Source organism: Pempheris klunzingeri, chromosome 9 (assembly GCF_042242105.1).
Source record: "Pempheris klunzingeri isolate RE-2024b chromosome 9, fPemKlu1.hap1, whole genome shotgun sequence".
Classification (NCBI taxonomy): domain Eukaryota; kingdom Metazoa; phylum Chordata; class Actinopteri; order Acropomatiformes; family Pempheridae; genus Pempheris; species Pempheris klunzingeri.
In genome coordinates this window covers 995,247-1,276,046 of record NC_092020.1, presented here as the reverse complement: position 1 = coordinate 1,276,046, position 280,800 = coordinate 995,247, and the positions used below count along the sequence as shown (strand labels likewise).

The window sequence follows — 280,800 nt, the reverse complement described above, 5'->3', positions numbered from 1 at the left end:
GGGAAACTAAAAATAGGATGCTACACCTCTGAGCCAGCTGTCTCTTCGCTGCCTTTGGGACCGCCTTTGCGTCTCCCCTCTCTCCTCTTCCAGTCCTCTTGTTCTCCTCCCTCTCTCAGAATGGCCACTGTTGCCCTGCTCTCTCTCTCTCTGGTTTCTTACTTTTCTTAGTCTCTGAATCAGGCCTTGTGTGTTTGGCCAGTCCTGTGCTGGCATGAAAGACCTGAAACGGGACACCTCCTCCCTTCATTACGGTCCATTATCCAACCTGATGGGAAACTAGCACACTGTGGCACAGTGCTGGAAATGTGAAGTCCCATGAGTCTTGGATCCAATTATTTGAGAAGTACACAGCAGTTTATATCCATCCCGAATAAAGTAGATCTGGTGGTAAAAAGGATAATAATTTCAGAAAATGTGCGTTTGAAAAGGATCCTTAGAAAAATGCCCAACTTTTTGTATTCCAAGGTTGGCAGGACATCAAGCATGCCGTTGGTGTTGTTGGAGCTTCATCTTTGTTCTCCTTTCCTGCTCAGTAATAATAAAAAAAAAGATTCTATCCATCTCAACAGACAAGCTTCTTATCTGACGGTCATTTTGGCATTTTCCATACATTTCTGCACAACCATGTAAAAGAAAAACACTGGCAATACTCCAAGAACAACTATCACTCAATCCAGCTAGTTTTGCCTTTGCAGCTAAAACCTGAGCATTTCCCACTCTTGTCCAAAACCTGTTCACCACTGAACTGGCAACATGTCCCCACCCACCATGTCACATATATTTTTTGCATTATCTGCACATTGCAAATACAACATGGTTAAAAGTGTGGGAAAGTGGATCCAGCATTGGAGGCGGGGCTTTGTCCATTCCTATGAAATTTGCTCAGTGGCTCATGAAGTCAAAAAAGTTTGACTTCCTGAGAGTAGAAGTACCCGGAACTTCCACATTGTTGGGCCCATGGAGCATGCGCACTAGTGAGCCAGCTAGCTGATTGGGAATAAAATTCTGATGGTGAAAGAAATAATTTCTTTGAGCTTGTGACTCATCCACTGATTTCTCTTTCACAATGTAAGTCTACGGAAAAAAGTATTTTTAGGCCCAATGGTGTGACGTGACAGACGTTATTGTTGCAATCATATGGTGTGGCCACTATGTGAAAATGACTTCAAAGCCTGGTGCACTTCCTGGGGGCTTGGGTTTAACCTGCAGTGCAGAACCTCTGCAGTGCCCCATCTGGCATTCAGAGTACTTATACAAGCACTTTTGACGAGTGTTTATGAAGTGCGCCAATTTTATGATTAGTTACAGGAGCGTTCGGCCAAATTATTTTATCCCACCATTGCATGTTTGCACTTCTCGAGTTTATTGTGAGATTCTTTTTTATCTGGAGCATCAGAAACTTTTCTTGGACGTTAAAATCATTACCCCACCCCCCCTCGGCTCTGTTAAACCTGACTGACATAAACTCATCGCTACCAGTGCGCCAGCGTGAGGATGTCACCATAGACACCATTTTAAAACTCTGGTACACTACTCATGATAGGCTCACTCAGCATTGTGTTAGGACTTGCTACATGCTCGTACACCACCCCGATTTTCACACCCTTCTTTTCACCTTGCTACATGAGGAGCACGCTGCTTCGTGTGTTGGTACTGACTGGTAATATTTGATGTAAATCCTGAGATGCAGAATTGTCAAATGTGGACATAATTTTAGCTGATTCCTTAATTACGAAGAATATAGTTTAGAGAGTCCACCCTTCATCAAATGTCTATTCATATGGAGCTGAAAATAGTTCCCCGTTTCCCTGTTTCTACCTGTTTGAGTTGCCTTGTGATTCATTTGTGTTTTACGTCACGAGGAACAAATTGGCTCGGGAGTGAGTCCAAACACAGGGACGCATTGTAGGCTTTGTCTTTCTGTGCTATTTGTTGACAAAAAGAAAAACACAGAATAAACCCGGCCTTATCTTTTAAGTAGAGCAACACACCAAAAGGCTTTTGTTCTCCTGCAGAGCATCGATTCAAAGGTGGAGCAGCATTACAGACAAAGATTTGTCTCTTTTCCATGAAGGACAAAAATCAAGCAGGCCTGTACGCATGTATACTGCATGGCGTATGAATAAGAAAAGAAGCGGCCTCTATTTATCATCCCCCAAGACTCTGCGAACAGGAAAATTCTCTTTCACAAAGTAAACGCAGTAACATGATTATTATGGCCTGCCGTATGTGTGCGGATGATGAAAGTAATTCACATCTGAAATGACTGGCCGAGTTTCTTTCACTCATCTCCTGTGGAACAAACCCCCTCAATCACACCCTTTGATGTGCTTCTGTGTGTGTCTAATTCCCATTCAGTAGGCAGATACATGTGTCACACTGTTTGCTTGGTATCAGTTTTGGAGAAAGACTCGGAGCATTCAAAATAGGTTATGCAACCTCTTTCTTTCTCTGTCTGCCTCATTGTTATTCATGCACATCCATTACAAAAACACATCTGTGATACAGCGCTCTAATTAAATTATTGTCCAGGATATTACCTGTTGGGCCAACCCACAATGTGTGTTTGGACAAATGAAGGTTAAAGATACAAGAAAATGTGAGCATATATGTGGAAAAACATATTAAACTGCTAGTAAAGCTCCTCTGTCAGCCAGGCTTCACCTGTGACATTCTTCGATAAGTGTTGGACGCGGTCATGGCAGTGATGAAAAGTGTGTCAGAAGTGATTAAGGTGACACTAAATGCCATCTCGAGGCCAGATCACGACTCCTGTTAAACCGTGGATATAATCTGTATGCCGCACAAAACCGAGAAATGTCACCGGTCCCTTGGAGGAGTTTATGCATTTGCTCACGGCTCTCCCTCACACACACACACACACACTTACACTTACACACACACACACACACACACACACACACACACACACACTTACACAGCAGTAACTGAATGCTATCTTGTCAGACTCACTTTCTGTCATGGTTTGAATGTTTTCTCACTGTGTTTTAGCAGCACCAAACGTGGCTTTCCAGATGCTGCATGTGTGTTATTTACCTAAAGAAAAACAGATTGGGATCCAATAGGGAGTGAGATGTTCCTCATCCTGTATGTAAGTCTCGTCTCTATTTCCTCGAAGAGCTCGGATGCTGCTTGGCCACGTCCGTAGTCTCCTTTATCTAAAGTTAATCACACAGAAGACCTGTTCCTGACACATGGCTGGCACCCAAACTGTGGATTTATCAGACACACACACACACACACACATACATTGGCGGGGCAGCTCAGTATCACCCAGCACCTGCACCCTACCTTTAATGCACTTGTCTTTCCTCCTCTTTCACCTTGACTTCACTTACTAGGGCTCGACCTCTTGTGACTTTAAAGATGCAGCTGTCCAGATGTTGATATCTCACCCAGCAAAATGGGACTCGTGGCATTAAAACAAATGATAGAAGGAGCTGAAGCACAGATTTAATCAGTGTTACTCTTGAGGCTTTGGTTCAGCTGTAAGGAGCTTGGAGGTTAAAACCACGCGAGTAAAGCTCTCTGATTGTGGACTGTGATAGACTGTGGGCTATCTCTATGAGGGTGACTAATTAACAGTGCCCTAATTTGGAAATCAGTCATTCTTTGGTGCAGAAGCAGGCTGTGATTTAATACCACAATCAAAATCAAACCTAATCACCCAGGCTTTCAGGGTTTGCAGGATTATTTTTGAGTTTGTTGCCATGGCAATCAAGTCCATCCCATCGTGGCATTCCCAGAGTGTAGTGAAGGATTAGATGGTGATGTCAGACATCTGTGTCAAATCCGTCTCTAGCTCATTTCAGCCATTTGTCATGTTCTTAGATGACAGATGACAGCCTGACACTTGCAGAGGAAGTAAATGTACTGCCGCTCCATGATGAGTTTCAAACTCTTACTTATACCCCACTTCCTTTTTCTCCATCTCTTGGCTTCCTCGCTCTCTATCCCTCCCCCCTGAGGTAATATGGCCTTTGAAGTAAATATCATTTGTTTTGTGGCTTTCCTGTGATGGCTGAATAATGGTTTGAAGTATGTTGCTAAATGAGAGTCTGAGGCCGAGGATGGGAGTAATCTCGCCTTTCTTTCTGAGCGGTGACACGGGCCAATAGAGATTAATGAGAGTGCAGGGGTCTTAACACTTTCACTGCTACCAGAGAAACAACATCTGCTCGACTCTTTGTTGTTTACACTTGTACACTCACAAACAGCCATTTACTGACCCTACGTTGTTGCACTAGATTAGCATCAAATCTACGCAAGACTTGTTTAAAAAGAGTGCAGAGTACAGATGATACTGTAGCCATGGTTTTAGAAACCCGCCTCACTCCTCAGAAAAAGGCCTTAGAGTCGGCATCCACTATTTTGGACATTCATAGTCTCCAGAGAATCCCACTGACTTTTGTCATCCTGCCACCGGTTTTCAGTCGTACTGTGAAACATCTGGACCTCCACTGGACGGATTTTCCCACATTTTTGTACAGTTTCCAGATGCGAACATGTCCTACTGATTATGAGCAGGTTCACAGTGACAGTTTTTCAGTGAAATGTCTCAACAGCTATTGGATGGATGGATAATAAAATTACAGACATTCATGTTTCCCCCACACTGAACTGTATAAACTTTGATGATCCCTTAATGTTTTTAGTGCCACCATCAGAGCAAAAGTTCAGTTTTTTCCAGTATTTGGGTTTTAGCAAATCAATATTCCCATCAACCTGCTTAACACTGAGACATTAGTGTTGTCGTTGTGAGCATGTTTGTATGCTGGTGTTAGCATTTAGCTGCACTACTGTGCCCAAGCACAGTCCCCCAGAGCTGCTAACATGGCTATAGACTCCTGTTTTGTCTCAGATCATTGCTGAATCACATTTTATTCCCCTTAAGATGAGTCCAAGTAGTGTTTCCTTTCCTTAGATTAAAATACAACAAGTTTTAGGTACTAAAATGCCCAAATTGGCATGACATCTGAAAAGCAATCATCTGCAAGAGTCTTTGTTAAAAAATCTTCTATATTTCTTTCCACAGGCTGTGTGTAAGCCCCATATCTTGATTTGGCCATGTTTATTGATCTGGTTATTGATCAGGCTATAAACGGACTCAGGAAGGTTGGTGCTTTATTTTAATTCACCAGTGCAAACACTGGGATATTCATGTGCAGAATTTGCTCCCTGATTTTCATATTTCCAGGCCCGACATGCTTTTAAGTAATCTGTGCAGATATGTTTAGTGCACTGTTGATAATCACAGAGAGCAGTGGCAGCAGGTCAGCCGATGTGGATGCAACATGCCCACCATCTGTGTGCAACATTTAATCTCTGGGGGGATTAATCTAGGACTCCATGTGCAATATGAGGGGTTTCTTATGTGCAAAATACACTTAGTTTTGTAAAAAATACTCAACGATACCCCTCAAAAATACATCCTGCAGTCTTTTACTGGAAGGTGACAATAAGGTAATTTCTTCTCCAGAGAAAAGATTGCTGTTTAATGAGCGTAGCTGGGAAATAAATATATTTGGCATTCATTTGTAGCTTCTGCTGTGTAGTGCTGTACCCCACCATCCTTTAACAACAACAGATTACCACTGAAAATAGATTGGATTACATTCAAAGAATTGTGACAGGCTGAGAGAGACTGTTGGTTTGCGTGCCACGTTGTAGTCACCTCCCAGCCGCGATGGCTGAGTCGAGCATAAAACTGATTTGAATTACAGAAAATTCTGCAGATTTTGGTGAGAAAGGTCGATCCTCCAACAATTATTTCTGCCCTATCGGTGACTTTTAAGCTCACATCGCACAAGTCGTGTGAGGGATTTGTTTTATTAAACCTGAACCCCCTCTATCGCATTGGAGTCAAATTGAATGCTCAAATTTAATACTGAGATTATTTCCTTATACAGTAATATCTCTGTAATGTATTCAGAGCAGGGTTTGTCCCTAGGCCCTCGTTAAAAGGCATGAAAGAAATTAACAGCGAACAGACTCTTTATCTCACTTATACAGTATGCTAAAAAGGGTTACACATTAGGAAATGCGCTCTGAAGCTATTTGAGGATGTTTTATAAAGCAACAACACCTCAAGGTATAGTTCGGGGATGCAATTCTAATTGCACAGCACTGGGAAAATGTTGGGAGGAATTAAGACAATGCTCCCCCGCTGATTAATTAATAGGCCGACACATTAGCTGAGCACAGCACATTTTGGCTGAACAAAATTTGGCACAACAGACAAGTGAAATCATCTGCCTTCACTCTTGTATGATAACACACTGACAAACTCCATCATAAAGTTCAAAGGAAAAAAGCTTCTTGCCATAATTTCCGCCTCCTAACAGACTGGTTGGATATGAGAAGGTGAGTAAGCCCTTGTCCATTCTCCCATAACATCATAACTGTTTACCTGTCTCGCTCTATTCATTGTCTGATATCACAGCTCACAGACAATCAGTGATTATTTCCAAGATTTATGATACGATGTTCCACAGTATTTTATCCTCTGCAATATACGCTGTACTCTTCTTTTGATTTATAATAGCCGTTGCCCTGCTCAGCAGCACACACCAGTGTGAGCTCCTTTACGCTGTGGTGTAGCAGCGCTGATCAGTAGCCCTTGGAGGTGATTTATGAGCAATGGGATTTCCGGTCAGAACAGCTTAATTGAGCCTGTATATTCTCCAGAGCAGTCCTTGAGAAAGGGATAAGGTAATGAGGGGGAAAATGACGAGTGGAAGACACTTTGGCTGTAAATCAGCCTCCTTACAGCTGCCAAGAGGAAACGTTTAAAAAAAAAAAGAAGAAAAAACATTATGAACACGTGCACAAATGCTGTGGAGCTTCAAGTTCACTCTCCTGACCTCTTAACAAGGCAGTGGAGTAGCTTCTCTGTTGCACCCTCGTTTTTCTCCCCTGGGACTCCGTGTCCCAGTGGGAGCCCAGGTGAGCGTGATGGAGCAGGTACCCAGTTCGCTCTCTTCCTTCTCCACTCTCCTCCACTCGCTGTTCAGGACCATTTGATATCTTGCCCAATTAGGAGCTTTGCACCTGAATTCAAAACCTTTTTTTTGCGGAGTGCAGGAGGCCAGATGGATCCCATCGGGAGTTGGAAGAATATCCAAGAGCGTGTAGAGCTGCACAGATACTACAGATAACTAACTGTAATGCTGACAGTGGTCGTCTAAGGAGGTGAACGGTTGTGTGCTCGTTGTTGTATTTCAGTGCTGGCGCCAGAGCAGTGAGCTGATGGAAGAGATATGGCGCCAAAGGAGTGCAAAAGTAGACTCACTGTGGACTCAATGCCTGCTGAAGTCAGCACTATTGACTGACACCTGTCATTGCAGCACATATATTTGTGTGTGTGTGTGTGTGTGTGTGTGTGTGTGTGTGTGTGTATCTGCAGTGATTAGAGCAGGGTTTTTGACCACCCTGGGCTAATTTGAGGTAAGGCCCCTATAGTTTTTGGTCTGCAAATTGCTTACCCTCACTGATACAAATGGACTGTATAAAGTACTAGAACTACCTCTCCAATAAGTTTAATCAACATCTCTCTAAAGCAGTTTTGACAAAAACTAAACAAAAACTCCTCCTTGAAGGTAGGATTTATTGCAGGACTGTTGTATTGCATTATGTGCTCTGTATGTCACCATTGTTTTACTCTCTCAATTTTTTTTTTTCCTTTTGAAATCCTCTTTTGCAATCTACTAAATTGCAAACAAGCAAAGGATTATTTTCAACTAAAATGATATACCGCATGTTGTCTGTGGAAAAATCTCACTTACATATTTTTTTCACTTACCTGTAGTGTTATCCAGCCTTGTAGGTTTTTGCGATCTCCATCTTTCGCCACCTCCGTACATTAGAGGGGAATGAAGTTTAGTTTGTGGTGCTCACAGAACTAAAATTCAATAGCTCACATTTCTTTTCAAACGTCAGTCCACTGTTATCCAATTCAGTTTTTCATAAAGCTAAAATAAAAAGCCAGATCATCGTCAGACAGAATTAATTCCTGCTCTTTTGCTCTCCACATGAACTGTTTACCTGGATGTAACCAAAGCCTGCTCACTATTGGTTAATGACACTCAAACGGACAGCAAATGGTAACCAGAGTGCGTCTGATACCAACCTAATACCTTGACTACAGTTTCTGCATACGAATGCAGAAACTGTTTTTATAGAGACTCTATCTTCAGTGGAAAGCAGTTTCAAAGAAACTTGTTCACAGAGTCTGTCAATTCTCCAGAGTAACTAGGACACTACTGTTTTTAGAAAGCAATGTTGCTGTTGCATTTTTAAATATTTAAATATGCATTCTAACATGTATGTTTCAGTGCCTTAAGCAGCACAAACAAGTCTATTCACTTTTGTTGTATTCATGTGGCAGCAGAAATCTCAAAGATAGAAATCTCAAAACCAGGACTAATAAAACTCATGCATGACTTGATAACATCAGCTAAGTGAAAAGTTCTTTTGTGGTTTGGTGAATCTTCCCTTTATATTTGATGTGGTTTTTTCCCTGTACAGACTTCCAGAGGTTGAAGAAAAGGACAGCATTGTACTGGAAGCCAATTAAATCTAATCAAGTGTTTCAAAGCCAAAATTTCACAAGGAAATATGTCTGATAACCAATCATAGAATCACAGGTAGACATTACAGTTGATTTGTATTTTACTTGCTGGTAATGGTTAGTCAAAAGGTATAAAAACAGTGAAGTGTAGCGATGAAAGCAGAAAGCAGCCCTCAGACCTAATGTGCATATTTGTGCCCCCCGTAAGCTTGTGCTGTAGCACATGTGTGTCTTTTTTCTCTGTATTCAAGCGGGGGAAGTCCCACCAAGCAGGATATCACTCCCAATGTTCTGCAGGGGGTGATGGTGATGACATTCATCGCGATTTTGTCATTTCTTCCCCTGGATTCATCTGTAATCTGCTCCATTGTTATTTCCACACATTGGACTTGGCACAATCAGGCCAGAAAGAGACCCCAAATGTCCTCCAAGGCTGTAAATTGGCTCCCTTTTCTCTAACTATGTCCCTGCAGGCTCCCAATGAAAGAGCACGCAGCATGTGAGTTTGGTATAATCACATCTCAGAGCACAATGTAAGGAGAAAACGACCCTGTTGACAGTCATACAAGTCTCTGCATGTTTTTAACAAATACATAAATGAAGCAATGCTTTTGGCAAAATGGGACCCCTGAGTTGTAACGTTAAAATGTAAAATAATTCACAAAGGTATCATGTGGGCAGACCAGTTTAAGTTATTGTAAGGTTTTCAATAAGGCAAAAGCATTTGCACAATCATTATCTCTTAAAATTCGAGCATAGTCCTGGGAATACCCTTTTTTTTGCCATCATGATGAACAAATACCAAAACAACAAAGATGTGAGCCTCTTGAGAAAGATCTTAAGTCTCCCAGTTAGTCAGCCACATTTCCATTCACTCCCCCAGTGTTTATAAAACTCTGAGATGCCAGTCATCTAAATTTAGATGAGTGAGCAGAAAAACATGTTGGCCTTGGATATTTATGGAGACGTGCTGCAGGCAACAAGACCTATCCCAGTAAGAGTTTGGATATTTTTCAGAGGAAAGATATAAATTGCATATTTCATCTTTCTATTCCAGATGTCAAGCTTAGCAGAAATGATCCTGCGCTGCCTTGATAAATCCAGACATCTTCCACATTGCAACAATAGCACCAGTTATCACCTCGGATTTATAACGTTAGGGGAAGTGAATTACAGTCTCTTCCGAACCTCGTATAAAACAGAGTCTAATCCGTATGTTCAGTGTCTGAAAAATGAAATCCTGTTTGCTTGGTTTTACATCATGCCTCTATTATTCCATATGTGAATAAGAGTCTTTTCTGGTCGTCTAATATCTGATAAGCAGGGTAATTCTCCCACTTTTGAATCCACAGGCTTTGCAGTAATTTTCTAATACAAGGGCTGTAATTACGCTGTCAGACTTGTCTCATGCTAAAGAAAGCTGTTGTGGGAAATGCAAGCCTTGCAGGCAACCCTACCGGTTAATGAGGGCGTCTAGCGGTGGCGGTGATGTTTTTTGTTTGAAGATTTAATGTTACTTTGCATCCAAGAAGAGGATGTTGGTTATCGACCGTCTATAAAGACTATAACGCCAAGGCCAGGATCTGAGGGTATTGATCTGTAAGGAAAGCAGAGTGGCAACGGCTGCGTTCAGGTGGTTCTGTGGGATAGGCCAACAAGGTCACGTGGGCCAGGTCGGGCCAGGCCAGGCCAGGCTACGCCATGACATTGTAGATATTTGATATGCAAAAATAGATTCATTGATTTTTCATTGGGGTGTTAGAATTCAGATTGTGCTAAGTGCGAGGCGAAATGCCGTCCGAAGCGGATCCAGTTTTCAAAGACGAGGGAAGGGGCATTGGATTTCAAACTGAGAGATTTCATGCTGTGTTCCTACTGAATGGAGGCTGAGAGGAAGAGATATGGGTCCGGCTGCCGAGCGGAGGAGAGGAAGAACGGCCACTATATCCCTGACAAATTCATTAGGTTACAGTTCCCTTCCAGGTTTTTGCTATTTTATTCTCCGCTGGGGTATTAAGAATCTAATGCCCTTTTTTATGAGTTTCTGGAAGTGCATTCACATCCTAACCCATATCTCTTCTTAGTTAAATAGCAGCGAAATAGAGACTTTTAAAAGCCCTGCGATTATTATAAACTTTCTTTTTATAACATATGGGTGCAGACTGATGTGTTTTTTGACCAGGATTATAGGTTTCATTTTGCATTCACGCCATAGCTGACAAAGGTGTAAAGGCCACAGGGGTGTATATGTTATATAATCTGGTTATTGTCACATGCATTGCTGTGTATAGAGAAAAAAATGTATCACCAAGCCCTAACAAAGCTTTCTCCTTTGAATTTGTGTCAGAGGACACTCGCTGTCCCAAGAGAGAATCTTTTCTACATCTATCATCACGTGCTGTTTTTGGGGTTGCAGCAACACGGTCGCCAAGCCTTGCTCCTTACGGATCCAATGTGGAGACAGTGTGCAGAAATCTGTCGGCTAAAAATAGTGCTCTATAAATGGCACTTATGATGCACAGCTATGGTTCTCTTCCTGTTTCCCCTGAGATCATCTCAAGAGGATGAGGTGCACAATCAAATGTCAACAAGGTGGGATCTATGTCGCTTCTTAAATGACGCTGGTTTTGTGTGGGCTTGGTTGGCTGGTCGGCTGCTGAAGGTGGATGCAGCACAAGGCCGGATGCATTTGTTTTCAGCCCAGCACAGAGACCAAAAAAATCTCAAATCATCGCATTATCGCATCATCATGCAAAATTGTGTCGCCTCTAACCACAGAAACGTGGCAATATGCTGCTGACGCTTCTCACACATTATATTTTCCGACCTGGATCTTGCTCTCATAACTGTGACCATTTTGACTGACAGGTCAGGCTGACTGTACTCTCACTACCTCACTTATAGCTACTCCAACAAAACACCACATCTTGGCAAGCAGCACAAACCTCCTAAAGCTTCCCAAATAAGTTGAACTGTTACATAAATCAATTCAAAACGTATATCTCCAAATGGTGAAATGGTTTCCATCACGGTAATGTGAATCAGAACCACAAATGTGTTGTTACACAGCTGGGATCACTCTCTGTGATGTGGACAGATATTCCAAGGCTGTCATTCAAAAGTCCCATTCTTTGCAGCAAAGATTTCCTCCCCAGTCTTGCTGCTCTTCTGTCTTCGTGCTTCACCTTTCCTCTTCGATTTGGTTTAACTCCACATGTCAAAGTATCCTTTGGCAAGATATTGAACCCCAAATTGCTTCCGAAGCTGTGTTTCGATGTGCGAGTGTGTGTGAATGGTTAGATCCACCCTGTCATCAGTGTGTGAATGTTGTGTGAATGGGTGAACATGAATGTAATGTTACAGGGCTTTGAGTGGTTGAAAAGACTATTTACCATCTGCGTTTTCTGATTCAAATAAATACGGTCAGCCTTGCTAAAGTGTCCTGCCACACTTCTCTTTAAGTCAGTAAGTCATTTACTACTATTTCCCACATGCTAGATAGACAGTTGTTTGGTTAGCCAGCAGGATTCCTTAATATTTACATGCAGTTAGCTACAATGGGCCTGACAAACAATGGGTCTGCTCTATTCAAGTGTCCCAGAGAAGATGACAGTGTGACTGTGGGTTAGCATGATCAATACCAGGACCCCCGGAATTCAGCCAAGAGTGACTGTACTATTTACACCTGTGTTTTTCCTATAGTCAAAATGTCGTCAGTGAAGAGGGTCTACAGCTAATCCAGGGAGCTTCTTACTCATTTGGACAATCAGGTCAAATTTCCCAGACTCATGTTTCCCATCCCAAACTGCAAGTGCAAAGTTTGCATAACCCATCAGTCAGAACGGCCGCAACTGACTGTTGATTTGCTCCTTTAGTTGGCTAAAAATGCAATCTGTGACATTTAAAGTCTCCAGCTGACATGTTTTTCAACCTAACCTGTAAAATGTCACATTCAACAATAATGAGAAGCCCCATCAGCGCCTCGGAAGACTCGCTGGGTTTGGTTAAACAATAAGTTGGTTAGCTGGCAGGGGTGGGTAGTAACGTGTTAATGTACCACACTGACTAAAAAGTAGTTGTTTTAAAGGAACTTGTACTTTTCACGTTGCTCTTTTAAGCTGTAGCTCTACTATTTATTTGGGTCTATTTTTTAATACAGTAATTTACTTTTTACCTTTGTTACGACTAGTCTGACTGGTGCTGGATTCCATCGGACAAGGCTGCTTCTTGTTCTGGCTTTAACCCAGTTTTTAGAGCGGCCGTGATGCACTACATGCTCTATTTCATTAAATAAAAAAACAAATCTTCATTAATTGCTGTTTTTTGTTATTTTGGACTGGCCTGCATGGTCTAAAAATATCAAAAAAGAAAGTAACTTTAAGTAATTTATTAACCAGGCACAGTTTTACATTTACTTGATTAGATTTCTCAAATGGTGATTTTCACTTTGACCTGAGTAATTTGTATGGGACTAATTGTACTTTTACTTGAGCATAGAATTTTAATGTCCTTCCCACCACTGCCAGACATGCAAATGCTTCCAGCATGCATTTGAGTACATAAACACGTTACTGACCTAAAGAACAAGACACCACCCTCCAACTTCATTACAGTTCGTTAGAGTTCGGTCTTACTACAGAAAACCACTTCAACATATGGGAAAATGGCTGTTGATTTGACTATCACTGTTCTGGCGAGAGGTTTAGTGAGCAGCCATTTACAATAATAAACACGAAGGTTGGAAAAAATTTCTGAATCTAAATTGTCACAAGAAGGTCCACTGTGAATAAATACAATTCTAACCCATTTATTAGCTTTTTTGCACACTTACAATCAAGGATTAGTCAAATATCCATTGACATTATATACTCTACCTACACAACATCATCTATCCAACACATAATGACAACATTGGACACATTTTTTTAACAATGGCAAACAGATCTAGGCAGTGCTTTCCCCATGTAAGTTAGTCTCAGTCATGACACCATTTTTACCCACCACACAAAACAGTGAATTGAACGTTTCTTTGATATTGCATAATTATGCTAAGAGTGAAATGGCATGCAGTGCCGTTTAAAAGCCTACTATAGGTATATGTGTTATCAGTGGAGTATAGTGATATTCCATTGCTAACTCACAGCACCATCTGGGTACATCCATTTTTAAAAAACAACTATTGTGGGCAATTGCACATACAGTATGTGATAGGTTGATGGACTGAAACGATGTTGCCCCTGAGGTTGCTTTGTTGCTTCAACTAGTGATATAGTAGCCATTAGTACGACTGGCCCCCGGGTCTCTGAAGTGAGAACAGGGTTTGTGACGAGAGCCCCAACAGGAGTAACCTGATTTACACATGTGCATATCATACACAACACTGTGCATACTTTACAAACCGAGGACTCGGACTGTCTTGTACTTTGTGTGCTCAGCTAATCATGCTGGCAGGAAAGTGGCCAATACTTTCTAATACAGTATGTGTCTTAGAGGGTGCAGTCTATTTTATTTAGTCTTTACTGATGTTGACATGATACTACCATCTCTCTCTGTCTTCTCTCTGCTTCCTCGCACTCATATTTAGAGACGGTACTTTCTCAGGAGCTCTGATTGCCACATGTACTTCCTCTCCGGAAAGTGATCAGGAATCCTAATGCGCCTGAAGTCCCGGATGCATTTCTCCAGCTCCTGCTCTGGAGTCATCTTCTCCTTGTTTGCTTTCCTCTTTGCGGCCTCTCGTTCTCGGACCCCGAAGGTTCTCACACGGAGCATTTCAGTCTTGCGGCGCATCTCTGCCTGCTGCAGCATGTGAACTGATCCTTTAGGCATGGGACGGTCCAGGGTCTGGATGTTGGACTGTCGGCTCACCGGGCCACAGATCACGGTTCCTTGAGGGGAGCTGGCCTCCGACTGGGTCTCAGAACAGGAAGTGGAGAGCTCATTGAAGGAGGTGCCACTCTCTCCCTCTCGCTCGCTTTTGTGGCTCTTGCAGCAGCAGTCACAGTGAGAGGACAGCCACCTGGAGGGCCCACCTGGAAGACACAAGCACATTAGTCAGTTGTTTTAACTAGATGCAGTAAAGTTTTTGTTACAGTAAGACCCCCATGCCTCCTTCATGCTAAAACACACTGTACACTAATGCCCCAGCTCTCTGTATGGTGACGGATTCAAGCTGCAATCAAAAGAAACCATTACACTGATCAAGCAAATGCTGACAAATGCCTACACAGCAGTTTCAATGTCATACAAATATCTTTAAACGAATATCAGATGAGTGTGTGTGGGTATTTGGGGGGGGGGGGGGGTATGGATGTAAGAACATGCAAGTTATTGGCTTTGACATTTAATTGCTGAATCTCAAAGAGCTGGTGGGCTGCGCATATTGCTTCCTCTGATAAGGAGAAGCCCAGAGCTCAGTGCGCTTCAGTACGACTCCCTAAAAGACCTTTCCCATTTCCCAAGGCAAAGCTTGTCTCGGAGCCAAAGCAATCTACTTTGCCGTTGCAGTTTCTTATTAGAACCGTAACCTGGCTGCCTTGTATTAAGAAGGTGGCGTATTATTTTGGAGTTTTCAGAACACTAACTCGGCAAGGTGCTTTTTACCTTTAGGGAGGCAACAAAGTAGAGAAAGCAGGTAAACACAAAGTCTAATTTATCTTGGGTGGTAACAGAACCAGGTCAGCGAATGGTGGAGTGAATAAATGTACCTTCAGAGACCCTGCAAGTGTCCTGACCTCCTGTCATGAAGTTTGGATGAGAAGCGAACCAGGTAGCAGGAGCAGCTCTTCGCTCTTCCTACCTGCATCTTGAATCATCTCACATCCTCCTACACTGCTAATTATTATTGGCTTCTGAAGTCTTAAGTAAAGACAGTAAACACTGTAGCTGTCTTTCATTTCCAAAAATATCCTTGAACCATTGTCACATTTAGATGTGCTAACAGGTAGAAATGTGCTGGAAACTGCTGTGCTTGCTGTAATATGAACAGTGTAAGAGAAATTAACTAATGTACACAGACTCTAAAAACCTCTTAATGGCTTTTTCCAATGTGATGATAGACTCAACAGCAATGATATCTCTGAGGGAGCAATAATTTGTCCATTACCTCCTTCCAGTGTGTGCACCAATTTATACTGAGCAGAGTTCAAGGGGGATTTTAACCTCTCTGTGCACACTGTTATAATGACCTTATCTCTGGTGCGATGATTGCATTGAGCTGATAGTGAGAGAGTCACTAACAGCTTTTTAATGGCTAATCCATGAGTAAAGAGGCCAATCAGTGCACCAATTTCCCCCCGCAGAAAATGAATCTAGCTGAATCCAGCAGATGAGCAGCACCAGGCAAATGGATGCAGGCGCTTTAGCGAGGAGGATCAAGAGGAGGCAGGCTGAGCATTGTTTCTAAATGGATGGATGCTGTAGTCCAGAGGGGCAACCCGTTTAGGAAACTAGCCAACACCCAATAATAGCATCATAAAATTTTCAGCCCATGCAGGAGAATGAATTGTATTAAAGCCACAGAGAAGCACCTGGGCTTGCACCAACAATTTGTCTAAACGGTGCATAGACATGGAGATTACTTTTTCTACATAGCCCTTAATGCAAAAACAAATAATCTGTGTGTGTGTGTGTGTGTGTGAATGCATCCTCTAACCGTGTGTTCTGGATAAAGTGGTGTAGTGTCAAGCTTTGATGTCCCCTTTCCGAGCCAAGACAGGAAACAAGAGCCTTGTCAGGAAACACAGTCAGTCTCTGGGACATTTAAACAACTGGGGGTGTATAATACCCCCCTTTGGTATCTTTTCAGGGAAGCCATTGATTGCAATGTGTTTTTCTCAGATCTATACAGCCCGTCTTAGAGATCATATTCCAACCACGTTAAAAGACCCGGGCTGGTCCTCAGACCAGACTCCGGCTGGGCACGTCTCATAAATAACGCAGGGGGAGGGAGTCGTGTGCTGCACAGAGGGATGCAGGCATGTCACATGGGCTACCCTCAAACTCCTCTCCATCTCTAATGAAAGTAGGGATGTTTGTCCTCATGTCTTAGAGAGGTTTATTGAAATTCAACGACCTGGATATTTGATCAAAGTGACACGTTTTTTACCCATTAAAAGGTTCTAAATGGCAGAAAAGTAGGACATGGTGGGGACTGAGGCAGAGGGCTCTGACAAACTCAAATTCAAATGTCAGTGGGTTTCTTGCCAGACATAAGTGTGTTTCTATCTGTGGCTCTAAACTGACTCATCAAGGGTGTCTGATGATTTTTTTCTTTAACAGCAGAGCAGCTCTGTGCTTCAGTCATGTAATCTTAGAGACGCTCTGCACGATTTATGCTGAAAGTTGAGAGGCAAAAAATAAATAAAGACGAACAAGAAAGACTCATCGCTCAGCAATTTCACGTTGTTATTGCACATAACCAGGAGGCCATAACACAATTTATTTCAGATTTGGACTTGCGTGACCTAAAGCTGTCTGCTTTTCACATTTGAATCTCAGCAGTGATGTGAACTGTGCCCTCAATATAAATAAATAAAAATAGGTCTTCAACACAAAGCGGCATTTTACATCCAAGCTGTCAGAGGCAGAGAAAAAAAAAAAAAACATTTAACTTTTGAATTTCTGAAGTAAACATACTTGCTTTCTTTACCCAGACACAACAAAATCCTGTGAGGCTGAACGGTGTGAATCATCTTCAGATGCTGCAGTTGCTGCTCTCTTCTAGAATAATACTCTCTGGCCAAGACCAAGACAAAACAGGGAGAAAAACTGAGTTTGATTGGTATGATGAGGAAAGCATCAGAGGTAATATTGTTTGACGGGTTAAATATGCAGATTCATGCAGCCAGTCAGGAAGTTAAGCTCATATGAGTGGAGACACTCTGATCTTAGACACTCTCTTACATTCTTCAGTTACACAAATATTTTTTTCCTCTGCCACTGCCTCGGGAAGAGTGTAGTTTACATGCTTGTTAGCTCACAAATTAGGCCAGCGTGTCCTTGCAGCAGAAAAAAGGCTTGTCTTGCAAAGGCAGTGACCGTCCTTACGGGGCGAGGGAAATCCATTTCACCAAGATAGTCCTATTCGCTGCAAAAGTATCACTTCAGCAGTTTGTGTCTATGGCTGATGACACTGATGGCTACAGCTATCCTCTCGCCTTCTATAATAATGTCTGCGATATCTGCATACAATTTAATTTGTCAATATTAATTAGCACCAGCCAGCACATCTGCTGAAACAACCATCATCAGCAGTAGGAACAGTCAGGGTAACCCATGGAGCCCCAGCAAGCTTGACGTGACCTAATTCAAGGACAGTGTTACTCTCTCATAGACCCATTACTGCCCTGGCCCAAATGATCTGCCTTCCATGAGGAGAGTGACAGCTTCACTGGCTGATTGTTAATGACAAGCGGGTGCCGTCCTCTCCCAGAGTCAGAGGGTGGCTGCCCCGCTGAGTGTCTCCCTGACAGGGAGATGAACACGCAACGCAGACCGATAGACATGTCTATAGCAGCCTGTCCCTGTAGGCCTGTCCCCTGACCCAGAGCCACACCCCTCCGCTGCACAAGCACTGATGAAGCCAGTGGAGGCGAATGTGTCCTGAGTATTCGCCGCGCTCCCGTCATCACCTAAATGATGCCTCAAGAGGCTGAATGAAAGACGGGGGGGGCAATTAGAGTTCCTCAGCCTGTCAAGTGGGCGATATTCAATGAAAGTGCATGTGGCACAAAGCTCAAGCATCAGCCCCTCTTTTAATGTCTCTTCTTCATCATGCACATACGCCAAAAAATGCTTTCAGTTCCTCTTTACACAGGCTACTAAAACTAAAAAAGTCAGTGCCTTATGCAGTAATAGCAACACACAGGAACTCCTGTCTTCAGGAAGTCTCAGCCCTGCCCACAATGTGAGTTCCACCATCCAAGTAGCCATTAAGTGTCTCTGGAGAGATCATTAAGGTGTTAGATGTCAGACAGTAAGAGCTGTTATACCTGTTCTCCAACAGCTACAGAGCATAGAAATGAAAAAGCCACAAACACAAAAAAAGTGACTTTAATGAACTCGGCTCTAAGTTATTGTAAAGGAACATATCAGAGGTTTTATGCTCTTTATGTTTAGGTTGATGTTTTATCTTTAATGCAGGCGTTGCTTCATTTCTTTTCAATGTGGGAACTGAAAATTGCTTGAGATGAGTGATCCATCAGAGTCTATATTTAGTCTTTTTATCTGTTAAAATTGCATTACCGCTCACCTTGGTAATGAAGTTAGTAGCAGGGACTATTTTGGAAACTATCCTTGCTGATGCGTTCAAGGACACTCCCAACATCTGTGATTTGTGAGTCAGCAGTCATACGGTGTGTTGTGGGAAAATCCAACCCAGAAGGCAATCAATAATCGAGAATGGTCAGCGTGAGAGGGAATAATACAATCCTACCAATCCCTGCTTGTGAGTTATTGTGCAACAAAAAGGCAACTTTAACAAAAATAGATGTGTAATTAAATGAGAATTACGACAGATTGCCTATTTTATGCCTGGTCTGTGTATGTGCAAATTCATTTTAATACTATAAATAGGTGAAATGGAAAATGGCAGCAGCATATGGATCAATATAACAGCTTGTAGTAAGACAGTAATGTGAAGAATATTAGTAATAATATGTAGTCAGTGACCTAAAATGTGAAAAATCACCAGCACGGTCCTTCAGAGGTCAGTGCTTCTCCAAAGAATGATTGATTTCAATAAAACACATTTTCCCTTTGCACCTGCAGCTTTTCAACAAACTCAGATTTACTCCCGAGGTGGGCCAGATTGTCTACTTGAACTGATGATGTGAGCAGAGCCGCGCTTTACTTTTGACCATCTTTCTGCCCAGGTGCTCTTTAAGACGTGAATGAGCTGTTCATGTGAGCACCATCCATCTCTTGTATGCATTGCCAATCCATCCAGACTCCAACCGGTCTCTCTGGGAGCTCGGGGATGGCCCAATCTCTTCCTCCATTACACCCAAGCGATTGATTACTCCCCCCCCCATCTCTCCCTGCCGCCCTGTGGCCATTGTTCAGGTGCCATTATGGTCACACATTCCTCTCATTCACAGCCCAAATGAAGACAGCACAGTTATATTAACAGAGCACAGCTGGCAAATATAATCATTTTACATCTTCACTGTATGTGTTTCCCATTTTGACAAGGCACTTCTGCACAGCCCTTTCAAATGTGGAAAGATGAAACTGTGTCTGATGTTACTGGTCCTACAGTTCAGTGATAATTTGCTCTGCCACTGTGATGTCGAAGCAGGTTATAATGTTATTTTATCCTTTTCCTATTTTAGAATATGACTTATATTTTAAATTGCCTTTAAAATAGGTCAGCATCTATCTTTCTAAATTGCATCTCCATTGTGGAAGACTGGAGACTAGGAAATATTTTGGGATCACAGATTGCTTTTTAATTAGCCAACACTCTCCTCTTTCCCCAGAGATAATTAGCAATAAGGAGGCTGGTCCCAAACGCCAACTGGGAGGTTAAAATTGTTAATCACTACAGCAATAATGTTGTCACGGCCAATTGAAACAACTAAATGTCCTTATCATGTTAAACAACCCACATTTCTGCTCGATGAATAACCGGCTGTGGATGCCTATTTATGCCACTAAAAAAAACAAAAAAAGGAAAGTAAGTCATGATTCTTTTTTTTTTTTTTTTATCTCACTTACTCTCTCATAATTTTGACTTTTTATCTCGGAAGTTTGACTTAGTAACTCATAATTTTGACTTGTGTGAAAAGACTTCTACATCTCCCAGTGAATAAAACACGATACAAGATGCTGCAACCAGCTGATGTCTGCATGTTGAATCAAACCAGCTTCTGTTCGCATCCCTAATTCACTTTAATGTGTTCTCGTTATCAGTTTTGATGTATTTCTCTCTGCCTCAGTTGTTTGTTCAAAGGGTGAACAAGTCGTACCCGGTCAAATGCAAATTATTTATCATGGCCATCAGGTGCAAAAACTCCTGCTCATGATGAATGCTCAGACACTCGGGCCTCCTGAGGAGAGTGCCCTTTTCCTGAAAGAATCATTTGTTTTAGTCTGAGGAGAATCTAACAGCTTCTATCCGCCTGAGCAGGAGTGGGTGACAATAACTGAGAGTGGAGAGTGTCTTAAACTTTATGAGGGAGCGAGTCCCCAGACTGTTAATACAGATGATACCATGCTGTAAAATGATGAATATCTTCTGTGGGCATTTTGGAAACTGGAGACCACACTAATACTGAGAGTCAGTGGAGCCTGTAGAAAACAACTGATGCATTTAACAAGAAGAGCAACATGGAAGAGCCTAAGGAAGAGACAGGCTGGAAGTAAGTCTCTCAATTTGTTTACTGCGCTGGATTGTTCTTTTTACACTCTGAACAAACCCAGCCTCCCCGCTTCACTCCATATGAGCCTGTGGTTGGGTGGGGGTGGGGGTGGGGTGGGGAGAGAGAGCAGTGAAATGTTCTGCTGAAAACAACAAACAACAATAAAGAACATCTGTTTCGTGCCCACCCCAAAGGTGCACTTGTCTACATGCATTCTTAGTTCAGGACTACCTGCCCTAGGCCAGCCACTGCCCCACATTCAGAATCAGGTTACAGTATTAGTTTTGAAAGTGGATGTGGGCCGCTGTGCTACTGTGAAGCAAGGGCTCTCACGCCTGTCTGCCTTTGATGTGTCTATCCATCATCTCGACTAGGCCTCTGTCTCCTAACGCTCGTTATATATATGTGTGCATTTCCTCTCACCCTCACCTTGTCTTCTCTCCTCTAATGAAAACCCAGTCTCTCCCTCCTCTTACCACCAAAAAAAAAAAATGTTTTTCCTCTCCGCTCCCTCAGACCCAATGAACTTTCTTGTCTGATACTTACTTTAATCTATTTTTGCTACTCGCTCCCTCTCTCTTCTTTCTGCCTCAGTTCCTTCTCCCCATGGCCAGGTCTCATGCAACTTTTACTCCCTCGTCCCTCCTGCTCAGTCGCCCTCTCCTCCATCTGCTTGACTCCCTCTTCTTTAGTTCCTTTTAGCTGGTTTCCTTAAATCCCCTCTCTCTCTCTCTCTCTCTCTCTCTCTCTCTCTGTTCCTTCCCTCTGTGCTCTTCTTACTCTGCATCTTCTTCCCTTCCATGCTGTTATTGCGGTTTCTCCCCTGTCTCCTCCCTCCTCTTGCTGGCCCGTGTCTTTGTCCTAAAGCGGTGTCTGTTAATGGAGAAAGGGGTGAACACCTACACCATATGCTGTGCTCCAGAAAGCTGAATGACTCAAGACAATCCTACCTGGCTGGATGTTCGTGCAGGTCAAGGCAGACCTCTCTGTAATAATTAGCCTGTATTAACAACATGATTGGTAAATCATTAGCAAACCATATGTCATGTCTTCCGCAGCCCACCCTCCTGCACCCCCAACCTTGACCCACCAACTGGGTTTTCTTCTGCTCTTCTAAAGGGAGCCATTGAGAATAATGAACAAAGTGCTTTTTAATCAGCCATATGGTCTCACTCCTCCCTCTGCAAAGAGAGGAATGAACCGTATTTGCAGCTAATTAAGGCATTTGCTGACGAACAAACTTCAAGTGGAAAGCAAAGCTGATTCAAGAGGATGCAGCAGCGTCCATGTGAAATGCTGCTGCCCACTGGTGCTATATTATTCATTACCCTTCAGAATCTCAGCAGTAATCCGTGGTTACGCATGACGCATGTGTACTTGAAGTGTAGCAGCGTTGTGACTCAACTCCCCTGAGGCCTGTGGGCAAGTTTGCCTCTTATCTCGGACCCAAAACAGAAGTTTGAGAGCCAGCCACTGCAAGGGATGCAGAGATTCAAGAAGGATGTGCTGTTACCCGATCATGCCTCCTGGTGGTGTGAGCTAATACACACGAGTGTCTGCAGATCCCCCTTACATCTAGACCTTTAGAAACAAATTAGTTGGGTTTCTTATGGAAAGCGATGTGGATGATGTGTTTATACCATTTAATGAGAAGAAATGATGATGCAGTATAATACCAGTGTGCCAATAACCTGGATGTGGTTGAACAGGAGAAGGGAGGGGCACTTGTTTTTTTAAAGTTTACATTGTTTGTTGCTTGTGTTTAACTTGCATGATGGTTGCATTTTAATCACTTCTGGAGGCCAAAGCCACCAGTTTACTTCTGAAAGCGTAGAGTAAGAATAAATGTCCACTCACGGTAGAAGATGTACTGTGCGTAATTGGACCAGACCCTGTCATCCGCGTAATGACTGATGGAGGACGCAGTCACTGACGAATTGCAGGCCACAATGTGAAAGCCGCTCTCTGACAGCATGTCAAAAGCTCTCTCCAGGTGCCTGAACTTGAGATAAAACCTGCAGGTGTAACGATCCGGCGGTCTGTCCGCGTCCCTGTTCTCATTCAGGGCGTCTCCAAACACCTCTTTCGCCAAGCCGATCCTGCTGCTGATGAAGATCCTCGGTAACTTTTTGGCCTTGGCATCACTTTGAGTTTCTCTGCCTCCCCCGGCGCAAGCGCCCTTGAAAGCGACCGTGATGTAGCCATACCTCCTGTCCAAGGAGTAGGGGTAAAACCTCGGGTCGCTGCCCTGCGACTCATCGTCGAAATCACTGTAGCACAAGTCGTCTGGAAATAGTTTGGAATCCTCGGACGACAAAAGTTTGGCCAATTCTGGCAGCTGGAAGTATTCCGCCTCTCTTTTCAGCCTTCCTCTCTCGGGGAAGTGGTCAGGGAGGACAACTTGCTTGTCCCTAAGGTAATCCAATACATACCGAAACAGAAAGCCATCTCTGTCAATAAAATAACGTCCTCTCAGGTCCCGGGACAAGTCATTTGAAGACCCCTTCTTGTTAGAGAAAAGCTTCCCAAGTAAAGAATTTGGAAAGCTTGTCAAGGTGGCATAACGAGTGTAGTACACCTGTCCACCCACGTTCAGCTCAATAACATCCGATGGAGGGTTCTGCACTGAGCCCTGCTCTTTGGCAGGTTGCGTTTTGCAGTTTTCGCTGAGTGCCATTTTTTTTTTCCAGATCTTTCACGAAATCTGAGTCTCGTCTCGGAGCGCAAACGTCCCAGAAGTTCAGGGTGTGGGGTGTAGCTGCATGGTGCTGATGCGCTCAGACCCAAAGCACAGTCTTGATTCAAGCTGCAGTCCTCGCATCCACTGTCTCATGACAAACAATCCCAAGGTGTGCCTACAGTAGATCCCTCAACCCCATGCGTAAATGTGCATCCTTTTTTGAACAGAATCGATCATCATAACTAGTGAGCGCATCATGTTACACGCATCCACTGAGATGGGTCATTACTGTGACTGCAAAGAAACACAATCCTCACTTCACTCCCATCAAAAAAGTAAAAAAAGAAAAAAAAAAAAGAAATCGCAAGTTTTCTGAGGAACGGTTCGCCGTCTTGCGTTTGCCTTCTAGTTTAAACACAAGTCCAGGATAAATAGAAGGATGTACGTGGATCCCATCCTCCTGCTACTGAGCGCCACTCCTGTTAACTGGGAGGCTGAAACGTGCTCCGAGGTTGCTCACAGAGAGGAGGATGGAAGCGGGACTCCTGTGCGCACCCATCTCTCCAAACTGCTGAGTGCGGAAACGTTTGGTCCGGCAGAAGGTTTGAGATAATGTTGCTCCAAGCAGTGCATGAGGGAGAAAAAAGCCGTCCCGTGAAGTAATGTCTTACATCATCTTAAAGGAAAATGACATTTGCAGGCGATCGACATGAAGAGGACCGATGTGATGTGGGTGCATCTGTGCGGTTTTTTCGCGAAATTCTGATCTAGCCGCGGGCGACGTGCAGCTGGCGGAGGGGATTCGGGTCTAATGCAGTTTTAACATCCAGCGTTGCGGATTTTAATCCCTTTCGAGTCTTCACAGAGGCTTTCGCATTTACATTTAACGCTTTTAGCTGACGCGCTTATCCCGAGAGACGGCTGAGGGGGTTAGGTCCCATGCAGGGTCTTGCTCAGAGACTCATCGGCAGTGACAGCTCCACGGGAGTAGAGCTGGTGATCTTATAGGGTATTTTTATTATTATTATTATTATCATACACTGCTGCTCTTTAACTCATGCTGGCCGTATTGGTTCAAGTCAAAGTCAGATCACAATGACACTTGCACTGTTGTGCATGTGACTGAACCCTCAGGCTTCACTTCTTTCACCCACAACACTGTGACTGAAAATGAAAATTGATCCCTTCCTCATCGATTTGACCGAGTGGATTCTTAATTCAGCACCACTGGCAGATCTCAGCAAGTCACAGCGTCAAACAATTTTAGAGGAGTTTTTGTAAGAAACATGGATTGCAATTTTAACAACCAATTTTGTGGAGGAAAAAAAAAACCAGCACTCATTACTGAGTCATTTTTCCCCTGGATTATAGTAGCAGGAGGACAGGGGTTTGGAACTTGTGTATTATTGCTCAGGGCCTGCTCAGTGAATTTGTCATAGAGCCATCAGTAGACTCCACGGTGAAGCCAAGCACTGTAGGGCGGAAAATCCAGTTTGGAGGAAGTGAGATGCAAGGCTGACTTTAAGGCTTGACAATGCATGTTATCATCCATATATCCAGTTTTATATAGGCCACAGGAGCTAGTGTTGTGTTGTTATATAGTCAACAAAGGATATATGTGGACTTTTACATGAAAATGTTCATTCAAAGGTGTGTGATCATCTGAATCTGGAGGACTGAAGGTGTGATACTTATTGGACCTGTTTGTTATATATATGAAGGCCCCTGATGTCCACTGCCCACATCACATGGAGCCACCAGCAGCACTAACGCTGGTCTGGCATTCAGACTGTTTTGTAGCTCGTGTTTGCGTTTCAGCTTGTTTGTTTTTTGTGTGTTTTGAAGCCATGTTGTAATATATCGGAGGCTTTTATTGCTACAGTGCTGAGAGACGGCGATGATGGGAGAGCACCCTTGACTCGTGGTTTTGAGGAGGCAGTGGTCATGCTTTGCCCTGTTAATTCAGACTATATTGTGCCGGAGAGGGGTTGCTAAGCAGCCACAGGGGACTGAGTGGGATTCAAACAGTGGGGATTTAGTACTATAGTGAGCATACCACTGATCTCTCTCTCTCTCTCCCTCTGTGATTTGAGGTTTTGGCACTTAAATTTTACACAATATTTGGTGGAGTGTATGACCTTATCAGTGGAGCAAACGCCACTGTACAAAGGTCAAATAAATGGTGATAATCTGGATAATTCTATACGGGCTTGTTTGCTTTATCTGTTTAATAAATTCATATAGATGTGAGAATATCTCTGGTGTTGGACTTCCCTGCTGTTTGCTTGAGGATGATTCTCTTCCCATATGTGCTATAAACCCTGTTTCTTATTCATCTCACTCATCCTCCCATTAGAGCCAATTTCCCTGCCTCCTGTCTTCCCTTTATTTCCTGTTCGTGCGCTACTCCCAGGTTAGATTCTATCTTTTGGAAGGGGTTGAATTTCATGGAACTTCAGCATGAATAATGTAAGACAATATGGGTCCCAGCTGAGCGTGAAGTAAGAAAATCTGTATGTGCTGTAACAATAAATTGACAATTGTGGGTTTCTGTAAGCTCTCCTGAAATTATCTGCAGTGTGACCTGAGCAACGACACTAAAAAAGTAACACTCTTTGAATCAGGTCAGGCTGTGTTGCATGTAGAAAATATATCTGTCAATGGCTTAATAATTAACAAGCATGTATATGATGTATGATGAAAGGTTCATTGATAAACTTACACACCTAGTCTCCAAACATTGTTCCCATTGTGTGTAATACTCCAAACAAGCCAGTGAATTTACTGTCTTAGAAAATTTTATAATACACCTTTGTAGAGTCTTGGAAGCAACAAATTATGGAGGTCCAAACTGTCTCCAGAGCTATTACTCCAATGCATTTAGTAATAGCCTTCCTTACCCTGTTTGCTCCTCTCCCAGGCACTTTAAATCCACTCATAGTTCCAGATGAAAGAGGCAAAGGATGAACAGGCAGTCTTGAGACTAAACCATACATGAAGTAACAGTGCTGCAATTTTGGATGAGTTAAAATACTCTAATCTGCCTTCTACTTGAATAAAGATAATTGCTTCATGCCATTATTGAGAATGTACATACATGCTACAGTAGGTTGTTTTCTTCCGAACAGTGAGATGAAAAGGTTACCCATTACATCTTACTGAATAAAAATGATCCACTAGTGGTTTATTGTTTACTGTCCAACTGGGAAATTCTTGTCTCTGAATATTGGTTAATCATATTATTATTTGATTTTATCTAGTACGTATAAAATCAGAAGATCTGAACATATTAGACGTAACTTAGTCAATGCATCATTTGGCCTAAGAATGCCCTAAATGAAAAGTAGCAGTAGCACACTCATTTCTGTAAGTCAGGAGTAACGTTAAACATTGCACTGCAGTCTAGATTGCAATGTCTTAGACCCAATGAAAAATTACAAGATATTTGAACAACAATTTTGTTAAATTATCATTTATTTAGAAAGTCTAATGACCTTACAGTGATGGGGTGACCTTTTCATCTCAGGGTATCATTATTTGGGGACTTATAGTCCGATAAAAACTCTTTTCACATGACAGATTTATAGCTGTAGGCTACGTTTTCATTTTTTCATAGGGAGAAATAAAAGAAAGTTCTGTGGATGACTACATGTCCATTTATGATTTCTCTCACTGATGTCTGTCTGCCTGTCTGTGTCTTTGTCTGTCTGTCAAAGCCTCTATTAACAGCTGCGAGACAGAGGAGGCCACAGTCTGGGCAGCTGTGTGAACCATCATGTGAGACGAGACAAATGCTGACGTTTTGATGAGCACCATTTGTTCATTGCTAGTGCACGCTTCGCCTGAAATGTCCTTGCACTTCATACTCTGGTCCTGTCGCTAAAATTGCACTGAAATTACTTTTTGCAAAGAAAAAAGAGAACATGTATGGTGCAGAAATTATTGCCATGTTGTTGGTTGACAAACAGACCTGAGTTTTTATCTTAAATCCCCAAAGTCGTCCAGAGAGTTTGAGGCTGAGTTCATAATAGGCTGCAGTGCCTGGGCCCGGCCGGCGGGTGGCGCTGCCTGTTGTAAACAGCTCTCGCACGGTGCTGCCTCGCTCTGTTCTCCATTTTGTATGTTTTTCCTGGAGGTTAGCGCCTACTTTCCTAATGGCTAGCTGCGAGTCCCCCTAGCTCAGCCAGCCCAACGCAGTTTGCGTGATAATTTAGAGCTGGGTCGACCTGGGGAAGACGGAAAGGACTCTGAAAACACCCCCCAGCCTGGCCTGTCTTTATCGAGCCATGCAGCGAGGATACGACGCGTGAGGAGAGACGCTAACAAACATTGAGTCAGTGTTGCGTGTTGTGGACTGCCACTTTCAACCAAAACAATGTTGACAGACGACCTGTGGACACTCACCAACAACCAGTCATTTCAAGGGTAAATATCAGATTTCACCGGACAGATATGTTAGCTTAAGACAACTGCAGCAACGTAGCACATTTAACGCTAAATATGGAGGTTAAAGCGCAATATTGGCTCGAAGGCTAGCATTACTGTCAACGACATTCAACCGTAGTGGAGGTGCGTAGCCACTTTAACTGTTAGCAGCTAGCTAGCTAGCTGCTAACAGTTAAAGTGGCTCCGCACCTACACTACACTAGCTAGCTAGCTAGCTAGCTGCTAACAGTTAAAGTGGCTACGCACCTACACTACACTAGCTAGCTAGCTAGCTGCTAACAGTTAAAGTGGCTACGCACCTACACTTTCTCAGCTAGCTAGCTAGCTAGCATGCCAACAATGAGCAGTGAGCTAAGGTTAGCATATCATAGACTTTATGGCTAACTTTATGGCCATCAGTGTGTGGTTTGTGGTTGAACCCGTGTTATGTGTGGTCTACTTTAAATTCAATGTAAATACAGTGGACACAGCTGTCTACGGCAATATTTTGCACATGGGAACGGCTAACGCAGTTAGCTTCATTAGCTATCAAGGGCGCGCAGGGGGGTATGCTTGGCAACTTTCCTCTGTCTTTTATTGCCCTGACGAGCCTCGCCTGCTCCCCGCACGTGAATAAGGCGAAAACATTTTAAACTGCATTACAGTGTAGTTGCACTGACGTCTGCTAATCTGTAATATCGTCTATAACAATAAATCAGATTGTGGATTCTGTGCACTCTGCTACCTGTTAACGCTCTCTGTCTGTTTCCTCTCAAAATGAAAAGATGGATAAAGGTGGAGTGAAGAAGATAACCTATAGAAGAGATGACCATTTAAGCAAATTGGTCTACACTGAAAGCCCTGAGGAGGGAGGTCTGTTGAAAGTGGCTCCTCACAGTGCCATGTCCATTACCTCAGCCACCTCTGTAGTTCTTCCATCCAGCCCGTTGATGCAGCCAGGACAGGTGCCTAACGGCCTCAGCAACAGCCCCCTCCCAGAGGAGCTCACCCCCATCACTGCCACCGTAGGCACCTCGTTGGAAGACCTAGAGTCCAGGGGCCTGACCAAAGACCAGAAGCCTCATCAGCAGCAGTTATTCCAGTCGCAGACTTCCGCTACAGTTGGACGGCAAACTTTGAGAGAAAATTTGCCCCAGTTGGAGGCCAGTATAGCAGACATTAGCCAGCCCTCCATGGATTCACTTATTGGGGGATCAGATCCCAACTTCTTCCACATGAAAACAGAGGATTTCTCCATGGATAAAGGTGACCAGGACCCCATTGACCTCGACCATGCTTTTGAGCACATTGGTAAAGATGTGGACGTCAACCAGAAATTGTTCTCTCTGGACCTGCTCCAAGACTTTGAGCTTATTGGGTCCCCGTCAGATTTTTATGTAGGGGATGATGCCTTCCTGTCCTCTCTGGCAGATGATTCTCTGCTTGGGGATGTTAGCTCAGAGAGGGACATAAAACCCGCCGTGGCTGAGAGCATTAATGGCAGTGGGGCAGTCCCTGTTGCCCTCAATGGCAGCAGTGTGACCTCTCCAGATCAGTCCTCCTCTAGCTTATCCACAACTGCCTCCTTAACCCCTACAACCACTTTATCTGCATCGGTGAAGAAAGAAAAAGATACTGGCTTCATTCAGCTCTGCACCCCAGGTGTGATCAAACAGGAGAAGACGTCTGCAGGCCAGAGTTATTGCCAAATGAGCAGCACGTCCTCCACAGACCTGCCCAGCTCCAACACCATCTCCATCTGTGGGGTCAGCACGTCAGGAGGACAGGGCTACCGCTTTGGAGTCAATGCCAGCAGCAGTGAGGCTCAACAGCAGAAAGATCAGAAGCCAGTGTCCGACCTGTATCTCCCAGTGACGGTCGTTGGTGGGTCGTGGAACAGAGTCCAGGGTGCAGGGGACAACTCAGCAATGCACAGGTCCAGTGAGACTTTCTCAAGCTCTCCCTCTTACCTCACCAGCTTTGCCAGGTAAGAAATGGGCAACACTCAGGTGTGATCTTACCTGAACTCTCTCTTTGGTCATCTAGTGTTCTTTGCTGAAGCACCACAGGTGTTAGTCCTCATCTTTACAACAGAGCCGTGGCCTCTAGACTGTTTGAATTCATTTCATCAGTTAGTTGATCAGAAGAATATTAAGTAATGCCAATTTGGGTAACAGCATTTTAATCTTAGTTGTTTCAGGTCAAAATAAATATTTGCTTCTCAAATGTAATTATCTGCCCATATCAGTGCAAACTAAATGCTTATGTTTTCCCCCATAATACATCTGCACAGTGCACATTTAGCCTGTAGAAGGCAGCTATACATTACTGATAGTAAAGCCAATCCAATTTATTTGACATATGATACACAGCTGATTTGCACTAAATGAACAAAATATATTCTGCATTACAGAGTAATTTTGTTCATTATCTATGGATAGAGGAGTGCCAGTGTGCTACTGTACTGACCGGACAGCCTCTTTGTATCCTCAGCACGAACACAGTACTGACATCTAAATTCAGTTTTTGAGTCACTTTCCTTTGGAGGCATTGTTCACCTGAGAAATGTCAAGCCGAAGAGGTTTCAGGCTTGTGACGCTCGCAGACAGGGTGGAAATGGTTAATTAAATCAGCTGGCTGCTGATTGTTTGTTTACATGGCTTCATGGTTCACCTGTTTATGACCTTGACTGTTGGCAAATGGTTTCAGTGTTATAATTGCGGCCTCTTTGACAGCTTGTTACCTGAGTGCAGTAAGCAACGAAGCAGCAGCAGAGAGAGGCCGTCATATTAGACCAACCTATTTTGAAAAATTCCTGGGTCCACACGTAATTTAAAGACATTACTTAGGCTTTAGTAATTTGCAATTTGTACCATTATTTTTTACATCCCACTGACAAGGCTATTAACCAGTGCAGTGCAGTGAAGGTAATTGTTGGTTTTTCAGCCCTACTTGTGTTGTTTGTAGTTAAACTTAGGCAGGCTCTGTTATCTGGTTTCATAAATGAAACGTTGGCGATTGTAGATAACAGCCCTCACTAAGGTGGTTATTAGCTGTTGGTTTTAGAGTCGGATTTAGAGTTTGTACCAAACAGCCAGTCACATGCAGCATCATCAGATAAAGCCCAGGATTTTTATTATATGATAAAGATATTGATCCCTGAGGGGAAAAGTTGAACATTGCAGTTTCATATAAAGAATCAACAAAGTAATCAGTAGAATAGGAGGAAAAGTGATAGAAATAGTTTATCTACACAGTTGTTTTGAATTATTGTTAGGGCTCAGCATTCTCTACATGTTTAGTATCCTGGACTGGGTATGGAACAGAGTGCAGGAAATTATAAAAATGTAAAACAGGGCACATAGATTTAGCAACTAGTCAGTGTGAAGATTGACTTATTTAAATTAGAAGGCAAATTGGTGCACTTTGTTAGGGCAAGTTTTATTATAAGTTTTATTTCTGGATAGGGCCATTTCAGTCATAGTTTGTATAAAAGCAATACATCAAGTAGCCTTGTGCACCTGAGCCTGAGCTTCATCGAGGTTATATTATACACAAATCAGCGCAGTTAATCTGCCAGAATATGCAGAAACGTAAATATTTTACTGGTAGAAGCATCTTAAGCTATCTGCTACTTTTTAAAGTCCTGTCCTATAACCATAGTGAAACACTATGGCCCTTTTCAGACCAGGTATTAACATGCGTCTTTTGTGATCGGATCACAAGTGGACAGCTCTAAGGACAGGTGTGAATGCACCCAGGACACATCAAGGATGCACTGAGATCCGGTCACTCAGACCACATTCGGAGGTGGTCTGGGCCACACGTGACACATTCTTTTAGCAGTGAGTTGGCCACATGAAGGACCGCCTTTTCAACTGACATCCTCTGCCTAAGTGTAAGTTACACTGATATTGAGGTGAAATTTATCTCACTATCAGGACTGAAAGATGTTGTAGAATAATCTCTAGAATCTGCATCAGAGATGTTTCTGGTAGAGCGGCATGTCCGCCCGTTGAGCCCCGTTTATCAGCAAGAGTGACGAGTGAATTTCAGTACCTTAATGTCTCTTTTCCGTGGATCTGACACCCTACACCTCTGTTTTCCATATGCCTGCTCATCAAAGCTTTGCTATGCACTCTGTCAGAGTAGTTAAGATTATTATAGATCTGATATGGATTGTGGTAATAAAAACAAGACAATAATATTAAATGGAACATGATGTGGTGATTCTGTGACTGCAGGAAGAGACTTTTTAAAGGGAGCCGTTTGAATAGAGGAGACACTGCTATTGAATAGATGTAATGTTTAAACATTTTGAATAAAATGCTCACACTGTTTTATAAATGTTTTTATAAATGATGTACGTGTTTATTTGCATACAGAGCAGGGAAGTGAGATCTGATCACTGGAAGTGGTCACTGGAGACAGATTTTAATGCCAGGTGCACACAGGCATACACATACTTGTGAGCAGATCACCCAAGATGCATGTTAATGCATTAGAGCCTTAGTGGAGAAAAAAATCCTACTGTACTTCTGATATTTGCATTGTCTTGAATCACAGCATCCGACACCATCACTTTCATAGAAAGATTAAAAGTGTGTCTGATATAATTGAAAGAAAAGCCAATGTGTGGTATTTTAAACATGAGTGTGGTATTTTTGTCCATCGTGGTGATTGTGTTGGAATTCTGACTCCATTTGTGCCTCACAGTTGATGGAGGAGGAGGAGGAGGTGGACATTTTAGATGTTTTGATAAGCCCAAACAAAACCGGCTCCTTACAGGTTGGATTTGCGGTGCTGGTTGCCATAGCAACGGAGCTCAATTTTTTTTTTATATCAAGCCACCGTCCTGAGGCTAAAATGACTGGGTGAAGGTAGTTAGTTAACCCACTAGTCCCGCTTTGTGAAACAGGCTCGTGACTGCAGCAATAAGCACCAAGATCTGGAGAAGGGATGTGCTGTTAGAAAGCCAGGGGAATTCCACTTTTATCCAGCTCAGACACTGAGTCTTTTTTTTACTCCAATTCCAATGTGTTCACCTCCTAAAACAGATAGCATTTTATTTTTATAAATTTTTTTAATCTTAGTATTTACTTTTCAGTGTAACAGCTGGTTGGCTCTGCTCAGCCTTTCATGGAAGTATCCACTCAATGGGGATTCATGGGGTCATTATGGGCAGATGTCTTTGATCCTCTCGCTGCATTATGCCAAAAATAAACCTATTATGTACACTGTCTTCACTCTGCTCCCAAGGAGCAGCAGAGACACTTCATTCAACAGCACGAATGAATGAATTGTGGCCTTTACCGAACGGCCATGTCTGCACAGTAAGGGCAACGTTCTGCACAAGAGAAAAGAGGAAAAAGGCTGCTTGTTCCACTGGCTGACTCACGTGATATTTGCTGAATCTTAATTTCTCCTGTGATTTCTTTCCAGGGAGTTCACATTCAAATGAGTGTAGAGTACACTCGGCCCCACAAAGTGTCTTTTGTACAGTTATGGCTTCGCTGCCCTGTGGAGTTTTATGGGTTCAACTGTGAACGTGTCTTTGGGAGCCAGTCGTGAAACAGCTCAATAGAAATTCTTCACCAACAGTGGAGTGACAGAGTCACACATGTGAGAGGGGGTTTTGTTTGTGTCTCTTTTACATTCACGCCTGTGTGATTCACCACATCTGACAGGCAGTGATCGGCTCAAAGATTAGCACGCAGAAGTGAGTCACGTCAATGAGGGCACAGATGTGGTTGTGTTTTTATTGTTTGTGCAAAATCATTGGTAGCATCTTCTAAATGGTCTGACAGCCGTGCTAATGCCCGTTTACTAGGAACAGATGGGGAGAGACACAAGACACACCCATCTTCATTTCACACATGGCTTAAATAGATTTCTCATTGTGTTCCTTACAGGTGTGTGTATAAGTATGGGATTATGTTAAAGGCCAGATGAGGTTGTATGGTTGTTTGGGTTTTGGCTTATCGGAGTGTAAGTTTAGCATTTCTGCTTCTCTCTCTGGTGAGTGGGAGTTTGTTTTTACCTGCTGTCTGTTCCCCTCAACCTGCGTGACATGCAGCGGCTTGAGATGAGCCGAGCGCTGGGCTGCAGCGGCTCTGTGGTTGTCAGGCGGCGTGCATCAGGTCGCCATCACTTCAAGCCTCTCACGCAATTGTGCCGCTGCTGCTTCCTGCTGAGGCCAGGAAGACCTCGCATGGCACTGAGCACCTGACCTGCTGTAGCACCACAGTTTGCTGCTTCGCACTGTGCGGGTTTGTTCCACTAGTCCAACTAGCTGGGACTTGTAACATGACCAGCTGTCTCCCACATCACCAGTCCTTTAATTTTCCATCTGTCTCTCCTTGTCTGTTAATTTTATGCATCACAGTTTTACGATGTGACTCAATTTTTTTTTAATGTTCTGGCTCACAAACAACTGGCTGTAATACAATGAAGACCTTGAGATATGCTCTACTTCCTATTTTGGGAAATGCGAACCCTCATCCCATGCCAACTGGTTTTGATGTGGTGTGACCTGGTTAACACTGCATTGCACTGAAAGGGAAATACCTGCATTGAATGGTGAAAAAAAATGCAGAAACATAATTCCTTTGGTAGATAATCACGGCTCATTTAGTGGGCCTGTGTTATGTAACCTTTGTTTTTAGCATGGTATTTCCTCCTCCGCCTGTAATTGGCCCATCCCCCAGAAGGGAGTTCAATTTGTGGGATAGATGTAATGACTTAGCCATACATCCTGCTGCTGACTTTAGCCTGTGCCCCATTGTGTTCCTTGGGGCTTTTTGACAAAATAAGAAATGCTGCTGGCCATGTGATCTATAAAAACCTTTTATAATGCACACTGTAGGTTACTGGAATTTCTTGGAGGCTTTTGACTCGACTGTGTGTAATGGAGGGACGTTGTTTGTGAGAGTAATAAAACCACCCCTCTGAATAGAGCTGTTCTCACATCTCCCTTTCAGACAATGCAGTTTTGTATAGCTTCAGTATCTAGTGCTCTCCTTATGTTTGAGAGTAGTGTATGGTTCAGGTTTTCACACAGATAAGAGGTCATTCACTGAAGTCATCTCAGTGAAGATGGATTCATAACCGTAGTTCAGTTTTCCTACTTATCAATCAGATGTAGACATTTAATCCCTGGGCTGACAGTGCCTAATATTTACTAGAGCTGAAACGATAAATTGACCAGTCAATCCACAGGTAATTAGTTTTTTTTTTAATAATCATTAAAGTCATTTTAATAAATGCTATACTTGACCTAGTTTGAGCTTGATAACTGAGATGTGCTGCATGTGTTTGTCTTATGTCGCAGTAATCTGAATGTGATGTGACAAAACAAGCGATTTAAAGACGTTACCCAGAGCCTTTAGAAATTGTGATATATTTTTTTTTGCATTATTCACTATTTTCTGACATGAACTAAGCAATTAATTAAGAAAACAATGAATAGATGAATTAATAATGAAAATGTCCATTAGATGCAGCCCATGCATTAACTGTCTAACTGATCATAATGGATAGGCCGAGCTGAGCAGTGACTGGGCTTGTGGGCTCAGAGCGTGCTGTGCAGTCAGACCTGGGCTGAATGAAGCATTGGTTGGACGAGTTGAAGGACGCATCGGACAGAGTCCTCTCGACGGTGGCGAAACTCCAGAGTCTCACATGTTGGAATATTGAGTCAACTGTGGAAAATGGCTATGACTCACAGCTGAATAAACCATGGGAAGAAAACCAATAGAAATATTTTGAAAGCAGTTTTCTGACTTCTTCTCTGTCACAGTGTACTCTTTTATAATCTCTGCATGGTTGTTTATTCAAATCCTGCTTAAGATGACAAACATACTTATGATGCTAAACTACATAACTTTTTATAGTGCATTTGTAATGCATCATGCTGATGAGATGTACGTATGACTCCGTCTCTCTGGGCTGTGTTTGTCTGCCTGCAGGACTTTGTAACAACTTGTTGAATGTGTGAGTTTCTTCAGGATGAGCTCAGTAGTAGAGTTGGGTGTTTAACCGGTAATTATTCCGCCTCAGCTTCGAGTAGAGAGCCCTATCGAACCACTGGAGTGACCAGGCCTTGACTGCAGTGCCTGTCAGACTATGGATTCAGCTGGTACTGGTGAATAAAAATTGTCTGTCAGCTGTCAGATGTATCAGCTGTGATATAATCTCTGGTTTGATACACAAGTAGTTAATAGGCTCAAGTCCATTTATAGCTGTATGTATTTATGTAACGCTTATATTTAGTGTATGAATAGCTTCAACTCTCAGTCTTAGCACTGTGTTTTGAGAGTAATCATTGGTCAGAGTCACACCCCTCACCTCTTTGCCCCCCTCCCTCGTTCTCTGTCTCTCTGCCTCTCTCTCCCTCTACGTCCTGCTTTTGCTTCCTGCAACCAAGGGCAAAGACCTTAACTGTCAGCAGAAGCTTTCAGCTGCTGTAAATCATCTTTTATGATTTTTGCCTCTGTGTGTATGTGATATGTGTGTCTGTTAGCTGTGTATATTATGCATGAGTGTGTGTGTGTGGGTGTGTCCTGAGTGCTGTGGCTGGCAGGAAGGCAGGCATGCGGACCACAGAGCGCTGCTGTGAAGCTCTCACTCTCCTGACCTACTTTCCCTCCCGCCTCCCCACAGCTGGCGCCAAGTGAACGCACTAGATCAAATGCCAGCCATTCCAGCCGCTTTCACATTATTACCGCATTCCCCTGTAACCACACTTTTGCTTTTTCTGTATTTAGTTTTTATTATGTTTTGGCACTGAAAAGGTTTATAGAAATTTCTCACATAGAGGTTAAGAGGATATAGCTAAGTCTGTGCGTTGTTTATGCCCTCCTTCTTACTTTTGTGTACAGTTGTCGAGTCAGCAAAGTCAAACTTTGGGAACGGGTTCCTCCCACAACCAGCGGTATCCAGCAAAAGGTATTACGGTTACGCACACAGTAGCAGCAGCAAGCCTCCAAATTATTTTATAGGCCAGGAAGCCACCACCCGCCTACACACAAGTCACTAACGGCTCTTAGTATGGAAACTCAAATCCTCTGGGGTTATTTTTCTTGTGCTCTGCCAGGGGATAGGTTTAGTCTTCTCCGCTGGTGTTTGAAGTTAAGCAATGGTTGCTGCAGAAAATGTAGCTGTTATTGAAGTGGGTTTGTCAGAGGAGGCAGAGGAGACAATGGCTTCTTGTAGGCAGTGACACTGAGGGATCATCCACCGCATGACATGTAAGAGTATCTCGCTAGTGGCCTGTATCACGAACCAAAACTGGCCATAAAAACACTTGATGTCAACGTTAAACTGCTCCAAAGGGTACTTTACTATGTCCATTGCTTTACATTTCTCTGTAGCAGCATGGTGTGAGGTCGGTGAAGACGCTGCACTAATGTCAAGTAAATATAAAGACGTTCGGTCTGTTTTTAGTGGAGGGCACATGAGGCAGATATTTAGAGGAGACCGCTCAGTCTTTAGCCAAACAGCCCTATCTCTCCACTCCCTCAAATAAGCCATGTTGTTGTTCTGTGTGCAAGAATGATTCAGAGCGTGCAGACCAGTTCCCCTTTCTATTTTGGTGGCTTTTACCTCGGGGAAGGAGCACTTCCTTCTGCTGTCCTCTACACGCTCACAGTTTTGATGAAGATGAGATGTTTGTGCAGCCTTGACCCACATCAGCAGCACTGATGGTCGTTACACTTAGTCAACATTTTCAGTTTTCACCACATGTGAGCCGGAGACAACCAACTGAGCGAAATAATTGTTCATATTTTTCTCCAAGATGACTCACTTACTGTGACTGGGCCAGAAATAGGTCAAGCAGGATGATGTAGACTAATAAGTTGACTAAATGCACAGGCACTAAATGAGTTATCGCACCTAGAAAAAAATATACAGTAAGGTATTGCAGTGACAAAGCTTTAGCAGCAGCTCTTCTGAATTGACAAAGGGGCCGTGGTATATAGAGCAGTGGCCTGCCAAGCTACTCGTGACACTCACAGCTAAAAGGGGATTATGAATTGTTAAGCAGGGCACTGGGCCACCAGCATTATCGTAAGTGCTTGAAGTGGCTTGCCTCATTAAAACCTGGGCTGATTGATCACACTCTTACATACGTAAGCAGTTAACTTTCTCAGCGCTGCTCTTGTTGAAGCCGAGGCCCATCTCGGGGCGTCTCTGCCTTTGTGCTGCGAGGCTGCGCTCTGACCGATAGTAAACTCTGAGGGAATGCGAGAACTTCCTGTCGATGGTAAGCACTCGCTTCAACAGATGGTTTCAGAAAGAGGAAGTACGGTCTCCCCACATTGCTGTGCAGCTTTGATTGCTTTATGCCTGACAGTCCACAAAAACAGACTTGTAACTTGTCTTGTGGCTCAGTTGAATGTCATCAGCTGATTTTAAATGGAGTTTTGAGTAGATACTGAAAAGCTGTCGTGTCACTTCAGGGTTACTGTGTTGGTGGAAACACATAGCAGCTGCAGTAATTGGATTTGACCTAGTAGCCTAAAGCCTTCTAGTAAAGCTGTCCTGCTGACACCATCCCAGTGGGCCTGTGAAGGACAAACTGGTTACCCCACCACACCCTCTGACATCACCATCATCACCATCATCATCATCACTCTGGGCTCATTAGCCTCCTCCGCCCACCCTGTTCTTCACCACACCCTCCTTTTGGGACGGGAAGGGCTTTGTTTGTGTGTGCCTATAGACTCTGTGTGTGTGTGTGTGTGTGTATGGTCTTACCAGTGTGTGAAGGAAACCCCACATAAATCTGTGTGTGGGACAGATGGCACACTGTTACATCATCGCAACAGTACAGCCTTTATATGAATCGTAGTTACCATATGACCCAGGCTGCTGCTGTCTGTTTACTGGAGGACGGCTGGCTGCCATCCAAACAGCTTTTATTCAAACATGCTGGTTGAAGACAGAACGAAGAACTGAACGATAATTCAGATGATAATATAACACTGTTGTTCAGTCAAAATCATTTGTAGAAAGTCGATGCAAACTACGAGAAGTTACAGCACAATCATCTGCCAACACATTTTGAATTATTGCTGATCCTCTGATGGATACATTGAAGTATTCTTTAAGCCGTGCTCTCATAACTGGTCTTGAAGCAGCGTTAAATGCCTTTTTTGGCAACCTTAGGGCTGTGGATCAAGTTGTAAACACAACATTGACATATTATCACCTTATAAAGTTGTTATAGAAACTGGAGTCACGTTTCTGGCACACTGAGCAGTAGTTAGTCCTGCTCCCTCACAGCAAGAAGGTTCTGGGCTTGAACCTGAAGGCTGGCTGGGACCGTCCTGTGTTGCATTTGCATGTTCTGGGTTCGTTCCGGTCCTCCCGTTTCCTCCCACAGTCCAAAGACACGCACTGCCTGTAGTTGTGAATGTGAACGTAGTTAGTAGTCTGAGCTGTTCAGGGGTGCACCCCCCTCACATCTATTGTATGCTTCAGTTCCCCACAACCCCACCAGCTAGTTGTAAACTTTTAGCTGCTGTGGTTATGATAAGGCAACAACTAAAACAGGCTAATCATTGGTTCACCTGTATTGTATTGGAATTGTAGGATTTGGGTTTGTGATTGTTCCTAGTTCCACTTTTACAAATGAATGAATGTTTCTGTCTGTACAAGTGATGTACTTGCGTAGGTTGGCTTTTTATTTGATTTAGAATGGTGAATCCAGTTTCCAAGACTAAAAAAAGGGGTTCTTTGATTTTCACTGTAGATATGAATATTTATAATAATGCTCCTTCTGCTCAGGTTGTTCAGTTCAAATTGATAAATTGTGCACACAATATGGAGTGTGATATGTTTAGTGCTCTTGTGTGATACATGTTTGGCTGCATCAACCTTTAAACCTTTTGTTCTTCAAAACAAGTGGTAAGATGTTTTTGCAGACTGTTTTCTGTTTATGGTAAAATGCTGTTTTCTGGAGTTTCATGGATTTAGTCGCTCTGTTCTCGATTAAATCTGCCCCAGGTATTACCTCTCACAGCTGGACCTGGAGGGAGCTGTTCAGTGAGCACCCCACTCTGTTGGTGCTCAACCTCAACCAAAGGATTTGAGGGCAACCACTCACTGTTTTTTCACTTGGCAAAACGTTGCAGAATGCAATCAAAGACACTCAGGAAGTAAAAGCTCACAAACTATCAGCACAGAGTCGGGAGTCCTAAGAGGTAAATGGATGGACTATTGACCGCAGTGTGTCGTCAGTGGTGCTCAGAAAGCTCTCGCCCCTGTCATGGCTAGATGGTCTCCTCTGAGGTCTTTCCCTGATGGATTTTCTTTTATCCGGCTGCTGAATGCCTCTGGACTTGATGCTTTGATGTTTCACTCAGGTTTTCCCATCCTGATTACGCCCACTGACTGCTGGGGCCTGACCTGCTTTCATGCTAATACCTTCTTGTTATATAAGAGTAAACTTGGCTCCACGGCTTAAATCTGCATAAGTGTGTTAGTGTGCAGTGACTGTCAGATAGTGAGCAGCCCTTATCAAATAAAACTGTTTGTTTTCACAGCGGTGGCAGACTTGTGCACACATGACAGACAGGCACAGTTGTTGCCCATCTCAGGCTCAACATCCTCTCATTGTGGGGGCGTTGTTGTGACTCTGGCCGCTGGGTTAGACAAGGGGGTGTGGACCTCTGGCCTGTGGATGCTGCAAAGCCTGACGTCCTCTAGTGGTGGTTTGAAAAACTGCATGTCTTCCAGACTAAGTCTGGAAATGTTTGTGGCTGAATCAAAGGAAGAAGGGCTGTTTTATGACAACCACTGGATTTAGGATTTGACCACAGATCTTAAGATGATTTAGGCTTTAAAGGCTCAAATGGGCACAATGGTCTCTCTTTTCGTCATGATGTTGGGAACGAAGGCAAAGTGGGGAAAAAACAAGTACAAAGAACACATTGACGTTGATGGGAGTATGTGTATGTGTAGGGTATCTGTGTAGTTTATTTATGTAAAGGTTTAGTACAGAACTGTAAATATGAACTATAGCTGAACTCTAAAAACTGAGGGGATGCTTTCAGGAGTAGGCAGTAGAACTGGCATACTGTAGACATATACACTATTTGTCCCATGTAGATTTGGCTAAAGTCTGTGCAGCTATTTCCTGACACTTAGAAATAAAAATGCACTGTAAATTTTATATGTAATCTCGACTTCTGTCTGTGGAAAGTGCATTAAAGTGATTTTAAGTCCAAATGCTCTTTTGAGAGAGGCTACATTTTTCTGTGAATCTCACGTTTTTCTGCTTGATCTCCACCTTCTTCCTCCAGTTCTACCTCCAGACAGGAAGGGGGCACCATTACATCCTTGGTACAGGGGAAGAGCGGGACTCATAAAATCTGCCTGGTGTGCTCTGACGAGGCTTCAGGCTGCCACTATGGCGTTCTCACCTGTGGCAGCTGCAAGGTCTTCTTCAAGAGAGCAGTGGAAGGTACAAAGCCATGATACATCATTATCTCATTCATCGCCAGGGATAAACTCATTCATCACTAAACTGTGTCACATATATTTGCTCAAATCCAGTAGTAATGATTTTAAGTTGGAGGCACAATCTTTACAAAGTAAAGGACTGTGATAAAGCTAATTATTTTCTCCCCCTAGAGTGTTTGTCACAGCAATGGAGGTAAATAACAGATTAATCTTCCTCTTCTGTGTGCCGCAGGGCAGCATAATTACCTGTGTGCTGGGAGGAACGACTGCATAATAGACAAAATCAGGAGGAAGAACTGCCCAGCGTGCCGCTTCCGCAAATGTCTGATGGCAGGCATGAACCTGGAAGGTACATATTAATCACACAGATAATGACCCACTGTTTACCTTGGAGTCGCTTTAATTGCTCCTGTCTCCTCTTCACTTCACTCAACTCTTCCTCCGTGGTGACTGCTTTTTTTGTCCTCTGCAGCGCGCAAAACCAAGAAGTTGAACCGCTTAAAGGGCGCCCAACCGAGCAACCCGCCTGAGCTGACTCCTTCTCCACCAGTTGAGGCTCGTTCACCTTTACTCAAGTGCATGCCTCAACTCGTTCCCACGATGCTGTCCCTGCTGAAGGCCATCGAGCCAGACACCATCTGCGCTGGCTACGACAGCACCCTGCCCGACACCTCCACCCGCCTCATGACCACCCTCAACAGGCTGGGTGGCCGGCAAGTCATCTCCGCTGTGAAGTGGGCCAAGGCTCTGCCAGGTTAGTGAGTTTACAAAGAGATGTTAACTCATTTGTCAATTGGTGCCAATAATTAGAAATTAAAAAAAAAAAACTCAAACCTGAGTTTTATTTATGTGTGCTGTCCTCATTGTCTGGCATTCCAGGCATTGCGTGACACCACACAGAACACAAAATGCAGCCAGTGAGTGCGGTTGCATTTTATCTTAGCAGCAAGCATTGCAACACATTGCAAGCATGAATATTTGACAAGCGTTAGCTGAAAGCGGGAGATGTAGTAATGCACTGGTGCAGCGCCAAACAGGTGTCCTCTCTGCTTTGATTTGTATGAACAAACGCACTTGGCACTTCATCTGGATCGGCTCCATCTGGGGCTGAGATGACACGTAGGCACATTTGGTAAGCAGAGTGAAATCTGTTTAAGGTGCCCACTTGGACAAAGAGGTTTAAAAGTTGGGTAAAATATAGATGTTTTTTTTATAAAGCATCACCTGCTTAAGATGACGTTTTTGTTGCTAAAATTAAATCATTTCTGCATTTTTATTTGGTTATTTCATTGTCACTTTGACCACCACACCTCCCACACACTGTGACCATTCTGGTAGTCTGTTGAAATATTTCCATGTCCTTCCCCTCAGGTTTCAGGAACCTGCACCTGGACGACCAGATGACTCTGCTGCAGTGCTCCTGGCTCTTCCTCATGTCTTTCAGTCTGGGTTGGAGGTCCTACCAGCAGTGCAACGGCAACATGCTCTGCTTCGCTCCAGACCTCGTCATCAACGAGTATGTATCAGTCCACAAGTCAAACCCTTGTTGTTTAATTTAATACCGACACTAGCACTAAGCTAATGTGTTTAAAAGCCTCCAGATGAAATCAAGCATCAGTATTGTCAGTGTGAAAGGTAAAATATACAATACCATGTCTTTATTTTCTCCACACATGAATCGAGTACTGACGTGATATTTTCCAGCCTCTGGTATAATTTTCCCGTCAGTCAGCTTAAGCATAAATCTGTTTGTTTATGTGTATCAGTGCAGATCTCTGCTCTTTGCTGTGCCGTGTGTCGTATCTCCCAAGAATCAAACAGCGTCTGTCAGCTGTCATCAGTAATCAGTGTTTCGTCCTTCTTATAGACTCAGTTTGTAAACAGAGCTCTGAGTGCAGTGAGCAGTCGGCACAGCTACCTCGCCAAGGGCTGTAATAGGCCTTTTGCTTTCTTCCTTTTTTCATAATCACATGCTGAGTGATTATATTAATCAAGTTGATATGATCATAATTAATATCCGATGGTGTTATTGTCTCTGTGTGTCAGATCGTTATGTTTGCATTTGATTACAGCAGCCTCTCAGGTGCTTTGATGATGTGTGTTTTGTAATGTACATTTTTAATGAATCTTCTTTTTTACCTTGACTCAAATTAAGAAGTGGAAGCACATACATTTCAAGAGTTTTTGCACAAGTTTGTCCCCACTTTCACCCACAGTATAACTTCATCACTGAGATGACACTCAGCCTTCTTCTCCAACAAACTAATAGACTAAATCTCATCTCTGGAAGAATGATTTAAAATAGGATCCACAAATTCTTCAGCAAGACCTTGAGCACTTAATCTCCAGAGATATAACAGGGTGCTGCTTCATCTCCCTGATTGAGGCTGCACAAGCAGCCCTATAAATCAACCATGACCTCAGGAGAAACAGGAACGTGCTGTTTAACCGTTTCTGTCTCATTCCACCAGGGAGCGGATGAAGCTGCCCTACATGGCCGACCAGTGTGAGCAGATGCTGAAGATTTCCAGCGAGTTTGTCCGGCTGCAGGTCTCCCACGATGAGTATTTGTGCATGAAGGTGCTGCTGCTGCTGAGCACAGGTCAGACTTTTCCCCTCAGAGCATTCCCCTCACACCTTCTTCCGCCATCATAGTGCTGCGTTAATGCTTTCATCTGAAACGCTATTACTCCAATCCAATACTGTCCACGCGTGCTAGATTAGATAATGTTGATGTTTGCACAAGACTTCACACCACAGCACTTCCCAACTCATTCACTGACATGCCATTACTGTAAATAGAAAGTGAATCTTTATAGGCCCACCTGCTTTGATACAGACAAATACTGAGTTAGCTGCATAAGTACACAACACCACTTCATGTTGTCTCCTAGACCTGATCTAGTGCAGAAGAATTAAAGGAAGCAAACAAAGACTCCACGAATATACTCAGCCTGGTTGAGTTTAAGACCATAATTGCAGGTAGCTTCAAGCTTAAATGTTTTGTGCTCCCTAAATATTATCAGGAGAAAATGACCTGATGTGTGTTAGTCAGTAGTTTAGTCCTTTGCAGCATGGACGTGATCATTTAAAATGTAAAGAACGTCCCTCCTCCTCTGCTCTTTAAAGCTGGAAGTTTTATGTGTGAATAACCGGCACTAACAACAGCTCACAGGTGCAGCACATCATCCTCATCTGTGTCCCACATGTTGACCTCCTAGTTTTCCCCTCTCCCACAGTGCCAAAGGACGGCCTGAAGAGCCAGGCGGTGTTCGACGATATTCGGATGTCGTACATTAAGGAGCTGGGGAAAGCCATCGTGAAGCGCGAGGAGAACTCCAGCCAGAACTGGCAGCGTTTCTATCAGCTCACCAAGCTGCTCGACTCCATGCATGAGGTACCGAGATCCAACACACACACACACAAAATGCATCCTCCAATGTCAGCATTACGTGCATTAGATTTCAGACATACTTTTGGCATAAAATATTTTTTATCTCCGTATGATGGGGTCCAAAAGACTACATTGAAAACCTCTCACACTTTCATGTAAACCTGAAATCAGAAAGTTTAAGGATTCAGAAATATTTCAAAACACAAAACATGTAAAATGAAGAATAAAATATTAAGATTCTGTTGTATATTTAGCAATCAAATGTAAGCAAATTTGTGGTGTTGACCAACTTAACTTCTTTGCACGATTGTTTCTCTTCCATTGAAGGGGTGGCACTGATGTGAAGTTGGTCAGTGCCAAAAATGTGCTTAAATTTAATTGTCCTAAGTGCTGCACAATCTTATGTATTTCTTCTTTATTTTATTTGTCATGAGGTCTTGTGTTTTTAATTGTTCTCAGACTGAAGGATCCCACTGTACATAGTGCATGAAGGGTGTTCATGAATAATAATGGTATTAACAAAAGTCTCTTACTGTTCTTAATGATGGCTCTAGTGGAAAATTGTGCACCATCTCACCAGCAACACATGAGGTGAACACATCATGAACAGAACGTGTGTGTTTTTGTGTTAATCATCCACCGACACGTTCTCCTCCGCGTGTCTGCAGATGGTCGGTGGACTGCTCAACTTCTGCTTCTACACCTTTGTGAATAAATCCCTGAGTGTGGAGTTCCCGGAGATGCTGGCAGAGATAATCAGCAACCAGTTACCAAAATTCAAGGCCGGGAGCGTCAAACCTCTCCTCTTCCACCAGAGATGACTGTGCCCCGTAACAGACACAATGCCTTAAAATCCCACCACATCACCTCACCACCTCACACCACCCCCACCCCCCTGAAGAGCGACCATGAAAGGACCGAGGCGAGGAGTGAATGATGTTTCTGGGAGCGAGTATGCAACTTATGTGTGTGCGTGCGTGCGTCCGTGCGTGTGTGTAGAGGGATACGGGTCTGAAGGGAGAGAGCGGAGACGTTTGTGTAGAAACCAGGCAGCGAGCACAGAGGTTCTGTCGAGCGGTCTGTAAGACGTAGAGTATAAGAAGTAGGAAAAGTTTGTAAGATAAGAGATAATCACAAAGAGAAAATAGGCTAACATCCATGTCGTCTCAGGTTTCTTACCTTCAAATACAAAACGATATCTAAAACAGATAAAACAATATCTATGTACAGGTTCTGATAGTATTTTCTACATTTTCAAATTGTAACAGTTTCTACAGTTTTCCAGGTCGTTGTTACACAGGAAGGTAACCAAGCTTAATTAATAACATGCTCTTAAGTAGGCTCTTTGACTGTATGTTCCTCTTTTAGTTTTTATAGGAGGTTGTAACGAAATGTTAATGAGTTACATGGGGGGAAAAACTTTTTGTTTTCCAAACATGTAAAATGCATATTTCATTGCTTTGATTGATACTTTGGACATAAGAAACAATTCCGCTGGATTGTTAATCGAGGTGCACCACTCAAAGGATGATTTCTCCCACAAACCGACCTCTTCCAGGTTTACACATGTCTATTATAAAAGGGAAAAAAATATGTGCCTTTTTTGCTTCAGATATCATGTTAGCCATCTCATCCTACCTTTTCCAGGGCGTGCTTCTCTTTAACCCATCATGATCTACCGTCATCATACGCTGATTGTACCTTTTTATGTTACATGCAGTTGCAGCTTTTCCTTTTTGATTTTGTTCCAGTGGCTGTGTTTATCTTTAGAAGTGGCAGCTCAGTCCATCGTCGGCGTGTAGAAATGATCCTTATCATTAAGAGAGAATATTCAAAGCCTGCTTTCCGTCACGCAACCTCCAGCACACTCAACTCGACTCGAGTGCGACTCGAGCACTTAGCTCCCTGCTAAAGGCTTTAAAAGACTGTGAAGAGACTGTTATGCTGTACCAGTCTTCAGTGTATGACTTTAGATGGAAGTTTTTCTAGTAGGAAATAGCCCATTTGGATGCTTGTTTTGGCTCCCACTCCTGCCCCAATAGTCTAATGATTGAATGTGACAGATACCTGCGTCTACCAATCAGAGAAGAGAGGGCATATTTTATTGTGTTTGCAAGATTATGTCTTTTTTTTTTTAATTCATCAGGAAGACTAATTTCTGTGGTTCTAACATGATTCGGACCGGTTGGAAAACAACTGTCCCTCATTTTTTAAAAGGCTTTTTACTGTTTTTGAAAACTGATAAACACACAGTCATGATTCTGCCACTTACAATCAATAAGCATCTGATTTGGCTCGTTAACTATTGAAAGCCTTTGTATTGATGTTTTGTGATATTTGTTAAAGGAATAACAATTTTGGAAGTGCGCTTATTTGCTCTCTTGCTGAGAGATAGCTGAAGGCTGATACCAGTCTGTGTGGAGGACATGTAGCTGCAGCCAGCAGCCAGTCAGCGTTAGCTTAGCATAAAGACTAGAAACAGCTAGCCTAGCTCTGTCACAGGGAACTGTGAGGTAGCACAGTTTCCTCCCAGTCTTTATGCCAAGCTAAGCTACGCTAGCTTGCTCCTGGCCATAGCTTCATATTTAGAGCCAGAGTGGTGTCCGTTTTCTCATCTAACTCTTGTCAAACACATTTCCCAAAATGTTCAACTATTGCTTTTGAAATGAACAATTAGTATGTTAGACAGCTTGTGTATGCAGCACTCTGGATCAGGCGCTGGAGGGTTCATCACCCTATGAACCTCCCACAGTTGCTGATAACCTGCTGTTGAACCCTCCTGCTCCTTTAATGCCCTGTAGGCACCTTGTCTTAATGTCTGTGTATCTTTAGTACATTTGCACGTTTATTTGTCTTGTCTGTTTAGTAGTCAAGCCCCAATGTTTGAAAGCACTTAGCATCAGTCACCTCATGGAGTCTTGTCACAGTGAACGTGTAGCTTCAGTAACTGGGGAGGCAGGCAAAATGGATCCTTTTATTCTCTGGGAACTATTTCAGTGCCAAACTCCTGTTTTGTCTGTTTATTTGCTGAAAGCTGGTCAGTGTTTGTATTGAAGAGGAATCTAGTCCCAGTATTGAAGCTTATAAATTTGTCTAGAAATAGATTTTTAAAAAGTCCTTCAGTCCAGTGGATTGAGGTCACCATTGATGAGTGACAATAACTGAGCTGTATGTGTAACACAAGGCACTCACAGTGTAATCACACAGAATAACGTAGGTCTGTCAGTATCCCTTTCTTTGTGTGTTGTGTAAGTGAGAATTTGAAATGTGCTCTAACATTTTCATTGGTGTGTTTCATAACTCCAACATGTTTGTGTTTGAAGCACAAAATAATCCAGGTTTTTAACGTGAATGTGAATCTTAAAGAGGAATTAAATTGACCAATTCAAATAATTGGATAAATAATATGAGTGACTGCTAAGCGCTCGCAGAACAAAAGTGAAATTGTTCTACTTTTCCTATCCCGACAACAAATACAAAAGCACTCGTGATAAATGTTGAGCCGTTCCCACGCTCAGGTTGTTGTCCGATGCACACAGTACGTGGTTGTCCGTGTCTAGCTGTTTCTGTCCCGACTTGACGAACCAAAAACGTGCAGTTCGGATTCCCTAAATGTGTCTGCTTCTGGGATTTCTGCCGTATTTTTGTCAGGGAAAAAGTTCATTAGGTAGAAAGTGTGAGGAATAAGCTGCCGCCATCGTTTATCCACAGCCAGGCTCAGAAAACGCTTGTTGTTTTTCTTTGAGGTTTAGTTAAAATAGTTGTAATCAGTCTTCTCTAACTGCATAGGGGTCACTCATGGGTTACTTTCACATTCAGTGTATCCAAAACTCTGCTGCTGCTGCCGCCGCTGCTGCTGTTCATCTTACACAGTTAAAATATATATATAATATATATGAAATCGCACACTTGCCTCTTCTTGCTCAAAAATGTATTCTTGCTTACTTATTTGTACATTTTTGAGGAGGACAACTGAATATGCAATAGAAATGACAGATAAACTATCACCAACACATAACAAGATGTGGTTGCTTCCTTTTTTCAGTCTTTTTTTTTTTTTTTCCAGTATAAGCTATTTGCATACAGGAGATTCACATTTAACTTTATCTCTGCAGGCCAGACTTTCAGGAAAAGACACAATTCCTCAGTCATCAGTCTACACACAAAAAAAGCCTATTTGATGTTCGACTACAAGGTGACCAAAGCAAGTACAAAACAAATTCAACATATGTTAGTGTAAACTAAGTAGCTCCTAGAAGACAAATGTACAGTTCTTTGTTTTGTTTCTTTGTTTTTTTTTTTTTTTAACAAATTTTTTTACTCTAACATGATGGCTTTGGTCAAATTGTGTAATACTGTGAATAGGATAGGAGTCAGTCTTTTTCACACACAAAACTGTTTGTGAAAGTAATCAACCAGCTTGAATCTAAAAAAGATTTGCACTACCCAAATATTGTTTGAAAATCTATTTTGTATAAAACATATGCAGACATCAACTTTTGAGAATTATCAAGGGCAGATCATGTTTCACTGGTATATGCTTTCTCTAAAAAAGGAAAAAAAAACATTTGTTTTGCTTAAATTTTGAATATGTACATATAATCCATTGTAAAGAAAATGTGGTGTATTTGTCTCCAAATAATACTTTTTCTATACCTACCCTCTGTATTATTTCTCCTCTGTAGTGTGGCTCCAGTTGATCTTTTCCTCCATTGATTAAAGGTCGAATTGTATGTCTTTGTGTGGTACTTCTCAAGACAAGGAACTGTATGCTGATGATAGTAACCCTCTGATTCTGAACAATGGAAACGGTAAAGCTCATTGTGAGACACTTTTCATGATCACACCAAGCACTTGTTCATCAAATAAATGCGCTTTTCCATTCTGACACTTGGTTCATTGACGTGTTCGGTTTTTAAAAAAAAAAAATGGTACGAATGAGGATCAGCAGACTGTGGAGCTTCAAACCTGTGGAGCCTCAAACCTGTGGAGCCTCATTTATGAAACTAAATGCAGCCAGTTGGGACCCGAGTGGTTCTTCGTCAGGGTTCAGGTTGACTAGAGTCTCCTGTAAAGTTACAATCAAACTGCTTGTTTAGAGACGAAGCAGTGGTGGAAGAAGTACTTCTACTTTAGTAAAGGTGTTTAATACCAAATAGTCTGTTACAAGTTAAAGTCCTGCATTCAGATTTTCACCTCCGTAAAAATATATATTATCATTTACAGAAGTATTAACAGTAAAAGTAGTAATTATCACAATGGTCCATTTCAGAACAGTATTATAGTCTTATGATTATTTATTGTACAGCTTTGCTGAATACTCTAAACAGTTATTACAGTATAACAGACCATTGCTATGGATGCAATAAAATCAATGTTAAATCAATTAAATCGTCTAAAAATCAATATTTTACACCAAATTATTGATTTCTTTGGTACTGTGCCGTGTAATAAGTGGGATAATGTGCAGAGAGGTCATCATTATTGCAAAAGGCATTAACGTGTTCATCTCTTCAATGCTGCAGTTGGTAATAGAGGGCGAAGTTTTACATAAATGTCTTTAATAATACATAATCATTTATAGATAGATGCTATTTACACTCGGGGGTCAATTAGCCTCTGTGTCTATTTACACTTTGATGAACGTTGGAAAGGGTTTTGTGTTTAACATACTGAACCTTTTATATTTTGTATTTGGCTTATTATTTTAAACTACACCATGGTCTCTTCCTGAAGTTAACCCAGTAGTTTTGGTGCCTCAACCTAAACAAACTGCCACTGAAAACAGGTCACCTGAGTCTAAAAATGGGACTATATTAATATTTGGCCTTAACATTAGACTCAAATTGTGGTCTCCTTAGTTTAAGTCCTTTGTGAGGCCCGTTCTACCACCACATCCTCATCATCATCATCACTGTTTAAACTACAGGTATCAATAGACGACTAGCAGCCATCCATTGTTATGATTACTATATTCTATAGTATAAAAGGGAAACACTCAAGTACAAGTACCTCAAAATTGCACTTAAGTTAACGATTAGTTTTATTTATTGCTGTTAAATAGTTTTGGTTTTGTAAGATTGTCAGATTCTGACTATGAATGATGAGCTCCCATGTGAACCCACCATTTTCAGCTAAATTCATAATCTACATAGTTTTGGTTCTTTTATGTGAGAATGTTCTGTTCAGCATATCTACAAGGTCTAAACTTTACCTGTGTTTTTTATTTGTGTTGCTTAATAACTGGTGAATACTGGAACTGTTAATAAAAACATAAACAGAAGTTTTCAGAGGCTTTAAGACGACAATAGAAATAATGTCTCTGTTTGGAGTTTGGACTCTTTTCTTTAGTGAGTATAAAATAATTCCCAGTCAAAACATTTCATCACTTCATCACTTCTGAATTCCTTAACATGATCTTGACCTAAACCTTTTCTCCACTGTGTGGTTACAACATTAAACTACTGAACTTGTGATGGAGGGAACAAAGACATATGACCACACTCACAAACAGCTCATGGACTGGGGGGTTGATCACTCTCCATCCCTTCATCCCTTCATCCCAGCTGGAGGTTGAGGCCAGGAGTCGGGGGCGCGCTTCCAAGTGCCTGCGTGATCTCGTTCACGCGCATGTGAACACCTGACCGCTGCGGGACAAACGCAGCTGATTGTTCCTCCTCTGCTCTGCTGAAGAAAAAAAAAAAAAAAAAGCAGAGCCAGCCCTGATGGCGGATGAGGAGCTGCGTGTGTCCGAGCTGCAGGCTGCGGGCTCCACGCGGGGGACTCGGCTGTACTGCATGAATGGCGGACATCACCTCCAGCTCCTCCCCGACGGGACCGTGCAGGGCCTCAGGGACGACCGGGACGTTCACAGTAAGGCCGCAGCATGATGCCTTCACTGCCCTCAGGCTGTCTTGTGCGATTGCTGACATTTTAAAGGGGCATTCCGCCAATCTTCTGCTTAGAAAACACACAACACCCCAGTAGTTCTGTTCTGACTCTAAAGTCCGTTTTAAATGTGTTTATTGAACTTGACTGCAGGAGGAATAAAATGCAAAAGCACACTTGTGATAGGCTGGAGCTAATTATGTGGAAGACTGTTTGTGACAGAAGCATCGTCTCTGTCTGAAAATATCTGTTTTCTAGAAGGTCAGACTTTCTGATATGAACCATCTTTACATGAGTCAACATCAGGATACTAGCTGCCTTCATCAGTCCTCATCCTCCCTTCTTCCAGGTTCTTATGTAGTTTATTGTAGTTGACATCCATCCCTTTTATTTCTTTAAAAAAAAACACAGGCTCCATGTTTTAGTGCATCTGACTGACACAAAAGACTTAAAGACAACAAATGTATTTAGCTCCAAGAACAAAGATGCTCTAAAATTAGCTTGGGTGCACATTTCATTTTGTTTAAAGAGTCTCTAGACTAGTTATCATTCATGGAGTCGTTCAGCTGAAGAGTGAGGACTTTATACTGTTTAAACTGTTTAAATGTCTTCTTTCCGTTCATCTGTCAGCTGATTTGAACTCAAAGGAAATAGCAGGAATATTTGGAGCCGGCACAGAAATCCCACATTTGCTGTTTTATTCTTCACCAGAAAAAAGTTGCCCATGTTTGTAGAGGCGTATTTAATGCTGACCTTCTTCTCCTTCCAGCCGTTTTAAAGCTCAGAGCTGTGGACAGAGGTGTGGTGGTCATCCAGGGAACAGAGGCCAGGCGATATCTGGCCATGAGCGACGAGGGGCAGTTGTACAGTTCAGTGAGTGTCTGCAGCAGATAGCACATCAGTACTTTATACTTAAATCTCCTGTGATAAATTATTAATCACTCAACATTACACAATCTTGATTTAAACCTTGGGGTTAGTTTATAAATGCAGTCATCAAACAGCTTAAGCGGTGTCAGCCGTCCGTGCTTGTTCTGTGTTTCAGCCCACAGTGACTGATGAGAGTTACTTCCTGGAGAAGCTGGAGGAGAACCACTACAACACGTATCTATCTCAGAAACACCAGGAGAGCAGCTGGTACGTAGCTCTGAAGAAGAACGGAAAACCTAAACTGGGGCCGAGGACTCACATCGGACAGAAGGCCGTCTTCTTTCTGCCCCGGCAGCTGCAGGAGTGAAGACGCACAGCAAGACCTCGGCCTGGATGGGTGTGAAGCTGCTGCAGGGGGAGTTATTTGTGTTAAAATACACCTGTTTCATCATTTTAAATGTAGCTCTGATGCATAATTATTAGGGCAAAGACCATCTGCTGTCTGAGTCCTAACAGAAATGCATCAGGGCTAAAAATCTGTGCCTGTCATCTTCTTTTTTTGTCATCTTATTGCTCTGAAGATTATGAGGACAAACGCAGAAAACAGCATCAGCAGATGAAACTGAGGTTCAGATTTAACTCATTCATCATGTGAATTTGTTGTTCTCTGACCAAAGGACACTTTAGATGCCTTTGCGCGATGAGAAAAACACTGATTCATATTCTACATCACATATATAGTTATAAAAAATAAACTCCGTATTAGTATTTTTTAGTTATTAACAGTGACATTGACGTTTAATGCCTTAACGTTTGTTTTCAAGTGTCAGTGGAGTTTGGTGGAAAGTCAGGATAGAGGCACAACATTATAATGTTGATGTGGAAAGAGACATAAACGCAGGAATTGCTTTAAAGGGTTTTTGTGACCTTGTTGAGTCTTTGACTGCTCTGCATGTGCCAAGGTTACTTCATATTTTCAACAGTGACACTTTGCTGCCACTTGGTGTCACCAGTGTGTAAAACTACACAGAGCACCATCAAACATTAATGATGGCTTCCACTCTGTTGCAGTCTTGGGCCATGTTTTCTTTTTCATGCCCTCTAAATAAAATAATGGCCATCATCAGTGGTCTGACACTGCATCATCATCATCATCATCATCATCATCATCATGGCTCAGTGGCACGATTGTAAATAATCCAGACAACTCAGAGATGACGCATTAAAAGTGACATTTATTTAACACTAAACGTTTTCTGTACAGTTTCATATCAACAAAACCCCAAGGCTGCAGCTCTACATCACATAGAAATAAGCATAATGGTTCTGTACCAAAGCCATGGAGGACATATGAAGGTAACAGCTCAGTTTGCAGGACCACACTCAAACCCACCAGCTCCTTCCACTGGTTAGATGTTGAAAAACTGCATCATCCCGACCAGCTGTTTCCTCCTGAATAGAAAACAGAAACACGATCCTGCAAAACTGCATCATTCATTCCTTGTTTTATGTCCGGGACTTACATCAACGATGGGAACGTCCTCTGGGTTTTATTGGTTTCTAAAAGTGCACCTGCATACAACATTCTTTGATATAGTTTGATACCCACAAGATAACCAACATCTTACACCTCATCAATCATTTTCAACAAAAACAGACAAAAAAAAAAAAAAACTGATTCCCTTCCCCGTCTGTAAATTAAATCTTAAGGCAAAAATCCACCTGAAAATGGAATTAAGAGTTTGTTTTTATGCTTTCAGATAATTTGATCCGAATGTCTGAATGAGCTCATTAACAGCTGAAACCCAGACAGTAAAGACTCACTTCTATAACCGCAGAGCTTTTCCTCTGGCGCTGAGAGGGATGCCAACTCCACTGACTCACTGAAGAGTCACAGGAAAGTCAGGCTGTTGCATCTAAATCAGTTTAAGGGCACGAACCAGAAAATGTGCCCATGTGCAGCACAAAAAAAACCCCTTCTTGCTGCTGTCGCTGTGAGCCGAGATGCTCCGGCGTCGTCACTTGATGTTTGTGGCTGTCTGGTTTCAGGGCTGTGGCTTGTTTGTGTCTAAGAACTCAAACTGGATCATTTTAAGAGCATATTTGTAACCTCAATTCTATTCCCAGGGTGGAGACCTTCACCTGATTTAATGTACAACAAAAACATCTGACAGGCAAAGTCAGAACTTCTCACGCATGGATGTTATTTTGCTGCACTCCACTGACAAGCATGTGTGTTTTACTATGTCAATGCCCTTAATGAACAGTTTCTAAAAACTTAAAAAGCAGCACACAACACTGCCCCCTCCTGGCTGAAAAAAAAGGGCAACACTACTTAAAGCCAACAGGTGAGTGGAATATGTGGTAGTTGAATTATCAGCATTTACAGCCTATGAAAGCTTACTTTATAAGTGTATGTGGTATCTAAAAACAGCCAATAATAGTCACAAGAAAACCATTTAGTGAGATTAGTGCAGATTACAAAGTGTGTTACATGCTATGGCAAGTCTACAGTGTTGCAATAATTAATACCTGTTGGCTTCAAGCGTCACCAACATGAGACTCCCTATTTATTTGACCTTAAGGGCAGATGCATGCTTGTATGCTACCATCAAATGATGTAAGGCATTACTTATACATTACAGACAGATGTAAATAGCACTTAACATTCGCCACTAATGAGTACACTGAGGGACTATTACTGTTAACCATTTTCCATTAATAAAGTTTCAAAACAAATCAAAAACACGTGATATAATTCCTGAATATTTTAAATCGAGAGTCGTCTTCATCTGTAACTCGCCTGGCCGATTTGTCGTCGAGTGTCTTCACTTGGACTTTGAAACTTGTTTTATTGAGAGTTGCCGCTTGTGTTGGTCGTGTCCAGCTCTTCCACGTACGGCTTCCTGAATTTAGGTTTGGGGAAGATAAACAGATCAAACCTAGAATGGGGCTCAGCTTCAGAAGTACTGGTTTAATAAAGGACATGTGGTCAGTGGTCACTGTTTACATGCACATTAGTAGCTCAGGCCGACAAGATAAAGGAAGCGCTTGAACTTCAGCCATTTTTAATTCACCTACTTATGGACCTGAGTGTGTGAAGATCCTGCTCATTGGAATTTGTGTTCATTTGAACGTTTGTTCGCTTACACTTGTTTATTTCAGTGAACTTTGTAAAGCGCTGTGAGACACTCTGTTGTGATATTGGGCTATACAAAGAAAGTGAATTGAATTAAATTGAAATTTCTTCTTTATCCTTACATCATAGATAATTGGAGTTTCACACTGGCTACGAGGTAACCCACGAATTATCAATACTGGCTACAATAAAGGCACAAGACAGACAAACTGTCACCATCAGTTTGTTCTCTCAACTTCATAATGGATCAAGTTTCTTATCAGTGACAGTAAAGACGTTTTACCACCAAGGCAGCTTTTTATAGAGGCTGCATGCAGACATACAGCTTGTTATGTGATGGGAAGGGCAGGGATACGTGCTCAGGAAAAGTAATCCATCAATAACGTTGCACTTTTGACACTATTTTATTAGATAGCAGGTACAATGTTAAATCTCTGTCAGCTGATAACCTAACAGCAGCCGGTAGGGACAGGGCTGTGGTACAACTTTAATCTCTTCACACTGACACTGCAGTGCCTTCTTTACTTTGGAATCGCTCAATAAAAGCCATTTGAAATGTGTGTTTATTGGTCCGTGTTATTTGGTTTACACAGCGTTTTGTTTGCTTACTACAGAGAGACGTCACTTCACGTCAGCCTAAGTGACATGTGGCTGCTTTATGTGCCGTACGTTTAGATACTGAAGTCCAGTGTAATGGGTAACCAATAAGGAATCGTTTAGCGTTTATTTACTAAGGACAGCTTTGTGGATGGTAAGTAATGCCAGATATTTCTTTTTTCTTCTTTTTAACCAAGTAAGAAGTTTGTTCCCATCATCACCTTAAGCTCGTCAGTCATGGTCACTGGACCTGTGTGCATGTAAACATCTCCAGTGATGTGGTGCCATAATGAGTGTGATCACATTGATGCACTGTACCTCTAATAGATGAAGAGTACCCTTGTTCGGGGAAGAGTGGCATAGGTGGGATCAGCCAGTTTACGCACTCTGGAGTAGTTAACGAAGCCTCTGATGAACAGCATGAAGCCTGGAGAGCAAAGAAAAGATATATAATGCAGGACGATGCAAAACAAGATTATTACCTAAATGTAGTCCTGACAGGAAATGTTATTTGCTTATAAACTAATGCCTCTAACTTACCCAGGGCCAGGAACACCCACCACAACCAGTACTGCCCATCAAAGTAACCAGGAAAGTAGGTAGAAAACTGTAAGAAACAGGAGACAGTGCATGTTAGAGGATCAACTTTGATTCCAACCGTTACATCAACCCATAAAACATACAGAGTTACCAGTGTCACAGTGTTAGTCTTCCTGTACAGTGATACAGATATGAAGCACTGCACCTTCACACCACTGAGCGGAGCTTACCCTGACAATAAGAACCCATTTGATGAGGGACAGGCCGAAGCCAGAGATGGCCCCGTACCGACCGGCAGCTGACGTGGTCAAACAGAACGACAAGAAGAAGCCAATCCAGTTGAAGAGGAATGCCACTGGTGACACAAAAACACACATTTTTAATCAAGGGTCAAGTCGTTTCTGTAGTCATCTAACTGGCTGGCACACAACATCATCGTCGTCCTCCTCCTCCTCCTCCTCCTCCATCTTTAGCTGAAAAACAAACTTGTGCAGTGACTGTGTGTACTGGCATTAGCACCCAGTGCAGCCTTTGAGAATGTTCCAAATTCAGTTCACTAATTAAAATACCAGAGCCCTTATTCAAGAGCAGCTACAAAACAAGTGTTAAATGAAGAGAGAGTGGATTTTATTCCATGTTCACTGACCAAATCTATACTAATATATATATATAAATAACTCTCTGGTTACAAGTCAGCTCCATGTGAGTGAAACTGGAAGTCAGTTTTCCACTTGTAGAGGACAATCAGCTCTTACTGAAGAAAGTGAGCATGAAGATGCCGTCATTTCCTATTCGCAGCTGGTCTGCATCTTCAAAGTCATCCCTGGCCACAAAGTCGTCCTCCTGCACAAACAGAGAGAAATATTTAGATATATTACAGTAACTTGTGTTTCATTTGATGTTTGGTAACTTGATGTATTAGTACATGACAGGGCACTAAGGAATATTTCTGTACATTTCTAAAAAAAGAAAATAAGACCCATCTACCGTGACTCTTCCAGTGACCAGGGGGATGGCAGCCTCTTCTTTGCTTCTCTCGGCTTCGTCATAGGAGGGCAAAGTGGTGGCAACACTGTAGGATGGAGGGTTTGGAAATCTTCCTCCATCTTCCTTGTACTCGAAGAAAGCTGTGGAGGTAATGTGCAAATACTCTCTTTATCCAGGTCTCGTCTTAAAATAAACCCTAGTAAATATAATAAATCAACTCCTGAGTATAGCCAACATTGTACAAGAATCTGCTGATTTATCATATACTTATGTTGTTCAAATATTTAAGCTAAAATCACCAACTCTCTACACTTGGAAAGTAAAGCAGATATTGTGGAAAATGTCACTGGATTTGTTGTTTCACCGTATTGGTAAAAAAACGATGGCAGAAAAATATCTATCATCGGTTTTATCTTCTTTGAGGTCACCGTTATCTGTTGTCTCCACTAACAAGACACAGATTTTAATGAAATTACATTTGTGCATGATATGTCGTTGGTAACAGCAGAACTGATGACAGAACTGCGCTGACTGCTGACGGAGGAAAACCTACTTTCACTTCCTTCAGAGAGGAAAGCAGAAGCAGAGAAATTATAAAACCAGACCAGGCGAAGAGATGAGTAATGGCAAGAAGAAAGACATTAGTAGTGTGTGTTGTCCATTACTTTTATGTTGTTTCCAATACAGGCCAAGACAGCCATCTGGGTCGTTTGGCGACTCTCCAGAAAGCTCCTTTGTGTGGTCCAATCAGAGACAGCACTGAACCCGATCAATGGACTCACCCAGGAAGAGCTCAAGGCTACACCCACTTATGCAACGTGGTGACCTTTGCCCCCATAAGAAGTGAGATTAGAAACATCAGACCCTCTAAAAGGCCTTTCACAGGAGCCCGTCCTCTCTACATTATTCATTATTACATCATTACATTATTCAACAGTGTAGGAAATATTAGAGTAGAAGATTGACACAACTATATACATTTATTCAAGTATTGTGCTTCAGCACACTTGAGTTATAAGGCGTTGGTACTTTAATCTGTGAGATTTCAGTGGGAAATACTGACTTCTTCACTCTTAGTTTTGTTTACCTGATGGCAGTAGTTACCTTTTGCTTTGCAGATTAAGGTTTTAGATGCAAAAGGAAAGATGAGTTCATAAAATCTGGGGCAAGTTTAAAGTAGTCAACACTATATGCAGTTAGTAAAACAGCTTCAACATTAAAATGCTCCATACGGGTCGAGGCAGCCATCATATGTCACTCTAAAATGCAAGGCACAGCTTTCTGAGAAGCTTCACACATTACAAGAATAATGTGACACTGTGGAAAAAACTGATCTACACACTGATTACTTTTCCTTCTCATCCACATTTTACTGCAAGTACTTCTATGATTTTACTCTCTTTACTCTTTCAGATGCAATACTTTCACTTTTCATTGACCATCCGAGTGTAGTGTCACTGATATTTATAGATTTCAGTATTTCTTCCACTTCTGAATTGTGTTTGTTATCTGACTGTATGTGCTGGGGCTGTGAAGGTCCCTAACCTGCATTAGCTGCAGCAATGCTGCTGTAGGGTGGTGGTGCATCCTGGGCAGGACCCTCCTGGGACTGCTGGGCCGGCTCCTCCTCATTCACCAGCTGAGGAAACGTCAAGAAATAATATAACACAATTGGGGTAAAACTTAAATTAGAATTTGCACTCTGCAGTGTACGTTGTTGTTCATTGTTGCTTTGTGTATATATACAGTTTATTTTCACCTTTCTTTGTTTAGGTTTGTCGTACTTGTTTTTAGTTGTATGTTATTTCTGTCGTATTCCTGGAAATCATTCTTGAAACTGTGTATACTTGACTAATTTACATCTTTCAGAAAAACTCTACTTGTTGCCTATGATAAATGGAAACTATCAATTAATACGTGGAATTCAGAAAGAGGAAATAATACTGTAAAGTTAATCTTCTCCAACAATGTGTCAATAATTACAGTATTTGCATGACCAGTGCTGCCATACCGCTTTTATGTGGCAGGTATCTCTGTAAGGGTTCTGGTTGTGTTACAGGATATTACAGCTGTCACAAGCCATTTATCAGGACTGCCAAGAACCAGACCATCTGTTGTTTAAACTGTAAACACTTTCTCATTTGAATTTCCTGTTGACTTTACAACAATACACACACACACACACACACACACACACACACACACACACACACACACACACACACACACACACACACACACACACACACACATTTCCTTGTGAAGCTACTAGATGATTTCATCCATGTTGTCCAGCTCTTCCTCAAAGTACCTCTTGGTTTGCACACAGGTCTACTGTAATCTAGCTCTACTGTAATGGACTACTGAACTGCAGGTACTTTAAAGAAAAACAGAAGCCAACATTTGTGCAGATTCCTGAAAAAGTAATAACAAGGTCACTGATGTCGCACTAGTGTGCTGTACAGTGCAACAAGTGGCTTTAATAGACATGTCTGCACTGTCAACACTGCAGTCCAAGTTTAACTATAAACAGTGCTTATTTCACACATCTGCATTTGTCAAATAAAGTACAGGCTGCACCTTCACAGGAGTATTTTAATACTGTGCCGTCCTGAGGTGTTTGTGTGAATGATGGTCTGGTCACTGAGCTAGGATCAACGTACCAAGGACCAGTGTAGCTCTGGTTCACGGTTTCACAAAGTAACACACCACAATGTTCCTGTTCAGGCCAACAAACCCGAGCTGACGCTACTAACTAACGTGAGTTGACTGCTGCATGCAAATAGGTCACATAGGCTTCAACTTACATGTGGACGACATCACTATCATCCATTAAATGATTAATTACATGTGAGAAATATGGTTTGCTATCAGAGCTGAAGACACTTTTCACCACCTCAGGCCCGCCCGTAAACAAATGACGGCTGAGCTCGTTGTTTTCCTCTCAGTGACAGGCTAACAGGCTAGCAGGCTAACAGGCTAACAGGCTAATGTTGACTAGTGTTAGCCTACTGGGCAGCAGCTAACGCTAGCTGTTAGCTACATTTTAGAGTGCCAGCAAGCTGTTACATACCTCCTGGTATCTGACGTTGCTGTTCTGTTCTGCCATTGTGGAAGAGGAGCGAAATACTTAAAACGTCCTCTTCTCACTACAGTTGTGAAGATGTGTTGTGTAAAATGAATCTCGCCAACGTAGTAGCTAGCAAGCTAACGCTGCCTAGTGGTCGGCCATCTCCTTCCTTCTCCTCCTCTTGACGCCCGGACCGGAGCAGGCTTTGGTGAAGCGTTCACGTACTGTCGGAATACTTGGTATCGAGTTGTCTGCACAGCACCGAGTAAGAGTAGAAAAAGAAAAAGAAAAAAAAAAAGACAGAAAGATAGATACTTCTTGAAAAATGCACATAAGGTGTTAAAGTACTCATTGTGCAGAATGCCCCCTTTCATTGTTAAGTAAGTGGATTAAGTGAAAGTGTAGAAAAATACTTTATAAGCAATAAGCAATTTATTCATTAAAAATACATCATATTGTATGATGATCAAAGGATTTGTTTATAAAATCTTTAACCTCCACATATAGCTATCAGATAAATGTAGAGGAGTAAAAACTACAAAATGTATGTCTGAAATGTAGTCGGTAGAAGAATAGTTACTGTATGTGCTTACAAAAGTATAAAGTATCACAATTTCATACTACACTAATAAAATAAAAGTACCCTAAGTAGTTCTGAAACGTAGCACTTGTTTGAGTAGATGTACTTATAGTTATATTCCACCTCTCTCAACGAGGACCTAGCGCTCCACCATTTCTCTTAAACATGCTATGAAAGCAATTTGCTGAAAGGGCCATTTTGTCATTACTGGCAAGACATTGTGGAAAAAGGAGCTTACAGGGAGCACTCAAAGGCAACATTAGTTGTTCCGTGTTGTCATGTGACAGGAAGAGCAGACTGAACACCTCAGCAATATCCCCAACCACACACACACACAGATACAGAGATGTACAAATCAAATGTATTTTATTAAAAACACGAGAAGCAAAGCTGTATGAAAACCTGAATAGCCAGTGCAACACCAGCACCTGATTATTACAACAAGGATTAGTTGAGGTTAACACCGAGCACTGCTTGATGTCCACCAATGTATCTCCACCAGAAGATAGAGGAGTGTTAATTTTTGACAAGTGCCTCTTGAGTCGACCAAGTTGGAAAAAGATCTCTTCAGTTCTTCATTGGCTCACATGGAGGCGTCTCCACCAGCTTGTTGTGCACATGCATCATTCCTACAGGACGAGCAAGAATTAGCAGGCTGTCTATGATTCATGTCTGTTTTGCAAATATCTTTACTTGATGTAGCCAAGGTGGAAATTTACTTACAAGTGAAATACAGCAATTTAAGCACTGCAGCTTTGTGATTTATCTCACCTTTAAAGTATTTAACGGTTTTGACCCGCAGCTCCAGGGTGGCGTCCTCGTCACATACGAAAACAGTCTGTGGGTGCTGCTGGAACGCAGAGACTGTCCACATGTGATTCACACCTTCCTCTATAGCTTTGTATAAAGCAAATGCCTTGTGCGCTCCAGTGATGAGAATCATGACCTGAGGAGAAATTGAAAATGTGACATGTAGCCTGTGTGACTGTCCAACAGCAGCCACTCAAAGTTGGTGTTTTAGGTGGCTCAGGAAGATGATAAGATCACTGAGGAATGCACTGTTGTGCAACTCAAAGCAAAGTCCTAGCAGAAAATGATCATTCCCAACACGTGATATATTTGAGATTTTGCAGAAGCAAAAAGAAACAAGACACAGAAAGCTAAAAAAAAAGGACAGGTGGTAGAGCTTCAGCTAGGTTTCCAACCTCTTTTGCGTCCATGACAGTGCCCACTCCCACAGTCAGAGCCATGGTGGGCACCTTGGAGAGATCCCCATCAAAGAATCGGGCGTTTGCCATGATAGTGTCCTTTGCAAGGGTCTTTACTCTAGTCCTGGACACCAGGCTAGAACCAGGCTCATTGAAGGCAATGTGGCCATCTGGTCCAATACCTGACAGGAGATGAGGAGAAGTTTGAATTTTACTGATGCTGCAACAATGACAGCAATAATTTTAAATGTGTAGTTGGTTAGAATATATGTAGTATGAGCACTGTGCCCTCCTGACCTCCGACAAAGAGCTGGATCCCTCCGGCAGCTGTTATCTTTTCCTCAAAGGCTTCACACTCTTTTTGCAGGTCAGCAGCATTTCCATCTAGGATGTGGGTGTTCTCTGACTTTATGTCTATGTGCTTGAAGAAGTTATTCCACATGAAGGAGTGGTAGCTCTCAGGATGATCTCTGGGAAGTCCTGTAGGATTTTATGACAGTTTCTGCTGCAAGGTCACAGATATCAAGAAAATCCTGAATGCTTAGCCATTTTATGGGGGGGGGGGGGATAAACGGCGTGGACTTACCTACATATTCATCCATGTTGAACGTTTTTACATACTGGAATGAGATTTCTCCGCTCTTGTAGTACTCGATCAGTTTCTTGTAACAACCCAGAGGAGTGCTTCCTGAAGACAAGCAAATGCTTATGTAAAAGCAGAAGTGGAGACATAATACTTTCATTGTTGGGAGACTGTTTCACAGAGGAAATTACAGCATTGTTGTCAAGTTAACACACAAAACCTGTTAGATCACAAGCCACTGTTCAATGTAAAACTCCCAGTCTGCATGGAGAGGTAACACACGGTGAGGCATTCCTACTTTTTCACCTTTTTCTCATGCATTTCTCAGGCATTGTCAGCTCCTGCTTACCCGTTGGGAGCCCCAGGGTGAAATATCTGTCCGGACCAGGTTTGAACTGTAAAATCTTGTTTCTGATATACTTTGCAGCCCACTCGCTTGCCTGGTCGTAGTCATTGAGGATGATCAGCTTCATTGTCCTGGAGGGGGGAGAGAAGAACAAGCTCAGAGGGTCTGGTCGCTTGTCTGAAGGAGCTCTGCCTCGAAGTAACTCAGAACAAAACACACCTTAATCAGACTTTAGACTCATCAAGGTAATTATATCATCCGGCGACAGTAAAAATTAGATCACTGATGAAGCGTTAAGGTTCCTAAACAAGCTGCCAAACAGGTTGACGCAGTCGAGTGAGCAAAACTTTCACTGCAGTTCTAGCGCCCTAATAAAACACAAAGAAAGTAGTTATTGCGTACATCCATACCTTGCACTGTGTTTTCTCTTTTGGTCGCAGCACACTGGATCTGGACGGGTCATGTGATTTCTGCTGTTTGAAGCAAACAGCGCTCACCGCGGAAGAGACGTTTACTGAACCTGTGCTGCTAATGCTAACAGAGTAGCTAATCTGACTCGGAGTGGAGGGAAGTTAAAGTCTTGGTGTGCTCTGTAGGCGTCTTTAAATGACTGTAAACCGCTCTGCCTCGTGGTTTACAGCATTTTAAATCAAACTATGGTGTCTTCTTAGCGCGCGTTAATGCTACATTTTCGAGAGAGCTAGCATGAAAGATTAGCTGCTAGCAGAGCGTTAGCAGTGGTTGCTAAGCGACGTTAAAGAGTACATCAACAATCACGTTACCCGTTAAGTTACCTACATATTCAGTAAATCACATCTTTGGCTAGTTAATCCTTACCTATCTGCCCCCCTCCACTAATGTAAACTCAACATTTAAGAGCACTTAAGGACATTTTATAAATGTACAATCTAATATTACCTGTTTGAGGCTTTTATTTTACATCTTGGCCTAAAAGCATCACAATTTTAAGATCCTCAGTCTAAAAAATATCAGAATCAGTCATAAAAATCCAGTATGCTTAATGTGTGTTTGATAGCTGAATATAAACTAATTTTTAAGTCACCAAAAAACCCAGATTCCCAGAAATATGACCAAGGCCATGTCCTGTCTTTGACCAAAAGACTAAAGAAAGAGTGATTTTCATTAACTTTATTAAAACCATATTGTGACACAGACCAGAACACGTACAGAGCACACAACAGAAATAAATACCATCATGTGTACAGCGCTCATCGTCAAACAGGCTTATTGCGGCTGGCTTTTGATTTATGTCATCCAGAAAGAGAGAGGGCATGCTATGTCATCAGAGAGATATCACCAGGACCTGGGCTCAGTGTGCTAATCCCCGTCTGCTTTTTACCTTGCGGTGCGCTTCCTCAAACACTCAACCTGCTCTGATATACACCCAGGCTGCATCTCAATCTGAAACAACCAGCTCCCGTTCAGCTTCGCTTAGGGAGGCTTCAGGTTTCTTTAATCGAGGTCCATGTCAGGCTTGTTGTCTGTGGTTTCTGATGTGGGGTTGCCCGTCTTCTCGGTCGTTCCCTTTTCTGCGGTTTCTTCCTGGGGTTTGTCCTGTCCGTTGACGGGCCCGTTCTGCTCTGCAGGCGTGTCCTCCTTGGGAAGCTCCACCTTGGGCTTGGGCTTGGTCACAATGGAGTTACAACCAGAGAACAGCTCCTGGAAAATTACACGGAGCACAACATGTAATGATGGTTTTTATTAAAAGAGGTAGTTTGTGGGAGAACTACCGATGGGCCCCTGGCACAATGAACAATAGCTATATAGACACCAAAGTTACTCATGTGTGCTCGATGTCTCATAGGAAATTACTTTCAAACAGCAACTTCATGTTTGTTACCCCAAAAGTAAACTTTTACCCAGAAATCCTGCAATGTGGATTATTAACTTTAATTTCTTTCTTTCAGGCCGTTTCATTTATGACTTACACACAATACCAATTTAACAATGGCTACAATTTGTATGTACTGGACAACCAGCTGTCTAACGCAACTTACATTTACTTTTATATGTTCAGAATTGTAGTTATTTTTCTCGGTGCTTTGGTACTATGATGTTCTAGACACTCACCTTTGTTTTTGCTTGGATGTCTTTTACTTTGACAGAGGGATCAACCGTCAAGCTCTGTTTGCTTTGCTGGTTCATGGCGCTGTTCATCCACATCATCACCTCACTGGTCAGTTTATCCACTTTGCTGACATCTGCCTCATCTAAATGGTCGTACAGCTCGTCCTGGAAGTAAAAGGGAAATAATGGTAGTTTCACTAATTACAGCAGGTGTAAGGGATGCCAATCAACACACGTATGTGAAATAAAGGCCGTTATGTGGAGAGAAATAATGCAAAAATTCTCTTTTTTAAAAAAGCCTTTAGTTTTACCTTCATCTTGTATGCTTCAACAAATTTCATGTACTGCTGGATTTGTTTTCCCATCTCCTCAAATGCTTTAGGCCTCTCTTCAGCCTCTGTGTACCTCTCCTGGATGGGCTGGCCAAGTTTCTGCAGCAAACAAGTCAAGTTAGACATTAAAATTTCAACCAATCAGTGGAGGAAAAAAAAGTGATTACTAAAGCAACAATTACCTTCAACTCTGCCAGTTTGTCAATGTACACCTGTTTGGGTTGGTCCTCTCCATCTTCATACAGCCAGTTTTCAGTGTCCTCCAGTTTTAATGACAAAGCATCTCGGTCCTAAAAATATAAATATTATTTCACGATACGCACAGAAGAGCCGTATCTAATGTATAGTCACTATAAAGGGCCTAATTGTAAGTACAATGACTCAGAAGTTAATGTTTACTCACAGATTCACTGACGAACTTCTCCAGTATCCCATGTAGCTTGTCCCTCATGTCGTACACATACTCCTCCACATTATTCTTAGCGTCATTCCTCTCCTTCTCCAGCTTGTCCTGCATGATCATCTTACCCTGAGGAGAATCCAAACAGCAACTGTAACCGCGAAACACTTCAAAATAGATCCAGTGATTAAAGATGACAGTCAGATGGGTGGATTTAGCAGTGTGTGTGTGTGTGTGTGTGTGTGTGTGTGTGTGTGTGTGTGTGTGTGTGTGTGTGTGTGTGTGTGTGTGTGTGTGTGTGTGTGTGTGTGTGTGTGATGGCTGTAATGTGTAGTTACCTCATTTTCTACAAAAAGGTTGAGCATGTCATCTGCTAGCTGCCACTGGGGGCTGTTTTCAATCGGAAGCTCCAACACTTTTGTTTTAACTTTGGGCTTTTTGGCTTGTGGGGGCTGGTCGGACTTCTTCTCACTTTTTCCCTCCTCTGTGGTTGTCTGAAAGAGGTGAGAGAGTAAAATTAATCAGACATGCAATGACTTAGTTTATTAGAACATCTGTACAATCTACTGAATCCCCATTCATTAGTTCTGCGTTCGACCATTTAAACGTAAGTTTATGTTTCCACCATCAGAGAGTTTCTAACCCCAATTACATACCTAAAGACAAAAGAATCAAACTTTAGAAGCTTCTATTCCTCTCTTTTATATTGGATTGTATGTCATTGAATAGACAAACTAGTAAATCTGTATTTGTTTCAAATAAAAATTGAGCATCTCACCTCCATCTCCTCATTCTCACGTGGTGTCTTCTCTTCGGTTTCTTTCTGACCCTCTCCCTGACCCTGCTGCTCGTCCTGATCGGTCTGCATCTTGCTCTGTGGAGGAGTAACAAAAATCAGATGGGTTTTTTTATTGTCTCAAAACAGAAGCACTAACGGTTGAATAGTTACCAATCTGGTGCTCAGTGTAAAAGCACTCTTTGTGATGAAAAAGCAGACAGTTGTTAGGCTAACGCACCTCTCCTTCTTTATCATTGGCCTGTTCTGTCTCCATAGGCTCCTCTGTCTCATCGCACTTCTGCACCTCGACCAGGGAGGCGCTGGACACACTGAAGATACCATGGATGTTCACCCGCACCTTGACTTTCACCTTGGAGCTCTCCCCAGAGGCCTGTGGGACAACCTTCTGGATCAAGTACTGACCTGTGAGGGGAAAACAGAGTTAATAACAAAAACTAAAGCGGGCAAACATCTTTAAGGCCTCTCCTGATGCTATTGGTCTTGGCAGGTGAATTCAATAATTTGCTTTTGCTCAAGAATTTCATCATATTTAAAATCAACCCCGGTGTTTTTCTCAAGCGTTTTTTGAAACCACAACAAATAGAGAGTGAATGCTGGACTTCCATTTATCACATCAATGAAAACATGACAGGATGCAAATCTTGCTGCGTCTCTGCTGGATGTGCAGACATGTTAGCACCTTTTCACTTAATGTGATTTTGTTTTGCGGTCTTTCAATCCCCTTGCTGGTCAGAAATCACTTAGGAAGCTGTCGTTGCTTACCAATAGTGGGATCAGGGTAGGGCAGCTCATTAGGGCAGTTGTAGTAGGCCTCCACAGAAAAAGGCTCTCTCCGGTAGAAGGTCAGCACTTTGGAGAATGGTGCTGCGTGGTTCTTAGGGAATACCTCACAATCACTGCAACAAATTCACATTTCATATTAATTATTACATTCAATAAGCAAGAACTGAGGCATTTGAAACAAAAAGAAGTAATAAAGATGACTTTTTTTTTTTTTTTACCTCAAACCTTCCTCTGCAGCAGAATGCCACTTCAAAGAGATGGGATAGGGGGCGACATCTGTGATGGAGAATTCACGCACTTTGAAGGCAGGTGACAGTATGGCACACTGTGGAGACGCAACACGCATTTCATAAGAGATGCAGCCATCATAAAAACTTTAAATCGAGTGTTGAGTGTGGTGAGCAACAGCGGCAGTGGAGACCAAAGTGTGACATACCTGCAGAGCACATCCTCTGGCCACAGCTTCATCAGCATTCAGTGTGGTGCTCAGTTCCTTCCCAAAGAATTTGCTGATTTTCTCTTTGATGACTGGGATCCTGGAAGCTCCACCCACAATCTCTACTGCATAGATGTCTTCCTTTTTCAGTTCTTATGGGACAATCACACAAAACTAATGAACCTGCGTTCTTTAATAAGAAAGAGACAAATTAAGTGGAGTAAAAGGCATACTCACTGGTACTTTCCAGCAGACTCTGCAGTGGAGCCTCAACACGAGCCAAAATATCACTACACATCTCTTCAAACTGACCCCTGGTGCAAGAGAAAAAGACAAGTTTAAAAGCTTTAAAAGGGCATTTAAAAAAAAGACAAGGCAGATATGAAGCATGGATACTACAAGTAACAAATGCTTTCCTGTTGATCTACCTGTTCAGTTTTCCAGAGACATCAATGTCATTCATGAAGCACTCAATGTTGAGCGGCAGGTCAGAGGAGTTGGCACTCATCAGTTTTTTCAGTTTTTCACACTCCTGGTAGAGCCTGACCAGAGCCCTGGGCTTTGACTTGACATCAAGCTTGTACTTCTTGCCAAATTCCTCACAGAAGTACTTCACCAATACCTCATCGAAGTCCTTTCCTCCCAGCTCCGGGTCACAAGCTGTGGAAAGGATCTGAGAGACACGAGGAAGAAGCCGAGAGAGAGTTGAGGGAATGAAAAAAGACTCTCGTACATTGAAAAAGAAGGTACCGTATGTTGATTTGGCTACACACCTTGAGTTTGCCCTTATTAAAGGCACACACTGATGTCTGGAATCCAGAATGGCCCAGGTCCACAAACACCACATTCCTGGCCTTCTCCTCTGGAGCAGGGAGATCCTGTTTATAGATGCCATACGCCAATGCGACTGCAAGGAAAAACATTAAATTATTAATGATGTAAACAACTATTGGAATTCATGTCAAAGTGAGAATTTTATGAGTGGTAGCGACTGTCAGTTTAACAATCACAAACATGCACAAGCCTCACTCAAAAAAAAAAAAAAACATAATCAGACCTGCAGTTGTCTCATTCATGAGCCTCAGGCAGTTGAGACCAGCAATCTGAGCAGCATCTACCACTGATCTCCTCTCAGCATCGGTGTAGTAGCAGGGAACCTGTTTATAATACAAGATACATTTTGTTTTATCTTAAAGGCACTGCACAATCACACAGGTGTCTTCAGGTGACCTGCTAGATTAGACTTCTAGTCAGGCTACACTTCAGTAAAGCCATGCTTTGGGAATTCCGTTATTAGTGATACTAACATCAGGTGTAACCAGGCAACATCTGTGAAAACACCTGTGTGGGTGGACAACATATTTTTCAATATATAACGTGCAAGGACAGCATCAAAAAACTGAATGGTAATTCACTTACGGACACAACACAGTCAGCCACAGGCTTCTTAAGAGCACTCTCTGCTGTCTCCTTCAGCTTGGTCAGCAGCATGGCAGTCACCTGTTCAATGCTGAACACCTTCTCTTCATCCATGTACGTCACCTAAAGTAACAACCAGGAGAAGATCACTACATCGCTCTAAAAGATTTCTACTGTGTCGGCTCAAAATGTGTGTTCTGTACTTGAACGTGAAAAAAAATAAATATATATATATATATATATATATATATATATGACCAGTAAAAAAAGAAAACTCATGTATTTGGTTTATTTAAGTGTACCTACTGTCTGACTAAACAGTCCCCTCATACTTCCACTGTATCATCAAGGCTACATTTCAAACTTTGTCTCGGTTCAGCTTGTGATGACACAGACGGATGTTACACAACTTGCAGATGCATACGTGCTGCGTCGTTGGTACAGTTAGGGGCTGTTCAGCTACAACATTTTAATGCTTGGTTGCATTAGTGCTTTATTTGAAAAATAAAAAAATAAAAAATTATTTGGGCCTTCAAACGCAAAAAGATATTCAGGTCTGAATGCCAAGTAGACAATAAACTATTTAATAAGCTAATCTCTAACTGTACCTGTTAATGGGACTGTATTATGCTGTGTAATATGACTTGTAAGTCCATTGTTTTATTAACCTTGCTTTATTAACATTTTACTGTTATTGTGGAAGTGTGTCAGAATAATGTTTACTTGCAGTGCACTGTCTTCATGGATTACCAGGTGTAATCTGTCTCTGGTTATTATCTCCACCTTTATGAGTCACTATGAAGTTGAACCAAGTTAGTTTTAAACCATAAATATGCCCGCGTGAGTAAAGGTCTTCTCCTCGTTCTGTCAGGGGGTGCCTTAAGGAAAGCTTCTCTCCTCTGACCAGAGGATTTATTTGGCAGGTTGTTAATTACCTGGGCTGGCTGGCAGAGTGATAACGACGTATGGGAATCATTAAAGCTCTCTCTGAGTGAATATTGGATTTTTATGAAGTGTGTCCAGTGTGTCTGAGCTGTACCTCGTACAATCTACGGATTATGTAACTGTATATCAATCTAACTACTGTAGTTTCTTGTTCTTCTCTTACCTTGATGCCAGTTGTTCCTGTTGGCATTTGTGCAATATCGTAGACCAAACTGTTTTTGAGGCGCTGCACAAAGGGATCTGAAAACGCCCTGCCATGAAACCTTTTGAAACCTTGGACTGTGTTCTTGCAGTTTGTGACCACCTGTGAAAAAGGACAACTCTCTATTAAACATGTGCACAGCTTAGCAAATGGTGTATTTGTGACTTGGAAACGTGACTGTTCTACATTGGAGCTGAATCTGATGTGTGCTGTACCTATGCCTACTGCTGGAAATGCTCATATTCAGTGACCTATGGAGATACCTGTCCTCCTTTTGTCAGTAATCATGTTTCCAGTGACCCACCATCTCCCAAGAAAACATACCTGGCTTTTAGCAGCTGCACCGATCGATCGATTCCGGGGTCCAAAAGAGACACATGCTCTAAAAACAACAAAAACACAGTTCAGTTCACTCTTCTACAACAATTTTTTTAATGATGGAGCTTCCTGTGGCGTTTTTGTAATCAGTAATAAAATTGTAATTATGACTATTTCATGTAATATTGTTGTTTTAATGTTTGTACATATATATTCTGTACTCCTTTATTGGTTAATTCTATGAACTATGGGTCTGCAGATGATTACAATGGGTTTGACAGCCACGATCCGGCCTCCTCCCATCATGAGCTCATTCATGCCTGCAGTAAAAAAAAAAAAACCATCCATCACCTGATCACGCAGATCGAGTATTAAGAGTCGTAAGACTTGGTTTTGGTGATATTGTTGTAGTAAGACGCCACAAGAAGCATCTCATCGTGTGGAGTGCCACCGGGATTTCTTTATACTCACAATGGTTTCGCTCCAGCTAGCATTAGCTTTAGCAATCACATGCTGTTTCCTGTTGTGAAATCTGTTAGCATGCTAACTAGCTACATAGCAATGTTAGCTTCTCTTATTGTGATGGTGAACAAAAGCGGATTCACTCACTCTCTGTGGATGGTAGCTGCGCACATAATACAACTCAAACCACACACCATAACGCTCCCCATCGTACTTACGGTGTACATCGATCGCTGTATTCATTAGCGACAGTTTCAATCCCTCCGGCTCTGGCTACCGCTACATAGCAGTTCAAGAACCCGACGTCAAATCCAACAACTGACATCTTGGCTAGCTAGCTGAGCAGTGCGGTGAATACAAGGAAGAACAGGAGATACTCTTCAGGGCTAAACGGGACAGCAGCAGCTACAGTGGGCTTCAGTCAGCGGACGGTGATCCACCCTTGTTCTTCTTCCATGAAGCTGAGTAGCAGCATGCGGTGCGCCGGCTGATGCGTGAGACCGTTCAGGAACCTTCTGTCTGCCCCGCCGACCAATCGCGTCCCTCTGCGGAGCACTACACCCGGATATGGTGCGCCGCCCGGAGGAGAGGAAAGGTGTTGCAGCGGCAAATCAAGTCTGTTCCTCGGTACGTGAAGCTGCCATTTCAGTTTTCTCACCTATTTTAATATACCTTGTTCGTTATGTTCACCTGCTAGTGCTGTGGCTCCGCAACTTCCGGCAACCTTCAACATAAAAGCCTCACCTGGCGCCACCATTACGACTAATGTAAACGATTTACTTATGATGACTCACCGATTAAATATTTAAGCATTGAAGTTGGCTATCATTGCACCTTCAGTTGTGCAGTTATGTTCATCATTAATAAATCAATTCATTATCTTTTGTCTTAAACACATTATAAAATAGGGGAAAATGAACATCTCACTTTCCCAAATCCAAAAAGTGGTGTGTTTTTTGGGCTTGTTTTATTCAACCCACAGCCCAAAAGTCAACAATAATCAGTCACAATAATCATCACAATGTAGGTGTTGGAGCGACTAATCCACTGCATTTTGGCTTGATAAATGACTTGAGTAATTATTAAAACTGTGGACAATTTATTTTCTGTTGATCCTCTAATCACTTCAGCACTAAACCTGCATTATAAACTTGTAAAACTGTAGCATTAAATTAAATGAGCATTAACCCAACCACAAAGAGGTGGCTGAATGAAATCAACCAGAACTTATTTCACATATATATTTTTCATCTTTATTAGTGGAACAAACAGAGGTGAGATTGATAGCAGAGGACAGTGTTCAGAAAGGTGCCAGGAGTTTATTCATCCTTTTCGAATTCAGCAGGATTCTTCCTCTTGCTCTGCTGATGAGCACTGGTGCCCCAGCTGTACGTCAGGTACATGATAACCATTGCTGCAAAAGCAAGATAATGAAGCAAATTAGTACCAGGACCATCACTGTATTCATCTGTATTTAGCCACACCTTGCTGCGCAACTAGCGACATGAGTTAAATCTTAAAAACAATTGTTAAACATCATCTGCAGAGATCCTGAAAAAACAAGGAATATTAACTTATTTTTTCTTCAAATTTAGGTCAAACCCTTTCTACTACATATTGAACAGACTGTAGACTGGACAGAATATAATTCAGCACACCTCAGAAAACCTTTTGATGCATGAGGGAAAAAAAATCTAATCATGAAATACTTAGGAGCTGACAGGATTTGCCATCTGATGTTTGAAGTATCGTTACATCCATAATTCGTTAGTTCTTTACTATGACTTCTTATTACAGAGGCTGGGGTCAATGCAGGTAACAGGTCCATCATATGCCTGGGCACCGGCCACATGTAGTGACGAACTACGGCATTGGGCAAGGATCCAAAGCAAACTTAAAGCACAGGTTGTACTAAACTTGCCAAAAGACTACTGACAAGGGTAAATAAATCAGTCTCAAATTTTTCAGAGCTGTTCTCTGCACAAACAAATTAAATCTTGTGCTGTGGTGGATACCAGGAAGGCTACCCGACCCAGTGCTGAAGTACTGGCAGATGATCTGACAGGCCACTGCAATGTTGTAGCTCAATAAACAGATAACATTTTAACTAACTTAAACCTGTCAAGTGAAAATAACCATGTTGGGTTTTGAGACATAAATAAAATTGATATGATTTCACTGTATACAATGCCATACATACTAAGAAAATGTTGCAAATAGCTCGTGCCATTTATCCAAACCTAAACATCCATCTAATGTTCCTATTATTTGACATTTGATGATGATATGTCTGCTAACATTTATTTTCTCTCAGTTTGTTTCTTGTGGACATCATGAGTCGGTGTAAAACGGTTCAATAAAGATATCATACTTAAGTGTATTATCTGAACGTGCCCTGAAAGTAAACTACTGACATACTGTATAGGAATTCAAAAACTCACGGGGGGCTACTCTGAAGAAAGAGGTTGTGAACCGTCTCCACACATTGGGGATTCCCTTGGAGAAGTAGTTGGGGAAAGCCCTCTGCTCAAAGGGGGACAGGCTGTATGTGATTACATGCCTGATCTTGGCCAAGTCTCCGAATTGGTGTCCCATGTTCACCAGAGCAGGGATCTGAAGTGACCAGAAGACACATGTAAGAGGGAAATTATCAAGTCAGCAGTCAATAGCAACAGAAATGTATTGAGGGACAGTGACACAGCTCTTGTTTCTTGGTAGAGAGGGACTAAATTCTTTTGAGTCTTATTAAGAAGACAGTGACTATTTATTAAGCACCACTTTACTTGTAGCTGATCCATTAGGGCTCAAGGAACATCTTGAGAAAAAACATATGTGCTGTCTTATTTGGTCGGTCTGTTTTCATACCAAACTGTAATAATCCTAACAACTTCTTTGACACTGATTAGTTAAATTGATCTTCAGGATAAGATGGATTTCACTTACTGTCTTGTTCTCAAATTCTAGCCAACATTACCACACCCATTATATTGTTGTTCATAAAAATATCTATGTGTAAATTAAAATACAGATAAGATGACAAGACGAGTTAGGCCGGTTAGCTGTGCTAGCTAAATGTTAGCCTCGTCAGCTAGCTCCAGCAGGCTAATGCTAGCTGCTAAGGTACAAACAGTCCTTGAAAGGAGTCCTTCAGTCGGCGCTCTTTACTGGAAAAGAGCCAAAGTTAAGTCACTTCTGATCAAATACAGCCGACATGTCTTAAATAACCCGGTGATAAAGACTAATTGTCGCGAAAGTACACGGTTGAGACGGTGACATTGAGGCTTACCGTGCTGTTGCTCCTCTACAGTCTCTCACTAAAGTTCCGGTGTCCTTAGAAAGGAGTCTTAATGAGTCAGAGCTGGAAGCACCGAGGGGCAGCAGCGCCCCCTGCCGGGCTGGAGGCACAGCTACAGATCTATTCACAGGTTTTCAAACATTCTTTGAGAATAAATTTGTTAGCAGCATGTTCAACGTGGGTGTCGATTGGTTTAGATTATATTATGACTGTGACTCACCCCTATCAGAGAAAAGGTAAAGACCACAGAAAGCCTGGAGCTGAAAAGGCTTTTGAAATGCTTCACAACTTGGCTCATACACTTGGCCTGCTCTCATGTTATATCATTTAACACCAAACACGTGGCTTCCTCAGACAGCACAGAGAAGGCAGAGAGGAGGACAGCATGATCTCCAGTATAATGGTAAAACTGCAGCACCAAGCTCTAACCAAGGCTGTGGTCTCCCCTCACCTGACTGACTTATGTGGAGAAGAAGTTCCAGGTACTTTTCCACATTATGATCACTGACCTTCAAACCCACATAAAGTTAAAAACACTGTGACATATCAGAAAGACGTCTGAACAGGGGATAATTTACAGTCCATTTCTGGAAAGTATTGGAATACTTCTCTGATGAGGTCTCTGAAACACACACACACTTACTGACAGTGCAGTCTGTGTGCAGCCTATGTGTGATATCTGTGATATTTAACGGGGCCATTTAGACTCACTCACAGGACAGAGCAAGCTCTATGCTGCAAGAATCAAAATCTCTCTCTTGTTTCTTTAGTGCACCAATATTTTCCCCCATGTTGCACGTTACTGGACAGGCAATACTTCTGCATTATTTTATTTTCCAACTTTTCAGAGAATGTCTACATTTTCATTCTTTTGCATATCCATAAGCTGAGCACAGACAGTGAATTCATTCAATTTGCATAAATAGACATGACATGCCTTTAGTCACATTCAACCAGTACAAATTCATAAGTAGGCAGTCAGTTCATACGAATGCAGTCACTCAGTGACCAGAAGTAATAAATACACACCGAAACCTTGACAACTTTCACTCTGGACATTATGGAGACAACCGCAATTCAGACAGCTGTCTGTAATCCCCAGGAATAAAACGATATGTAAAAGGTTTGCTAAGAGTTTGTGACTGCTTTTCCATCTTTTGTCCAGAACAGGGCTACTTAAAACTTGGCAACTGTGTTAAATTAAAGAATAATAATGAACCACCCACCCAAAATAAGTTAACAAAAAAAATGGAACTTAAAAAAATCATACAAAAGCATACAACACTTTTTTTTTTTTTCTTCAAGTGTGTCAGATTCAATCAATACTAAGCTGCAAACAGTAAGTAGAAGAATAGGATACGTTGTCACGCCTTAACAAAAAGGAAATAAATGTCATGTTTCCACATTTTTCATTAGGATAAAATACTTTTTGTTTAAGTAAACACACCTGCTCCAGATCAAACTTCTTTCATGCACAACGATTTTATAAATGTATGAAATCACTGGGACTGGTCTTGGATAAAGTCCACCTGTGATGACAGTTGAGGAGGTTTGTGGCCATGTTCGATTCAGCCTGTAAAAAAGGAGGGGAAAAAGAAAGAGGAGAGACATGTTGGTGAGATGGCTTAGCGACATGTGCACCTGGTGGCAATCATGTCCTCAAACTCCTTGTAGACGTAGGAGCCGTCCTCCTCGAAGATCATGACGCTCAGGGGGCTGTAGTGGGAGGGAACGCACGAGGGCCTGGGAACGGAGGAATCGAGCTTCTCGTAGATGATGTTCTGCACCATGGTGTGCACGGGCGAGCCGTAGATGAAGCCCATGGTCCTCGGGCAGATGCCTCTGCAGTACCTGGGGTTGTACTTCGGTGGAAAAACGATCCAGTGATCCAGTTTGAGCTGACTGAATCGCACCCTGAAGTCATACAAGGCACAGTCACTCGTTGGGAATTCAGAGCTCGGGAGAAGCTCAGGCAGATGGATGTCCAGACTTTTGTCACCTCGTTTGCTCTTTGGAGACTCCCGCTTCCATCTCCTCTTTCGGCCAATCCTCTGCTCTGGTTTGAAAACCATCTGCTTGTGAAATGTGTTGGCTGCGGTGGCTGGCCCCCGGCCCGCTTTGGTGCCGGCCAGCAGCCTCTGGTGGGCGATTTTGCTGGCGTCATTGAGATAAAGGAGCAGAGGGGGGGAGCTCAGGGAGAGTTTGAGTGGGCCGACGGTCGCTCTTTTTTCCTCTGGGCAGGTGATGTTGACGAGCAGGCGTATGTGCTTCTTCTGAAACTTTAAGAGAGGCCGGAGAAACGAGGTGACGTCAACCTCCACCCAGTTCCGCCTGCCCCCCCCATCTGTGCTGGCCGTGAAGTTCACAGTGTGGTGGACCCCTGGACACTGCTGACACTGGTCTGAGTGCTCCTGCTCCTTGATGCTCAGGTAGCACACGGAGTCGACGGATGCTGCGCGGTCATGCTCGACGTTGTACAGCAGGGCCGACTTCAGAAGCTGCTCTTTTCTTCTTACTCGATCAAGGCTGTAGGAGAGATCCTGCATAAAACTCTCTGAAAGAGAAAGCACAAGGGTCTGCGTCACCATGGCATGTCAGTCCTACAGCAGAAGAGTCATGACACAAAAAAACACAGTTGTACGCTCACTTTTAATTGGCCAAAATAAACACATCTGTCTGCCTGTTTAAGTGCGTGATGATGTTTCTGAGGCACCAAAAACTGGTCCATTTGGAAACCAAATTGTTTCCCTCCTCTGATAAATATTTCACATATTGTACAAAAGCAAGATTCAAAAACTGCTTTAAAAAAAACACATAATTTCATACAAAAATTTATCCACAAAGTTTTAAATATGGACAATGAAATATTAGATATCATTATGCAACATTTAGTAACATTTGTTCAAACGAGCCATTTTTCATACGAGTGTTGTAATGTCCTATATGACAAATAATGAAATACCTGACACACCAGTGTGACCTCACCAATGATAAAGTGAGATTAAAAGGGCTGCTGGGCCTCCACTGACCGCCCTGCTACATAAAGAATAATAATACATTCTCTGTGTGTCAAGTGAAGTTTGTGAAAATTTGACCTAACAACTTTATTTAATTGCACTGTATTCACACAATATAAACTATAAAATCAAGGCCTTGAGATTCAGGGATGTAGCATACAAAATAGTTCAAAATGTTCCTCCTCAGTTTCTATAGTTTTTACATTCTGTAATCCACCGAACATATACACAGTTATTATATCACCTAAACCATCATAGCAGAGTAAGTCTGGGGCTTTTGGGGCCTCTAGGTCCAAACCAGCCTCCTCCCACACTGGCTTTTAGACCCAGTAAATTATTCTTATGATACAACAGACCAAAAACAATGAAGTTGAATTTTTCAGCTTAACACTCTGAAGTGTCTCTGGGTGTCATGTTATGGTATATTTTGCCACGGGGTGAATGCTGTGTGTGTGTGTGTGTGTGTGTGTGTGTGTGTGTGTGTGTGTGTGTGTGTGTGTGTGTGTGTGTGTGTGTGTGTGTGTGTGTGTGTGTGTGTCACTCGCTCACCTTTATGACTCTGTGCAACACATTCGTCCTGAGGCTTGATCAGTCGGACCGTGTTGTAGATGTCACTCCCGTCCACACTCCTCTGCACCCTGGAGGACTTCTTGTAGACCTCCGTCAGATATTTCACGTACCTGTGCTCGGGTTTCATCTTTTTCTTCAGGCCCGGGGTCCACCTCGACCCTCCGTGCTCGGACAGGGCTTTGAGCAGCGGGGAGAAGATGCTGTCGCAGGGGTAAGTGAAGTCGCCCAGGCGGTGCAGCGCGTTGGGGGCAGCCAGAGAGGATCTGACCAGCGGGCAGCTACAGGTGACCAGCACCAGTAAGGTAACCGTGCGAAAGTAACGAAGAACAGCTGACATCAGCATTTGTTTTCCCATCATAAACAACGAAACCAGTCCAAACTAAGGGAGCCTCTCTGCCGAGAGCTCGAGGTCAACAAAACCGCGCACGTGCCGCCGCTGATCAACACGCCCAGGTGTTGGCAATCAGCTCCATCACTCAGAAGACTTTATCAGGTGCAGGGAGCTGCCAGCAGGACAGAGGACCTGCTGCAGGCATGGTGGCTCCCAGAGTCACCTCAGACAGACAGACAGACAGAGCTTTGAGTGACAGGCCAAGATGAATTAAATAATGCTGCAAGCTCAATACCTGAGTCTCACCACACAGGAGAAACAGTGAAACTGACTCCTGACCACAAGACCAAAGACCATAAGTGCTAAAAAACAAAAAGGCTAAGTTGCTTAAAGTAAAGCACGCTTTCTCAAATCTATATATCTCAAATCTATTTCTTATTTTAGATGCACAGCAGTGTGTTAGATTATCCAGCATGCCGTGCCCCCAAAAAACATGGGCTTCTAAGGGGGCCACATTTTATTTTGACAGATATATCTTATCTTATATATCTTAAAGTACCTTTACACCACTAAAGAAAAAGTATAATTAGCTTCTGTATATGTAAGTGGATTTTACTTAAAATTACAGCATGCTGAAAGTTTATTATGGACTTTTTGCCCAGATAAACTGTCAACCTGCTAAATCACCGTTTTGGAAAATTGACATATGTATTGCTAATGCACTGATGTTATTTGTCTCTCATTTGGTAGGATATGATTTTCCCGCCAGATGTGCAAGATTGACTTTCAAGCAGGTAATTAACAATAACATTAGAGATGTCAGTATGCAGGGAATCCTCATTAATGTGCCATGTTCACCCCAGAAAAACATGAAAATAGTATGTAGCCACCTGGTAGCTGCTGACCACCAGAGGGCAGAAATTAGATTCAAAACAAATGCATAGAATATCACAGCCTTCATGAATAGCACTGTATTAATTCATCTAATATTTATATGTAGCTACAGCAGAGAGAAGGCACCATGGATCAATATTCAGTCATGTTTGATCATTGGTTTTTGTCACCTCCAGATAGTAATATCTGATTATCTTTGGCTGACCTACATATTTAGTTGTCTTCACCAGTCGTTCCTAGATTTACTTTAATGTCTGTTGAACTTCTGCTTTCGAGACACACAATCAGATCGTGACCTTGTGAGCTGGCAGCGACCGTTACACAGGTGCATGTGGAGTATTATCAATATTATCAATATGGAGTTATAAAAGGAACAACTTCCTTTATACAAGTGAAGGTGTGGTCTTTCTGAAAGATGATAAAATTAGTCCTGATTTAGTCCATTGGTGCCGACTATTAATAGACATATCAATGTTCACAGTGAGACCGAAAAACTGTCAAACTGTCAATACTCAAGCTCCTCTGACATGGTAGTAACGCTGAGTTAGTACTAATGGAGTCTTAATAAAGTGTGTTAACTCGACACTACAGAGGTCAGGTCAGATGTGACTGTTCAAATTACTGCGTCCTCGCAATGTTTTTCAAAATATCTCATCAGCTTTAGTTCTATGTGTACTTCTGAGCAGCATGATGAGCTGTACTCTGTTCCTCTGGGTTTGCAGCACTCTTCCAGACAGCACTTGGTAGAACTAGTTGTATTGCCAAAAGTACTGGATGTCACAAATAGACAAACTACTTGAGCTTGACCAAACAGTGCTATTGTACACTGGAGGTTTTTCTTATCTTTGGCAGATTGCACAGTATGCATGTGTGGAAAGGCACACACTGCTGCGGTTATCAGCCGGGCACAGTAACAACTCATTGATACAGTTTATCAACTTTCAGGAATCTCATTGTGATAATATGTTTTCATTTGTACCCTTGCTCAGACCACACCAATCTCCAAAGTTGGCCTTCATTGTGATCTCAACTACATACTGTACCTGTGAAGTTTCATGATAGCACCTTGCATGTTTGTGATGCCATTGTGCTGACAAAATCTGTTCACAGATAAACATATAAACACCTGACAAAACCACTTCTGTAGTAGTTCACACTACAATAGGTGTCTGCAGGGCATTTTGCCATGACGGCACACACACACACACACACACACACACAAATGTTGTCACTGCTGGTTAATAAGACCCTTTTTCTCAAGTTTATATTACATGAGAATTTCCCCCTATGGGGGATCAAATAAAGAAAAGTCTAAGTCTATGTTATACATTACACATTACCTCACTTAAACCAACAAATATCAACATGCACCAGTCAGAACTACCATTACAGGACTGCTCACCTGATGAAAAAGTAAAATCAGTTTAATGGAAAAACTAAAAGAAACCTATTTGCACGACTGCTTCAGTGACCTTTTACACTAATGATAATAATGATTGCATGCTCTGCCCTCCACTGGCCTGAAATATGAAGAGCATATAAAAAATGCATTTCCTGCAGAAAGTACATGCTATGCTGAAGGCTGAAAGAAGTGCAGAGCAAAGCTAAACATGCAGGAATGTGGAAAAACGAAAAAATCTTACTGCTCAAATGCACTGCTGAAAAACCGGGAGACTTTTATGTAAAACTAGCACAACTGTAAGCTGAAGTGCACAGCGAGAGAAACTAAGAGCAGAAATACTTTGCTAGAAAAGCCTGAAACTGTAATTCTGTCAAAGTTGAAGGTGGAAATGAGTTTCCTGCATTACCAAACACTTAACATGTAAGAGCTGAAATATACACTCCTCACAAAAAGTTAGGGACATTCGACTTTCAGGTGAAATATATGGAAAATGTAAAAAGTGAATGCTACAGTGATATTATATCATGAAAGTAGGGCATTTAAGTAGAAGCATGTACTGGTAATTTTATTCATCTTAAACAATTTATTGAAAGAAAATCTACCAACAGTGGTAGGTATATCACAACAAAACATGTTCAGTGTCTCAGTAAATTGGGATGTGGCCAAAGGACGTCCACTCCTCTCCTTTCTGTGACTCTTCCAGTCTCTGTATCACTGTTACAACCTCCTGATGACACTCTGTGACCCTCTAAGCTCAGTGAACACCTCCGTCTGAGGACTTCCTGTTTGAAGCCTCCAGTGTTGAGGTGCTGCTGATCAACTGTTAGGTGTCGTCTTGGTCTCATGATGTCAGAATGTGAACAGCAGGATGAGGAGGACTGTTTAAATACCAATTCTAACTGAAGCAGGAAATGTATTGGTGGATTCATGGATCAAACCTGTTGTGAATGTTGCTGTGAAGCTTCTTGTTAGAGAACAGCAGCTGGTGCAGAAAGTACTGAGACACTGAACAGTTGGACATGTGCATTCAAAGGTTTAGAGAAGGTCACATTAAGTTCACCTGGAAAGGTTAGAATGCATTTTAGGTTCATCCTGAACTTTCACCTGAAAGCTGAATATCCCTGACTTTTAGTGAGGAGTGTATTTCCTGAATTTAAGATAGTACAATTAAATGTTCAGCTACTGCAGTGCTCATGTTGTGAGATGGAAATAGCTGTAATTGGCCCTCATGTTGCGGCCACTGATTAGACAGTGTCCCCACAGACAGACAATGTGTGTTCACTGTAATGACTTTGCTGCATAACTTTGTTTTAAAACCCACCAGCAGTGCAGTTTAAAGAACCTCCAGCATCACACGAGCATCATACAGCTTTTGTTAGGACAGAGCTGGATAAAATCAACATTGGTTTACATTTTGTTGATGGTGTGTTTTTCCTGTAAAACTATCCATAGGATAAGTTTAAGAATTTTAGCCCTGTTTGCAGGGTTTATAAACATGCTAAAATAATGTTGTTAAGGCCTCCAACCCCTTCATATCATGAAGGAATCACAGCCTCTAGAGACCACTGGCTGGGCTTTAAACTTGGGCTGTAGCTGCATCTCAGTTCCACATACGGATGTTTATAAGTTATAAGGTTACTGTACAAAAACCTGAGGTACTTTTCCATTTTGTATTGACAGGAAGTGATACAAAACCTGGACCACATCATCGTATTGTTTGCCCATCTTTGATGTTTGCCAATTTGTTCTGAACCATTAAAGAAGAGTCAAAGGAAGCCACTCTCGCTGGTAGATTTCCTTTTTGTGATCACTAAGTTTTCTTGCGGTATTAAAAAAAAGTTTCGAGGTGGGATTTGACACGTAAGGCAGCGTTGAACAGTTACTGTGAGTGCAGCCGTCCTTTGTCGGGGTCATTATGCACGTTGCTTCTTTTCCACATTACAAGACAAAGGACATTGTTCTGGCACTGTTTTGCTTGTGGCTTCATTGTCTGAGCTCCAACTCTTTTCATGTCACAGGGGATTGTTTTTCTCCGGGTCAGCTAAGGATAAGAATCGTGTTCTCATACGGCACAAAAAAAGGGCAAATTACTATTTCCAAGCATTTCTGAATCGTTCATTTACTGATCAACATGAATATTTATTTATTTAACACTTAAATTAGACCCTGTTATGTGACATAATCTCTGGCTTTTTTTTGCTTGTTGATAGAAATCATGTCAAACTTGTCATCAGCTGAAATAATTTCCAATCAATACTGGAATTATTGATTACTATGTAGTATTGAGGACAAATCTTATGTCCTTTGACTTTTTTTAACCACAGCCATCCAGAGAATAAAGCCCATGTTACGTCATCCCACAAAAGGAGGCCTTTCTCCTCCATTAAAGCTCAAGTTCACAAAGATGTTGATAAAGGAGACATTCCACCACCGTCTAGCTGCCTGCTTTGCATAACTGGCCTCACAAAGGTCGCTGCTGCTTCTACTGAGGTTGTGAAGTAGTGTTAAAAACCTACTACAGTATCCAGCACTTTTTTTCCTGCTTTTTTGCTTTGAAGAAATTCAGCTGATTTTAATTTTGATGATAAGAATATCCTCAATATAAATTATGATCTGCTGTGCACAAAAGCAATAAGCACTCTATATCAACTACACAATGGGTTTTTCACCAGAGTTGATAGCAACTGTTTCCCAGAGGTGGTCTGTTTTCATATTTCCTCAAACTTCACAAATTAAGAGATAACTAATAAAGATTTATTACACATTGGGTAATCAAAATATGTATGACAATCACTGATTGTGTTATTAGTAAGAAAAATAACTTAGATAACAAATTACATTGTTAATACATGGAGTTCAACTATAAAAACATGATTCAAATATAAATACCATTCATAAATAGTACAACAGTGATACACTGTACAACAGGCACTGAGAGACTACACACAGACTTGTTGAGTACACTTACAGACTTTTTTTTTCTTTTTCACTAACATAATATACAAACTAGGACAATATGGTCTCTTCTGGTTTCATTATTGTCCATCTCACAGCGTCCTCCGTCATTCTCACCAGTCGTGAGCAAACTTCGCCGTGGTCTTTTGTTTCTTCCCAGTGTGAGGCTGGAACAGTTTACTGATGCTGTTGAAGCCTTTCGAGTGCTCTCTGTACTCCTCATCCTCGGTCTTCTCCCTGAACCTGACCTGCTGCAGGCCTCCCACCAGCTCTCTCACCTCAGCCGACACTCCTTCGTCCAGATAGTTGAAGGCCTTCTTGCCATCATTATCTCTTTCATTTACATTGGCTCCATAACTTTGCACAAGTAAAACCATGACTTCGGTGCGGCCGTGTATGGCTGCGATGTGCAGAGGCGTGTATCCTCCGTGTGCTTTGCAGTTGACGTTAACACCAGTGCCTCTTCTCCTGGGGATGTCCATGAGGGTGTGGATCATCTCGCTGTTGCCGTCCTTGGCAGCCCAGTGCAGCGCGGTGAAACCTGACATGAAGTCTTTCTTCTGTGCCAGCCGTGTGTCCTGCAGCAGCAAACCGTGGATTTGTCCCCACAGTCCAGCAGCACACTTCACCAACCACTCGTGAGCTAGTGGCTCCAGGGGCACAGACTCTGAGTACTTTGCATCATCCCCCTGTCTTGTGGTCTTGCTTTGGGGCCTCACGTGGGGAAAGCCTGGGGGTTGCACGTCCTCTGACTGTCTGTTCCTCCAACATTTGGAGTCACTCAGTGCGTCCTTCCTGCAAGCTGGAAAGTTGGAGATCAGAGCTGGCACAGATGGTGCACAAACCTTGGCGACTGGTTTGTCTGTGGTTTTATGCTGATGCACTCGGGAATGTAATCCACAGTGTGTCCCTGGTGCAGACTCCCTCGGTGGGGATTTCACCGCTATGACAGCAAACACAGCTCCAGATTTCCTCGCTCTGCTGGCCTGATCCCCGGAGATATTCAGGACTTTGACAGTGGTTGTGTCCGCGCTACTAATGCTCCTTCCCAGAGGCCTCCTGTCCTGCACAGAGGCATGTTTGGCATCACCATAACACCTCTCATTTCTGTTCGGCGGACAGCAGACATTATTGTTCTCAATGTCAGAGCGGATCATCCGGGCTGACTCGGCTCGATCAGGGGAAAAACTCGTGTTTTGGCTCGAGAAACTTTCGTCCATCTGCGTTTTCTGCGAGGCATCGTCCTTAACAAAGTCCTGATACCTTTTCTTCACCACCACAAACTTTACCTCGTCGATCTGTTTGACCACAGCCACGCTGTTCACCAGCTTCTTGAACAAGTCTCTATTGTGCAGCTTTTCCGCGGGATCGCTGCAGCTGATCTGACTCCTGAAATTGTTCAGCAGCTCCGAGTTCTTCACTTTTCCTCCGCGCTCCAGTAAAAAAGACAAAACTGATTCTTGGGTCAGAGCCATTTTGTCCTGCCGGCGTTAAACTGTGAGCAGATATGACAGGGATCTTCAGACGGGCCTGGGGGGGATAATCTCCTCACTCCCCTCTCTGTGCCCATCCTATGACCGACCTGCTGCTTCCGGCGCCTCTCCAAATAAAATCACCCGTGTTTTCATGCTGTCTGTGGGCTGGCTGAGGGTTTAGCCCTAGTCATTACCAGATCAGCATCAGAGCTGCTGTTTTTTTTAATGTATGTCTTTGTCTTTCTTGTTTGTTTAGATGCAGACATTAAAAACATCTTATATGTTACACAATGGTGCAACATTAGAACTATAAGTATACGAGAAAGAGCATTAAGTCTAAATGTTGGATCCCTTGAGACCTGTGCTATTAAATTAGTTCCCCAAATTGATAAATCTTTTACAAGGCTTAGAATAAACATGAGAACCAATTTATTCAACTAATGATCATTATTCAAGCATAACAACCAAGCAATGATAGCTTTACATGGACTATCATCATGTTGTTCAGTGTATTTAACACTTCTGCCAAAGTGTCAAAATAAAAATACACTATTATTAATACTTAATAGATAATTACTGTCAACATGCTGATGCTGACAGAGTGAAGCTAATCTTAGAAACTTCATGTAATTGTGGATAGTCTGTAAAATCTCAATCTCACAAATCAGCCACCAATTGTTAAATAAATGTTGTGGATTAAATAGTGGGCTGAACTTGGGCATGCTAGATTAATAAAGAAGCTCTTAACGGAGGTAATATATTGTTCCCGCTGACATGTGAGCTGTGAGGCTGCGCAGTAAGTGTCACGTTGCTAGGAGACAGCTGGTGTCTAGTATGTATCTGCTGAATGAACTTGAACACATCTTATTTATTCCTTGAAAAAATGTATTTAAAATTAGTCTCATTATACAGTTAAAGTAGAAATTGATCACAAGTTGATAAAAAAAAATTTCACTAAAAATTAAGATGATACCTTGTCGTTTCCCATGGCAACAGCCACAAATATAGGTCTCATCTAGATACTCCTGAATTAAAAACAAAAGAAGAATATATCCCCAAACTCTCTCTCTCTCATTTAAATCAGTCAAAGTTAAGATCACGGTAGTGTGTGTGTGTGTGTGTGTGTGTGTGTGTGTGTGTGTGTGTGTGTGTGGCTGCTGTAATGTGCCCTCCAGCACCGAGGGGGTGTTGCCTCCAAGTGGCCATATTGAAAGCCGTGTGAGTGTGAGTGTGTCCCTGTGGATGTGGAGCGCAGGTCTGGCTGAGCGCAGATAATTCCTGCACACATCCAGCCACTTCTCACGATGGCGGCCAACGAGGTAGACGTTTTCGCAGTGAGTACGATGATGATGTAGTGTCTGCGGGCCCGCAGTGACTCATGGTTGGTGCCTTCAGAGTCAGAGATGGGAATTAAACTAGCTAACGCGCATCGTTCAGGTGTGAGTGTGTCTGTGTGTGTGTGTGTGAGAGAGAGAGAGCGAGGTGATGGTGACGAGGTGTGTGTCGCGGTGGCTGCGGTGCTGAGGAAGCTTGTTGTGTTCAATGAATCGGGATTTTCAGCTTCGGTTTTATTCCGTGGAGATGATGCATCGTGGAGACGTGCAGAAAGAGCGCACTGTGCAGCACGGACACACTGCTGTTTACCATGTCAGCAGCCCTCACAGGTGCTGAACTGACGAGACCGAGCACTTGAATGAAGCACAGGACAGCAGGCAGCAAGGGACTAAGTTAAGAGGATGAACACAAGTAGCCTCTTCAAGTGGTAGCCAGCGAACATCTAACTATGTATCAGCCACACAAAAAGCCATCACAGGTTACAGTTAGGTGTCTGCTGGCTGCCGTGCTGTTCACAGGTTGCTTTGCTAATGATGGAGGACTTAGTTAAGTTAAGGCAGTGTTTGTGTGTTGGTCTCACTGTGAGGGGGTGTTATGGGTACCAGGGCAGCCAGGAGCTTGGATGTCCTCCCACCCTGTGAAACAACATCTAAATAAAGAGCTCTTTGTGTGTGTGTGTGTGTGTGTGTGTGTGTGTGTGAGTGTGTGTGTGTGTGTGTGTGTGTGTGTGTGTGTGTGTGTGTGTGTGTGTGTGTGTGTGTGTGTGTGTGTGTGTGTGAGGAGAGGGGACAAAAACGGATGATTGTTGTATTGAACACATCCCGGTCCCCATGTTGAGCCTTTTGCAAGATGCCAGTGTCCCAGTGAGAATCTGATGTAGGACGAATGAAACATCCTCTAACTCCTCTATGTATGTGTTATTCTATATATTATTCTTGAATACAGATTCATGTGCTTTACTGTATTTTCATTGTTATAGTAATGAACATGACAAGTATAGAACACATAATGGATGGGAAATCTGTGCAGTGATTTTAAAAGTAGTACTGAAATCATCAGCTACTTTTCAATTCAGTGTTTAAAACTATATCAAAGAAAAATGTGAATTTGTTTTGTATAGTTAATTGAGCAAAAAATTCAAGAAGTATCATTGGCCACGACAGTTTCTGTTCTTTTCAGGTCTAAATAAAAGCTCACTTATGATCACAATCCGTTACTGTGTGCAGCATTAATGCTACCGACACATTGTGTTTAGGCTAAGCCCCAATACTAAAGCTTCTTAATACAGTCACAAGACTCACAATGTAAAGTATGACATCAGCGCTGCACAACTCCAATGATTCTCCTTTAATTCGCCTTTTGTTGTTAACCTTTACTGGAAGAGTTTGGTTTGTGATACTGAGCATGAACCTTTTTATAGGTCGGACTATTCAGTGTGTTAAGTGGAAGAGAGAGATGACCTCATTTGCAAAGGGTGCTTTTAAGCTTGAAAGCCAACTGTGGGGATGGGATCTGACAGAAGGACTTTTGTGACCTCACCACTTTAATGATTTTTGGCGTTGTTTCTTTGGCTATTTAGCGACAGGATCTGACCCTGATGAAAGACTGCTGAAATGCAACTAATTCATTCTAATATATTCTTTGTCCTGTCCATCCTGTTTCCAAACACCTCAGAATGAGGAGAAGCGAAACCTGGAGCTCGGAGGCCACGTGGGGTTTGACAGCCTTCCAGATCAGCTGGTCAGCAAATCAGTGGCACAGGGATTCTGCTTCAACATCCTCTGTGTAGGTATGTCTGAACCCAGGGGGAGTTCATCATCCAAAGTATGCTCAATGTGGCATTGATGTGGAATTAGTCTTTCTCTCGCCTCTGTTCTTTCCCTCATTTTCTCTCTCTTGTTTTAAAGGCGAGACCGGGATAGGAAAGTCAACATTAATGAACACTCTTTTCAATACAACATTTGAAAATGAGGAAGCCAGCCACTATCAGAGCGAGGTGCAGCTTCGTGCACAAACGTACGATCTACAGGAGAGCAACGTCAACCTCAAGCTGACAGTTGTGCACACTGTAGGGTTTGGAGACCAGATCAACAAGGAGCAAAGGTACCGATCCTAGTTTCACTTTTTGTCCGACTGAGCGCTGTTTTTAAAATATTTGAAAACACTTCTCACAGAAATCTTCAGTGCTGTTTTGATGCTGATCGTTAGAAATGCTCAGAGATAGCGTCAGAAATTTCTCATGGTTAGAACAGCAATGGCAATTAATCATTTCCCCCTCTTGCTCTGGCACTTCAGCCAGCACATTTACACAGTATGGGATAGAGAAAGAGATCTGGCCTGTTTCTGGCATGTCAATTTGGAGGGAAGAAAGGCAATACGCGAATGACTGGTAGAACGAATCCAACCTCAATAGACACTTGAGTTTTCCAGCAGCAGGGAGTAAAGAAAGCTGCCATTCTTTGGCTGCAAGACTGTAGCTGCAGAGTTTGTAACTAGAATACTAACATGTCTCTCAAAAAAAGAAAAAAGAAAAAGTAAAGCGTGATGTTCATACATGTGAGGATGAACTCATGATGCTCATGTTGGATGTCTGTGCTTTGTTTCTGTGCAGCTATAAACCCATTATTGACTATATCGATACCCAGTTTGAAAAGTACCTGGAAGAGGAGCTAAAAATAAAGCGCTCCCTGTTTGACTGCCACGACACACGAATCCACATCTGCCTGTATTTCATCGCTCCCACCGGACACTCCCTGAAGTCCCTGGATCTCGTCACAATGAAGAAACTGGACAGCAAGGTGACCACAGAACCTGGCGCTGTGTATTTCACTGATTAACGCCACTCGTCCCTCAGTCCGTCACTCGTATTGTGTTTTTTTTTTCTTTCCATGCAGGTGAACATCATCCCTGTTATTGCGAAGGCAGACACGGTGTCCAAGAATGAACTGCACAAATTAAAGATCAAAATTATGAGTGAGCTGGTCAGTAATGGAGTGCAGATTTATCAGTTCCCCACAGAGGATGAAGCTGTCGCAGAGATCAACTCCTCCATGAATGTAAGTCCTAGAAACACACTTATATACACACACGCACACCATACAGTGCATGTACCCTTAGTATTTTACAAGATAGTATGCATTTGCACTTTAACCACCACTATATCCTCACCAAGCCTCCACCCATCGGTTCGTATTGTAGCATAATAGTAGAATAATGAAGTGAGACTGTCTGATTATCATTCTACCATTGATTGATGTTGCAGAAAAGGTGGGAAATTAAGAAGAAAGAATTGATACAGCACAATACATATTTAGAACCATGTTGTAATAGAAGAAAGAAATCCTGGATATGGCAACAGCAGTGTTACTGTAGTTCTGTTTGAAACATATTGTAAGAACATCAGTACTATATGTTACAGACTCATCTTCCCTTTGCCGTTGTTGGAAGTACAGAAGATGTTAAAGTAGGGAATAAGATGGTGAAAGCAAGGATGTACCCCTGGGGATCAGTACAGGGTGAGTGCACCGAGCATCATAAAAGTCAAATGCCTCCTGCCGAACTATTACTAGCTTCTCAGCCGAGATATAAACGTGATATCATTATTGTCTGTTTTCATGAGCGCAGTCAAGGTTAAATAATCAACTGTCTTTGTGTTCCAGTGGAGAATGAAAACCATTGTGATTTTGTGAAGCTGAGGGAGATGCTACTGCGGGTGAACATGGAGGATCTCCGAGAGCAAACACACGCTCGACACTATGAGCTCTACCGTCGCTGCAAGCTGGAAGAGATGGGCTTCAAGGACACAGACCCGGACAGCCAGTCGTTCAGGTGAAATTAGGGATAGCGGTGATGTAATGCATCTGGGCAACTTCAGTGGAACTGTCCAAAAAAAAAACCCTGCTCTCTTATGATGCTAAAACTGGTGCTAAAATCCATGCTTATATGATTTGATGAAAGGTAAATGAATTAAAGCCACATGAACACTGTTCAGATGGAGTCATTTCTCCAGGGAAGGTTGGGTAACTTTGGGCATCTGTGATACAACAGCTTTCAAAATGCTCTGACAGACTGTCTGTGTGTTGTGCACTTTTGAAGTCTGTCCTTCACCAAGTTTGCTAAATGTCATCAGAAACACACTACCTCACACACTCCCACCCTCGATCAAATCCTATACAGGGACACATCCATGTCATCATTGTATCAGCTGAAGGAAAATTGGAATTGGGACGAGGAAATTGTAAATGTTTGGTGTGGAGAAAAGGGAATAGATAAATGACTGAACGTGTGCTAAGACCATGTTTTTGAATAAGACTATTAAGAAAAAAAGAGCTAATTTGTTTTAATAATGCTCTTTTCAACTGATTGAAAAAGATCGACTGATTGGAGCTGAAGGGAAAAGTGCAAAACTTTCTGTGTCAGTTTAGACTCTAGTTTGATCATTTAATGAACACTATAGTTAACTGATGTATTTGTGTTTATTTTTGACCCACATGAACCTTCATAAATTCATCTACATTTAAACTTGAGGAATTCCAGGAATGACTTAGCTGGTACAGATGAGTAATGTGTAAATCAGTTGCTAAGAGACGTGTAGTGCTGTCCAATCAAACTCAACCAGCTATGTAAACAGAAAGTCACTGTAGCATCACGAACTGCAAAATAACCTCCAGATACAAAGTTTTAGGGTCCAAGTGATGAATTAAACCTATTCGACAATCCTTTTAGAAATTATTTTAATTTACATGTTAATAGTGTTCATATATTTTACAGTGAGTAGAAAATATTGATATGGCAGCCCAACATATAGCTTTATTTGGGCGTTTAGTCTGATCCCATTTGCATAAAGTTTTTATCTTTAGTGTTCAGCTTTGTGATATTTTACTTAAAATCTTTCCGGTTTACATTATTAAACAGCATTTTTTTTTTAAGTGTTAGGTCAATGTCGAACATATTACCTCTTTTGCTCTTCGATCTAAATGGGTCACATGTGTTTTGTTGCAGCCTGGCACTTCCTGTTTGTAAATACTTTACAAATATTTATTTATTATAAATATTCTACGTGAGAGCTAGTTTGCATGGTGCAACCTGTTTTCATTTGGTGATGCGTTAATCCACACCTAGTGAACATTTATGATCCTCAGATGATACTCCAATACTGATACTCTAATCCTATCCTCACCAGACCGAGCCTAACAGTTTTTTTACCTCGATTCTCAGCCTTCAGGAGACGTACGAAGCCAAGAGGAAGGAGTTCCTCGTGGATCTGCAGCGCAAAGAGGAAGAAATGAGGCAGATGTTTGTCAACAAAGTGAAGGAAACAGAGGCAGAGCTGAAAGAAAAGGAAAAAGAGGTGAGGAGCCTAAAATAGCCTAAAATACCTACTCAGTGAAAATATACCCTATTTGGTTTGTCTCACATCAAGAGTTGTCCCATCCTCATCATCACCATCTCTAGCTTCATGAGAGGTTTGAGCAGCTCAAGCGGATGCACCAGGAGGAAAAGAGGAATCTGGAGGAGAAAAGACGAGAGCTGGAGGAGGAGATGAACGCCTTCAACAGAAGAAAGGTTGCGGCTGAGACACTGATGGGACAGGCACTCCAAGGCTGCTCACAGCCATTTAAGAAGGACAAAGACAAGAAGAAGTAAGTCTGTTTTTCTGTGTGTACTTGATTTGTATCGCTGCTGGAGTGGCTTCTGTCTTACACCATGGTTTGTCAGAGTTGTTAATGTCTCTAAATATTAATAACACTAAGATTTGTGAAGCCATTGAAGGATAATTGTTTAAATGCCACACGTGCATTATATTCACAAGCCATGGGCATGTATTCTCTAAGCCAGTCTGTGTGGAGGTGATTGGACAGAGAGGGGAAGACATACAATGTGATTAATAAGATAGTGTTATCTTCCTAGAAGCCATGTTGGCTCAGGAACTGATACAGGGACAGATTCAGACCGACACTGTGTGCCCAGACATTGTAGGAAGGGTCACAGCTTGGCATGACACAGCCTGACGCTCATTTCTCTGCGGGCTGACCTGCCAGACTGCATCTCAGGCGGGGGCACTTCTGTTTACATTCGCCCGGTCTGATACTCAGATGACCCGCGTAGAGCCGTAATCATTTCTGCAGGTGGAAACATCATTCGTCAGGATTGATTATGTACGCTCAAAACATCCAAACACAGTGTGAAGCTCAGGATTAGCCTTGAAAATCCACACTAACAAAAGTGCCTTAATGAGAAGTAAAATACAGTAGAAACAAATGTGAAGAGCTAAAGCCCAGTTCATGTAAACATGTTCACTATTAATGGAAGTCTCAACAGTATTCTACTGTATGTTTGACCTCTAAAAGGCTTTAACTGATCTTTCTTCTGGCTATGCTGTGTAACCCAGTTATGGAGAAAGCAGTAAAACATTATTATATATTTAAATGCATTCACTAAATGCATGCTCAAAGCATTTACGGGATGATATAAAGGACTCTATCCAGGATTAGGACTGTATGTTAAAAGAGTTCAGGTGCTGAAAATATTCAAGGTTTGAATTTTATATGCAACCATTTTTGGTGGTGCAGTCATGGTTGGCTAGCTGTGCTCTAGACATGCTGTCAGAGCTGTGTGTCCTGTTGGATGTGACCCTGAAGTCCGTTTAAACCTTTGATTGGAGCGATCAGATTTAGAAACATCTCAACAACGTCAGCTTTAATCTGATTTCAGTGCAGCCATAAATGTGGCCTAAATGAACGTGGAGATCCATGAGGTTTTTCAAACAAGCTGATTTCTTACTCTGAACGTAGCCCAAAGTCTTGGCCTTTGGAAAGGAAGTTACAACCCAAACACTGTTGCATTCCCATTTCATTGATTTATTCTTTTGATTTCTGCCATACCTCCAAATCCACCTTTTTTTTCTTTTTATCCATATTTTGTCTTATTTCTTTTCCCCTTTCAGTTGATTTAAGGATCAAACATCCAGGGAAACCAGGAATGTGTCTGCCGTCAGCATGGGAATGAGAGACTGTCATTTCTGACATTCATACTTCCTGACACTGTATTTGTGGACATAGTGTCACAGTGACTATGCACGTATGTGAGCCTGAATAATGTGACGGTATAAGCCACTGTGTACTTGTGGATCAAAAAGGTAGCTTTGCTCAGTGTATTTAATTTGTCCCTAATGCTGACTCTGCTAGACACACAATCCATGGACTGTTTTCATAACATGTAGCTTGTGTTATTTTATGTTCTTGCCATGAATGTGTGTTCATCTCCTACTGTAATTTAAAGGCTGTTTCTCAGTGATGCACACACTCTGACTTAATAGAAACAGGAGACTTTCAGTTACTGACTCAATTGAAGTGACGGTTGTGAGTTATATTATGTATTAACATGGAGTAAGTGTTTGTGTGTATTTATACATGCAGTTATTCACCAGTTGAATAGTCACCAGTAGCATTTTTAAGACCGTATGTCTAATAATGTGGATAATTGTTTTTTAATTGTTGGTAGCTTGAGGTGTGATGTCTAACACCAGACTATGCAAAGTTATAAAGAAAATAATTGAATTAATTTACATTAAGAATGGAAGGGAGTCAAATATTTTGCCTTCATTTATATTCAAATAAATAATGACAATGGAAAATCAAACATGGCATCAGTTCATCTGTTGGTCAGCTGAACCCCTTCAGTTCTCTGGGACTTCCATCACGTCAGTCATTTGTGTCGTTCAAAGCATTTCATATCACCCCTGTGGTCATCGTGACATACCAGGACATGTTTCTGATTGGTCAACAGTGTTTCTATGAGAGTGTTATTAATTTAATTCAAGTTTCACTTTTTGTTTTAACGCTCAGTTCAGTGGCAGCAACCAGAGCAAATAACAAAACGCTTATTAAACTCTGTCATCAACAGATTTTTATATTTCACATCTTGTTGAGGTTTGTCTAGTGACCTTAATGAATGTATTGAGCTGCTTGTTCAGATGAATGACATGCTTTTTCTTTCCCTTTCATAGCTTCTTTAGTCTTCCATCTGCGTGCTCCTTAACCTCAGGAAGAAATTTGAATTAGAAGAATTTCCACCACAACAAAAGATCACAGACTAACAATCAAGTGTATTATTTTTACAACGTGAAATAATTTTTTTAGAAATGCACTAAACATCCCTGGAAGTGAGTCAACTTGAAGTCTTCCATGTCTACTAAACTCTCCTTTAAGCTCTGATGCGGCGCTCTGTAGCATGGTCTCTGCATGGCTCCTAACCTTCATTCCTAAAAGTATTTAAAACTCTTGCCAAAAGCTCAGTTTTTGTATTGTAAACGTGCTGCCATCTTCCATTCGTCATGTTTTGCTTGTAGTTTTTGACTGATTTTACACTGTGAAATCTATATTATAAAGTGACATGATATTGATGTTTAATGTTGTACGGACTGAACATTATGATTTATAAGCACTTTAAATCATAGTAGAAATATTATATCTAATCACTGTAAAAGGTGCCCTATCATACTAACATGTCAACCTTTTATGGTGTGTCAAAAGATCTAGTTAGAAGCATTTCATAGCTTTAAACTACAAAATCTATATGTACTGTTGTTACATGAAAAAATCCTGAATATATATATAAATTCAGGATTAAATCTCTTAATGTCAGTAGGTCTATATGGTGGGTCTGTGTGGGCCCCTTGCAGATTTGTATATCCTGATGTAATAAAGAGTTACTTTATTGAAAACGCACCTTGTTCTCTCCATAATTGCACTTTTAGACGGTAAAGGCAGAGGAAGCGGACAGGCACCCGCTTGTGATAATCTGTGGTCTCAGCAGGTTCAGGTTCCTTCCAGACTGTTCCAGAAACCTGCCAGCAGGCCTCCATTTAGAACGGGGAACAGACAGCATGGTCTGTCTGTCTGTCTGGGTTATGAAAACAATCAGTGTATGAAATTCTAAACAATCCTGCACATTTTTTGTACGTTTTCATGGTTTTGCTGTTTTCTCTGTCATTTTCCCTATCTTGTAATATGTGACACCTTTTCTTGACTTCTCCTTTATTGAACATTAATATAATGAAGAAACTTAACGATGCCAGTTTATATTATATTTCAATTCAATTCAATGTATTGAACTCCTATTGCTGTGCTGTTCTATTTAAAGTCTAGTCATTTTAAGGCCAACATCATAAGACAGGGGACATGGTAGGTTTGCGTTTTTCGGTCATGCCCCGCCTCCTCAGCTGTGATTGGTCCTCCACCTCGTGTAGGGCGGGCCTTTATTGTGAATGGCTGCAAAAGTATCCAATTGAAACTTACATTCAGAAACGTCACCCGCCGACGACCAATGACAGCTCATCTTGTTCGGGCATGGGCTTGGATTTATGCTTGCATTAAAACCTGAACTGCCCTTTTCCCCGTCGCCTTACGCCAAGGGTAGGGGGGTGTGCATAGGCAGAAATTAACCTATGCTTAAAACTTTCTTTAGCGAAAGTTCATACTTACACTTTTTTGTGTTTTAAACCTCCTTTCATCCGCTTGCCAAAGCGACCGGAGGATTTTCTCCACTGCTCATTTTTCCACCACATTAAAAGCAACGTAACTTGACTCAAGGTAAGTTAATCAGTCTTCACTCTGTGTTATGGAAACTCACCTCATGTAGAAGTTAAAGTGATATTTGAGTATTTGAAGCCTTGAAACACCTCGTCATGTCGTCGTCTTTAGCTCAAAAGTAACTAAACTAACGCTGTGTACCATTTGAACATTGATGTAACGCTGTGTTAGCGTTAGCGGCGGTAGCTAACAGCTAGCGTACGTCGTTAACGTCAGATTAGTTTGTCGTTTGCCCTCATTAGACACAAAACTAAATTAATTAATTGCCCACATTGTCGTGTGTCACAGCTTTAGCCACAGTGGTGCGATTTAAAGTGTGTTACACCGCTTGTGTTTGTTGTTGTGAGTAGACCGTGCTAGCTCTCCATTGGTGTGAACGGCAGAACATGTCCCGACATGACGCAGGTCCTCTCAGCCTCACACAGGGCCTGATCAATTCATTATAAAGACTCACATCCACTTTCTGACTGTGAAAAACGTCTCCAAATCAGAGCTAATCACATATCTTAATAAACCTGTATGAGCGTAACTGTGTTTAATTATTGTTTTGAACTGTGAGAAACTTAGTTTGATGTGGTCCCGTTATGTAACTTATCCCTGTTCAGCCCAGTTGAGCCTAGATCAATGACAGCTGTTAGGGAAGGCTTGTTACTTGATAACTTACAAATTTGGAAACGCTCCCATGTCTCAGATAGTCCTGACTAACACATATCCCTCCATTCAGATATATTCGTATGAGTAAACTGCATTAAATTAACACATTTTACTGTGCTATAAGAATTAATCTTCTTCAAGTACAGCTGTTCTAAATTGGAGCAAAACTAATCACCAACTATAACAGGATGGTTGGTGTTAGCCAGATACTGTATCTTTTATCCATATGTTGTGAAATATTAACATCTGTTAGATTTCATTTATGATTATTTCCTAATAATTGTATAACTGCTGTCTTTTTCTGTGACTTTGCTCACAGGCTTGACTTATTTGACAGTGGTAGAGTGAAACCATATCAACCAGTGTCCTATTCTAGTGTCTAGAAATGCATGTTAGACACACCTTTAATTGTACAGGTATGGGCCATTAGACGATTAATTGACAAATTGTTTTAGCTCTAATATGTGTAAGTAAAGTCATACCTTATGTTACCAAGTATTACATATATTTTATGTCATACACAGCCTGATCACATTATCAGTATTGAGAAATTGAGTGAAATGTCTTAGTTTGATTTATTTTTTTTTTTATTTCCCTACCTGCTCAGATGATTGACACAGTGACTGGACCCGCAGCACAGCCATTTGCTGTTCAGCTGAAGGCCCTGACAGATCTGGAGGGCCGATACCAACCAAAGCTGAGCGGCCTGAGGCTCATCGAGACATCCCAGGACAATGGCCTCAGGATGACCACCAGACTGCGGGAGCTGGAGGTGAAGGACCTGCTGTCTCTGACCAGGTTCTTTGGTTTCAGCTCAGAGACCTTCTCACTGGCCATCAGCTTGCTGGATCGATTCCTCTCTGTAATGAAGGTCTGTAAATACTTTTCTGCCAGATAGAATCATGTTCGCTGTCTAGAAATGACAAAGGCTGTTTTATAATCTAGTTTCCTCTCCCTGTCCTCCTCAGATCCAACCAAAGCACCTGTCCTGTGTGGGCTTGTGCTGCTTCTACATTGCAGTGAAGTCCGCAGAGGAGGAGAAGAACGTGCCTCTGGCCAACGACCTGATCCGCATCAGTCAGAATCGCTTTACAGTGTCTGACATGATGAGAATGGAGAAGATCATAATGGAGAAGCTCTACTGGAAGGTGAAGGCCCCCACAGCCCTCCGCTTTCTCCGCCTCTTCCACAGCCACATCCAGGAGCAGCTCGATGCTGAGAGGTAAGGACAGCCGGTCACAGCCACCTGCAGGGCTGAATCATGACTCAACAAAATTATATTTACTCTACTAAATATGTCTTCCCATATCTGGCTTAAAAGAGAGAACTAGCCAAAAATATTTTAAAGGCCAACAGGCACAGCCCTATTTGAAATCATCAAGATTTTAGACATGTGATGTTAGAAAAGGAATATAAACGTCCTCTGCTCAAACTCTATTATGGTGTTTAACTTCTAAGTATATACATTTTTTTAAAAAGTACAGTCAGTTGTTGGTCATTAATCTACTTAAGCACAGTGATGTCTCTTCCAGTGAGCTCTGCCTTACATCCATCGTATTAAGTTTAAATCTTGACACTACAAGCGTTTTCTTTTTACAGCAAGAAGATACTGAGCCTTGAGAGACTGGAGGCTCAGCTGAAAGCCTGTCACTGCTCATTTGTCTTCTCCAAAATAAAGGTAGGCCAAAATAACTTTCTGCCAACATTTCAAAAGACGGCCTATTTCCAGTTGGAATTATGACGCTTTAAACAAATCCATAATGTTAACAATGACATCTAGCAGTTCTACTTTTCTGACCATTGGTTTGAAAATCAATTGGCTTTCTATTTGACACGAATAATTTTTAGTGTAGTCCAGGTGTACAGTAGGCCATCTGCGATAAGCATATTCATTCATTCACAAGTACTGTCGTGTTTTCTGTGCCAGTTTTCCTATACAAACATGTTTACCGTGTCTGCAGTCTTTTTGTGCTTAAGTAGCTACAGTGGGGCAAAAAAGTATTTAGTCAGCCACCAATTGTGCACCAAAAGTTCTCCCACTTAAAGATGAGAGAGGTCTGTAATTTTCATCATAGGTACACTTCAACTATGAGAGACAGAATGGGGGGGAAAGAATCCAGGAAATCACATTGTAGGATTTGTAATACTTTTTTGCCCCACTGTTCACCGTCTCTCTGCAGCCATCTCTGCTTGCCTTGGCTCTCCTGTGTTTTGAGGCCCAGGAACAATATGATCCCGAGACTGCTGACAAAGTAACCGAGGCCCTGACAAGTCTCCAGCAGCAGCTGAATGTAAGTACCAACCTTTTTTACAATCTTGAATATGTGTTTGACAGTCAGAATCAACATTTTTTGTTTTTCAGTAGTTTTAGTGCAGCTTTGTTTAGTTAGGCAGGCATGATCAAAAAATATTTGGCAGGATGAACCATTTGTCTATCACTATGTAACACAGGCTAACCAATCAGATCAATGATTGGTTGTCATACTGTGGATGAAACTTCTGCCAAAGTGTCATTCTTTGTTCTTCTTTCAATGAAGATATATTCTCCAGTTCACATAACTGATGCTTTAGCAGCATCTGCAATAACCTCATTAAGAGCCACTGTTGTGTTGCTGCAGCTGTGTGACAAACCATTTCTTTTTTGTGTGTCTCTCTTCTGTGCAGATCAGAGATGGAGACCTGGTTTGTGTGCGGGAGCTAGTTGGAAAATGCCTGGCCGAATATGCCACCACCAAGTGCTCTAGGCCCAACACCCAGAGGCTTCGCTGGACTATTTCGGGAAGAACTGCACGTCAGTTGAAGCACAGCTACTACAAGATTGCTCATCTTCCCACCATACCCGAGTCGGCTTGTTAAACCTGGCGGTACGCATGGGTGACCTTACACGCAGAGGAAAATTACAACTGACCTCAAATGATCTTTGTTCTCTGATTGGATGGAACTCTTTGAAGACCTTATTGCGGTTTGGTCACTGACGTACAGCTCCAGTTATTTTCCTTACAGATCTTCATCATTGATGATGGATTTCTTTAAGGAAAAATGTTACGGTTTTCCAAAAGTCAGAAAGGCTCATGTGCTACCATCCTGCAAAGTTTTACTTTAATGGTTGAGTTGCTTTCAAAAGTGTACAGTATGTTCTTGTTAAAATCCGTGCCACGGTGTTTGGTGTTTCCTGGAACGGGTTGCTGGTTTTAAGCTAATAAGTATAGAACCACCTAGGTCCTCAGTCCACCATGTGGAAGAGGAGGGAGAAGGATTTTGTGAACAGCAAAAATGGAACCAAGAAATCAGGCCCAAAATCCTTCACTCCCACCCTAGGTTGCTAAACTGTCCTGAATGCACACTCCTACCCAAGGTGATGTTTTTTTTTTTTTTGTTTTTTTTTACGTTGATATGGCGAGGGAGCTCTGGTTTTCTCCAGTGAAGTGAGGCTAATGACAAACCTGTCCATATGGCTAACCATACCTTTTGAGCTGAAATGTCAGCGGTTACGGATGAGTTGTTTTCACGAATTCTTGGTTTGTGTACACAAGAGTGAAGCACTACATGTATTTCAGTTGTCAATTATGCAGAGAACGCTAAAAAATATTGGTCATTGCAGTGGAAATGTGGATTGGAATTTGTATTGCACTTTCTTTGCCAGTTTCCCTGTTGAGTTTAAGTTTCATTTAGTGACAAAAATAAAATGTGTTCTCAAATTCAAAATGGATAATTGAATACACCATCTGGTCAACCAATGTACTTGTACCTTTCAATAAAACTTTATTGAAAAGCTATTGCTGTGTGCATCGCTCTCATTATTAAAACACAATCCATCCCACAGGCGTCTTGTCAAACAAGGCCTTAAAAAAGCCAAGACAGATGAAAGGGCTGCTGGGAAATGTCTTTGTCAAATAAAGTCCTTTGGGCCGCCCAGTATTTCTGTTCTGAAGGCAAATCTTTGAATCTGAATCCACTGTTCCTCTGCCTGCCATCGATGTCCTGACAGTGTCCATTAGGCAGAGATGACATCTCAAGTACGTCAGTGTTGTGGCATCATGGTGTCTGTCACTTCTGTAAACTGGAAAAATCTGGTCCACCACCAGCAAAATTTCCAGAGATCTCTGCACCGCTGAAGTCAAATCCAGGATTCTAGCAAAGAGGAAGTGCAATTGATTCATAGGCTAGACCTGTTACCTCTATCAAGCGGTGCCACTTTCACTTTCCTTTAGGAGTTTATATAAGCTTCTAAAAATGGCTTTATTCATCAAAACATTAGAACTACATTACTAAATGAAAAACAGCCATGATTTGCCATTACTAATAGCTTACATCTGCATGCACTTTGACCCTTAATCAAACTAACCTCTCGCTGGAACCTCTCCAGCGTGAGCTTTCTCTGCATCTGGTCCTGGACCCAGGCATTGGCACAGTACTCCCCCTCGAGCAGGGAGGTCCAGCAGTTTCCTGCCTCCCTGTTTGTCTTCATCAGAATGATCTGGATGTGACATTTGTCCTCTAAGCAGAAAGAGAGGTAAACAGGCCTGAGATAAAGCTGGTTTTTCTACGTTTAAGTGAAATCTGGGAATGTTACTTAGAGGCATGACACCAACCCAGCGTCCATGTGGCCTCGTCAGCCATGGTGGTGCCGAACAGCTTTCCCTAACAGAATGAAACAAGAAGAGAGTGAGCTTAGTGTGTGTTCACATCGCACTCAAACCACTACAGGTCACTACATAAGAGGCACCACTGTGGGCTGGGCTGAAGTCCATTTTCTGCTACTCCTTCAACAGCACAACTGAGAGGTAAATATTGTATTTTTTCCACTAAATTCTTTAATAACTTCAGTCTCTTGTAACTTTGCACACTCAGATTAATACAACCCAAACATAAGAAACAAATAAATTAGGATAGGATTCATATGCTACACTAAGGTGAGCCCCACCTTTACCTGCAGCAGCATAACAGTGATGTACACATTAATAAATCAAATAAATGCTTTCTATACTGATGCGGGTACTTCTGAACTTTTTCTTAAGAAAACATTAAAATGCACGACTTATACTTGTAGTATTTGTACACAGTGGTGTTGCCATTTTAAACAAAGCGTTTAAATTGAATTGACTTTTTCACCTTTCTCCATTAACTAGTTGAAATGAATATGGAGATGGGAAAAGTCCCAGAATCCCTTGGGAAGTTACCTTGAATATTTCCTCCCCTTTGACCAGCAGCTCGATGTCTCTGGAGCCCAAATGGCACTTGACCTCTTTAGCAGACGTCCCGTGAGGCACATTGACCTCTATGAAGACTTCCTCCATGGTCTGGTACCAGGAGCCCCAGGGGGTCTGGCAGGGGACGACGCCGCTCCTCTCCTCGAAGTGCACCGACATGCTGCGGCTTCACACCGGCTCACAGCTCGGCTAACCGCAGCTAGCTAACGTTAACCAACTACGGACCAGACGAGTTAAGTTAACAGTTCACCACGCAGTTAATGTTCACCGCTCTTCACTTGTTTCTACTGCTTAGCGGGGCCGGTTATGAACATTAAAAGTTAATTTAGTGTCAGTATCTGATGGTTATGTTGTGTTTGGCTCCCTCACGCTCTCGAAACTACTTCTTCTTCTTCTTCTCTCAATAGGGGGTTCACTTCCGGTTGTGAACAGCATTATGGCGCCATCTGCTGTGAGATACAATGAACTACAGCCAGAAACACAAGGTTCACCTGAGCTAAAAGACATAATGTTGTCACTTTATTGTACATGCTGTGGTGTAAATCGATGAGCTGCAGTGGTTTTAGTTATTATATTAATTTTAATTATTTTACAATGGCTTTAAAGGAAACCAAAAGAATCCACTGTTTGTCTAAAAATGGAGTGGATTTACTAATCTGTTAATTAGATTACTGCTCTTACCTTCGTGCCTCCTGTGCTCTCATGCAGACCTACCAGTCACTTTAACGACACCAGTAAAGACTCCGCTTCTATTTTATTTATTTATTTTTGTTCTATTTCTTAATATTTTTCGCCTCACACCTTGTGTCGTTATGAGGTGATCATAGAGCTGACTGCAGAGTTGGTGTTACATGCTGCTGCCCAGGATGGCCGTCCTGACATTCACCTTAGTTACTTTTATCTGCTGGATAAGGTAAGTCTTCCCTCTCAGCTTGAACGTGAGTCAGACTACAATGAGCCTGTGGGTTTAACCTTTTGTTTCTCTGCAGTCTTGGTAATGTAAGTGGAAATGAGAAGATTTACTCGGACAACATCACTCGCATTTTGGATCGACTTTTGGATGGTTATGACAACAGACTGAGACCTGGATCTGGAGGCAATTCTTTAAATCCTAAATCCTTGACATATATATTTAAGACAAATGAAATACACCGTGCTTGACTATTTTTTGTGCATCAGGTGGTGTCACTGAGGTGAAAACGGACATCTTTGTCACCAGCTTTGGACCCGTTTCAGATGTTGAGATGGTAAGATGTTACTGCTGTATATGTGCTGACTGTGGGAGATAACAGCGCTTCAGTGACCACTGAATATCTGCCTTATGGGCAGTCTGCCATGAGACCATCTAATGAGCTTTAATCTGTTTGACCAGCCCTATAACTCCATTATTGATGGCCTCTAAATCAATATGACAACATGTCAGACAGAGGGAATGGCTGAATGAATTGATTAATGATTATCTGGGATGAGTGACATCCATCATTGCCTCATCATCTCTTCCTCACCTTCCACTGCAAGTGGAAATGGCTCTCCAGTATTATGCATGCTAATGAGTGGCAGGGACTGCATGTTTGGAGTGGACACAGGTTTATGTTTAGAGTGAAAATTTAAGGTAGTATGGTGCAGTCAACATAAAGATTTACTAACATGTTACGATCATGCATCAGGAGTACACCATGGACATGTTCTTCCGTCAGATGTGGGTTGATGAGCGGCTAAAATTTGAGGGCCCCACTAAAATTCTCAGCCTGAACAACCGCATGGTGGACAAGATCTGGACGCCAGACACTTTCTTCCGAAATTCCAGGAAGTCCATATCTCATAACACAACCACACCCAACAAACTGTTCCGCATCATGCAGAACGGGACGGTCCTCTACACCATGAGGTGATCAGACACTGTACAGTTATTGTTACGGATGAGATCTTCTGTGGTTGATGGGAAAACACAACTGAGGCTTTTTTTTTTTTTAATGTTCTCTTACTGTTAGACTGACGATCGGCGCAGAGTGTCCAATGAGGCTGATGGACTTCCCCATGGACGGCCACACCTGTCCTCTCAGGTTTGGAAGCTGTAAGTAAAACAGATGTGCTCATAAATAGACAGACAAATAATGTGCAAATTCATAGATGTGTCTAACTTTTCTTTTTTTTTTTCCAAATTGCCTTTGCATTTTTTAGATGCCTACACAAACAGTGAGATCATTTTTACCTGGAGGAAGGGGCCGATAGCATCTGTCGAGTGTCCCAAAGAGTCGATGAGTCTCCTGCAGTATGATCTGGTGGGACAGACTTTGTCCAGCGAGATATTCAAATCAAACACAGGTAACGCTCACTGTCAGCCATCACCATGCTCTTCTTATAAGGATGCTGTTATTGCTGTGCCATTTGCTTGGAAATTTGATTCTAAAAGATGAGCAGTTGAGACCAGAGAGAGGCCAGACGAGTCTCTGCAAACTCTGCACTAGTGTCCATTACTCCCTGACGAGAGAGTCGATATAAGGGCAAAGACTTCCTTGAGCAGCCATCTACTGTAAGATGCTTAAGTGGTCAGGCCTAATGCGTACAGTGCGCCTTAAAAAAGAACTATGGGGTTTAAAGCCCAGTGAATGCACTGACGGAGAGGAGGAAGAATGGAGTTGTGTGTGTGTGTGTGTGTGTGTGTGTGTGTTTCATTTCTCAGCAGAAGAAGGAGAAGTGCACCCCTGCTGTGAACCCAGCAGATTCCTGGAATAGAGAGGAAAAGGATGAGGCAGGCTCAAAAACGTGAAGATGATACCCATTTAGAAAACACAGGGAGATAGAGTGAACCTCTGTGTGTGTGTGTGTGTGTGTGTGTGTGTGTGTGCATGATGCAGCATGTTTTTGGTCTGTGAATGTCTGCATGCATGCGTTTAGACAGAGCAGGGCAGTGTTACGCATAATGACACTGCTCTGCTCTCCTTCATCCCCCTCCTCACTCGCTCCTTCCTCTTGACTTTATCCCATTTCCAAATGTCTGCTGTGCTCCCTCCTCCTTTTTGTCCTTCCTCCCTTCCTTCCTCTTGTCTCTCAAATGCTGTCTTGCAGTTAGCAAGCTCTTCCAGTCCTCACAGCAGCAGTGCATCTAAATGTTTCTCTCAGCAGCTACCCTGTTTCAAGGGCAGGCAAGGGCATTTATTCTGTGCTACCCTGCTCTGTCCCTTGGGGTTGCTCTCTTCACACGTTCTGTTTATCTTGCAGGTCACTACTCTGTGCAGGTGGTCCATTTTCACATCCAGAGGAAGCTGGGCTACTACCTCATACAGACGTATATCCCTCTTATAATGGTGGTCGTGCTGTCACAAGTCTCTTTTTGGATCAACAAAGAGTCAGTTCCTGCACGCACAGTTGCTGGTATGCCCCTCCTCCCACTGGCGTTTGGCAAAATTGATGTGTACTAAGCATGTTTAATATCATAACATATCTCCAAGAGTCTTTCATAAACACTTGTCTTCCTCCAGGCATCACCACAGTGCTGACCATGACCACCTTGAGCATCAGCGCCCGTCAGTCTCTCCCCAAAGTAGCCTATGCCACTGCCATGGATTGGTTCATCGCTGTGTGTTTTGCCTTTGTGGCATCGGCTCTCATTGAGTTTGCAGCAGTAAACTACTTTGCCACCCTGCAGGCCAACCGTCTGAAGAAGCAGAAAGCTAGACAAGACAAGCTGGAGGTGTTGGCTACCAGCAGCGAGGATGGTGACACAGTTTTGGTGAGCAGCTGACTTTATGTCGAAGTTATACAAGTTGATCTTTACAACATGGTGACTGTTTAATTCATTAAATCATTTAGTTTAATTTTTATGTCCCAGCACTGGATTGGTCTATTGGTAGCTTCACAGTCAAAATCTCAGCTCATTTCCAACTCAACAACCATCATCAAATTTAAATTCTAATGCAAAATTGGTGCCAGGAAATGTGTGACATCACATTTTTCCAACTACAGATATCTCACATGTGAAACAACAACTAATCTTGTGCTCATGTAGGACATCACTCATAGTAAGACAGTATTTACATATGACAAAGACATGAAAAACACAATATACAGAATATATTCTAAAGGTTATAGAAATAGTTCGCTGTTTTTGGATTACGCCTTTGTCTGTACAGTAAATATGAGGCCACCACCTTAGCTATTTATTTTACCCTGTTTCCAGCCTTAATGTTAAGCTAAGCTAATCAGCTGGTTGCAGCATATTCAATGTGCAAACACAAGAGTGTTGTCAATCTTATCGTCAAATGCTCAACACCAAAGTGAATAAGTGTTTTTTCCAAATTGTTAAACTATTTGTTCAAAATGGTAAAAAAAAAAAGGCCTGTACAACATTGTCTGTACAATGCACATGCTTTTCTCTATGACCTGATTGTCTGCAGTGACGATTATCATTGACTGGAGAAAACAATAATGCAATGGGTTCCTGGTTATAAACAAGGATAAATATAAATCTTTACTGCCAGACTTTGTACCATAACAAGTGACTGTGGGATAGTATGTTTTGTTCCTAAACTTGGCATGAAAGCAACCTGCTCAGCAACATCAGCTTGTGATATCACCAGAAGAAGGGGTCTGATTTATATCACGTGGTATCTCAAATGAATTTTCATGGCTAATAAGAGTGAGTGGAGGTGCAGAGTCTCCTCAGTGTTGCAGAGAGTTTGATGCAGTGATGCTGAAAATGAACAGGAAGCCATCAGCTCCAGACTGAGATGCAGGGAAAAGGAAATCATGCCACAGATAGGAGGTCTTTTTCTATGCATTTCCAAGTAGTCACCCTGCTTCTTCCATTCTTCCCATTCAGGGCACACCACACATTAAATAGTAATATGTGCTGTTGTAGTGCTCTCATCTCCAGCTATATGCTTTATGCTAATACAGTAAGCCACCACTGCGTCCTCCTGGGATCTGTCTCACGTGTAGGGCTCATGGTTAGATGCTTTAAAAATAGCCTCAGTGTGAGAACAGAGAACAACTCCAGCACTCCTCCCTGCATAATCTCCTAACCATCCTATGGGCATCCAGCAAACTACCTGCTGCGTTCTATAGGGATGTTGGCATGCCATTGAGAGAAAGCTCCTGTGGGAAAAAACGTTGCTTCCAGCCTTATATACATGATTCCAGCGTGTTAAAATCACCATACATGAGCTGTCCAGAGATTCACAGCTCTTTTTTTACACTACCTACCATTTTCTCTCACTGAGCAGAAAACTCACACTAACCCCGTCTCACTTCTTCCTGCTTTTCCTCCAAATCACCTGCGCCCTCCTCCCACCAGTCGGACAACAGCCCTCATGAAGGCCTGAAGAAAAGAAACCACTCGCTGTATCTCGGTGAGCAAGGAAATGCTCCTCCGCTGCCGATCTTCCTCCAGCAGGGCTCAGCTTTTCCTCAAATCCCACAACTGGCCGGCACCAGCCCCATCGACAAGTACTCCCGCATCCTCTTCCCACTGGGCTTCGCCCTCTTCAACCTAGTCTACTGGTACATCTACCTGGCCAAGGACACCATGGAGGAGGCCAGGTACAGCAGTCACATTCACGTGTCTTGGTACATTTACATCCATCTTGGTACAGTTATAAGCATCTGATAATAGTCTATATTTTTCTAATTATTATCAACAAATCCAAAACCAACAGTGAATTGATCCTACTAACAAGATTTGCCTGTGTAGCCAAAGCCTGATATATGTTGACTTTGTCTGTGCCATAGACATCCAGAAAGTGGATCACATGTTCCTTTGTTATGGTTAACATGGACACTGTAGTTTATTCTGAGTTAATCCCACACACCGTACGCTTTCCTGGTGCCATAAATACTCACTTGTGCACCAAACGTGTATCAATCCACACCTGAAAATATAGTCCCCGACATATCTTCCTGTAACTGGTTAAATATGTTAAACATTTATGAAAGAATGATTATTTCTCTGCACATTATTTGTCAGGGAAAACGTAAAATCTGAGCGAAGTCTGAAAGATAAACAGAGTTTTAACCCATAGTAAGTTTTATATTTATCTTGTGACCCTTGGGGGAGGTCCTAGTCCCATCATTTGGAACCACTGACGTGAGCATACAGGCTGCTAGTGTTTTTACCCATCTTACAAGTAAGCTTCCATTTTGGAGTTTAACCTTTAACCTTCTGAGTTTTACATGACAAGGCAGCTGATCCAAAAAGCCTCTCATGCAAAATAGTAAAAATAGCATAGAGACACACGTCCAGTATTCCTGCACAAATGAGGTAAAAAGGGAAAAAAAAAGATCTGACAATGGACGAAGGATATTTATGCATGCTTACTTTGTATCTCAAAGACTGACAAACCTGTCTCACTCTGCTCTAATTATGATAGCTTCAGTGGAACAATAACTACCCACAGTTTTTGTCAAAGACTTTTATCTAGGCAGTAAAGACATCAATAATTTCTAATGCTGAAACAGCCCCGGGAGTTGTAGGCGAAAAAAAAAAAAGGAAAAAGAGAAGAATGATGTTAGGTGGCGTTGTTGCTGCATTGACGCCAGCACTGTGGCTTTTATCATCATCATAGATTTACAATACAAAAAGGGCTGGGCGCTCAGTTGATTTGAGAAGAAAACTATGCATCAATCTCTCTCCTCTTTTATATAAGGTCTACCTGAGGGCTAGCAAAGCCCCAGCCATTTTAATGACAACTGTCTCTCCGTGGCGAGCAGGTCTCACTGGCAAAATAAACCAGAGCTCACTTTGTAAATTAAGCACATGAAAAAGCAACGAGTCCCTTTCCCGCTCATAAGTGAGCCACTTATAGAACACAAAGCTCCATGTCCAGGAAAGAAAGAGAGAGAGATACAGTGCAAAAAGAGAGGGAGAGAGATGTGTTATGTAACACTGGGGAGCGCAAATCTGCTCATCATGCTTCTCATGTTCCTGTCAGAGAATTTTTATGGTTGTTTTGTTTATAACGTTCTGCAGAATAATGAGAGAGACAAGATGGAGAGCAGGAGAACAGCTGCATCACATCTATTCCCTTTACATATTTTCTCCACGTCTCTTGCTTGGTACTTTTTGAAGACGGCAGTGAGAGGACAGGGAGCACAGTAACAGTTTGGGCTGTGTGGTATGCTGCAGACTCTGAATATGAAAAGAGAAGAGAGGTGTCTGCACGCTCCTCTCACATTTTGCCCTCCGCTGCGTCTTCTGGTCTTGCAGGGACGTGGATCTTCAGAACTGAGAGGACCTGGAGATGGGCACGTGCAGCCGGAGAGACCTTCAGCATCCCAGCCAGCCTCACCTCACCCTCCTCTCCCTCTCTGTGAACAAGCTCTCAGCAGTCACTCTGCTCTCATCTGACAGAGGAAATGAATCAGAAACTCATTTATTCTCGTGCCGCACGTCTATTCATTTCACAGGCTGTGACCACTGCCCACTTGTGTTCTGATCAGCAGATGAAGAGCTGCCCTTCACGGGCCTCAGTCACTTTAAAGCCCGCCGCGTACACACAACAACTTCTCGGGCCCCCGGACCGAGACAGACGCCACACACATACAGTATGCATAGCGCTCAGACACACTTAGACACGCACACACAAACCAAGAAACACATCAAAAAGAAGTGGATGATATAATCTATGATGGCTGTAACTGGTGGTGATGCAACAGTGAACCAATGCTTTCAGAAGCCTGCCCTCTACAGAAGCACAGCTCCCACTACAACAAGATCAAAGGCAATTTAGAGGAGGCTCGCATCCCTCCCCGCGGCTTCAAAAATGTACTCAAACCTGAGAAAATGAATTGTGGGATTGTGTTTTCCATCCCACCTTTCTGCTCCGGTGCTCCCTTTGCATTTTCAGATCCACTGCAGGTCCTCTGAAAACATTGCAGGGAAGAGTAGGATATAATACCCATGGGTGTTGATGACATTAATTTTCTATTTTTGTACGGATGGTTCATGATTGTTGGGCGCAGATGTTTGTACGGAAAGTGTTGACCTGTGATGTGTTGATCTCTCTTTAGTCACTTTACTTGCCCAGTAACATCAAAACTGAAGGAATAAACTTGATCTCAACATTTTGACCACTTCAGCCCTACAGTGCACCTCCTTGTTTGACCTTGTCAATAAACACACAAACGCATCTGACTTGAAATAAACATGAGAATAGAACAAGCCCAAAAATTAACGCCGTTGATGTTCATTTCACTTCTTGGCATAAACGCTTGTCTCTTCATTACGCACAACCACTTGTCCCTTTAATATTTTTCTCTGCAATGGAAACTGCTCATCCACCATCATCAGTCTCCACTCTTTGATCTTGGGCTGGCTGCACGCATGCGCCTCTCATTGGCTCCTCTGCACTGTCTGGAGTAAGTTGGATGTGCGCTCTCCTCACTCGCATCGCGAAACCACCTCAAAAGCTGTTGCGATGGGGAGGATCAGGAAAAACCACTTTGGGATTTTGACTTTTTCCTTACTAGTGACTTTCGTCTGGGCTCAAAGGTAATCTCGTTTGGTCCTTTGTCTTGCATGTCATGTAGCCTCTGTTAACGCATGCCCGACTTGTGATATTAATAAGCTACTGTGCATTACACCACCTTTTTCTCCCCAGCGTCAAGGATATCAAAGACCCGAGCAATATGCCTCTGGTAAAAGAAACAGTGGACAGACTGATGAAAGGATACGACATTCGGTTGAGGCCAGATTTCGGAGGTAACGAGCAAATTGAAAACGGACTGTCATGTTTTCACGCCCACCTGACGTGCAATACATGTTTAATGAATCGCAAAATCTGCTTTAATTTACATAATCATCCCTTCACAGCCAAATAGGCCTTTCCAATTAGGCTATGAGAAATGATGTGCATATTTCATTTGATGAGGAGATAAGACAGGCTTTTAACGTGATCGATCCTGCTCATCAATGTTTGATTATTCCACTAAAAAGATGAAATTAAACAGCATTTAAGCTCATCTGCGTGTTAAACGTGAAGATTTTTTTTTTTTTTTGTTGCTCCGGCTGATGATGCACTAGTCTCCTGTAGGTGGAGGAGAGCAGAGAGGAACCTGAGCGCGCGTCACGAATTTGTTAAATTTACATGATGAGAGAATTATTCATATGTCTTGTATTAATGCCTCCTTTCCTTCACAGGTGCGCCGGTGGCCGTGGGAATGAATATAGACATAGCCAGCATAGACATGGTCTCTGAAGTCAATATGGTAGGTGCATCTTCATGATTATTACCCCGCTTAATGTTGCCAGTGGTGCCTGGCACGGCTGGGATACCTCTGAAGTGGGCTACTTATCACGGGTCAGTGTGTGCGATTGTGCCGAGATACCGTGAGCCAGGTCGAGGCTCTTCGTGAATACATTTCACTTGGGTGGATGAAAAAAAAATGTGAAGGCTTCCGTTCCCAAACACATCATCGCCATCCTCCTCTCACTCTCCGCATTTGCAGCTCTGGTGTGTTGCTGCATTTGAATTCAAAACACACACTCACTGGCGCACTCGGACGCACAGCCACGGCTGCGCGCGCGGTGAGCTACGTGTTTGTGTGTGTGCGCGCGCGCATCTGTGTGTGTGTGTGTGTGTGTGTGTGTGTGCGTGCGTGCGCTCCTGACTGCTTCACATTGTCAAGCTTCGGTGGTGTAATTTTGTTGACACGTACCCCCTCCTCCTCCTCCCCTCTCCTCTCTCCTCTCCATGCATTTACCTACAAAATGAATTAAAAAAAAAACAAAAACACCCTCCTCTTCTCCAAACCGGCATCTTTTGGTGTTTTTGAGCCTTTCACATCATCACCGTCTGCATAAATGATCTTCCCCCTACTTGTCAGATGACGTAAGCAGTTCGTTAATAATACATGTCTTGTCACACAGCATTGCAACAAAAAAAAAAAAAAAAAAAAAAAAGCAGGGAGCTCTGGTGCACAGAGATGAACGTCATGTGTGACTTGGAGAGGACAGGGGGAAAAGTTCAGCAGCCCATGCATGAGCACCACCTATTGATCCGTGTGACTGACAGACAGACAGACAGACAGACAGACATGAAACTGAGGGCTATTTTAACCACCTCAGTGTACCTCTGCTGCATTAAATCCACTCTGTTTCTGGTGTGGGATGGCTGCTTGGGCTCATGTGATTTTTGATGCATTCAGAAAAATATTAAGGGTAGCCTTTGCAGAGAATCCAGAGTGTGAGAAAAGATCATTTACAAAGCAGCCTCTCCATGGAGCAACATAATAGAGATGTTATATAAGAGCATGAAAAACAAGTTTGCCAGTAGGAGTGGAAGGAGATGTGTTTTCTATTATTAATTGAGCCATTTTGAAGTTGATGTCGAGTTAATTTTGCCCGTCAGATTTTGATCTGGCAGCCTGTCAAATCTGCGTATCTCGTGGTCATTTGAGTTTTTAGCACATGAACACAGCAGCGTATGTGAGTTTGGTTTGGATGAGGAGAAGCACTGAATGGTCAGAGCTTTTCCTTTGATGGAAATGATTTATTTTGGTGGAGGATGCAGCCAGAACGGAAGTGCCTTGGGGGTCCGGGGAGATTTGAAATAGAAACCCCTCACTCCCTTTCTCTCTCTCTCTCTCTCTCCCTCCTCCATCCTCCCCTCCCACCACTTTGACTGGATCCCTGGCTGTGACTCTGAGCTCAGCAGCCATGTAATCCACCTCTGCCTTGCTCCAAAGGGTTATCTTCCTTAAGAACTGGGCATCTATGCAACCATTCATCTGGAAAAAAACACTGCTTCATACATTCGCGCGCGTGTGTGTGTGTGTGTAACAAAACACAAAACTGTGCACAAAGAGTGAATGGCGGCTGACGTCATGCAACTCCCTGTGGCTATGAGAGAGCGTTCATCTCGCTCATTTCTCAGAAAAGCTCTCCCTGCCAGATCTGCACAGGCGTCCCTCTGACACGACAGACAAATTTAGATGAAAAGTAAAAAAACAAAAAAACATCCCAAACCTCAGTGGACTTGTGTTCCACACGTTGTTGTTACCTTGTGAAAAATCCTTCCTGCGACTTACATAACAGGTTGGAATCTCCTCCCCCTCCTTTCTGAACGTCCAGCTCTCTTTGGTACAATAGAGGACGAGATTGATCTCAGAGAAATCAATAATATCACCGTGCAGTGTGATCACGAGGATGGAGTTGGTGACCTGTGAGCGGTGCGGGGCTGCTTTGATCTTCCTCATCAGGGGCAGCCGCTTTTTAAGATTAAAGTGCTGAGAGGGAAAAACAACACAGAGAGGCGAGGATGAAACTGGTGAAGGCTGTGAAGAACGGGATGGGAGAGAGGTGAAGGTTACTGCAATGAGTTTCGCCGTCTCCTCTAATGATGTCTGCATCCTGGTGGAAGCCGAGGCAAAGTTACTGCAGACCCCGTGTTGCCACAAGAGGGCTGGAGCCAGCACTTCATTAACCCCTCAACACACAGCTTCCATTTTTTCTACTTAAGTGGCTTTAAGGTTGGAAAAATCAGACACTATCACACATTTATGCTCCATCAGCTTGTTCCTGATCCCCAGTGAAGCTGTATGATGGTCTGACTGGGGGAAACACTCAAACCCAAGATGGCCGCACAAATGGATTTTTTTCCTCAAAAGCCTGAACGGCTGAAATATTTGGTATGTTAGAGATCTTCGAGAAGTCGACAATCATTTAGAATCATTTTGAACAATATTTGGCTGCACAGCACGAGTTTGTAATGACAAGCCCACTGAGGTTTGAGGGGTTAAAAACGAGGCTCTGCAGGGAGCAAATTTTAGGATTTATCAATCTAAGGCTGCAACTAATCTGCCAATTATTTACTTGATCAATTGTTTTGTCAGCAAAAAGTGACAAATGTCCCCTGAGACAATGTTAATGCCTCCCAAAACCCTCGATTTTCAGTTTATTATCATAATAAATAAATAAAATTAAAAAAAACACATTTGGAAAGCTGTCAGTGGAGATTTTGTGATCATAAAATTACTTAAAGGACTGATCAGAATTAGAATCAGAAGGATGAAGCTGTGCCCTTTTCATAACTAGTAATTCAAGGGAACCTTGTTCTTGAAGACTAGAAATACTAGAAACTTTCTTCTGGTACTGTTAGGTATGGCAAGGGGAAGTGTTGTTTAGTTAGACACAGTCTTCTGATTCCACAGACTTCAAATCAGGGCAGAAATTGTAAAAGCTGTAAATATAAAGTAGATTCTGATAAATCTGAATTGTTTCTAAAGAAAGCACCGACCAAATCCATACCCCATTAATCTTCTTTTCAAATGAAGATGAGATTTAGCACCTACAGAAAACATAGCTGAGGGAAAATTGAGTCATTTGCTGTCAGAAGTGGAAGAATATGACTGAATGTGATATAATTGTTTGAGAGCAGGCCTGCCATCATGGCGGCGAGCAGGTTTTGGGTTGTAGACAGCTGCTCGCTCCTCTAATTAAAGATAAAAAAGCCTCTGGTGGAGAATGAACTCTGCATTTTGGTTGGGGCTGATTGAAGCCATTGTGGCATTTTTCTTCTATGCTGACATGAAGGGCATGATGGTTGTTGAGGTGGTGTTTGGGTACGTAATGGGGCTTGTAGTTTTTGTTGCTTCTCTCTCTCTGTGTGACGCTCACATGCAGGAGCTCGGCTCACATGTGTACGTGCCATAGTGGAGTCATTTTTTTGTGCATTCCAGTGTGATCCGCAACGAAGGCCCGTTGAGGCTCAAAGGTCAGCCATGTTGTCGGGCAATAAAAATGTGCAGGTCAGTCAGCAGCGAGGTAGCAGCCTTGCCTGCATGACATTACAGATGTGCTATTTTGAGAGGGAAGTGTCCTCCGAGTCCGAGGTGTGACCACACATCCTCGCTGGGTGGGCTGTGCTGACTCACTGGGGTTAGTGCAAAATATGGCACAGTTATGATATCATGGCTGAGACCCCCCCCCCCAGCCCACCCCATCCGACCCCCCTCCCAGTTTATCTTTGTCTATTCAGCGCTGGCATCTCGCTCCATCACTCATCTCCCTCACTTAGCAGCTGAAATTGCATTTGCATAATGCTGTTTGTTTTTGCTGAAATCACAGATCCAGGAACCGAACCCTGGTTACGGTGCATTAAAAAGTGTTCTGCACACAGCCAGTGCAGCTGATTAAATACAAGTTGAGTCTGTTGTCTCAGCAATGCATCAGTGCTGCATAATAACGTCCTCAGCATACATCCATATGTTGAGTGCAGCTAGAAGATGCACTCGGAATAAGGTGGGACGTAAATGAGTATTTCCACTCTTCGTCTTTTCTTCCTCTTGCTTGTTAATTACATGTAAAATACCTGAGGTTGGTGGTTGTTAAGCGGCACTGCCTGTACTTTAATACTGTTCTCTGAATGTTAATTAGCTGGCTGTGAATTAAAAGATTTAAACAAACCAGCTGTGGTGGCTTCTGGGATGGAGGAATTAGTGGGGCGTGAGCACTCCCTTTATTACGATCATTATCCTGACAAGCGCTGGTTTCTTTACATGAGTAAGGGGATCTGGCCGTCAGATGACGGGAGCCGATGACCAGGGGGGGCACGACGCCGGCCTTGACATTACACTGCATCCGTGTGATAGATGCAGCTTCTTGTGTCTGTGAATTAGCAACCATTTTGATCTTGTTTGTCCAAACTGATCCTGTTCCATTTTATTTTCAGCTTGTGGAAAATAAGCTTGTGTTATTTTTACTCAGTGTTGCCATGACAACGCAGCCTTTTTTGGTGGATCGAGGGAAGTCAAGGAAAAGCAAACAAGGCCTCTTTTTCTAGGCACTGTTTAAAGGTTTTTAACATTAATAATCCAGGTGAAGGCTGCTCCGTCTCTGGAGAGAGGCCAGATTCTTGTTGTTTTTGCATTTTGTTGATATTTAGCTTTTTTAATAAATGGTGACGATACAAGAAATGACACAAAAATGTTAATGGTTACAGTATCAGAACTAGAGCAGCAGCTAACCATTAATTATTGAATTATTAATTATTTGTTTCAATTATTCAATTAATCTTTTACTCTTTAAAATGTCTGAAAATAGTGAAAAATGCCCATCACACTTCATTAGAGCCACATTTACATATAAACCAGAGAAAAACAGAAAATTCTCACACTTGAGAAGCTGGAGCCAGAAAATGTTTTGCATTTTTGAAAAAAAAAAAAACCCACAAAAAAACGGACTTAATGACTTAAACAATTAGTCGATTATCAGAATCTTCTGTTGATCAACTGATCAATAAATTGAGTGTTTCAATTCTGATCAGAAATAACGCAGAATCTTAATTCTGTGTCACTTCTTCTTTTCTGAGTTTGGTGCAAATCAAAACTACAACCCATGCACGTTTTATATAGATATATTCACAATATCTTAACATTTAAATACAGATTTTGTCTCCTCCTTCAGCTGGTGCAGCTTTGATTCTGCCTGCTCTGTTTGCTCTGCTGAGCTTTCCAAAAAGCTCAAGACAAGAATGCAGGTTGTCCAGAACAATGTCATTAGTTATGCTGAGTGGACACAGAGCAACAGATTAATATGGTCAGCAGCATAATTACAGCACAAGAACAACACTTAATCCTGCAGCTTTCTTACATGCACACTGGGTTCTCTGTCAAATGTTTAGTCCAGGGAGACTGGGTTCATTTGAAGATAAAACAATGTCAGAAGAGAAGTATATTTGAAAGTAAAGCCTGGCAAAGAAAGGTTTGATGACATACAGTTAATCAATGCTTATGGTAATCTTAATCTTAAAAGCTCATGTGTCTTTTTTTTTATTATAATGGATTTGCTGCATTTCTTCTAATGCACCTTATCTAAATTAATCAATCAGATTTAAAATAGTTCCTATTTTCCTTGACTGCTTTGTCATTTCACTTTCATTGTCAACACTTAGAGTCCCACTGGAAGAGCGAAGTTACGCCAAGTTTAAATTAGTCGTGATATTCTGTCATTAATGGTCGGTACGGGGAACAAAGAAACTGCATGTCTTAGAACAAGGAGTAAGTTAGCCAGCTCCATTAAAAGCCTTTAATGTGCTGACGACTCCCTTAATGATTCTGTCAGGCACTTTCTCCACTGAAGCTAAGTAACTGAAAAAAGACCCATTGGAAAGAGAGTCATAAGCATAGTCTGTGGTCATAAGGCGTCCATGTTGTCACTGCCCTCGGGGTGTGTATGGCCGGCAACTCATTCAGAACGCACTAACGCCCCCTTGACCCCTAATATTTAATTGGAAGCCTGTATTTAAACACACACAAACATAGAGAGCACAGCAAATGAACAAACTCAGCTTGACCAGTCCATGTGCTGTGGCGTCTCCTCCAGCCTGTAGATGTCAAGCAAACAGTCAAGAGGCTGAGATGTCTGCAAACGAGCTTGTTATTGCCCAGACGTGGAATCGTCTCCTCATAGCCGTGCTCTGAAGACATTGTTATTAACAGCAGATCCTACTGGAGCACTCGACACAGCAGATGAAAGCAATATGGTGGACGTCTGTCTGGTCCCACAAAGCTGCAGAGGAGAGAGAGAAGCACTTCATGGGTACAATATGTTTCTCAGCCTTTAGGTTTTATTATTGTTATGATATATTTTTTTAATTATCTATCATTTTTATTTACTTACGTACCACAATATCAAACAATTTTTCTCCTTTTAAATGAAAATAAATTTGACCGTAGTAAAACCCAGTATAAGAACAATATTAGGGTGGCAACCTTTCTCTTTGCAACAAAGAGCACATTTGATGACGGTGACAAAATACAGAAATAATATAAACAAATATATATTCATTTTTTAACACACGCCTTCAGTTTAAAACCATGTTCACAATTTCTTTGTTTAGAAAAGGCATGAAGTACAATATAGTGACAATGTTCATGTACAATTTTACATTTTACATTATGAACATATATATATGCTGCTTTTTTTAGTTAGGTACAAAAAATGAGAAATTACTAAAACTGAAAATGAGAGTGACTGTGTTGGTGGACGTGTCTTTTCAAAAACAAGAACAAACAGTGAAGTGTTCAACATACAAATCGAACTGGCAAAATAGTTTCATCATATAGAAAAGTGAACGTCTTCAGATGTAAATCTACAAACAGAGCGGTGTGTATTGTGTTGAGCTCGTCTATTGGCAGCTCCCTCCCATGTTGACTGTGACGGCTGATGTAGTTGTAATGGAGGTCTCGTAACAACTGTAGCCTGTCAGATTTCTCAGGGAAACACAAATGTACTCCTTGTCACTCTGTCAGATTCTTAATGGGGGTTTGTTAGCCTAGAAACATATCTGTGGTGAGACACTGTCACGGTGCAACCAGCCTTGATGTTTTTTAAGCTAGCCGGGCCTGGTTTGTATCTTCATCCTGTTAATATATTCAGTTCTGTCATGCTTTTTTTTTTTTTAATGTTGATGCTCTCCACAAGATGTCTCCCTCACTGATGCTCACTGGGCCGCCTCTGTGATGTTAATGGAGTTTCTGAGGAGTGCTTGTGACAAGGAGACTGAAGGTCGCTTTGGAGACCGGCGCTCTAGCATGGGATGGCCTCCCTCTCGGTTATCTGCTACAGTTTTGTGCTGCAAAATCTTCCTCACCTGCTTCTTGCTCTCCATTTTTTGTGTGTGTTGGAACAGACTCAACACAGACCACATTACATGTCTTGGCTGTTGCTCAGAAATTATTTTTAGTTCAGGAGACTGAAACAATCTTACAGGATTTTGCTTTTCTTGTGTGCCTTTCCTTAACATTGTGACATGAATATCAGATGCAGATGTGCAGATTTCTTTGCTCACAAAAAAAAAAAGATAAAAGATGAACATGCAGATTTAAGGATTTACTTTGCTTGCATGAACACAACGTGAATTTCCTGCATTTCTACACACTACCAGAACAGAACAACATGTTACCCCTTCACGAAACAAAATGCATTCCCCGGCAATACAGTAGTTTAGGCAGCTGATTTTGGTTTCTTTGAACAATAACTCTGACTGTAAGGAGAGAGAGAGAGAGAGAGAGAGAGAGAGAGAGAGAGAGGGAGGGGAGGCAGCTGTATTTTGTGTCCCTCTCTGAGCTCAAGTGATGTCCAAGTGGAGGTAAGCAGCACCATCTGTGAGGCCATAATTACGCTGCCATTTTACAGCACAGCCAGGAGGCAGCATGCAGGCCCAGGTGTTCTCTGTGCTGGAGCTGTGCATCTCTATACTCTTAAACCCCCAGACATACACAATGAGCAACTGTACACACACACACACACGCACACGCACACATGAACAAATGACAGCAGGCATCTTTAATCCACGCTCAGGTAATTTAACATTTCAAAAGGGTTTTGTATTCAAAGGGTCTTTTTCACTGAGGACACGTTGACATGTCACAGCAGGAAAAGCACAGGTGTAAATAATAAAATGAATAATGGCTGAATTCCGTTTAACTGCTTTAATGTCAGAATCCTGTGCATGTTGGCTCACTGTCACACTGTCGTGACTTATTGGGACGCCTTAATGGAACAGAGCCATTGTCAGCGTTACCGGTAACATGTGAACTTTTCCTACTATGACACGTCAAAAGTGTCCGCTGTAAAAAAGACTGATGGCTGTTGTCCAGTTTACTGCTAATAATCCCACAATGTAATGCTCCACATTTTATAGATACAAAACTACAGTTGGGTGATATCAGACAATGATTCATAAAGTCAAAAACACACTTTTACTGCCCACAATAGTTCATTCTGTACAATGAGGTTTCTTCTATTTTTTCCCCTGTTAAAGGTTTTTTGGGGGGGTCATAAGCTGTGCAGATTGTCCTTTGATGCAAATTTGTGATTTGTGTTATTGAATAAAACCGGCTTTCCTTCACTATTGAAAATGATCTTAGTCACAAACTGTGAGTAAAAATCTTGCTGGTGCAGAAACCATGGGTCAATGAATCGGTTTTTCAATAGAAAGATAATTAACTATGAGATTTTATTGATAATCAATCATTTGCACAAGTAATTTATCTTGTAGAAACATTTTCTGGTTTCGGCTTCTCGAATGTGAGGATTTAGCTGCTTTTCTCCGTTTTATGTCTGTTTTATATGTAAGTGGAATATGCTTGGGTTTTCAATTGTTTGGAAAATTCTTGGCCATTTTGATACTGGACTGTGGATAACTGTGACTTCTCCGCTCTCTGGGATCTCAAAGACTAAAACATTTGTCAGTTAATCCAGAAAGTAATTACTGTATTTGATAATAATACTTATCTTAAGCTGCAGCTCTAAATTATACCCCGTTAATGTGATATACAAATTAAAAGCTATGAATGCAAACATCAGGAGTCCAAAATGTGTGTGTGACACAGCAGACACACTCCCTTGTTACCGTATCCACCTAAATGTCAAAGGATGTCTCCAGTTATATTAAAAACAGTGTGGACTAAAAAGAGAAATACAGGATGAATGTTGTAGAATAATTTCCTCTTTAAAACAGTCATGTTGCTCAGATTGTTTCCACGGGACTCTAGCTGATGCTGTTTTTAATTTAGTCAGAGAGGGTTACAGCATCTTCCCCTCAGACCATTGTAGCTCCTCGTGTTTCTGTGTTCCTTCATCAACACGGCAAAGGATGGAAGTAGAGACAGGTACGTACTGCAGGAGATGCTGCCTCGGTCGGTGAAGTACACTGAGCCTGCAGGCGGCAGCTAACGATCCCAAAGGTGATAGAGACATCCGATCGACAGGCTGATAATGAGAAAGAGAGGGAGCGGGTGTGAGAGGAAGGTTCAGTGGGAACTCTTGTAAAACAGGATAAGGATGTGGCCGTCCTCGCTTGACTTTTCACTCCTGAAAAAATCAACATGGCAGCAGCTCATGTATTTTTAGATGCCCTTTTTACGCAGTGCTCTGGTCGAGCACACTGCATGCAATGAATGATAAGAGTTTAACAGCGAAAGTGGCGATTGCTCTGCAGCGTCACAGCAAAAAAAATGAAAAGGCTGGTAAACATAAAAACACTGTGATAAGTAATGATGATGGCTGCTTGAAGTAAAAGCTGAAGGGCCTCGTTTCACGGACCGTATTTTTTAATTTGTTTTTCTACTCATCGATTGCACTGCAATACACTGCAACAGAGCAGATCCAACTGCAGTGCTGTGTTTTACTGAGGCTGTGTGGGTGTAAGTCTTTTTTTAAGTGTGAGAAGCAGAGAAACGAGAGGAAGAGAGAAAGAGAGAGAAAGAGGAGGAGATATATTTTACTGGAACATCTCTGAGCATGTGTAGAAACACAAAACTGTACAGTATAGATGCAGTTTTCTCACGGAGGTCAAACCTGGAAAACTCTCTCCTAAATCTAAGTAGTTTGGTTGTTTATGATGCAGAATTAAAAGAAAAAACAAGAAAAATGTAAAAAAAAAAAAAAAAGAGAGATGAGCCACAGCTGCAGAAATCTACTGGCCGTTTGCATTAGAGGGAGTGTTGTCTCCATAAAGCAGAAAGTGGCATCATTCGTTTGAGTGGAAGCAGATATTTTTAGCGTGAGACAATAGTCAGCCAGCTGAGAAAGTTCCCCTCTGGTTATGGTCTCAAAATTAAGTGAGGATAGTTGAATATTAACCCCCCAACCCCAGCTACCATGGCCCCTAGTACAGGCCGTGGCCTTTCAGACCACCAACGACCTTTTGGCTGACCTTCTCACTATGCAGAGTCTATACAACGCAGCATGGCACGTCTATGGAGCCATGTTCAGATGGTACATGGTGGTGGTGACGTGTTGTCTGTGGTTGACATGTTTCCCAGTAGTGGAAAAAAAACATACTCTGGTTGTTATTGTCCCACCTGAAAGGTTCAGTCAGTAGATCTTGTTTGAAAGCATTTATTTTTGGTTTTATAGTGTGATTAGTGAGCTGAGTGTTCAGTAGCTTCAATAACTGTACTTCCCCCCCCTCTGTCCTCCAGGACTACACCTTGACAATGTACTTCCAGCAAGCATGGCGAGACAAGCGTCTGTCCTACTCGGAGATCGCCTACAACCTGACTCTGGATAACCGAGTGGCGGACCAGCTGTGGGTGCCCGACACCTACTTCCTCAACGACAAGAAGTCCTTCGTTCACGGCGTCACCGTCAAGAACAGGATGATCCGTCTCCACCCGGACGGCACGGTGCTTTATGGACTCAGGTAAGCCTTTTACCACTGCCCTTCCCATCGCATCATGATGATTAGAGGATTGATCACGATGCATAATGAAGTAATGTGATTGGATCAGATGCATCAAGTCTGACTGAGCCTCTTTAATGAACTCTGGTTTTATTTTAAACTATTGTGCCTCTTTAATTTTCTGCTCAGGCTGACACAACATGCAGTTAAAGAACTGAATCTGAATTTTTTCCTACAATTTGGGTCTTATTGTTGTGGCTTTGCCATCGTTCTTATCTGTTTTAATAGTGTTTTACTCACCAAGTAAACAGATGAGATCTGCAGCAACACTGCTAAAAATAGTCCACATGGGGCAGAAACATGAGCAGTCAAATGAAGCTAAGACAAATTCCCAGGTTATCTAGACCTATTTGGAAGGAAAAAACAGAGTAATATGCTAAAACAGTACTTAAACTGCATGTTGTAAACATCCATTACATTAAATGACTGACCTCCGAATTCCAGTTTGGCCAATTGTGCTCACTGTGCTCAACTTTGAAAAGAAATCGTTTATTGTTCATCGTTCAGTTCAAAATATTAAGCATATAACATAAAAATGCATTAAGATGTCCTATGAAACAAACACACAGCGACATAAGAATACACATACACATACATTTTAAAAGTTAAAATAGTAAAAAGATAAAACAATAAACATAAATTGAATAAAATAGATTAAACAGATGTATAAAATCAGTGTGCAGTTACAAAGCAGTGGCAAGTTTGAAACATCTATGTAAAATAACAGAAGGTGGTTATTAAAAATGTGTTTTTGGGCTTTGCTCAACTTTTAGCTGTTTTCCTCTGAAATACTGGAGACGTGTCGCTTTTCAGACGCCATTCAAACTGAAATGAAGTTATCTGTGAAAAGAGCACAGGTCTTTGGTTGCTGTGACTGTGTAGCGTCACTGGTGGTTTCTGGCTGTAAATGGTTTCAAACCAGAAGTGGTTCAGATAATCTGGTTGAACTCTGGTTGGATTGTTAACAGATCTCAGTAGTTACTTTAGTGAATGTGATGTGTGTCACATGGGCACAGCTGTGAAAACAAGACTCAAGTTGTAACAAAGCGGAATTATCCTTTAACTGCTGTATATAGGAGGAGGTATATGCCTTCATGCTTTTGCCTTTCATATCCCCTGATGATCATCAATATCAATAATTGATCGGTCGTGATCAATAATGAAGCAGCGTGGCACAAACAGCTGAAGTGAGACTGATTGTGCAGGATGGTTCAACCCATCTACAAGACATCTCTTTGTGGTGTTGGACTGCGATGCCTCCGAGGAGACTGTCATCCATAATTGAGAACTCATAATCAATAATGTAGCAGTTCAATACAAACACTGAATCTGTATTTGTACTGATGCTGCGTATTTGACTTCACAGGCTAGCTCAGCCCATCCATCACTGCTGCTGCTGCCTCTTCTGATCTGCCGCCTCCTCTTCATACGAGTGTGTGTGTGTGTGTGTGTGCAAATGATCTCAGATTAGAGTCCGTGTTTAAAAGATGAGATTATTGTTGATAATTCAAGATGTTGCAGCATTCAGTCACTCTCTCTCTAGACCGAGATGCCCTTCTTGCGCAAAGAGTGCTTAAAAAATTTAAGTATCTGCACTGCACCAGATTATTCATCGCTACATTTTGTTTCAACAGTCGAGAAATGTAATTTATAACGCTCTGACTCAATTATATAAGCCCAACACATATTTTTGCATAACAGCCAAAAAGCAACGGCGGCTAGGAGAGGGTTGTTGTAAATTTGAGGGTGTGCGTGCAGCAGAGAGATGTGGTTGTTACCTCGGATACGTTGTCCTTGTCAGTGCCGGTGCCTTCTGGCTCCTCTATTATTTGGTTTGTGGGTTTGGTCCAGGTTTTATTTGATGCTAGCAAGTCCAGACACAAGCTTCTGTCAGAGTCAGCCCGGCCAGATGCCTGTGCGCTCTGAGCACACTGACACATACCTGTAGAGACGGGCCGGCTGGTTGCAACAGCAGGGCTTTAGTGGATGTGGAGGAGATGGCGAAGTGAGAGGAGACTCAGAGTGGGCAACGGGAAAGCAGGTTGTATGTGAGCGCAAGTCCTGCCAGGGAGTGCATGACTGTGTCGTTATCTGCTTGGCTATGAATCCATTTTAGTCGTTATCATCAGTGTAAAGGTCAGCAGTGGTGGAAGAAGTATTTAGATCCTGGAGTTAAGTAAAAGTAGCAATACAACAATGTAAAAATTATTATTAGTAGTATAACTAGAAGTCCTGCATCATTATGTTCTCAAAAAGGAGTCATTATGCTGCACATTGTCTTCTGTCAGAGTTCTTTAGTTATATATTATATTGTTGTTATTGTTAATGAATGAACATATAAGCAGCCTTTTATTGGTGTATTTGGCCGACTTGGAGCTAAAGCTAACTACTTTATATTCTGTACCTATAAAGTATTCAATAAGCTGACCATATGTTTTGTTAGTAAAGTAATGACAGTAAAAGCAGCTGTTGAATAAATGTGGTGGAGGAAAAAACACATGTTGCCCTCTGAAATGTGAACAATAGCACAAAATAGAAGTACTCAAGTGAAGCAGAAATACAGTACTTGAGTAAATGCACTTCCACCACTAAAGGTCAGTTTACTGTGTTAGAATATCTCAGTTTTAAAGAGCCACATCTGCACCTTTTTATCTTATTAAATGTATTTGTCAGGGAACAGATTTTACATGTCAAAGTCGGTTTACTCCTCATGAGCAGTGCTGCTCAGCCTGTGAAAACAGCGGTGTAATGTCCTCTGCGGCTCGGGAGGAGAAAATGAAATCTGAGAAAATAACCTTGGTGATGTCATAGTCGGGGCTTGGAGACTGCTAATTTATACAGAGAGCAGAGAAAGAAATCCTGCCATACAAACTTGGGGGCATAGAGTCTGAAAACATGGATTTTTAACCAGCAGGGAGGGTCTAATGAAAAGATACGACCAAGTTGCATCATGGGAAATGTAGGAGCCAGTGTTTTAGGAGCTCAGTCCCATACTACAAAACTAAAAGTCAGAATATATTGACCTTTGGCTGCTTTGTAAGATTTGTCTGAATCTCTAATTTACTAAATTCAGTCCAACAAATCTTCTTCCAACATATAAACACAAGAATACGTGTAAACAATTGGATTTGTAAATTATACTATACATTTTATTGGTTTTATTTGCAAAGATACACAATTACACAAGTGAAAAATCTGTTTGGTGCTTCACTTCATTGCTTGTTTGCCTTCTTTTAGATCTCAAACCCTAGTAAGCATGACGTGCTATAAGATATGATGTTGTCTCACTACATCCTTGCATAATAAGCAATAAAAGTAAACCTATTATTGGCCTCAAAGGTGAGCTTAGATTTGTACTGAACTAACTAAAATTAGCTGAGACTGTACCTGAGGAACACCAATAGATTAGTGTTGTTTAGTTTGCAGGAGGCATTCGATGATGTGTGTGTGTGTGTGTGTGTGTGTGATCTGTGTCTATGCGTGGGTGTGTGTGGGTGGGCGAGTGTTATTTTTGGGGGGCATGTGGAGGAGGAAGGTTGTGGGTGTTGTTTACTCCTTATTCCCTGGATATATGGTGCATCCCAATCCTGCCAAATCCTGGTCTTCAATTACCAGGAGGAGCAGAAAATTGCAACAGTGCTCCCAACTGTCACTTTAGAGCTCGGTTTGACTCTCGGGGAGAGGCAGTCTGATCTAATTACCCGGCCCCTGAAAAGGCTCGGCCAATAACACAGATACCGCCCAGGCTGCGAGAAAAGACACACATACACACAACAGGAAATAAAAAAAAAACCCACATAAACTCCTCTCAGCCTTGCATTTTGTGCAGGAAAGGAGGAAAGACCACAAACATTCAGCGCATGACTCCTGATGCATGTCGCTCAAAATTCACAGAGAGAGATTGAGAAAAGAGGGAGAGCCAGAAAGACAGAAAGAGACATGAAGGTCAGACTTCATTCAAAATGGAGAAATTGTTAGGATTCTCCCTCCTCCCTCCCTCCCTCCCTCCTATCTCTCCCTCCCTCCTCTTTCTCGGTCCTCTCTCTCTCTCTCTGTGAATATTGTAACTCCTTTTGTGAGAGGACATATCCTTGTGCCATGGAGACTGACGTCCTCTTTTGTCAGGGCAAGGAGTGTTCCACTCTGCAGCTCAATAGATGACATCGCATGGCCAGGAGGAGAAAGCTGCTGAGTGGAGGAAGAGAGGGATTTAAATAAGCCTTTTTTTCTGTCAATACGATCAATATGGGCTTAGCATCGCCTTCAAAGTTATCCATCTCTCCCTCGAACTACTGATCAGGCAGGGCGGTTTGTATGTCGTGTGTGCCCAGATATGCCTGCACTTTAAAATTAAGAAAGCTCTCCTTTGATTTGGAATGCTTTGGCACACACTGGACTCTTTTTGTTGCCGCTGCAGACATTTTATTTTCACATTTGGCAACAGTGGCTGAGCAGGGAGAGACAATCCTGCATGCCATGTTTCCTCAGCTCAACACGGGCTCTCTATCCAAAATGGAGGGAGCTTCTCCATCTTAATTTAACTTCTAACTCCATTACAGTGTCCATGTAATAATATGTCAGTTTAATTAAGGATGCACTGGTTTGTAACCTGCTTGCAGAAAGCTCTCTCAGTGCATTCGGTCTCTGCTATGACGCTCCCTCGAAATGAGATTCTGTCTGGGAATTCGTGGTGGTTGTGTTATGTCCGTAAACAAGGTCATTTGGAATAAAGGTGCACAGGCTGCCTTAGGGGGGGTCCACACACACACACACACACACACACACAGCCCAGGCTGAACTGTGAGGGAACATGCACAGGAGGAAAAAAAACAGCCTTTTTTTAGAGCTCCATGTCCTATTAGCTCCGACGCAGAGCAAATGTAGCGTGTTTGAATCTGCGTGATCTGTCAGAGCGTGGCCTCTCCTCCGGCAGGTTGGGATGAGAGAGAGGGACCGGCCCTGATGTTGATGAAGAGCAAACAAGCCTGTGTTTCATGAACACCGCTGCCGCTGCTGCAGAGGTCCACGACAGACTCTCGCTGCAGCGGAGATGACGAGGAGGAGGAGGAGAGGCGAAGATGGGGCGGGTGGGGGGGGGGGGGGATCCTGCAGAGAAATCCTCATTCGTCTGTCCTCCTCCTCCGTTATTAGCTATTTATTAATTGTTGGCGTGGGTATTGGACATGCTAGCTAGGCCAGGGGATGCAGAAGCAGCTCTTGATCAGTGATGCAGAGTCTCAGACAAAAAAGCTTCGAGACTTCTGCTGATGATGTAGGTGGGCTATAAATAGGCTGTTATTTTTACCCCTGCCATTTTGGCCTCATTTCCGCTTTTCCCCTGTGCTTCCTCTGCCACCATAATGATTTAGTGGTGGTGGTGATGATGGTGAGTGATGAGTGACTGGCTGGTGAACATAACATCCCAGTTAGTTGTGGCCGTAAAAAGGGGTAAACTAGGGCAGAAATAAGGCTCCTGTGTTAATCCCCCAGTGCACCATGGCCCTGCTAACTGGCTCTTATATAAGAGCCCGGAGAGCAAGAAAAAGGAGGCAGAGAGAGAGAGACAGAGACAGAGAGGCTGAGTGTGTGAGAGAGAAAGACTGTGTGTCTCTACATCTCGAAAAATGAAATCCTAAACTTGCCAGGCTGGGCCCAGGGGAGCTGCAAGTCTTATGTAGAAGGATTTCAAATAAACTTTTGCTCTTAATTATTAAAGACAAAGCACTCTTCAAGTTTGTAGTTGTGATGAAGTTAAGAGAGGGAAGATATTGTGATTTAGTTTTTACTGCTACTGTATCCCTCCATGGCAGAATCGTTTATTCTTATTCACAATGCGGGGAAGCATTTTGAAATGCTACTAAAATGTGTACAGCTCAAAAATAACTGTCTTCTTAACTGGCTCAGAAGTGGGCACAGTGTTACAATCTAAAAATTATTGACATTTTTCTTTCTCCATCTCACCAAGTGGGATTGAGCCATATGATGATACACCGCACTGTACCATCAGACAATATACATTTGTGTTTTTTATATCATAGCAGTTACCCCAATAAGATCCCTTGATGTTTTAGGTCACTGTGTGTGATGCTGAAAATCAGTTAGCAACAATCAGAGGAACTGATTTATGACAATATTGGATACTGTTCATGATTTTTGCAATGATTTGATGAAGTGTTTTATTTCTTGGGTTAAGCAAAAACAAACTCTGTAGCCTGGTTGTTTCATATATATATTAGTATATCTTTCCATTACTCACCAATTTGTTTGAACAGAATTTAGTGTTAGTATCTTCATTCATGACAGAATAAGACAGATTTCCACAATAAAAAATAATTTAAAAAGCACTTGTAATAAAATAAGAATAAAAATTGCAGATTATGCTGGTAGATTTCTTTCACTTGAATTAAGAAAATGTGTCTTTTAGGATTCAAAAAATTTGTCAAGTTTTTTGGTAAAATGAGATCTTTTAAAAGTTGTAATCTGCTTACTACTAATGACTTCTCACAGACATTTTCATTGTCAGCTATGAATGAATGTACCACTAAAGCAATAGACTGATAGTAAACAGCTATGACAAGGGAAACCCAAGGTCACGACAAATACTTCCCCATATACTGGGAATTCTCCCACAGGCTGCTATTATTGTTAATGGTCGCATGACGCTATCATGTTTTATATCAATCAGTGTGTGTGTGAGTGTGTGAGTGAGTGTAAGTGTCTGTGGGTTTGTATTACAAGTCTAGGATGGTAGGTTTAGTCCCTGTGGTTAAATTGTGTGTCCAGTCTCTCTCAGACAGCCTCGGGGGTTTGGCACGGCCGGGTGCCAGCCCGTCTTAGCTCTGGCCAACTTGTTGTCTCTGTAACAGGAAGTACGTTGCGCTGAGTGAACCTGTCGGACGCGGCCGGCTTGCGCTCGGTGGCTCTTTATTACAGGAGTGTGTGACCAGAGGTTGAACCCTGTTCTTGTTTTAAATACTTATGGAACGAAAATGAAAGCCACTGCTGTGGTACTACATACAGTACACATTTTATATTCAAGTCTGAATAGTAATAAACAAATGAACACTGCAGGGCTCCAATGTCCACTTCTTTTTTGCAACAAGGTGACTTTTCAAGCACCACTGCTCTGTGTCAGATGAGGAGCATCGATACGCCACCTTGGTGCAAAAGAAAGTGAACGTTGGAGTCCTGCAGTGAGCGAGTGGATGTGTTTATGTGTTTGTTTTCTGATTTGCAGCAGCATCTGCCCTCAGTGGTTCAGATGTGCATGACTACTCCATGCTAATATTAATTGTATACGGTTCCTGCAGTTGTTATTATACAAGAAATAAATGTACTTTACATTTTGTACAGGAACAGGAAATGAAGCAATACGCGCACTGATGGGCCACAATGAAGTTTCACAATAAAGGGAAAATACTTATTTTTGTTCTGTTCTGTTCTCACTTTCCAGCTATTCATCTAATTTTTGCTGCTCTGATTAGCTAGTCTGTTTTCTTTTTTCCATTGCATCTAGTGTGAACATATTGCATGCTTAAAACCTACTGATAATTAGTGTAGTTTGTTGACTTGGGAAATAGCTCAAGTGTGAAAGAGCCATGAAATACTGCAAATTCAAAAACTAATGTGAATGTCATATCACAGCTCAGATCTCCTGGATGATTGTGGACATCTGATGGAGGAAAAAAAATTAACTTTGTAAAACAAACGCTGCAAAAATGAATGAATTCGTTCATTCAACTATTTATACAGGATGATCAAATGAAAGCAGTTTACTTTCGTGTTTTTTTAATTGCGTGCTTTAAAATCAAAAGTATGAAAACATGTACACAACCATTAAAACATACAAATAAAGAGAAGGATAAAACAGTGAAATGGTAAAAACAAGGGCATCAAACCACCAAAAAATAGGGGGAGAAACAGGGGAGATTTTTTTTTTTCATATCTTTTTAGGCCAGCAGCAGGAGCTGGGGCCCAGTGGAGAGTACAGAGGAGAGAGGTTATAACGTGCAGGGGTGGAAATGTTGAGGGAAAGCATTGCATAGTTGCAGGGATCAGCAGGAGGTTTCCTCTGAGACCCTGAAAACAGGAAACAAATGTAAAAAGGGCCGACAGAGCAAAGCTACGGGTTGATCACTTTATTTAATTCCATATATTTTTTCAGTTTGATCTTTGCCAAAATTAGAACAAACTTCTACAGAACTAAGAAGATGAACTCTGAATCAAATGCAGATTCAGAGTTCATCTTCATGCACCTATTTGATGATATTTTCCATATGAACCTGTTGTTTTAGGAGGGGCCTTTTTGTTTTGTTTTGTTTTTGTCATCATCCTGCTTTACGTACGTCGTACTCTGCAGTGAAGGTCAAATGAAATGAACTGAGCTGCTCGTGGCTCCTTCGCCCTGCTCATTGATGAATCCTTTATTTTCCATCCCACTCTGTGTGTAGGATCACCACAACTGCAGCCTGCATGATGGACCTGCGTCGCTACCCTCTAGATGAGCAAAACTGCACCCTGGAGATCGAAAGCTGTAAGTACCGTTGTCCCTAACAACCAGCTCTCACGCCCACACGTTGACGTAGAATTAAACAGATCCCACGTACACATGCAGCTCTGAAATCTGGTTTGAAAACTGTCTGCCGGCCCAGTGGCGGCAAGGTAGAGGGAAGGTTGATAAGACTGCATGTAAAATGCTGAGAAAGGCTGATGAGATATCAAGAGATACGCATCAAGAAGAGGAACATCACTAATGGCTCACTGACTGATAACATCCAGCCTAATTAATTCAACTCCAACTGCAGTGGCTTCCCAAGGCGTAGAGGAGCCTGATTAGGTCCAGTGTTTCAGGGATGTGCTGATAGTGGATGTTATGTGCAGCCTCCTCCTGAAACTGCCTCCATGTTTGTACAGTACAAAGAGCTCATTTCACATGGAGTTTGTAATTGTACGTGATCCGGCGTTCTCGAGTCGAGAGAGGAAGGGAGAGAGGGAGGGAGTGTGGAGGAACATGAGAGAGAAAGACGCGGTCCTCAGCGTGTTTTATCTGGGTCCCCGGAGAAAAGGATTATGGGGCTGGGATGTGGTGTAGGGCTCAGTCTTTCCGGGTTTGATCACACTATTGCCAGCAGCGTTAAGCACCACAAAAACAGTGCGGGTCAGAACCGCCTCTCGCTGCTCCTCTCCCATTATGCTCGCCATCTCTCTCCTCATCACTCTCTCTTTCCGTTTCTCATCTCCTTTCTTTGCACAGTCTCATCCTCTTCTTTTTTTTTTATCCCAGCCTTTTTATCTCTCCCTCCATCACTCATACTCTCTTTTTTTCTCCTCCTCCTCCTCCTCTCTCAGACAGCCCAACACAAAATGCGCACACACACTCCCTCCCTCTCTCTCTCACACACACACACACACACACAGCTCCAGTTTTGATCACCAGGCAGTATCTGCTCTCATATGGATTAACTGGCAATGGTTTTAACGTTGGAATTGCTTCATGCCAGAGCATGCTATTTTATTCAGACTAATGAGCCCAGAGAACTCTCACTTCCCTTGATAAACTTGATGCATTTTTAACAGACACAAGTCTTAAAACCCCAGATCCTCAGATACATCAGCAGCTCACTACTGCGGCTCAGGCCACTAGTCTCACATGCTGGGCTGCACTGAGCAGTGATGGATTTCTGACTCTCCAACACTAAAGATCTGTTGTATTGCATACATGCGAATGCAAATACACACCCACGGATGTATGCGTATCTTAGAGCATGTACTGCATTGTCTTTGTAGTCGGACTCACATGACAGCCCAGGTTGAGTACAGTGATCTAATGCATTGACATCTTTCCGAAAACAGACAGAGATGATGGTCCAGAACTAATGGAGCAACAGCCTGACTGACCAGTTATGTACAGGCTATAAAACGCTCCCTCACGATGCTCCTCGTGCCAAAACCTCTCTTTCCCAAACTCCTCAATGCCCTCTTGATTCCAGCGCATCATGGCTGACCAGAACTGAACCGAGCTGCACATCAAAACAGCAGCTCGGTGGACTCGGCCCTAATTGGGGTGATATGGGGTTGCACAAGCCTGGGACGACGATAATGCAGACGTAGAGGGAGAGCTCGCTGTATCTGCCGGTGTACAATTTCAGCATCAACCACATTATGCTTCACAGCTGCGCCAGTGTGATGTATTCAGTTTCTGTGCTTTATTTCATCTGGGCAGGAACAGCAACGTTTCCAGAAAAAGGCTGGTGATAATCTGTTATTTTCCACAAAGGCCCTGAAAAGCCCAAAACCAACAATGAATTGATTGTAGTAACTTCTCAGGCTGTGTAGCCTTATTTCTCTGTGCCATAAGGCTCCCCTGTTGTCCGAAAACACATCAATGAGCCACACCAGCACACTGGGTAACCCTCATTAGCATGGACACAAACACTTTAGTTATAGTACTATTTTAAATCCCACATACATCATCCTGCTGCTGTAAATACTCCCTAGAGCACCAAATACGCATTAATCTGCAGCTGAAAATAGTCCCCAGCTAATACACATTTTGCTCCTATTTGAGTAACGAATGCTAAAAGCTAAAGGGCCCAGCCTTTTTTTAAAAATGGAAATGATATATTTGTGACCTGTTGTTAGAGATTTACATCTCCAGTAGGAACAAATTAGCTCAGAGCTAAATTCCACAGACAGGATTAGTCAGGAAGTATTGAGAGACTGAATAACACGTCGACGGTTTGCCTCTTTTTATGGGATTTGTTGGAAATATAACGTCAACTCAGCGATGCAAGATGTAGGCAACATTCTCAGACCAACACCAGAGACAGAAGCCCTAATAGGTCTTTTCACAGCAGACATTTTGACATGGCACAGTAGTGACTGGTAGCGTGCATGCAGCTTCATGTAGAATGAAGCCATGGTTGGTATTATTAGTAACACCTGTGCTTTTCCTGTCAAAGTCAAAATGTCTGCTGTGAAAAAGGCCCATGGGTGCAGTTAGATTCCTGTCCACGCAATAACAGCCCAACAAGAACATAGTGACTAACCTCACCTTGACTGTTTGGGCCACAGCAACAAAGAATAATGAGTTAATTTTATGAAAAAAAAAATCAAAGCTTTGGACTTTAATTATTCATCACATCTGAATAGGTCACTGTCTCTATTTTGAGTGTGAGGCAGACAAAGTAGAACTCGGAGCGGGGAGATGGCTGCTCCCTGTTTGCCTGCGACGCTGTTCATGTCAGAGACAGTCTGCAACACTGACTGCAGCTGCAGCGGTTTCCATCCATGTGCAACAAACACATCGAGCTCCACATCGCTGCTGCTCACAGTGTTATGTAGCTTTTAAATAGCACGTGTTTGTCCCAATATAAACATGCCTCAAAATGGAAACATGTAGAGAGTTGCAGTCATTAGTCTTTAGTCTTTTATGTGCGTTAAAGTTGTGTCTTTTTTCTCTACTATGAACATCCATACAGTAGTGGATCCTCTTATATGTGCAAAAAACTGCTTTACTTTGAAAAGCTTCGGAGAAAAGATAAGAGCACACTTCACTTTTCAAAGGATCATACTTTACATGCCATTCATTCTCTAAAGCATGTTGAAATAGTTACAGTCATAAGCAATTACAGACGTTGTTTCAAGATGATGTAACTGGGCTCTGAAAAAACAAAGCGGTAATCCATCACAGCCAACACGTCGCTGCATTTACTAACTCTTCCTTGTTCGTGTGTTCAACATACAAGATTTGAGGGTTTGTTGAACATTGTAGTAATGAGTCAAATCAATATATATATTCATATATATATATATATATATATATAAAACACACAGTGAGCCGATGTGAATCTCTTCAAGCTAAATTTCAGATTTTTCTCTTCTCAGTATTTAATACTTAATTAGTAATAATTTTTCACATTTCACATTTAAAAAGCTACGACAAACATCCCAAAAAAACAGACATAATTGAACACACTCTCAGATGTACTTTGTGACCCCTTGTGGGGGTCTCAACCCACACACTGAGAACTACTGCTCTAGAAAATGGTAAGCAGTAGTAAAAACCACTGACACTGATGTTTAACATTACTTCACAACATTATAATGTATTATAGGCCATTAATGGCCGATGATAATGTTTCTCTAAGTGGTTGGGCTTTGGTCTCTCCCCTGCAGATGGCTACACCACAGATGATATTGAGTTTTACTGGCGAGGTGGAGATGGCGCAGTGTCCGGGGTCGACAGAATAGAGCTGCCACAGTTCTCTATTGTCGACTATAAACTCATCTCCAAGAACGTGGTCTTCTCTACAGGTACGCAACACAACAGTCAACTTTGAAAACTGGTCATTAGGAAAGGGGGTGTTTACAGTAAATGAAAAGCATTGTATAGGTTTTATCTAAACAATGAAAGATGCACACACACACACACAAAAGTTGTTTTTGGAGCCGGATGTGGCAGGTTCCCTAGTGTCAAAGAAAATATAGCTTTAAGTGGGTGCCATTGAGGAAAATCTATTTCTATCCCACTTCCTCTCTCCCTGTGCCTCCTTCAGGTTCCTACCCCCGCCTGTCCCTCAGCTTCAAACTGAAGAGGAACATTGGTTACTTCATCCTGCAGACATACATGCCTTCCATCCTGATTACCATCCTCTCCTGGGTCTCCTTCTGGATCAACTACGACGCCTCGGCTGCCAGAGTGGCCCTGGGTAGGATCGCCTCGCCACCACTGAACAGTGACCCTGGGAAATAACCCACAGCTAAATGATAACAGAGCCATTTGATATACATTGAGTCTGTGACATGTGGACATGTTTTCTAAGTGGACATTATTGTGTCTACCATGAGCCTGATCTCTGTGTGCACTGTTTTCCCAGCATTTACTTTTCTTCTTATTAGCTCTAAGCATGTGAGTGATAGCAGTGTGTGATAGGCTGCCTGGCTAAATGTCTGTTGTTCAGAGATGACTATATGCATGACTCATGCAGAGCGGAAAGCGCTGCAGCTCGACCTTGAAGCGTGCTGTCTTTCTCTCTGCCTGTCTGTCTATCGGAGCCTCTCATTGGTCAGAGATCCCAGCTTATCAGAGCCAGATCACGGCTAAATTACAGCCCAGAAAAAGTTGGCAACATTTGCCTAAATGCACCTTGCACATTAGAGTTGATGCTTCTACGCCAATGTCAAACTACCGAATGAAAGCCCCCTTTAGTGTTTAACTTGGGTATGACAGGTCAGAGCAGCAGAGGAAGTGGCTTTGAGCGTAATGTGTGTCGTTCTTGTCACACACCATTTGTTTTCTGGAGTGGGACACATGCGGGTTGGAGCCCCAGACGGTGCGTTCAGAGGGTAACATGATTTAAAGATCTGCCCCCTCCCAGCGTCCTGAGAACGTGTAGTAAGCCAGCGCAGCCAATGAGAGATGAGGCTCAATGCTACAGTGACACTGCTGGCTGCTGGGTTATTTATAATACGTGTGAATCTGACCAAATGCAGATTGTGCATGCAGATGACTAATGTATCAAACACAATGCGTGTATGTCAAAAAAACAGGTGAATCGTGCTGTGACTAATAGCAGATGTTTACAGTGACAATGTTGTGCTTTTTATATAGCCTACAGTATGTTTTCTGTGCCCATTTGAATACATGATTGGGTCTCTCACACACACACACACACACACACACACACACACACACACATGGTTTCAGTCTCATGAGGTTTTGAAATACCATTTTATCCATATGGGTTCACATTCTTTCAGGCCTGTCTGTTTGCTATAAATAATTACGATATAATGTACAAGATAAATATGAATGTTTATGTTCACAAGCTCATACTCAGATCGTTTGAAGATAAGCACCTGAGCTCAGTTATTTTGAATCAGAATCAGAATCAGAGTCAGAATTCCTTTAAAATAAAGAAGCAGGGCGAATTCCAATGAAATGAGACACATTTGTTCACTCATCCACTGCTCCCTTTATAATAGATGCTCAACAGTTCAACAGTAAATTTAGATTTCACACACTTACACTCATCTACATTTTGCATCATCAGTCCCCCAACTGTAATTCTGTGTCTTTAAAATGTAGAGCATTACATTGTGGTCAGTAGTCATGGACTCAGCTAGTGGCTGTACGAGGCTACTGAGGCACAGCAGTGCTTTGAGCTAAATGCTAATGTCACCATGCTAACATGCTCCTTGAGGGGGACACAAATGTGTACTAAATTTGGCAATGGCAAACCAACTCCAACCAACAGTTGGAGACATTGAACTCAGAACCACAAATGTCAACCTGCTGGTGGCGCTATGGAAAAGCCAGTCTGTAGGATTCGTCCTCTGTGGACCATGAATGTGTGTACAAAATTTAATTTTAATCCATCCAACAGTTTTTGAGATATTTTCCGTCTGGACCAATGTGGTGGACCGGCAGATCGTCACTACTATCTGATTCCACGAACATTTGATGTAACCCTTAGTCAGACTGACAACCTTATTCTTTTTTATTGTACCGATGATTGTAAAAATGTCATTACAGCGACTAAAGACTTCACTTTCTTTCTAAACGTGTGACCTGTGGTATCCAGGGATCACTACGGTGCTGACCATGACCACCATCAACACCCACTTGCGAGAGACGCTCCCAAAGATCCCCTATGTGAAGGCTATTGACATGTACCTGATGGGTTGTTTCGTATTTGTCTTTCTGGCCCTGTTGGAGTACGCCTTCGTCAACTACATCTTCTTCGGCCAGGGGCCGCAGCGACAGAAGAAGGCAGCTGAGAAAGCAGCCACAGCCAATAATGAGAAGCTGAGACCCGACCCCAACAAGGTACATGTGCAGACACACTTCCTCCAGATGTATCTGTGCTGTCGGTTAATGTGTGTGTTTGTTTCTGTGGGAGCAAATGACTTCTTCTCCTCTCAAGGTCAATGTGATGCTGTGATCAATGCTTGATGTCCTTTACCAGCACTCTTTACTCCTGCTCTAGCTCTCCGTTTCTCACTGGTTTAGCCTTGTGTATCCACTTTATCACTCAGACTAGGATCTGAAAGAGTGAATGCAGAAGCAATGATTGGCTTACTCTTTATCTCCATAATTCTGTGTCTCTCAAAGGGCAAGGCGCCTTGGAAAAATCACTGGCTGTGGTGCCAAAGCCTTCCCCTTACATTTCATTCAGCTGCTAACGTTAGCAGGAACAACAGCAACATAAAGAGAATAAAACACCCTTTCCTTCTGAGTGTGGCAAGCTACGATTTCCCCTAAGTAACAGTGCTGATTTTGTATGCTTGCAGTGGCTGGTGGGAAATGTAGTTCAGAGAGATGATGCTCTGTATGCCAGAATGAAACAGAGGGAAATTGACGCATATGACTCGATGTGGGATCCCATCTTTGTGGACGATGCCGCATTAGGACTAGGCGAGCAAAGAAATAAGGTACTGGAGGTTTTGAAAGTCAAAACTAACAATGTCATCAATCTGAATCAATCCAGATCAGAGGAAAATGCTGTAGTTTTTGTGCATTTCTTTGATTTCTATAGATTTTTAAGGCAACTTTGATCATCACTCCCACCATTGTGTTTTTTCCCTATCTTGGTTTGCTCTTCATGCATTTTCCTGACAAACATGGCTCAGCAGTTTGATTTCTGCAGGCATGAATTTAATCTGAACTTGGGCTGTACATCTAAATTGACGGGAAATGACAAATATGGCAAGAGAGAAGAAAACATCAGTCGCTTCTCTTAAGATAATATTGTTTAGGTACAAATGCTGTACAATCTCAACGGCAATTGATAACTCTCTTAAAACTAAGTGAAGCAATTGAAAAAAAAAAAATGGGTCGCCAGATAAGAGAAAGAGATCATTTGCAGTTTGGTGAAAACTAAGTGGCTTCGCTTCAAAGTGAGTTACACAAAAACTACAAAATACAACAAGCTCCATTTACGGCGGGACAGGATTGGATTATAGGGACGTTTTTCCTCAGAAGTCAGGCTATGGATGAAGAAATGTTGATCCGAATTCACTTCCCACAACGTCTTTCCTGACCTGCCCCTGAACCTTTTTAGCCTCTCCTCCATCTTTGCAAAGTCCTTACTATTTCTCTCAACCTTCTCCTGTCACATTTTTTTCCTTTTGCTTTCTCTTTTTTTATTCAGTTTGTCTTGTGAATCGACAGAATTTTAATCACATCCTGGTTGAAATTCTGAGATGACAATGAAGATTTCTCCATGAGAATTAGTTTGTGGAGTACGTTGTGCTCTTCCAGGAATGTTACCTCATAGTCTTGTGGTCGTATTATCACTCAGATATTGATTGACAGATGATCAATAATTTACTTAGTGCTTTTAAAGTGTTTAAAATACCTCTTCACTGTAAGTAACACAATTTTTGACTCATTTGCATTACCCATTCTAGCACCTCATCAATATTTTTTACACAGTGAATTACTTAATGATCACAATAACTTCACTAGGCTCAGTTTGAACTTAGAAACACTTCTAGATTTCCGTTTGGCAGTAACTTCTCATGGCTCCCCTTCTTTTTACACCCTCACACAGATGACTCCCGACGACAACATCCTGTTCAGCACCCTGGAGATGAAGAATGAGATGGGTGGTGCCGGGGATCTGTCCCGGGGCCTGGGAGCACCCGGAGACCCCCGCAACACCATGCTGGCCTACGATAGCTCGACACTGCAGTACCGCAGGGCAGCCATGGCCCGCCAGAACTATGGCCATAGCGCCTTGGAGCGCCACGCCCAGAAGAAGTCGCGCCTACGGAGACGGGCCTCCCAGCTCAAGGTGAATATCCCAGACCTGTCCGACGTGAACTCTATCGATAAGTGGTCCAGGATGATCTTCCCCACCGTCTTCTCCTTCTTCAACGTCGTCTACTGGCTCTATTACGTCCATTAAACCCGGCGGTGTCCAGTGGCCAGCTTGTGGCGGGCATGCAAAGGAGGTGGGGGGAGGGAGAGGGGGATTTAGGAAGGATGAGAGAAATCAAGAGGGAGAGATGATGCGAGAGAGAGAGAGAGAGAGAGAGAGAGAGAGAGAGAGAGAACGAGAGATGAACAGTGCACCAACTTTTTCAGCTGGTTCATTTTAGAAAAAAGTGAGAAGAATGCAAAGACTTTTGGATGGACTACAGCAGCACCCAACACTTCAGTCAGCAGTGACTCTTTTAGGATTTGGGAAACACCTTAAAACGACTGACAAACACTCGAAAAAGAAGAGCGAGTTTTAAAAAGACAGAAATGGTGCCTGTTCCAGAATTTCAATATATCACTAATATTTGTCATTCGTAGCTTACTCTCTGTGGATCAAATATTTATGCTTGTGTTTGCATATACTTTAAGGATTTGTTTTGTTTAGTATCTATTTACTTCGTAGCCGAGCTGTCTGCATCCAGGAAAGCTTTATAAATGATTTTAAAGGAGTCATCCTTGATAGTCTATTTTCCTATAATTACTGTATATCAAAAACATCCTTTAAAAGCATGCTTATGTTTGATTTCATTTGCATCTCAGTCATGATGATGATGGAGCGCAAAGCATTTTAGTTTTACTAGTTGAGGTTAGTCTGTCAGTTACCATTTTGCAGCTTTGGCTTAGCATGGCCCACCTGGGTGGATGGTTTGAGCGTCGCTGGATGTCAACAGGTGGACAGCAGGGGGCGCTCTTTTCTCTGGACCTCCCTGTGGGGCTTTAATGGTGCCAGTGCTGGACAGAAAAAAGCTTCTTCAGTTGTTGAAGGTCTCGTATAATCCGGTGAAAGAGCGGGACTGTTGGACACTGACGCTTTGGCCAAGTTTATGTTTTGCTTTTGCCGTGCTGACAGAATCAAATCCATTTCACCATGTGTTATTTTCTTTTAAAGAGAACATTTGACTCCTCCGTATACTTTCTGCCATCGTGTGAGGAGCTTCAGAGGCAGAGAATGGCTTTAACACGACTTAAGCTGGTGTAAGAACTTTGCTGATAGATGAGCTGAGTTTCATTGCAACCAGAGTTGCTGCATAAATATGGCAATCCACAATCATCATTATCAGTAGAATTGAATGATAGAAGTATGATGCGTTTCATTGTGATTAGGTTTCTGTTTTGAAAACTGTAGATAAACATAAATCATGTTTAAAGAAAAAGAGATGATTCATTTTTATAAATCAATACTCACATTATTGTGTAAATATTATGGATTTATTCTATTTAAATGGGTCTCTGTTGTTGTTTTTGCAGTTGAATTACAGATCAAATGTTCCATTCAGTCAAAAAAAGAAAAGAGCAATTTAACTGAGGAAAAAGAAAAACACAATTCACAACTTTGCTGACTCTGTACTTTTTGGACTTTTCTCTCTTTTCTTTCTTTTTAATGGACTCTAAAAGCATCTACTTGCTGAAACTAAAGCACTTCCAGACACCAGTGACTTTTGGGTCAATGTTTTGTTCTCCAGAAATGACTAAACAAGGACCCCACTATCCAGGCATTGAAGTCAGGCATATTTTGTACAAAGTTTCTGTAAATTCCAATTGTAATATTTCATAATGACTGTAAATATCTTGTGTAATGATTGTCAGCAATTATGAAGATGTATCTAAATTCAATTAAAACTCAATTCAGTCTATCACTTCAATCACAGAGTACACTGGTGGCCGTTCTATGTGTCCCGTGTGAATGTGCGGCTCCTCATGATTGCTGACTGTTGGGCTCATGGCTGATCGAGTGTCTGAATGAGTGAGTGAACATCTAAAGCCGACACAGGAAGTGAGTAGGCAAGCGAGAGAAGCAAATGTAGGGGTGAATAGAGAGATGTGAGGGCTGCAGCTGGGAACTATTGGCTGCATAATGGATGGAGAGGCAGAGGAGTCGGAGCGAGAGGCCACGGTGGTGGTCTGGGCTGAGATGGGGTCTGAGCAGGGGCGAGCGCCAGCCCCGGCCTCAGGGGACATTAACGCAGAGAGCCATAGATATATGGAGGCACTCTGTGGACTCAACTGTGGCCCGCTGGCTGCAGGGGCCAGAGACAGGAAGAGAAAGAAAATAAAGGACAAGAAAGAGAGCGATCCATCCATCCATCCATGCCTAGACCTCTCCCTGCATCCTCCCCTCACTCAGCAAAGCGACTGCACTCTGCACTGTACTGCACTCTCTTCTCGACCTGACCACTGTTACAGCCCTTAAATGGATGATACTGAATATTTGATGGTACAAAACACTGAATATTTAAAATTTAAAAAGGGATTTTGTTCTAGCAGGGACTAATGTGCAGCTAATGTTTGATTTCAAACTTATAGGACCAGAAGAACACAATGAGATGGAGGATGTTTTAACCGAGGAAACATCTGATGAACATTATGAATTAGAAATAAGGATATAAGCAGGAAATGGGGATTTTGTAAAATTGTTCAGTCCAGCTTTAGACACAAAGAGAACATTAAACACTCAGTGGTGGACTTCTCTCAATGAGCTCAGGTCAATGGAGGACAAATTAACATGTAGCTCAGAGGGAATGCTCACATTTGAGGGTTTCACAGCTGGAGTTTGTTTGTGAGACAACAGAAGAGACCCAGCTCTGCTCTGAACAGGACTACACGTGGCCTGAGTGTCTGTGTGTGTGTGTTTGTGATGCTTCTGGGAGTAAAAACTCTAAATTCAAAACTGCCTAAAAAGGCAAAATGGTGTAAAAAGTGTTGTAACACGACATGTAACCTTGTTCCATGTCCCTCCATGCATTGGTAAAAATCAGCTCTACATTACTGTTCCCCCTCAGTATAACAGATGTATTATCTCACTACAGTAGACAGATGGTTTGTGCTAAATTGGCCCTCTCTCTCTCTCTCTCTCTCTCTCTCTCTCTCTCTCTCTCTCTCTCTCTCTCTCTCTCTCTTCCTCTTTTCAAAAAGGGCATTAGTGTTGACATGTAAGAGAGGGGGAAAAGGCAGATGCTTTCTACTTTGTAGTGTTTCCATGTCACTGGAGTAATTAGGAATGCACAGACCTCTGCTCTGTGGAATCATGTGCGTGTGTGTGTTTTGTTTCCAAGAGTGTGGTTTGTTTCTGTGTGTCTGTGTGTGTGTGTGTGTGTGTGCATGCAGTATGGACTCACAGCTGCGCCACTGTGCAGTCGGCATGTCAGCCAAGCCAAACCCAGCCAGAGCTGACTGGGACGGGTGAGAGGGTGAGTCTGGCACACTCGCGTCACGCCACTCCCCTGCTGTACATGCATCGAATGGAAAAACACGCTGGGCTGCCCAGGAGACATGAACTTGCATGTTTCAGCCGTTCAAGGACAGAACAGGAAATGATTTAAATCATTTGATTGATGATAAATCACCTGCAAGGTCGAGCATGGCATCCTTTAAAAAAAGAATATAGCGGCCCATCTATCTCAATTTGAAGGTAATTTTCCAAAAATAACCTCTATATGCTGTGTATCAAATACTAACAAGGTACATAAAGTTTCATTACTATGGCTGTAACTGTGTTTGAATTTTAAATTTACGCACAGTTAATGAGTGACCCAGTGCAAATCTGGCCTGTTTAAACAGGTTCCGCAGCCTGCTCTGGAAAAGACAACATATGTCAACATGAGGAAGTGGAAGGCATCCTACATGCATGCCATCTGTGCAAGAAGCTGCTTTGTTGTAGTCCATCATACAAAAGAGTCAGTCTCACACACATACATGTAAACAGATTCATCCACCCAAACCTGTATAATCAACATGATTCAACCCTCAGCATGCAGATCTGCTACTGACTGTCAATCGAGGGAGCAAGAGAGCTTTCAAGCCCACCTCTCAGGCTTCTGTAGTTCACCTCTGACCTCTCAGTGGACCAGGGGACAGTGAACACATCATTTTCTTACATACATCAATAAAGGATCATGCCAATTATTATCTTCAGTCTTATTAAGAACAACCAACAGATTCTCAGTGCCTTTAAACATTGTGCTCTGTCTTCGCCATCTGTATACTCCTGTATGGGGTGTGTAAGTTCCCTCTGCTGTGTTCATTCACACTCTGCAGACTCTTCATATATGTTTGCCCCGAGCGGTCGCGGCGCTCTGCTCGGTGTTGTGTTGTCAGTTCAAATCTCCTTATGACCCACTGCACCAATTTTCTGCTCCGCAAATATCAGATTGTCAGCTCATTTGATTGCTTCGTCTTGTGCATAAGATATTGCATGTTGTTTTTAATTTGTATTTTTTAGTGTTTGATTTTCAACATCAACGTATGGTCTATTAATGACAGTAAACACTACTAAACTGTGCAGCCTAACTCATAACTCTGCAATGTAAGGGACTATTTCAGAGAGTACTACTGCTGAAATGATATTACTGAAAGCAAAACTGAAATCAGGTGAGTCACTGGAGAGATGACAGCTAAGCTCCTGTTTTAGGAATGAAAAGACACCTGTCGATGCAAGGGGCGGACTCAGAGGAGAAATGGGTGTGCTGTCACTTGTTTTAACCTGACAGGCCTCACACACACACACACACACACACACAGATAATCATTCCTGGAGAGGATGGACCTGAAGAGGGTGTCTTTAACTCACAGGAGGTGTACGTATTGAGAGAATGGGAAAGGAAAGTTTGTGAGAGGAGGAAAAGAAAGACAGAGCAGCCATGACGTGGAGGAGCCCAGTGGCCCTGGTGAGGGATGCTCTGAGAGGTCAGAGGGCGCGGGAGAAGGACCTCCGCAACTTGGTGTCCAATCTGCCTTATGAGGGCCTGGAGAAAGTGAAGCAACCCAACCGCTACTTCCCTGGCAACGCCATCAAGACCACTAAATACACCCTCCTCCTCTTCATCCCAATGAACCTCTTTGAGCAGTTTCACCGTCTGGCCAACATCTACTTTGTGGGCCTGGCTATTTTGAACTTTATCCCTGCAGTGAACGCCTTTGAGCCCGGGGTAGCTCTGATCCCCATCTGTGTCATCCTGTCTCTGACGGCCCTGAAGGACGCCTGGGAAGACTTCAGGAGGTACCAGTCAGACAAAAAGCTCAACAACACACGATGCCTCATCTACAGCAGGTAAATGACTCAAAGGTAATGATGTTCTGCATATAGATAATGTGGCAAGTGGAAACAGTCATGGTGCATTAACGGCACCTCATCCATGTGCTTATCATTCAGCATGTGTGTGTCCGTCAGAGTGTGTCCGTCTGTGTGATCGCGTGCTATGTGAGTGTGTGAGTGTGTGTGTGTGTGTTTCACCTCCTCTGCGTTTCAGCACCCCGTGAGAATTTGTGACTTAGAAAATGTGTGGGAGATTATTCCTTTTTTGAAGAGCCTCACAACAATATCTCTCTGAATCGCATTGTGCACATTTGATGAAATCCTCATCTGGGTGTTGCGTCAACAGGGACAGTAAGGTTAGTGGTTATCTATTTTAGAATTACTGATGAAAAAATGAATAATTCACAAAGGAGGATAAGCACTGTCATTTTCAACCCTTTCACGGCTGTAGAGTGGAGTAGAGTGGGAAGAGGAGGAGGAAGAAGGGATGTTGATGTTGGGAGACTGGAGGCACCTCCAGTGATGAATCCTCACAGATTCAACCTCTAGAACAGTTTTTCATTAAGTTGCTTGCTTTCAAATTTCCAAAGAAAAATCAGCAGGGATGTTGGAAAGTGTCGTCTCCACTCGGGGAGAAACCTGCATAATGTGTGTGTGTCTGTAGGTGTGTGTGTGTGCTGATGGGGTCCAGGTGGCCTGAATGTAGACTCCTGACGCAGCATTTGCACCCTTTGGAGAACCCAGCAGTCCCTCTTAGCCTGTTAGCGGACACTAGTCGTCCCTGCCTCACACAGTCAGATAAACAGCAGTTGAATCGTGGCGAGCGGGCTCTCGTGGGCCTCTCACGGCTCGCTGGGTGGGCATGCTGAAGCTCCATTTTGGGTTTGTGAAGATTAGAACGGCATCGATTGGCTGGGATTTCTTTGAAGTGTACAAATGTTTCCAGACGAAGCTCAAGAATACATTTAAGGCTTCCACACACTTCCTCTTTTTCTGCATCTAGGTGAAGTTTGACAACATGAGGAGACCAGGTTGAACACAAAGACTGCTCTCATTATCACAGTACATGTGAAGGTCCATGTGGAATGCAGTCAGATGAAAGGGATTTAACTTTAATTCATCACACCTTTACAGATGCACGTCTTTGTTTCCCATCACCCTTCACCCTCCTGTTGTTTTCACAGAGGTGTGAGGTGTGTGTGTGTTTGAGCATGATGTGTCTTATCTTCAGGGTCATCCCATCCATCTTGTCTCTATCTCAAACTCTTGTCAATCCACTTACGTTCAAATGTACCAAAGACAAAACACAGCGGCTGTTAATCATACTGATTAACAGAAGGCAGACTCCTGTTCTAACATTGTTAAACATTTCCAGTTTCATTGTCTGCTCGCTGCTAAAGGTAAAGGTACTAAAACCAGTCACCACGCCTCACAGATGTCTCCTCTCTGTTCAGATACATGTTGTATGAATGTGATTCATATCACACCTATTATCAAAACAGTTTGTTTAAAGTGTCACTTTATCTGTGATTGGATCAGAAGTGTGTTTAACTAAATAAACTGGAAAATAATGATTTGATGTAAGTATTGGATGATTGGAGAGACAAAAACACAGAGAGTTAGATGACACACTCATATCTGGCACACGCTCAGACTGGAAACAGCTCGCCTCACGGAAACAAAACAGAAACAGAAGCAAAATAGAGTCAAAGTCAACTGATCATAAATCACAATTTGTCTTAAAATCTGTACAGTATATGACACCCTAGACCCTCCCATTTTGATGAGGAAAAATTCCCCCCAAAAGAACCCTTTAAACAGAGAAACCTCAGGAGGAAGGATCCCTCTCCCAGGACGGACAGACATTCAATAGATGTCTTGTATAAAGAATACTCAAACAAAAACATCCCAGTATATTTACATTTTAATGACAAAATCACACATGTAGATTGTAAAACATATGTGAAGAATGTGGATCCAGGAGGACACTGAACAACTTCAGGTGCCAAATATGTCGGGCCGGAGCCACAGAACCTCGACTCCATCATGGACCAAATAAGCTTATTTCCCCAAATATCACACTCATTTAAAACAGTGGAGATTCACTGACATACATTTGTAACATACAGAAAGTGTGGGCTACATTTCCTCACAGGGGGGCATATTTATGCAACCTGCTTCGGTATAATCTAAACAAAACTTACTAAAAATACATAACCCCCCCCCACTCCCCTGCACTGCCCTGGCTTTGTTTGAAGTGAGGTGTGGTGTTGTGTGACAACCACACAATCAGGTCCTACATGCAGGGCAGCATACCTGCAGCTCTCTGTCACTGGTGGTTAGCCAGCTTGATGTGCAGGTTCAGCCCATAAAGCATGCCTCTCTCTGGGAAACCCCAAACCCTGAGAACAGCCTCAGCTCATGATGTGTCTCACAATGTGTCTTCCTCTAAAAGTTTCCTCATTCTAAAACACATCAATCACATCTGGGCCGCTCTCTGAAAAAAACAGCATTGATTTTCATTCATTTGACTGATTATTCTATAACATAAGCAGCTGCTGTGTTTTGTTTTTATAACTAGAAGCAGTGAGTCAGTATTTCATTTGATTGCATCAACGACAAAATCCGCCCACTTGGCCAATATTACAGTTAACAAATGTGACAAAAATCAATATTAAAGCCACCCAGGCACTTGTGTTTCTTTATAAAATAATCAGTAATGGCTGTTGGTATCTGACATGTGTTGATTTCAGGAAAGAGAAACAGTTCATGGAGAGGCGTTGGAAGGATGTGCGAGTGGGAGATTTTGTGAAGGTGGGTTGTAATGAGATCGTCCCTGCGGACATCCTGCTGCTGTACACATCAGACCCCAGCGGTGTGTGTCACATAGAGACTTCAAATCTGGATGGAGAGACCAACCTGAAGCAGAGGAGGTCTGTCCTGTGCACCACGGTGAGCAATACTTTTATTTCTACGTCTCATTTTCTCTCCTGTGTCTTCTATCCCTCTGACTCTTCTGAACCCCACCTGTATTTTAACACACATCAATGTCATGTCCTGACACTCTACTTTTTGAACATGTGCGGCAACACCAAATTACAACATGTCAAAGTCAGTAATGACAGACACAAATCACATGGTGGTTGGGTTGCATGCCTTTCACGTGTTTCTCTAGACAATACTTGGCTTTCCTCTGTGTTATAATCATTATGCCACTCTGGAAGTCCAGGTTAAGTTACACTTAAAACGTTTCCATTGGTACTGTAGTAACTTTATCCATCTACTTCCCAGGATCCTGAATTTAAACCTGAATGCTTCAACAGCGTTGTGGTGTGTGAAAAGCCCAATAACAACCTGAATCATTTCAAGTGTTATGTGTGAGTATCAAATACGCAGATCACACGGATTCCCCAAACTGTTTTCTTGAGCTTTTCAGAGCAGGCGAGTAAAACTGATTCCAGCCCACTCGCTGCACTTTCTGATGCCACCAAAGGCATTATGGGGCTGTAATAGACTATAATCGATTTCCTCAGGCACCACAGCTCATACAGCTGGTCTACTCATGCTGTCCGGCTATGGCCATAAAGCAGGAGAATTGCTAATGGGGAATATATAAGCAGTATTGAATATCTAACAAGATCTGACAGTACAAAGGAGGTTTCTTACTTTCTCCTGCTGCAGAGAGAAACCTGATAAGGAGAAGGTGGGCGCTGGAATTGAGAGTCTGCTGCTGCGAGGCTGCACAGTGAGAAACACGGACCACACTGTTGGCTTTGTGGTGTATGCAGGTATATTCAACACTTCCTCAGCTATTTTGCTGCTTTTTCCAGGGCCGTAGTCAGGACTTACTGAGGTCATGAGTCCATATTTCCACAACACAACCCCACCTATTAAAGAAATGTTTGCATCTCTACCAACCATTTGAACCAAGATTTTAATTTATTATAACAGTAAACAGTAAATACACTCCTCACAAAAAGTTAGGGATATTCGACTTTCAGGTGAAATATATGGAAAATGTAAAAAGTGAATGCTACAGTGACATTATATCATGAAAGTAGGGCATTTAAGTAGAAGCATGCAATGGTAGTTTTATTCATCTTAAACAATTTATTGAAAGAAAATCTACCAACAGTGGTAGGTATACCACAACAAAACATTTTCAGTGTCTCAATAAATTGGGACGTGGCCAAAGGACGTCCACTCCTCTCCTTTCTGTGACTCTTCCAGTCTCTGTATCACTGTTCCAACCTCCTGATGACACTCTGTGACCCTCTAAGCTCAGTGAACACCTCCGTCTGAGGACTTCCTGTTTGAAGCCTCCAGTGTTGAGGTGCTGCTGATCAACTGTTAGGTGTCGTCTTGGTCTCATGATGTCAGAATGTGAACAGCAGGATGAGGAGGACTGTTTAAATACCAATTCTACCTGAAGCAGGAAATGTATTGGTGGATTCATGGATCAAACCTGTTGTGAATGTAGTTCAGGCCTGACCAAATGCACAGCATGGTTAAAATATGGCTTAAAACATGGTTTTGAAAGTGAGTATATAATGTGTGTAATCAAAAATGTAAACTCGTCTTTGTGCCATAATAAACCCCCAACTTTACAGAAGTACTGCCATGGACATTTGTCCCTCAGCTAACCCAGAATGAGCATGGTGTAAGATGTAATGATCTGTTTCCCCTGGTGATCATTGACCATATAGAGTGCCTGTTGGTTCCTCAATCAACACCTTCTGATCCCACCTTTAAGGCCATGAAACCAAGTCCATGCTCAACAACAACGGGCCGAGATACAAGAGAAGCAAACTAGAGCGGAAGCTGAACATAGACGTCATCTTCTGCGTCATTCTGCTCCTCACCATGTGTCTCATCGGAGCACTAGGTCAGTGATGAATTACATGACTTAACCATAAAGTCGCTACACAGACCTGTTCATGATTAATGTTTTTACATTTATGAGGGGACGTTTAATTTCCAATAAAAAAAAACTCACTCACTTTGGCCACGGGCCCAAACACATACAAGGAGGAGGAGAAGGAGACAGGGGAAGGTGTGGTGCCAAAAATAGCTTTCCTCCTTGTCGGTGTGATTAATCCCCCTGTCCTCACACATGCAGGTCACTTCTTATGGCTGCAAGCGCTGCCTGGCGTGCCCCCTTACCTGGTCCCTGACAGTAACGGTCACCTGGACATTCCCAGTCTGTCTGGCTTCTACATGTTCTTCACCATGATCATCCTGCTGCAGGTGGAGGACTTTGACTGTGTGTATTAAAAATAGCATTTTGTGTGTTTTCCTATTTTCTTAAATCATCACAATCTCATCTCTTTTTTCCTTCAATATCTTTCCAACATCTTTTGTCCACTTTCCATTACTCCTCTTATCACTTCACATGCAATCACATCTTTTTCTGTCGTCTCCTCTCCTCACCTCTCTTTCCTTTCTTTCTTTTGTCTCCTTTCCTTTCTTCTTCTCTCCTCTCATCTGCAGGTCCTGATTCCCATCTCCCTCTACGTGTCCATTGAGTTGGTGAAGATTGGTCAGATCTTCTTCATCACTAATGACGCTGATCTCTTCGATGATGAGACAGACAGCCGTGTGCAGTGTAAGGCCCTGAACATCACAGAGGACCTGGGGCAGATTGAATACATATTCTCAGACAAGACAGGCACCCTCACTGAGAACAAGATGGTGTTTCGTAGATGCTCCATCATGGGCACTGAGTACCCACACAAGGAGAACGGTAAACCTTCACACTCACACATTATACCACCAAACTGAGGTGTGGCACAACCTTTCATTGTGTCTCACAATGAACCGAATTACACTTAGACACATAGATAACACTGGTGTACAGCAGTATGAGCATACTATTGTAAGACATTGGCATACAAACATTAGAATCAGTTAGAATGCAGGCTGGCAGCATGTGACTGTAACAGGCTAACATTATCTGTGAATATGTTACTATTGTCATGCTAATCAATTGTTTTGTTTCCATATTTCAATATGAGCTTCAATATGATTTGCTATACTATCTTATTCACCCTGGAGTTCTTTGAGTCTTTTCTTCCAGCTGGCACTGACATTGCAGATGTGATTAAGGACTCCACATTCAAACATGACTTGACCTGACTTATAATGTGTGTGTACTATATGTACAGCATACGTATGGTAAACAACACTGCTCGTATCAACATGCTCTTTTGGGTTTTGCAGCCATTCGCCTGGCTGTCCTTGAAGAACCAGAGTCAGAGGAGGACATCATCTTCAACCTGCAGCCACAACCGCTAAAGACTGGATGGTCCATGGATACTGAGGACACGAACTCTGAACACAGCCGATGCAAGAGCAAGGTCGCGGGAAAGGCCCAGAGCAATGTGGCCTTCAGCAGTCCGCTGGTACGATGATCAGTCAGGAAGAAAAGGCAGATATTTTATTTAGAGAGGGGGGTTGTGGGTTTGTCTTGATATTGTAATGCATTTAACAGGGTCACAGGAAGCTACCATGGAGAAAATGGTCATCAGTATTGTACTTATTGCTCATGCAGCAGGTTCAGTCAAGGCCACCTGAGGGGTCCCACAGATAAGATTCATTCCTCTTGATTAACTTGTGTCCCTGCTGTCATAATGTTGACTGAGTGGCACAAATACATGACTTTTATATAACCATTTTTGTAGTGTGAACTGGCCTACTACAATGGGATGGCTCCTGAGACATCATGTCTTATCACTCTGTACTAATGTAAAATGAAATGAAATAGAGTTTCCTTAATGAGTTTATGATGATGTCTTGTCAGTGTTCACCACAAAAAACATTATTAAGAATGCATTCATCAATATGGAAATGTGAATTTTATCTATTCATCAATATATTAAACTGGTTATCTCTATCATGGTCATGGGGGGCTAGAGCCTATCCCAGCATGGATTGAGCGAGGGGTCACAAGTCTATCACTGGGCTGACAAGATTATTAGGATAAAAATAACGGTAATCATTTGGTGGATTTCAGGTCAGTAGATAGATGGATCTTGTTTATCTTGTATCAGTGGACACTTATCTTGTTGGAGCAGCTTCTAGCTGAAATATTGGTTCAACTCATTTTTCGTACTGTCTACTTGTATGATTAACACTTATACACATATGCATAGAGTCACATGTTTCAGAGAATTAGAAATTTGAACTTTTAACATATGTGCAGATTAGAAAAAAAGGATGTTCTTTATCAAATATGTTCCATGTATAAATACACTCCCAAAAGACCTCAAACTGTGTGTTATGTTTACCCAAATCTCACCCAACCTTGTGTCAGAAGGCCTCTCGGTCCCAGTGCCTGCTGCAGATGGCCGAGCTACTAGGTGTCACTGATGAGCACATCCATTTTGGCTCAAAGTTTCCCCCGTGTCTGTGACGGGACATATGGTCATGCTGGGCACCACTTGGCACAGACCACTGATGTCAAATAAACTGTAAACGTGCACTATAGATTAGTCATCGTCTTCTTGATAAACAGTACAGTAGCTCTGTGTCTAAATTTGTCCGCAGGGCAAAGAGCAGAGGCCTGGAGATTCAGGCTGAGACAGAAAAAGTCTTGTGTTTATTCCGGGAAGGCAGCACAGAGACCATCCTTGGTTTCCGCCTGCTGCGTCTCTAACAGAGCAGAATATCTATGTGACTGAAAATGTCCTGACTTCCTTCTGTCATTCCTGTAATATTTTCCTGGGCATGTACACACTGGGTGAAAATGTTAAAAGCAGAAAACATTTTTACAGTCCTGTCCTATCAAATCAGGGAAAGCTAAACACAAGCAAGAAGCAGTTTATCAACATGAGCTTTTAATTAAAAAACTTTTACTCCATCAGGAAACTGAGGTGAATCCAGACGGGAAGCTGCTTCAGCAGATTAGCAGGGCAGAGAGCAGCAGCCGGAAGATAGATCCTTACCTGGACTTTTTTCTGGCTCTCGCCATTTGCAACACGGTGGTGGTTTCCATGGCAACAGCTCAGAGACAGAGGGTGAGTGCTCCGTTTGCTGCGTCTGTGGATGGGAAGTAGAGATGGAGGACACAGTCAGGAGAGGAAAGATGGATGAAGGATTTGTTCTCTTGAGCCTCACACTATGCAAACTGAACAAACAACAGCAAAACCTCTCACCTAGAAAACATTTTAGAGAATCCATTTATCACCGTATTCATTATTTTATGATCTTAATGGATTCTGTGAACCTGGCTTTCTATTTGTCTGCAGTACTGCAGTGAAATCTCCATAATTTAATCGATAACACATGCAATAATAACGTTTAATTCTTCTTATTAACTTATTCTATTGAATTGAAAGTTTCCTTAAATTGTTCTTTTATCAGTACTAATTTTCTTTCATCTCTAAAACCCCAGTTGCAAAGATTCTGAGTCTTCACTAAAGTAGCCACATAGTAAAGGGAGATTTGCAGGGGCAATCAGGGTTGCCTTTATTAATTTTAGTACTCGCTGCTCTTGACTGTGCTGTTCTGAGGTCTGGCAGATGGGAGAAACGTGGGTTTTCCCTTGAGTTTGTAATTAAATGGAAAAGCACACAAAGAAACAGTGTGGAAATGGATGATGAGGTTTCAAGAGTTTTTGTATTTTAAGTATATGTGTTCAGACAAAATGTTGATATAAAAACACTGTATGAGAACATTTCTATTTTCTTTGCTTCATTTTTGCAGGTGAGTGGGTTTTCACGCTCCTATGAGACTAATAACCCACTGGATACTGTGTCCAACCTGGTGAAAAAGTCTTGCTCTCTTCGCTATATTTTCACCTCCTGGCAGCGCAAGTCCAAAAGAAATCGCACCATCTCGGAGGACTCAATTATAGAGGAGGACCATTTTAACCCTCCTGCAAAAACGGAGGGGTCTGTAGATACGAACGGGCTGCAGACATGTTCACTCCACGCTCCATCATGTGACAAGCCTGCCACGACCTCAGATAATCTGAGCTATGCGGCAGAGAGTCCAGATGAGGCAGCTCTGGTTTATGCAGCCAAGGCATATGGCTTCATTCTGCTGGCCCGCACCCCTCACAGTGTGACGGTGAGACTCCCATCTGGGGAAGATCTGGTGTTTGAGGTGCTGGACACCTTGACCTTTGACTCCACCAGGAAGAGAATGTCTGTTTTGGTGCGACACCCAATCACCAAAGAGTATGTGCTGTACACTAAAGGTGCCGACTACGCCATCATGGAGCTGCTTGGTGCTCCGTACGCAGGTATGTGCCGGTGAAAGTACATTTATACACATTTCTTTAATTACTTATATGTATTAGTCAATACTGACATGCTCCGGGCCATTTCGGATAATATAAACATGATTGTGTTGTATTATTTTCAGAACATCTCTGTGGGAGTCAGAAGAAGATAGCAGTAGATACTCAGCATCACCTTGACTGCTATGCGAAAGACGGGCTGCGCACACTTTGCTTTACAAAGAAGGTGCATAATCACATACATTAGTATCAACCAGCGTCACTTTCTCACACTGCATGAGCTCCGTTTGATCCATGTTCTGTGTGTGCTGCAGGTTGTGAGTGACAAGGCATATGAAGGCTGGTCAGTGAACAGACAGAGAGCTCTGGCTGCTATAGACAACAGAGAGGAGCTTGTTATGGACACTGCTGTGCAGCTAGAGAAAAATCTCTCCCTGCTAGGTATCCTACGTCAGCCCAACACACATCAGCCATGACAAACACTTGAAAAACATACTGTATATCTGTGTGATAAGCTCTGTGTGAGGCACGCCTGACTTTGGATCCTCCTGCAGGGGCGACGGGCATTGAGGACCGTCTGCAGGAGAGTGTCCCAGACACCATTGTGGCACTGCGGGAGGCAGGGATCCAGGTGTGGGTACTGACTGGTGACAAGCCGGAGACAGCTGTCAACATTGGCTATGCCTGCAGGCTACTGGAAGAGGAAGACCTAGTGATTAACATGAGCTGCAAAAACAAGGTGAGGTGGCTGCTGTGTGCCTCAGTGGAGGGTGGCTGTTTGACCCGTTGAGCTGCTTTTCTTAACTGCTTATGATGAGATGATAAATGGTGGTTTATATCTTAGACCACAATTAGAATTCATTTCTGTACATCAAACATGAAATAAAAAATGTTGATGCACTGAAATTGACATATTGGAAATATTATTAGCTTATTCTCTTTTCTAGTTTGATACCACTTTCATGTCTCTATGGCAAGCAGCCAGTTAGCTTTAGCTTAGCATAAAGACCGGAAATCAGGGGAACTAACTAAAATGGCTTCGTAAGGTAACAAAATCCAACTACAGACAGTATTTGTGCAAAAACATCACAATTAGCTGAGATTTATAGGTGAAAATCAACTCTGCCTTTCAGTTACAGCCTAACATAACGAGAAATCATCCCATCAACAATTCACACTGGATATTTTATGTAGCTTGGGACAGGGACAGTTGTCACAGCCTCTAACAGGACAAGTGACAATAAGTATCTTCAGCACCATGGACAGCATCACACTGTGCTCACATGACTTACTTTGGTCTATCTCTTGTTGTCGTCTTAGCTTATTTTACCACTGAACTTATTATCAGTGGTAAAGTGGTGAAGTAGCATAAGAGACTGCTTGCAAAGTTTCTCTGACAGAGACAATTATAGTTTACATTTTCTCTGCTTTTTGAATTTATAATTATATGGAAACGATTTTAAACGAAAGATGCTTTCAGGGCACACGACTGGATAAGTGAGGCCTGAAAGTGGGACAGTCTATGGTGCTCAACTGAGTCAAGCATCTCTGAGGCCCATGTGTACTTGAGCAGCATCACAGACAACAAAAGCCTGTCATTAATACTGAAATGTTTCAGTAGGCTACTCAAACAAATAGTATTACACATCCAATTATCTGTTGTTGTTGTTCAAAATAGTGCAAAATGCTAAATGATTTAAAGCTCACAAATATACGCCAAAAAAAATCACAAACAGTACAAACCAGGGGGATTAGAAGCTAATAAGCACCACAAACTGTTTTTTTTTTTTACATGGCTTTTTAAAGCAGATTAAGGCCAGATGTAATTTATGTTTCCCATACAGCCTGTTTCAGAGGGCAGGGCTTGTTTGAGGACAAGTCATGCGTTTTCCGAGTGGTTAAGTCCAAGAGGTTTTACCTGTGAGGTAAACCCTCTCCCTCCAATTTAAATGGCCAAACTTTTTTGACCACTTTTACATTTTAACTAAAGGTCAAACTCACACTTTCATCTGAGACAGAGAAGGTGTCAGGTGTGGGCCCTGCTTCTCTGAGGTCATTAAAGACCTGGTAGCTCAGGACTGAGTCCTTCATAACAGCCTGACCACGTTTAATCATCCCGGCCTTAAATGGACCAAAATTACCTGTCGGCTCTAAGGGACACATGGGGAGCTTTCTGGAACAAAGAGACCGCTGCGCTCCTTCAGATGGGACTAGTCACTGATGATGAATGCAGTGAGATACCCCCAATACAATATCTTCTGCTTTCATATCTAATTAACAGCCTGATATTCAAGCCTCAGAGGAAATACCCCTCCACTCATGATCCAGGAGTGGGGGCATATTGGTAATGAACTATTTTTAATACTTGATGACCACCTGAGGGATGCATTCCCACAATCATCACCGTGCCACACCTAATGAAATTTAGCCAGCGTTAGATAGATGATATGAAAACATTAGCATGTGACCCATTTTTGAATCATGTCGGTTTTCCTTTTGGCTAAGAGGCTGGAGTTATTTACAGACAACAATGATGAGTCTGGGGGGACCAGAGCCTTGTTATTGCTTATAATCAGACATCAGGATCATGACTCAGCCGCAAAGTAATGTCATATTTGTTTTACCAGCTCATGTCATAATCTATATTCTGCCGCACAGAGGAACGGTCTTGGCTGCAGTGTTGTGCCTCGTTACATCGTGCACCTTGACTTTTTTTGTTTTGCTTTTATGCCTTTTATGCTTTTATGATTTATCATTGTAACATCACAATAACACTTATCTGGCCTTCATTCAGAGCCATGACTTTAAAACTAAGTCCACTTGGACTAAACGATGAAGTGACTGGATTTTGGTGGTCAAAGGTCAAAGGTCAATGTGACCTCACAGAACACATTGTTGGACATAATTCAATGATTCAAACTCTACCTATGGCAAGATTTCACACAAATGTCTAATAGGAAAAAATTATGAAGTTAAATAATGAAGAGATGTTATATCCAAAAGGTCAAAGGTCATAATGTTCCGTTATTCAACACCATAACTCAGGAACAGAAGGGGAGATTGTGACCATATTTCACATTTGGCTGGATACTAAACTGGTTCTGGTTTTTGGATTATAGGAGATGCCACAATCAAACTTTGTCATAGGGCTTTACTCCTGTTTCATCGTGGAAATAATTTCTGATTATTTGAATAATCTTTTATAAACATTGCATGTTCTCTATTACGTTATTATGTCCATTCAAAACCCAGTTATTTAGTTTACGAACACATAGATCTGAGAAAAGCAGAAAACATTTCCAGTTGAGAAGCTGGAATTTGCAATTATCTGATTGAAAACCTCAATAAACTGATTCTGAAGATTGATCAATTGATTTTCTACTAATAATTGTGTCAGCTCTAGTTGAGACTGCTTCATAAAAACAGTAACAACAATGTGATCAGCTAAATGAGCAGATGTTGTTTTCCAGCTCACCTGCACGTCGATCTTGGACTGCACACTGGAGGAGGTGAGGAGGTACAGCGAAGACCCTCGTAATGTGGATATAACCCCAAACATCTCTCTGGTGATCGACGGGTGCACCCTGACCATGGCTCTGTCGTCAGACCTGCAGGACCGCTTCGTAGATCTGGCGAAGCGCTGCCGCTCTGTGCTCTGCTGCAGAGTCACACCCTTACAGAAGAGCAAAGTGGTGAAGGTGGTCAGGGAGAAACTCAAGGTCATGACCCTCGCTGTTGGTGAGAAACTTTTGTTGAATGCATCAATCTGGGACTTTTAATCTGACTGCTATGAAAAACAAAGTACAGCAGTGTCTACGTGACAAAGAAATCTGGTGTTTTTGCAAGTCTTTGTTTGAGCTTAATTACCACACAAAGTGTCTCTCAGATATCACTTTGAATTAGCGAGGGCTCCTCAGAGGACCTTTTTCTTTTCAAGTGTTTCCACTTAACATTTTACTGCATATTGTCAGTAAACTTTAGGCTATTTTTCAACATAAACCCAATAAATTAATTATCATTGCACATAGAGTGTCTGAAGATAATATTATTATCAAATGCAATTGGTATTTTTTTTTTTCCACAGGAGACATTTTGACATGTAACAGTAAGAAAAGGGAGGCTATAAATAATCAAATGGCAGATGGCTGAATTCCATTTAGCTGCCTCAGTTTCAGGGTCTTGGCATTGTGTTCACTGTCACACTGTCGTGACTTACTGGTGGAATAGTGGAACAGATCAGAGCCAGTGTTAATGTTATTATTAACACCTGTACTTTTATCCTGTAATGACAAGTCAGAATGTCTGCTGTGAAGCGGACGTGTGAGAGGCTGAAAGCATTGCATGAAATGGTTTTGTGTAGGTTCATTCAGGTTTTATAGGATTCTTGATCTTCTCCTGTTCTGAGTCATTGACCCTCTTGAGAAATTTATTCTTGAACATTTAACAAGAGTGTGAAGATCGTCACCTACTCTTGCTGAGATTTGCGTGCATGTGGTGTTATATCATAATGACATTAGAGTTCATCCAGTACTTGAGAAATTTATGTTGATTAAATGCAGAATCTGCAAATTACCACAAATACAAATGTTTTACATAAAACTCATGTTAAATTCACAAATAAATGCATTTATTATTAATACATGGTTTTCTCAAGACCCACAAGGTCAGTGGGTTTAGAGACATTTTCACCTGTAACTAAACTGACATTCACTCTGTGGCTTCAGGTGATGGAGCTAATGATGTCAACATGATCCAGGCAGCTGATATCGGCATTGGGATATCTGGTCAGGAAGGCATGCAGGTCTGTAGCTTTGACAATCACACTGTTTCTTTCCCACTACTCTTATTATTCAAACCATGTTGTCATCTGCAGGCGGTCATGGCAAGTGATTTCGCTATATCTCGCTTCAAACACCTGAAAAAGCTTTTGCTAGTTCATGGACACTGGTGCTACTCTCGACTGGCCAACATGATCATTTACTTCTTCTATAAGAACGTGGTGAGTCTACATTAGAGCGCTCACTGTCTGAATTAACATGTGATCTCATATGATCATCTACAGTTCAATGTGTTCCCCAGGCCTACGTCAACCTGCTGTTCTGGTATCAGTTCTTCTGCGGCTTCTCTGGCACTGCCATGATCGACTACTGGCTGATGATTTTCTTCAACCTCTTCTTCACCTCTGCGCCGCCCATCATCTCTGGGATAATGGACAGAGACGTTTCTGCAGAGATGCTGCTGGGTGTTCCCGAACTGTACAAGAGCGGACAGGGTGCCGGGGTCAGTGACACTCCTGAAAAATACTGCAACTTCATTCTGAGAGAGAAAACACACATCTGACCAGCAGCTGCGCATCTATGTAGTTGGTTCTTGAGTCAAATGACAAGAATACCGTGATTAGTTATTGTATTCTGAAATATTTGAACTTGTGTGTGTTTGTTTAGGAGTACAAGCTCTTAACTTTCTGGGTTTCCATCCTGGACGCCTTCTACCAGAGTCTGGTGTGCTTCTTCGTTCCATACTTGGTAAAAGAAACATTTAAATTCTCATCACACGTGTGTTAAGTTGCATCCTCTGAGTTACCAGTTACTGTATTTTACTGGTTCACTAATGTCTGACAACATGTGTTTTCTCCCGCAGGCTTACCAGGACTCAGACATTGATGTTTTTACTTTTGGAACTCCCTTGAACACAGTTTCTTTATTTACCATCCTGCTGCATCTGTCAATAGAGATCAAAGCCTGGGTGAGTGTTATAGTACCAGTGAGCCAAAAGTCCTATCTGACAGTTATTTCTGTACTGTAACATCTAGAAACTGGTAATGTAACATTTTTGTTTAACATTGCTTATAATGATGCAGTGTTTTAGATGAATCATTAAAGAAAAAACAGAAACATGTTTTTTGACTAATGGGGTTGCTGTCAGTGTCGTGTCTAATTGCTGTTTTATGCTTGTGTTTCACAGACGGTGGTTCACTGGGTGATCATGCTGGGCAGTGTGGCAGTTTATTTCATTGTGACGCTCGCCTACAGCGGCATGTGCATCACCTGCAACCCACCGTCCAACCCGTACTGGATCCTCCAGAGCCAGATGGCCGACCCCATGTTCTACCTCATTTGCATCATCACTACTGTGGTGGCTCTGCTGCCCAGGTACTGCCACCGTTATCCTCCCTGTGTCCGACACTCTGTCAGATCCAGGGGGGGCAGTATTTTAATCTGCCCATGTCATTGTTACAAAGTACCTTTTTTTATGTACTTACATTTATTTCATTACTTTCTGTAAAGTCACTCCCATTTTCCTAAATTTCTCCCTACTTTTACCTCATATTCAATGTACAATTAAATTATTTTCAAAAGGAAAAAGGGGAGGAAATACGTTTCACACTAACATCTAAAGAAATTAAGGACATTTTTTATTCGGTATGAACCTGTTTTCCATCATTATGGAATGTCTCACTAGCCCAAGTTGACCATAAAGGGCTGCAACTATCTATTATTTCTTTTGCCTTTAAAATGTTGGAAAATTTACCAGTACGATTTCAAGGTACTTGTACTATATTGGAGTATCAACAACAGTTACTTCACTTTACTGACTAATAATAGATAACAATAACAGATTTAACAGTTGTTAAATTCACAAGCTACTGAATGGTAGTTAAAATTAGATTAGCCATAGATGACCTATGACAAGGGATCACAAGCTCACCCTTAGAGTCAAAAAGGTCCTAAACTTGTGTCCAGTCCTCCTTCCACTTCTGTTTAAACCCAGTCAACCACATAATTATATTATTGATGTATTATTTTGGAGTGTGTGTTTGACTTGTCAGATCATTAACTGCTGTGTAATTGTGAGGTTGTTACGGTGCACAGAGAGTCTAGACGTATTTGTAATTAAATAATGTTAATTGTGAAGTTCAGGAATGACTGCACCACGACTCGGTCTTCCTCCTGGTTGCTGATGCGTCTGAAAGTGCTGATATTTAGAGGGAATGCTCTGATTTACATCAAAGGGCCGCATATTTTTCACTGGCCTACTTTCTCACCACCACACTCTCTCCCACAGGTACATGTTTCACGTGCTGAGGAACTCTATCGCCCCCTCCCCGCTTGTGCAAGCCAGGCATCTGGACCGGCTGGACCCCTCCACCAGGGACCAATGGATGAAGGAGTGGAGGAGCTTTCGGGGCACGGGGCAGGTCAAACGCTCCAGGCTGTATCCCCCACCCTCTTCCACACTGGACAACCCTGTGGACATTTATCCCTGCTCTCCCACTGCCTCTGATATCATGGGGGATGATTTCACACTGAATGTCCTCACTTCAAACTATCAGGATCCTCTACAATCATGACAATCAGAGACTTGTTGGCAACTTGAAGGAATAAGATGACTATTTATTCTGAAAATTGTAAATATTCTTAACTGGGTGGAAATATCCCAGTATAGAGTTATATTTCATTTCTTATGGGGGCGGTCTTACATAAATGCAATCAGGGAGAAATACTCTTCCTCCCTGACTTGTGACAAATCATCGATTGAAGTGATGAGTTCATTTTGCAATAAACTGCTCGACAAAAAGCATGTGGGGCCTCTTCTCCTTACTCTCCTCATAACAAGCTGCCATAGTGAACACATAAGCCTGTTACTTTCCTGATGGGTTTTCAGAGCACAGTGGTAACCCAATTAGTCATGCCACCCACCCCTTCAAAACGTGGCACTTTTCCAGAACAAAATGCTTAGCTAGTTTAATATATTCCTCTCACCTAGATACCCTAAACAGTCACAATGCATCCTGTCAACGTGGCAAACACATGTATGGTTTACAGATATTCCATTAAATTAGCCTGTATAAAGAAATGAATGTTTTTAAAGGCTGGGCCTCTGACTACTTTTGTGTATCTTTTGAATTTCTGTAAATTGTTCTGTGAAAATACATGTAAAAACAATAAAAACGTGTTCTCCTAATTGCGTGTGTGTGTGTGTAAAATACATTAACAAGGTAAGGTCTGACGAATCAGAGCAAAAGGCTTCTAAGCTATAAAGTCTGGTGCTTTTTTATGGAAATTAAGTGTGCACAAGCAGAATCCACTTGTAAAAAAGGGCTGAGTTATCATTGGCATACTTCATTCTACAGTAGCAGCCTTGCTTATATAAGGTCCCACAGCCTCCAGTTGGATCATTGCTGCGCTCTAGTGTTGAAAATGAAGAGCTGCGGAAAGGTCAAATGGGACAAAGTCAGAAAAACAGACATTAAAGCATTTGGTTTGTATTAGAGACAAAAGAACATGCAACATCTAATTTAAACAAACACATTTTTATTGAATTATTTTATTTCAAATACAGCATGAATAAAATAACTGAAGCAGACGTCTTCCAGACCTGAGCAACCCTATCACTGCTGCACATACATGAAAACCATGTAAACATGTGATAAATAGTTCACATTTGATTGACAAATTAACAGATGCAAGGCAAATTTTTACAGTAGTTTTTGTGTTTCATGTGGTACAGTGTGGCACTGGATACTGTGGGCCTGTTTTATTCAATACACTAATAGAAAAGAGACATCTGGTGTGGAAGCCTTCATCTGTTTTAGCCTGTGCTCCTCTATAAACAGGGAAGTCCATCTATAATGAAAAATAATAAAATAATAATAAATAAATAATAAAAAAAACAATAAAAACTGTTTGTTATCTCACTTTTGAGGATTAAGAGACAAATTCAGAAGATGACAATAACGACAAACGTCACATGGAGACACCTCCAGTGGCGCTGTGCAATATAATATATATATATATATATATATATATATAGACACCTTGTTATGCTCTATCATTTATTTTGTAGTCTCTGCGGACACAAACATAAATAAATAGACAAGATTACAAAGGACCCATTGTGTTTTACATGAAGGTGTGACTCTTGATCTGACTCAACTGTTCTCTCTCTCTCTAGTATAACTATTGTCAACGTGCTTCCTACCATGGGCTGGATGCACTGAGGCCAAGAAGACTGGATAGGAAATGTAAGAAATCACAAACTTAAGCAGGAGTAGATGAGGCGATTTGAGACTAAAGGTAAAGAACAACATTTCACCACAAAATACGACATACACTGATAACATAGTACAAGAAGGAGGAACTTTCCTTTAAAAAGTTGTTTCAGCGTAGGAGATGCTGTTCAGTGTGAATGCTGAGATGTGATGCTTGTAACAGAAGCAACCAGCAGATGGCAGATCCCCATCCTTTACACACAATGGTTGAAAGGTTGCAGTGAGTGACTGGAGATTGAGATCCTACACCGGCCACAATCTCAGATGGCACTATCTATGCATAGAGAGAACACTGCTAGCTGCAAGATAGCCAGACAGAAATCGATCTGCCAATGTTTTTATGTGAGAAAACATTTTCAGAGAACAATATTAGCTTCACACCAGATTCACTGCAGGTAAAATATAAGAGTGACAGCTTTACAAATGACCCACCTTCCAGTAAACCAGCCAAGAGCAGAGATGACAGAGAATCTGTCTCTCACCTCATTTCATCTCATCACACAGCAGTCTGATAACTGTGGACACACTCTGCTAAAAATGTCTCTCATGTCGGCATCATCGTAGTACGTGTCCATAGAAGACATGAACTTCATTAACCGCCTTCCCCTCTGGCCTCATGTCAGCCTACCATGTGGGCATCATATCGGGGAACCACATGCGGCCCAGGTGCTTGGACACCTCACTGTGGATCTGCTCCATGTTGTAGCTGCTGTCTGGGATCAGCACCTCCTCCATGATCGACAGCTGAGTCAGCCTGCCCCCGCACATCCTCACAAACTCCACAAAGCCACTGCAGGTCACCTCACACTCTCCGAGCCCGATGGCCGTCAAGCTTTTGCAGCGCTCAGCGATGCGGATCAGCTCCTCATCCAGGGGCTCAAGGCCGTTGGCGCACACCACCAGCTCCACCAGCCGAGGGCAGTTCAGTCCGATGCGGCCCAGCATCTCTTTGCTGACTGCCCGGCCAAAGTACAGGTGGGTGACTGGAGTCTCCTCTCTGAAGAAGGGCTCAAACTCCTCCTCGTAGAGATAGAAGTACATGACGATGTTGACCTTGGGTGAGTGTCGGACCAGAGCCTCCCAGCTGCTTCTTTTGATGGTGTGAAAATGTGTCTGGCCGGGGTTTTCGCTCACCACGTCGATGCGCAGGTGCTCCAAGTGGACGTGCTTTTCAGAGGAGAGGGCAAGCAAGAGGTCATCACTCAGCAGATGGTAGTTCAACGCCAGCTCCCTGAGTCCGTGGCACTGGTCTGCAACACACAGGATACCTGAGGACAGAAAGTCAGGCCGTCAAATAATCTGTGTGGTTCTAAAGCCAGTGGGTCGGACCACCACTTTGGTCCAGATAGAAATATCTCAACAACTATTGGGTGGGTTGCCATTAATTTGACGAGACATTTGTGGTCCCCATAGGATGAATCCTACTGATTTTGGTGCTTTATTGACTTTGCCTCTACAAACACCATTTTTGTTTTTCAACTACTATTTTTTGGTGAACACGTTCATGTTCACCTCAGGATGAACTGCATCGCTTTTGGCTTTCATCATGTCAAAGTTTACATACTTAGAGTACTTTGGCTTATCATGTATCTGCAATGTAATGTAAAGACATTCCCATAAGCCTCACCCATACTTTATGTTTGATGCTAATCAGCAGGTACTAGCATTGTCATGGTGTGCCTAAGAGCAGTTTGACTCTTGTTTAACTTATTTGGCTTGCATATGCTGTGAGATAGTCTCAATGGAAAGCAAAATGGAGAATTCTGGTGGCCTAGAAACTCAAGAAACTGAACATATACTTGCCATGTCCCAGTTCAAGCCCAGCCAGTGATAATTTATCGCTTATCATTTCTCTCTCTTGTCATTTCCAATCTGCTGTCTACTGATACATGTAATATATATATACAAAAGCAAAACAAGGAGATTCCTTTTGAAAAAGTATAGCCACCTGCTGGGGAGACGTGCGGACAGCTGCTCATCTTCAGCAACTTCAGGGTGTCACTGTTGTTGGCGACCAGCACCTTCAGGGACGGGTCGTCCACTGGTGTATCATCAATTTTGATAGAGGAAAGGGACTTGGAGTTGACAAACACCACCGTCAGCGCAGACACAAAGTGGGCCTGAGGAGGGACAAGCTAGACTGATTTAACCGGCACGTCTTACAGCATTTGTATTCTTACCAAATAAATGTGTAGAGTTTTTGCAGAATATTTTCTTACAGTAACTCACTATGAGGGATGAGAGAGATGATTACTCCCTTAATGTAACTGATCCAGCTCTTTGTGCATAACAAATAGCGCAGCAGTGGAAGTGTTGGAATGTGCATGGGAAGCACAGGCAATCTCTTACCTGGGACACGTCCATGAAGCTGGGCCGTGCTGTGGAAATCAGCCCCAGGGTCTTAATGGTACAGTTCACCAGCTGGGAGAGAATGTCACAGGCCGCCTCTGCAGATTCTGTGCAGCTGTCCACCTGATTTATCAGGAGTGATTCATCATTTAGGTAAAACACAAAATAAGGAATGGAGAGATGGAGGCGTAGGAATAATCTCAGCCTGGATGTGCTAAGCCCACTAATGCAGAGACAGCTGATGAGTCACGATCAGTTGTGCAGCAGATGGTTTGGATTAAGGCAGGCACATATTGTTTTTTAAGACAGCTGTGAAAACGGAGGAGGTGAAAGGAGAGGGGAAATAGGTGACAGCAGGAAAGGCTCTTACCTTGAAGCTGACGTACTGCAGGTGCTGAGCATGCTTCTTGATGATCTGCTGAATCAGGTCAGGGTGAGTGGAGCGCAGATAGGAAGTGGCCGGCTGGTTGAGCTCAAACTCAAACCTCCTCCACAGGTCAGGGGTGTGAAAGACGTCATTCCAGCAGCGGCACACAGACGAGGCCCTGGCCCGGTCCACGAGGGACAGATGTTGAAAGATCTGCAGGACGACGTGATGGGGCAGATTACCCCAATCCTGTGCTGGAGTCAGGGTGAAGCCGGACGCCCCCCGCTTCTGCCTCTTCGCCTTTTCCCTATAGGAGGAGAAGGCCTCGCACTTTGATCTGAGACCTGTCCTTCCTCGTTTCATCCTGAAACAAATTGACATTGTTCGTTGTTCAAATTTTAAATCCAAACAGTAAAATCATATATGGTGTATTACAATCTGAGAGAGACGTGTAACCTGCACTGATCAGGTCGTGGCTGAAACTATGCAGAGTTTGGGAGGATTATTAATTTCACCAAAAATAAGGTTAGTTTTCTCACATATAAGATGATGGTTGCTTATTAATAATAAGACCTCAAGTGGTAAGTTACACTTTCAGCAGGCCTTCATCTCAACCCTGTGCTTTTAACCCCCGTGTCCCAAATATATATATATAGTATCATTACTGAGAATGTTTTTTAAATGTTTTACCCTTTTAGATGTTTTTCACACACTCTAATAAATCAATAAGAATCAATAGAAAGTCTTAATTAAACTAATGGCTCATTTTATCACACAGATGACACCTAATAAATCTACTTCTAATTTCAGTGAAAATGCAAAGTGCATTGAAAGCTGCACGTGTTCTCTCATTGTTTACTGAATTAAAACTCATTTGCCAGCCTCCAAAATGATCTCTTCACTGTATGTACTGTGTCTGTCCTCCTGTACTGTAACACTAAATCTTTAATCTGGCTCTCATTTTTTAAAAAATCCAAAAAGCCCTTCTTGAACTAATATTGTTTTTTTACACTGACAAAGCTGAATTAATGTTGGTTTACAAAAGAAGAACAACTGATCATGTCAACATGAAAATTGCCATTGATGATAGAACCTGTACTGGTGCATCTATCATTACTCAAAAACAGTCAACTAAATTAAATTGGATATTGAATAACAGCAAACTGATGCATGCATGCACCATCAGTCTAAACCCTCTCCCTCACCTCCTCCATGTCATCCACTCAGAAATTAGACATTAGGTTCATAACTTGGGGCTCCTATTTTCCACAGCATTGCAGTCTATATCTGAATGGGAGCTGACATTCCTATTTATTTTGAGAGTCAAGGTCCTCTGAATAGAGTTTCATTATATGTATCTTGATTTTTCACAAACAAAACCTGTTCTGAGGCTTCAGCAACCAGTTCCACCAGCAAATGAACAAGTTTACATAATGTTGGTTCAGCCTATAAATAATAATTTACAACATTTTTTAAGCTTGATACTCTCTTAACTCAACAACTCAACAAAGACACAGTTAATAATATTAACTGTGCTACTTATATTAAAGTAATTCCAGTGATCCCAATATTAACACTGTGCACATTAACACTAAAGTGCGTTTCTGTGAATGAAAGCTGATCTGATCTGAATAGAAAAACACCACCTGTGGCACCAGGTAAACACGTTTACACAAACATTAAAGCACAGATCAACGTAAACACAGAACAAACACCATGGAAGCTCATGATACTTACTTAAACCGCTTAAAAACAACACTCTCCTCTCGGTTTTGTGCTCTGCCGGCGGAGGAGGCAGCGTTCACCCGGAGCCATGGCTGCAGATGTCTGCAGAGGAAATGCTGGCTGGTGCTGATATAGGATAGCAGGAGCAGCTCCCATAATAAGCTCTCCTCTGCTGCAGCGACAGCTTGTACACGTGAGCGGAGGAAAACATGGGTGTGCTCCAACCAAAGGCATGCACGCAGAAACAGAGGACTTACCTCCGCCTGAGGGGGACACTGATGCTTCCTTATTAAAGGCAGTTACACAGTCAAACTAAAGTTGAACTCGTTTATTTATGTGTGTATGTTTGTATGTGTGTGTGTGTGTTTATTATCGTCTTGTCATGAGTCGTGACCCATGAGTGCAAAAGATATGTGCACGCGTGCTGAGAAAGTAGGTCAGTGTGTCAAAATGTGCGTGTGAGAGAGAGAGAGACGTAAAACTGGCTATTAATGGGAAATTACACTGAGTAAAATCTTTTCATTCTTGTATTGCAAACATTTGCAGATTAAATGCCATGCCTGTTTATTTATTTAGTTTAGACTCTTTAAGTTGATGAAACAGTACCCCTGGTATATTATACTAAATACATAAGATTACACCATTAAAAAATCAAAATAAATGGTCTATCCTGATGACTTTTATTCTATTAACCTGTCATTGTTTATTAAACTGAGTAATATTGTGTATGTGCTGTCAATGGTTGTGTGCATTCAACTTGGTATTTGGCAAACCCAGATAAGGAAGAGTGAGTCAAATCAACAAAAATAGTTTGTTTATTTCATCTTTATACATTTTGCTGAGACTCAAAAATGATCATCTGACCAGTAGCTATTGGGAAACGGTGAAGCAGACTTATTTAAGAGGAAGTGCTAGTTATTTGGAAATCTCAATTGGGAGCTGACTCATGCAACATTTTTGCAGCATTGACCTCTTAGTCAGCAACTGAAGCAGGTAATGTCCCCACAAATAAAGCAGGACCCCTCTGGTCAGTTAACAAGACGCCTCAGTCCTCCAGTTTTCATCACAATTGGTCCAGTAGCCACCTATAGAGAGGGAAGGTGCAATTTTATCAACAGAGCAATTTTTGCCTCATGCAGGATCAGTCAGACCTGGACATGAGTTTGCCCTGTTTGAAGCGGCTGCGCCCCCATGAGGGCAGCCAGTGTGCAGCTGTAACACAGTGCAAGGTGCCTCGAGTCATATCAAGCTACAGTATGTATGAACTTGACAGAAACACTGGATTCCTCTTCATACAGAGGTGATGACAAAGCGACACAGACTGGTTGGACAACACAAGAGAACAACACAAAGGACAAAGGAGTCAAGGAGATGAGAAACCATTAGAACTCATAAATGCCCTGACTGCTTCCCTGTAAGGCTCCCACTTCAATCGCAGGCGGTATCCTTAGCAAACACATCAATGCATATCTAACAAAAAATCACGACTACTCTATGATAACTAATCTAACAAAGGCAAAGACATTGATTTAATAGGTGAGTATTGCCGGAGTGGTAACAGCCGTTAGGGTCATGACAGTAAATACAGCCTGACAGGTGAAATCCAGGGTAAACTTACCTTCCTGCGGCTGTTGATTCGCCCACGTAGCTCCGCCCCCTGGCGCTGACGCAGCCGCGTCCAGGCGTCAGTACGTCGGCATGAGAAGAAGAAACAAAAACAGCCTGACGGAGCTGAGTTTTGATTTAACAGGCTGAAAACTATCTCTGGAGCTCCCAGTCACTCCTTACAGGCAGTGCGATGCCACGACGTGCCTGCCTGAGTGCTTGTAACGTAGGCTGAAGAGGAGAAGTTAGCTCACTTTAGCCACACAGCTTGACAACCAGCGTCAGTAGCCTGTAGCTAACTGGTTACTTCCCCTTGAATAAGGTAAGTTTTTCTTTTCATGCTAACACTAGCTGTGTCATACATACCACACATTTTGTTTAACGGGTTAAGGAAATGTACATGCTCACTTTGTCACCTCAGCTGACTTTAAAAAGATTATACATTGCTGTTTGAGGTGACAGCTAACATTAAGTTGAACTAACTAGTTAAGTATTTAGCTTTGTCAGGCTAGCTTAGTGTTAGCTGCCTTAACTTTACCTAAATGAAGTGTAAAAGTAAGAACATCTTACCCACAAAGTCACAAAACAAACTAACTAACTAGCTTAACAAGCTGGTTTCATGTAGATACTGACTGTAGCCGGTTAGTGTGACTGTAAATGCTTACTAGGAGCATCAGAAACAGGTTTTCTGTTCATTTAGTTATGCAGTGTAATGGTGACTGACTTGCATTTGCCTTCTGTGTTTGAACGACATTCATTAGTTGTCTGAAGTATAATACAGTGAGACTCAGTCTGTGACTAGATGGCCAAAAGAGCTGTAATACATAAGAGCATTATGGAGTACAAAGATCCAAGTGCCTCTCAGATCTCAAGAGAAGCCATATTTCAGTTGTAAAGGGGGAACCTGAGTTGAGGTACAGTAAAGTTACTGGCCTTTCATTCTCCCTAAATGTGTCTGTCAGTGTTGTGCATTGCTGAACTGGAGGTTATTGTAGGTTAATCAAAGTGATGCAATGTTTCAATTTTCAATCTGTTGTTGCATGACAGCAGTGGTTTGGTAACCACATTGCTCCATCCAAGCAAGGAAACGCAGACATAATAAACGTCCTGTGTGATTTTACATTCTTCATTCTTTTCTCCGTACAAAGAAGCATTGTTTTGTTTTGTTTTGCTTTTTGTCAAGAGAAAGCAACAGAAGAGGAAATAATGGTTTGAAGTGATATTATATATTACTATATAATATAGTGTGTATTCAGGTTTTCATGTATTTTCATGGTTTTGAGGTTCAAAGTTGAAAGTACAAATAACTATTAGCTCCCACATTTCTCAATTATATATGACTGTTGATGTTATAATGAAAGATTTTGGTTTATAGTCATTCATAGTGCCATATTGCAAATGTGAGCTCAACTCACTCTTGTGTTGTTTTTTCCCCTCAATATCCCAACATGACTGTCATGGTGTGTTTTTTCATTGCCTGGTTTTCTATTTTACATTTTGAGAGAAGATCATACCTGTCTCTTTCATCATCTACCTTTACTTTGTGATACTTTCCTTCTGTGTTCTTGTTTAAAAGCCAAAGACTTGCAGTTGCATGTTAGACAATAAATGTTGTCCTTCTTGCGTCCTTTTAGACGAAGCAATCATGACGCAGAAAGTCAGTCTGTGTTCAGTGTGTATTGGAGTGGAGGGTATGACTTGTGGCTCCTGCGTCCAGTCCATAGAGCAGCGCATTGGGTCTCTCCCCGGAGTGATACATATAAAGGTAAATGCAATGTTTACAAGTCATTCAGCATTTTTTGGTGACTTAAAATTTCTTGCATGGCACTTTCAATTTGAAAATAGGATCTGAACTGACCACCATGGATGTTGTAACATGCAATCTGTATTTTAAAACAGAATATTAAAGCTGCGTGGAAAAGGCAGATATGTATATATTATTATATTAACTAAATGACCCTGCCCATTTTAGGGTAATACAGTTTGATCAATTCCAGAGTCTTACACCCTCGGGAAAGTAAGTAACATCGACGTAGCCATGTGAGATAGCTAAATGGCAATAGTAGTGGTCTGCTGTTTTGTTTACCCCTCAGGCTGATGCTAAATGAGAGGATAACCTAATAGTGTGTTCAGATAGAGCTCTGCCCTTTGCAGGGCTGTGGCAGCAGGTCGATAAGCAGTCTGTACCCACAGGAAATGTCATTTGTGTCTCAAGAAAATTTAGTTTGTGGGTCATTTTAAGTTAATGTATGTAGACATGATCTATGAGGAGTGAATTGTCTTGGTACAACACTCATTGTCTCATTCTTGGCCCTCCCCCGTCTCTCATTCTCAGAAAATAAAAGGTTAATCCAACAGGCAGCTTTCTACTAAACCCCCACTGTGGTTTGTAACTTATGGCTGAGTCAAGTGATCCCTTCAGTGTGTCACATGTTTCCTTCTTGCTGAAAGAGGAAGAGCTAAGGGTCATCGTGCTGGCAGAACACACTGTGAACAAGGCCATAGGCCCATTTTACTGTTATTGTGTTATTGCATTGTTGTGACAAGACAGATTTGCATTATTGCTATAAAAATAACATTAAATGGAACTGGAAGTTGGTATGGTCACATCAGGCAGGAAGATTCTTTGTCCAGTATCTAAAAGAAATCAATAGAATTGAGAACTCAATAAGTTACTGAAACAAATATTCTGACATAAATAATGTCCTGAATCCAGCACTTCACAAAAGGCAAGCAAAACTGCATATGCAAGTGCAAGTGCTTTATAGTGTTATTGGTTTATCAGAGTACTTGCGCAGTATGGAAAAGTATGGAATTTGATTTTCAGTTATTTGTGGGTCTGAATAAGTATGGAGAAACACTAGTTTTTCTAGACTAATGATCCTAGTATATTCTCTAAAGTTTAAAATTAGCATTTCAAAAAATAAATTGATCATACAAGCAGTGTTTTCCTTGGTGTTTGGAAAGGGCAGCCAGTGCAGCCAAAATGTTTACCGCTGTGTGAGAGAGCACAATCTGCCTCTACACCTGTATGTCATGGACTATACAACAGTTATGCGACTAGTGTCTTATAAATGTACCAAATCAGGACATCCATGATTAATTTGACAGAATGTAGCAGTGTCATTGAATGGCATACAAACACTATGCAGCGACACAAATAACCAATGTTTTTCTTTCTTGCAAACATTTATGGGTTATGGAGTGATGTAGTTATCAGAAAAGAAATTGAGTTATTTATGTTTTTCAGCTCATTTTTTCGGTTCTTGAAGAGACTAAAAGTTAGGGAGGTCTCAGTAATTTAATATTATTTGTTAAATATGTTAAGGGAAATGGTATGTAAGTGAAGCAACTAGTAGTAGTAATAGTAGTAGTAGTAGTAGTAAGTGAAGCTATAAGTGTAGGTAGCATTAGTTAGTTTACTTCCTCTTTGGACAGAAATGTCCAATGTGCTATTTGCCCTCAGATGTCAAATATGGTCTAAAAAAATCTACCAAGAAGTCTGGAAAAGTGTAGAACTTTGAAATGGAAATCCTGACTAATGTATGTTTAGACAATTTTATTGAAAAATATTCTGCTCTTAGTTTGAAGAAGGTTATTGATTATTTGTAGAATAAAAGCCTCAAGTCAAATGCAGATCTGTGATAGCTGAATTTTGAATTTGCTGCTTTAACCCATAACTTTATTTTTATTTTATAGGTGTCTTTAGAGCAGAAGAATGCCACTGTTGTATTTGACCACAGCCAGCACAGCCCAGAATCTTTGACAGAGGCCATCAAGGACATGGGTTTTGAATCAAGCCTATCAGAGTCCAGCACAGCCACACCCGTCTCTACAGATACCCAGCTGATCCCCACTTCAGGCCTGACACATGCAGCCCAACAGGAGGCTTTGGAGAAGCTACTCCAGATTCAGGGAGTGCTGGATGTCAGAGAGAGCCCGGCCCAGAAGGGTCTCACCGTCACCTTTGTTCCTTCCCTGACTTCTTCGCAGCAGCTGAGTGAGGCGGTGGCCAGCGTAGCGCCTCCGGAGATCCCCACATCCAGCAGTTCAATGCAAGTAGGCCCAACCTCGCCCCCCTCTAACAACACGGGAGGCGGGGCGGTGCTCTTGAAGTTGCGCATTGAAGGAATGACCTGTCACTCCTGCTCCACCGTTATTGAAGGGAAGGCTGGAAAACTGAAAGGAATTGAAAAGATCAAAGGTGATACTTGACCCCTTTACAAGCCTGTAGTCACATATTACCTCACAATCTGAGCCTAAAGTGATGTTGTAATGCATTTGCTGCACATCTCACAGATAACAGTTGTCATGTCATTGTGCACGTCAGGCCCGCTGCATGTTCACTACCAACAGATTGCACAGTGGGATTTGACTGTGACTCATAAAATGCTTTCACTGGTATTGTTGGAATGAGTGACATGGAGACGGATAGGATTATGTTGCTGAGTACAGAATTATCATTGTGTATGAACTGATTGTATATGCTGCCAGCTGTGGGCTGTATATTCTAGATACATTCTTCCAAATTGAATTTGGCATGTAAATATTTTATCCTCATGTTTTATAATAGTAATAATCACTGTTAAATGTTTCACACAAGACACGAAAATAATATCAATAAATCATTAAGTCATCATAGTCCCCTTGTTAAAACAAAAAAGAAAAATACATTATTATTAATATTAATATGGATTGTCTCAAGTATATTTTAAAGGTCCCATATTCTGCTCATTTTAAAGTTCATACTTTTGTTTTACTATTTGCAGGTCCAACTAGAAAAGGGTTTACACGGTATAATGTTAAAAAGACTGTTTTCAGCCTCTTTCTGCACAATCTGTTTTTAAAAGAGCAAAACAAGGAAGGAAGTCACATGTTCAACAGATCCCCTTAATCTAAATGGAGCGTTTACATTTACAGAAAGACGGAGCAGGGGAAAAAGAGAGAGGGCGGTGTTTTCTCATAGTTTGAGGGTCTCTAGACACACCAGGGGCACACACAGTATTTATGTTGAAAAGTGCATTTTGCATAATATGGGACCTTTTTAAGAAGAGATTTAAAAGATGTTATTGATTCGCTCCAGAGTCTCTGAATCCTGAACGCAAAGGCTCTGTCCACTAAAGTTTTAAGCAAGTTGCCTCTGCCCAAGGATCGGACACAGTTTCATATCATACTAAATAATTGTTTTACAATAACTGAACACTTCATGTGAGAAAATGCCATGTATGCAAATATGACATGAGTGTTAAACTTCTTTTACTGGAAGTTTATATTTTGTGTGCCTCATTGATTTTAATTAACTGCATCATCTTCTCATTCACAGTCACTTGCTGCTCTGCTTGCTGCGTGCTTTTTGTTTATGTTGATAACTTTGCCATGTCTTTATTCTCCAAAGTTGTTTTAGAGACTCAGGAAGCTACCATTGTGTACCTGCCTTACCTCATCACTGTCCAAACGATCATCGACCAGATTGCTATGGCTGGCTTCCAGGCGTCTGTCAAGTCCAAGCCTCGCCCTCTGCAGCTGTCCCCCGGCGAAATCAAACGTCTTGTTGATTCTCAAAAACCAACCGTTTCAACGCCATCAGACACATCAGAGGAGACAGAAATCTTCATAGACACGACACTTACCATGCTCAGGGTGAAAGGCATGCACTGCCGTTCATGTGTGAACAATATCCAAGACAATATCTCTATGCTGCCTGGTGTCTCCTCTGTGGAGGTCTCTCTGGAGAAGGAGATGGCCTCCATCTGCTATGATCCTCTAAAGATCACAGTGGCTCAGTTACAGCAGGCAATTGAGGCACTGCCTCCAGGAAACTTCAAGACGCAGCCCTGGGACACCTCTGGCCCTCTCAATCCCGTATCGACATCATCCACGCCTGCTTTATCATCTCCTCGGCCTGCAAGAGCAACTCAGGCCAAACCTGCTGCCTCACAGCCTTGTTTCACCCAGCCTCTGGCATCCATAGTTGATATTCACATCGAGGGAATGACATGCAGCTCCTGTGTCCAGTCCATCGAAGGCATGATCTCCCAAAAGAAGGGGGTGATGTCAGCCCGTGTCTCTCTGGCTGATCACCAGGGGGTTTTCGAGTATGATCCCCTGCTGACCACACCAGAGGAGCTGAAGGAGGCCATAGAGGACATGGGTTTTGACGCCTTCCTACCTGGTAAGAGAATATATGGTGTGCTTGTTGAGTCAATGTTGTAGTGTGTTGACAAAAGTCTTGCCTGCAGACAGTCTAAAGCTCACTTTGTTGCCTCTGGATGCTCCCCTTACCAGTTGAGTATCTCTTCCCACCAGTGGTCTCTGTTAATGAAAGCCAGCCAGTGGGGGTACTTGAACTGTGAGGTTGAGACGTCACAGCTAACTGTTTGCTTCGCTTTTGCTTCGCTCACTTGTTGTCTGCAGAGACGAATTCTTTACTTACTGCACCTGATCCCGGTCTCTCAAAGTCCTCAAGTCTAGCACCTATGAAAGATAAGCAGCTGGACGGTGACCTACAAAAAGAAACCCCCCAGGGATGCAACGGAGACAAACACTCTAAGTGCTACATCCAGATTGGAGGGATGACATGTGCTTCCTGTGTGGCAAACATCGAGCGAAACCTCAAGAATGAATCTGGTCTGTAAAAACACTGAAACATTGAAGTGTTAGTCCAGTGAGGATTAATGGTATTTCATTGTTTTCACTGGGAACTAAAGAGAAAATCTTTAATGCTGTGCAGGTATCTACTCGGTTCTGGTTGCGCTGATGGCCAGTAAAGCAGAGGTGCGTTTTAACCCTGAACTCATCGACCCTGGGAGGATAGCGGAGTGCGTGGAAGAGCTGGGCTTCACCGCCTCGGTTATGGAGAACTATGAAGGCTCAGATGGAAACCTGGAACTAGTGGTGAGTCACAGTGAAGCTGCTTTGAAATTATGCTTTATTAAGTAGACAAGAAACATTCCAAAACCATGAGTAAGCATTTTCATCACTGCTTTTCAGTAAATGAAAGATGAATCACATCTGTTCCTCTTCATTATATTTGTGTACCTTCCTCTCCTTGACTGCTCCTCTTCACCTCCTTTCAGGTCAGGGGAATGACGTGTGCCTCTTGTGTTCACAAAATCGAATCCAGCCTCATGAGAGAAAAGGGGATTATATATGCCTCTGTTGCCTTGGCAACCAACAAAGCACACATTAAGTACGACTCTGAAATCATAGGGCCGCGAGACATCATCAAGCTGGTTGAGGTATTATTCCCGTGCCTGCCTGTTATTTATACATTGCTTCAGTTATTCTGTAGCAGCGTTCCTGTTTGCCATGTTAACACTGATTTGATATTCATGCAAACCAGATAATTTGTCAAACATCAAATGCTTTTTTGTATGAAGTGCCTAATCATAAGGGTATGAAATTTGATAAAGTTTGGCTTTTATTTGTAGAATCTGGGGTTCGATGCATCTTTGGTAAAGAGAGATCGCACTGCCAGCCACCTAGACCACAGCAAAGAGATACGACAGTAAGTAGCATTTTGTTTGTGTACACGCAAGAGACCCCATTTATGCTTCTTTACCAGTTTTAATCCAACTTTTTTTCACATGGCAAGTGCGTCAACTCAACAATTCATCCTAGTTTTACTCTATTTCTATTCCTTTTCTTTTCTCAGAAAATAGCTTGAACCATTAGTGCCGGTGAAAATATACATGGAGCCTTGCTTAAGCTTTGTGTCAAACTTTGTTGGGGAGTAATGTTTTGAAACATGATAATATATGTGGGAATAGGATGGGAATGAAGGCCATGAGTGGTTATGAGTTCATTTTTGTCATCAACTGTTTATATGGTACTTTGTATACAAGGCTTGTGTTTAATATGGTGAGAAGAATCTCCATGTATTTGCTTTGTCCATTTGTAAGAAGATAATTAAAATCTAGATTACAGATTAAAATGAATGACTTTCTAATGCACAACTGTCTCTACTCCCCAAGATGGAGGAAATCGTTCCTGATTAGCTTGATTTTCTGTGTGCCTGTGATGGGCATGATGACCTACATGATTATCATGGACCACCAGATGAATGCTTCACATCAACACAACGCCACAGCCGAGGACCGTAACCACTATCACTCAACCATGTTCCTCGAGAGACAGCTGCTCCCGGGCCTCTCCATCATGAACCTCCTCTCCTTCCTCTTCTGTGTGCCTGTACAGGTAAATCAGAAGGATCAGATTTAGATTTTAGGAGAGAAGAGAGAGTTTGAATCAAATGTTTGTGGTTTAGTGAATACAAGCTTTTCTGCTTCTGCTTTTTAGTTTATTGGAGGTCGCTACTTCTACATTCAAGCCTACAAAGCAGTCAAACACAAATCCGCCAACATGGATGTGCTGATAGTTCTGGCTACCTCCATAGCCTTCAGCTACTCACTGGTCGTCCTTCTAGTGGCCATGGTGGAGAAGGCAAAAGTCAACCCCATCACCTTCTTCGACACACCGCCGATGCTCTTCGTCTTCATTTCCCTGGGACGCTGGCTGGAACAGATAGCCAAGGTGAAGCTCGTGATTCGTGTCTACGACATGTAATGGTCACCTCTGAAATGTTGTAATACAGGACTTCGATTTTGTGTTCCCTCCTCCTTCCATCCAGAGTAAGACGTCTGAGGCTTTGTCCAAGCTGATGTCGCTACAAGCAACCGAGGCCACAGTAGTCACCCTCGGCAGCGACAAGTCTATTCTCAGGTACTGGTTGTTCTCTTGCAATAACCTCCCATATCTTTAGTTGGTTTTAGATTACATCATATGTAAATGTTTGCTGTTAAAATGTCAGTATAAAGGTCTAATGCGGCATGACAAAAACAGCACAAATATTTTTGTCAGTTCCAACTCAGACTCACATTTAATCTTTAGTTTTAAAGATCTTCTGAAAACAACACCAACCATCCCTGAAATATCATGATGTCATAATAAGATGTTGCTAATATGTGATGATATGTGTTTTATTTCCATCACATTGAACTTAACTTGACAAAAAGACTAATAAATTTGAAATGTCATCTTGATCTGACACTCACTCACTTTCCCAAATCCTGCTGAGAGAAATCCAGTTTCCTGAAATTGTTACATAGCGGTGTAGTAATAGTTACTGTCTGTGTCCGTGTGTGTGTTCAGTGAGGAGCAGGTGGATGTTGAGCTCGTGCAGAGGGGCGATGTGGTGAAAGTCGTTCCTGGAGGGAAGTTTCCAGTAGATGGGAGGGTCATTGAGGGACACTCCATGGCTGACGAGTCTCTCATCACAGGTTGGTCGCAGTGGGTTAAGGACCGAAAATTAAAGGCTCAATATTATTTGGTGACAAAAATATGCAAATGAGCCAGTACAGGAGATCAGTATTCCATCAGATAATCATTTTAGAATATGAAAACATCATACGTACTAGGAAACAGGAATTCTTTGGTTATTATTTGAGTCTCCAGTATTTGAGTTGCTCCTGTTTCCTGCTGCTTCTGATCAGCTGTTGCTTTGTAACTGCAGGTGAGGCCATGCCAGTGACTAAGAAGCCCGGCAGCTCTGTGATAGCAGGCTCCATTAACCAGAACGGCTCTCTGCTCGTCAGCGCTACACATGTCGGCTCGGACACCACGCTGTCTCAGATTGTCAAACTGGTGGAGGAGGCTCAGACTTCAAAGGTGAATCGCGTGGTTTGAGATCTGCACTGTGTCTGCCTGCTTCGGTGGTCTTTGCTCAGGTGTTTCCTTTCTAACATTTTATTTATTTAGGCTCCCATCCAGCAGTACGCAGACAAGATCAGTGGCTACTTTGTACCCTTCATTGTTGGCATATCCGTCCTGACGCTGATCGCCTGGACCATCATTGGGTTTTTAGACTTCTCTCTAGTGGAGGAATACTTTCCTGTGAGTAGTCTTTTCATTTTTGACATCTGACTGTACCAAGCTACTCAGTATAGCATCAGGAAATGACATTCATTCCCTTGTATTCATTTTTTACAGATTTTTTTAAAAATTAGACATAACTAAATGTCACTTTTAACAACCCCATTTCCTTCCTGCAGGGTTATGACAAGAGCATCTCCAGGACCGAGGCAGTGATTCGCTTCGCCTTCCAGGCCTCCATAACAGTGTTATGCATCGCCTGTCCCTGTTCCCTTGGCTTAGCAACCCCGACAGCTGTCATGGTGGGCACAGGGGTTGGAGCCCAAAATGGCATCCTGATAAAAGGAGGAGAGCCACTCGAGATGGCACATAAGGTGTGTTGATGATGATATACTGACACCTCTGTGTAGTCAGCCAAATATGTAACAGACCAACTGTCAATTTAAACACATTATGAAATGGTTCTGGTTTCCTATGTCACAAAATCACATTAGTTTAGATGTTACTCTGATTCAATACTATAAAACATTTTAAATTCATCGTGGTAGAATTTCATGTTGATTTTTATCTCCTTTAATGGGCAGGTCCAGTCAGTGGTGTTCGATAAGACTGGGACCATCACTTATGGTGCTCCGAAAGTTATCCAAGTCAAGATAGTTGTGGAGGGGAACAAAATGCCTCGTTCCCGACTGCTGGCCATTGTTGGTACAGCTGAGAACAACAGCGAACACCCTCTGGGATCAGCTATCACCAAATACTGTAAACAGGTTGGTCTCTAGCTCAAATTTAGTCCTCTTCTCAGATCACCAGTCCACTTTTTTTAATCTAAATTTGTAAAATGTGATATTAAACATCCAATACTATATGTGTCCAGGAGCTCGGCACAGAGTCTCTTGGAGCATGCACAGACTTTCAGGCAGTGCCGGGCTGTGGCATTCGATGTCAGGTCAGCAACACAGAGACGCTGCTGAAACAAGCGGACAGCGACAGCGAGGATAACAACCAGCGCAACAACGTCCTCGTCCAGATCAGTGACACCAGGATGTCCACCACGTCCCATCCACTCATTATGGACCCACAGCCACTTAGTATGCTAGAAAACTCCTTGTTTACAGAAACATAATTTAGATAGTGATACAGTTGCAGTAAAAGTCAGTCACCATTTTGTTTTCTTGCTGTTGTGTAACCCAAGTGATCTCTGTGTGTAGGCCTCGTCCAGTCGGCCGCCTACGTCGTCCTGATTGGCAATAGAGAGTGGATGAGGAGGAACTGCCTGCAGATCAGGCCAGATATAGATGAGGCCATGACGGAGCATGAGCGCAGGGGACGCACCGCCGTCCTGGTAGCCGTAGACAGTGAGTAGCTCAAAGTGAAGTTTAGAGTTATGTTCTTGTCTAAAACATACGGCGAGAAAATGTGTTCGTATCGTTAAGAATTTTCCTTTATGCACAGACACACTGTGTGCAATGATAGCCATCGCAGACACAGTGAAACCAGAGGCTGAGCTGGCAGTCCGCACCCTGACCAGCATGGGTCTGGAAGTTGTGCTGATGACTGGAGACAACAGCAAGACAGCACGGGCCATTGCTGCGCAGGTATGGAGAGAGTGTGAACATGGAGCTAATGACGTGACAAAGATCAGATATTTTCGTGAAATTTTTGAATCAGTTGCTGGATTTTAACCTTATAATGATGTAGTTTGAGAAGAAAGCAGTAGTAGTGGTGATATAAAACCACAGTGTTGCATTTAAAACATGAATAGCAAAATATTACTCAGATCTACCATTTTGTGTAGTGTGTGTTTCTCAGCCAGTCAGTCTCCCCCACAGGTGGGTATCAGGAAGGTGTTCGCCGAGGTGTTGCCCTCCCACAAGGTGGCAAAGGTGGAACAGCTGCAGCAAGCAGGAAAGAGAGTCGCCATGGTAGGCGACGGCGTCAACGACTCACCTGCTCTGGCCATGGCTGACGTGGGCATCGCCATAGGAACCGGGACAGATGTGGCCATAGAGGCAGCAGATGTAGTGTTGATAAGGGTGAGCATTTGAGCTCGGAAGATGGCATCTGCCATGAATTCATGATCCCGATCATCTGTTTTGTTACATGAAACTAATATTACATGATATTTTTTCATTGTCAAACACAGTGTCAAAGAACATGCACTGTATATACTACAGTCATGATACCAAAGGTCCAATACAAGTGATTCTGCAATATGCCATACTTTGCAATAATGTATGATATGATACATGATATTACTTAAATTACAGCACTTTATTTACTCTTTCTTCCGTCTTGTCGGCAGAATGACCTCCTGGATGTTGTGGGCAGCATTGATCTCTCTAAAAAGACTGTCAAGAGGATCAGGATCAACTTTGTATTTGCTCTTATCTACAACCTTGTTGGCATTCCTATCGCTGCTGGTATGTGACTACAAACAATGATGAGGTTTATTGAAACGATGTCCTCACATTGACCCCATTGATCATCATTGCAATAATCTTGCCCACAGCAGTAATGTGAGCCGTGTCTGTCCACAGGTGTATTCCTTCCCATTGGTCTGGTGTTACAGCCATGGATGGGCTCGGCTGCGATGGCGCTGTCATCTGTCTCTGTGGTTGTGTCCTCCCTTCTGCTCAAATGGTAATGAGATGTTTAATGCTTTGTTGAGGCCCTTTTCTGTGTGTGCGCTTAGTGTTTCTCCCTTTTGAGCATATTCATCTAAAACCATTTGTCTTTCTCTCTTTCCTCCCGTGCGTCTGCTCAGCTACACTAAACCCACCGCTGAGAAGTTGGAGGCCAGACTGGGTAACAGCAGGCGGCAGGGCAGTCTGTCCGATGTCAGCGTCCACATCGGCATGGGCGAAATGCGCCGTCCCTCCCCCAAACTCAGCCTTCTGGACCGCATTGTCAATTATAGCCGTGCCTCCATCAACTCTCTGCGCTCTGACAAGCACTCACTCAACAGCTTGGTGCTCAGTGAGCCCGACAAACACACACTACTGGTGGGGGAGGCGCTATGTGAGGAGGAGTTTTGCTGAATACTTTAGGCTCACATTGGCCAGCAGCGACTTTTGTATGCTGAAGTAGACGGTAACAGCATTTACTCAAGGCCAGGCCATGCCAAGCTAAAAGGGTTACATAGAATAATGGCCCATCCATTGGCTGCAGCTGCCTCAGGGCAGCAGTGTTGACTTGAAGAAAGCTCACATGCCCCCTGTTTTCTTTTAGCTCAACCAGCTGATCACATGCACTTCAGAACATGCAGCGGGGTGATTTCCTTTGCTACAATTGCAGACTATCTTTTGTTGAGGTCACTGCCCTCCAGCTCACAACTTTGAACAACACTTTGATCCTCCAGCCCGCTCTGTGTGCATCCTGTATCACCAGAGACTTGAAGCAGGTGTCCACATCCAGGAAGCAGACTGATGATCATCTCTGCCACTGTGGTCACTTGCCAGTACAATCTTAAACATCTATCCAAAGACATTTTCACAGTGGTGTCCTTTGTGAGAGTGGGCACTACAGAGTTATACTTTAACTAATTTTCCTTTCATGGAAAATGATATATAACACTGTTGTTTAATTATATTGCAGAGTATTTATATTACCTTTATTTATCTTTATTTTCCATTATATCTTCTGTGAAAATTGTTTTATCCAAATGCCAATTTTCATTTATTTCCCAAATTTTGAATTACTGAGTAAGGTAAGACATAAAAACTCAGCCGATCAAAGACGTCTTTTAATTTGCTGCAAACAGATGTTTTGTTTTGTGCAGAAGCTAACGAGGTGAGTTGTAGATGTCTTTGTTACATAAGTGCCCATTGAAATGCCACCTTGGAAAAAGTCCAACACATTCCAAAGATAGCGCTGTACGGAGGTTACCTTGGACTTGGACACGTGGACAAAGTGTGAACAGAGATAAGGTCAGTGACTCACAGCAGAGACGTGAAGAAGCCTGACTGTGAATGATGAAGCACACTATAGAAGGCTATCGTCATAGATTTCTATAGTTGTCGACCCCCTGCGTCTTTGGTTAATGATATAAGGTGTCTGTCAATGAATGTGAACATTGTTCTCTGTCAGATTTGTTGTTACATGCATGGCACTATTTGTGCATAAATTACTTTATTTTGTCTTGTTGCAAAGAGAAGGTTTTGTGCTGTGATGCAGTTTGTTGAAAAAAAGGCCAAATTGTAAAGGCGTTTGTGTTCTGTCATTACACTAGACAAGAGGTTGTTACTCTTTTGAGGAATTTCTTTCGGTGATGCAACTCTTTGTTAATTTCTGTGCTTTTTCATCTGATTCGCATTGTTGCACTTGATCAAAGAAACATCTTTAAACCCACGGGGGGCTTGGAAACGCAGCAGGATCAGCAGCTGTGTCCCAGCAGTTCCACCAAACAAGTTACTGAGAGTGAATTAAGTAGATTGTTTCATAAAGATCACGCTGTAGAAGATGTGAAATTGAGATGACATCAATTCCATCTTGCAATCAGACACCTAATGTTGAACTGTTTGTTTTTTCTCCTGTAAATTATTAGAGATTCAGTGCATTACTATCTGCTGTGATAATCACTACAGTCCAGCTATTCCATGATATTTCCTTGTGTGTGTTTTTGTCCATATTTCTTTCTGATGATGAAACGACTCCTGCCGCTATCCCATGATGCATTATGTTCTGTAGCCGTCACAGCTTGCTGAGTGCATTTTGGCCAATCTGCTGTTCTTGTGCATTGCTTTTTAAAGACGTCCATAGAGCTTCAGATCTGTGTGAGCAATCAAACAAAGTCCATGTTTGTGGTCTTTTATAGTTCTTCTGAACATTACTATATGTGCCTTGCACTTTGAATAAAATGCCTTTGTTAAGTCACAGGGCTTTGTCCAGTTTCACCCAGAAGATGGCGCCGTGGCGCCATCAGCTGCACTTGAACATGATCACACAGCACCAGATGCAAGATTTCATCAATTTTATTTCATCCAGTTAGGCTAAACATCACATCACCCCAGTGTACTGCAAAACAATCAAATACCATTTGTAGTCATATTCTTTTTTTTTTTTAAATACTCATTTCAATTAATGCAGACCATAAATGACTTATTCCTCTTGAGTCGATTTGTATCGCTTTGGCTGTACTGACAATTTTATTTGGTAGATTGAAGCTTGTGAACGCGTTATTTATTAGGTGGTTAATTTAATGCCTTTGAACATTTTAAAGAGGAGTTGGTTAATAATTGGACACAGTCGGAGGTTAAGGGAGGAATAATCAGAAATAATGTCTACCAAAGGGTACATTTAGTGCTCACTTACTCCCTCACTGATCAAGGATGCACTGAAAACATTGAGGTCAGGAAACTGAACAGTTTTCACAAGTTCTAAAAATGTGCAGCGTTTGAAGTCTGTTACAACATTGTGCTTTTCTGGACTAACACACCGCAAACAGCTGTAATTGGAAAATGCTACATTCAGTTACCTTTAACACTAGAATTACAAACTTCACTTCAAACCAGCTAGGGAACAGCTCCGACTCCGACAGAATATCTCTCTGGAAACACTGACGATCTAAAATAAAGTTACTTGTACAGCAATATATGCAAGTAGATTTACATTATATTAAACATTAAACACCTTACAGAAATTGCACACCATGATGAGCAAAAGATGCAATGAAATCAAATCAGTGTTCACAAGCATTTATGATGTATTTAAATTTAAAATGTAAACAGTTGATTGACATGATTTAAACGCTTAAATCGATCCTGAAATCATTTTTAAAGTTTTAAAATGAGGACGAGGTCGCTCGAATATTGCTGATTAGTGCTTGTGAGTTTTGTGGCTTCAAGTCCATCTTTTTCCCTCTCATCCCTGATTTTAAAATGTCCAAAAGATTAATCTGGCATGTATAGTCCAGTTGTACAGACTCTCTGATAGGATGTTGGCCTACAGTTCAACTTCACACAGTAAAATACTGTAACTGTAAATGTGGCACGCAAATACGATCAACTCTATACACCAGTAGAGAAACATGGCAGCCTTTTGCCCACACTACACAGTTTACATCATCATCTGAACACCGACTGATGCAGGACAGGGGCAGAACTAAAGTTATGTCCGTCTGTCAGACTGCACCTGCTTGATCAGGTGGTGATCAGTGTGCTGATGGAACCATGTGCAACAACTGAGGCGCACAGATTTCTCACTTTGAACAGACAAATATAACAACATACTAAGCGGAGAGCTGTTGATGATCCCACATTTTTAGAAGTTCGACATTCCTCAAACTCACCAGGCTGAGGTCAAACTAACTCTGTTTGAAGCAGAAAACGTGTCGTCGTTTGCATCGCTGAAGAGCTCATAATGGCAAATGGCATATTTAAAACACTTATTGGTCAGATGGATCTGATGTTCTAAAAATACTATCTTGAGAATGTTTTTGGCATTTCTTTTCTATACTAACGCCAACGTCTAACACAGGCTCCAAATGTGTACATAAATGTACTATAATAGCTCAAAAACAATATGATAAAACTGATGCATGAATCTAAAATGTGTCGCTTTGTGCATTCAGGTACAGAAGATAAGAGAATATACACAAGGCAGGAATGAGTTTTTGTGACTTTTTGTGGTATCAACTACTGTGACCACATAATCCTGGATTAACTATTGGAGATTAGCAATTAGTTGAATGAGAACCAGTGTGTTTCGCTGAAAAGATCATTACTAACATTTCTTGTCACCACTGTTCAGCTCTCCTGAGTGTTTCCTCGGTGTGACTACATACACAGAAAAACGAAATTTCTGTAAATTACGGGTTAGATCCCATGATGCTCGTATGAGTTTGTTCATGCATGTTTGGCAAGCAGAATAAATAGTATGATAAACACCGATTATTAAGACATCACATAGCACCGTGTTGGCCCATCAATGGCTGCCACCATCACATTTTATAGGGTGGATCCCTGGAGTCATGTTTTCAGATTCATGATTAGATGTCAAGAGGCCTCACTGAATGGCACTCATTTGGCAAAATTAACTGAATTAAAGTGAGTTGAATTGAATGTCATTCATTGAACTAACACTGACAAGATTAAGTGGTTGTACTTGTTGACGAGGTCTAAAAACGTGAGTACAGATTTGGCAAATGCGCAAACTGCAGAGGTCTCTGACTGATCGATGTTAAGCTCGGATCAATATGCAAAATGCAGGTGACAAATGAGATGACTGCCAACCTCAGGTAGTAGAGTATGAAAATGGCGGTGACATACGATTAACAAGTGACCAACTTAAAAAAAAAAATACTGCACAGGGAAAACAAATGTTCACTTAAAACAATCTGACACGGGCCGATAGACTGTATCTGTCATGATAAACGTACTTTTCATCCGGCCCAGTCGGAGAAAAATCTTCTCTAGCAGTTACAATAAAATCAACAATCACATTGACAAAAGCAAACATCTCGTTACAAAGAGACTGACTGACTGAGAGAGGGAGTCCTCGGATATCCATCTGAACGGTGGAAATGAGGAGACATAAACTTAACTTTGGCACACTGAATGAGGAGGGCTGGCAGAGAGGCGAGGACTGAGCCTGCAGCTGTGTTATGGCAGTGTTTGGATGAGGGGGCTGCAATCTCATAGCCCTTTGTTGAAGTAGACCCTCTCCACTCCTGGGTGGTTGGCCCGGATTTTCTCCTGCAGCTCTGGCTCCAAACGGCTGACCGATATAGAGCTAGATCAGGGGGAGGGAGGGTTAATGGGTCAAACACATATACCACAGGCAGATTATGCAACTTTTCAGGCAGAAAAGAATCATACGAACTGCGGACAAAGTCCTGTGGCCGTGACAAGCCTGCTACCATTATCTCAAGGTTTTGACGTTCACTCACCTCTTCTGAGGGAACAACGCACAGCACAGCGGAGTGGCAAACACCAGGCTGTAAAAGAAACAGATCTATGAGACACATAGTCCAGGACTTCCTGTTTGGATGTCAAGAGTGACGGTAAAACCAACTGTGTGGTCACAACAGCTTATTATTATTATTATTATTAGTAGTAGTAGTAGTAGTACTACTATTATTGTAATGTACTGTATATATTGAGTTACACTGTGGTCTGTGTGAATACTCGATTCTGATTGGCTGCTGGGTGTCCGTTAGAAAATGATAATGGACTATTAAGTAGTTCCGGTCAAACCGCCTCTTCACCGCTCTAAATTAATACGCTGGCTGGAGTACCCATGGCAACAGGGACGCAGTCACAGCCTCTGTTTACAGTTTGCTGTAGCACCTCACCAAGCTCACGTTAGCTCATTAACTGCTCCTTCAGTGTCTGAAGGATGTATGTGGAATAATGTCCCTCAGGGTGTCCATTATTGGGAATTAATGGACACCATGCAGGTAATCCTTAAATATACTACATTTTCGGGAACATTTGTGGTTCTTTGAGCCGACATGCTTAAATTGACAGGATCAGAATGCTGATGTTTAGCAGGTGGTAGTTTTTTTTACCATGTTCACCTTCTAAGTTTGAAAATGAGCACTTAATACAAATTAGAGCCGAGGCAGATGGGAAGGCCACTAGTTTAGCAGGTATTTGGTCATAAGCCACAAATGTAAATATGAACTGATGATGGTACAACATCAGGTGTCAACAAAGTTATTATCATTCACACACATGGGGACATTAATGTGTGACAAATTTCACAGCGATCCAATTCAAAAACAGCCGAAAACACACACACACACAGCATCACTTTGTAAATCATTACACCCTGTGCTCTGTGTGTGTGTGTGTGTGTGTGTGTGTGTGTGTGTGTGCTCTGTGTGTGTGTGTGTGTGTGTGTGTGTGTGTGCTAGTTGGCAGGATGTGCTGCTCAAATCACTGTTGAGTCATTTGAGCCGAACTACAGGAATGTTACACAGTATTTTTACAAGTCATTCTGAGATCACGAGAAGCAAAGCAGAGCCAGGAAAAACCAGTGACACACGTAGGAGGATGTGTGGATAAGTTTTCAGGGACAGGTTGTGACATGTTAGTTTAAATTACTGAGGATGTTGTAAGAATCCTGCTTGCCGAGGACCACAGCTGCTTTACTGTTGTGTCGCTGAATTACTGAACCCTGAACCACCATAAAGCCAGGCACCACATCACAGTGAGATGGGCTGAGAGATATTATCTGGGGAACTAACAAATCTTGTGAGCACATTCCTCCTGGGATACTTGAATGGCAACATTTAAAGTGACGTAAAGGATTACTGACATTTCGGGAGAACTGACATTTTATTTCATGAAATTAGGTTGAAATTTCAATGGAATTTCACATGGCTGCTTATCAGGTGGACGATCTCTGACAACTCACCAGAATCCCACCAAGCTGACTTGAATAGGTGCACTCATCCATGGGAACTTCTGAAAAGACCAGGCAGAAAAACGAATGAGGGGCACAAAAGCAGTGGTGAATTCCCATACTAGAGTGGCCTCATGTCCTCAGTGCTTTTCATTCCTCTGATGTGTGATTACTAAAAGAAAACCGAGTGGCAGACACAGCGTGGAACATGAGGTTCCCACTGTTTAGCTCAAACCCTCACGGTGTTTTAAATCTGCGATGAAGTTGGTGTTGAGGAGGTTAGTGCAGGAAATGCAGCCCTGTGTACTGTAGTTTGTGCCCTAAAGTGATTCAGACATGTGCCTACCTTCAGAAAGGCCTTCTTTTCCAAGTGGTTCATTAAAAACGGAGGGATAGCTGAGGAGACATAAATAAAATGTCACTGCACAAGGCATTTTCAAATTAAAAAAACACAAGTTGGTGATTTTAAACTTGTATTTTGATTTCAGAATGATTAAAAAGGTGACACGAGCTGCCAGAGAGGAGTTAACAAACCCCACAGCGGGTGTCTAATTGGGGTGATGATGAAGATATTCATACCCATTCCCGGAGAGGCCATGAGGATTCTGGAGACCACGACCTGAGAGATCGCCTGCTGCGCAGCTTTCGTCGACTCTCCTAACCGGTTGTCATTCTCATCTGTTACAGGGATGCCGTGTTGAAGTTCTCTGAAGTCAAGGAGCAAAGAAGATCAGAGGAATGCAGCTGACCTTTTATTAGAACGAGGGAGAGGAACGGCCTTAAAACCTCTGTTTCCACAGACAGTAGTTTTGTGTCTTCACAAGGTCATAGCCATTATGTAACACAAATGTCGACATGCTTAAAGACGATGATGCACTTTGCTGCGTGTCCTCCTCACCTTTGCCTCATCAGTGGGATGTTGATACAGTTAGCAGCAGCTACAGCAGCAAAAGGAACAAACCGTCCAATCAGGGGTGAGATGTGCTACAGCAGGAGAGAGGAGGCATAAAAACACGAGGGAAGAAATTAATCACTTGGCTGTGCTGTACGCTCATAGCACAACCAATTCAACCTGTCAGACCACTGGTTATATTTCAGATGCTATACGTGTAGGCTTTTCTACCCTAAATCAGGATGTGTAACACAAAGCCACTATCAAAGCTGGCAGGACGACATGCCGAAACCAGAGCTTGACCCTGTGAATAGCACGGCTCCTCTACGACAAAGAGACTATTTGTGCGTGGCTAACTTCATGCCAGCACACCCATGCGGCTGAGGTCGATACATTAAAAATGAGATGTAGGATGGGGTTAGATGAACTGATACCTTTGTTAGTGCATTTAGTCCTAGAGCGGTGGCAACTGCCCCTGTGGTGGCAGACACATAAGCTGTGCCAAGCTGACTGCAAACAGAAGAGTCACCGGTCACATCACGCAAAAAAAAAACTGTCCACACAAAAACTGTTGAATTAAAAAGGGTTAATATGAGCCAGTGCCGGTGTCAAACACGTCCGTCTCTTACCTGACTGTGATTGGAGCATCACCGCTCCTGTTGGTGTAATTGACTATTGCGTTGAAAGACTGATTGATCCACTGCCAGAACAACACAGCTGGAGTTGTCCTGCAAGATTAATAAGTGTTGAGTCATAAGCAAGAGCATTTAGTGTGAACTGTATCACCTTTACTGTACAGCTGAAGCTTTTAGTTTTAGCATTTTATTATTTACACCTGTGCTTTTCTTACTGTCACTTGTCTCCTATGAAAAAGGCTTGTCGTGGTGAGATTAACAGTTTGTAGAGTTAAATCTATAAGCTGGAGTGCAACAGTCTGAAAGTAACATCCTGCAGGATCTTACTTGTAAAATGTCATCATGCATCCAGTGATCGTCATGTTCATTGGAACCTGCGCTGACATGCGACCAATTAGGATCATCTTCTCCCCGGTGTCGGGATGGAAAGCCGAGTCAAAAATATATTTGGCTCTCCACAGTTCGTCTTCTGTCAGTCCTGGAGTGACTACACCTTGCCTAAGAGACAGAAAATGCACATTTAAAGCAAACTCATCTCATAACAGCACCAGATTTACACCCTGTTACTGGTGGCCTGCTTTACCTGTAGTCAGTGATGATTTTGTGTGCATGAGCTAGTTGTTCGTTGGTGAGGAGGATGTTCCTGGGGTCTGTGACGGTGAAGAAATGTTTAGCCCGACCTACAAATGTGCTCTGGTCCCACCGAGGCTCCTTGATGTTTATGGAAGTGGATAGCTCTGCTGCCATGTTTATCTGGGGGACGAGAGAACGTTAGAGTATCATGTATGTAGGAGTGATGCTTTGAGGTTCAAGGACTTCAAGGAGTGAGACGTGCTGAATTAAAGCTGTACTGGAGCATTCGTGTCTGAGGGTTTGTTCTCTGGAACAACCGTGTTTCAGAACTGATTTGTTTTGGGCCGATACTGACGGATATTGTAGCAGGACTCCCAGCCGTGCTCCAGCACTGACCCCAGGAGCTACAGCCTTCACTTCTTGTCTCCTTTTAGCAGACACAAGTCAGCGAAGGAGGACTCATGAAAATAAAGCCCCCCCGTCTGGATCGCCATGCTGCTTGTTCAGCATAATGTTGCTATGGTGATGGCTGACCCGACACAGGGGTTGTGAAGCACTAAATTGCAAAGCTCTATTATGGGCACACACCAACAACCCCCCCCCCCAGTCCCACTCAAACTGTGGCTGAAAAGCAGCTCTTGGAAAGTGACAAAGCCCCCGTGCATGTGCGTTGTGAACAACTGTGAATGGCTTAACACAGTTGTTATCATTTTTTATCAACCAGCAATAGGGAGGTGGTAGGACAGCTCAGTAGGTTATGCAAGATTTGGGCTTTGTTATCATCACCATTCCTGAGATTTCATTCAAACTTTGTGCATGTCTGCTTTCATAACCCCAAACCAGATGAGACTGGCCTGCACTGAATAGCCACTGCCCTGTCAAAAACATCAGCTTGGTGGATGTGCTTGCAGCATGCTCTTTCCTCCACACAACCCAGTCTGATCTGGTTTTTAACCATTTGCTCTGTGCTCCACATGAACAACCGGGGGAACAACCGAAGTGCAGCAAGGCTTTGCAAAGATCTGCAGCAGCAGCAGGATTAAACTCCACCTGAAACTGCACCAAAGATGGCTGCTGGATTGACAAGAAAACACAAAAGTCTCTTGTTTGCTGGCGGCTGTGTCGTGCAGGAGACGTGCTGTCTCTTTAAATTGAATTAAACTCCATGGGGTTCTCACGAGATGACAACAACACAGCCCCTTATCCAATAAAACACTAAGTGACTGTGTGAGCTGGTTTGAACGGTGCAGGGCACTTCCTGCTGTCTGCCCCCTGTTAATAGCATTAATATATGATCATCTCTGATCAATGTGATATCACAGGACTGAACTTTGGACTGACTCGGCCTCTGATCTAGAAACCCTCTGCTGCTTCTGTCCTCCACTCTCAGCCAATCAAAGGCGGCCTGTGTGGCTACACATTAACCTGCAATTCACAACATCTCCTCACAATCACACACATCAAACATTCTCACAGCAGATATCTAAACCTTCCTTTCCCCAGAATGTGACATGTGCTGTGCTGGAGGGAGCTCAGTTCTCCCTCTGATCACACGCTCAGTGACAGTGAGGACACGGTTAATTGTTCAGCCCGACCAAGACCAGTCAGATCTGGACTGTGACTGGAGGTGTTTGTGCATCCGAACAAAGGGATCGAACCTGAACTACACAAGACAAAAAAGCCAAGGTATCTGTTTAAAACGACTAATCAGCACGGCATCTGTCCACCCGGTGACTGTCCAGCTGTGCGCCCCAGATTCAACTAGTATCAGCCTGCCACATCCACACACCCAGCAGGCTTCTCCAGGAGCCGAACGCGTCCTCTGACACTGAGCCCGATGGCACACACACTGAGCGCGCGCTGCTCTTTTCCATGTCGCCGTCCTGATGGATGTCTTATTAAAGGTAGAGACAGGTTACTTACTGCACTGTGGGCTCCGGCGGTCCGCGAGAGGTGTCCCTGAAAGGCTGCAGCCAGCTAATTCTGCATGCGGCAGCGTCAGTGCAGCCACGGAGCACACGGGGGGGCTGCAACCAGCGTCCGGCAAAATAAAAGTCCTGCCTCAGGACGGCGACTCACATTGGATAAGACTCGGGCTGTAATGACAGGTGACCGATAGATAATGTTCGGGAAGCATATGCTGAGTTTGCACCATCCTATAAAAATTATAAGAATGTAAATAAACGTGTGAAGAGACAAATTGAGTTTCATTGCACTTCGCCCTGTAAACGAGGCTTTTATTTTTAGGATGGAGCTGAGCACAACTTCCGTTTATGCTCTGACATTTTTGCCCTTTTGATTCACTGTCAGTAAATCATTAACTGGCAAAACTTTGGATTTCCACACACACACAACTCAATGTGCACCATCCTCACGTTAATGTCTTATAAAAAAATTAAAAAATGCACCTTAAAACAAATGAAACATTCTTTGATTCATGCAGGAAAAACAAAAAAATACATGAGGAACAGAAACTAAAACTGCAAACCAGCAGTCTCATCCCTTTCGTGTTTCAAAATCATGATTACCAAACACCAGTAGTGAAGTAAAATAAAATCATAGAATAAATAAAGCTTATCATTATGTTGATGATCAGATCTGAGTTGGTCATCATTAGTTTTTGGGTGTGTGTTTCCATCTAGTGGTGACCGGTGAGAGGGAACAATGCCACAAACTGAACCTGAAGGGAATAAATGACGAAGCAACTTCAGTCTTTATTTCATATAGCTGCGGCTGCAAAACATTAAGTTATTTCTTTTACAACTGATGTTTGTAGTTAAATGATTTACATTAAACCCCATAAGAGACAGCAGAGCAGAGAGAGAGCTACTTACACTAAAACAGGTTATAAAAAAGAACATTGTGTGTCAGTGCCATGTGATAAAAATCAAATACAAAAGTGCAAAGAGAACAGAGTCATTTCCGACGCCTAGCCCTAGTCATCTCACTTCACTAAATAAACTGCTGCGCTTCAGTTACAAAAAAAAAAAGAAGAAGAGTTCACATCATATTTACTGCAACCTTTGATTTGTGGCCATGCCAAATGAAAGATGCAGCTTACATACTGTATATGGCAACACACACTGGTCGTCATCAACACAAAGATCACTTACATTTAATCCTTATTCTCAGCGTTAGTTTCCTGACAAACCAGCAGGTTTTGTAACGGTATTGTTCATAGTAGCAATCATTTCTAGCAATAAAAACGTCATGCACAGAGAGTAAAAGTTGAAAGGATGGTGGTCTTTAAATAGATGTGGTAGTTTCCATTTCATTGTGAGTATGGCACACTTTTTTTGGTCCATGGGGTTATGAATGGTTCTTCTTGTCTCTGTGTAGCCTCCTCACCAGTGATCTTTACAGGAAATAGTCTGGCGTACGCCGCGTCACGTGGGGCTCTCCTCGGCGCGGTGCAGGGTCGAACTGTAGGCTAAGGCAAACAAAGGACAGCACTCCTCATCACATCTTCACTAGTATTCATAATTAGACAATACGTGAAATAGACATGTTTATATTCATATGAAGCACTTTACTTACAAGGAGTATTTCAATGTGTCATCAAGCTCCATGATTGCTGCCTGGTTTCCGCAACGATAACAATAGTTTGGTGCACTGAAGATCGTCACTACATTTCGGTCGTGGCACCAATTATAACCCTGGATCAAGAGATTACCCTTTTTAAATTGCAGTGTCTCCAGGGGGAAAAAATAGAATTACTTTCAGCCGATAAACAAAGTTAAAGTACCTCCATAACCAGCTGGTGGGCTCTTGACACTAGTGTTAGGCCATTTGCGTGGTTGAACGTCTCGGAAATGTCCTGCCCGAAGGTGTAGCCGGCACCACGGGGTGAGATACCCCAGCCACCACGGTCGTCTGGGTCTGACCATAACAAGTCGCACATTGGGCCCTAGAACGTGGAGGAAACATCAGTGACTGTCGTACACGCAAACACAAAATCTATCCTATGAGCAGACCTACAGCTTTGGGATACTGTAAAACTACAAACTTTGTTAAGGCTGCAACTAAAAATTATTTTCATTATCCATTAAAATCTGCTGATTATTAATCATGTGATCTTCCCAAAGCTCAGAGACTTAGAAAATCAAAAATATCCACATTTGAAAGCTGGAACCAGTGAATTCTTATTAAATACACATCTGAAATTATTAGATTAATTCTCCATGGCTTGACGAATTGAATAATTGACTAATGAAAACTGAAGAACGCTCTCATACAGTAGATTAAAAACTGTAGCTCCATGCACCGTCATCCACCTTAAATGTTTTAACATTCACATGTTATGACTAGAATAGGGAAGTTCCTCTAATGTATAAGTTTACCTCATGAGGAACCTCCTGCAAGCGATCCAGCGCTCTGATGTGCTCCAGTGTGTCTATTGAAGGGGACAATCCTCCATGGAGGCAGAAAATCTTACAAAACAAAGAAAAGAAGAAATGAGAGAGTCCCTGTATTTGTATGTTTATGTCACATGAACCACCCGAGCACATAACCTTACCTGGTTATCTACCAGCGCAGTAAGGGGCAGGTAGTCAAACAGATCTGTGAAGTACTTCCAAACATTGGCGTTCCCATATTTTCTTAAGCACTCGTCGTAGAAGCCATACACCTGTGTGATCTGTCTGCTCTCGTGGTTCCCTCGGAGGATTGTGATTCGCTCGCGAAACCTTACCTACAAAGAAAGGTGTATTAATAATCCACCATGAACATCCAAATTAATACCTCAATCGTAGCTGATATATCACAGCATCAGTGTCATTTTTGTTTTTACCTTAAGAGAGACCAGCAGAGTAACCGTCTCCACAGAATAGTATCCTCTGTCAACATAGTCTCCCATGAAGAGATAGTTAGTGTCTGGAGACTTCCCCCCGATCTTAAACAGCTCCATTAGGTCATGAAACTGACCGTGGACATCTCCACAGACGGTCACGGGACATCTCACCTCCTGCACATTGGACTCCTTTGTCAGGATCTCCTTGGCCTTAAATGGAGGAGCAAGACAAACACAGGATGATGCTGATTAACACAGAGTATGGTGCAGGGTAGGAGTGCACAGCGGGTAATAAGGTGTTATTAAAGCCCAGACACACTGCATGTGCACTCCTTTTCAGATTAATGAAGGATGCAGCAGATGATTCTACAGTTTGGTGTATTGCCAGTGCACACTCCAGTGGTGGAGAGGCACCAAGAGTGGGCGTAGCTAGGGGGAAAACATATTTGCAGCCATGCCCCTCCATCTTCTTGGCGAGTAGTTTCTCTCAGCGATGCAGCAGCAGTCAAATGGTGAGCGAGGCCACATGCATCAGCTGAGGTTAGTGCAGGCAGAGCTCCTGCTAAACCAGGAGATGTGACAGCTAACGGGGTGCTAGCATAGCACCCAGCCAAACACCGACGGAGCCTTCCTGCGCAAACCTTACCTTCTCACACAGGACTTTGACCTGATTCTCTGTCAGCTGTTTGCACTCATTCAGTTGTTCGATCCACCCGTCCAGCTCCTTGGTGAATGACTTGTCGTCCATGCCTGGTTTGGCGGTCAGCTAGCGAGCCGACCAGCTGTAAAGATCCTCAAGAAAACCTCTCGTCGTTCCGTTTCGTTTCTGCTCCAAGCTCTCCGGTCAGCTCCTGCGTGTGTGTGTGTGTGTGTGTGTGTGTGTGTGTGTGTGTGTGTGTGTGTGTGATGCGTCAGCCGTCCTGCGTCCCTGCAGCCTGATGAGGACTAAAGTGTTTTAGTTCACATTAGTTCACATGATGTAGAGAATAATGGACTTGTACCTGTCAGGTCACCTGTTAGCACACAGCTCTGGTCCTCTGCACCAACACACCTCACTCAGTATGTGGTGATGGACAGTTTGTTTGGTGCTTTAAATAGATTTGAGCATCATTATTGTATTTTATCTTTGCCCCAGCTTGTTACTGGTGTGTTATTTAATTTAAAAAGGTGAAATTGCTGATAGATGTGTCCTCTGCTGGAAGTAAGTCAGGACAGCTGATCAGTTAACCAGCTGACATCACTAACAATAAAACCACACATTCACAGGTTAGTTAGCGTTAACTAGCTCAGCCTTTACATCTCAAGCTAAAATGTAGTAATATATAAACAGTCTACTGATGTGGAACCACGAGCTATTAAAGTGTAATACTTTTATTACAGCTGTTTAGAAGCTAATTAGCGTTAGCTAGCATGCAGTTAGCTAGATGAGTAGATATATATATATATATATATATATATATATAGATATAGATAAAAATAAATTTGTTTTTCTTTCTTTAATAAGAGTATTTTTTATATTCATAATGACATTTGTGTTTTTGATAAACCCACACAGAATTATCACACAACAGCTTTTTAGTCTCTGTCAATTCATTGTTTTCATTTTGACAGAATATAAATTTATTTATTATCCAGTATTTCCAGCAGCAGGCAGATGTTTTCATCAGAAAAGCTTCGCTGACTGTGTGTGTGCCACGCTGAAAACACTAACTGGCTTGTGTAGAAAGTCTTGTAGGCTACCTAGTTTCCCAGGAGCTGATGGAGACCAAAATAGAGCTAAAAGTGAGTGAATATTCAGGTGAAAGTATGTCCTGATTGTGTGTCTGTCACTTTGTTGTGGATGCTCCCTTGCTCTCAAGTGGCCAAATAAATGAATAAATAAATAAATGTATCTTTAATTAAAGCTTAATTACCTACTGGTACCACCAAACATTTCTTTGAACTTTCAACTTCTTCTTTCAACAGCTTTTCAGTCCAAGCACAATGTTGCAAGTATAATTTTACCATGTTCACCATCTTTGTTTAATGAGTTAGCATGCAAACATTTGATAAATAGCACAAAGTCCTGAGGGAACTTTGATTGTTCCCTACCAAATACTATACCTGTCTGAATTTCACTAGGCAGGTAAAAACTGACAGGATACTTGTTTGTTACGTGGTTAAAGTAAGATAGGTAGTTTTGTCAGTAAGGACGTTCATTCTATAAAGTTGGAAAATGAGCAATCACAGTCCCAGTTTCCCCGACCTGTCAAAACACTGTAAAGACTACACTACCCACAGTTCCTCTCACTTCCTCTCAAATGCACATGCGCAGTCGTTGATTCTACTCTGGACAGCTGTAGGAGAAAATGGCAGCACTCATGCTAGGACAGCAGGTGAGGCATTCAATGATTTTGGTGATTTTAATCATTTTATGATGGTTGTGACCGAAACTATTTTAACCTAAAAGCACGACTAATATATTGTATTCGTTCTGGAGACCAGGAGGCGATGCTAAATGTCCAACAAAGTCACACGACGCATTGCACTTGAATGACTGCTAACATGTTAGCCTATAAGCTAGCCGTCTGGAACGTAAATGGTACAAAGCGTGCCAGAAGTTCATCAGCTCAAGTTGTGGTTTCTGTGTGCTGAGATTATGCTTTTTTTTCGTTTTCTAGGTCCGCCAGTTCAGCTCGTCTGTGATCAGACCTTCAGCAAAACTGGTCAAGGTAAATAACACCAGACTGCAGAAGCATAACCGTTTATCTAACGAGGCGGATTGTAACACAGATGGACGCAGACTGGTTAATTTGTGGATGTTGTCCTTACAGCCTCCCATCCAGGTGTATGGGGTGGAGGGCCGCTATGCCACTGCTCTGTTCTCAGCTGCCAGTAAGCAGAACAAGCTGGACCAAGTGGAGCAGGAGCTGGGAAAAGTTTCTGTAAGTCAAAGAATAAGACACTGATTAGCAGTTTGATGCTTTAGAGGTCAGTTAATGTTGGAAGATGTGTTTTCCTCAACATTGTATTAAAATATTATTGTTGGTAATTTATCATCTATATGAAAATATCTGTTAATATTTGTGCTGTGTGTGTATATAAGCCATCAAAGTTTGCTTTCAGCCTTTCTTCTAGTACATAACCTCTGTGACATCTTGTTCTTCAGACCCTGATCAAGAACCCCAAGATTTCCAGCATCGTGATGAATCCTCATGTAAAGCGCAGCATTAAGCAGCAGACTTTCACTGATGCACTCTCAAAGGCTAAAGTCTCACCCATCACCATCAACCTCATCAGTGAGTGATCACTGACCCTGGCTAAGTGGCCCCGTTACTGCTATGAGCTTTTCTCATTCTCGCTTATAAACGTGGTGGAAACCAACACACAGGTTATGCACACTTGAATTTTTCCGCTACAAAGTTGTCTAAGTTAAGATCATGCTTAAGATTGGAACTTTCTTAAGTTTGCTCATAGGACGCAACATGCTTGATATCACAATTTTTTAAAGTTTATTCTCAGAAGCGATGTGTAGTAGTACAAGTACACTTAGATATGCAGTGTTCTGGGCAAGCTGGGTCCCCTCACCGAAAACAGATTTGATTTTTCTAGTTAGTGCCATAATGAAATGAAAATACAGACTGGCATACACAAACCCTTTTCTGTTGCGGTCATGTTTTCTAAAGAAAGAAGAAACATAGTAGAGAAAAGCACCTTGTGCAGTTTAATTTAGAAAAACATTTTTTTTTAACTTATTCTTTATCTTGATTGTGTCCTTTTTAAGATTCTTCGGCTTATAGCCTCACACTAAAATTTAAATCAACTGCGGCCTTTAGTATCTTGTGTGTCAACCACTTTGACCTCTATGGAGGTCACAAGGGCTGACAGACCTGTCAAACCTATTGACTACACTAGCATTGTACAGCTAGATTACGTTTTCAGTCTGTGGTCTTACAATCGGCGTGGAAGTGTTTTTTTTGTTTGTTTGTTTTATATGAAACACACGTTGCAAGGACAACTGTAATTGTATAGAAAACATGTCCTCAAATACGAATAATGATGATAGATGACAGTGTTACGCTCTACAATGCATTGGAGCTCCTGCATAGGAGTGCTGTATTGATATTTATCATGGTCTAAATACACTAGTGTATATTTCTTAATTTGACATTTAAATGGAATCTCCGCAGTAAGACCACTTGAATGAAATCACAGACAATATTCATGCTTGAGCTGATGTAATGCATAATGAGTGCTGTACACAATTTATTTATTTATTTATTTATTAACCATATCACGTTTCTTGGCTCGAGGCTGTCAGCGGTAATTCAGAGAAACAGAAAAGGGAATCTCACTCAGACGTACCCTGCTCTTTATTTTGCAGATGTTTTGGCTGACAATGGTCGTCTTACTCTAACTGGTGATGTCATCACTGCTTTTGGCAAGATGATGAGTGCACACCGTGGCGAGGTCATCTGCAGCGTCATTACTGCTCAGGTATGAAATAGATATGGGTAGACATGTATTATATGAATGTTCCTACACATCCTGCCTTTTTAAATCTCCCACACTTGAATTAATAAATAAAACAGTCCCTGTTACATATCAGTCACTTTTAACTATAAATATTTTGTATGATCAACCAATGAATATTTCTCCATTTCAGCCTTTGGATGCAGCGAGTCTTGCTGACCTGAAAGTGGCTCTCAATGGCTTTCTGCAGAAGGGTGAAACTATCAAGCTGGAAACAAAGGTACCCTGTCAGTGCAGGTTCCCAGGAACATGCAGACGATCATTTTACAGTTGATTTGACTTAATCTAGATTAAAGTAACTGTGATCTTAACACGAGTTGAGTGAATCGGCAGTAATGTTTTGTCCTCTCCACAGTCTGATCCTTCGATCCTGGGCGGCATGATCGTCAGCATCGGAGACAAGTATGTGGACATGTCCACCAAAACAAAGATTCAGAAGCTGACGAAGCTCATCAGGGATACTTAAGTCCCGTGGACTTAATTTTGCAAAAGATTGACCACCGTCGTGGGAATCGCTGAAAAATGTATATTGCTACTTGCATTGCAGTTGCTCCATAAATCCAATACCTGTCCTAGAGTTCATATGGATGTTAATAAAATATACAAAAACGGAGAATTATCTGTCACTTGTTGTTTTTATTGTGCAACTTTTCCACTAATATCTAATGATTAGTGATAATCCATACACATAGCAAGCCTGGTAATCGAACATTTTTAACATTGTGTCACCTGCACTGCTGCAGGAGAGGCGCCAGTTGATCTCCTTGTTTATATTGTAACCAAAAGTCCCACGTTTTGCTATGACGACACGTCTTTGTTTAATATGGTTTTAATTTGGAAGCTGCAGCGTTTCCTGGAAGCCCTTGTGCGCATGCGCGGTCGGCACATCCTGTTTTATTAAATTTTTTTCCAGGCGAAAATGGCTGCCTTTCTCATCTAAACCTCTGCTCAAAGGATTAAGTGAGCATGAAATAGGCTGCACAAATTACAGTCCCTCTCCAAGACAATAGCCATGGACGCCAGGGCGCAGTTTGTGTAGCGTCCTCACAAAGATGTTGCGTCTGCCAGAGAAGGAAAATGTATGCGATTCGAAATTAACCCTTTCCAGTCCACCATCCACCAACAAATAAGGTACGAAGTATTCATTTGACTTTGTTTAAATAGTTGAGGATTCTCCGGGGGGAGGGAGCATTAACATGACACTGTTTACTTTTGTGCATGCGACCTTTATTTTGTTTGCGCTGTTTTGCTGACTAGAACTGTATCTTACCTCGCTTTGTCTTGGCATCACTTATGTTCTGTGTTGCAACGCTTTAAGGCCTGTTTCCTCCATTAAAAGTAAGCTACTAAAAATGCTCCTTGGGGTTTACCTGTATACAGGTGTGCACATGTAGCTTTTCTACCTAATGTCTATATTCTTCTGCACTCCCACAGAAAATGATGCATCAAGTGAGCAGCAGCAACAGTGACTATTGTATGAGTGGACTGGCAGAAGACTGTCACCCAGCCAGCCACTTTGATTTATGTAGCACACAATCAAACAAATTCTACCCGTCTCAGACCACCCCTGGTTTGCAGCTGTCTCTCGCTGGCCTCTCTCCTTTACCATCGGGCATGCACAAAGCCATGGCAGGTCAAATGCAAGACCCCCAGAGCGACTTCCAGCCCCAGACGGTGAGAATCCGGGGCACCGAGGCTGCGGGGCCCGATGGCTCTAAGAAGAAGAAGGGCATGGTGAAGTCCGGGCGGAGAGGGAGGCCATCAGGGACAACAAAGTCAGCCGGTTACCGTACGAGTACTGGGCGCCCACTTGGGACAACTAGAGCAGCTGGGTTTAAAACCAGCCCGGGGAGACCCCTTGGCACCACCAAAGCAGCAGGGTATAAGGTCAGCCCCGGCCGGCCCCCCGGCAGCATCAAGAGTCTAGCTCGGCTCAAGAAGCTGGAGTTTGGTTGTGACGGCGCCAAGAAACTTGACTTTAACAACTGCAGTGTTCCCAAGAAACTGGACTTCACTAGCTGTGACGTTCCCCCTTTTCCGTACACCATGATCGAAAAAAGACCCCTCTGTGACCACAGTGGCAAAGTGGATGAAACCAGCGAATAGCTCTGCAGCTTTCTCTCCAGCAGTTGAACAACATTTGAGCACACGAGCAAGAAGATGCTTAGAATAACATTTTTCTCAAATGTTGGAGGAATGAACTTTTGTGCCATTTAGAAATGGCTCTGACTGAGTTTTCAGTGTACAGTGTTTGACATCGTCTTCATCCTCTCATAATTAACGACTGAATTAGAAGTATGTTACTCCAGTTTGGCAGAGATGCATGCATATGAATTAATCACACCAATCAGTATAGGCAGAATAATGTATTCATCAGTTTGTGGTTCAAACCTCACTAGAGAGTGGATCTTTTTTTCCCCTCAAGCATTTTGTTCCTCTCAGTTGTGACACGTTCTCTTACTCTGCTTTAATATTTCTACGGCCGGGTTCTTGTGACATTTTCTACATTTATAAAAACTGCATTTTAGGACAAACAGCCAATCAAATCAGCTTTTCCTGAGCATAAATATGCGGATGCGTAGTTGTCCTTTCTGTGTTGTCCTGTTCAATCTGTGTTTTATTTTGTGATATTACCCCGCATCACGTCTAAAATGGGAACACTGCAGTACACTTTTAATTAGCTTGAACTGGTAAAACTGGTAAAACTCAATGCATAATATCCCTTTGAACACAGTATATGTTGTCTCTGCACTTTGTGAATATAGTTTTGATGAACACTTTAAGAATTACATGTATGTTGTTATGCTATTCATTAGGATGTTTGTGTACTATGTAATAAATGCTAATGTACTGTATGTGAAAACAAAATAAAAAAAGAAATGTTTTTTTCCACCTATTTCCTGTCACGCCAGAAGCTTGTAATTCCCCCTGTAGACACACGGGGGCCCGTGTGTCCACAGACAATAGTGTTCACACTGTAATAATACCTATATTTACCCCCCGGTACATGAAATTACGGCGCACTGGCGCTCCTGGTCTGACCTTATGGACGTGATCTTACACAACACGTCAGCAGACTTTGTTAGAATTACGAATAAAGGGCCGTGTTTAAATACAAGCTCCATACAGCTGATCTATGTGACCGGGTGAATAAGTTACCACTCGAATCTGCCTGGTGTTTGTACTGGATCATTCACCAAAACATTAGGAGAATGAGCCATCTAGAGACCTGAGCCTTCAGCCCTGATAGTTTAGTAAAAAACCTGCACAGAGAGGTAAGTTCCTCTGCTGTCAAGCCGACATGTAACTGGAGGGTCTTTGTCTGATCTCCAAAGACTGGCCCGCTGCAGCGAGCCTATTGTGCGCTGTCAGTTTGCGTGTTTCTGGACATGTATCCATGTGAATTACGACACGCGCACAAAATCTGTATTAATGTTATGCAGGGGCAGGCTGGAGGACAATCACAGTGGGGTTTAACCGGAGTAAAAACCCGTTTTACGCACGCTTACAGCCACACTGACTGTTTTTATCTTCTTTTCCTGAGCGCCTAGCGGCCTGTTTCCTCATGTCAGACGACTCTGAGCAGAGGCAACATGGCGCACGGGGTTTGGCTTGACCGGAGAGGCCGTGTGGCTGTTTGCGCGTTGCAATCATTTTGTTCTCTCGGTGTCCCTGCGCTCCCCGGAGCAGCCCGGGCCCAGCAGCAGGCAGCTCAGGCGGGCTCACAAACAATGGGACGTGCGCGCAGCGATGGGGCGCATTTCTAAAACGGGTCATTCATTCGTTTGTGATTATTATGGCTCGTGGCTGTTGTTTCATAGCAGGGACTCTCAGAAACTTCACCTGGATGTGCATGCGAGTGCGCGCGCATCTGTGTGTGTGCGTGCGTGCGTGGTAAGCGTGCGCGCGTGTGTGTGCGCGTTAGGAGGGTGAGTGTCACGGCCCTCTGCAGACGGGGGGTTGGGTAGCAGTGCCGATTGGTTGCTGCTCACCAACAGTCAGTCTGGGCTTGTTTTAACATAACCAGGGGCACTTCGACAGCAGGCATAAAATCATGTAGTAAATAAGCCGTGTGGCTGCTAGGGGACCGGGGATGGCACACTGAATTTCGCCGCTGTATGATGTTGCAGCGTACTGGAGATTTACTTGTTATTTAGTATTTAAGGTGACAGTTTTTAGGGGGCCGCTGCTGATGAGGCGATGAAGTGCAGAGAATGAGAGCTGTGCCTTGGCCTACTAGTGCTGCTGCAGCTGGGATTGTGCAGATCCGCTTTCACAAACCGAGAAAAATACTCGCTTTGTGCCACATTATCAAACATCCTCTGGTGGTTTCACGGTGACCGACCTCCAAATGGTGAGTTTTTCGCGTTTCCCCACGTGTTGATAGTGTTGTGAACTTAGTGCCGATCAGACCTTTTTTGTGAGTTAATAGTAGCTTCCTATGTCGGTGTGTGGCTGTAGCTTGTTTGTGTGAGCCACTCACTGTGTTTCCGTGATGGCTCAGTGTCACCACCTCTACTACAGCCCCAGCGCTCCTCCATTGACTGTACTAGACAGCGATCGGCATGACCGTCAAGCACGAGACAAAGCGGCACTATTTTCTGGTAGTTTGTGAATGAAATGTGAAATGAAGGAGCGGGCCAGCGTTTGTGTCCTGTGTTTTGTCTTGTGCCGTCCGACCGGCCTGTAGTATGGAGGCCATGCAATGTCGGCTTATTAGAGCGTGTGTGTGTGTGTGTGTGTGTGTGTGTGTGTGTGCGCACAGACCACGGCTGGTATGCTCCTGTAGAGGTTTCTATCGGACTCGATATGATTGCAGCTCTATTTCCGCAGTGTTTCTATCTGTTGTCTTTCCTATATTGGACAGTATGAATGCCCCAATAACCCCAACAGATTCTAGTTAGTAGGAAACTTGGATGGCACATTTCTCCTTCTAACCTGCCTCTTGTTTTTGACAGGATACAGCCGTGACAACATGAATCAGTCATACAGACCAGCTGTTAGGGTAGGCTCAGTGTTTGGCTCAGGCCAGCCGGAGCTGAGACCCCTCAATGGTCTTGTGAGCACTTCCTATGGAAACCAATATGGCATTGTGAGACGTGGGTCAGACCAACCGTCAGCCGTGCAACTGCCATCCTCCAGCCTCAAACAGCCAGACCGATCTTACTGCTACAGCCCGCTGAAGAGGCTGCAGGACTTGAACACTGCGGTCAACAGGCCTGACCTAGAAAGGGACCCCCATCCAAGGAAGCACTGTGCAAGCCCAATCAGTGACGATGATGAGTTTGAGGCACCATCGGTCCGGCTGCCTCCTTCTCCGGGCAATGATGACATGGAACCTTTGGAGAAGCAGCAGGACGTGAACAGGAATGGCTTCTCCCCTCACAGTCCTGACAGCTTGGAGCACTGTTCTCCCGTCCCCAATGGCTACCTGCATTTTGAGTCCACGCTGTTTGACAGCAGTGACATTAAGGAGGAGGACGACGAGGAGGGGGAGGACGGCAGCAGTGAAGACCTGGCTCCTTTTCACGACTCCCCGAAGTTGAGTCAGGATCGAACTGTTACTAACAGTAGGACCACATGCAGCTCAGGGGTGGATAAAAGAGCGTACAAACCCACTGTCTTTAACCTGATGTCCAAAACCATATCTGAACTCAACCCTACACTAAGCCCCAGTGCACTGCCAGAAATCACCATGAGAGATGGCTGGAGTTTGGGTGAGGAGTCAGACAGTGATGGTGAACTTGCCTCTCCAGTGGACTCCAGACTTATTTCACCAGCTGGCACCAACTCTAATGTGAGTCTGAAACACCTGGAATCCTCTCTTTGTAGCCGCTGTACAACCAAGGCTGCATGATGCTGTCACATTTATCCTGGTTATGTATTTCCATTGAGAAAAGCAGCAGGAATGCATGAAATTGTTATTGTACCTGGACCACCTACCTGCTGCCAGCTGTAGACCTGTAACAATGCCATCTTAAAAATTTGACTGATCTTACAGAAATGAACTGCACCATGTGTTGGAGTTTTAAAATATGAACACACAGCAGTGGGAAGGGGATGTCAAAGTAAATGATGTGTAGGAGGTTCTTGTCTCTTTATGTGTTATTACTGAAAATATCACTTCAGTCATGATTTGATATTATTCATATGATATCCAACACTTCCATTGTCTGCATTAGATACTAAAATATTTCCTTTGTCCTGGTTAGTCCAACAGCCCAAAGAAAAAGCCTCTTCCTGCAGTGAAATACGTGGAAGGCGACTTAGTGTGGGCTAAATTTAACAGACGACCCTGGTGGCCGTGCCACATCACCTGTGACTCGGACAAGGGGGCTCACACTAAGATGAAAGGTGGGGTTTCATTTTGAATGTTGATTTTATTTTTCCCACAACTTTACCTGACAGGTGAACATAAACCAAATGAATTACACCATGTGTGGAAGGTAATTAATAAGTTGACCGTTATTTTTATTTTATTTTTTTCAGTTCCCAGTCCGCGTCCTTGTCGGATGTATTTCCTGGAGACGATTGGGGAGATTATAGAAAGTGCCTGGGTCCCAGGGAATGTCATTCTCCCTTTTGAAGGAGGCCACCAGTTTCAAGAACTACCTGTGCTTAGACGGAGAGGGAAGCAGAAGGAGAAAGACTACAAGTACACGGTAAATTCACGAAATGACTTGAACAATATCATATAATGTTATTGTGAACGTTATTTTGAATGTTATTTCTGTTCTTGGCAGATACCCAAAAGTTTATTGACTGCGTGGAAAGTCAGTGTGGCAGAAGCTGAGTATCTACTCCCACACCGAAAAAGGAATACTGACGGCGTGCTTTCAACATCTGTCAATGGAGAAGAGCGTGTGCCCAGCCCACTGCCCACCGAAAAGCCAGGGGAGGCCCCCCCTGTCTCCGTTGACCCATCACCCCATGTGGCCCTCAATGGAAATGAGCCCCAACTCATCAAAAACTCTTCTGCATTGCAACCCAATAACAGCAAATCTTGTAAAAAGAAAAAGAAATGTTTGTCAGACATATTTGGCCATATAGTCGGTGGATCAAAGGAGTCGCCCACCATCACAAACACGGCGGATCAGATTCACACTACAACTCGTGCACTGAAAGAAGAGCCAAAGGACTCACCTTATGCCGACCTGGACTCGGTTCCAATTCTGCATCGTCCTAAACGTGCAGCAGTGTCTCCGCTACAGGACGCAGACGGCCTGGTCCGAGAGGAACAAGGTTCAGCTAAAGCTAAAGCAAAGTTTACTGAAAAAGTGAACCCTTCAACAGAATCCCGTGATTCCTCTAGTATTTTAACAAGTACATTGACATCAGCAGATGCAAATTCTGAGCAGAGTTTGGGCAGCTTTAATGAACTGTCGTACACCTCAACTAAAAAGCACTCTCTGACTCTTCCCGCCAGCAGTCGTCTGATGACGAGGGCTCTGAAAGCAGAGGAAGAGACAGATCTCAAAGATGCCCACGCTGATGATTGTCCAGATAACACACCCACAAACACACCCATTAAAAGTGAAATGTCTCCTAAGTGGGAATCTCCCTGCAATGCATCATCCTCTACAAGCCACAGCTCTCCAAAAAGGCGTGCACGGAAGCCTGATAAGAAACAAATTCGTAATGGCTCACTGATAAAGTCCAAGTGTGCAGGCTCAAGTGTACCCGCTGTGCAACCTGTTAAGATCAAGTCCGAAAACGTCCCAGATCTATCATCCTCTTCCTCCCTGTGCTCATCTCTGTCTCACATGGATGCTTTCCAGGATGCCAAGGAACTAATGTTTAAGTCTCTTGTAAAGGAGGACGGCAGCGACTCTGAGTCGACTGCATTTCAGCCTGATTCCAATTATAAATTCAGCACTTTCCTGATGCTCCTGAAAGACATGCATGACACCAGAGAAAAAGAAGGTAAACCGCTGACTGTCCCTCCATCACCAGTCGTGATCAAGGAGGAACCCCTCATCATCCCCACGTCCACCGGAGGAGACTCGCTGAAGGGTTCTTGTGATGGTTTCGCTCAAGGGATCAAAGCAGAGAATGGGCAGTCATGGAAATCCACAATACCCCAAAACAGAGCAGTGAAAACCAAGAATAGGACTAAAGCTATCATGACAGCGGACACCTACCATTGTGAAGACTTTCCGGTTCAATCTCAGAGCGGGGGCTCAGATAAGCAGCGCAGAAAACAAAGACTACCCGCCAAACTGAAACTCAGCATACCTGGCCTCTCTTCGGACCTGGCAGACTTGGCTTATGGCAGGGAGTTTGTTAGCGGCCACGCTGACTTAGCTGAACCTGTGTCTTGTCCTCCAGTTGCCGCTGATCCTTCTGCCAGCTACCTCGGCAAGAACTCAGGATCTGCCGTGGCTCCAAAGAAGCGCTGGCAGGTGGTTGAGGAGGCCGCTGAGCATAAGGCTGAAGTCACGGGTGAGGTGTCTGCTGAGGTGAACGGGTCTCACACCATGAGAGCATCACCGGATATTGATCTGGGAGTTGAGAAGCAGGCAGAGTTCGACTTCTCCGAGGCGAGCGGCACAGCCGGTAAGACACGAGCTGCTGCTGTTCAGTTTGTCCACTGAGACGGTAGAATTAGTAAGAACAAATCTGTTGTGTTGAGACGCTTTCTCTCAAAGCCAAATGAACAAATGTTTTAAAATGTGTTCACACAGGACATTCAGAGAACAAACGTCTCCGGAAACCGACTAAAAGGCTTCTGGAGTCAACCGAGGAGTATGAACAAATATTTGTCCCAAAAAAGAAATCAAAGAAACACAACTCAGAAGCTTCCAAAATGGTGAGATGTCCCTTTTTCTTCTTGGTTACTTTCAATACAAATGGAAGTTCTCAGCAATGACTCAGTCACATGCATAGTAAATTACTCTGAAATATATATATATATATTTTTTTTTTAAATGACACCATTCCAGTTCAGTCTGCACAAACAGGCATAATCATTCCATCATGTAATATTCCCTCATTTAAGATCTTCACGTCTGCAAACTGATGGCACCTTGACAGACTTTTCATCTCTGGAAAAATGTAAAATGTGATTGGACCATATTTGCTGTACTCCAATGGTGCTTCATTTGCATGTGTGTACACAGCAGACATCAGGGACGACGGCACTCCATGATCTCAGCACCACACCGGGAATAATTACCTCAGCCTCGACCTCATCCTCGTCCTCAGCAGAGCCCACCGAGGCTCTGGCGGAGCTGGAACAGACTCCAGCTCAGGACGAGCTTTCTCCTGTAGCGACCTCAGCATCTCCAGATGCAATGCAACCTTCCCTTGACACAGAGACGGCAGAAGAAACTGATCTACCTCCTGAATCTGGTAAATTGAAGTTTCAACTATCCTTCTGGATGATGTAAATTAGACTGGACAGAATATTCTAAATGTTTTTAAACTATTTTTGTCCCTGAAGTATTTTTTTATTACATTTGAATAATGAATGCATTATTGAGTTGTTTTTCTTATTTAAGACACAGGGTTATTAATCCTGGAGAGAAAGAGGCCGAGGAAGCTGTCACACAAGGTGCTGGACTGTACCATAGAAGAAGTGGCTGCTGCTCCTACAAAGAAGAAGGTATATTGCACTTGGATGGCAGTAGTGAAGAGCATTAGCCAGCTATCTTTTAAAGAGATAAATAAAAACTGTTCCAGCCAGTGTTTTGGTCTAGCATCAGAAAGGTCATATCACAATTGGTTTGTTTTCTAGGAGCCAAGGCGACACAGTGCAGTTACTTCAGAGGTTAAAGTGTTAGTCAAGAAAACTCAGGTACTTACTACAAAAGCACAATGGCTCACCTCATATCACACCAAACACTGTGATCCTAAAATGTGTTTAACCATCGCAAACTCAATGAAACCTCACGTTGGGTAGGTTGGATCCACGAAGACAGTGAAGCCCGTACCCAGCACATCCTCTCCCCCTGCTGCTGCCCCCCAGCGCTCAGAAAGCAAAGATCCCCTCGTGGTCCTCGCTCCAAACAGACCCCCCAGCCCCCGAGGATCCAAGACCCCCAAGCAGGAGGCAGAGATGGAGGCCTGCAGCACTGAGGAGAAACAAAATGTACACACTGGAACACTAACTCCCAAACCTGAGGTGCGCTTGTGATATACTTCCCCTAATGAATTATTAGTCATCCAGAGAGACTAAAGAGGAAAACGGCGCAGTGACAGTATCTCTGTTATCACCTTTGTAGGTGCTGTCTGCTGGTTTGAGTGACAGCGTCCCCTCCCAAGTGGATGTAAAAGGGAAAATAGGAGCTGCGTCCTTAAAGGAGAATGTCTGTCAGGTGAGATATCTGACCAAAGCATGTACAGTACAGGCCAAAAGTTTGGACACACCTTCTCATTCAATGCGTTCAATAGTCGTGAAAATAAAGAAAACACATTGAATGAGAAGGTGTGTCCAAACTTTCGGCCTGTACTGTACATATTGATGTGGCTTGGCATCTGACACATCCTTATTTTGTAACCGGTAGGTCATCCTCATGTATCTTATTGTGTCTGTTTGTGCAGGTGTGTGAGCGGACAGGCGACCTCCTGGTGTGTGATGGCCACTGTTATGGAGCCTTTCACCCACAGTGTATTGGCCTTTCAGCAGCTCCCAAGGGAAAATTCCTGTGTCATGAATGCAACACTGGTGGGTACACATCGGCCTCTGATCATACAAGGTGTGTCCTTACATACTGGAGTTCTGAAATGCTGCACTTTTTTCCCCCAATGCTTTCAGGTGTCCACATTTGCTTTGTGTGTAAGAAGTCTGGTAATGGGGTAAAGCGCTGCATGATCCCATTGTGTGGGAAGTTCTACCACTCCGACTGTATACTGGCGTACTCGGCCACGCAGCCACATAACAAAGGCTTCCGTTGCCCTCTGCACGTGTGTCTGTCCTGCCACATCACCAACCCTCTCAACATCTGCAGTTCGAAAGGTAACCTCCAGTTTTTGTGCCTGTGGATTCAAACCACATAAGACAAACTATGACATGTTAGAAATTGTAGATTTCACAACATCATATATCTATAATCTGCGGACCGTAGGGGTAAGGTCACTGTCATGTAACAGAAAGTAAAGTCATCGTCATATTTCCTGTAACATTGAAAATGGTGCTTTTTGCTCCAGAATCAATTTGATAAAATTCATAAACAACAACTGATCATTTTACCTGCTTAGCAGCAATGTGTATGCACTAAGTGGCTGGTTCAGACATTACTGGGCACCATCAGCTCCATCCTGTAGTGTTGACTGTCCTGCAAAATGGACCTGTGTTGTTTTTTTTAAATCAGACTCCAACCCTGCTTTCACTACGTTACAGTTTTTGGTGATCTTGTGCCAATTACCACATCTCTCTTGTTCTAATCTGACATTTCTGTACCAACTTTAACTTTTATGACTTTTCTCTTGTCTGCGTTTTGAGTCATTTCCACACAATCTGTTCATTTGGCATTTGGCAATGAGCAGCTCTTCTGAACTCATTATTAAAGGGCTTTCAGGTAAAGGGATCAGAGATATCAGGATTCATTTGATGATTTTATCCATCTATTTATTTATTTAATTGGAGTGACTCACTGTTTGAATAGATGGAGCTGTCTAATACAGTGTCTGTAAGTGATAACTCTTCATGTATCTTTGCTCATGTGTCATCTAAAAGAGCGTCATTAGCCTGAGGTGGTTTATCAAAACATCCTTGAAACAGTATGTGTTGTCTACAATTCTGGCAATTTGACCTGGCTCTCTAAAACACTTGCTGCACTGGCTCAGTAATCTTGTAACCACGGACTGCACCAGGCATCAGTTAAACTTGGCACATTTAAATGATTGCTGAGTTGTGCCTGTCATGTGAAAGTTTACTTGAATCGCTCCATAATACATTCAGTCGACTGAGAGAACTGTGTGTTGTTGGGTTATTGTTACAGAACTGTATGTGAAAGCCCATATGGCATGGATTAAGCTGTGTTTGCTCCTCTGTACTCTTCTCGTAGGTCGGTTGGCTCGTTGTGTACGCTGCCCTGTAGCCTATCATGCCAATGACAACTGTATGGCAGCAGGCAGCTTGGTGTTGGCAAACAACAGTTTTCTCTGTCCAAACCACTTCACTCCTCGCAAGGGCTGCAAGAACCACGAGCACATCAACGTTAGCTGGTGCTTTGTCTGCTCTGAAGGTGAGTCTTGTTTCATGGTCTTCAACACAGCTTTACCGTGATCATATACAATTGTTACATAACTTAGATAACTGTCTTCTCATTTTATATTTTAAGTGGCTGCTTTGGAAAATCCCCTGTGCTTTATACCTCTGGAGAGCATGATGCGGTGTAAATTGATTTTTTTTTTTTTTTCCAGTGAAATGCTCCTATTTGGCAAATTCATCTGTCAAAACAGCTTTCTCTCCATTTGTACGCTGTCTCTGCTCACAAACCTGTGTCTGAAACGCAGCCAGCTCTAAAGGAATTTGCCAAAACATTACCACATTTTGAGTGTAGCAGCATCATCACTAATACAGGCAATGAAAATCGGCACAGTGAGTTAATTTGAATAGACGGCCTCATCTCATTGCGTCTTGTCTTACTTGTCTGCTTTGTCACTGATTTGTGTTCAGTCAGTGGATCAGCGGACGATAATTGGCAATGTTGATAGCAGATGAATAATTTGATACGTATTTATTCAAGTTATGCCTCACAAATGTGTGCAATTGCTTGATCTTACCTAATTGTTGTACATTTTTGGGTTTTTAGAGTGTTTATTATACAAAATAATTAAGTTTAAGATGGGGTCTGGCAATGTGTGATCGCCATTTGAACGTTTTATGGTCCAATCAATAACGAATGAAAAGCCATAAACTAACTAATAATGAAAATCGTAGGGGGCAGTCTGCTGTGCTGTGAGGCTTGTCCTGCTGCTTTCCATCGGGAATGTTTGAACATGGAGATGCCTCAGGGCAGCTGGTTCTGCAACGACTGCAAAGCTGGAAAGAGGCCTCGTATTAAGGACATATTGTGGGTCAAGTGGGGACGTTACAGGTAAGGACGGCAACACTGCCTTCACCATGTGCACAGCGGCTCTAAGCAACAGCTAATGCACACGTATCTGTTCTTCTTGAACCTGATCGACTCTTCAGGTGGTGGCCTGCGGAGGTCTGTCTGGCCAAAGATGTCCCAAACAACATCTTGAGGATGAAACACGAGGTGGGAGAGTTCCCAGTGCAGTTCTTTGGCTCCAAAGATTTTGTGTGGACATACCAGGCCAGAGTCTTCCCCTACATGGAGGGTGACACTCAAAACATAGAGAAAATGGGAAAGGGTGCAGATGCAGTGTACAAAAGAGGTATGTATTCATTGGATTTTGTGTTCGAAATATGTTCCTGCTATGACATGCTTGAGTAGACATCATGTTTTTTATTATTATTATTATTATATTCCAAGCTCTGACTGAAGCAGCTGAGCGATTCAAAGAGCTCCAGGCAGAAAAGGAGATGAAGCAGCTCCAGGAGGACAGAAAGAATGACAAGAAGCCTCCTCCATACCGGCACATTAAGGTACTGTGTGTCTCCACTTACACATTTGTGCTAAAAGAGCAGGATGGCAAAAAAATAGAAAAAACATCACGTCTCCATCTGTCTCTCAGGTAAACCGGCCGGTTGGGAAGGTGCAGATCATCACTGCTGACCTATCGGAGATCCCACGTTGTAACTGTAAAGCGTCTGACGAGAACCCGTGCGGCACGGACTCCGAGTGCATCAATCGCATGCTGATGTATGAGTGCCACCCTCAGGTGTGTGCGGCAGGGGAGCGATGTCAGAATCAGGCCTTCACAAAGCGCCACTACACGCCTGTGGAGATTTACAGGACGTCGTCCTGCGGCTGGGGATTACGTGGTGTGTCGGACATCAAGAAGGTACGTTAGAAGAAATCAGATGCATGTAATAACATGCTATACGTATTATTCTCTGTTATTAGACATCTCTCTCATTCTTTTTTTGGTTGCTTCTCAGGGAGCCTTTGTGAGCGAATACGTGGGGGAGGTGATCGACGAGGAAGAATGTCGAGCCAGGATCAAACACGCACAGGAGAACGACATCTGTAACTTCTACATGCTTACACTGGACAAGGTGATTCTGAGCCTGATGACCACAAACACACACGTATATGATGCTTACAACACACTCGATTCACAACTTAGATCACATACAAACCAGTTAGTATTTGATCATTCCAGGACCGGATCATTGACGCCGGGCCCAAAGGGAACCAGGCTCGCTTCATGAACCACAGCTGCCAGCCGAACTGTGAGACCCAGAAGTGGACTGTGAACGGGGATACCAGAGTTGGGCTGTTTGCGTTACAAGACATCCCAAAAGGTCTGAGTGACGGCCTGCTTAACTAAGAATTTTGATTATTTCTTTAATTTACAATCTACTCATTTGAGCGCAGAAGATCTAATCTAATACAACACCATGTGCTTTAGGCGAGGAGCTGAGGTTTAACTACAACCTGGAGTGTCTTGGAAACGGAAAAACTGCCTGTAAATGTGGAGCACCCAACTGCAGCAGTTTCCTGGGTGTCCGGCCGAAGGTGAGAGCTTACATTTGTGCAGCTTTAATGGCCAACCTTTCCTACATTTACAACTTCAAAGAAGAGCTGCCTCAAAACCTTTCATCTCCTTCTGCAGAACCAGCCGTCAGCCGAGAAACTGAAACTAAAGGAAGGGAAGAGGAGGGTCCCCGCGAAGAAGAAAACCAAGCAAGAGGTGACCAAGGAGAGGGAAGACGAGTGCTTCAGCTGCGGTGACGGGGGCCAGATAGTGTCCTGTAAGAAGCCAGGCTGCCCGAAGGTCTATCACGCTGACTGTCTCAACCTGGCCAAGAGGCCTGCAGGCAAGTAGAGCTGGAGGGCTGCAATTGTTTCTGTGCTCATGACTTTGAGCAGGTATTATACCACTTTACAGTCCAGCTGTTAAGTTCTCTTCTAGTTTTTGAATATCCTCAAGTACACATGGTCCTAAAGCGAGAGAAATAAAATGCATTAGACTGGTAGAAGGAAAGACAGAGACTGACAACGGTTCCTCTCAAAGACGGAAAAATTCGTTCTGCTTGAACAGAAAATGCTACCAGCAACCTGTAATTAGATGACTAACAAAGTCTAGTTCAGTGGAGTTTTAGTTATTATATGTTATAGGAATTATTTGAGGAATGAATACCTATGAAAATAAAATGTTTTAATTTAGATGAAATTCTCAACATGGACAAACAGATGTCATTGGGCTGAATTTATAAAGGAAAGTGGACTTTTAGTAACTATGTTTTGGGCTAAGCGATGACAGATACTCCAGATTTATGTATCTATAAGATTTGGTTTCTTTGGGATATTCATGGTTTCAGCTTGCCATTTTTTGGAATATTTTGACCAGGCCTCTGTGAGCTTTTTAAGATGTAATTTTACTTTTATATATTTTCTTAATTTTTAAATGAGTGATCTTGTCTCCAGGGCGATGGGAGTGTCCGTGGCACCAGTGTGACGTCTGTGGTAAAGAGGCAGCTTCGTTCTGTGAGATGTGTCCCAGTTCGTACTGTAAGGAGCATCGTGAGGGCATGCTCTTCATCTCCAAGCTGGACGGCAAACTGTCCTGCAGTGAGCACGACCCCTGTGGGCCCGACCCGCTGGAACCAGGGGAGATCCGGGAATACGTGCCCACCATGACCTCCATGAGGCCCGGGGCCACGGCTGTACCTGTCACTCTCTCGATGGTCCCAGACTCCAGAAGAGCCAGTGCTGCTCCCATCACCTCCACCGCCGGCCGGGCTGAGTCGTCCCGGCAGGGGCCTCCCCCTCGTCTCTACATCAACACAAAGACTGCTACCTCCAGCTTCGTCCCCTCCAACAGCTCTTACCACACAGACAGGACTGGAGGGAAAGCGTACTCCACTCCCACCTCCTCCACGCATGAGAGAGAGGACGGTGAGGTGGAAGATGGGGAGGTGTGTGGGTTAGACGTGGATGATGTGGAGGACGATGATGATGACGATGATGATGACGACGACGACGATGAAGCAGAGGAGGACGAGGAGGAGGAGGAGAATGAAATGGAGGAGATGGAAATAGTGGAAGATGAGGAGGATGAGCCGCTTTATGGAGGCGACCTGCTGGGGGAGCACGAGGAGGAGGAGGAGGAGGAGGATGAAGATGAAGGAGGGGACGTGTATGACACTTGGGGTGATTATGTGGACGAGGACGCTGATGATGGCGAGGTGGAGGGGGAGGAGTGGGGGAGAGTGGAGGACGATGACAAATGACTCAGTCCACCCGTTCTTCAGAACTACTCAGCAGAAACTCTCAATAGACATTTAAAAGTCAAAAAAAGTTAGAAAACGACCGACAGTTTTGAGAGTTTGATATTTTGGTACCTCCTTGAACGCGACACTGCCTTCACTTTGGTACCGCGTTGCCTTCCCATCCTCAGACTGCTGGACTGACAGCAGGGATGTGTACTGGTGCTAAGGCTCGAGGACTGGTTCAGTCCATCTCTTTCTACTTCTGTCGATATGTTTATTTGTGTCTGGTGCTGTTTTGTTCTCATGTTCGTTCTCTCAACATTGTTTACATTTTTTGGCCTTTTTTAATGTTTGGAATATAAGAAAAAGGTGAGAAGTTGAACTTGACCAAACTGTCATCCTCACTGCATTTTATGTTGTTACTGTCCTAACCACGTCTTTCTGATTGCAAGAGGGATCAAAATGGTGTTCTCACTGGTCCATGTTACAGTTAAGCACAACAATACTTGTTTGGTGCTTCTGAGGAATGCAAAAATAAACCCACTGGAGTCATTGAGGCTTTAGATGATTCTTCTCACTACAATAACAGCCTGTTCTGTTTGTGATTCATAGTTTCTATTAATTCATCCTCTTTTTTTTAAAAAAAAAAAAACCTCCAAACAGGTGGATCAGAGCTCAGGATCGGTGGCACAGAGAAATAAAGTCATCATATTCTACAACCTCTAAATGCATCACAGATATAACTAACATTTGTTTTGCATCCATCACTGCTGTCCCATTCACTATGATAGAAAATAAAATCAAAGTACTTATTCACTTGGTATCCGGTATTTCATCCATCCCTTATGGTGTCAGGGAAATAAATACAAGACTTTATTTAAGTTATGTGCTACAACCTGCCATGTTTTATGTTTTATGTGAAACAAGCAGTATCAGCAGTCAGAAGAAGGGAAAGAAAAAGAACTACTAGTTTATTTGGTGTTTCAGTGGGTTTGATTCATTTAAAAAAAAACACACAATTCAAAGAGAGATTTACTAAGTCTGGTGGGACTGTTCACGGAGGAAATAGATACACTAATAAGTCATTTTGGATAGATAACAGTGCTTTGTGTTGGCAGACGTTTCTGTTTATCAGTCATGGCCAGACTGAGCTCTCAGGGGAGCACCAGGCAAAAATCAGCGCCTATTTTCTGTGCTTGAATACTACCTGCTGTGGGGGGCTGTGATTAAACACATTAATTTAGGAATTTTCAACATATTGTGCACAGAATTAAGAGGTCATAAAACAGGAGGATCAACATTATGGTAGTATCCATACCATTTGCTACAAGGCTCCACCTTAGGGCGCTAGTATCACCTGAAATTGTGCTTTGATGTTGCATATTCCCAAACTATTTTGTAATTCATTTGCATAAATCAGTATACAAACAGGAAGCCTGGAGCTTTCGCGCCCCCTGGAGGTCTGGGCCCTGGGTGCGCTTCTGCCCCCAATTTACTGATCTGACTAAAGGCTCGTTTACTCTTCAGCGGTGGTTTGAAACAGGACGGTAACATCTGTCACGTGACACACACACACACACACACACACACATACACACACACACACACACACACACACCTGATTAGATGAAACAGTCCTGTGAATATAATAATAAATGGTTAAACAGTGTGAACAGCTTCGTCCACTAGGTGTCGCTCCTCTCGGCGGTGACGTCACACGGTTGACTCCAACACCACAGAAGAAGAAAGGACGTGACGTAGCTGTAGTTGATGTAAAATGGCGACCGTCGTGTGTTAGTCAAAACACAACAGACGAACTCAAAAATATCCCTTTTTACGCAGGAAATATCAACCGTAGTTTTATTTGGTGGATCTTGACAAGGTAATTAAGTTATTTATTAAATTGGCGTATAAGAAATTTAAAATTTCTGCCACGTTTAAGACACTCAGCTGGTAAACAGTAAAGTTAGCTAACATTTTTAACTGTGAACAAAACTCTTTCACTGTTGGGTGAGCACGAGTATATCCTGTATTCAGGACAGGTGTGTTTCTACCTGTGTCACTCGGCTGTACTGAAATCCTAATGAGGCGTATTCTTGGTGGCAGGTTCAGCTATGGCCGAGCAGACCACCACCACCACCACGGCCACGGCCACGGCCACGGAGGGGATCGTGGGCCTGGATGAGCCCAAGAAGATGACCAGGGAGGACTGGAGGAAGAAGAAGGAGCTGGAGGAGCAGAGGAAGCTGGGAAACGCTCCAGCTGAGGTGGACGAGGAGGGCAAGTAAGTTCATGTGTGAGACTGGGTCCTCTGAGCCTCTGAAGGGCGAGAGTTTTCTCACTTTACAGAAGTATACTCCATGATTTAGTATTGCACTTCCATACATTTGGAGGCTTGAGCGAGACTGACAAGAACAAAACAGTTAATAGTATGGATACTACATTTCAATTGCTAGCATCTTTACTTAGATGTTCCCTGCCTGATGAATGCCACCTTAATGTCATACTGGATTTATCATAATGAGAGTTCCCTACTTGTAAATGACATTCACATCAACATCCAGGTGATAATTATGAAATATACGATACTAGATAACATTGAAATACTTAAAATCTAAACAAACATGGAGACCTCACCAGACCAAAGTCAGTTCTTCAGTGAACTGTGTGTTTGACCACCTTTGCCATCATATAGCATCTTCAATTGATGTAAACTCATGCAAGTTGGAAACATGGGAGTCATTGTTATCTGTACCTTCCTTCCCATTTGATGTAAATAAAATAATTCATCATTCAGGTTATTTTCTCAGATATCACAAAGGTCCTTAGACACAGACCAAATTAAACAACTGTTTTCACAGTATAAGTATTACTTCTCATGACATAACTTTTCTTCATGTGTAAAATTGGTGGAGTGCCCCTTTTATCATCACATTTGCATTGAAGCTACTGTTAAAACATTAACCACTTGTGCTGCCTCCTTTCTTTTCCAGGGATATCAACCCTCACATTCCACAGTATATTTCATCAGTCCCATGGTACATCGACCCGTCCAAAAGGCCCACACTAAAGCATCAGAGACCACAGACTGAAATTCAGGAGCAATATGCAAACATTGGAGAGTGGTACAAAAGAGGAGTGCAGGAGGTGAGGGTGAATCAATGAGTTACCCTCATGTAGCCACTACAAATGAACTTTAATGTTAATAGCTATTTTTGTTCTCCAAACAGAACGCTGTCCCCACTAAATTTCGTAAGGGAGCCTGTGAAAACTGCGGTGCCACGACACACAAGAAGAAGGACTGCTTGGAGGTAAAATGGAGAAATTAAATTAATTTTTCATCTTCCACTAGAGATGAACATTTCTGATCCTCTGCCTTAAAAGACACTTATATCTGTCAACACTAAAGTTAACTTTCACCTTTGTCTCATCAGCGGCCCAGAAAAGTTGGAGCAAAGTTCACAGGCACAAACCTAGCTCCAGATGAACACACTCAGGTACAGATTGAATTGGACTATGATGGGAAGCGTGACCGCTGGAACGGCTATGACCCTGAGGAGCATCAGCGCATCGTTGAAGAGTACGCCAAAGTAGATCTGGTAAGCAGTCCAGTGGTAGATTAAGCTCAGTTTAACTCTGGAGCGCTTAGTTTGTTGAGAAGCAGAAAAACAACCCCAGATCTCTGCCCTCTTGTGTGGGACAGTACAAATGATAGTCCAGCTCAAACAAGCTACACACATCAACTTCAAACTGAACCTTCATTGGTTCATTGGTCAAATTCTGATCTCTGACAACCAAAAAACTCTTATGAAGTTTAACTGAGCAAACATATCTGATGAGGGCAAAGTGAAGTCAGAACTGATGCTTGTGTTGAATTGTTTTTACACCTTTTCTTACCTGGTATGAAGACGATAAATTGCAGCATAGAGAACATTTGCTTAATTGCACATAGGACACAAATCAGGTTTGATGGTACAATCAAGTTCAAAACATTGCACCATAACTGTGTTATCTATTTCCTGTGTTTATCACAGTGCATCTGATTTGTATTTGTTTCTGCCTCTCAGGCCAAAAGGACTCTGAAGGCACAGAAGCTTCAGGACGAGCTGGCCTCTGGAAAACTGGACCCAACTGTAAGTGTTCGCTGATGTCAAGATTGTGGTAATAATTTCCTAAAATAAGAGGTAAAAGGCAGCTAACATTGAATTATTTGAATCATTTCTCTGCAGGAGCGGGAACACGACAGTGAGGATGAGGATGAAGACAAATACGCAGATGACATCGACATGCCTGGTCAGAACTTTGACTCCAAGAGACGGATCACTGTTAGGAATCTGCGTATCAGAGAGGACACAGCTAAAGTAAGAGACCCACGTGGAAATGCTTAACTATTTTACTTTGGGCCCTCTAACTGTGATGACACGTATTTTTCTGTGGTGGGCTGTAGTTGGGTGCCTCTCCTGTCCACTGTTACCACTGTATAAAGTGGGAGATGCGGCACTGTTACTAAATCACAGACGATCAATAATCTGAACTTCTTGTGTCTGTTGCTCATAGTACTTGAGGAATTTGGATCCAAATTCAGCATACTATGATCCAAAGACTCGAGCCATGAGAGAGAACCCGTACTCCAACACTGGCATGAACCCAGACGAGTAAGTTACTGTTACTGATGACTCACAAATTGTCTTTGGTTTACAATGAAATCCTTTAAAAATGTTTTGTCTGGCAGAGTGGGGTATGCTGGAGACAACTTTGCTCGCTACACTGGGGACACGATCACCATGGCTCAAACACAGCGTAAGTCGCCGATGTACTTTCCACCTCTCGTAGAGGGTATAGGATTATAGGTTTTATGACTTTTTGTTTTTCCAATATAGTTTCTACTGTGAAAACTAAAACTGCTAGTATCATCACCTCCTGTGCGTGAATCAAAATTTGTTCTGGAGCAATATGACGTTTACACAGCAGCTGCAAGAGTGTACATGTTGTCAAGAGGAGGCAGGTTGACTTTGAAATAGCTCATTAAAAATCAGGAAGGGTGGAAATGAAGACGGTCCTACATATTTCAGTGGTTAGAGTTGTTCTAGTAATTAATGTGTATAGTTTTTTAACTGCTTAAAGTCACCTTAGCTTAGCTAGACACACTTAAACAGTTTCATCATCAAAGCACCTATATTGTTTGCATGTTACTGGTATCAAAAATCAGGACTGTAGATGTTATGGGAATTATTTTCCTGGCCAAAGCATGTCTGCTCTTGTGATAAACATGGTAGATATAAAATGGGACACAAATAACATTCACTGTCAAACAAACATATGGCTTGTATTTGTATTGTACCTTCAGAAATAACTGTCAACGCTTCATCTTGTGACAGTTTTTGCCTGGGAGGCCTATGAGAGAGGCTCTGAGGTGCATCTGCAGGCCGACCCCACCAAGCTGGAGCTGCTCCACAAGTCCTTCAAGGTCAAGAAGGAGGACTTTAAAGAGACACAGAGGGATGGCATACTCGAGAAGGTACACAGCTGGCATCTTTTTTTAGCAGCAGGCTGTTAATTACATGTCACACTGTGAAAAATGGGTCTAACAAAAAAAACATCTAGGCCACAATCTATGTCAGACTGTATGTATTCATACTGGCTGAAGAATTCACTGATGATGTTTGTGCTTTTGTGTGTGACAATCAGTATGGAGGTGAAGAGCACTTGAATGCACCACCAAGGGAGCTGCTGTTGGCACAGACTGAGGACTATGTGGAATACTCTCGTCACGGTGCTGTACTGAAGGGGCTTGAGAGGGCCGTGGCTCGCTCTAAGTATGAGGAGGACGTGCTCATCAACAACCACACTGTAAGGATGGCAGAACACTGGCCCCTGTGGAAAAACTCCCTACATTTAATCACATTTCGTTGTATTCTAAAACACGTTCGCCTGTGTGTAGTGTATCTGGGGCTCTTTCTGGAAAGATGGCTGCTGGGGATACAAGTGTTGTCGTTCCATGGTCAAACAGAGTTACTGCACAGGAGAGGCTGGAGTTGGAATAGTAAGTAGATGTACCTACATTGTTCAAAGGCCCTGTTTGATACACAGAGTGTGAATCTGTTTTTGTAACTCACACACTGTTTTTACTCTCCTCACAACCTGAAGAGCAACTCGGACTGTGTTCCATTTGAAGAGGGACTGGTCGAGCCTGAGGAGGAAGAACCGCCCAAGACTCTGCTAGAGGTAAGTGACGCTGAAGAGATTTCAGTTAATCGCAGATAGTAGATGTCAAATGCATTTTTTAATTAATCAATTCAACAATGCAGTGCAATTGCAATGCAATTAATTCGTCAATAAACTGTACAAACATTTAAGATATGACATAGGCACTGAATTAAATGATGAACATCTTAAAATAATTCAAAGTAGAAGAACAAAATTAACGCTTGCTAGAATTTTAAAACCTTCTTTAATCATAAAAGGTTACTTCGTTCACTGTGAGAAAATAAACCAAACTGGAGCTACAGCAAACAAAGACACTCTCCCTTCCTTCCCCTCTCTCTCTCCTACTCTCACTCACACACACACACACACACACACACACACACACACACACACACACACACACACACACACACACACACACACACACACACACACACACACACACACACACTCACACACACACATCACAATTGTAGCAGTTCCTGTTACTGATCATATGGCCGTTTTTAATTGTCAGTAAAAACATAGATCCAACACTATGCTCATTGTGTTGTTGTTTTTCGTTCCCCAGATGCATCGGGATAAGATGATGAAAGAGAAGAAGAAGAAGAAGAAAAAGAAGAACAAAAAGAACAAAAAGCACAGCTCTGACAGCAGCGATTCAGAGGATGAAGAGAAGAAGAAGGAGAAGCTGAAGAAGGTAAAAACCATCTGTGTTCATCTGTTTGCATTTCTGCTCTGGCCTTTTTCTGTGTGACTGACCTCTGATTTGTTTGTTTCTTCCAGGCACTGGAAGCAGAGGACAAGCGAATGAAGCACATAGAGGCAATAATGCAGCTGGATGAGAGGAAGAGGCCGTACAACAGCTTGATTGAAGTAAAGGCGCCCACTGAGGAGGAGATGGAGGCCTTCCGCATGAAACGCTGCCGGCCAGATGATCCCATGGCTTCCTTCCTGGGACAGTGACCTCTCCTCAGTCCTGGCTGACTCCCCTAAACGCTCCCCAAAGACCCGACCAGAGCCACTGCTCGGTCAAAATGTCTCATAAAACTCAACTTTCAGCTTGTAGACCTACAGTAAGGGCATCCTGTTTGGTTACGAGTGTGACAGACATTGTGTTTTTGTTCATTTCATTTTGCACACGTTTTATTTTTGATGTCATAGGTGGATAGACCATAGGACAATAATGATGTGTGCTTTTGTTTCTACTGTTTCTACAGTTACTCAGAAAAAAAAATTTCCCAAAGAAAAAAAAAAATTTTTCTTTGGGAGCCCCCCGTAGTGTAAAAAGTACTTTTAGTTGTATTGATGCAACATTTTTATAATAAAATATGTCTCTCTGAAAACGTTGTTCTGTGGAAAGTTTCTGCCTTTATTTATTTATTTCTTTACTTCTTTCAGGGATGATGCACATTGGTTGACACTGTTTTGACTCCATGTGCTAGTGTTTGCCAAAAGGCTTATTTTCGACAGCTGTCCCTTGGCCAGATGTTAAATTAGCGTTTTCGTCACTGTTGCTTATCTCTTAAATGGCCACTAATGGCTGATAGTTTACTACTGACATGGATTAAAAGAGAAGCAACTAATCCAGTAACTCTAATGCAGAGTTTTAGAGATCACTGGCTTTTGATATTGAATATTTTGTGCTACTTTCACACATTTACATAACAAACACTAACAAAAACTTTCCTGTACAGTATGTGCAGGTCTTATTGCCAGTGTGATCACGTTTTCTTTTCATTTTATTGTCACTTGTGTCTCTTAAAAGCCTGCAAACCAACAACTGGTTACGTAATTTCTGTCCACATGTTTCCAGTTAAAGGTGAATACAGTAGACTGCTGAAAACAAGGCACTGCCTCACCCCAACAGCTGCAGCGTTTTTATTGGTCTCTCAGCTCTTGCTTCTGGATCACGGCGATAAACACAAATACATCTGGTAATATTCATAATGGATTTTATACACTTCTGCAGACCACCTTGTGCTGTTTTGTTGTGCACTTGTATCAGGGATGATTATTATTCAATGTACAAAGTTGTATCTTTATCATATTTGTGTCGTTTCATCATGTCTGTTATATAACACCCTGTTTTCCCATAGTTTCTGTGAACAAATGATGCGTCACCACTTCAGCTGTGCAACACTGCTGCACTGACTTGAATTTAATGACATCATGGTTAAAGTATTTTTTGGCTGTGTTCTTCCTTAAACAGGGCGGAAGTTATGGACTATTATTCACTGAGCTGCACATTTCTCTGCAGCGCTTCTCTTGAAGAATGCTATCTCACTCGATTATTGGAAAATCATGTAGGAAAGTCTTTTGCGTTTTCATGCAGAAAAAGGACTTGGATAGAGCTGAAAAATGCCCAAGGGTCATAACTTCTCAACTGGTGAGTTATTTCTCTCTGTTCTTAAAATATGTGGGCTACTCCCTTTGCAAAAACATGCAGTAAGCAGGATTCTTTGCTTTGATTTAGCCTGTGTGTAATCCATGTATCATATTTATCATAAAGCATTGAGTCGTGGTATAAAACTGACCACACCATTAATGGAACTGCATGTTTCCTCATCTGATTGTAGCTGTAGATGCCACTGCTCTCCATTTCTGCCTCTTTTAACTTGGCAGATTTTCTGTTTTGTGTTGAGACATGAAACGTCTGATTGTAACAAAACTAAATCAAATGCCTTGTTGGAAACAGTTAGTTCCCCCTCGTCTTCTTGCGGCTCCACAGCGAACATCATGCACCAGATATGCGCGATGTTCTGTTTGCTGTCAGTTGTCCTCACCCAGTCGACATATGCCTCACCCAAGGGAGGTCACAACATCACTATCCACTCCTCCCAGCTGGTCTGCAGTCTGCCAGGTCCACCCGGGCCTCCCGGGAACCCCGGAGCCCCTGGATCACCTGGGGCCATGGGGCCCATGGGCCCCCCAGGGAAGGATGGCCCGGACGGGAAGGATGGAGAGAAGGGAGAGAAGGGAGATGGAGGTAGTTACTGGGTGGCACTCTTTTGTTCTAGTGTTATAATAGCATTTTGTCATTTCATAAACTGGGCAACACTAAGAATGTACAGCCAATGTCAACAGACACAAAGGATTAATACATGCTACTTTGATACAGTCCAGTGTCAGTGTACATAATTAGACTTTCCTTCAGGGTCAGTGACAAGTTTGTGCACATTGTGCTAAGCCATTATATATATAAGTAATGTTATTTAGTCATCATGCTGCGTCTGTTGTCAGGTGACTCGGGGAGGCTCGGGAACCCAGGCAAGCCAGGTGTGAAAGGACGTGAAGGTGTGATCGGCAAGGCTGGACCTCGAGGGTTGAAGGGACAACGAGGAGCAGCGGGGATAGCTGGGAAAGGAGGACAAAAAGGAGACGTGGGTGACGTGGGTGAGCAAGGAGCTGCTGGAGGCTGCAACTGTGGCAGTGCAGCACGCTCGGCCTTCTCTGTGGCAGTGACAAAAAGCTACCCTAAAGAACGACTGCCCATCCGCTTCAGCCGGATCCTGCTGAACGAAGGAAATCACTACAACGCCAGCAGTGGGAAGTTTGTCTGTGCCATCCCCGGGGTCTATTATTTCACATATGACATCACTCTGGCTAATAAGCACCTGGCCATCGGGCTGGTCCACAACGGACAGTACAAGATCAAGACATTTGATGCAAATACAGGGAACCACGACGTGGCGTCTGGCTCTACTGTTCTCCACCTGCAGCAGTCAGACCATGTCTGGCTGCAGATCTTCTACTCCGAGCAGAACGGACTCTTCTTTGACCCTTTCTGGACAGACAGCACCTTCACTGGCTTTCTTATCTACGCTGACCAGGACTATCTCATCGAGGCTGATAGAAAAGCTAATGCTCAGGATGACAGTTAATAACATGATCCTGAAATAACGTATCTTGATAATTGGCTTAATTCCACGTTAAAAAGTAATGAAAAGATGACGCCACAGTGTTTAACACATTCTGACACCAGGGGGCACAAAAGGAAAGAAAAAAAGTCAACCTCAGCTGGTAAACCACTGCAAGGGATTTAATATTGAAGAGCCTGTGTTCTGGTGCGGTGTCCTTTCATGGTGATATTATGATCCTAACAAAATCATTATTATTTTCACTCGTCTGGTTTCCTTAGATTCATCATTTAGGAGCTGCAAGGTTGCCACAGGGCCTTTGCTTGCTTTTACAGATGGTGGCACAGAGCCATCCTCTGTAATGTAAGGTCATTTTTTTTCAAATACATGAAAACAACATAAAATTGGAAGTGACATTAAACCAAATTTACTCAAATCAATGTAATCGTATCGTAATGTATTCCAGAGCACAGAGGATGATGGATGTGTCATCTGATGCCCCAAATTCAGTAAAATGAAGAAACTGGCTCTTTTACAAGTGAGCATTAAACATTTTTATAGCATACTGTAATTTCTACATTTACTTTTTTAACATACAGTGATGCATAAGAACATGTGGCTTGACAACTATTAATAGCCAACATGTTCTATAGTTTCCCAAAGCGGCCTCTGGGTACAACCAGATGAGAAGGTTCCCTGGATTATCAGAAATGTAAGAATTCGAATTTAAGAAATTATTTTTTACTTGGATGAATTTGAGGCAGTGAGAGGCCGGGATGGGAGTCTGTACAGTACGTCTCCGAATGTGATCCTTTTTATGTATCCTGATTTTTATTATTCGTTTGGATAGTTTCCACTTGTGTACAGTCGGATCATGATTGGCTTCTAGTAGTTATGCCACAAAGTCACGCTCATCTACAACATGTTAAACTCAGAGTAAATTTGATTACAGAAGGTTTCCTCCTTCAGCAGATAGATGTGGACACAGTTCTTCATGTACATCGCTCTGCAGAGTGAAGCTCAAATATCAAAACACCTTTCTAAGTGAATCTCATTTGAGTATATTTCTCATCTTACTGGTTATCATTTGTTATATGTGGAAGCATTGTATGACTTGGACAAGAAGTAACTGACAGAAGAGACTGAATGTTATTTTTCTTTAATTTTTGTATCATTTAGATAAGAATTTATTTCAATTACTTTTCATTCTAGTCATTATTATTATGCTCTCATGTGCTATTTTGACTGCATGTCTTTGTTTAGCATTACCTCATTTCCTGTTAAAATTAATTAAACTGGGACACCATGAGAAAAGAACATTTTTAACTGGGGGTATATTAAACAGTGGTGTTAATCATTCAGCTAATCAATTAAAGGTCCTCTACAGCAGCTTTGTCTTGCTCCATAAAACAGTTAAATATATATTTTTCAAGAACTATAAAATCAGTGATCCCAGAAGTAAAATCAGAACAGTAAGATGGTGAAATAAAGAAAAAAAATAACCTCATGTGCTGTAAAAATAAAATGGAAGGCTTGTTGTTTTTAAGTAAAGGGAGTGTGGGTGTTTGTAGTTCTAACGCCGGCCTCTATAGAACTACAACTCCCAGCCTGGAGGAGGGACCTTCACGTCGGGCGCACGAGCCTCGCACCGCTACAGCAGCAGCTGGTGCAGCCGAGGACGTTACTTTGTTACGGCGGAGCCACCGGGCAGAGAGCGGCCGAGGCAAACCTCCCGGAAAAGTCCTCTCAGTTTGGGGAAAACGGCGCCACCGGACGCCCGAAGCCTGGAGTCGACGGCGGCAGGTGTTTAATGAACTTGTCAGCGGGTTTGAACGCCGCGTTTTGGCTGGAAAAAAGAGGTGTTTCTCAAAGTTGAAGCCGAAGAGGAGTTCTCCCGTTCAGGATGTCGGACTGAGACAAAGGGGTCTGGGGGGCATTCCCGACGGAGCGGTGAGTGGCTCATGGTACAACCAGCCCGGTGGAAAGTTCACCGGGGAGCTGCCATGGCGGGGAGATGAGGTGGAGGTGTTTGGTTTTATCACAGCGGGCTGTTTTTGTATTTAACCGAGGTGTGTGTGTGTGTGTGTGTGTGTGTGTGTGTGTGTGTGTGTGTGTGTGTGTGTGTGTGTGTGTGTGTGTGTGTGTGTGTGTGTGTGTGTGTGTGTGTGTGTGTGTGTGTGTGTGGCCGCTGTCTCGTGGTGCAGACGCGTTTTGAATGATAACCAAAGTGTTGATTTGCTGCTAATTCGTCATTTCCAGTGTCTGACCGAGTCCCAGTGACATTAGAAGGGCTGCTGTGATTAATCTGACCTGCATCGTGGTCGAGCGGGTTTTTAACTGAGCCACTTAAATTCCCGAGCAGAGAAAATGGCCTGTGCAGGGAGATGAGACCTTTACTATGGGGTTGGCTAGGTGTTAAAAACTTTATCAAAACGACTGAATTCATCAAAACATCACTGTATTTTTTTAAAGTCTTGTTTAACTTGTCTGTACAAACAGGCCTCCAGCTGATTGAATATAAAAATCCGTTTTTATGAGCAAATTTGCAGTAAAACTTCAGTTAATCTTTTCTTGTATCAGACTCATTTTAAAGTAATGATCCAGCCTGTAAACTCCAGCCTGCCTCTTGATCCAAGTGTCTGAACTGTCTGGTTTTGATCACATCTGTGTCAGCAGGTAAAACTTGATTCTTGAAGTCTCCTCTGGATGGGAAAGATGGAGAGGGAGTTGCAATGGTGGAAAGGACAGCTAGCTGCAGATATCCATCAGTCCCTCCGCATCAAGGTGAGCCTGACAGTATTGATCACTGCTGTTATTCTGACAGGAAACTATTGTTGGCAGCATGAGCCGAGTCTGTTTTCATCGTGTCTGTTTAACACAGTCTGACATTTATCACATTGGGACACATTAAAATCATTAAGTCTGTATAGCTTTTTTTTTCAGCGGTGTTGAACTGTGTATTATGATTAAAATTAGATATGCAAGGCATTTTTAGCACAAACCCCCCCTGAAAAATTCACTATTCCAGTCTTCTCACATGTGAAGATTTTCCATTCTTCTTTCCCTCCTATCATGATAAATTAAATATCTTATAGGTTCGGGCAGAGCCAGACATTTGAAAAAGTCCACAAAGGCCTCTGGGAATTAGTAATGAACACAATTTAATAACATTTCAAAGACCAAATGATTAATTGATTAATGAAGATCAGTTGATCAATGGAATTTTTAGAGGAACTGTGATAGGCATTTTTCACTATTTTCTGCCATTTTGTTCATTTATTGACGGGGAAAATGTTATAAAACTCAATAAAAATGTATGTGGTAGTAATGGAATATAGTCAGTATGTGCAGATCTACAAATGAGTGAACCAGCAGGCCTGTGTTGTTATTCCACAGCAGCATCCTACACACTGCAGAAATGTATTGAAAGTTGGGAAGGAAATATAATTACATGGTCCTGTTGTCTATTTAAACATGATCTAAATTAGATTACATGGAGGAGTTAGGGCTCATTAATTGAGAATGTCTTAATTAACCTCGAAGCGTGATCATATTTCTTCCCATGTGTCGCTTTAATGGAGACATCTGTCACTTGATTGGCATCTTAGGTCTGGGACTCTGCTGCCAGCTCCTCACAGAGGGAGACGAATACAGATCAGGTTTTAGATAGTGTGTGTATGAGCAGAGCGAGGACCGACCGGAGCATATCCGATTGTGAATCTGATGTTTGTGAGCCTTTATTATGAGTCATTCATTTATACACAGTTTACTCACGCTGGGCAGTCTCTGACTCAGAGTGAGCTGTCAATTAGACTGAAAATCTGTACGCAGAGCTGGGAACGAAACAACACGCCCACTCTTTTGTCATATGCCACAATAATATACAGTCTATGACTATAATGAGAGGGAGATAGTCAGTCTAATCTTAGGTTTGATCGCCCTATATCAGCATTTTTGGTGAAATCTCAAGCAACAGTCTCATCACAGTATAAGGTGTGTAAAGCAAAGCAGCCGTCATTGTAAACGCTGCAAAGTCACTAAATAAAAATATCTGATACTTATGGAGAACTGAGAAATGCCTTAGAGTTTAGATTTCAGTAGAAACAGATAAGAGTTGATTGAGGTATTGTTTTTTTCCAGTTCAGTTTCCAGTTTTTCCTGTTTTGTTTTGATACTGTTACTCATGAGTATGGCTGTTTATTTTATTAACTGTTAAATGGTTTTGTCTGTAAAATGTCAGGAAATCTTGTAAAATAACTGAAGTCTCCCACAGCCCATGGTGATCTAATTTGATAGTTTTTGCTCCACAGCAAACGATTAATCAGTTAAAACCAAAATGGTTTGCCTTAAAGGAATTATGGTTTTTCTGTGCTCAGAGATTACAGTGACTTCTCAGGGTTACAGTTGAGTGTCTACAGACCGGAGGTTCTCGAATTTGATCAGGGCCTCGCTGCGTCTAATGCGTCTAACTGGCACAACAAATAAGCTTGATAATCAAATAATTATTAATCACTTGTGGGTCAAAAGAATCAAGTATTTGGATTCAGCAAAAGTTTGATTCATTTTTTGCTTAAAAATGGACTTAAATGAAATTTGTTTAATCAAAGTTGTTGCAGATTAATTTTCTTTTGACTGAGTTGTTGCAAATTGACAAAAAAAGCAATGTGGAGATTCACCTTGGGAAATTGTGATGGCTCTTTTTACATTTTCTGGTATTTTATGGATTTCACAATTAATCTGTTTCAGAAGATCTTGCGATACATTTTGATAAAAATGCTCTATAGTTATCTAAAACTTGTCACTACTTGATGTGTATATTTTCAAACGTGGTTGAGCTTGAAAGCGCAGTAAAATTAGTAATGGAGAGACTGGTGGAGTCAGTATCAGAGCTGTCTTTAAAGAGGCCTTCACACAGTGTTCAGATTTCCTGCGTGGCGCCTGCTCCCCCACAGTCTCCTCCAGCCTTAATGACGTTTGCTGCAGTGGTAATGCCCTGATGTGGGAGATAGCGGTGGTGTGTAGCATGTGGCAAATTATCAGACATGCAAATCAGGCGGAGGCAGCTGTGGAATCCTTAATTATGGTGTGGCTCCCCCACAAAGGCACCTCTCCACCCCACACAGTGCCCCCCAGAGCCCCTCCAGACTCTAGCAGCCCCCCCCCCCCACCTCCACCCCCCCATTCTCCTGCTGCCCTTGTACCCCCAGACAGACAGATGGACCAGAGGCAGAGGCTGAAACAGTGGGAGGAGAGGAGAGTTTGGGGAGGACTGGGTGGAGTGGTTGGTTGTAGCATCAGGGGTGGAGTGGCTATATGTGGATTTGGGAGGGGGCTGCTGTTTATTTTTGGATTCCACTGAAGTGTCAGTCTGAGCATCATTGTTGTTTTTGTTCAGCTAAAAATAAATAGTTGACATTTTGCAAATTTGCGCAGCCCTGCAAGTGTTGGTACATTTTGCTCTTTCAGCACATTGTGCCATACAAAGTAGTGACTGCCGCCTTTATTTCTATGAAATACGTAATTTGAGCAATCCAGTTTGAGCCAGCCTGAGGTCAGAAGCGTTCCTAAACAACAGTCCTGAATTATGTGGATGTTTTCTGTATCGCTCCTCTAATCTAAGGAGCCCTCGTGGTTTTAACCTAAGGAGATTAATCTACCAATCCTCGATCTCTTATTAAATCTAAATGAAAAGCCCTTGTTTTTACTCAGATTCTCAAAGAGCAAAAAACAACAAACAATTTTTTTGTTGTAAGCAGCTTAGATGCAGAGAAAGTATGCGCCGTGAGTTTGTGCATCCAGTTCTAAATGCTTTTTGTTTCGTACTCTGCGACAGATTGTGAAACTGGAGCCCTTTGCTCTCAAGTTTTGTGCATCTGATTGGGAAGATAACTGAGGCTGATTCAGTGCTAATGCCCCCGAGTATCTTCCTTCCACTTTGAAACACATGCAGCTAATTGAACATGAATAGGAGATGTGCTAGGGGTGAAACCTAATCCTATCTACTGCTCAATACCCCCCTCCACACACACACACACACACACACACACACACACACACACACACACACACACACACACACACACACACACACACACACACACACACACACACACACACACACACACACACACACACACCACCACAGCCCATTGCTCATAGACCCCTGCAATGACCCATATTAGCTCCTGCTCTCTGCAGCGATGGTGAAATAAATGAAATTGAAATGAGACTGAAGTATAATCAAGAATTGATGGTAAATTGAGTTTTATTCTTGGTAGTATTTTAGACCTGCAGCAGCTCTCCTGTCAGCAGTTAAACCCAGTCAGCAGGAGACATGCACGGCTCACCATTATTATGCATATTTCTTTACAACCCCCGTGTTTTCTCCACTGCTTCCTCCTGCCCACCCTGCTCCTCACACCCCCCGCCGTTTACGTCTCCCCCTCATCCCTCTTCTGCTCTCCCTCTCCAGGAGCTGAAACTACCAGTGTATCGGGCCCACTCTCCACAAATTGGCATGCGACGGTACTTTGCAGACTTGTTGGCCATCCTGAGTAACCGCTACCAGCTATGTCCAACAGCGCGCCACCTAGCCGTCTACCTGCTGGACTTGTTCATGGACCACTACGACGTGGCCGTCAAGCAGCTCTATGTCATTGCTCTCTCCTGTCTGCTCCTAGCTAGTAAGTTCATCATCCTCTAAATCCTTCCACATGTTTGTTTTATTATTCAGGTTGGTTTTTGCTTGGCAGGAATATTTATTTAAAGACCAACTCCTCGTTTTTTTTCTCAAGACTGAGACATGTTTGAATGAATGTTTTGGAAACTTTATATATAACAGATGTAACTTTACTGACATCATGCTTCATTTATCCTTTAAGATTAGCATCAGAGAGATACTGTGAATGTGGTTTATGCACAGACGTGTCCTCTGTGTCCACAGAGTCACTCTCAAAAACATCTACATCTTAGCGTTAACAAGTTCCCCACTGTTGTAGCAGCCATACGAAAGCAGATGGCACAAAGTGAACATTTCCTGCACCAAGTCTAATTTGATTTACGCTCTTAAGACCATGATAGTATTTTTTCTCCCAGCTCCACTTTTCAGACTGATCTGGTCGCCTATCTATAATGACAGTTTACTGTAGGTGCAAGGCTGGTTTTAAGAAGAAAAATAAAAAGCAAAACAAGGTTGCCACTGTGGTAGGATGACTGTGCCATTATTTTCATGAGAAACTGTTGGGGATTGTACTCGTGTCAGTAGAACATTGTGTACGTCTTTGATCCCGGCTGTAGTAACATGTCTGGGGCTGCTGCTGCCGTTACTTTAGGCCCATTCAGTCAGTTTGAGATGAACTAGTGTTGCACCTGCCAAGGTCAAAACGTCCTTGAATCAAAGGTGTGATTTTTTGTTCTGTTTTTTTTTTTTTTTTTTACTCTGTCCTTGAAGAAATGATTTGTTACAGAGGACAGCCTACTCACATACACACACACACACACACATCCATGTAGTCTTCAGGTTAATTCTCCAGTGGCACTTTTCTCTGTGATCAGCCTGTGTTTTCTCCTTTTTCCCTGACCACAGGCTGTAGTTTATTTTGAGTCAATTGCACATACTGTCTTGCTGCCGTAAGCACTCACTGGAGAACCAAATGTGTTTAAATCCACAGCTAAATTAGGCCCTGACAAAAACAGTACTATAGTAATGTTTACCAAAAACTACAGCGGGCAGCTGCATGGGCAAATTCCTTAACCTTTTTTTTTTTTTTTTTTTTTTTTTTTTTATGAAACTATTAGTTAGTTAATTTTCTTCAGTTGTAGTGAATTTGAACTGAGTACCATAGACAGAGCAGGAAAGCAGGAAAGTGTTGAAAGATAAAAGATATTGTTCATTTTGGTCTTTTTGTGGCATTTGTTAACAAATATATAGAATAATGCAGTCGTTATACTTTAAAGTGCTATCTGACTGAAGAGGTACTTGATCTTACTGCAAATATAAAAGAATCAATTTAAAGGTCTGCATTAAAATTCCTAAATATCTCTTCTTTCTGACTGATGAGCGGTTCATGTTATTCTTTGCTGGGAGTTGCTTCCTTTCACAAGCTGTCAATGTTTCCACGGAGGTGAGTGAGGTGATGATTTAGTCTAACTTGTAACCAACATGCTTCTCTGCTGTGAAACATAAAAGTGTGTGTGTGTGTGTGTGTGTGTGTGTGTGTGTGTGTGTGTAGCAGGTGTGTTAATCATTCTTCCCCCGCTGATGCATAGTGCAGGATGTGTGGTAGTTATTAGTGTCTCTGTGTCTGTCTGGTGATTAACAGACTGTGAGGTTTTCTGTACATTAATGCAGCCCTTGGCATCATGGGTAATTAGACTAATGATGCCGTCAAAGTGGGAGTCTGGAACAGGGCCCGCTCACTTGGGAGGGCTCTGTGTGTGTGTGTGTGTGTGTGTGTGTGTGTGTGTGTGTGTGTGTGTGTGTGTGTGTGTGTGTGTGTGTGTGTGTGTGTGTGTGTGTGTGTGTGTGTGTGTGTGTGTGTGTGTGTGTGTGTGTGTGTGTGTGTGTGTGTGTGTGTGTGTGTGTGTGTAGTCATGCACATGCCATCCTTGCAATCAGAGTAGTTTCTGTGGTGGGATAAATTTGAATATGAGACTTAAAAGAGGTTTTATTTAAAAGCAGTCTCATGAGATTCCAAGAATAGCATTGATCCGTTCATGGAGAAGTATAAATACTATCAAGCCAACCTGGACAGAGGTTCTTTTTCAATTCTCTAATAGATTGATCTGTTGTTTTATTGAATCCTTTGATTGAGGCTCTCAGTTAGTCTCTCTCCTCTCTGCTCTCCTGCCTCTGACTCCTCCAGAACTCTAGGGAGTCTCAGGCATGATTGATGAAGGCTTGAAAGGGCGTTTGATTCAAAGTTGTCTCGGGTTTTTATCTGTCCTGAGGTGCTTTGGAATCTGGCCTAGTTATTGAACGGCCTCCTTAGGTCCCACTGCCTGCCTTTGACAGGCACAGACATTGTCTTTCTTTAAATTTTCCCGGCTTCCACACTCTGTTAATTAATCGCTACCTCTTTTGTGCCTCTCAGCAGTCACTGCTTAATCCTGTTATTCCATTGTGTGCGTGTTTTTGTGGCTGCATGTGTTTGTTCATGGATGAGCTCCTCTTCATTTGCAGGAGTAAGATTATGGTCAGTTTTTCAAACCCTCGGGGATTGAGTGTTATTGACTGTTTGGCACTTATTTATAGACCTCAACTCATTCCAGAGAATCCAGTCACTTACAGAAACAAAAAACAAGTCCTGGGAAATTTAATGTGCATTTCAGAGAAGACTGAATATTTCCATTTACAAACCAGTCCACGTCACCAAACTGAAGCTTCTATTGTGTTACATTCCATGAAGTCCTGCAGTGACCACATCAGTCTTCCTGGCAGATCCTGGTCCCTGAAGTCAGAGCTCTGCATACTGCAGCTATTTGTTATGCTAAATGACATCATGGTTGTGCCTCTGCTAGTACAAGAACGTTGTGAAATTTTTGTTTTCACAACGCTCAACTCTTTATGCATTTTGTTGAGTTTGAGCTCTTGATTGTGATCATTGGATGCTGTTCTGATCTCTTTTGTTGTGTGTTTCTGCAGCAAGTTATTGTTGAAACTGAATGTAACCTATTTTGTTTGATGAACCTGATTCAGTGAAGGGTCTCTAAACAAAAAAAGAGCATCCATCGTGAAATGCACATGGAGCTCAGTCATATTGACTAAACAGTGCATTTACACGGGCCTCGGAGCCCGGGGGTGGGGAGGAACTGTGTGCTGAGGGGCACCTGCCATATGCTCTCCGAATCAGGCCTCAAACAAAAGCCTGTCAATGCAAGCAGGACGGCCAGCCAGGCAGCCAGACCCTTCCCAGAGAGGGGGAGGGGAGCAGAGACTGAGGGGGCGGAGGTTGTTGTGTGTGCAGGCGTGTGTATGTGTGTGTGCGTGTGCATGGTTTTTGTAAATGAGGAGATGGTCGCTGTGGCAACCTTTGGATAAACCTATGGACTTTTTTTTGTCATCATCTAATTAAGATTCACATCGAAGTCTGATCCATTAGAGAATTTCCAACTGAATGGGTACTGCCTTACTGCCACATAACCATTTAACCGGCTGGGCTCTGGTGGTGTCCTTTTACCTTTTGCTGCTGGCTCTGTTTCCTCTTCATTCTCTCACCTTGTCAGGGACAGGCAGAGCGAGCCAGTCCTGGGACAAGGCGGCCAGTAAAAGCAGTCCCACATCCCTGGGGGGTTGGGAAATGAGTGGAGCGGTACTTCAAAGGCAGGTCGGCTGCTGATGTTAAACAGGGTAGAAAGGAGGTAGAGGTGGTGGCCTGCAAAATGAGACATGTCAGAACTGAACCACCCAGCAGGGTGCCCTGAAATGTAGATTAATGGGGAACCCACTTCCCCTTTATTCCTCTCCCAGAGGTTTGACAGTAATTCTGATGGAAGTGTTATCATGTAGTGCTCTCATAATTAAAGAAATTATGTAAAAATGGACAGATAGGTTTGGAAAAGTTAATATTATTCATTATTATCAGATGCTACCAAATCTGCAGTTCACCTTTGATTCATGAGAGCTTTTGTGTTTGTTTAATCTATAAGCTATAGTACAAGTGTTAGAATTTAATCATATTTTGTGTTTTGCTGTGTATTGCCTGAGGCACTCTTTGCCCACACACTCCCTGTGTCAGCCCTCGTCATGCGGCAAGGCGTTTACACCCTCTGCAGATGGATTCTTCTAAAAATGCATCACACACAGCACTTAGTTTTTAGGATTCTCCTTGGTCACCCAGGCATTAGGATCAGGGGTCAAGGGTCGGCCCGGCTCTACATTGTGAGAGCTGCCGGGGCCAGGGGTGGCAACACGGAGATTTTGTGGTGGAGCTGTGACCAATTTCACACTCCCAATGAAAGATGAACCAGCAAATAAAAGGAGTTTAAAGAGCAGAGGAAATTCTTCCATTGCTGTCAAGTCGAAGAGAAAAAGAAGCAGAGAACAAGAAAAAGACTTCCTTAAATCCTCCCTGAAATCTTTATTTGCAAGAGCTTATCAACATTTAATGATAACAGTATGTAACAGTTGCATACAAAAAACTACTTTGTGTGAAAAACCTATTAACACATTTTCCATCATCCATGCAGATGCTTTGTTCATTCATTTGTAGCTCCACTGCAGTGCCCTTGTTTTGAGTCTTTTATGATACCAGTTTTTCCCATTTTTCTTAAAGTTGTGCTTTTTGTAGTCTCCAAGTACTTGTCAGTCTTTATATCAAGAGGATTTATTCAACAACTACAACCCACTGGTCCTGTGCTGGGGCTCTGTTATCTCCCACTCCTTTTTAAAAGCCCTTTCACTAGTCAGTAATTGTACTCTGACCATGTAAATGTCCTTTTCTGTGTATCTGACCTTATATTCTAGGATTTGTTCTTGTGCTTTACATACCAAAGCACAGTTATTTTTTTTATATTTCCAGGTATATGTGAGTGATCTGCATCAAACAATCCACATTGTGTCCAACATATCAGATGTCTAAATAACTGCTGTTAGTGTTTTGAGTCTTCTTACCTTTCTTCACTGTTCAGAGGTCTGATTGAAGTGCCTTAGAATGACGAGCAACAGCAACAGAGCTCTTTCTCTCTGTGTGGGAGTACCGCTCTCAGGTTTCCTACCAGCCCCTATTGCTCGAAACTCCTCCCCTCCCCCCACTGCCACCTCTTCCCCAAACAGCACACCTGGGGGGGAGGCCCTGCATTCTGGTCTCACCTCTCCCTCACCCCTGACCTTTAACTTCTCCCCGTTTACTCAACCTTTTCGTATCATCAACATCACCTGTGGGTGCTGTGGGAAAGGATAGGTGTCGTGTAGTCGCAGTGTATGGAAAGGTGGAGGGCTTTTTTTTTTCTCCTGTCTCTACCCTCCTCTCTGACTGAAGATAGGATCATTTAGCCGCCTGCATTCCAGGTAGGCTGAACTCAGAGGAGAGGAATGCACCATCTCTGTCAGGCCGCATTCACACAGACGGCAGTAAAACAGTACAAGGGGCTGCACTACTGTTACTGTGTTGGTACAGGGTGTCAGTGAGAAGATGACACACAAGTCAGGAAGTCCAGTTTAATGGCTTGTCAAGCTCTGATCCACTGAAAGAGGGTTTAGATTTGTTTGAGGTTGGATTGTACTGCTTCTGTGCTCCGTTTTTATGTATTCATGGATCAAATGTGTCCCGATCTAATTAATAACTCTACTAATGTTAGCCTGCATTTAGGCAAAGATCTTATATGGCTGTTTGTAATGAAACATTAAATCTAATTCTGTGGTTAATTTGGCACATTTCAATGGGGAAAAAAGGGTTCCGTAGAAAACAATGTCTGCTTTCCTGTCATACGTATTGTTTGCATTATTATTTTCCAAAAATATTTTTGAAACTCATATTAGCATTAGAGCTGAAATGATACATTTATCTACAGAAAATTAATGTCCAGCAATCTTGATAACTGATTTACTAGTTGTCAAAGTAAAAATGCTAAAAAATTCCTTTTTTTTAAACTTATTTTTTTTTGTCCTAAAATAGCAAATTGAAAATCTGCAATCTGAAGATGTTGTTGTCTGGGAAAATGTGATGGGTATTAATCATTATTTATTATAATTTTTGACCAAATAATTAGACCAGTTTAGATCAAACAAATCATTGATCAAATGAGAAAATAATTGACAGATCAATGCATGCTTTGAATAATAGTTATCCACAGCCCTCATTAGCACTTCAAAGAATACCTGGCCCTGCAGATAAAGTGTTACCAGGATCAACAGTTTTGCCCTATGGCCCTGTGTTTTTGGCTGGAGCCCTCTGTGGCAGCACCCCTGCTGTGCCAGCTCATTGAACTGAATGAGACCACTGTTTTGTCATACAAGCTGAAACACACACAGGAGTCAGTTCCTTTCACAGTAAATCAAACCAGTTTTAGGCTGTAGTCGTACTGTACTTCTGTAGGTCCTCTGAAGTTGCTTTGTTTTGTTTTCAAAGCTTTTGCGCATCCCGTGTTTGTCATGTGCCGGTCGCCCACAGTAGTAAACCAGGAGTATAATCACAGAACACAATGAGGAGAGTGACTCGCACCATGTCTTTCTTAAGATCAAAGAGGAAGGGATTGTGTAGAGATTGGGGGCAATGATGGCTTTTTATGGCAGCGTCTGTGTGGACATAGCAGTCTAGGAGCAGACAGAGCCCTGACCCAGAGGATATGAGGGTGAGAGAATGGGGCAAGTGTGGACTGGGCTGTGGAGCGAGCCCTGGTGGGTGTAAACAGCCCTGTTTCATAGTGCTTCCTGTTCTGGTGGAGAGATGCCATTATTGCCTCTCTGCTAATTAACCCTGTGGCCTGTTGGGCTGCAGATCCCCCGCACCCCTCCCTTCTTACCCTAGGAGCGATTCCCTCTCTCTTTCTCTCCCCTGCCCTGCTCAATGGTGTGTCGTAACATCAGCGTTAAAACTCGCACTCTGTAGGAAGACGCCCTACTCCCTGAGACGTGGGCATAAAAGAGGTAAATGAGGTCCATGAAAGACAACCACAGTAGCTGTGGCACTGCAGACAATTGTCATCAACTTCTAACTGCAGCTTGGAAAAGTCAATAAAGCCTCTATTTTTAATGTTTGGTTGCCATGGTTTTAGATTAGAGGCCAAGGTTTACCTCAACAGAAGGGTTGTTGTAATTTCCAGCTGGATGGATATTTTCACTAAACCGATGCATAACTTAATAATCCTGGCCAGTGGACACAATAACAGGTAATTCTGCAACAGTGACTGAATGGCACTTCATCAGCAGTGTGCATGGGTGTGATGGTTGTAGCTTTTCTTTTTTTAAGAATTGTGAGGGTGCAAAATGCCACCTTTTGTAATATATCTTGTAATCAGGTTTGTGTGCTTTGACTTGGACTCATACTAACTATACTTTTCACAAATGGTGTGAATGAGGAGTAATGCTATAACCAGAGAGCCATTAAATCATAGAGCTAGATAAATCAGTGGGGCCAGTATATCGGCGAATAATAGCCTCATTAAGAGACATCAGTATTGGCGTATATGTTGTAGCAAGAAGCAGCTGTACATAAATGTCAAAGACGTGTTTCAGGTCAGTTAGAAAGAGTTTCTGTCCCACAGTTTGTCCACCAGACAGACTCAGTACATATCAGTACACTTTCCTTTTAGCCCCATATTTAGCACATGTAAACCCAATATTAACATTTATTAAATGGTTTTTAACCAACTGTAGTGTAGTTGTGCGCACATATGAGGACATTTTGGAGTTTTTTTTTTTAATACACAGCATTGTTCAGCATCTTTTCCTATGGAGATGTATTTTATGTTATTACAACTGTGTTTAATTATTTTGTCATTTACTGTTTATACACCAGTTTTTACTTATTTGTTCCCATAGGAGGAGTTATAGTTGATACATGAATAAACACTTATATCTGCTTACAACTACATTGTAGTGTTTTCATAAAGCATTTATTAAATATGGGGACTTAAACTAACGTGTTACCTAAGCAAAGTGATTGTATAGTGTTTTATCTAAAAAGAAAAAAAACCCATCTGTCTATATGTCATGATCGCATTCACAAATATTGATATCAGCCTCAAAAATCCAGTAAGGGTTGAACGGATCATTTTAAGCTTCATTACTAGTCTTCTACTACACAGCGGTAGTGTGTAGCTAAGGCACATGCTTCAGAGGGAAGTCTGTAAGTAACCCGACACCTCCTCGCCCCCATTCTTAAAGTTTGAGCAGCGGAGGCCTGTTGGAGCCTTGGATTAAAGGCAGAATCGCCCCTCTTCATTGGTCACATGGACCCCAGAGGCCTCGGGGCTGTTGCCATGGAAAGGAGGATGTCTTGGGATGGGGAGGGGGCTCACCATAATGGCACTGCTGTAATGTCTGCGAGGATCTGAGTGAGTGAGTGAGTGAGTGAGAGGAACCAGAATATTAGGGATCGAGCTGTTGGCTGTTTCATAGAAAGTGTTGGGGTTTAATAATCCACCAAGTGCCCCACTCTCAGTAAGCCTATACTGATGCTTCCCCTGTTAGTGTAATGGCTTAGCTTTATGGCCAGATGTTCAGTAATAGTCAGCTTAATTGCTCATGCTTAGCAGGCACTTGTTAGGTTTTGTGGAAGCTGGCTCTTTAGGACTGACCATAAACCTGCTCCATGTGGCTGCAGATGATAATATTCATCGGAACACAGAAAGAAAGCAATTATTGGACATTTTGCAAAGATCTCTCACCCACAGCCCAAATCAAGATGACTGGTTTTAACATTTTCTGTGAAAAGCTAGTTAAATATCTAATGAACATCTAAAGAATAAATAATATTTGTTTAGTAAGTTTGACCTCTGTGGCTATGATTTCCAAAAAGCATCTTACCAATAGAATACCTGCAAATAACATGTTTATTATTGCCTAATGTATTGATTACTTTTTTGATGAATACATTAATTGTATAAACTATAAAATGTCAAATGATGAAAAATGTCCCAGAGCGCACAGTGACGAGTTCAAAATACTTTTTTGTCTGATCAATGGCCTAAAACCCCACATTTTTCACATTTAAAGATATAAAACAGAGAAAAGCTGCAAATTGTCGTATTTGAGGCATTTGATAACCTAAATGATTGATTTCTTATCAAATTTGTGGAAGACTGAAGATCAACTAATATGTTATTTGGCTGATATTTCAGTTCAGCAAAAAATACATAGGATAATGTGTGTTGCATTTGTACAATCGGGTTTTTAACCGATGATGTAATCAAATTCAGTATCCAGTCCGAACACTGTGTGTCATGTTCAGCTGCTGTAAGGCCACTTTTGTTGACATGTAGTAAGCAAAATGTAGGTAAGAATATGATTACCCATGATGCACAAAAATGTTTAGTGTATCTGTCTGTGAGTGAGTTGACCTCTGTTCATCGTACTTGGAGAATGAGTTGCAGTAAACCCTGTTTGGTAACGTTGCTTTACCTCCTTTGCTTTCAGGTAAATTTGAGGAGAAGGAGGACCGGGTTCCCAAACTGGAGCAGCTGAACTCTCTGGGCTTTATGTGCAGCCTGAACCTGGTCCTCAACAAGAAGGATCTGATCAAAATGGAGCTTCTGCTGCTGGAGACCTTTGGCTGGAATCTGTGCATGCCCACACCCGCCCACTTTATTGACTACTACCTCCATGCTTCGGTGCAGGAAGGCGACCTATACAACGGCTGGCCCCTCTCCTCCCTATCCAAGACCAAGGCCTTCATGGACAAATACACTCACTACTTCCTGGAAGTCTCCCTGCAAGGTGGGTTAAAAGGAGGAAGGTGAACTGGACTTTGTCTTGGTTGTTGGGAGTGAATTTATTAGCTTGTAATTTGATGAAGGAATTTCTAAAGCTCTTGTCTCTGGGTTCCTCCAGACCATGCCTTCCTGAGCTTTCGGCCATCCCAGGTTGCTGCTGCTTGTGTGGCAGCATCTCGTATTTGCCTTCAGATTTCCCCAAGCTGGACGACTGCTCTGCATCTACTAACAGGCTACACCTGGGACCACCTCACCCAGTGCATCGAACTCATGCTGCTGTAAGACACACACACACACACACACACACACACACACACACACACACACACACACACACACACACACACACACACACACACACACACACACACACACACACACACACACACATATTTCTGTGTATAAGACGCCTGTTGCTTTAACTAGTGGAAACTTGTAGTGTTGTGTGAATCACCTGACGAAGCCTGTCCAGCTGATAATACTAGCTGATAGCCTGTGTGCCCTGGAATTAAGTTTGACATTTCTTAGTCAGCGGGCGACTTTGTTTGTTTATTTGCGAGCATCTGTGTTAGTGTAATCGCACTAATTGTGTGGGCGTAAAAAGCGGTTGGTACAGACCGATCTCTGCCCCTGTATGGAATTAAGTGAGCAGCCAAAGGTGTGCCCACACTTTGTCTCCCAGCCATGCAAGTATTAGTCCTACTTCAGCACTCACACACACACACACACCCACATATCTGATTTACTTTTCATCTTTTTTTATATGTACCTGTTCTCTCCGCAGTGCTCATGACAACGACGTGAAGGAGGCCAATAAGACCAAATCCACTCCTCCTCACCGACCCTCCTCACTACAGTCTCAGCCCCAGACCTCTCACCTCTCTCCAGTGTCTGCCATCCAGAGACCCTCCTCCTCCTCCTCCTCCTCCTCCTCCACATCCTCCACACCACAGCTGCTCTTTCAGCCCGACGGCTTCCCACACCTCTCCCAACATTCCCCGTCGCTGTCCCAGCTGCAAGCGCTGGCTGACTCCCAGGCTTTGGGGCCTGTGGTGAACATGTCTCAGGACTTCCTTCAGAGCCACAGAATGGGTCTTCTAACTGGGGCTCCCTCCATAACTCCCGGGGGTGGGTTCTCCTCCTACCCGAGCCTAACCTCTGGTCTCCAGCCGGGAGCTCGTGCGCTGCCGCTCCAGGGCCCCATTTCTGTGCAGATGGCCCTCACTGGAGAGCCACGTCACTGTCTAAGTATGGCCTACAGTGGGGGCTACCTGGGAGCTCATCACACGTTCGCAGCCGGATGCTTTGACAGGTGACGCCAGGAGACGGAGAGGGAACACAAACCCCTGCGGGAGTGCACTGCTATGCTTCCGACCCAAGTCCCTACCCCGAAATATCCTTTTCCAGACCTCCTCTCTCTCTCCGTCAGCTCGGCAACACCTTCAGCTTGTCCAACTCCCTCGTCCCTCTCACAGAGACGCCTCAAACGCAAGCAGAGGTCCAAAGGCAAGACAGACCCAGTGGAAGTCATCACACTGACGTGACAAATGCTCCACTGACTCATGAATACTCAGGCATATTCTGCCATATTCTGAATTGGTTTTATAAATCTGTGTTATTATGAGACTGTCATCACTGTGAATGAGATGAAAGCAGCAGTGTGATCTAACACCCACCTCATTCAGTGCCTGCTCTCAGTTGTGTGATAGCTGAGCCAATTTTAGAAGTGCGCAGAACACAAAGTATCTGTGATAAGGATATCTTGCTGCTTGACAAAATTTTGTTTTTTATTTCTAAACCCAAAAATTGGACACATTTTAGAGAGGAAAAAATGGCTGGTGTTATTTCTTGAGCCACCATTGGAAAGAGAGAAAACGAAATAGAGTCTTATCGCTGACTTAGCAGCAAGCAGAGAGGCTGTGCTTGTCGGTTGTCTCTCCTGCATGTCAGCGAGCATTGATCTAATCCTGCTCTCTCTGTTGGAGCCGAAGGGCCCCTCTGGGAATTCCTCACCACATGTTGTCCTCGGAGGGGAAGAGGAATTCAGTGTTTTGAGCACAGCAGGTGAAGTCCGCAGCTCGATCACGCCTGCACTGTTTTGTTTTTGTTTCTCTCTCCTCCTCTCTCTGTCCTTGTCATCTCTCCCCTCCCACCTCCAAAGTCGAGCCTCGTGGCAGAGCCGTCACACACACATGGGTGAAAATGTGGCCCTCTGGCAGCTGTGGGCTTTGTCATGCTAAAGTTTTAATTTCAGTGTCTCCGGCACCACTCAAAGAATTCAACACAAACTGATGTGACTGGACCAGCACGGTGAAGGAGACGCGGACGTCGGTTGTGTATTGTACATATGAATTGCTGCTGCCTTCTTATGAACTGTTGGTTCTGTGTCTGTGTTAAAGACTCCAATGTTTACATGAACCACTAAGTATCAGGGAATTGAACAAGATTACTTGAATATGATGCCATTGAAACATGCCATAGCTTTTATTTATGATGACTCATTTTTCTTGCTGATTTTTTTTTTTAAATTCATTTTTGTTTGATGTAGTGTAGCTTTTTATACCAGCTTAGAAACACACCATTGATTAATTATAGTTTTCTTTATATCTGTTCATAAAAACTGTATATTCTGGCTCAGGTTTCAAGGCTGAAACTCACAGCCTTTCCATTATTCTGTGCTATTATGCTTTAAAGCGGATGCCAATGCAGCATCTGTGGGGAATATTCCCCTTCCTCATCACTGGACCATACTCTTCTTACACGTCAGTAACTGAATGCAGCAAAGAGTCTGTCTGGATCGTAGTGGAACAACCTCGTGGTCACTGCTTTCACACACAAACATCTGCAGCCAGTCCATGGTAATTGCTTCCCAGATTTCTAAAGCTGCAATGCCCAATCTTCCTCTTCCTGTTTATAGTATAAACACATCCAGATCCCCAGTGTCGGTCACAAGGGCTGCCCACTGGTTACCATGGTGATACCTTAAATGACGGTGGACCGCACATATTGTTGCCTGATTTGTGACATACGAGAGCTGCAAAAGGAAAACATTTTGTCTGAAATAGTAAAAAAAAAAAGCAAAACATGTTTATAAGTTCCCACAGCTCATGGCGACTTATTTAAGTGGCTCATTTTGTTTGACCAGCGGTCCAAAAACCAAATAACATATTGTGTTCACTGTCACCTGTGGCAAAGAAAAGCAAAGCAAAACCAAATGCTCACATTTGAGACGCTAGTCAAAATTGACTAAAACTGACTTTTCTGTCAATCTATGAATCGATTGATCCACTAGTCGTTGCAGCTCTACTGTAGACCCTCTGGAATGATGATGATGATTTAACTGAAGCCAATAGCTGATCAGAGTTTTGGAGAAAATTATGAACTTCAAAACTTTCCATTTCTCACCTGAACCTCATTCTGCGTGTAAGTTCTGACGTAGTACATCGAACTGTTTAGCTGCGGACATTGGACATCTTACCACGCTGTGCCTTGTCCTCAGCAGCTTCCATGCTTGACCCCGGAACCTTAAATTCATTGTGAGATGTGCGTTTCTCAGATAACACTACATGAAGCCTCCTGAAACTGCAACTGTCAGACTTTTCTAGTCCTGAATCACCAACCATTTCCACCTTGATTATCTGTTTTCTCACCGCTGAAAAGTTGAAGTGCTTCTCAGCGATACCAACTAAGTTACTATGCCTTTGTGTTAACTTTTTATGTACAGTTTTGTTTTGAATTTTACATTCCCTTTCACTATATTTTAGTTAAGCTTTCTGTGATTTGCCTGATAAATGCTGTTGGTGTGAAATAGGTTTTTTTTTTTTTCTCAACTTTTCCTCATAATTCATGAGCAACTTCTCACTGAGGTGTCAAAGGTGCAATATGTTGGTGTTTTTTCCTCTTTAAACTGACCACAGCCATCACTGTCTCGTGTTACACCACTGGTTCATCTTTTGTAACTTATTTTTGATAATTGTGTGATTTGACTTGCTGCAGTGGGCTCTGAACACAATAGATATGTTGCATATTGCAGCCACCACCTTTGAGTGATAGATATTACTGAATGCTTTTGTCTTTTAGCTATTTTAGAGATTTACCGTGCATTTTTCCCTCCCGTGAAAGGTGCTGATATCACTCACACCAAACTATACTTGTCAAATGTGATAGTAACAAAACGACACCACAAACATCCAGTTTATATTTTTGTATTTTGTACCAATTTGTAGTCTTGGTTTATGTGACACTGAACGATAGAAGGGATTCTTTCATCATAACGTGCCATGAAAAAAATAAACACAAGTGAACTGAGTGTCTGAGAGGTGTGTTTTCTTCTGAGGAAGCATGACTGATGAGGTGCCTGCAGCTTTTAGGGAAGTGATGGTTTCCACTGCAGTGCTCCACTTGGTCCAGACAATGCAGCAGCTCCAGTGATGAGCCCAGCAGGTTTTACACACAATCCTCCAGCTGTGACCACATGCTGTCAATGCAGCACATCGTTCACTGTAGCAGCTCAGTGCAGAAGCAAACTGCAGCCAGCGGCGGGCTCTGTCCGAATACATTTACTCAAGCGCTGCACTTAAATACAGTTTTGTGGTCATTTTGCTTACAGTAACTTAACATTTCCATTTTCCTCTGCTTTATACTACTAATCTTTTCAGACAAAATATACTTTTTACTTAATTTATCTGACAGCTCTTCTTTCTTTGTTGATTCAATTTTACACACAAAATATTTGACATTAGAGAATTATTCAATTATCCAACAGGTTGTTAAACTTAGCTTCATTTACACAAACTACAGAAAATAAAATGTGTCTTATAAATTAATGCATAAGTAATAAAATTGTACTTAACCATAACTTTTGCTTAAGTTTTAAACTTCCTGGGGTGTTTTCACAGTGTGTTTTTGCTGCTTGTATTTAAGTAAAGGGTGTGCATACATGTTCCTCTAAGTAAAATCAAAAGCAAATAATTTAATCTGTCATTCCCACACTCGTAACATGGGTGGAAAAGTATATCCACGAGCGGAATAGCATGTACATTCTTGGACAAAGTTAACATTCAGAGTTTGAGAAACAAGCGGAGTCTCTCTTCTGCTTCTTAATCCAGCCTCCACGGCTCAGTCAGAGCTTTATGTTTTATGGTATTTAGTATATAGAAATCTATTCAGCGATGGGACTCTCTCTCACACACAAGACATTATACTCCCATTTAATGCTTGCAAATTAGCCGCCTTCTCGTATTGGACACAGTACAGTGGACTGTGGATGGTTTGGAGCCTCAGCTCTGTTCTCTGAAACACTGCATAACATTTATTTTGTGACGAAATTGTAGAGTTGTTTAGTAGTTTGTTTGTTTTTTCTGAGTCAGAAATGTGGAGCATAACCATGTGCAAATGCCTAATCATATCAGCTCACAGACCTTTAATTAGCATGAAGCTAGATAACAAAAATAAAGCTACACAATGTTCCTCCACATGAGCCTGATCAAAACGTAATTAACTTGGCATACAGATTAAAGAGCAATCACTATTTGGCAGTGCGCTCATGCAGACTATTTACATGATTTGAGTATTTTTAAACATTTAGTAAAATAAGAAATGTTGAGATTGAAGTGGAAATTCTTCAAGATTTCCACTGTGATCTAACGTGGCCCATCTGTGACGGGAGGTTAACTGATCATCTTCACAGCCTCCTGTAAGCTTTTGTGTGTGGGGCTGAACAAGCAGGCTGCTGGCTTCCTATTATGTGTCCTTGAGGAAGAATTCGGGAAGAGGGAGGGTTGGGGGTGCTGCGAGGGTACTCACCTTACGCTTTTGGTGGGCGCCTCAGTAAACGTGCCTTTAACTTACAACATTTAGTTGCCACCTATTCCGGGACTGCTGAGCCAGATCAGCTCTCAGACAGACTTAATACTCAGTTAGTTTCTCAACTTGCTTGTACTAATTCAGTTTAACTGTTTTGGGGAGAACATGTATAATGGAAACACAATATTGACTCATAAAGACCTTAAACGTAGGTCCTGCTTCATCACTTGATCTTGTGATCCTGTCGAAAAGAGGGGATCTGCGTCAGAAATCATCACATCAGTTTTGTGTTTGTGAGTTGAATATTCCTAATTTGTGTTTAAACAAGTGACCACGGAGCAACGTGAGACCTGGAAGTATTCCAGCGCAGAAAAACTTCACACAGTGCACAAAGAGTGAGAGGAATGGGGGATTAAAAAGGGACCCTGGGGCCCCCTGGCAGGTTTATCCAGCCATGCTTTAGCACAAGTTTCTTACATCCACTTACATGAATGAAATGTTTCTGTGAAGCTTCACTGAATTGTAAAAGTCATTTGATAAATGTATTTTAGTGTAAATCTGTGTTGTACGCATCAAGTGAGTCTCTGTAGGTGTCGTGGTGGCTTTACCTTAACACTGTGCACTGGAATTAACATACTGATTAACATTATATATTTTAAAGCATTTAGTATCCAACTACTATCAATAATAAAAACTTTTACTGTATTTAATGTGGATTGATGTCCAGATTAAAGGCAGTTTAGGTGGTTAAGAAATTCTTACTGTTATTTAGGTGATGTTGAGTCATTCAAATCTAAAAAAAAAACCAAAACCAGACCGCTGAATTAAGGCTTTGAAAAAGTAAAGTGTGTATCATGGAAATGTAGATTTATTTCTCATAAGAAGACATAATTAGGTGTAATAACGTGTGATATGATACTATCAGTAGGATTTGTGCCATACAGCAGCTGCAAAAGCAACTGATTCTTTGGTGAGTTTTCTTTTCCGTGTGTTAAAAGTCCAGGACGAGAATAATTATGTGTTGTGAGTGTTTTCACTGATGCACAAATTAAGAAATGGAGACTCACTCTCATTAAATTTGATATGCAACAGCATTCCCTCCTTAAAAGAAATAAATATCTCACTGCTTCATTGAAAAGATTTGTGTCCTAAATTCTGGGAGGACAGACTGTCATAAGACTATTATTAACACAAACACATTTCTTTGATAACAGTTCATTTACCTCCTCCAAAATGTAGAAACTCACTGATTCTCTCAGTGCACTGCACAGAAATAGATGAGGAGGCTCCCTCTGGTGTTTTACTGAGGAACGAGGATGCCTCCTAGTGGCGACAATGGAAGAATGCAGTTTTCTTTCCTGAATCAGTGTGAAACATGTGGCATGAAAAGGTTTGGTGGTAAACTTCCTTGTGCAGGTGAAGTGTATTTTAGTGAACAAGAGACTTTTTTGTCTCAAGAGGCAGATCCTCCTCCACTTATTGAAAGAATGGTGGTTCGATCTTGACACTTAGGCAAGATGCTGAACCCTAAACTGCACACTGAAGGCTGTGTTTGTCAAAGATTAGCTCCAGTGTGCAAATAGGTGAATGTGTATTGAGTGTAAAAGAGCTTTGAGTGGTCTGAAGACCAAACTGTACTATACAAGCACAGTCCACTAAAGCACCAACTGTAACTGTGAAAGAAAGAGGAGCAGAAGTGGAAGTTATCTAGTATCAAAAAACATTCATGTTATTCATTCATCGTTCACATCTCCAATTTCAAACACATGTAACTAAGGCCTGGCCCTGATCAGCTGCTGTGCCTGCAGCAATTCATTTTTGCTTAGTAATGCTGACAACAGACTGAAATCCCCAGCAGATATTTGGTCTTTGCATTTTAAAGAACAAGACAATCCAGTGAGAAGAGGAAGGGAACAGAAAAGATCAAGTATGATGGGATCACATGCCTAAACAGACTTAAATATGAGCCTCCTTTAAGTTCACATAGTAGTTTAAATGCAATAAAGACAAAGAAAACAAGTAAAACTGACATAACAGACGGACTTAAAATGAACAAGAACTCAACTAAAACAAAATTAAAACCCTTTTTAAACCCCAGTCTGATCATACAGCTGTGACACTGTGCCTTCCCATCCTTCACTGCAGCATTTGGTCCTCAAATGGCTGCCTCCTCCAGGATGACGGGTACACACACAGGAGTGTTGGTGTCATGACAGCTGGTGTCGTGAGTCGCTGTTACAGACGTGGAAATCCAACTTTACACATGAAAACCACAGATGGTGCAGTACTTCTTATACAGCAGATCAGACAGCCAGATGTCACTCTGTGGATTTAACAGAGCTGAACTTCAGTAAATTTGATACCAACCTAGAGAAAGTGCCCTAATTGCATTTGACAAGAGGAGAGAGTGATTTTGAGAAAGATTCAAGAGCATTTCATTTTTTTTTTTCTGTCACTTTCGATGGAGGGAAACTCTTCAAACACCCTCACTGCTGAGGTGGTTGATGACAAGCTTGTTGAGGTGAGCGTGTGCAACGTTAAATGTTAAAAAATGTTAAATTAAATCTTCACTTTTTCAGGTCGACACCGTTGGTGAAGTTTGTAACAAGAAGGTCAGTAAGAGGACAAATTGAACTGCTTCGTTTTAGCTGAAAGTTGTATAATTAGATAATTAGTTGTAAATTAGAGCATTTAGTATCCATCTCAACAGGAAGCTGTTGCATTGATGCATCTGATAACTGGAGATTTTATCAATTTTCACTGGTACATGAGGAAACCTTTAATAGGACACTGTTTTCTAAAAGCCCTGCTAACAGCCACAAGAGGCCATACTGCCTCCAACCAAAGCAATGTTCAGAGGAAATGTTGACCTTTTACAATGATTCAATAAAAGTAATGTTTCCCCATGTATCGTAAAGATTTAAAGGCTCATATTATGTATTATTATGTTTTCATGTTCAAAAGTCAGTGTGACCTCAACTTTTAATTTGACATTATGGTTTTTGAGGCTACAAACTACAAACTGTCAAATGTTTAACGCTGAGGTAAATTCAATAATGAACAAAAGTAAAAGTAACAACTTAAATGAGGATCATTGATATCAATATTGCGATTCAAAGTAAATAAAGTAATACAAAAGTAAAACCTCTGCACAACTGTATTTCCTGTCCATTTGAGATAAAAAATTAGACATGAAATACCAAGAACCTCTTATTTGTTAAACTGGGCGTGTAAATGTCAGTAGATATTGTTTGTCTCCCACTCATGAAGCCAAACTTCAGTGATTAACTAACTCTAATGCTGCAGAAAATAAATCCACCCTTAAACATATTTGCTTTGTGAAATGGTTTGTATTTTCAGAGAATGTTTGTACAGGTGACAGAAACAGTGAACATACACAAATAGTGTGAAACAAGTGAAAGAAAACCTGATTCTCACTAAACTGACGACAATTAGATGTTTTTTATTGGATCAACATGGACGCTGGTAGAGTTGTATGGTTTCATCTTTGTAGAAATACAGTAGGTAGTTAGAGCTGAAAGACAAACAGCAGCACACAGTCCAGTGAAGCAGAGGGATGTCCCACTTCCTCCTCACTGCAGGTGGCTACTTGATTCCTCCTGCTTCGCTACCTGATGCAAGCACTTTCTCCATGTGTCTGACCTCCCACAGCCTCTTTTCCACTGAAGCATGTTGAGTCTCGCAGCATTAGATCCTCTTGCTGACTCTTTTGAAAGTCACGCCCTTCTCTCCTGAAGTTGTGCAGTTCTAGAGGACGAGTATGGAAAAAGATAAAGAATGAAAATGCAACAAACTAAAATTTCTCTTCAAGTTATTAAAAATGTTTTGCGCTAATTTGTGTCAGTGAGTATTCTGGGGTCAGAGTGTCACTTATGTCAGCATATTTTACTCATTTCTTCTCTTACCATTAGCAGCTTATCTTCGATGAGCTCTGCTGTGAAGAGGTACTGAGGAAACTGTACTGAAATTTTGCAGCCTTCCATAGTGACGGGAGCCTACAGGTTACAAAAGGTCACAGAGGGAGACGTCCAGTGGACTTGATAACATGAAAACCTCACGTCAAACCGGGAACATATGGCAGGTTTGTTGTTGATGGATCATTTTCTGCAGTGCCTGTTATTAACTTACCTTGAATTTGGAGCCCATCATTGTCGTCAGCTCACATTCCTGACCGACGCTGAACTTATTGGACCAGGTCCAGTTGGGAATGCTTTGTGTCCAGGTGAAGTCGTTCCCCTCCTGAGCCACCGTCGTTACCACTTTGTGGTCTGTCTTGGCACTGAGAAGCCCTGTGGCAGAGCAGGTGACATTTGACAAAGTTTAAATGAATGACGACTCACGTTTCTCCATTTAATAAAAAAAAAATCCTAATACCGATTGCTTCCAGGAACTCCTCATAGTTCTCTTGACTCTCCAGCTCGTATGTCCCGTTGAAAGCCATGGTGGTGAAAGAGAAGAGATGAAGTGAGGAAGGAGTTTCTGAGACAAATGAAGAATGAGGAGTGGCCTGCAACAGATACTCACTGTGCTCTCTGAATGGCTGCCATATCCGCCTCTTCCTCTCGTCTCACATTCACCTCCCCATGTGTCAGCCCCACATGTATGTGAAAAATGTCAGCCACTATTTTTCCAAGACAATTTATCGCATTGTTTTGTGCTCAAGTGTTGTGAATTGGCATCAATCCAAAGTATTTCCATGCTCCTGTCTATGTCAGGTTTTTCCAGTACTTTGCAAGTTAGAGCACGTGTGGTGCAGTGAAACGCTCAGAACATACAATACAGGATGTGTTTGTATGTCACCAGCATCCTTTAATAGAGCTCATTTTGGTATTTTGTGTATATTTTACTTTCTTTCGTTAAGATGAAGCATCTCAAAGCTGCCTGAAAAAACTACAACTAGTGTAACAAATAAACCTCCACCAGCGTGATCCTGCATACAATGAACAAAACTATGAGTTACACTTATAATGCATGGCTGAGTTCATCTGTCAGTCTCTCATAGGGCTGCATAATATCTGAGATCAAATGTCAGAAAATAGCGTAAATATCACAATTTCATCAGGCTGTTGAAGTCACTATGTTTTAATTGTTTCATCTGACCAACAATCCAAATCCCAAAGATATATACTAATCTTCTTTAACAATCACAATCATAAAAAAGCAGCAAGAATTCACATTTGAATTGGTGAGACCAATGAAATTTTGACACGTTAACTCTCTCTAAATTGATTAATTGACTAGTTATTTCTTGCAAATCCTCAAAAACAACATAATGGATGTCATCCATGAGAAAAACAAGCAAAGTATGATTAAAACAAACACATTCAATCTTAATGCAAAGGTTTTAATTACTTAAAATGGTGGAAAACTGTCGTTCTTACACTGACACTAGCTGTAGACAGACTGGTTTTCTGTCAATCATGTCAAGGTGAATTTAAAATGTATTATGATAGTGTCACAGTTGCATTTTTCCTTTAAAAATATGTGCACGTCATTCTCATCTTTTTTTTTTTTTAAATTAAAACATTTCAAAGCAAGCACTGTGTAACAAAATAAACTTTTCAAAATAAAACAAAATATGCCTTCATAGCTGCGGGCAATCTGAGATTAATGTGAAATAGTCAGACAGACAGATGTGAAGAAGCCACAGTGCGTTTGTGCCACTTGGATTGTTGTATTTCCAACGGCATTTGAAGGCATCAGCAGGTGTCTTCCTGACACACTTGGTAACGTTTTCACATCATTTGGTGCAGAATGAGATCAGTAATGACTTCTGTCATCAGGTCACTTACAGAGAAACCGAACTAATGTGTCCGGCTGAACTTCCGAGTAGCAACGAGAGCTCTTGGCTCTCTGCCAGGACAAGCAAGAAAAATCACAAGAGGAACAGAAACTGAGAAATATGACATGTAAACAGACTCAGCTGGGGAATTCTTCTCAAAGCATGTATGTATATACAATCTGATATGTAATGTATTTTCTAATTTATAGATATTACAGGTATTATAGGTCAATTTTTCCTTTTTCAGTAATTCATCTTGTTTTTTTCCTTTTTAGTTTTTAATTTATGTGTATAATTGATTTTTTTCTGTGTCCATTAATTTATATTGTATTTTCACTGCTTCTGCTTAACATCCCCTGGTATCTTCTCTTGATTAATATTCAGAATGTGTGTTGATAACTTATGTGCTGAATATGTATTAATAACAGGAATGTGGTTTTGCCAGGGACTGCTGCTTTTCTTTTGAAATGCTGCACCAGAGTTAATGTGTCTTTTAGCACTAGTTGTCTCACATTAGTAATAAAATTAAAGTTTGTTTAAAAATTAAAGTCATTGTCTGATACTGTGTCTTCTTATTTTGGCAGTGATGGAGGCAGGTGGACAGTCCTCTAAGAAAGTGAGTCCATTTTTTGTTCTCTGAGACACTGTTGTATTGATGAACTACAATAGAAAATGATATATTATGATGATTATGATGATGAGCTACACTTTGAATATGGAAAGAAATATTTTGCAATGAAGCCCGTCTTTGAATTCAAGTATTTTTTCTTTCTGCCTTCCCCCAGAGGAGCACTTTGTGGATAAATATGAAGTCCAGCTGATCCACAGAGTGAGAAATGTTCACCAGCTCCTTATCCAGGGGGTTATTCAACAAGAAAGTTGTGATAAAATCAGAGCCCTCCAGACCTCCAGCCAGAAGATGCAGGAGCTCTTTGATCATCTGAAAGCTGTTGGAGTTGGAGGCAAAGACATCTTCTACAAGATCGTGGAGAAAGTGGAGCCACGTCTTATCAAAGACATCGAGACACCAACGTAAAGACACATGCTTTCACTTTGGGCTTAATGTGTGTTAAACACAAAGACTTTGCACATGGATGGACAACGTGTTGCTCTGCCATCCCCGAGGCTGATTCACACAGTAAACATGAGTAAAGAAATAAACAGAATGTCTCTTTCCTTAAGTCAAGTGAAGAAACAGGCTGCAAGGAGCACGAGTGACTCCAGTTGTCCTTTACCGCTTCAGATTTGTTTTACAGTCGCAGATTGTCGACCAAAACCCTCTCCAGAAAGGTCTGGACTATGTCCTGGGGGGCATGACAGTGAGTAGATCCACAGCTGTCTGAGGCATCATCCATGTTGACCTCTGGATTGGGTGGTTTGTGCCTTTTATCTAATCCTCTTTTAATTTTGAGATTTACTGATTAATGATTGAATTCTACTCAATGTTGAAAATGACTAGAATTTAAAGTTTTCTTTAAAAATACTAAGAAGACAAACTTTAACACACCGCAGGCCATTTGACAACACCTAGCTTTTTTCTGTATCTGAAATCCATAAAGACTCTCATTGTGCCCCTGCATATGTTCAGTGAATTTACAATAAATTAATCTGTTTCAGGAACTTTTCTTTGGAACGTTTAACTCAAGAAAGATGGTACCTGGGAGTCAAGTATCCCCTGAGGATGACTGGATAAAGTGAACTGTGTGGATGTTCAGGTAAAACCTCTCCGCAAATACTGTCTCACAGCAAACACATTTGGACAGAAGGAAAACTAAGATCTTTTTGGTGCTCTTACCTTTAATACTAATGCATTATTTAAATGATCAAGGGAATGTTGTTTTTCACAGCAAATAAAAATAAGGCAGATTTTGTTACCTATGGTAAACTTGCCTTACCTTTCACAAATTAGCCTACAGTCTGAAGCAGGTAACTTTGAGTGCGGTGTCTCTGTCTTGCGCTGAGTTTGTAAGGAAAAGGTCAGCTTCAGGTATCGGTTTGGTATTTGGGAGGAACACACGGAGAGACTGGAAATCATGCAGTACATCGCTGAAGGTCCCCTGCTGGACATTAAAGTCATTGCTGGAAAGTTAGATGAAGTGGATCTGCACTGGTCAGCAAACATCATATAACAAAAGAAAAGATGCAACAACTTCTTAACTGTTTGATAGTATGTTAATATAAAACTTGACGCACTTATCTTTTGTGCAGTTCTCTCCAAGAGGAGTCCTGGTGAAAGCCGGCTTTCCAGTGAAAATGAACTGTAATGTGTTAATATACAAAGCTTACCTCTGATCCCTGGTGATCCTGGTCTACAACAGGTTAGTGCATAACTTGCCGCCACCATATTAATTCACACATCAAAACTCAGACGGCAGTGTCGGCTGGCTGCTGTAACCTTCAAGCTTCTTACTTAGAATGTCTTTTTCCCCTCACAGACAATAAATAACAAGGAATTAAGCAGTGGAAACAAAGTGATCCAAAAGCCAAACCCAGAGAAGTCCCTGAAAATCGCTTCATCCTCACGGCCGATGTGGACAGTGCAGAAATTTGCCCTGAACCGTCCTTCAGTTGTTAAGTCTGAGTTAATTGTGGTCCAGAATATGTAGGATACTGTAGGATGAGAGCCCCGCAGGTATTTGACTTTGCTGAATACTTGATTCTGATTGGTCAGTTACAGTTACGGCCTGTCCTGCATCACCCTGCTGGGGTTTGTTCAGCATTAATGATCGGCTGGCTGTGCATTATCCCTTACTTAGACACAGGTTGTTAAATGATCAAAATCATCGCAATCATCATCACAAATCTAATTTGCTTTATTACTTTAAATGCGGCCAGTGGCTCTGAAAATATTGTTAAAAGATATTATGTACTGTCTGATGTAACAAGCTTTTCAAAGAGGATATTGCCAAGAGAGGTTCTTGTTGGTTGTTTTTGGCTTGTTATTTCAAGATCCTTCAAAAGTCTTTATGTCTTATGGTGTTGTCTCACTAAATTGGTATCTTCGGGATAAGAAATTAAAATAAACAACATTTGTTCTCTTGAGAAAATGAGGGTAGTAGTTTGAAAAACAAACAAAAGAGAAACAGTTAAAGCAATTTCACATTTTGAAAAAATGCTGAGAGGCTCGATAACACTCTCATATCTCATTTGAAGCTACAGCCAGGAGATGGTTAGCTTATCTTATCTTATCTTAGCATAAAGGCTGGAAATGGGAGAACAGTTAGCCTGGCTCCACCCAAAGATGCCCAGATCTGCCCAGCAGCACCTCTAAAGTGAACTAATTAATGCATTATGTCCTGTTCACTGCGGCCAGCTAAGAAATAGTCCAGCATATGTCCTCACATAAAACCACAACTTATTCTTATGCTGTGTGTTTTTTTTTAATAAGAATTAAACGTGGACAAACATAAGGACCAACCTTTGGACAGAGCAGGGCTGGCCATGTTTTCCAAAATGTCAAACTATTCCTTTAACAGACCTTCTTGAGTCATTTTATTTTTTGGTAAAATACATTTCTCTTTGGCTCTCTGTCTGAGGATCTTTCTTTCACAGACATTAAAGCTTGCATATGAAAGCAGTGACCCAAACTTCTTTGAAGTATTCATTGAAAATCCAGACAGTAATTTCCAGCTGACACTCAGACATGAATCTGGACCAGTGTGGACCCACATAATTCGAAAAGGTCAGTGTTAGAAGATAGCATATAGATAAGATAGCATATTTCAGTTATAAATGTACCACCTCTATTTAGCGTGTGTCAAGTGGTGTGAATGTAAAACCACTGGTGATATTCACGTGAAGTTTGGTAAGACACTGTATATGATGAGTATTTAGAAGAAGTACCATAAGATCTGCAGTAGATCTTTAACATCCAGCTCACAAACACATGGTACGTTATAAATGTAGTCAAACAGTATAAAGCCACAAACATAAATACATTATAAGAGCCTATGGCATTCTTTAGAAGATAAACAGTAACTTTAATCATTCAAATATGCTAAAAAGGGTTCTTTTTATTTTAAAGGCTCTCTTTTTACATCAAAGTCTGTCAACAGGTCTTGGTTACATATGTGAAAAAAGTCATCTAAAGGCTTTTGTGGCTCCAGAAGGAGGCCTCACAAAGTCTGATGAGTCGGTAGGGGTGGGGGCAGACCAAATAAAACTTAAAGAAGTCTATTGATTATTTCAACTGTTGGGCCAATATGACACATCGTCAGGTGCTTCATGAAGAGTCCAAATTTGTTGTTTAATTTTTTTAAATAATTTTTTTCTTCACAGAGTGAGACCTAAACTTGAGGAGAGATTATCTGGAGAAGTTCTTAACCAGCTGCTGGATGACCTTTTGGAGGATGGTGTCTTGAATGATGGGGAGAAAGACTCAATACTTCTGGAGAACAGTACCAGTGCAGACAGGGCACGCTGCCTTATTGACACAGTGAAGAAGAAAGGAGAACAAGCTAGCAGGAAGACACTTGGTCTCCTTCAGAGCAGAGACCTCATGCTTTCCTCTGAGCTGAGCCACGAAGTGTCTGTTTCAACAGAGCTGGCCAACATCTGTGAGCTAGAAGGACCTTCATCTTATTTCTTACATGAGTAGTCTGACAAAGTGTGATTATTCTTTGACACGATAATATCACTGTGGAGGTGGACGTGGTTGTTATTCAGCTGCAGGGGAGAGAGGTGTGGGGATGGATCAGCAGAGCAGCACCTGGTCACTTCACTGATACAGCTGCTGCTTGTTGTCTAATCACACACTCTCTTCTTATTATCTTCTTATTGTGCGGCTAGAGCGGAAAAAAATCACACGCTGGAGTCGGGTATGGGGAGGGTGGCAAGGCAGCAGAGGAGCATAAAAAAAAGGTGAACCCACAGCAATACTGTTCCAATCAACAGTCAGCTCACTCCCAGCAAAATGCAAAACTAGAGGGACTTCTGTGTTTTTGTTTAACATCCAGTGTTTGAAGTGTAGTTCACAGAGAATTAATATAATAATACTACTACTAATAATAACTGTAATCTAATCTAATAATAACAGTAATCGCTTTATTTGGTGTCCCTGTAGCATTTCAAGAGGAGTAACATCCAAACTGCTGATGCATTATGGACAGAAAAACATGAAGACACTCCTAATTAATTATGCAGTGAAAGCCACATCAGGTGACTGAAATAAACGTTTTTATTGTTAATATGTTTAATCAACTCAAACCACTTGATTAATGCTGCACTAATCAATATTTTTCTATTAACTATTATGACAGTGTCACCAAATTAATGATAAGTTTGCTGTTTACCTGCTTTGCTGTAACTACTTGTAACATGTACTTACTTTTATTTGATTTGATTTAACATGAAACTGATGTGATGTGCAGGGAGTTTATAGCTACTGCTAATTGTCAACTCTTTTACATGTACAGTGTTCCTTTATATCTCTGATAATAGTGTATCTTGTACATTGAATACATTCCAATATGAATCTGACAAATATTAGTTCAGTTTTAGGAAAGTGAGGTACTTCTTTGTTCTTTTTACTGGAGGAAATAAATCTGCAATATTAAGCACAGTGACTTAAATTCTAACATTTACTTATATTACAGTTCATCTGCAATGATGATGAATATTTTTCAGAAACCTTGTGCTTGATAGTGTTTTTCTGAATTTCCTCTGGTATCTCTATTTTATTCCAAACATTTCAATTAATAGTTTTGTCTTTACTAAGTGTGTAAAAATGTCTGTGAAGGAGAAGATCATTGGTGTAGTGTAGTTTCTCTTTTGTACCACTCTTGCCTTCAAGGTAAAGGAAAAATGAAAAATGAAGTGGTTTGGGGTGACAGTGATTAGAGAAGAGCAAACTGCTCTGCTTGTATCCACATGCTCACAGGCAGAGACAGTGATGTTGTTGTTCCAGTTGATCTTCACTGATACAACCTAGAAAAAGCATAAACGTTTTGCTCAAGGTGCCAGTTTTTTTTTCTCGCATCACTTCACAGTAGTGTGAATATTTTCTCACAAAGATGGGATTATTCTCCTGCCTCAGGTTGATCAATCAGGCTTATTACATAAGAATAACCATAACAACAAAAACAAAAAATAATATATTGTAAAAAGGATAAGTAAGGCAGATCCTATTTGTAACTGGGTGTCAATAGCCAACAATGCTGTTTACACCCAGATGTTCGTCCTCCTGAGCCCCAAAGGAAAACAGGTTTCAATAGCTACATCTCTTTTTTCAAAACTGTGGATTTATTTATTTCATTTTTATAACGTCCCTAGTTTTAGTGGTAACCAAACTGCAGAAAAAATGAAAATGATCAGACAGTCTAAAAATAAAAGGTTTCACATGAAGCACAAACCCCACTAATGACAATGGGATTATTCTATTGCATCAGGATTGGTTGATGTGGCTTAATCCACAAGAATAACAATAATAAAAACAATAATAATAAAACAGGGCATTTACTAAGTATTTATTTTGTCCAGGCCGTAACTAAAAAAAAAACATTATCAGGCTAATACACAATGATCATCTTGAAATGGTCTCCAAGGTAACAACAGTAAGTGCTCATCTACCAAAGTGTGAGGGATCCAAACTTAACTGCTCTTAACTGCTCCCCAGTGTGGAATAAGGCACAGAGGAAAGAATTCGCTTATCCTAGTCACATGGAGGCCTCCAGGACCAGTGTCCTGACGCTGGAGCTCTTCAGAGGATGGACCATCATTCATGATGATCAGACCCTGCGTCTTCACAGCTTTCAGTTCCCTCTTCAGAGGATATCTCTCCACACGAGCCCAGACTCGTCTTGTGGCGCCAGCCTTCATGGGGCTCTGGCTCATCTGCAGGTGGCCAGTATTGTCATCAGTTGCATGGATCCACTTCACTTGTCTCTGGGCAACCTAGAAGATTTTCCCATGAAACCCACTGCGTGTCCATACCGAGGGAACGCAAAGGGAGGAGGTGACCACTTCTGACAGGGTAGAGCCACGCAGCTGAGGTTACAAATGGTGGACGTACAGCAGATGACGCCCAGCAAGAGGTGTGCTCGGCAGAAGCTGTGTCTGAAGTGCAGAGCGCACCAGACTTTAAAGGCATCAGCTGGCACAGCAACCAGGAAATGTGCCACTGCCAGGGAAACCATAAATGCAGTGGTGAGCGTCTGGAGGTTTTGGAAACATGCCACTGCAGCCATAGTGAAAAGATGGGGATTGGAAGAATTAGGCAAAGCACTCAGAGTTTAACTGTGGTGCAATGAAAGGTGTGGTTATCTGAGGAGTTTGTCCCAGGCAGGGGCATAATGGTGCAGTAAGAACGAAGCTGTCGGTCACTCAGCATAAACCAACGGGGTTCATCAAGTGTATGTTTGCTTAGTGTGATCATGTCTCACTGGTTAATCTAAACCTGTTTCTGTTCTTTCATATGAAGCTGAGCGTCCTGTGATGTGTTCCAGCCTCTTTGTCTGTTTGTGTGTGTGTCTAGTATTGATCCATAGCCAAAACAAAAAGTCAGTGGTAAATGATTAACTGACATGTATCAGGACTCAGCAGGCCATGGGTAAGTGAAGAGGTAACTACACACAGCTAGATAGAAGGGCCCTGTCTATTTAAACTATGAATGTTGTATTTATCTTGTCTTACTGGAAATGTTCCTCTAAATAACATCCCAATGTTTGCTTTTTAGCACAGACACTTTAAACTGTGCCCCTCTCTTCACTCAGACACATAAAAACCCATCATTCACTGATTGTTCCTGATCACCACACTGACATAAACATCCAGACAGTAGTTACAGAGACAGCGCGCCTCCAAGCAGTGTTTGAGCAACGTTCTATGTTTATTCATGTATCGATCACATTTCTAAAATTGATATTCAGAACTTTTTGAACATCAAACATCAACAAACAAGATGCTATCTGATGATTGTGCGCACAGCAGATAAACTAGGTTATACTTTATTTCCACAACATACCATGAAGATATCAAGTGACTGCAACAGAAAGGTGGTCATTTGTCTTATCACACATTTTACACGAGTCAGCTTCAGTGTTTTTAGGGGGCCGAGGTGGGTTTTTGACTGAAGGGGGTGATGAGGAGGTTGCGTTGGATATGACTCTTTTCTGAAAATTCCTTTTTTGTTTCATGAAAATGTATGCACTGGTTACTTTCCCATCCCAAAAAGAGAACAGCGATTTTGATTATCTGAGCCCCTTACTGTCTATTGAAACCAACTTTCCTGTCTATGTCTACCACAGATACAGTAACATAGAACAAATGACCTCTGATACAGCAGCATAGTCAATACTCAGTTATTTTCACCTTACAATCACCACTAATGACACTGACTGATGAATGATCATGGGACCATGTACAGTGAATGCAGCACACCTGTGAAATCATACGTCCATGCTTTACTCCTTACAGGGAATGAACAGGTCACGTCTTGGCAAGACTCAGCAGTCAAACCTTGTCAACAGGCACAATGCTGTCTTTGTGGATCCCTCCCTTGTCTTTACTCTTCCCAAAGGAGAAAGAGAAAACACCACCTGCAGTCTCTTCAGCTGATTTCCCTCCTCTTATGTCCCCCCTCAGAGATCCCTGCTGGCAGTCTGTGGGGCTGCCGGGCAGCAGGTTGGGCGTGGAGGGAGTAGGGGTGGATGCCCCCCAGATGTATAATGTTTCCCCTTCAGGGCACGGTGGGAGACCCTTGGTCAGGTAGCTGGGGCTCGGACTGGCTGAGGAGGGCAGAGTGCGCTGGCTGCCGTTCAGGCAGCTGGAGTTGTGATCCACCGAGCCTTTGCGTGAGTTTCCAGATGAGCTGAGGTTGGAGGAACGATAATTGTATGCCTTCCAGCCGGGGCGCTTACGCTGGTGACACTGGCATCTTAAGATGCGAATGAAGGCCAGCTTGAATTCGCGGTTGTAGCAGGGGTAGATGATGGGGTTCAGGCAGCTGTTGAAGTAGCCAAGCCAGAAGATCACTTTAAAGAGGAGATCAGGTGGCCGCAAGTTCACATTAAAGGACCCTGGAAACAGCAGGACAGAGAGAGAAAACTGAGATATTGCATTCAATAATTAGTGGCTTTGTAGAGAAACCTCAAATTAACCCCTTAAAGACCCTGGAAACTGTTTATTGGAATCATTTGGAATTGCTGAGGCACTAGAGACGGGATTTCTGGCCTGCTGTGCCTGAATGAATATAAATGACACTGGAAACACTGGATTTTTAAATGGCATTAATGAAGACAGATGATACAGGACCGCTGGGTTTACTGCTCCTCTCTGTGCTGCAGGCTTTATGTTTCCCTGTAGGTGGCAGCATTGATTCAGAATAACTGAATCAGACTCACAATCAGACTGTGAGTGCACAGGATGAAAAGCGCAGGAGCAAAAGACCAGAGAGAGCAGCCTGTTCCATGTTTTATTTATCATTAAAGAAAGACCTTGCATTTAGGAAGGCCGTCATAAGCACATAAAGTGCACCCTTTTTCAAAAATCAATGCAGCCGTCTGTCACAGTTCATCTGGAGGACTTTCATGCAGAAAGAGTGGGATGACCCTGAATTCCCTTGAAGATAAATATACTGTATGAGAGATGAGTCAGAGCTTCGAGCAAAGGGGAGACATTTTTGTCTATTCTCAGCTCATTTTGAGAGGTTACACTTCCAGCAAACTAACTAAAAAAACTCCTATTTTCACACCTGCAGACGTGTCAAACATTTGCACAAGTACACAGCTGAAGTTGTGTGTGTGTGTGTGTTCAGATATGTTGTCAGTAAGACTCAAGAACACTTTTCCCCACAATTAGAGGAAATCCTAACGATGGAAACGACAGCATTACAAGATTCTGGGGCAGGTTTGTGATGTCTGCTAATGAGTGAGTTTAGCCTGCGTTGAACTGCATTAATCTCCCCTTGTGCTGTGTTGTCTCCTCCTGTGGACATGCTTAAATAGCGGAAGAATATCTTACAAGCTAATGAGGTGAGAGGGGGAGGCCTGAAGATAAAAACAGTGTGAGATTAGTGTGAAAGAAAGAAATACTTTGTGCATTTGTGTGTGTGTGGGGGCAGATGTGAGTGAAACTGTCTTACTGACAAGTCACATTCCTAAATTAATATCACAATGCTGGAGAGACTGAGAATGAACTATAATCTCAGGTTTTCAAGTGTGAAATTACCTCTGATAAGATATTGTAGATGGATAGACACCCCAGCTTGCTTCTTCATGAATATCAGATCAACAGCTTTCACAATTATCTTTAGAGGTACAAAGTACATTATACAGTACATAGCCAGGGGGTGAAATGTGTTATTGGCTGCAAATAATGATAACAGCCTGAGGGGAGTTATGTCCACTTAATGAGTTGGATACAATCATAAACATGGCACACTGCTTTGGTGCCACAAAAACCTGCAGCTATGCAAACCATCATAGAAGCTGACATCTATTTATCACACACACACACACACACACACACAGCTTCAGTCAATTTGTTTACGTGGAAAGTGATTGTACGACAATATGAGGAAATGTCTCTTTGAACTTTAATTTAACTCAATGACAGCACTACGCCCTGTGTGTGTGTGTGTGTGTGTGTGTGTGTGTGTGTGTGTGTGTGTGTGTGTGTGTGTGTGTGTGTGTCTGAACGTGTCTCGGCCTGCTGTGCTGTAGATGAATGGGTCTCCGCTGGCTGGTATTTTCACATGCTATTTTCGCTTCTGGACGGCCACTTAAATGTTATTACATAAGCATGTGAGTTATGCCTGTGAGAGTACGGTGGAGTTTAAAACTTTATCATTCTTTAATTTCTCTCTCTGTCTGTCTCGCTTCGATGGTGGTTGGTTGGTTAAAACTGTCTGCATCACAAGTCCAATTCTTTCTTTTATTCTGGTCAAGCAGATCATAAATAGATAGAAACAAGCTGAGCTTTGCATTTGCTATGTTCTTCTAGCAAATGTTCTGTATTTGATAAATAACTAAAGCAAAATTGAGCTGATTGTTGAAGTTAACTGATGTTGATTGACCATAATTGGATATTTTTTCAACTTTTTTCAATAATAAGTATGGTAATTAGTTATTGTGATGGTGATGCTGAGTAGGAAGCTGTATGATGATAGCACACAACTTTCATCTTGTTTATTAAATCAATCATTTCTGTGATCCATGCTTGAACTATAGCTACGTATTCTTTCCATTAATCCATTAACAATTAATTAATTCTCAATTATTAGTTTAAAAATAATGAAAAATATCCATAAACATTTACCCCAGCTCAAGGTGGCACTTTCACATTGTCTGTTCTGCCTAACAAAACCAAAACATGTTCATTTCACACTGAAATCTCTTGGTTTAGTCAACAGTTGACTTATTGTGAATCTGCATGTGATTCATAAGTCTCTCAGCCGTGGGTTTCTGCCTGCCTCTCAGGAAGGAGCCCCTGAACATCTGGAGGCCCCAAAAAGTGGGACACTGTCAGCATGTTCATGTGGATCTTTTGTGCATCGGCGCATAAAAGTGTAGGAACACACAGACAGAAATCTGGTTGACAACAGACCTTCCTGTAGCCACATGCGGTACATGTTTATTTATGTGGACTTGGTCAATTTTTGTCTCTTGAAGGGTGTTTATGTTGAAAGATTATAGTATAAACTGCAGAGGATGTGAGACAATGGTATATGGATAACTGTGGGAGGGTTATTGTTGGTGGTCTCGCTCCTTCTGTTCAGAGAAATGTTTGCACCTCCTTCCTGCGGACAGGCACACACACACACACACACACACACACACACACACACACACACACGTACACACACACACACACACACACACACACACACGTACACACACATCTCACTATGAAACACGGGAACATCTTAACAAAACAAAGCATCCTGTTATTCTCACTAATTGGAAGAAGCGTTGCCTATTCCGTGCCATGTACAGTGCACACACACACACACACACACACACACACACACACACACACACACACACACACACGCACACACACGCACACACACGCACACACACGCACACACACACACACACACACACACACACACACACACACACAATCTGCTCCCAGAAAACTCACACATCCTGCTTCCTAACGCACTCATAAATATGATTACTATGTCTTGATCTAAAAAGACAGAAGTGTTATTACCCTTGCAGATTGCTTTCAATGAGACCATAGCATTAAGCTATTTTTGGAAAATTGGGTTGACATCCCAGGGACCCTCACTTTCACCCCCGCTGCCCTGTGGCCCCTCCAGCTCAGCTCTGTCGCCTCCTCTCTTCTTCATCGCTTTGACACTCATTATTTTTCCCCTTCAAAAGCCATTTCAATTACCCCCCGAGCTCAGGGGCAGGCCAGCTCATGTAACAAAAAACCACGTGGGAGATGCACACATGCACACACAGACACAGTATCTCAGCCAGAAACACATATACACGGAAACAATTGGTTAACACCTCAAAGTGTCAGTTTCTCTCACATATGAGCACAATGCCTGCACTAGCTGTTAAACGCGAGGCCTTCACAGGACATTAGTGCCGGCGCTGGGTGTTAAAGCGCTGTGGGACAATGTGTGCAATGAAATACCACAAGTATCCCCAGAGGACTGGTGATTTCTCTTCGGCTAAGCTGGCGCAAGAAAAAAAAGCTCATTGAAACCCCTAAAATGTAGACGAGTCCCTGCACTGAGCCTTCAGTGTTTTAAAAGTTAGAACATTTTCCCGCTCATTATCACAACTCTTTAATAATAGTGATGGTTCTATTTTCAGTTTAGCTTTGTTGTCTTAGTTTACCAACTGAAATGATTATTAAAACTATTGCCAGATAATCATTTAATCATCAATTAATTGTCATTTTTCAACCAAAATTGCTCCATGAATGTGACAATTTATTGCTTTTCCTTGTCTCACATAACAGAAAACTGAATATTTTTTAGTTTTACGCTGTTGGTTAAACAAAGAAAGTAATATGAAGACATCACTGTGAGCATTTTTCACTTTTTCCTGACATTTTATGAACAAACACTTGATCAAATATTGGAAAACTGGATGGAAAATTAATAAGATTGAGTTAGTTGCAGCTCCAGCCGTAAGTTTACTGTATACATGCATCTTCCTGTACATTTGTTTTCAGCTCTGGTTTGTCAAATTGATCCTGATCCTATGAACTCATTGTGTCCTGTTTCAGGTGTTCCTTTGAGGCAACATCATGCCTATTGTAAGTATTGTGAACCTAATCTCTTTCTATTTCATCCAATTTATAGAGTTTTTTTGGTTTGTCACTTTAAGTCAATAAAATATCAGTCAAAACGTGAAGTATCCTAACTGATATTATAATGTTTCATAACATCTCTATAACATCAGATTGAGGTATTTAACACATGTCCTTGTCAGTCAGCATGAAATACATCACATAGAAGAAGCTTTAGCTGCTTTCCTTGAGTCTCCTTGAGCCTTCAGAAAACCTTGACTGGTGAATTTCTGCACTAGTCTGATTATTACTGTGTAATTAAGATTTTATGGCATCAGTTTTTCATAACGTGACACAAGAATGTGTTTGAGTTTAGATAAGGGACCCATACTGACAGAGTAGCTGCAGTGGTCTGTGAGAGTGGGAAGTTTGGGGCTGCTTTTTCTCCAAGAAGTAACACTAATTTAAAAAATTTGATGTAATGTTTATAACCTTGAGGTCTGCATTCCTTACTTTGCTCCAAGTTAAAGGCGTAAAAGGAGACTCTGAAAAGGGATGACTCGAACTCTGGGACCGGTAGCTGCATGTTCGCCATTTATGTACAAAAACAAAAACAAGGTATTTACAGAATTCGAATCAGATTAGTTGAAGTTCGAAGGGGAAAGTTCACATATTTCGTTAAGCTGCATATGTTCTGTGACTTCAGGGGTCGGAGGTCACAGTGGGTCTTACTGGGAGCTCCGAGCCTGTTTCATCTTAACGTGCTTTCACTTGGGTGAAGAGGGAAAGGAAAAATAGCTGCATCCCCACTCAAAACACACATGCACATACTTGTACTCATGGACGTAAACACTCCTCCACACACACAAACAAACAAACAAACCACTCGTGCCATCCACTGACACCAGCACACACACACACACACACACACACACACACACACACACACACACACACACACACAGCCGACCAGAAACCCCCACATACATATCAGTGGCAGTGTGTGGAGGAAGGAGCAGGGTAATAACAAGTGTGAGACAGGAAATCCCACTCTGTGGGTGGAGGCTAATGAATGCTCAGGGAGCGAGACGAGCACATATCGGACTTCTACTATTTAAGTTTGTATGAGAGTCAAACACAAAAGCAGAGGCACAAACTAAACTGAAAAACATCTCCCACAATGCCTTTTTGGAAAAAGAGGAGGTTGTAGTGTTGGTTTCTGAGACATTGTGGATATACATTAGACGCATTATGTGGAATTAACCAACACAAGACGACCGAACTGCTGGTTTTTTTTTTGCTTTTCTTTCAAACAGCTCTGAGGCCAGTTAAGAATTAGCATGAAATAAGGTTGTCTGACGCTTTGTCACCATCTATCAGTCTGCCACTATACTGGATATAGAGAAACAGAGAAGTGTACCATGCAGTTGGTTGATGAAGCGTTACAGAAACAGACCCCTCCTGAGTCACATCTGCACTTTGCAGCCTCTCAGATCTGATAATTTGGATAATTACATTTGTTACGTGCGTTTGTTATCTCGCTTAGAATGCCTTCAGACAAAACACTCCCCGCTACTTGACACTGCATACTCACCCTGCCCCAGCTAGTGATGCATGTGTGTCCGTTTGAGGATGTGATGAGCTGCAGCTTGGGGCCAGGGGCGTGAACGTGTTCCCACATGACCGCAGTTAATGAATGCACACACACAGGCACACGCTGATACACAAACCGCACCCTCACACATACAACCATAACCCGCAGTGCCATAAAAGACCACAGCTCTGGCAAACAGAGAACCAGGCAAACAATCATCTAAAATATGACAGCCATGCTTGGAGCTCAGACTCTCTCCAGACCTTCATGTTTTGTTGACCTCCTCGCCACAACACAGCTCACAGCATGAGTTTTTCACCACAGATTACATTGTCTAATTTCCTCTGCAGTTTTTCAAACAGCCATGACAGCAGGGTGTTGAGTGCTTGCCAGTCTCAGTGGCATTAGGGAGCCCCGGCAGGCCCCACAGGCCTCTAAACTAACTGACCAGATCTGGAGGGGGCCACCTCCTCTTCTCTTGGCACACTCACGGAGCGGATTTGTTGAACCAGCCCAGATTATCTGAGGCTCAGGGAATAATGCAAAGATAACATTAATATTGTTTGTATAAGCTTGTAAAAAAATTCCCTCTCAGTCTTTTTACATCATGTTTTATGCCTTTTTACAGGCCCTGAATTTAGAGGGTACAACCTCAGCATAACTTTGGTGCAGAGGTGGAACATTTTACAGTTGGTCCAAATTTAAATTATCTGCCACAAAATAGAATGCAAACCAACTTCATTACATAAACAGAGGCTGTGGAGCCAGAAATAAATAATATAGATCCACTGTGCCAGATATTGAATGCTGCAATAATATATGGGTGATGTGATTTTTTATTCCTGCAGTATGAAATGACCACCACGGTATATCAAAGGCCCCTCGCAGGTTTAGTGACACTTCAGAGCAGTAAATGCTGCCCAGGAGACTTTCCCAGTGCCAACTGGAGCTGTGATTTACACGCCTGCAGCAGCCTTTAACTGCCTCAGTTTTAACTTCTTACTGACTTTTAAATGAGCGGGATACCAGCAGGTCTCTTTAACTGATTGAATATCATCAAGTTTTCTGTGTGTGTGTGTGGGGGGGGAATTTTGGAAATGGCCAAACACAAGTTTGTGACAGTGTGACAGGCCTCGATATGAACGACCCCTTGGACCTACCTATGGGTAAGGCGAGAAAGAAGGGCAGCCAACAAAGCGTAAACATGCCGACCACAACTCCCAAAGTTTTTGCTGCCTTCTTCTCTCGGGAGAATTTCAGAAGTTTCACCGTGAGGGAACTTCTGGCTTGGTGCGCGCGGCCCTTGCCGGCGCCTGAACTGCCGGGCTCCTCGTTCAGCTGAGAGCCTTTGTGGATCCTGAGGGTCAGCTCACTGGAGTTCATCCTCTCGCGCATCACACCGGCTTCCAGGTTCTTAGTGGTCCGTTTGGCGACTATGTAGACCCGGCAGTACATGGCCAGAATAACGACGAGAGGGATGTAGAAGGAGCCGAGGGAGGAGAAGAGCGCGTAAAAGGGCTCCTCGGTGATGGGGCACACCGTGTCGTCCGGCGGCGACGGCTGCTTCCACCCGAACAGCGGTCCGATGGAGATGACCACCGACAGCACCCACACCCCGAGCATGGCCAGCAGCGCCCGCTTCTCCGTCACGATGCCCGGGTACTGCAGCGGATGACTCACCCCGATGTAGCGGTCGATGGATATTACGCACAGGCTCATGATGGACGCGGTGCAGCACAGCACATCCACCGCCGCCCAAATGTCACAGAAGATCCTGCCGAACACCCAGTAGTCTAGGATTTCCAGGGTGGCGGACACCGGCAGCACCGTGGTGCTCAGCAGCAGGTCGGCGATGGCCAGGTTGATGATGAAGTAGTTGGTGGGGGTCCGCAGGTGCCTGTTGCACATCACCGAGAGGATGACGAGGATGTTGCCCGCGATGGCGAACACGATGAAAGCCCCCAGCACCAAGCCGAGCGGGATGGCTCGGGTGAGGTCCACCTCGCTGGGCTCCGTGCGGTTCCCCCCGGAGCTGTTGGTGAAGTTGACCTGGGAGGACGCGTCCAGAGTCCCGCCGAGTTCCGAGGAACCATTTTTCCACAAGTTTGTGACATTGTCAGTGCTCAGACTCATTTTGACTCAAGAGGTCCTCCATAGCAGGCGTCGGATCACTTGTAACTGCAACATACGAAAGAGCTTAACTAAACATAAATAAACTATCTCAATGGCTTAAGTCTGCATGGTTTAACTGCACGCTTCCAAATCAATCTGAGACGTTTCAGCAGAGACACCCGATCAGTGAGCAGCAGCACAGCCCCCATGCAGCCCTTCTGCCTCCTCTCTCCTGAGGGCTCAGTGGAGAAGTGAGGGGGGCAGCAGTCATCTCCTGCCTCCTCTGCACCACACACAACTCTGCCATGTACTGACCAGACATACCTAAACGCAACCTGTGATGCGTGACCCACCACAACACGAGGAGCCGCGACTGCACACAAAACACAAAACGCGACTTTCCATCTTTTTACGCAGCTGTGTGGATGCACTGGAAGACTGCGCGTTTTGGGGGATGCGCCTCTTTTGGCGTCTTGTTTTTGTTTTTTCTCCCGGTGGGAGGGAGCTTAGCTGGAAAATTAAAAGAGAAAACTTCCAAAACCACCTGGACTTTGTTGTCAGCTTTCTCAAGTCCCTAAAAGGAAACTATGCGTTAAAGTTACACTTGTTTATTTCAGTGAACTTTGTAAAGCACTATGAGACACTCTGTTGTGATATTGGGCTATACAAATAAACTGAATTGAATTGAAGTGAATTAAAGGCAGCAGAAAATATGACCATATATAATTCAAAAAACGTGACCCAAGGTACGTATGTCTCAGTGTACAGTAAGATCTCAGCTTCCATCAGTGTGTGGTCCTCAAAAACATCCAGGATGTTCAGGCAACTTAAAAGGTTAAGCCTCAAAGGTCAAACTGATTAAGTTCCCAAGTAGATGAGAAAATCACACACAATCCCCTCAGCTATAACAGGTATTTCTCCAGGAACACACTCCTGTTTTGGTCAAATGCAGGAGTCCCTCAAAGCAGCCTCATTTTGGGTCTGAGCTGAATTAGTGAGGAGTGACTGATTTAATGGGCCAAGTTCAGACACATGCACATTCCTAAAAGTGAGGTCCCTCCTGTGTAAGAGCTTTTCTACCTCTCATCATGTAACACTGGTGGAGGACAGGCGAATTTCTGCAACCAAGTAAAAGGACAACAACAAAAAAACAAATTCCCCCTGTCACAGAACCTTTGAAGGTCTGTGTAGGCGTTGTTATTCACTCATGCTTTTTTAAAAATTCATCCTCCTTAATATTTGTTGGAAACACATTTTTTAATCTGCATTGACTTCATTCATCCCAGGAGTGTTTATTGCTTCAGGTTATCTTTTGAACCAGGTTATAACGAGGGTCTGCGGAGTCCTTAGAATTTGAATTGATTTATTTTAAATCAGCATATTTAGTGTGTTTATTTTTAATGTTCATTTTCTATTCGTTATGTAATAGCCTGAGTATTCAGCTTCTCTATAAAGGCGATCTCTCTGGGTACACCATGTTTTTTTTTTTTTTTTGCTTTGCTTTTTCATTATTTTAGGAAAACACAATCACAAAGCAATTAGCTGTTCTGCTTCTTCACCTGTGCTTGTCAGGTTCAGTTTTCAACTCTTCTATACCAGCATGTGATGTAAATTATGGTGCACAGAACTGGATCGACACACCATAAAAATAAGGAAATAACTAAATGAATAAGTAAGTAAGTAAATAAATAAAAGGAGCTCTCTTTGAGACATACTTGTTGTTGATGTAGCCTACATAATAAAAGTTCAGTTATCACAAAGTGTAACAGGTTCTTCACATCCAAACTGTACATTGACAGTTTCCACCTGCACATTCAGAAGACTGGACGGCATCACAGTAAAAAGCACTTCATTGTTTTCCTTGTTCTAAGCATCCCTGGAAAAGTAGGTGGCTCCTTTCAGGAGGTTCAGTCCTGCATTTGGCAACAAATAAGTAAATGAAACATCACATCAAGTACATCAATACAAATATACTTAAAAGAGAAAAAATATGTGAATTTAAGTGAATGTCCCTTTAAATGTTGTTCGCCTCCACCTTCCTTTCAAACGTGTCCCCACTTTAAAAGGTTGCCTTTGAAGCTTTTGACCTCCTGTGGCACTGTGGAGCTGTTTTTCTACCGTTTTGTTTGTCTCCTGTACGACCATTTGGAAATTATGAAAATGTGTGTGCTGCACAATAATAATATAATGCAATAAAATGACATAGATGAAATGTACCAGCAGGATTATTGTATACAGCCTCATGTCTTTGGTACAGTTTGATACTTTTATTTTTCTTTTTTTGTCTTATGATGACCAAACTTTTATGATGATGCACATAAAAAGTTCAACGGGATAAAACTTTAAGACTGTTTTTCCCACCAAGCTAGAGAGGTGAGGAGAGGAGAAGTAGCTTCGTTAGTGCCTGATGAGGTCTATCTGACTGAGATGTTGCAGTTATAATCATGGGAGCCAATTATCAACTGGTGGATTACTTTTCTAATAAAAGACAGCAGATTGTGGGGGGGTGAGGGTGTTTTCTTTCCCCAATTATCATCATATTCTGAGCTGCTGTAGTAATATAATAAGCATATAAACGCATCAGCACTGTCAGGAGTGATGGGAGTGAGCTGATAGGAATGAAAGAATCTTTTCAAAATTAAAATGCAGCTATAATTGACATTTCATTTTTAATGTCATAAACTAACCCCCTGTTTGTCAGATGCTTTGTTTAAAATCAAAGTGGAAATGTTAAGTCTGGAGCAGCGCAGCGATTCGACTGATCTATAAATACTGCTCTTTATCACTTGGCCCTTTATGGTGCAGGATCCTGCAGGAATGATGATTGTTTATCCACTGGTCTGATTGGTTAGTAGTTGATCTTTTGGCAGGTTTTAATCTGATTTTACCTGATTTAATCCCAAAGATAGTCTGTTAACCTATAATCTGACTTTATGCTGCAGACGTCCATAGATGACAGTTGAGGCTGTGAATACAGAAGGCTAATGTTTGACCACCTATCACACTTGTTTTAATGTCCACACAGGACAACATTATGTTCATAACAGCAACTTTATGCACTGATCGCAAACAAAAACCACAGCTAATAACACTTCAAAATAAAAGTAGCTTGACTACTAATGTTACCATGCATAGTCATATCAGAAATACTAGCTGGAAAAAGCGGCTGTGGTGGGGGGTTAGAGCTTGAGTTTTGATTATCCCACACATTTTAAATGTTAGCTCTGATGACTTCAGTCTGTCCTACTGGCTTATATAAATTGCCAGGGCAGTGTTTGCTGAGCTCGGCTGCTGTCAATAGCCAGATATCCTGCTGTGGTCTCACGCCAACCTGTGCTCCAAAGTGGTCTGGAGGTCCTTAAAATGAGTGCAGGATGAATTCTACTCTTATTCAAACACTGTGGTTTGGGTGAGAAGATGTTCACCACATTAAAAAGAAAATGACAGCAGTTCTCCATGAACACACGGGACGTTTCTCCACTAGGAGTGGAGGCCTTCTCTCACTAACCCTGGCCCAGAGCTCTCCTCCACGCTTTTCCCCAGTTCCCCTGATTCCTCGCCTATTAGCCATGATACAGCTCCTGTCGGGGTAACTATGGCAACTCTCTTGGTGCAGAGACGCGCTCTCCCAGTTGTATTCTCACGTCTATATTTTTGTGCACAATAGCCAGCAGTAAATTTAGGGAAGACTTAGCCCTCTATAGCCTACATTACTCCCAGGATGCCTTTAACTTGTCTTCATGCTGGTGAGACTCTTTATTTGCATTGCAGTGCCTTTTTACCTTAAGTAGGATGTAGATGGCAAGAGATGCTACAATTTTGATGACACGAATAGTAACAAAGTGGTTATGAGTTCAAAGTCAAACAAATAAGACCCAGTCCTTAATCCTGACAGATATAAAGCCGATAAGAGTCAGAGTGCTGTCAGTCCTCTGCAGAGTGTCAGTCCTCTGCAGTGTGAACATATTCAAAAGTTCTTTGCATGTGGGGAAGCATTCCTTCACAGAGGATTAAGTGTTTGATGCTCACGCTGTCTTTCAATCCTTCAGCAGATAACACTTATTATGAGCATCTTTCTTAAAAGATCAATCACCTGGAATTATATCGGTTCATATCTAAGACCGGATTTTAGTGCAGGGATGAAGTGCATGTCACTGCCCATTTCACCTGATTGGCTACACTTCGCTTTCACATAACATAAAAGCTTCTGCTGCTTGGCGTGCTGTCAAGTTCTGCGGGAGAGAAGAAAGTTTCATGTGTTTTGCTGAAAATGTGACTTCATCAGGAGCGTCCTCCGTCTCTCTGTGTGCTTCAGTGGATTTGCTTAAGTTCAAGAGGATCAACTTTTCCTCTTGGCAGGGCAAACAATATAAATCTTGAATTATGTAAGACAGGGAGCAGTTAAACTTCTTTTTAAAGACATGGCTCCTTGTTTTATACAGTGATTTGTCATTATTTCAATCCATTTGACATTAATCAAGTGAGATTGAGGAAGAAGATGTTTACTTTAGACTGCAGATAAAAACAATAGTTAATCTAATATCTGGAAAATGTCCAGATCTTGTGCATTTAGCTGTCTGGGTTCAACAATATTGGATGAATGTTTTTCCTGCTGCGAGAAGTTAAGAGGTGAGAGGTGAAAGTCTTGCTTTGACGTTGTGTTTCTGTTACTGGCCTGACCTCAGACTAGTCTGGTTATGACTATGCCGTGTCAACTGACACCATATGTTTGGCATTATCCAGTCCAACAAGAGACACAAACACTTTTATCATCTCACTGAGCACACAGGGCTGATTCTGCCATACACTGTCCAGAAGAGGAGCTTTAACAAGATGGCAGGTTTGAAGGAGATAATGACAAACCAGGTTTGTATTCAGGTCCTTCGCTTATTCAAAACCATCAGTACAAGTTAAAAGTGAGTAAAAGTTAAAATCCTACTTTAGTAAACAGTAATGTGTACTGAAAGTATCAAAAGTCAAAATGCTGTGGCCCCTGTGACTGATTATTATCATGATATAGGCGATAGATATCAATAATGATGCATCAGTGTGTAAGCAGTAGTTTAGTTCAGTGGGTCCCCACCTGGTGGGTCAGGCCCCCTCCAAGGGGCCGCAAGGTACATTTGACATTAATTAATGATTTGATAAATTAATTTGCCAGGAAAGAAGAAAAACAAAGTTATATTGGATATTTCTTCCTCTTTGGGCCCCAAACAGAGAAGTTTAGAGGTGAAATGTCTCTCTGGTAGAACTGAAAAAGAAACAACTCACACACATCTGAAGCAGGACAACCATTTCCGAGGAGATTCACTGGTTTCATCTTCTTTCATGTATTTTGTGAGGTTATCATATGTTTTAATGTAAAATCTTACTCTACAAAGTAACTACATAGTAAATTTCAGACAATTGTAGTTCCTTACTTTCCAAACAAACTGAAAGGAGATGCAGAAACTTTCTGTGAGACTGACAACAATCAAACTCAAACTTATATAACTTCCTCATTTTTGGGCAAAACTTCTCTTATAGTTGCTTTATGTTTGTATCCCATCAATAGGCAGATAGATGCCAGCTGCCAGAGAAGCCCACACACAGACCTAATCTATAGCGGCCCACCTGGATGTGTGGGCTCCTGCTGCCTGGTCCTGTAGTCTCTCCCACACCATATATGGATGATGTTGTGTAATGTGCCAAGACCCAGAAAATACTTTTTGTTGTATAACTGTTTTTTGGGATTAGTAATATGATTTTGGAATGACCATAAATAGACTCAAGGAGCCAAGATACAAAGATAGAGAACACGATTAGCTCTTCCAGTTTTGTCACTCTTTCTTTCAAGCATTGCAATATGCTGTATAGTGAAAGGATTGAAGCTTTAGATTCTGAACCCATCACTCAGGGGGAAGTTGTATTTCAGCAAGTTTAGCATAATGTCTGTAAAAATAACCTTTATGTGTTTAACTGAAATCATGCAGAGAAGAACAAATCTGTCATCAGCAAGGTTAATAATACCTTTTTGCAGCAATTCCTCTGATTTTTGCTCCTTCTCTAAAAGACTGCAGTTTAAATTGGCAGCAAAATATTACATGAACCTCAACAGTTTTGTTACGCAGCACACATTTTGGTTCCCTTCAAAGTCCTGAATACAAGAGAAACGATCTAGAAATTTAAAGTGTAATGCTTTTGACCAACATCTTCTAGCTCTTCATCCTCATCTCCAGGGCTGGTGTGTTGAGTTTTGGTGGTTTTGACCAACATATTCATCAAATTCTGAGCACAGACAGCTGAGAGAAAATGAGAAAAACAGACGAAAGAGAGAGCTGAGCTAAAAGTAAGGACGTACGCATTAGATGAAACCATCTAATTAACACACTCGCTCACTAAGTCAGAGCCAAACACACTGTTTGACTCTTAACTGACTGAGGCCATCTATCAGATTGGCTGTTGAGGGACCAACGCTCCAGCTGGATGACCCCGTTTTCAACTGATCTGTTGGTGACCCTTCTCACCTCCCTGCAGGGCAAACAAAAACGGGGGTGGTATCTCTCAAGCATTACTTTGTGTGATGTATGTGGTACGCTGGGAGCTTGATTTGAGCTGATAAATAGCTTTGCTGTGGTTATTATCAGCTACTAATGACCACAGGGGGAAATCCGTAGATGGAAAGCTAAGGCAGCTCTTCAATGGTAAGCAATTACCTTTAAAGCTGCACTAATCAATATTTCTGTATTAGCAATGGGTCAAATGACTACGTGCAAAGCCAAAAGGGTCGCTTGCAATTATGAATTAACAGAGAATTATCACTTGACTCAGGGGTTCCCCACAGCTCCACTGAGCATTTTATTGTCTTTAAGATCACTGTTTTGGTTTAAAAACCCACAGGAAACTACCTGCCAAGCACCAAAAAGCGGACATACACAGTTATCAGCTAACAGTGAGGATTTAGCTGCTAAAGATCCAGATATTTCAGTAGGTGGTGGAGACCAAAACAGATACAAAAGGAGAATGGATATTGGGCAGTGTCAATAAGCCACTGGTTGCTAGCAAACTCGACATTTTATCTTAATAATGTGACGATAATAAATGTTGCATTTACAACTTGCTGTGTTGCCCCCAAGTCGTTTGAGGCAAAGCCTTCTTGGCATATTGAGATTATTTTAATCCTAATTTTGTTTTTGTAATGTTAAAGTGTATATCACCAAAAAAGAGACGACTTGCATAAAGATTTCCACACATTTTATACTTTTACTGGAAAATAATGTTCCCTTCTGTCTTTAAACATCTCATCAGAAAAAAAAATCCCACGTGGTTTCCATTAAAAAAGAAGAGGATTCACACCTCAGCTCATGGATGTGACAGTCATAGCCACCTGGTAGCACTTTCCCAATAACTAAAAACACAGAAACCAGAGCCAGGACAGCCAGAGCTGAGTTAACATTTTGGTTTCCCTCCACAACAGGCATCTGGAGCTGGTGCTGAATGTTTCTTATTTGGGATAACATGAAATATTTTGGACAAGAAATCCATATATCTGTCCAAGTCTCCACAGATTGTCACTGAAAATGGGAAGTGAAGCTAAAAAGGCCTTTGGGACTTTGTTGGGAATCAATTTGACAGACAGTGATGGATAATTCTAGCAGCATCTCTGAACAGTATTCAAAAAACTGACCCATTACTGAATTTACTTTCTTTTCAGGTTTCATAACCTTATATGTTATATATTTTCACCTGTCTTCATCTTGCCACATTAAAACAGAGACTTCCTGAGAGAGCAGAGCAATGAAGCATTGGTGTGATTATTGCAATGTTACATTTCTGTGGAAGAAGCTTTTCAGCTAAAGCAAAGGAGAGATGGAAGAGATAGAAACCATTTCCGCCCACTCCCCATAAGTCAAACTGCTGATTTTAGTGTTTTGCTAATGTTTATGCATGTAGTTCTGCTTATACTGCTTTGCAAATGCCTTCTGCTGCAAATGGAAATATCTGCAGAGACGGTGGATATTATGTACACAACCGTGACTATCTATCATTCAATATACTTTACAATGTGTGCATTACACATTACCTTTCCAGCTCCCGTGTCCTGTGTCATATTGGAATTTGTATGTGAACAGCAACCAGACAATTTTCTTGCATTTCACACTCAATATCCAGTTTCTGGGTTTCTTCAGCTGCATCACAGCAGGAGTTAAAGGTTCTGAGAAAGGAAGCAGTCAGGATAAGAACTGATTTGATTTTAAACATCAGAGTTAGATTGATTATTTTCTCTGTTTTGTTATCGTAATAGTTAGTTGAATCGTTTCAGGCTTCTTTCAGTAAACTGAAACATACTGACATTAGAAAAGTGTTTTTTACATTAACTGCTTTAAACCATAGCAGGAGGGGAATCCTGCATATGCTTCTTTTCTCATTTTAATATTTTTCCCCAAGGTTTTTCTTTTTCTTTTCACAATATTTGATCTATTTTTTATCAAAGCTCAGAGTACGAATGTCTATTGGTGCAGTTTGTCTTATTATTGCTGGCAGTTGTTGGCTATTGTCATGTGTTGATTACATTATAATGTTGACTTCCTCTGTAAATGCCTGGCTTATGGTTGGCAATGAACTAGAAGTTAGAAATTTACAGCAACAACATTGTTGACACAGTGACTGTTATCTGGCTGATTGGATCTGTTCATTTGTTTTTGCCTAATGTGAATCAGAGTAGTTTAAACTATCTGAAAATTACTCTGGAGCTTGTGGATCTTGGACCAGAGCGGTACAATGATTTAAGGACAAGAAGATCCTAGTGGTTACATCACAGCTTCAGGACGGCTCAGCAGCAGGCATCAGTCAGTAAAGAGTAATGAAAAGAGAAGAAAATGGATTTCATCAATGCTGCTCAGCTGCCAGTGTGCCAGATGAGACCAAACTATTTTGGCTGCACAAAAGAGCAGATGAATAGCCTTTCTCTTGCTCGTAAAGAGCCCGGGGCATGATGGAGCTTACATAGCAGAAGGTATCTTGAAACCCTGTATTTTAGCTCAGCTTCTCTCTGGCTTCACTTTGTCTGCCCCCTCCTCTCTCTCCCTCTCTCTCTCTATCTCCACATTACTGGCCATCCAGGATAAGTTATCACACCTGCCCACACAGTCACAATGACTACCCTCTTACAGTTATACACACTATGCAATGGGGCATTTACTGGCACACATCGATATGATACCTGTCCTGCTGGAAATGAACAGCTGGCAAAGAGGTGATTTCCTCCCTGGGAGAACTGCAACTCAAGTACTTTCTTAAGCACTATTTATGTTTGACAAAAGGGAAACTGAGACAGCGAAGGTAGGGCCGCATCACTTACATTTTATAAAGCTCTGGTATGATTCCTGGCTGACCCCCTCGGAAATGCTCATGGTTGCAAAATCGGTGCGTTAGTGCAGGTTGTCTGACAAAGACAAAAACAAGATTGGGGCAGAGGTTGGGGCTGCACTGTAGTACAGTTGTAGCAGAGAGTGTTCGTCAGAGGGGATTCTTGGCCGACGATGCTTGATGCACGAAATGGCCTGGCAGGAGCCCAGGCACTACATACACAGAGTGCTGCTGAGTGGACACTTTAGCAGCGCGGTGAGCCCCAACCATTAGATGATTGCCTCTGAGGTTTTGTGAGGAGAGTGAGACTTGTAATATCTTCAATGTCTTCCTCTGCAGGATCATTATGATGAGGTCTTTGATCCACCACAGTCTACCACAACATAGTTGGAACTTCATAAAACCGTCGTC

General features: G+C 42.3%; 27 protein-coding genes across 30 annotated transcripts; 14 read left to right on the top strand and 13 right to left on the bottom strand.

Moving 5' to 3' along the window:
• Positions 1–14,173: 14,173 nt before the first annotated feature.
• Positions 14,174–23,632, bottom strand: LOC139207345 (BTB/POZ domain-containing protein KCTD16-like). Its single transcript, XM_070837037.1, has 2 exons — positions 22,813–23,632; positions 14,174–14,625 (listed from the first exon to the last, which is right to left on the bottom strand). The coding sequence occupies exons 1-2, from the start codon at positions 23,630–23,632 to the stop codon at positions 14,174–14,176; spliced, it is 1,272 nt and encodes a 423-aa protein (XP_070693138.1).
• A 4,148-nt stretch (positions 23,633–27,780) lies between these two features.
• On the top strand, positions 27,781–47,333 carry nr3c1 (nuclear receptor subfamily 3, group C, member 1 (glucocorticoid receptor)). Its single transcript, XM_070837087.1, has 9 exons — positions 27,781–28,060; positions 28,846–30,047; positions 41,368–41,528; positions 41,760–41,876; positions 42,000–42,281; positions 42,899–43,043; positions 43,999–44,129; positions 44,767–44,924; positions 45,590–47,333. Exons 2-9 carry the CDS (start codon positions 28,846–28,848, stop codon positions 45,740–45,742), a joined length of 2,349 nt encoding a protein of 782 aa, XP_070693188.1. The 5' UTR covers positions 27,781–28,060; the 3' UTR covers positions 45,743–47,333.
• A 4,313-nt stretch (positions 47,334–51,646) lies between these two features.
• fgf1a (fibroblast growth factor 1a) lies at positions 51,647–53,046 on the top strand. The gene is made up of 3 exons (XM_070837088.1): positions 51,647–51,794; positions 52,579–52,682; positions 52,855–53,046. The coding sequence occupies exons 1-3, from the start codon at positions 51,647–51,649 to the stop codon at positions 53,044–53,046; spliced, it is 444 nt and encodes a 147-aa protein (XP_070693189.1).
• An 848-nt stretch (positions 53,047–53,894) lies between these two features.
• ndfip1 (Nedd4 family interacting protein 1) lies at positions 53,895–61,190 on the bottom strand. Its single transcript, XM_070836466.1, has 8 exons — positions 61,016–61,190; positions 59,488–59,581; positions 57,943–58,082; positions 57,711–57,798; positions 57,186–57,310; positions 56,956–57,022; positions 56,734–56,842; positions 53,895–55,585 (listed from the first exon to the last, which is right to left on the bottom strand). Exons 1-7 carry the CDS (start codon positions 61,049–61,051, stop codon positions 56,736–56,738), a joined length of 657 nt encoding a protein of 218 aa, XP_070692567.1. The 5' UTR covers positions 61,052–61,190; the 3' UTR covers positions 53,895–55,585; positions 56,734–56,735.
• Positions 61,191–61,941: 751 nt separating this feature from the next.
• On the bottom strand, positions 61,942–64,207 carry gnpda1 (glucosamine-6-phosphate deaminase 1). 2 transcript variants are annotated; one of them, XM_070836464.1, is made up of 7 exons: positions 64,140–64,207; positions 63,733–63,860; positions 63,387–63,488; positions 63,098–63,280; positions 62,798–62,982; positions 62,364–62,538; positions 61,942–62,221 (listed from the first exon to the last, which is right to left on the bottom strand). In XM_070836464.1, exons 1-7 carry the CDS (start codon positions 64,190–64,192, stop codon positions 62,160–62,162), a joined length of 888 nt encoding a protein of 295 aa, XP_070692565.1. In that variant the 5' UTR covers positions 64,193–64,207; the 3' UTR covers positions 61,942–62,159. The 2 variants fall into 2 exon arrangements, with proteins under 2 accessions (XP_070692565.1, XP_070692566.1); XM_070836465.1 differs by lacking the exon at positions 64,140–64,207 and adding an exon at positions 63,949–63,973.
• Positions 64,208–64,863: 656 nt separating this feature from the next.
• hspa4b (heat shock protein 4b) lies at positions 64,864–72,459 on the bottom strand. Its single transcript, XM_070836305.1, has 19 exons — positions 72,132–72,459; positions 71,458–71,515; positions 71,095–71,235; positions 69,987–70,109; positions 69,625–69,724; positions 69,341–69,474; positions 68,996–69,240; positions 68,805–68,881; positions 68,568–68,719; positions 68,350–68,456; positions 68,111–68,244; positions 67,566–67,750; positions 67,328–67,423; positions 66,888–67,043; positions 66,553–66,678; positions 66,332–66,439; positions 66,129–66,248; positions 65,821–65,982; positions 64,864–65,409 (listed from the first exon to the last, which is right to left on the bottom strand). Exons 1-19 carry the CDS (start codon positions 72,236–72,238, stop codon positions 65,203–65,205), a joined length of 2,538 nt encoding a protein of 845 aa, XP_070692406.1. The 5' UTR covers positions 72,239–72,459; the 3' UTR covers positions 64,864–65,202.
• Positions 72,460–73,140: 681 nt separating this feature from the next.
• On the bottom strand, positions 73,141–75,319 carry uqcrq (ubiquinol-cytochrome c reductase, complex III subunit VII). The gene is made up of 3 exons (XM_070837021.1): positions 75,200–75,319; positions 74,355–74,526; positions 73,141–73,327 (listed from the first exon to the last, which is right to left on the bottom strand). The coding sequence occupies exons 2-3, from the start codon at positions 74,506–74,508 to the stop codon at positions 73,233–73,235; spliced, it is 249 nt and encodes an 82-aa protein (XP_070693122.1). The 5' UTR covers positions 74,509–74,526; positions 75,200–75,319; the 3' UTR covers positions 73,141–73,232.
• A 1,505-nt stretch (positions 75,320–76,824) lies between these two features.
• On the bottom strand, positions 76,825–79,153 carry gdf9 (growth differentiation factor 9). The gene is made up of 2 exons (XM_070836306.1): positions 78,775–79,153; positions 76,825–77,762 (listed from the first exon to the last, which is right to left on the bottom strand). Exons 1-2 carry the CDS (start codon positions 79,151–79,153, stop codon positions 76,834–76,836), a joined length of 1,308 nt encoding a protein of 435 aa, XP_070692407.1. The 3' UTR covers positions 76,825–76,833.
• Positions 79,154–84,479: 5,326 nt separating this feature from the next.
• On the bottom strand, positions 84,480–85,852 carry sowahab (sosondowah ankyrin repeat domain family member Ab). Its single transcript, XM_070836279.1, has one exon. The coding sequence runs from the start codon at positions 85,850–85,852 to the stop codon at positions 84,491–84,493; it is 1,362 nt and encodes a 453-aa protein (XP_070692380.1). The 3' UTR covers positions 84,480–84,490.
• Positions 85,853–87,156: 1,304 nt separating this feature from the next.
• On the top strand, positions 87,157–95,250 carry LOC139206852 (septin-8-A-like). Its single transcript, XM_070836447.1, has 10 exons — positions 87,157–87,186; positions 88,862–88,976; positions 89,095–89,290; positions 89,799–89,985; positions 90,082–90,243; positions 90,606–90,702; positions 90,847–91,015; positions 92,405–92,537; positions 92,642–92,829; positions 95,196–95,250. Exons 1-10 carry the CDS (start codon positions 87,157–87,159, stop codon positions 95,248–95,250), a joined length of 1,332 nt encoding a protein of 443 aa, XP_070692548.1.
• Positions 95,251–96,572: 1,322 nt separating this feature from the next.
• On the top strand, positions 96,573–101,210 carry ccng1 (cyclin G1). The gene is made up of 6 exons (XM_070836509.1): positions 96,573–96,780; positions 98,042–98,305; positions 98,403–98,656; positions 99,034–99,112; positions 99,615–99,725; positions 100,099–101,210. Exons 2-6 carry the CDS (start codon positions 98,042–98,044, stop codon positions 100,288–100,290), a joined length of 900 nt encoding a protein of 299 aa, XP_070692610.1. The 5' UTR covers positions 96,573–96,780; the 3' UTR covers positions 100,291–101,210.
• Positions 101,172–103,025, bottom strand: nudcd2 (NudC domain containing 2). The gene is made up of 4 exons (XM_070836510.1): positions 102,615–103,025; positions 102,027–102,075; positions 101,780–101,931; positions 101,172–101,565 (listed from the first exon to the last, which is right to left on the bottom strand). Exons 1-4 carry the CDS (start codon positions 102,801–102,803, stop codon positions 101,482–101,484), a joined length of 474 nt encoding a protein of 157 aa, XP_070692611.1. The 5' UTR covers positions 102,804–103,025; the 3' UTR covers positions 101,172–101,481.
• A 485-nt stretch (positions 103,026–103,510) lies between these two features.
• On the top strand, positions 103,511–110,716 carry gabra6a (gamma-aminobutyric acid type A receptor subunit alpha6a). Its single transcript, XM_070836470.1, has 10 exons — positions 103,511–103,557; positions 103,634–103,740; positions 103,824–103,891; positions 104,312–104,532; positions 104,636–104,718; positions 104,826–104,969; positions 105,867–106,019; positions 106,127–106,377; positions 107,941–108,185; positions 109,849–110,716. The coding sequence occupies exons 1-10, from the start codon at positions 103,511–103,513 to the stop codon at positions 109,868–109,870; spliced, it is 1,341 nt and encodes a 446-aa protein (XP_070692571.1). The 3' UTR covers positions 109,871–110,716.
• Positions 110,717–111,058: 342 nt separating this feature from the next.
• On the top strand, positions 111,059–139,743 carry gabrb2a (gamma-aminobutyric acid type A receptor subunit beta2a). The gene is made up of 10 exons (XM_070836469.1): positions 111,059–111,132; positions 111,242–111,342; positions 111,781–111,848; positions 122,571–122,791; positions 131,281–131,363; positions 135,008–135,145; positions 135,388–135,540; positions 137,416–137,660; positions 138,125–138,265; positions 139,387–139,743. The coding sequence occupies exons 1-10, from the start codon at positions 111,059–111,061 to the stop codon at positions 139,741–139,743; spliced, it is 1,581 nt and encodes a 526-aa protein (XP_070692570.1).
• Positions 139,744–144,454: 4,711 nt separating this feature from the next.
• On the top strand, positions 144,455–161,441 carry atp10b (ATPase phospholipid transporting 10B). The gene is made up of 21 exons (XM_070837310.1): positions 144,455–144,864; positions 147,603–147,801; positions 148,141–148,226; positions 148,531–148,637; positions 149,603–149,734; positions 149,969–150,096; positions 150,340–150,592; positions 151,069–151,250; positions 152,712–152,864; positions 153,553–154,093; positions 154,216–154,316; positions 154,405–154,531; positions 154,645–154,829; positions 157,561–157,828; positions 158,815–158,891; positions 158,964–159,089; positions 159,170–159,370; positions 159,535–159,615; positions 159,731–159,835; positions 160,055–160,242; positions 161,156–161,441. Exons 1-21 carry the CDS (start codon positions 144,455–144,457, stop codon positions 161,439–161,441), a joined length of 3,936 nt encoding a protein of 1,311 aa, XP_070693411.1.
• A 2,325-nt stretch (positions 161,442–163,766) lies between these two features.
• On the bottom strand, positions 163,767–167,624 carry fbxl3l (F-box and leucine-rich repeat protein 3, like). 2 transcript variants are annotated; one of them, XM_070837183.1, is made up of 5 exons: positions 167,596–167,624; positions 165,862–166,222; positions 165,492–165,614; positions 165,091–165,262; positions 163,767–164,410 (listed from the first exon to the last, which is right to left on the bottom strand). In XM_070837183.1, exons 2-5 carry the CDS (start codon positions 166,219–166,221, stop codon positions 163,767–163,769), a joined length of 1,299 nt encoding a protein of 432 aa, XP_070693284.1. In that variant the 5' UTR covers position 166,222; positions 167,596–167,624. The 2 variants fall into 2 exon arrangements, with proteins under 2 accessions (XP_070693284.1, XP_070693283.1); XM_070837182.1 differs by lacking the exon at positions 167,596–167,624 and having other exon boundaries at positions 165,862–166,239.
• Positions 167,625–169,294: 1,670 nt separating this feature from the next.
• On the top strand, positions 169,295–183,930 carry atp7a (ATPase copper transporting alpha). Its single transcript, XM_070836293.1, has 23 exons — positions 169,295–169,510; positions 170,823–170,953; positions 172,888–173,392; positions 174,584–175,360; positions 175,603–175,815; positions 175,919–176,082; positions 176,265–176,426; positions 176,619–176,695; positions 177,162–177,384; positions 177,487–177,720; positions 177,818–177,909; positions 178,339–178,466; positions 178,700–178,854; positions 178,945–179,079; positions 179,238–179,432; positions 179,643–179,825; positions 179,933–180,146; positions 180,267–180,413; positions 180,511–180,653; positions 180,888–181,091; positions 181,361–181,478; positions 181,596–181,698; positions 181,823–183,930. The coding sequence occupies exons 2-23, from the start codon at positions 170,834–170,836 to the stop codon at positions 182,094–182,096; spliced, it is 4,566 nt and encodes a 1,521-aa protein (XP_070692394.1). The 5' UTR covers positions 169,295–169,510; positions 170,823–170,833; the 3' UTR covers positions 182,097–183,930.
• Positions 183,931–186,592: 2,662 nt separating this feature from the next.
• Positions 186,593–192,490, bottom strand: sfxn1 (sideroflexin 1). The gene is made up of 11 exons (XM_070836635.1): positions 192,427–192,490; positions 190,514–190,683; positions 190,258–190,428; positions 189,925–190,023; positions 189,730–189,805; positions 189,302–189,387; positions 188,983–189,110; positions 188,750–188,799; positions 188,416–188,465; positions 186,944–186,991; positions 186,593–186,786 (listed from the first exon to the last, which is right to left on the bottom strand). The coding sequence occupies exons 2-11, from the start codon at positions 190,675–190,677 to the stop codon at positions 186,690–186,692; spliced, it is 969 nt and encodes a 322-aa protein (XP_070692736.1). The 5' UTR covers positions 190,678–190,683; positions 192,427–192,490; the 3' UTR covers positions 186,593–186,689.
• A 1,354-nt stretch (positions 192,491–193,844) lies between these two features.
• On the bottom strand, positions 193,845–196,061 carry LOC139206865 (serine/threonine-protein phosphatase 2A catalytic subunit alpha isoform-like). Its single transcript, XM_070836463.1, has 7 exons — positions 195,939–196,061; positions 195,293–195,502; positions 195,020–195,193; positions 194,844–194,933; positions 194,249–194,410; positions 194,041–194,159; positions 193,845–193,933 (listed from the first exon to the last, which is right to left on the bottom strand). Exons 1-7 carry the CDS (start codon positions 196,038–196,040, stop codon positions 193,861–193,863), a joined length of 930 nt encoding a protein of 309 aa, XP_070692564.1. The 5' UTR covers positions 196,041–196,061; the 3' UTR covers positions 193,845–193,860.
• A 1,536-nt stretch (positions 196,062–197,597) lies between these two features.
• Positions 197,598–200,425, top strand: atp5po (ATP synthase peripheral stalk subunit OSCP). The gene is made up of 7 exons (XM_070836829.1): positions 197,598–197,667; positions 197,953–198,003; positions 198,106–198,216; positions 198,441–198,570; positions 199,656–199,768; positions 199,938–200,024; positions 200,160–200,425. Exons 1-7 carry the CDS (start codon positions 197,641–197,643, stop codon positions 200,268–200,270), a joined length of 630 nt encoding a protein of 209 aa, XP_070692930.1. The 5' UTR covers positions 197,598–197,640; the 3' UTR covers positions 200,271–200,425.
• Positions 200,426–200,725: 300 nt separating this feature from the next.
• LOC139206874 (UPF0461 protein C5orf24 homolog) lies at positions 200,726–202,622 on the top strand. Its single transcript, XM_070836472.1, has 2 exons — positions 200,726–200,935; positions 201,239–202,622. Exon 2 carries the CDS (start codon positions 201,242–201,244, stop codon positions 201,908–201,910), a length of 669 nt encoding a protein of 222 aa, XP_070692573.1. The 5' UTR covers positions 200,726–200,935; positions 201,239–201,241; the 3' UTR covers positions 201,911–202,622.
• Positions 202,623–203,842: 1,220 nt separating this feature from the next.
• On the top strand, positions 203,843–216,911 carry nsd1a (nuclear receptor binding SET domain protein 1a). Its single transcript, XM_070836467.1, has 23 exons — positions 203,843–204,158; positions 204,763–205,601; positions 206,017–206,158; positions 206,294–206,466; positions 206,548–208,360; positions 208,489–208,613; positions 208,924–209,155; positions 209,305–209,408; positions 209,541–209,600; positions 209,706–209,927; positions 210,028–210,120; positions 210,347–210,470; positions 210,561–210,761; positions 211,813–211,992; positions 212,691–212,847; positions 212,946–213,151; positions 213,250–213,362; positions 213,452–213,721; positions 213,819–213,935; positions 214,043–214,184; positions 214,292–214,398; positions 214,496–214,700; positions 215,311–216,911. Exons 2-23 carry the CDS (start codon positions 204,780–204,782, stop codon positions 216,114–216,116), a joined length of 6,414 nt encoding a protein of 2,137 aa, XP_070692568.1. The 5' UTR covers positions 203,843–204,158; positions 204,763–204,779; the 3' UTR covers positions 216,117–216,911.
• Positions 216,912–217,866: 955 nt separating this feature from the next.
• Positions 217,867–223,581, top strand: slu7 (SLU7 homolog, splicing factor). Its single transcript, XM_070836468.1, has 15 exons — positions 217,867–217,977; positions 218,202–218,379; positions 219,089–219,242; positions 219,326–219,406; positions 219,530–219,694; positions 220,163–220,228; positions 220,325–220,456; positions 220,653–220,750; positions 220,828–220,895; positions 221,474–221,613; positions 221,784–221,945; positions 222,037–222,138; positions 222,243–222,320; positions 222,874–223,002; positions 223,089–223,581. Exons 2-15 carry the CDS (start codon positions 218,210–218,212, stop codon positions 223,266–223,268), a joined length of 1,725 nt encoding a protein of 574 aa, XP_070692569.1. The 5' UTR covers positions 217,867–217,977; positions 218,202–218,209; the 3' UTR covers positions 223,269–223,581.
• A 984-nt stretch (positions 223,582–224,565) lies between these two features.
• On the top strand, positions 224,566–227,632 carry c1qtnf2 (C1q and TNF related 2). The gene is made up of 3 exons (XM_070836471.1): positions 224,566–224,691; positions 225,034–225,291; positions 225,546–227,632. The coding sequence occupies exons 1-3, from the start codon at positions 224,664–224,666 to the stop codon at positions 226,184–226,186; spliced, it is 927 nt and encodes a 308-aa protein (XP_070692572.1). The 5' UTR covers positions 224,566–224,663; the 3' UTR covers positions 226,187–227,632.
• A 233-nt stretch (positions 227,633–227,865) lies between these two features.
• Positions 227,866–245,616, top strand: ccnjl (cyclin J-like). 2 transcript variants are annotated; one of them, XM_070836627.1, is made up of 6 exons: positions 227,866–228,112; positions 228,839–228,946; positions 232,635–232,845; positions 242,238–242,537; positions 242,652–242,811; positions 243,318–245,616. In XM_070836627.1, the coding sequence occupies exons 2-6, from the start codon at positions 228,869–228,871 to the stop codon at positions 243,847–243,849; spliced, it is 1,281 nt and encodes a 426-aa protein (XP_070692728.1). In that variant the 5' UTR covers positions 227,866–228,112; positions 228,839–228,868; the 3' UTR covers positions 243,850–245,616. The 2 variants fall into 2 exon arrangements, with proteins under 2 accessions (XP_070692728.1, XP_070692727.1); XM_070836626.1 differs by having other exon boundaries at positions 228,836–228,946.
• A 6,169-nt stretch (positions 245,617–251,785) lies between these two features.
• Positions 251,786–252,867, bottom strand: LOC139207352 (gastrotropin-like). The gene is made up of 4 exons (XM_070837048.1): positions 252,734–252,867; positions 252,488–252,648; positions 252,265–252,354; positions 251,786–252,106 (listed from the first exon to the last, which is right to left on the bottom strand). The coding sequence occupies exons 1-4, from the start codon at positions 252,798–252,800 to the stop codon at positions 252,047–252,049; spliced, it is 378 nt and encodes a 125-aa protein (XP_070693149.1). The 5' UTR covers positions 252,801–252,867; the 3' UTR covers positions 251,786–252,046.
• A 9,147-nt stretch (positions 252,868–262,014) lies between these two features.
• LOC139207183 (alpha-1A adrenergic receptor-like) lies at positions 262,015–271,125 on the bottom strand. Its single transcript, XM_070836827.1, has 2 exons — positions 270,090–271,125; positions 262,015–263,155 (listed from the first exon to the last, which is right to left on the bottom strand). The coding sequence occupies exons 1-2, from the start codon at positions 271,060–271,062 to the stop codon at positions 262,590–262,592; spliced, it is 1,539 nt and encodes a 512-aa protein (XP_070692928.1). The 5' UTR covers positions 271,063–271,125; the 3' UTR covers positions 262,015–262,589.
• Positions 271,126–280,800: the final 9,675 nt, after the last annotated feature.

Coding starts and splice junctions, on each gene's coding strand:
- ndfip1 (XM_070836466.1), bottom strand. CDS start 61,051: ATGGCAGAACAGAACAGCAACGTCAGATACCAGGAG. Junction 57,799..57,942: donor TGGTCACTGGAAGAGTCACG/GTAGATGGGTCT, acceptor CTGTTTGTGCAG/GAGGACGACTTTGTGGCCAG. Junction 56,843..56,955: donor GTGGGTGTTCCTGGCCCTGG/GTAAGTTAGAGG, acceptor TTTGCTCTCCAG/GCTTCATGCTGTTCATCAGA.
- atp5po (XM_070836829.1), top strand. CDS start 197,641: ATGGCAGCACTCATGCTAGGACAGCAG. Junction 199,769..199,937: donor GCAGCGTCATTACTGCTCAG/GTATGAAATAGA, acceptor TCTCCATTTCAG/CCTTTGGATGCAGCGAGTCT. Junction 200,025..200,159: donor CTATCAAGCTGGAAACAAAG/GTACCCTGTCAG, acceptor TCCTCTCCACAG/TCTGATCCTTCGATCCTGGG.
- hspa4b (XM_070836305.1), bottom strand. CDS start 72,238: ATGTCAGTTGTTGGATTTGACGTCGGGTTCTTGAACTGCTATGTAGCG. Junction 68,720..68,804: donor GAGTCTGCTGGAAAGTACCA/GTGAGTATGCCT, acceptor TTGTCCCATAAG/AACTGAAAAAGGAAGACATC. Junction 67,044..67,327: donor GTGAGAATGAGGAGATGGAG/GTGAGATGCTCA, acceptor CACCTCTTTCAG/ACAACCACAGAGGAGGGAAA.
- slu7 (XM_070836468.1), top strand. CDS start 218,210: ATGGCCGAGCAGACCACCACCACCACCACGGCCACGGCCACGGCCACG. Junction 219,243..219,325: donor ACAAAAGAGGAGTGCAGGAG/GTGAGGGTGAAT, acceptor TTCTCCAAACAG/AACGCTGTCCCCACTAAATT. Junction 222,139..222,242: donor GAGAGGCTGGAGTTGGAATA/GTAAGTAGATGT, acceptor CACAACCTGAAG/AGCAACTCGGACTGTGTTCC.
- ccng1 (XM_070836509.1), top strand. CDS start 98,042: ATGATTGACACAGTGACTGGACCCGCAGCACAGCCATTTGCTGTTCAG. Junction 98,306..98,402: donor GATTCCTCTCTGTAATGAAG/GTCTGTAAATAC, acceptor TGTCCTCCTCAG/ATCCAACCAAAGCACCTGTC. Junction 99,113..99,614: donor TTGTCTTCTCCAAAATAAAG/GTAGGCCAAAAT, acceptor GTCTCTCTGCAG/CCATCTCTGCTTGCCTTGGC.
- atp7a (XM_070836293.1), top strand. CDS start 170,834: ATGACGCAGAAAGTCAGTCTGTGTTCAGTGTGTATTGGAGTGGAGGGT. Junction 178,467..178,699: donor TGACGAGTCTCTCATCACAG/GTTGGTCGCAGT, acceptor TTGTAACTGCAG/GTGAGGCCATGCCAGTGACT. Junction 179,826..179,932: donor TCACCAAATACTGTAAACAG/GTTGGTCTCTAG, acceptor ATATGTGTCCAG/GAGCTCGGCACAGAGTCTCT.
- LOC139207183 (XM_070836827.1), bottom strand. CDS start 271,062: ATGAGTCTGAGCACTGACAATGTCACAAACTTGTGGAAAAATGGTTCC. Junction 263,156..270,089: donor CTTTCTCGCCTTACCCATAG/GTAGGTCCAAGG, acceptor TGCTGTTTCCAG/GGTCCTTTAATGTGAACTTG.
- sowahab (XM_070836279.1), bottom strand. CDS start 85,852: ATGGCTCTGACCCAAGAATCAGTTTTGTCTTTTTTACTGGAGCGCGGA.
- nr3c1 (XM_070837087.1), top strand. CDS start 28,846: ATGGATAAAGGTGGAGTGAAGAAGATAACCTATAGAAGAGATGACCAT. Junction 41,529..41,759: donor CTTCAAGAGAGCAGTGGAAG/GTACAAAGCCAT, acceptor TGTGTGCCGCAG/GGCAGCATAATTACCTGTGT. Junction 44,130..44,766: donor GCTGCTGCTGCTGAGCACAG/GTCAGACTTTTC, acceptor CCTCTCCCACAG/TGCCAAAGGACGGCCTGAAG.
- sfxn1 (XM_070836635.1), bottom strand. CDS start 190,677: ATGGCAGCAGAGCTATCCACTTCCATAAACATCAAGGAGCCTCGGTGG. Junction 189,806..189,924: donor GATGCTCCAATCACAGTCAG/GTAAGAGACGGA, acceptor TTCTGTTTGCAG/TCAGCTTGGCACAGCTTATG. Junction 188,800..188,982: donor CATGGCCTCTCCGGGAATGG/GTATGAATATCT, acceptor ATGTCTCCTCAG/CTATCCCTCCGTTTTTAATG.
- c1qtnf2 (XM_070836471.1), top strand. CDS start 224,664: ATGCCCAAGGGTCATAACTTCTCAACTG. Junction 224,692..225,033: donor GGGTCATAACTTCTCAACTG/GTGAGTTATTTC, acceptor GCGGCTCCACAG/CGAACATCATGCACCAGATA. Junction 225,292..225,545: donor GGGAGAGAAGGGAGATGGAG/GTAGTTACTGGG, acceptor GTCTGTTGTCAG/GTGACTCGGGGAGGCTCGGG.
- LOC139207345 (XM_070837037.1), bottom strand. CDS start 23,632: ATGGCACTCAGCGAAAACTGCAAAACGCAACCTGCCAAAGAGCAGGGC. Junction 14,626..22,812: donor CGCACAGTACATCTTCTACC/GTGAGTGGACAT, acceptor TGTGTCTTCCAG/GTGGGCCCTCCAGGTGGCTG.
- nsd1a (XM_070836467.1), top strand. CDS start 204,780: ATGAATCAGTCATACAGACCAGCTGTTAGGGTAGGCTCAGTGTTTGGC. Junction 208,361..208,488: donor CGAGGCGAGCGGCACAGCCG/GTAAGACACGAG, acceptor GTGTTCACACAG/GACATTCAGAGAACAAACGT. Junction 214,399..214,495: donor TCCTGGGTGTCCGGCCGAAG/GTGAGAGCTTAC, acceptor CTCCTTCTGCAG/AACCAGCCGTCAGCCGAGAA.
- fgf1a (XM_070837088.1), top strand. CDS start 51,647: ATGGCGGATGAGGAGCTGCGTGTGTCCGAGCTGCAGGCTGCGGGCTCC. Junction 51,795..52,578: donor GGACGACCGGGACGTTCACA/GTAAGGCCGCAG, acceptor TTCTCCTTCCAG/CCGTTTTAAAGCTCAGAGCT. Junction 52,683..52,854: donor AGGGGCAGTTGTACAGTTCA/GTGAGTGTCTGC, acceptor TCTGTGTTTCAG/CCCACAGTGACTGATGAGAG.
- gabra6a (XM_070836470.1), top strand. CDS start 103,511: ATGGCCGTCCTGACATTCACCTTAGTTACTTTTATCTGCTGGATAAG. Junction 104,970..105,866: donor GATATTCAAATCAAACACAG/GTAACGCTCACT, acceptor TTTATCTTGCAG/GTCACTACTCTGTGCAGGTG. Junction 106,378..107,940: donor AGGATGGTGACACAGTTTTG/GTGAGCAGCTGA, acceptor TCCTCCCACCAG/TCGGACAACAGCCCTCATGA.
- uqcrq (XM_070837021.1), bottom strand. CDS start 74,508: ATGGGACACCAATTCGGAGACTTGGCCAAGATCAGGCATGTAATCACA. Junction 73,328..74,354: donor TTTCTTCAGAGTAGCCCCCC/GTGAGTTTTTGA, acceptor TTGCTTTTGCAG/CAATGGTTATCATGTACCTG.
- fbxl3l (XM_070837182.1), bottom strand. CDS start 166,239: ATGTCAATTTGTTTCAGGATGAAACGAGGAAGGACAGGTCTCAGATCA. Junction 165,615..165,861: donor TGCAGTACGTCAGCTTCAAG/GTAAGAGCCTTT, acceptor CTGATAAATCAG/GTGGACAGCTGCACAGAATC. Junction 164,411..165,090: donor TCCGCACGTCTCCCCAGCAG/GTGGCTATACTT, acceptor TTCTGTCCTCAG/GTATCCTGTGTGTTGCAGAC.
- gabrb2a (XM_070836469.1), top strand. CDS start 111,059: ATGGGGAGGATCAGGAAAAACCACTTTGGGATTTTGACTTTTTCCTTA. Junction 131,364..135,007: donor CACCCTGGAGATCGAAAGCT/GTAAGTACCGTT, acceptor TCTCCCCTGCAG/ATGGCTACACCACAGATGAT. Junction 135,146..135,387: donor GAACGTGGTCTTCTCTACAG/GTACGCAACACA, acceptor TGCCTCCTTCAG/GTTCCTACCCCCGCCTGTCC.
- nudcd2 (XM_070836510.1), bottom strand. CDS start 102,803: ATGTCGGTGCACTTCGAGGAGAGGAGCGGCGTCGTCCCCTGCCAGACC. Junction 102,076..102,614: donor AAGGGGAGGAAATATTCAAG/GTAACTTCCCAA, acceptor TCATTCTGTTAG/GGAAAGCTGTTCGGCACCAC. Junction 101,566..101,779: donor TGGAGAGGTTCCAGCGAGAG/GTTAGTTTGATT, acceptor CCTCTTTGCTAG/AATCCTGGATTTGACTTCAG.
- gdf9 (XM_070836306.1), bottom strand. CDS start 79,153: ATGATGGGAAAACAAATGCTGATGTCAGCTGTTCTTCGTTACTTTCGC. Junction 77,763..78,774: donor TGTTGCACAGAGTCATAAAG/GTGAGCGAGTGA, acceptor TTTCTCTTTCAG/AGAGTTTTATGCAGGATCTC.
- ccnjl (XM_070836627.1), top strand. CDS start 228,869: ATGGGAAAGATGGAGAGGGAGTTGCAATGGTGGAAAGGACAGCTAGCT. Junction 232,846..242,237: donor CTCCTGTCTGCTCCTAGCTA/GTAAGTTCATCA, acceptor CTTTGCTTTCAG/GTAAATTTGAGGAGAAGGAG. Junction 242,812..243,317: donor TGCATCGAACTCATGCTGCT/GTAAGACACACA, acceptor TTCTCTCCGCAG/TGCTCATGACAACGACGTGA.
- atp10b (XM_070837310.1), top strand. CDS start 144,455: ATGACGTGGAGGAGCCCAGTGGCCCTGGTGAGGGATGCTCTGAGAGGT. Junction 150,097..150,339: donor CCATGATCATCCTGCTGCAG/GTGGAGGACTTT, acceptor TCTCATCTGCAG/GTCCTGATTCCCATCTCCCT. Junction 159,090..159,169: donor ACTTCTTCTATAAGAACGTG/GTGAGTCTACAT, acceptor TGTGTTCCCCAG/GCCTACGTCAACCTGCTGTT.
- LOC139206865 (XM_070836463.1), bottom strand. CDS start 196,040: ATGGACGACAAGTCATTCACCAAGGAGCTGGACGGGTGGATCGAACAA. Junction 195,194..195,292: donor CTCTGCTGGTCTCTCTTAAG/GTAAAAACAAAA, acceptor CTTTCTTTGTAG/GTAAGGTTTCGCGAGCGAAT. Junction 193,934..194,040: donor GACACATTGAAATACTCCTT/GTAAGTAAAGTG, acceptor TGTTTGCCTTAG/CCTACAGTTCGACCCTGCAC.
- LOC139206852 (XM_070836447.1), top strand. CDS start 87,157: ATGGCGGCCAACGAGGTAGACGTTTTCGCA. Junction 89,986..90,081: donor TGAAGAAACTGGACAGCAAG/GTGACCACAGAA, acceptor CTTTCCATGCAG/GTGAACATCATCCCTGTTAT. Junction 92,830..95,195: donor AAGGACAAAGACAAGAAGAA/GTAAGTCTGTTT, acceptor TCCCTTTCATAG/CTTCTTTAGTCTTCCATCTG.
- LOC139207352 (XM_070837048.1), bottom strand. CDS start 252,800: ATGGCTTTCAACGGGACATACGAGCTGGAGAGTCAAGAGAACTATGAG. Junction 252,649..252,733: donor GGAGTTCCTGGAAGCAATCG/GTATTAGGATTT, acceptor GCTCTGCCACAG/GGCTTCTCAGTGCCAAGACA. Junction 252,355..252,487: donor TGATGGGCTCCAAATTCAAG/GTAAGTTAATAA, acceptor TGTAACCTGTAG/GCTCCCGTCACTATGGAAGG.
- gnpda1 (XM_070836464.1), bottom strand. CDS start 64,192: ATGACCCGTCCAGATCCAGTGTGCTGCGACCAAAAGAGAAAACACAGT. Junction 62,983..63,097: donor GATCCAGCTCTTTGTCGGAG/GTCAGGAGGGCA, acceptor ATCTCCTGTCAG/GTATTGGACCAGATGGCCAC. Junction 62,222..62,363: donor AACCGTTAAATACTTTAAAG/GTGAGATAAATC, acceptor CTCGTCCTGTAG/GAATGATGCATGTGCACAAC.
- LOC139206874 (XM_070836472.1), top strand. CDS start 201,242: ATGATGCATCAAGTGAGCAGCAGCAACAGTGACTATTGTATGAGTGGA.